This window comes from Sminthopsis crassicaudata, chromosome 1 (assembly GCF_048593235.1).
Source record: "Sminthopsis crassicaudata isolate SCR6 chromosome 1, ASM4859323v1, whole genome shotgun sequence".
Classification (NCBI taxonomy): domain Eukaryota; kingdom Metazoa; phylum Chordata; class Mammalia; order Dasyuromorphia; family Dasyuridae; genus Sminthopsis; species Sminthopsis crassicaudata.
The window spans coordinates 129278819-129525471 of NC_133617.1; the positions used below are offsets into that span (position 1 = coordinate 129278819).

At 34.0% G+C, this 246653-nt stretch overlaps 1 protein-coding gene across 15 annotated transcripts; it reads left to right on the top strand.

Moving 5' to 3' along the window:
• The first annotated feature begins 106045 nt into the window (after positions 1 to 106045).
• On the top strand, positions 106046 to 240978 carry SYBU (syntabulin). 15 transcript variants are annotated; one of them, XM_074266826.1, is made up of 8 exons: positions 106046 to 106160; positions 152761 to 152843; positions 154552 to 154756; positions 183767 to 183964; positions 222220 to 222328; positions 234313 to 234513; positions 236337 to 236486; positions 239134 to 240978. In XM_074266826.1, the coding sequence occupies exons 2-8, from the start codon at positions 152820 to 152822 to the stop codon at positions 240245 to 240247; spliced, it is 2001 nt and encodes a 666-aa protein (XP_074122927.1). In that variant the 5' UTR covers positions 106046 to 106160; positions 152761 to 152819; the 3' UTR covers positions 240248 to 240978. The 15 variants fall into 15 exon arrangements, with proteins under 15 accessions (XP_074122927.1, XP_074122944.1, XP_074122914.1 ...); XM_074266843.1 differs by lacking the exon at positions 106046 to 106160 and adding an exon at positions 148548 to 148610 and having other exon boundaries at positions 154555 to 154756; XM_074266813.1 differs by lacking the exon at positions 106046 to 106160 and adding an exon at positions 148550 to 148610.
• The last annotated feature ends 5675 nt before the right edge of the window (positions 240979 to 246653 follow it).

The following is a 246653-nucleotide window of genomic DNA, read 5'->3' on the forward strand; positions in this document are numbered from 1 at the left end:
ATGAAAGAAAAACCAATTGCTCAGCTTAATAAGTAGATGAAACCTTTTTTCTACCCTTCTGACTGAATCTAGGATGAATACTTACACAATACTGGGCCAATGTGACTCTCTCTTAAATACTGTGCCCATGAGCAGACAAAATAGAGAAGTCACCAGAGGATCCTTTTAACTCTCTGAGATACTGTGGATGTCAAAGCAACTATCCATTTCAAGGATAGAAAGTGCAGATGTTATAATCATCCACAACTTTCCAACTGTTAAATCATGTTATGGGAAAAGCCCTCAGAGTGCTGCTGACAAAGCCCAAAGTCTAGGAAGTAATAAAGAAGCATTTTGTCTTGTTCTTAGTAGCTTGTGACCCAATCATCAGTTGATTCATGTTCAAATAAAGCTAAATGATCATTTTGGGAGAAGAAGGAGCTTTATTTTACTCTTCTCCTGTCCCTTTTCTTGGAAAGTGGATCTATCATTCATAATGAAAACCATTCTGTCCCAGAAAACAAGACTTTAATTTTTCATCAAATCCCAAGAAGCGAGCCCTACTAATGATCGCATTTGGTGACTGAATAAACTTTTAAGTCCTAGTCCACAGTTTGAATTGTTTTTACTAACTTTGTTTTGAAGGAAAGATAAAATATAACAATTCTGTAAAGGTATGATAAGATTTATGGCTTCATCCACTATTATAAAAATTGTTTATTGTTCTTGGATAAGAAACATGCAACTTTGTCTAAATAGTCAATTTAACTCTACTTTCTTAAATTAAACAGACTTCTTTAACAGTTGTAAAACTAGTCAACTTCTCTAGTTTTTCTGAACTACTCCCTCATCATATCTTACAAAGCAATTTTCAATTCATATTCCACAATTTGTTTAGCCATTGGTGAGCAAACCCTTGATTTCCAATTCTTTGCCACTACAAAAAGAACTGCTTTAAATATTTTGGGCAAATAGTGTTTTTTTCTTCCTTTTCCTTTGATCTCATTAGGATGCAGAGCTGGTAGTGGTATTGATGGGTCAAAGGGTATGCTTAATTTAATAATTCTTGGAGAATGGTTCCAAATTCTTGTACAGAATGGTTGGACTGATTCACAGCTCCACCAACAGTGCATTAGTATACCAATTTTTTCGTATCCCCTCCAGCATTTATAATTTTCCTTTTTCTCTCCCATTAAACAATCTGATAAATGAAAGGAGGTGCTTCAGAGATTTTTATTTTGCATTTCTCTACTCAATAATGATTTAGAGCATTTTTTCATATTGTGTGGAATGGAAACATAAGATGAAGAACTTACAGGAATGTTTAAATTCTTTTTCTGTATTTTTTATAATTTCTATGTCTCTGTGACCTACATAAGTATGGTGTGTGCAAGCCAATATTTATTTAAAACTTTAGGAATATTTACTTAACCAGAAATGATAACATTTATCCTTGTTCAATGTTATCAATATTTAGACTATTTAAATATATCAGCTCAGTAATCTGAAGTTTTAAGGTCTGATTGATGATTCCTCTCAGAATCAAGGAGACAAAGCATTCCATTCTAATCTGTCTTTGGCACCAATGTTTAATATTCAACTGGGGGGAGAGCACCTATTTCTCAATGCTCCCCAACTTATGATATAATCCTTTATAACAGAACCTATAAAGCTGTATATCTTTACTAATTCGTTAGTCCTCCTACCAGGAGCTTTCTCTTTCTTATCTCGTGGTAGATGACCTCCTCCTGAGGTTTTTAATAAACAACTTTTCTGCTTTCTACTGAATGATCTCTGAGTAGTCATTTTGGGTAAGGGTCTTCTACCTCCCTCACAATATTACTGTTGATAACCTTTGATTATTTTTTATGGAAATGGCCTTTTTATATCTTTTGATCATTTATCAATTGGGGAATGGCTTGTATTTTTATAAATTTGGTTCAGTTACCTATATATTTGAGAGATGAGGTATTTATCAAAGAAATTTGCTATAAATTTTCCTTCCAATTTCTTGTTGTCCTACTGCAAACTTCATTTTTATTGTTTTGTGGTTTCTTTTTTTAATTAATATTGCTGCAATCATTGGCTCTGCTTACTTTACTTTTTGTCAGTTCATGTTTGTCTTTCCAGGACTCCTTCTTAGCCTTTCCTTCTTAGCCTTATTGTGACACTACATTACCCTGGTACTTCTCTTACTTCTCTGCTTCTTTTCTGCCCTTTTTATAGTTAATCCTCATTAGTTGGGTGGTACAGTGAATAGAGCTGAGTCTGAATCAAGAAATTCACATTTAGCTTTGAATACTTCCTAGTTGGGTGTCTCTGAGCACATTACTTAATTCTCTGTTAGCCTCAATTTCCTTTTCTGTAAAATGGGTATATATGGCACCTACTCTAAAGGTTGTTTTGAGGATCAAATAAGATATTTGTATAATGTTTTGGAATCCTTTAAATGCTGTAAAAATATTAGCTATTCTTATTCATCTAAATTCTGAAATGCAAATGTTGCTCATAGTTATTTTTCTCAGCCTTTTTCTGTACCCTAGCTATATTATCCTTCTCAGTGAATTTATCTTGCATGGGTCAGAACTAACTCAAAAATCCTAGTTATGCAATTTCAATACTTTTTTTGTAAATGTCCACCTATTTCATTGATACCTAAAAGTTGGTGTGTCTAAAATCAAATTATTATCTTCCCCTTCTCACAAATTAGTTCTTTTTCCTTATATTTTTATTTGTTCATTAAAAATGACCATTACACAAAAAGCAATGGAATGGTCCTTTGGGTATATTGGCTATGAGCAGGCTGCAATGAAGTTGCAACTCTGAAGAAGAATGCTAATAAAAAGACAATTGGGGTGCTTCACTGGAACAATTATAAGAATAGACGGCCTGTAGCATGTTGGATGGAATTTTTATGACAAACTTATCAGAGGATACAGATGAGATTTGAATATGATGGGCAAGTACAGATAAGTTGAGATTTTTACTGTTGAAAACAACTTCTAAATCAATGAAATCCCAAATCTATTTAAACATATGAGTATTGTCATTGTAAAGTCCAAATTCCTTAGCCCATCTTATTTTGACTCAAATTGCCTTTCCATTATTATTTTTATTACTCCTCAATGTATACTCAATACTGGCAGCTAAGAGACATAGCAGACTGCTCAGTGTGAAATTAGGAAGACCAAAATTCAAAGAGAGCATCAGATACTAGCTCTATGACCCTGGGCAATCTAATTTCTGTTTACATCACTATTTTCAACTGCAAAATAGAGAAAACAATTATATTAATATTCAAAGGTTTCTATGAGAATCAACTATGATAATGTTAACAAGGTCCTTATGAAAGGACTTGGCATATACTAGACATTTAATAAATCCTTATTTCCTTAAAAAAAACTAAACAAACTATTCATGTTTTACTACTTATGTGCCTTTAATTATGCTATTCCCTCTGCCTGGAATGCCATCCTCTTGAATCTCAAAGTTGGAAGGAACTTTAGAAGCTGACACATACATATTAATTCCCTCTGCATTACACCTGATAAGTACTCATAAGGCCTCTGCCTAAAGACCTCAAATGAAGAACACACAGTCCCTTAAGGAAGCCTACTCCACTTTCAGATAGATGTAATTGTTAATAAGTTTTTCCATATCTTAAGCCTAAATGTTTCTCTCTGAAACTTTTTTTTTTGCTTCTTGTTCTGCCTTCTGTGAATAAGTAAAAGAAGTTTCATCCAGGTTCTTACCCATCTTTCAAGAGCTAGACAAAATGTTAAGTGGTCCAGGAATCTATCTTTGAACATTTCAACCAGAAGTAAACTGCCTTTCCTATAAATTCCCATTACAACAAGTTTTTATCCCTTTTGTAGTAACCAGTATAAACAAATGTACAAGCATGTAAAGGTCTAGAATTGAGCAATGCACTTGGATAATGAAGCACATGAGACTAATTGCCAATTGGACAGTTCCCTATTAACTTTTTTGAAGGTTGACCCTCCCCAGCTGTTCTGTGCTGACTTGGTTGGTGGGACAAAGAGGGGGAAGTGATGTGTGTGGGAGGATTAGGAGGAGGAAGAAGAAATTGAGACGGGGATGCTGAGTCAGTCTCTCCTGGCGTTTGAGGGAGGAAGGTATGTGGGGAGATTGCTAGATTTAATCCCCCAACCTTGACTGTAAAAGATCAAGAATAAAGATGTTTAGTGATCCTGACTCCAGCTGATTTCTGGGAAGACAGAGAAGACAGAGTTCCAGTACTCCTTTATTTCAAGAAGCACAAGAATCTCATTCTAAATATCATCAGGCTATTCGAGCTTTATGTTTACAATTTGGAATAACAAGAGAAGAAGCTAGGAGAATAGTAAAAGCCTGTACAGCTTGCCTTCCTTTCCATGATCTTACACTCCCTCCAGGGAAGAACCCTCGTGGTTTGAGACCTAATGAAATTTGGCAAATGGATGTGATCCATTATAAATCTTTTGGTCGTCTATCTTTTATCCATGTTGTGGTAGACACCTTTTCAGTATTCACATTTGCAATGCCAGCAGCAAAAGAGATAGCCCGAGTGATCACTGAATTCCTTATACAAGTATTTGCAATTATGGGTGTGCCATAAGCAATAAAAACAGACAATGGACCTGCATATACGTCTAAACATTTTGCACACTTTTGTGCACAGTATAAGATTTTACATATCATGGGCATACCCTTTAATCCTCAAGGGCAGGCAATAGTAGAGAGAAGAAACAGAGATATTAAGACACTCCTCCAAAAACTAAAGAAAGGGGGAGCCATGGGTAACCCTAGAGAACTTCTAAATTTAGTTCTCTATACCATTAATTTTTTAAATTTTTGACAAAGATGCACTGGCTCTGGCAGACAGGTTTTATAACCCAACAGAAGGGCAGTGTCCAGTGCAAGCAGCTCCACTCTCTTTAGATAATTGCCAGGAGAGACCCAGAAAGTGGTGAATGGAAGGGACCAGATAGGTTAACTGCTTGGGGGAGAGGGTTTGCTTGTATCTCCACAGAAGGAGAAGGAATCAGATGGTTGCCAATGAGCCATATTTGTCTTGTCCATCGGAGAGAGATGGAGCAGACCCTTGAAACAAAGGAGAAGACTCAAGAAACATTGAGTGGTTCTGTTGCTGACTGTGACCACTACTGAAAGAACTGGCAGTTATGGTGTTTGACTCATGGACATCAAAAACTGTAGGATTTGAAAGTCCTCAGGAATCATTGGATTCTCTGAGGTATCATAACACTATTATAGGACTGAAAGTCCTCAGGAATCATTGGATTCTCTGAGGCATCATAAGACTGTTGTGGGACTTCAAAAACTTGTGGGGAATCATTGCATTCCCTAACACGTGAAGTAATGGACAATAGATTGGTTTTGGACTGTCTCTTGGTTGCTGAAGAAGGCGTATGTGTGACTGATGTTTGCATACCCTCCTTCTCTAGGACTTCTGGAAGTCTTTTACAAAACTGGGTTCATTTATATTGTTTGTTATATCACTACTTGCATGTACAATTCCTGTTTGTTACACCACATCGAGTCTGCACTGACTGTGGGGAGAGTCAACCTTCAAACAAGTTAATAGGGAACTGTCCAATTGGCAATTAGTCTCACGTGCTTCATTATCCAAGTGCATTGCTCAGTTCTAGCCCTTTACACAAACATTATTTATTATTTGCATAAAGGGAATCCATTATTTACTCTGACCAGGATTTGGCTCTAATGCCATATATTTTATTTATTTTATCTCTCCTAAAAGTAGAGATGTGGTGGAGTCAGTTCGTACTGACTTCTTAGAGATGGGTGTTAAATTTACAGTGTGAGCACTACATCTCAGAAATTGCCAAGCACCTCAAATTAGAGCTCAGTTTTATTGGGGTTTTTATTGTGTAGACTTCAGAAAGTGATGGAGAAAATGTCACTAGTGAAAATTGAATTTAAAAGTATATTATGCATTTTCAGAAAGCTAGTTCTTGAAGATTTATTAGCATATCCCTATCTAGGAGACTCTAAACAAATTGAAGATAAGTTATGTGACTTCTCTTTTTATTTAATCCAATATATATTATAATACCTTATACATAGAGGCAACATATATAGTGGAAAGAACCCTATAATGGGAATTAAAAGTCTGTGCCAGATTACACTGCCATCATATCCTAGTTGTATGAATATGGACCAATCATTTGATTTCCCTCAACCTCATTTTCCTTCTAAATAAAGTTGAACTAGGTTCAGAGGACTAGAGTTAAAAAGGAACTCATAAATCATCGATTCCAACCCCATCATTTTATATATATTGAAACCAAGTTCCAAAAAACTAAGTCACTTACCAATTGTTATATGGTTTATTAGGTGGCAGTCACTCCTCCTAGGTCATCAGCCTTCTGTATTGTCGTATCTCCAGTACTTGGAACCATGCCTAGTACATAGTAAGTAGTTAATAAATTATTAAACCCTAGTCTCTTGATTTCAAATCTAGTATTCTTTCCATTATTTCAAGCAGTCTAATATGAAGGCCTGCCTACTTTGAAGGGTTGTGGAGTGAGAGGCACATCAGAGGCAGAGCCAAGATGGCAGAATAAAGGCAGGAATTAATCCAAGCTTTCTTCCTACCCTTCAAAATACCTTTAAATAATGACTCTAAATAAATTGTAGAGCATAAAAACCACAAAAAGTCAGAGTGGAAAAATTTCCAAGCTGATGACCTCGTAGAAGTCAGTAGGAAAAGTCACTCTGGCTGGCCTGGAGCACAGTTGCAGCATAGCCCTCTACAGCCAGCAAAACAGGATCAGACCTTATGGCCTCTGAATCAGTGGCAGCAGTGGTGATTTCCAGATCTTTCAGCCCACAGATGCCAAGTGCAACTTGGAAGGTTTTCAGGAAAGGCTTGTCACACTAAGGTGTGAGAGGAGTCCCACTGGTTCAGTGTGCCAGACTTGGGAGCCATTGAATTAACAACAGCAGCAGCAGCCCCCTCAGGTCCAGGGGCCAAACAGCTTGTCATAAGGACATAACAGGGGGTCTCTTGGCCTTCACTGAGAAAGGACTCTGTTGCTTTGTCCATACTCAGATCTGGGTAGCAATGCTGGTGATGAGAGAGAAAGAGACAGAAAGAGATCCATGCATGGAGGATAGCCAGTAAAATTCACACGGAGTAGGGAATGTTCCAAGTCTGAAGATGGAATGTTTTATGTGAGGCAAAACAAGAAAGCCATGGATCAGAGTACATGGAAAGTAGTAAGATATAAAAATACTAGAAAAACTGGAAGGGACCAGAATATAAGTTGCTTGAAAAGCCAAACAGAGCATTTTCTATTTGTTTCTGGAGGTAACAGAGAACCTCTAGAATTGACTGAACAGAGCCTAACCCTAACCTACACTCTAGGAAGATCAGTTTGACAGCTGAGTAAAGGTTGATTTGTAGTCAGAAGAAACTTGAGGCGAGGCTATTGCAGTAGACCAGGCATAAGATGATGAAGGGCTGAATCAGGGATGTGGCAGTGTCTGAGTAGAGAAGATAGCATATTGTTTAAAGGTAACAATTATAATCATTTTTTCCCTAAAAAAAGAAATCATTGACAAAATGATCTCATGAAGAAGTAATATATTGGTGAAAAATTCTGTGAAGAAAGGTTGGGGTGGCCTTGCTTCAGCTTAAGAAGTTTGTAGTACAGTTTGGGATGTGAAACTACTGAAGGAGTTTTAGGTTAGAAGGAAGAATAATGGAATGATAAGTGTTAGGTAGATTAAGCTAGTAAAAATGTGAAAATGAATTAGAATGGGACATATCACAAGATTTAGAATAGAAAGGGACCCTAATAACCATCTAGCCCAAATCCCTTATTTGACCAATAAGAAAAAGTGAGACCCATAGAGAATCTATTAGTTGTCTAGGATTCCACATACTATACAGTAGAACTAGGACGTAAAACTAGGTCTTCTAATTACAAGTACAAGGCTTTTTCTGTGATACCATGCTGCCTCCTGGAGGCCAGTTGATGGCTTGAAAAGCTGTTAGATTAGTGTGAGAATGCCAAGGAAAATCTAGGAAAAGACAGTAATTAGATTTGAGAACTGATTAAGTATAAGTATCAGTAACAAGTAAGAAGTCAAAGAAAACACTACATTTTTTAGCCTGGCTGATTGAAAGATTATTGAGACAATTCAACAGAAATAGGGAAGTCAGAAGCCTGAAAAAGTTATCCCTTCCATATAGGGACTTTCTCCATTGTGGTTTTGATATATCAAGGGTCAGCATAAGAAGTTAAAAAATGTGTGGATCATAACACAGCATTCCCACTCTTTCTGTTATTGTTTGCTTGCATTTCTGTTTTTCTTCTTAGGTTATTTTTACCTTCTTTCTAAATCCAATTTTTCTTGTGCATCAAGATAACTGTATAAATACGTGTACATATATTGTATTTAACATATACTTTAATATATTTAACATGTATGGGACTAACTGCCATCTAGGGGAGGAGGTAGAAGGAAGGAGGGGAAAAATTGGAACAGACGTTTTTGCAAGGATCAATGTTGAAAAATTGCAGCTGCATATGTTTTGTCAATAAAAAGATATTATTTTAAAAAGATATTAAAAAATAATTTTGGAGGGGGGTTTCACAAAGGCCTGCTGATGATCTATGACCAAACATTTAACTCAAATTTTACAACAAAGAACTGTAAATGACTCATAAGAGAAAAAAAAAAAATAGACTTCTTCTCAGGCATGGAGGAAGGGCCAAAAAATGTTATGCAGATTTTCCAGATAGTGACAGCATTGAACCTTTAACCACCACCACAGCATGGAAGGGATAACAGAGATGATGTTTGGTCTTAGGTTTGTACTGATTTATCTTAAGAAGGCCAATTAAAGGAATTTAATAAACCTTAGACTACTTTCAAAGGGAAAATAATTTATCTTATCTGAGGATAAACTGAGAATAAATTAGTCACTGGAGAGGAAACCCTAGCACAGCAACACACCATATTTGATTTTTAAATCCCAGTCATAGTAAAGAAAGAAATGGTTTTATTTACATGGGACATGAGTAGCTTAATGGTAATAGACATAATCTTCTAAAAATCCGTTTTCAAAATTTGAACCCTAGGTCCAAATATTTAGCTAAAGCTACAGATAATCATTTAAAATTTTTCATCTATAAAGAGGAAGTAGAGCTAGAGCTAGAGAGTATGATATACAGAGTGATGATAGAGTGAGTATGCAGTTATCATAGGAATTAAAAGTGGAAAATATTGATTCTAACAAGGAGTTTTCTCATCTGAGATTTTCATCTACCAATAAAATTGGTAGGAGTTTCTGTCTATCCCTATTATAAGCATTCAAAAAGGCAGAGCAAATGATCTTTACTGAAGCACTTCAGGGCCATATACAAAGATTTTTATCACTATGGGTCTTCCCTTGTGTGGGTAGAGATAATACTTATATTATAGAATATAAAATGACAAGGACCCATAGAAAACTGAAAAGTAACTACTGAAATAGTCAACAATAAAAATGATAGCTCATGATCATATGGTACTTGTGGTTTATATATATCACTTTTCTTATAATACTCCTAGAGATAAATATATTGAGGCTTACAGAGGTTAAGAGATTTATGCAACATAATGCCATCTGTAAGTGTCAAAGGCAAAGGTCTTGACTTCATATTTACCTATAATAATAACTACATTAAAAATGGCTGAAGGATGAATGTATTTAGAGAAGAAAGTTGCCACAGTTTCAAGGCTGGATATGCATATTATCTCTTTTTTTTCAGTTAGATGGGATTTCAGAAACTCTTAAATACAGAAAGAGAGAAATTTGGGCAGACGAGCGTGTAAAATGATGTGTGTCATTTATTATATGAAGAGACACATGACTCTTCAGTTTGGGGGTGTAGGGAGCAGATTATTTTGTCACCAGTCAAAAGTAGAGTCAGATTACTTCTCTGAATTTGTCATGACTACAAATTTGGGGTTACTTTACTTCCTAGGATAAGCAGAAAGATGCATCTTGTAACAAAAATGTTATAAAGATACATAGAAATTAATCTTTGATAAATAGAATCTCATCAAAAAGTACATAGTGGAGCTTATGTGATAAAAGAACCCCATTAAGAGTCCTTTTATAAAATGAATATCCATATTATTGCCCCCTATAGTAAGTAAGAATACTGAACTGGATTAAAAAACAGTCTGGTTCTACAAGGAACTCTGGTATTTTATTAGCTTATTAGACCATTGGCAATTCCACTCAAAAAGCAATGATAAAGTATCTACTCTAGGTAAGACACCTGTGATAGTCACTGGAGATACCAAAACAAAAACTAAACAACAGATGCCCTCAATAAGTTTATTTTTTCTTGAGTAGAATAATGGATATACATAGATATACAAATACAATAGATATGCATAAATACAAACTACAGGCAAAGTCATTTTTGAAGGGAGTGTTGTTCATTGAATGGAGAACAGAAAAAGGAATCAGGAAACACTTCATGTAAACAGCGGCTCTTAAGCTGAACCTTGAATATAACTGAAGATTCCATGGGGGCACAGAGACTTCTAGGCAAAGGTGGGGAGAGCCTGTGCAACTGCATTATAATAACTAACATTTATAGGTGTCTTATTACGTGCCAGGCACTTTACAGATGTTATTTTTAGATCCTCACAATGACTCTAGGGGACAGATGTTATTATTATCCCCATTTTACAGTTGAGGAAATTGTATTTCCCAGAGCAACACAGCTAATAAGCATTTGAAGCCAGGTTTGAACTCAGGTCTTCCTAAATCCAGCCTAGTACTCTATCTACTATGGCGCCTAGCCATCTCTAGTTGCATGAAGGTAAAGACAATGCTGACATCAGGGGAAAACAAGTAAATCCAAATAAATCAGAACAAAGAGTGTCTAGTAAGAAATGTGAAATAAGTCTAAAAGAGAGGTTAGAGAAAGATTATGAAGGATTTTAAATTCTACACAAAGGAGTTTGTATTTTGTACTAGAAGCATCAAACTGCCACTGAAATTTCTTGAGGAAGGGAGTGATTGAGTAAGAACTGTAATTTACGAATATCATCTTGGTAGTTTTGTGAATAAGAGACTAGAGAAAGGAGAAACTCTGAATAATAAGAGCAATTAGGAAGCTATTTTAAGCAATCCAAGAAAGACATACAAGGGGATTTACTGCTTTTGTAACCCTCACATCTAATGTAGTACCTGATACATAGTACTTACTTAATAAATGCTTTTTGAAAGATATAAGACTGGAACTTAGAGGTTGGGTGATGACTTGTGTAGGGTCATACCAGTATGTGTTAGAGACAGGATTTGAATGTACATTTTCATGTCTCACATCAGCTCTCTATCTACTATGCTACACTTTTTCTCATTATTTTTGTCAATAATTATAATTTTTATTATCATAGCCTCATTTACCTTTTAATATACATTTATGCATGTGTGTTTATATATGTCATACATCTATAATATGCATGTGTGCATTTTCACACAAATATATATATACTCATGAGCATGTAGCAGATTTGCTCCAGGCAAGACACATATATCCACTGTGGATATTGGTCACATTAGTAAGAAAAGAAAAAAGGTATAAGAAATGTCATAAAAACAAAAACAACACAACATAGCAACTTTTATTGGGTTTTGAGTATGGGGATGTTAGAGAAAGGAAAGAATCAAAGATGACCCTTACAGCAAACAGATTGTTACTGCCAGTTACTATTGAAAATTAAGGTCAAGCTGGAATGTTGGGTATGATATATACATTAACCCTGGAACATACACAGTGACACCTGGAGAAATCTGATATTATTGCAACATTAGCCTAAAGGCTATAAAACTCTGGCTCTCAGATCAATAAATAGACTGCTATGATGCTTTTCTGTCATGTAGTTTCATTTCCACACTCATCCTATTCAGTGGAGCAGGTCTTCACAACTAGCACCTGAACAGACATTTGAATACCATGGCAGTGGAGACTGACCTCTTGATGAACTCAAGGATTAAGGGAAGAGGTGAATCTAGTTTATCACCAGCCTAACATAAAGATTAATCAGATATAAAATTGAGTTTTGTCCCATTGATATCAATATAGTGCACATATAGAATCAGAATGGGACAAAATCAATCAGATGGCAGGAACAGAGAATATTATCTAACCGTGTTGAAATTAGTTAAGGAAAGAGGATTGGTAATTATTACAAGACAGTTATAGGAATTTTTAGAACTTGTAGAAGCATGCTGTCCTTGGTTTCCACAAGAAGGAATGATAGATTTAGAAAAGTGGAAGCAGTGGGAAAACAGACGAGTGAATATTTTAGGGAAATAGTACCAGAAGCTTTTCTGGTTACAGTATTTTCTATGTCTTCAACCTCCAGAGAAAGTTTCATTAGCTACTAAAGTCCTTTAAGCAGATTCAAATGGCCCAAGTTATGGAATGTTGAAATGTTAATGAGAAAAAAGAATTTGTACAACCTACTGCTCCCTGTCTAGATCCCCCTCCTAAAGACAGATCTTAAGGGAAACTAAATTCTTACAGAAATAAACCAAATGGGCTAGTTCAGGAGACAATTAAGAAAGCCAAGGAAAAGAGAGGACATCCCTCTAGAAATGCATTTAGCTTTGCCATTTATTGAACTCCTTTATCCTAATAATCCAGGACAAAACAGAAGAGAATATCAAGCTATAGAATTTAAGTTATTGAAAGAATTATGTCGGGGTGCTTCCTATTATGGCCCCAATAATGCATACGTCCATACGCTGTTGGAGTCAGTCTCACAAATGACTTTGACTCCTTTAGATTGGTGCTTAATGGCAAAAACCACCTTAGAAAGAAGAGACTAGGGGAATTTTTAAGATTTTTAAGAAATGCCAAGAGCAATCCCAGATAAATAATCATACCAGAGTCAGAATCACCTTTGAGATGCTTACTGGAATGAGAGTATTTAGTCAATTTAGGCATGTCATTGACACAAAGACATCTTATACAAAGATCATGCAGAGACCTAATGAGACCTTTGCTGACTTTGTTAGTCACTTAACAATAGCAGTTCAATGTTCTATCAGTGATGGGGAGACAGCCCATATTTAGTTAAAACAACTTGCCCTTGAAAATGCTAATGCAGATTGTAAAAAAGCATTAGCTGGAGGAAAACCAGAAATGACTTTAGTTGAAATGATCCAAAGGTATCAGAATGTTGGGACTTCTATTTTTCAAGCTAGTGGCTGCTACATTAAATCAAGAAAATTTGCAATCTCCGAATTCTTCAAATTCTTGTAGATGCTATAATTATGAACAATTGGGTCATATGAAAAAAAAAATGTACTACCCAAAAGATTGAGCCACATTGCAATTTAGCAGCAAACCTTTGACTTTATGTCCAAAATATAGGAAGGCCTGGGCTCAAGTATTCCTGGGGCCAAAGCTGTCCCATCAAACAATGGGAGCTGCACTGTCATTTATTCTTCCTCAAACAGCGCCTTCAACAATACCTTATGTCCTCTTTATTGACTATGCAAGCTCTGATACATGTTATCCTGGAAGTGCTGGCCTTCATTTGTCCTCCTTAGTGTCACACTGAATTACCAACAACAGAGTATATTCTCTTTCCACTGAAGTTTCAGGTCCTCTTCCTTTGGGTACACTAGGTCTCATTTTAAGATCTAGTTCACAGTCATTTCTGTGTCTGGAGTAGTAGATTCTGATCTTTTAGGGGAAAATATATTCTTTGCTATGCCACTCCTCACCAAGACATTTTAAAGGGGAAAAAAAGGAGAGAGGATAGCACACCTTACCAAAGAGTAGGAAAAATGTAAAAAAAAAAAAAATTGGGGTGATGAAGGTTTCTGGAGTATAGGAAAAAAAAGTATTCTAGATACAACCTATAACTGATTCTGGACCAATTTTAAAGTTGGAAATAGAAGGAAAACTATTTGAAGGGCTGGTGGATACAGGAGCTGATAAGTCATTGATATCAAAATACTTTTGGCCACAGGAATGGCCTAAGAAATAGGGGCACATCCCTTTACAAGTTATAGGTGCTGTACAAATGTCAGAACAAATTGCTAAATGGTTATTGTGGATTAATGAAAATAAAGAAAGGTGATTCAAACCTTATGTTCTTCAGACACTCCCTATTAATTTATGGGAGAAAGATTTGCTAAAAGGAATAAAGTAGTCATACAAAATTTTTCTCTTGGAGTCACTGATCATAAAGAATACGTACCAAAAATACAAGTGCCTAACATCAAGTGGAAATAATGGCCACCCATATGGGTTGATCAATGGCTCCTCACAAATGAAAAAATAGAGGCCCTTCAGGAAATTATTCAAGAACAATTACGAGTTGGTCATTTGAAACAATCCACTAGCTCATGGAATTCATCCATATTCCCTAAGGAAAAAAAAAATAAATTAGGAAAGTGGAGAATGTTAACAGATTTAAGGCATATTGATACTAGAATGAAATCCATGGGCAATTTATAGCCAGGACTTTCCACACCTAGTATGATCAATCTCATATGAATGGCACATATAGATCATTGACACTAAAGATTCTTTCTACTCTATTCCTTTAAGATATGAAGATTGTCTTTATTTTGCATTTTAATCCACAAATTTGAAGCATATATTGTACATTACATGCATAACATCCTATGTGCCCATGATGATCGATATATTGTACAACAGATAATGAGAGACACACAAGAGGCTTCATTTAGAAAAATGTGTACTGAAGAGAAATTGCAACTAGCCCTATCATATTCATATTTAGTATAAATAACTGAAAACACATTAATCAAACCTCAGAAAATAGAAATTAGAGGGTATAATTTAGTAACTTTAAGTAATTATCAAAAATTATTGAGGGATATAAAGTGGATAAGACCATATTTGAAATTGAGAAAACATTAATTGACTAACTTATTTGAAATTTTATGAGGAAATTCTAATCCAAATTTTAAAAGCCTAAGGAAGCAAAGATTCAGTTGCAGGCAGTAGAAAGAGCAATAAATTCCTGTTATTTAGATACAATAAATTTACAAGAAAAAACACAGATATCAGTAATGGGTACTCCTAACATTCCTTTTGCAGCTATACATCAAACACAAGCCATTTTGGAATGAATGTATTTAGCAAATAAGTCTCATAAAAGCTGTCCACTTATCTCCAGGTGATGGCAATATTGATTCAAAAAGCCTTAAAAAGAGTATAGAAGTTAATTGAGAATCTTCCACAAGTTATTCATAAACTATATTCTAAAAATCAGGTTGATTCCTTACTAACTTAAGCTAATTAGTGGCAAGTTTTATTGACCATGTACCAATGTCCAATTGATAACATCTTTCAGCTACTGCTTTTACAATTTATGGTGAGGTAAGGGGTATTTCCGTGTCTGACAAGAACCAATCCAATTATTGATGCAACCCATGATATTTATAGATGCTACTAATAACAATTGGCTTCTTTATACATTTTGTCTACTACTAAATATGTTTTCCACACCACATTTGAATCAACACAGCAGAATGAGTTATATGCAATTAATACTGCACTGAATGCGGTTCAAGAATCTCTTAACATTTTTTTCAGATAGCAAATATGCTATTTATGTGGTTAATAATATAGAAATATCCTAAATAAGGTTTTCTAGTAATTTAGTGATGTATTTATTGTATGAGCAATTGAAACACATCAAAAGGCATGGGAAAGTCCCTTTTTTTCCTGTATGCATATCTTTTCACATACTGGAGTTCTAGGAGACATAGTTTTGGGGAATACTGCTGCTAATTTTTTAATGCAACCTTCCTTATTATGTCTCTTTTCTGTCAGTCTCATTCATGATTTCATCAGTCTACACTAATGCTACATCATCAATTTAATAGGGAACAGGCCAGACAAATAGTTCAGTCTTGCTCCTATTGTATTCCTTAATTACTTTTTCTGAAATCTGTAGGAAAAAATCCTCATGGTTTAGCTCCTCTTGATCTATGGCAAATGGATATAATACATTATGCCTCTTTTGGGAGTCTTAAATATATTCATGTCATTGTAGATACATTTTCTTCTTTTTACTCTTGCTATCTGCCATACTGAGGATTCCACATTAATAGTCACTGATCATTTATTATTCTGTTTTTCTGTTATGGGAGCTCCATGGATGAAAAAAAATTGATAATGGCCCTGCTTATCATATCAATGTATTTAAGAAATATTGGCTTTTTTCCATATCCAGCATGTTACTGGAATCTCCTATAATCCGATGGGCTAAGCTTTTATGGAACGAAAACATAGATATCTAAAGACCTTTTTACAATTATGGTATATGAAGGCTATGGAATATTATTGCTCTGTAAGAAATGACCAGCAGGATGAATTCAGAAAGGCTTGGAGAGACTTGCATGAACTGATGCTGAGTGAAATGAACAGAACCAGAAGATCACTATACACTTCAACAACAATACTGTATGAAGATGTATTCTGATGGAAGTGGATATCTTCAACATAAAGAAGATCCAACTCACTTCTAGCTGATCAATGATGGACAGAAACAACTACACCCAGAGAAGGAACACTGGGAATTGAATGTAAAATATTAGCACTACTGTTTATCTACCCAGGTTACTTATATCTTCGGAATCCAATACTTAATGTGCAACAAGAAAATTGGATTTACACACATATATTATATCTAGGTTATACTGTAATACATGTAAAATACATGGGATTGCCTGTCATCTAGGGGAGGGAGTAGAGGGAAGGAGGGGAAAATCTGAAAAAATGAATACAAGGAATAATGTTATTAAAAAATTACTCATGCATATATACTGTCAAAAATGTATAATTATAAAATTAATAAAAAAGGAAAAAAAACTTTTTACAAAAACAAAAAGGGGAATCATCTAAAATCATCTAAAATGTTATTAGCAATAGCATTATATTCTCTAAATTTAACATGAGACACAAGATTCAAATGGTATAACATCAACAGAAAAACAATTTAAAATTCAAAAACAAAAATATGATCTAACAAAAAGGATGCTAGTAATATGGAAAGATCCAAACACTGGAAAATGGTATGGATCAGATAAATTACTAACATGAGGGTGAGGATATGCTTGTATCTTTCAATATTATGTAGAAAAAACCTATTTGGATACTAGAAAGATTTATGTAAACCTGTGAACATATTGACACAAAGGATGTGACAATTGGAAATATGACTTGGGAGAAAGAGAAAAAATTAGCACTGGACTGGTAAAAAACCACGGAGATTAGAAACACAACAATTTACCAGCTAAAGAGAATCTGGAATTTCGTCAGAAAAGGATGGTTTTGAGGGGTGGTGGAAAAAGACCAGCTGCAGATAGTGATAGAAATAGGTTAGCCTATTGTGCAGATCTGACTGGGAAGGCCTCTGGGATTAGAAAAGCTATAGAGACAAAGGAATCTGGCATAAGCTGATTGCTCTACTCTGCTTGCAAAACAGCAGATCAGCAGCGTAATCAAGCCACTTAGGAAAAAAAAAAAAAAACAAACATGCCAGAAACTGCCTATAGCTACCCCAAATGTGAACTGACTCAGCACAGATCACAGCAAGCCTTCTGCTGTCTGGGGCTTTTCCCTGGGGCAGTTAAGAATCTGCAAGGCAGTGGGACACAGCTGGGGGAAGCCTCTAATCTGTACAGTGGAGGGCTCAGCCAGAGGCAGTGGAATTTCCACAGCAGCAAAACTTCCACAGCAGCAAAACTTCCACAGCAGGAGATGTGCTTCCCAAAGGCAGAGACACTTCCTGTTTGTGTGTCGAGGCTATTCGCTGATCAGCTGCTAATATCCACAGCCCCATGAGGGGGCTTTGGCCTGGAGTTGTGACACTTTCACTGTTCAGCCTCTAGCCTAAGGGCAGTCTCTAGGCCACATAGCAGGCATTCTTCACTGGGCACTCCCTCAACCCAGCTGTGCTAACCAGCTCTGAAGCACTTCCAGTGGGGGGGAGGAAACTCTCTCCCAGAGTACCCTCATACATTTGCAGCCTGTTCAGAAGACAGCTGCCATCCATACTATCTCTGTTCGGCAGAGGAATCTGGTAATCTCCTTACCCTGAAGGCAGACACCATAGGTTTTTTAAAAATGAGTAAAAAAATAAAGAGAATGATTGACAGCATCTGTACACAAAAAGAGTGGGTTTCCAACTCCGAGGAGGCTAACAGCAGACAGTCTCCAGATAATACCCTAAAGGGGAATGTTAGCTGGCCCCCATCACATAACTCTCTCCTAGAAGAGACTATTAAAGACCTGAAAAGAGAGTTAGAGGAAAAATGGGCAAAGGAAAGAGAAGCTATGTTAGAGAGTAACAACATCCTGAAATTTGATTTGGAAAAGATAAAGAATTCACAGGAAGTACAGGGAAACAAAATTTGTGAATTGGAAAAGGTCAAAAAAATCACAGGAAAGTAGAATCTGTGAACTGGAAAAGATAAAGATTCCCAAGAAAGGAGGATGTGAAAAAAAAAAGCAGGATTTGTGAATTGGAAAAATTAAATAACTCACTAAAGAAAAAAAAAATCAGTGAAATGGAAAAAAAATCCATAGAGCAAAATAACTCATTTAAAAACTCAATTGGACATATACAAAAAGAAATAAAAAAGGTAAATGAAGAAAATAACTCATAAAAAATCAGGACTGAACAAATAGAATGAATGATTCATTGCAACACCAGGAATCAGGCAAGCAAAACCAAAAAAAATGAAAAGCTGGAGAATAACATCAAATACTTACTGGGAAAATCTATAGATCTGGAAAATAGATGTAGGAGAGATAATCTGAGGATGATTGGACTTCCCGAAAACTATGATCAAAAAAGAGCCTAGATTCTATTTTACAGGAAATCATCAAAGAGAATTGTTCAGAGATAATAGAAACAGAAGGGAAAATAGGTGTTGAAAGAATTCATTGAACACCTTCTGAAAAAGACTCTAAAAAAAAGAACTCCATGGAACATTGTGGCTAAGCTGCAGAACTACCAAACAAAGGAAAAAAAATTACCAGCAGCTAGAAAAAAACAATTCAAATATCAAGGTACCACAATAAGGATCACTTAAGATCTGGCTGCTTCCACATTAAAAGATCAAAGGACCTGGAACCTGATATTCCAAAAGGCAAAAAATCAAAGATTGCAACCAAGAATAAACTACCCAGCTAAGTTTAGCATTTTCTTCCATGGAAGAAGATAGTCATTAAATGAAACAGAGGAATCCCATTTGTTTCTAAGAAAAAAACCAGACTTAAACAAAAAATATGATCTACATCCACAAGACTAAAGAGAAACAGAAAAAAGTAAAAAGAATTCTTGAGAATTGTATCTCTGTTGTGGTTATACAGAAAGTCTACATGGATAATTTGATTTTACTGATATTTAAAAAAGGGAGTAATAGAGGGAAGGGGTTAGTATTAGAAAAAGGGGAAGGAGTGATAAAAAGAGGGAAATTACATCCCAAGAAGAGTCATAGAAAATCTACCACATCTGAGGGAATTTAGAGAGGGGGAGAAACATTGTGTGAATCTTACTCTCATCAGAGTAGGCTCAAAGAGTAGTTGACATATTTGTTTTTCAGAGAATTCTAACTCTCACCTCATTAAAAGGGGGGAAGGAAAAGGGAAAAGGAAAAGGGGAATAAGGGAAGGGTAAAAGAAAAGGGAAGGGTCGTAAAAGGAGGGGGGATACTAAAAAGGGAGGGCTGCACATCACAAGTGGGGTCAATAAATTAAATATTGGGGAAGGGGTTCAGGGGGGTCAAGGGAAAAAGGCATAATCTGGGGATAATATGATGGCAGGAAATACAGAATTAGTAATTTTAACTGTAAATGTGAATGGGATGAACTCTCCCATTTAGCGGAGGCAGATAGCAGACTGGATCAAAAATCAGAACCCTACAATATGTTGTTTACAGGAAACACATTTAAATCAAGGAGATACATACAGAGTAAAGGTAAAAAGTTGGAGCAGAATCTATTATGCTTCAAGTGAAGTAAAAAAAGCAGGGGTAGCCATCCTTATCTCAGATTAAGCAAATGCAAACATTGATCTAATTAAAAGAGATAAGGAAGGAAACTATATCCTGCTAAAAGGTAGCATAAACAATGAAGCCATAACACTACTAAACATATATGCACCAAGTGGTATAGCATCTAACTTTCAAAAGGAAAAGTTAAGAGAGTTGCAAGAAGAAATAGAGAGTAAAACTATAATAGTGGGAGATCTCAACCTTGCACTCTCAGATTTAGACAAATCAAACCACAAAACAAATAAGAAAGAAATTAAAAAGGTAAATAGAACATTAGAAAAACTAGGTATGATAGACCTTTGGAGAAAACTGAATGGCAATAGAAAAAATATACTTTTGTCTCAGCAGTTTATGGAACCTATACAAAAATTGACCATATATTAGGACATAAAGATCTCAAAATTAAATGCAGGAAGGCAGAAATAATAAATGCCTTCTTCTCAGATCACAATGCAATAAAAATTACATCCAAAAAGAAGTTAGGGGTAAATAGACCAAAAAGTAATTGGAAACTGAATAATATCATCTTAAAGAATGGCTGGTTGAAAAAGCAAATTATAGAAACAATTAATAATTTCCCCCAAGATAATGACAATGATGAGACATCATACCAAAATCTGTGGGATGCAGCTAAAGTGGTAATAAGGGGAAATTTTATATCTTTAGAGGCTTATTTGAACAAAATAGAGAAAGAGAAGATTAATGAATAGGGCCTGCAACTTAAAAAGCTAGAAAAAGACTAAATTAAAAACCCCCAAACCAAGAATCAAACTTGAAATACTAAAATTAAAAGGAGAAATCAATAATATTGAAAGTAAGAAAACTATTGAATTAATAAAACTAAGAGTTGGTTTTATGAAAAAAAACCAATAAAATATATAAACCGTTGGTAAATCTGATCAGAAAAACGAAAGAGGAAAATCAAATTGTTAATCTTACAAATGTAAAGGGGGATCTTTCCACCAATGAAGAGGAAATTAGAGAAATTATAAGGAGTTACTTTGCCCAACTTTATGCCAATAAATTTGATAACTTAAGTGAAATGGATGACTACCTCCAAAAACATAGGCTTCCTAGATTAACAGAGAAGGAAGGAAATTGCTTAAATAGTCCCATTTCAGAAAAAGAAATAGAACAAGCTATTAATCAACTCCCCAGGAAAAAAATCCCCAGGACCAGATGGATTTACATGTGAATTCTACCAAACATATAAAGAATAATTAGCACCAATGTAATATAAACTATTTGAAAAAATAGGAGGTGAAGTAGTCCTACCAAACTCCTTTTATGACACAGATATGGTATTGATACCTAAACCAGGTAGATCGAAAATTGAGAAAGAAAACTATAGACCAATATCCTTAATGAATATTGATGCTAAAATCTGAAATAAAATATTAGCAAAAAGACTTCAGAAAATCATCCCCAGGATAATACACTATGATCAAGTAGGATTTATATCAGGAATGCAGGGCTGGTTTAATATTAGGAAAACTATTAGTATAATAGTTTGCCCATTTTTCTACTTTGATATACATGTACCATATGATTAATATACCTTCCTCTGTGTCTGAGAAGTATATTTTTTTTCTCTTATGGGTTGTTGACAGTTCCTTGTTGTAAATTTTTTTTCATCTTTGAAAAAATGCTGAATTTATTATATATTTTAAAAGCAAGGTCTTACATAAATATGAAGCTTCATGTAAAATCCTTTTTCTGTTCTATTTTGGTTTTTAAATTTATCTTTCTGTTCTATTTCATATTTCAAAATGTTTGTCTTATTTTGTGATTAGGTGCAGAACACATTCCCCCACTCTTCCAAAAATGAGCTCTCCAGACCTGATCTCTTGGCTCTTGGTGACTAAGTGAATTAATTGGGCACTTAATGTAGATTGTCTCTCATTTTTAACTTTCTTGTGATTTTTTATTTAAATTTTTTTAATTTTATAATTATAAAATTTTTTATGACAGTATATATGCATGAGTTATTTTTTATAACATTATCCCTTGTATTCATTTTTCCAAATTTTCCCCTCCCTCCCTCTACTCCCTTCCCTAGATGACAGGCAATCCCATGCATTTTACATGTGTTACAGTATAATCTAGATATAATATATGTGTGTAAATCCAATTTTCTTGTTACACATTAAGAATTGGATTCCGAAGGTATAAGTAACCTGGGTAGAAAGACAGTAGTGCTAAAAATTTACATTCATTTCCCAGTGTTCCTTCTCTGGGTGTAGTTGTTTCTGTCCATCATTGATCAGCTGGAAGTGAGTTGGATCTTCTTTATGTTGAAGATATCCACTTCCATCAGAATACATCTTCATACACCATTGTTGTTGAAGTCTACAGTGATCTTCTGGTTCTGTTCATTTCACTCAGCATCAGTTCATGTAAGTCTCTCTAAACCTTTCTGAATTCATCCTGCTGGTCATTTCTTACAGAGCAATAATAGTCCATAGCCTTCATATACCATAATTTACCCAACCATTCTCCAATTGATGGACATCCATTCATCTTCCAGTTTCTAGCCACTACAAAAAGGGCTGCCACAAACATTTTGGTACATACAGGTCCCTTTCCTTTAGTATTTCTTTGGGATATAAGCCCAATAGCAGCACTGCTGGATCAAAGGGTATGCACAGTTTAATAACTTTTTGGGCATAGTTCCAAATTGCTCTCCAGAATGGCCAGATTCTTTCACAACTCCACCAACAATGTATTAGTGTCCCAGTTTTCCCACATCCCCTCCAACATTCATCATTATTTATTCCTGTCATCTTAGCCACTCTGACAGGTGTTATAGTGGTATATCAGAGTTGTCTTAATTTGCATTTCTCTGATCAGTAGTGATTTGGAACACTCTTTCATATGAGTGGAAATAGTTTCAATTTCATCATCTGAGAATTGTCTGTTCATATCCTTTGACTATCTATCAATTGGAGAATGGTTTGATTTCTTATAAATTAGGGTCAGTTCTCTATATATTTTGGAAATGAGATCTTTATCAGAACCTTTAACTGTAAAAATATTTTCCCAATTTGTTACTTCCCTTCTAATCTTGTTTGCATTGATATTGTTTGTACAGAAACTTTTTAGTTTGATGTTCCCAAAATTTTCTATTTTGTGATTGATAATGATCTCTAGTTCTCTTCTGGTCATAAATTCCTTCCTCTTCCACAGGTCCGAGAAGTAGATTATTCTCTGTTCCTCTAATATATTTATGATCTCATTCTTTATGCCTAAATCATGGACCCATTTTGATCTTATTTTGGTATATGGTGTTAAGTGTGGATCCATATCTAATTTCTGCCATACTAATTTTTAGTTTTCCCAACAGTTTTTTTTCAAATAATGAATATTTATCCCAAATGTTGGTATCTTTGGGTTTGTCAAACACTAGATTGCTATAGATATACCCTTTTTTGTCCTTTGTAACTAATCTGTTCCACTGATTGACTGGTCTATTTCTTAGCCAATACCAAATGGTTTTGGTGACTGCTGCTATATAATATAGCTTTAGATCAGGTACACCTAGACCACCTTCATCTGACTTTTTTTTCATTAGTTCCCTTGAAATTCTCGACCTTTTATTCTTCCATATGAATTTAGTTGTTATTTTTTCAGGTCATTAAAATAGTTTCTTGGGATTCTGATTGTCATAGCACTAAATAAATAGATTAGTTTGGGGAGTATTGTCATCTTTATTATATTCGCTTGGCCTATCCAAGAGTACTGAATGTCTTTCCAATTATTTATATCTGACTTTATTTTTGTGGCAAGTGTCTCGTAATTTTACTCATATAGTTCCTGACTTTTCTTTGGTAGATGGATTCCCAAATATTTTATACTCTCAACATTTGTTTGGAATGGAATTTCTCTTTGTATCTCTTGCTATTGGATTTTGTTGGTGATGTATAAAAATGATGAGGATTTATGTGGATTTATTTTGTATCCAGCAACTTTGCTAAAGTTGTGAATTATTTCTAATAACTTTTTATTAGAATCTCTGGGGTTCTTCAAATATACCATCATATCATCTGCAAAGAGTGACAGTTTGATTTCCTCATTACCTACTCTTATTCCTTTAATCTCTTTCTTAACTCTTATTGCCAAGACTAACATTTCTAATACAATATTGAATAGTAATGGTGATAGTGGGCAACCTTGTTTCACTCCTGATCTTACAGGGAAAGGTACTAGTTTAGCTCCATTACATATTATGATTACTGACGGTCATAAATATATGCTCCTGACTATTCTAAGGAATAGTCCATTTATTCCTATTTGTTTTTTGTTAATTTGATTATTAATATGGTCAATCACACTAATAGTTTTCCTAATATTAAATCAGCCCTACATTCCTGGTATAAATCCTACTTGATCACAGTGTATTATCCTGGGGATGATTTTCTGTAGTCTTTTTGCTAATATTTTATTTAAGATTTTAGCATCAATATTCATTAAGGATATTGGTCTATAGTTTTCTTTCTCAGTTTTCACCCTACCTGGTTTAGGTATAAGTACCATGTCTGTGTCATAGAAGGAATTTGGTAGGACTCCTTCAATCCCTATTTTTTCAAATACTTTATATAACATTGGTGCTAATTGTTCTTTAATGTTTGGTACAATTCACATGTAAATCCATCTGGTCCTAGGGATTTTTTCTTAGGGAGTTGATTAATAGCTTGTTCTATTTCTTTTTCTGAAATGGGACTATTTAAGCAATTTCCTTCCTCCTCTGTTAATCTGGGAAGCCTATATTTTTGGAGGTAGTCATCCATTTCACTTAAGTTATCAAATTTATTGGCATAAAGTTGGGCAAAGTAACTCCTTATAATTTCTCTAATTTCCTCTTCATTGGTAGAAAGATCCCCCTTTTCATTTGTAAGACTAACAATTTGATTTTCCTCTTTCGTTTTTCTGATCAGATTTACCAAAGGTTTATCTATTTTATTGGTTTTTTTCATAAAACCAACTCTTAATTTTATTAATTCAATAGTTTTTTTTTTTTTACTTTCAATATTATTAATTTCTCCTTTTAATTTTAGTATTTCAAGTTTGATTCTTGGTTGGGGGGTTTTAATTTAGTCTTTTTCTAGCTTTTTAAGTTGCAGGCCCTATTCATTAATCTTCTCTTTCTCTATTTTGTTCAAATAAGCCTCTAAAGATATAAAATTTCCCCTTATTACCACTTTAGCTGCATCCCACAGATTTTGGTATGATGTCTCATCATTGTCATTATCTTGGGTGAAATTATTAATTGTTTCTATAATTTGCTGTTTCACCCAGTCATTCTTTAAGATGAGATTATTTAGTTTCCAATTATTTTTTGGTCTATTTACCCCTAACTTCTTTTTGGATGTAGTTTTTATTGCATCGTGATCTGAGAAGAAAGCATTTACTATTTCTGTCTTCCTGCATTTAATTTTGAGATTTTTATGTCCTGATATATGGTCAATTTTTGTATAGCTTCCATGAACTGCTAAGTAGAAAGTATACTCCTTTCTATCACCATTCAGTTTTCTCCAAAGATCTATCATACTTAATTTTTCTAATATTCTATTTGCCTGTTTAATTTCTTTCTTATTTATTTTGTGGTTTATTTATCTAATTCTGAGAGTACAAGGTTGAGATCTCCCACTATTATAGTTTTGCTGTCTATTTCTTCTTGCAACTCTCTTAACTTTTCCTTTCGAAAGTTAGATGCCTATGCTACATTTTAGCAGGATATAGTTTCCTTCCTTATCTCTTTTAATTAGATCAATGTTTGCATTTGCTTGATCTGAGATAAGGATGGCTACCCCTGCTTTTTTTTACTTTACTTGAAGCATAATAGATTCTGCTCTAAAATTTTGCCTTTACTGTATAAGTATCTCCCTGCTTTAAATGTGTTTCCTGTAAGCAACATATTGTAGGGTTCTGACTTTTGATCAAGTTTGCTATCTGCCTCCACTCAATGGGAGAGTTCATCCCATTCACACTTACAGTTAAAATTACTAATTCTGCATTTCCTGCCATCATATTATCCCTATATTAATGCTTTTTTTCCCCTGTCCCCCCTGAACCCCTTCATCAGTATTAAACTTATAGGCTCCACTTGTGTCCCACAGCCCTACTTTTTTAGTATCCCTCCCCCCTCCTTTTAAATCCCTTCCCCTTTCTTGTACCCTTCCCTTATTACTCTTTTCCTTTTCCCTTTTCCTCTCCTCCCTTTTAATGAGGTGAGAGAGAATTCTCTGGAAAACAAATATGTCAATTATTTACTCTTTGAGCCAACTTTGATGAGAGTAAAATTCACAATGTTCCTCCCCCTCTCTAAATTCCCTTAGATATGATAAATTTTCTTTGCCTCTTCCTGGGATGTAGTTTTCTTCTTTTTATCTCCCCCTTTCCCCGTTTTCTGACACTATCACCTTTCCATTTCTACTTCCATTTTTTATGTTATATCAGTAAAATTAAATTATACATGTGGAATTTCTATATATCCACAAGTTCTCAAGAGTTCCTCTTACCTTTTTCTGCTTCCCTTGAGTCTTGTGGTTGGAGATCAAAATTTTTGTTTAGATGTGGTTTTTTCCTTAGAAACAAATGGAATTCATCTGTTTCATTAAATGTCCATCTTCTTCCATGGAAGAAAATGCTAAACTTAGCTGGGTAGTTTAATCTTGGCTGTATTCCAAGTTCTTTTGCCTTTCAGAATATCAGATTCCAGGCCCTTCCATCCTTTAATGTAGAGGCAGCCATATCTTGAGTAACCCTTGTGGCACCTCGATATTTGAATTGTTTTTTCCTGGCTGCTTGCAATATTTTTTCCTTAGTCTGATACTTCTGCAGCTTAGCCACAATGTTCCGTGGAGTTCTTTTTTTAGTGTCTTTTTCAGAAGGTGTTTGATGAATTCTTTCAACACCTATTTTCCCTTCTATTTCTATTATCTCTGGACAGTTCTCTTTGATGATTTCCTGTAAAATAGAATCTAGGCTCTTTTTTCATCATAATTTTTGGGAAGTGCAATGATCCTCAGATTATCTCTCCTACATCTATTTTTCCAGGTCTGTCAATTTCCCCAGTAAACCTTTGACGTTATTCTCCAGCTTTTCATTTTTTTGGTTTTGCTTGCCTGATTCCTGGTATCTCAATGAATCATTCATTTCTATTTGTTCAGTCCTGATTTTTAATGAGTTATTTTCTTCATTCACTTTTTTTATTCCTTTTTGTATATGTCCAATTGAGTTTTTAAATGAGTTATTTTGCTCTATGGAATTTCTTTCCATTTCACTGATTTTTTTTTAGTGAGTTATTTTATTTTTCCACTTCACAAATCCTGCTTTCTTGGGAATTCTTTATCTTTTCCAATTCACAGATCCTACTTTCCTGTGATTTTTTAACCTTTTCCAGTTCGCAAATTTTGTTTCCTTGTACTTCCTGTGAATTCTTTATCTTTTCTAAATCAAATTTCAGAATGTTGTTACTCTCTTTGCTTTGCCCATTTTTCTTCTAACTCTATTTTCAGGTCTTTGATAGTCTCTTCTAGGATAGATTTATGTGATGGGAGCCAGCTAACATTGCCCTTCAGGGTATTATCTGGAAACTGTCTGCTGTTAGCCTCCTATTCCTTAAAATAATCAGGAGTATATATTTAAAACAGTCAGTAAGCATCATATGTACTGGAAATAAACTGGAACCTTTGCCAGTAAGATCAAGAGTGAAACAAGTTTGCCACCTATCACTATTACTATTCAATATTGTATTAGAAATGCTAGCCTCAGCAATAAGAGTTGAAAAAGAGATTAAAGGAATTAGAATAGGTAAGAAGTAAATCAAACTACCACTCTTTGCAGATGATATGATGGTATACTTAGAGAACCACAGAGATTCTAATAAAAAGTTATTAGAAATAATTCACAATTTTAGCAAAGTTGCTGGATACAAAATAAATCCACATAAATCTTCAGCATTTTTATACATCACCAACAAAATCCAACAGCAAGAGATACAAAGAGAAATTCCATTCCAAACAAATGTTGAGAGTATAAAATATTTGGGAATCCATCTACCAAAGAAAAGTCAGGAATTATATGATCAAAATTACAAAACACTTGCCACAAAAATAAAGTCAGATTTAAATAATTGGAAAGATATTAAATGCTCTTGGATAGGCTGAGTAAATATAATAAAGATGACAATACTCCCTAAACTAATCTATTTGTTTAGTGCTATACCAATCAGACTCCCAAGAAACTACTTTAATGACCTAGAAAAATAACAACAAAATTCATATGGAAGAACAAAAGGTTGAGAATTACAAGGGAATTAATGAAAAAAAATCAAATGAAGGTGGCCTAGCTGTACTTGATCTAAAACTATATTATAAAGCAACAGTCACCAAAACCATTTGGTATTGGCTAAGAAATAGACCAGTCAATCAGTGGAATAGGTTAAGTTCACAGGACAAAATAGTGTACAACTATAGCAATTTAGTGTTTGACAAACCCAAAGATCCCAACTTTTGGGATAAGAATTCATTATTTGACAAAAACTGTTGTGAAAACTTGAAATTAGTATGGCAGAAATTAGATATGAACCCACACTTAACACCATATGCCAAGATAAAATCAAAATGGGTCCATGATTTAGGTATAAAGAATGAGATTATAAATAGATTAGAGGAACATAGGACAGTTTACCTCTCAGACTTGTGTAGGAGGAAGGACTTTGTGATCAAAGGTGAACTAGACTAGATCATTATTGATCACAAAATAGAAAATTTTGATACATCAAAATAAAAAGGCTTTCTACAAACAAAACTAATGCAAACAAGATTAGAAAGGAAGTAACAAATTGGGAAAATATTTTTACAATTAAAGGTTCTGATAAAGGCCTCATTTCCAAAATATATAGAGAAGTGACTCTATAATTTATAATTTATAATTTATAAATTTATAATTATAATTTTATATTTATATAATTATATTATATTTATATTTTTATTATATTATTTATATTATATATATTATATTATTATTTATATATTATATATATATTATTTATTTATATTTATATATTATATATTATAAATATTTAATTTATATTTATAAATATATATTATATATTATAAATATTTATATATTTATTATTTATATATATTATATATATTTATTATATTATATTATATATTTATATAATTATATTATAAATTATATATTTATATAATTTATAATAATAAATTTATAATTTATAAGAAATCAAACCATACTCCAATTGATAAGTGGTCAAAGGATATGAACAGACAATTTTCAGATGATGAAATTGAAAGTATTTCCACTCATATGAAAGAGTGTTCCAAATCACTATTGATCAGAGAAATGCAAATTAAGACAACTCTGAGATACCACTACACACCTGTCAGATTGGCTAAGATGACAGGAAAAAATAATGAAGAATGTTGGAGGGGATGTGGAAAAACTGGGACACTGATGCATTGTTGGTGGAGTTGTGAAAGAATCTGGCCATTCTGGAGAGCAATTTGGAACTATGCCCAAAAAGTTATTAAACTGTGCATACCCTTTGATCCAGCAGTGCTGCTATTGGGCTTATATCCCAAAGAAATACTAAAGAGGGGAAAGGGACCTGTATGTGCCAAAATGTTTGTGACAGCCCTTTTTGTAGTGGCTTGAAACTGGAAAATGAATGGATGCACATCAATTGGAGAATGGTTGGGTAAATTATGGTATATGGATGTTACGAAATATTATTGCTCTGTCAGAAATGACCAGCAGGATGAATACAGAGAGGCTTGGAGTGACTTACATGAACTGATGGTGAGTGAAATAAGCAGAACCAGGAGATCATTATATACTTCAACAATGACAGTGTATGAGGATGCATTCTGATGGAAGTGGACATCTTCAACACAGAGAAGATCTAATTCAGTTCCAGTTGATCAATGATGGACAGAATCAGCTACATCCAGAGAAGGAACACTAGGAATTGAGTGTAAACTGTTTGCACTATTGTCTTTCTACCCAGGTTACTTTTACCTTCTGAATCCAATTTTTACTGTGCAACAAGAAATTCAGTTTTCATCTAGGATATACTGTAACATTTAACATGTATGGGATTGCCTGTCATCTAGGGGAGGGGGTAGAGGGAGGGAAGGGAAAATTTGGAAAAGAAGTGAGTACAAGGGATAATGTTGTAAAAAAAATATCCATACATATGTACTGTCAAAAATTATAAATATAAAATTAATTTTAAAAATAAAAATTTAAAATAATTTAAAAAGAAAGAGAAGGAGGCAAAGGAGGAGGAGAAGGAGGAGGCATATTAAATTAGAAGGTAAAACAGGTTTGAAACAAAATATTATGAATTCAGTTTAGAACATATTGAATTGAAAATATCAAGGAGCCAGCAAACTTTTGGAGTTTTCTATTGAATTTTATTCTTATGTCACCAACTATTATGCAGTGAGTTTCCAATAAAGATCTCAGACTAAACATAAGCCAAAATAGAACTCATATCTTTTCCCTCAAAACCCACAACTCTTTTGAACTTACCTACTGTAGTCAAATGTCACCATTCTTACAGTCACCCAGTCTTATAACTTAATAGTTGTCTTCAACTACCATTCTTCTCCCTACATAGGCAATTAGATTCTTGCTGTTTGTAACATCTAAAACATCTCTTACCTAGACTTTTATATTAATCTACTAATTGGTGGTCCTGTCTCAAGTTTCTTCTCTTTCCATTAAATCCACAGAGGTGCTAAATTGACTTTATTAAAAGTGTTAGTTTGAGCATATTACTACCCTAGCTGATTACTTCCCTGGCTTTCTATCATTTCCAGTAGTAAATATAAATTCCTCTGGCATTTAAAGTTCTTTACAACTGAGTCCCACATTTAACTTCCCAGCTTTATTATATATTACTTTGTTTCAAGCTCTGTAAAATATAACCAAACTTGTCTTCTTTAATGTTCCTCCCACACAGTACTCCATCTCCTATCTCCATATCTTTGCACTTATTCTCTTTCTCTTGAATATTCTCTCTCCTCACCTCTAGCCCTTCAAATCTTTAGGTTTTTTTTTTTTTCACAACTGAATTGAAATGCTACCTTGAAATGAGATATATTTGTAAAGTGCTTAGCAAATGTGTAGCATATAGTAGACACCATATAAGTGCTTATTCTTCTCCCCTCCTGCATGGAATCCTTCCTGTTTTTTTTCCCAGGCATTAGTGCTATCTCCTTTAAAAGTTCCTTTGTTTCTACTTTTATATACATGTACCATATGCTTAATATACCTATGTCTATATTAGTCCCCTCATTAGAAAATAATTTCCTTGAAGACAGGTATTGCTTTTGTTCCTCGTATCTAACCTAATACCTGGCACATACTAGTTAGTTAATAAATGCTTGTTGAATAATATAGGACCATAATTTAGAGGATAGGTGTCCAGAATTATACATCTGGTATGTGTTAGAGACAGGGAATGAATGTAGGTCTTCATGTCTCCTAGGTCAGCTCTCTGTCCACTGTGCTACACTGTTTCTCAATATCTGTCAGTAATTAACATTTATCATTATCATATTCTCTTTTATCTTTTTATATGAATTTATACATATATATGTTATACATATATGCATATATGTGTGTATATATATGGATTCCATGTGTGTGTATGTGTGTATATTGTATTATGTGGATGTGTATATATATATATATATATATATATATATATATATATATATATATATATATATATATATTTGTGTGTGTGTGTGTGTGTGTGTGTAAATATACACATATATTTACATATTAAATTTGGTCCAGGCAAGACATAGGTGTTCATTGTGGATTTCACCAGGAAATAACTTCTGCTATAGGGATGCAGAATGAAAAAGTCAGAAATATTTAGAGTTTGGGGAAGGCTTAGAATACTATGAAAATGAAAGTGATGAGGCATACAGGGGAAGAACCAGAAAGAGCAATTAGGACATAAATTTATGAAGAGCTAGCATCAGCATTCATTGAATCTAGTTTCATGACCTACTACTATGAAAAGTTATAGACATATTTTGCATCAGAGACTTCAAAGAATACTTAGTGTGAAACTGCAATGCCTATAAAACACAAAGCCTTTTCCCCTATCTCAACAGGCTAGAGAACTCAACAATAACAAATCACAAAAGAATTCTGAAGCATAAATATGTATGAGTCAGGAAGGTAGCTTATCAAACACAACAGAATAGATTTGGTTTTGAAGCAAAATTCTATATCTTGCCTTTACTTTTCTTATAACAATTACTAGTTGGTTAAAGCTTTCTCCAGGTGAAATGAAATGGACTTATATCTTAAGACAGCATACTACCCTGCAGTTCTAATTCATGAACAAGTTACCATTAGGAAGTTTTTTTGTGGCATCAATGAATTCCATGGCAATCAACTTCATTGTCAAAAATCAGTTGTGGTGTCTGTTGAAAGCAGATACAAGAGAAGTTTGAGGAAGAAGCTCAGAGGCATTTTCAAACTACAAATACAGCTAACAATTAATAACACATATGAGCAAATGAAGAGCTTCTAAAAAGCTTTTCCTATTTTCCATAGCTTCAAACACCCCTTTTATCTCTAGTATTTCAAAAAGGAAAAGTCCTGCATATAGAAATTGTCAATATCTTCCTCTATGAAAATTATGCATGATCAATCCAATGGTAGAAGCATTGAAGCATATAAATGTTACTGGAGGGGAAAAAAAACTCTGCTTTTTCATTTGTATTCTTAATTTGCATTTTTCTCTTCTATTTTTATTAATTTGCTAAAACATAGAACAGACTCTTTGAAATAATAAAAATTTGGTTATGATGCATTAAAGGATGAATTCCTTTTCTAATGTAAAAAAATGTGAAGTAAGTATTGATAACTGTATTGATGTTCAACAATGTTAATAATAAATATTTTAAAATAACATGTCCACCATGGTCAAACAAAATGTAACTTCTATGCACTTGATATCTTGAATCAATTTAAGTAGGATACATACCCCAAATACATACATGTGTGTGTATCCCTTCCATGTACCCCATAATTTATACAAAGTAAGGCATTAGAGGAAAAGTGTGTCCTTCCTACCATTTCATTTTTTAAAACTGGTATAGTTTATGAGAATTAAAACACAAGATCAAATCTCAGACAGTAAGAAACAATGTCTCAAGTAGAGAACCCAGGTTCAAATTCCTACTCTGGTATCACTTAATTTTCCAAACCTGGACATATCACAAAACTTCTTTTGGTCTAAGTTTCCTAATGACGGGAATTAGACTAGATGAACTCTAATACCCTTCTTGGTGATTGATAGAGACAGACAGACAAATAGACAGACAAGACAGATTATGGACTGGACAATCTTAACTCAGGGTTTCTTAAACTTTTTCCACTTGCCGAGAAATTTTTACTTGATCCAAGTTATATAGGTATATAAAATAGGTATACAAATCAAAGATTTACTGATAATAAATCATAGAAATTTATTTTAAAATAATTATTTGGTATGTGTATAATTTAACCACTTATTAAAGATGAAAGTAAAGTCACATCCTAATGAGAGGGATATGCTTATTTATTTTTACATAAAGAATTAAATATTGGCAGAATGTTAGATATTTTTTTATTGTAGCCAAATTTTTCATGATTCCCACATTCAGTTATACAACCCCATATGGAATTGTGACCCACAATTTAAGAAGTTTTGATCTCTAGTTCATCACTATACTCCATTCCCCTGAATGTCTAATAGAACCATGTACTCAAAAAATATCTGTTTGGGAAGGGATTTCAGGTCAGACATTTTATTTCTCACCTGGCGTAGAATTTGGGAGTTTCTGACTTATTCACCATGCTTTCCCTCCTGCCCAACTTTTCAACTTCCTATTGTGTGTTGCCTTCCCCATTATTGTAAATTCTTTGAGGACATAAATTGTATTTCTTTTGTGTTTATATTTCTATTCTTTAGCAAAAGCCTGATGCATGCCAGGTGTTTAATGAACATTTATTGATTATTTATTGACTAAAGGCATCATATCTATTCTAAGAAAATTCACAGAAAATAGAGAAATGTAATATATTATTGTCTATGTGGCGAGACCTGTCTCTACTCAATATATGCATTGTATCTAGGAACAGTCAAAAGAACCATACTCAAATATATAGAAATACTTCTAGTTAGTAAAAATTATTTTTACTGGAAGGAACAAAAAGAAAGGGAGGGAGGGAAGAAGGGAGGAAGGGAGGAAGGAAGGAAGGAAGGAAGGAAGGAAGGAAGGAAGGAAGGAAGGAAGGAAGGAAGGAAGGAAGGAAGGAAGGAAGGAAGGAAGGAAGGAAGGAAGGAAGGAAGGAAAGAAGGAAGGAAGGAAGGAAGGAAGGAAGGAAGGAAGGAAGGAAGGAAGGAAGGAAGGAAGGAAGGAAGGAAGGAAGGAAGGAAGGAAGGAAGGAAGGAAGGAAGGAAGGAAGGAAGGAAGGAGGGAGGGAGGGAGGGAAAAGGGAAGAAAGTAAAGAAAAAGGAGGGAAGGAAAGGGAGGAAAGGAGGGAGGAAGGGAAGGAGGGGAAAGGGAAGGGAAGGAGGGAGGGAAGGAAAAAGGGAAAGATGGAAGAAAGAAGAAGGATCAGAAAGGGAAAGAAAGAAAGGAAAAAAGGAAGGAAAGAGAAGAAAGAGAGACAGAGAAAGAAAGAAAGAGAGAGAGAGAGAGAGAGAGAGAGAGAGAGAGAGAGAGAGAGAGAGAGAGAGAGAGAGAAAGAGAGAAAGAATTTTCATTATATTCTTCTATTGGTTTTCTACTGCCTAAATGATAAAGACAAATACTTGGTATTTAGGATAACAAACCTAGACTGGAGTAGACATTGGAGGTTATCTAATCCAACTCCTTTTTTTACAAATGAGGAAATTGAGGCAGAGCAAAATTGTATGGGTAACCTAGGATCACTGGACTAGCAAACATCTGATGAATGGTTTGAAATCATATCTTTTTTACTTTCTAAAAGTACAGTATTCTACCCAATATATCACCTTAAGGCCCTCCATAATCTTACCCTACAGTGTGTTCTCTTTTATCTTTATTTATAACCATCATCATTTTTTTCCCTCTAGCCAAATTGGCCTCTTCACTGGGTCCCAAAGAAGTCATATTAACTTAGCCATCTTACAAACCTTTTGCCCACCACTCTATCACCTCAAATGCCTGTTTCACTCCTCTCCTTCAAATTAAATTCTATCCATCCCTGATTACTACAGGCCTTTTTCCACTCTCCTTTGTCATGTCTTCTGATAGTATGTATTTTCTGTCTACACAGTTAGATTCCTATACCTACATACTGGTTTTAATGGTTATTTAGCATATATATATATATATATATATATATATATATATATATATATATATATATATATATATATATATATATATATATGTATAATAAAATATTATATATAATATATTAGAAATAATGGAAATATATAATAGGAAGATCCCTTAGCTTGGAAGACCAGAGTTCAAATTCTCCTTCACTTCTTAATCATGTAGCTTTGGCAAGCTGTTTATTTACTTCAGCAACTCATCTACTAACTCATCTACTGTTGGTGGAGAGAATCCCCCATATTAATAAAAATCACACGTTTTTCAAATTTTCTTCAACAAAATGAAAAATTTGTGTTTTTTTTTTGTTTTATTTTAGAGGAGAAACAGAAATGATTCTTATTCTTCTCTGTCCAACAGAATGGTTGCTCAATAAATGAATAAGTAATCAATTCAACCAATACATTTGAGGAACAAATTTATTCAAGGAATAAATTGTTAACCAACTTGAGATATATGAGAACATAAGATATATATCATGTATATAACTATAAGAAATCTTTGAAGCATGTTGATTAGAGTGGGAGACTTGAAATTGGGAAAATCTAAATTTAAATGGTACCTCAGACACCAACTGTGTGATTCTGGGCAAATCACAACTTCTCTGAGACTCATTTTTCTCATCTCTAAAGTGAGCACCTATTTCATAGTAATGCTATGAGGATAAAACACTAGCCATTGTTATTACATTGCTTCATAATTCAAACATAATTAAAATATATGGCTTCTTTCACATCAGTGCTATGTTCAAATTAATTTTCACATTTTATAAATAAGCTGAAATATGTCTGCATGCCATTTTCTATATTACATCAGAGGCTGATTAATTTCAAATCAGGGACTAATATTTATTTTGTACTAAGAGAAAATGGAGTAAAAATGTCTAAATCCCTATGATCACCATATTAAAAATTTTGAGAAATTGCCTCACTTCAATCAGACTAATAGATTTAATTAGGCAGTTAGGTGACATAGTGGATAGAGTGCTTTGCCAGGAGTCAAGATGATCTATGTTTATACCTGTCCTAAGATGCTTACGAGCTGTGTGACCCTGGAAAAGTCACCCTCTGTTTGCCTCCATTTCCTCATTTGTAAAATAGGGATAATAATAACCTGTCTGGAGGATCAAATAATAATCAAGCACTTAGAGTGCCTGGAACATGGTAAGTGCTATCTAAATGTAAACTATCAATAACTAACATTTTTCCTAATCTGTTTTGTGTGCATTATATTTCACTATTCTGCATCTATCCCTTTAGATATTTCCACCATCCCCCATTTTCTGAGAGTTGAGGAACTCTGGCCAAATCACTGAACTATTCCCATGCTAATCATGAGCAAGGAGCTCCACCCAGTGGTTTCCCTATCTTCAATAAAACTAATTCAAAAATTCTTAGTCTCTGCACTGGCATAAAATGGAGTGTGTGGAGGAGAATCCAGACAAAAAAGCTCTGCACTTTATAAATCACTGCTATGATGAAGAACTCTGAGGAAAGGAGAAAAAAGAAAGGATAGATATAAGAAAGTAGTTATTCAGAAGAGGAATGGGTAAAAATTCAGAGAACATAAAAGATAAGTCAAAGTCTCAAATTTAGGGCTCAGCTGTACAATCATTATTCATACATGTCTTAGTCTAACACTTTATAGACAGATAAACTTGGCTTTGTTTTTTTTTTTTTTAGGTACTATGAAATTTGTCAAACCATTTTTTTGAAAGTGTCATAGAGAAGGATGAAAGTATTATGAACAACACTTCATATTTATCACTTAATGGCTAAAATCTCTGTGAAAGTTGCCACAGATGAGAGAAAACAAGATTTAAAGAAATAATGCTTTTTGGATTCTGAAGCTAGCTCAACATTCGGTTACAAGGAATATTCACTATTGTATAGTACTGAGAATGATGCTTGTTTTGCTTTTGTTGTTCTTTATCACATAGAATGGTAGCTCAATAAATAAATGTCATTTCAGTCATTCCCAATGTTTTCTGCCTCCATTTGGGGTTTTTGTGACAAAGGTATTAGAATGATTTTCCATTTCCTTCTCCAACTCATTTTACAGATGAGGAACTGAGGTAGGGTTAAGTGACTTGCCAAGTTTCCTAGTTAATGAGTGTCTGAAGCTGAATTTTAACCAAAAAAGTTGAGTTTTTTTCCTACTCCAGGCCCAGAACTCTATTCATTGTGTCCAAAAGGTCCCAAAATTATAGGCATTGCACTGTATCACTCCTGTCCTATCTTTTCCATTCACAAGTATGAGTATGCTCTTTTCAATAGTAATTATTTTATTGTTGTTTTTAATCATGTACAACTCTTTATGACCCTTTTTGGGGGATTTGTTGAGAGATGCTGTGATGGTTTGCCATTTCCTTCTCCAAATCATTTTATAGATGAGGAAACTGAGGCATCTATGGTTAAATGACTTTCCACAGGAGAAAAATATTAAGTCTGTTTAGTTATAATCATTTAGGATTCTGTAAAATTTCATTACATATTATATGATATATATCATATCTTAAACATTTTAAAATTGAAAACTGTGAGACACAAAAAGAAGACATGAAGAGAAACAGAAAGAACATGAAAGAGAGACTGAGAGAAAGGTAGAGATCATGAGAGACAAAGGGAGATAGAGAAAACAGAGAGAGAGAGAAAGAAGAGGAGACAAAGACAAAAAATTGGAGCAGAAAGAGGCAGAAAAACACACAGAGAGAAACAGAGAGGGCATGAAAGAAAGAAAAATAGAAAAATGAAAAAAGGAACATGGAGATTAAGAAAGACAATAGAGTTTGATGGTTTGGAATTTTAGTTTATTTTTTATTTTGTTCATTCCTTTCATCTCTTGTTTTTTGTAGTAACTCTTAGCAGAACTTTCTGACACTATAGAATTATATATTTTAATAATAATAACAGTAATAGGTCAATCTTTTTGTCACTGGAAAATCTATTTCATCTCTTTGAACAGATAATATTCTCTTCTGTTCATAACTTTGTATGCAAGGTAGGAAAGTTTTTTTTTTGTTTTGTTTTGTTTTTATTTTTTTTGCTGGGTGATTTTTTTCAAGACATCTATACCATATATCTATACAAATGCTAATTCAAGACTTAGGATCATAGAAATTTCAAAGAACTAGCTGACATGAGCAAAACTAAAATGTCTCATAAGTACTAAATAAATACATGTTGATTACTAGATTAGACGGCACTCTAACTTTCCCTCTTCTATTCTATATTGAAACAATTTTTTTTCTGAATAGCTCTTTTCCATCCCTCAGAACACTCTTATCTACTTACTTTCTAGAATTTCCTACAGATTTCTTTAGTCATGATGAATTTTTATTAATCCAATATTCCCTCTTCCCATAAATCTGAGTACTAAATACAAGCTAGAGAAATAACTTGTCTCTGCATACTGATATTATTATCATATAAATCCTTTAAGTTGTAAAAGGTGGATGCATAAGCATCAGTCATTATGAGAGAAAAAGGAGTTAACTATGATGTGAAAGTGATGTTTTCTTTCTTTCATTCAGAATAAAGAAAGAAATCACTTTGCAAGCAACTTTCATTCAATATCTCTTCCTGAACAAAAGTTATGTTAAAGACCTACTATCCCGTGTGCCTCATATAGGCAAAAAAATTCAAAAGAAGCCATGAGGTAGTAAAACCTGCTACCTCAGTGTCTTCCAATAGCACTAAAGAGAAGGTAATGCACAAAGAAAACCCCCAACAAAAAAAGCCATCAGTTAAGTCCCAGTGTCAAAGAACCAGACTATCAAATTTTAGAAAAGGCAGATTCTTGTAGGAAAGTATAGCTCCTTGGAAACTCTATGTCATTGGGATGAGTCTGTATTTTTCAGGGAAACAGGTACAAGAGAGCTCTTATCTGGAAGTGTTAAGCTATAAACATTATCCTTCTCTCCACAGGCAAGTTTTGAAACTGACATGATAAATTCTAGTTTTTAGACAGGTGAGTAATAAGCACAGATATGGGGACTGACTGACAGGAAAAAGAAAACCCAAAACAGTTTTCTGAAAAGAAAAAAATCAGGGAGAATGTGATATTAACCCTAGGCAAAATGCAGCATGATTATAGAAAAAAAAGCATAACTTTAAAAGAGATTAACCTCTGTGAATTTCCAGTGAAGAACAATTGGTACTTAACCCAGTGCTTTTCCTAAAACATCTGTTGCAAATCTGATTCAACTGGACATGTAAAGTCTTCTTGTAAAAATTGGAAAATAATTCTAGATTCCAGCTTTATAAGGAAAGTAAGCATCTCTGACAGCTATATTTTATTGAGGCTGAACACTGGTCAATATGTTCCACTTTGTCTTTTCTTTCTATGTACAGGAAATTAAAAAGGGTTGAATGATACATAAGCTCAAGTAAGTTATGATACTTTGCTATCTGTTCTAGCATGTCATAATTTTTTATTCGGTCTCAGCACTTCCTTCTGCCAACAGGCTTTTTCAGTGATTGTCATTCCCAGAGGGCAAGAGCTGGACTATCAGGTGCCAGGCTCAATGATCTACTAGAAGTGGATTTACAGTTTTATTCTAATGAAAAAGCTAATGGAAAAATTCACAAGGTAGTCAAACACCATGAGTCTTCAAGTTGGATGATGAAGATACACTAAAGTAGCTGCATAACTATGAAAGCACTCATTGGACTACACATATTTATACCCAGTTCAGCCAATAGCTATTTAGATAATCTTGGCAAGGAATTAAATTTCTCAGTGTCTAAGTTGCTCTAATAAGTGAGACAAAGATGTTTGGTCATGGAAGACAGTTATAGCATGGATAATTGAAATCCATTTGAAATCCAAAAAGTTCATTTAAGTCAATTAAATCTGTTATTTAATTATTTCATTGGCTTCGGCTGATTTCACATCCAATCTTCTCCTGGTAGTGAAATGGACTAACAATAATCGCATGACTCCAAGGTACATTAATAAATATACTTGCTGTAGGCTAATTCAAATCAATATGCATTTAGCCTTTACTATAGGAAAGACAGTCTGTTAGGCACAGAAAATACAAAGAAAATAATATTGGTTCTCCATTCAAGAAAAAAGAGAGGCATTGTAAATTAGAGCTAGTCTGGAAGCCAGGAAATTTGGTTTTAAGTCTTGCCTCTCACATATACTGACATGAAACCCTAGAAAAGTCAGTTAATAATCAGGGCTCAAGACTATCTCTAATATCATAAACCACAGTTTAATTGCCAATCTACATTTGTCAATGGCTCTTCATGGGACCAATCACTTTCTCAAAAGACTATGGATGACTAAATAGGATCTTTCCCTGAATTCTTCAGCTATTAATGCTCATTTTCCCTTTTTTAAAATTAAAGCTTTTTATTTACAAAGTATATGCATGGGTAATTTTTTCAACATTGATCATTACAAAATCTTTTGTTCCAATTTTTCCTCTCCTTCCCCCCATCCCCTTCCCTAGTTTTCTGGTAGTCCAATACATGTCAAATATGTTGAAATACATGTTAAATACAGTATATGTATACATATTTATGCAGTTATTTTGCTGTACAAGAAAAATCATATCAAGAAGGAAGAAAAAGAAAAACCAAGAAAGAAAACAAAATACAAGCAAGTAACATCAGAGAGAGTGAGAATGCTGTTGTAATCCATACTCTGTTCCCATGGTTCTCTCTCTGGGTATATAGATGGCTCTCTTCATTACTGTACAAGTAGAACTGGTTTGAATCATCTTAATGTTGAAGAGAGCCATGTCCATCAAAATTGATCATCATATAATATTGTTGTTGAAGTGTATAATGATTTCCTGGTTCTGCAGCATCAGTTCATATAGGTCTCACCAAGACTTTGAAATCATCTTGCAGGTTGTGTCTTACAGAAAAATAATATTCCATAACATTCATATATCATAATTTATTTAGCCATTCTCCAATTGATGGGCATCCATTCACTTTCCAGTTTCTTGCCATTACAAAAATGGCTGCCACAAACATTCTTGCAATATGGCTTGCCACTGTCAGGTGGCTCCCATGTATTCCAACAGCTCCCCTGACACAACTTTCCCCTTTTTTCTGTTACAATCCCCTTTTCACATATAGTTTCTTTTTTATATTATAACGTAAAATCAGATTATATATGTACTCTCAATGTATACTCATAGCAGAAATACAGTTCTCAAGAGTTTTTTTTTTCTTTTCACCTTTTTATGCTTCTCTTGAGTTCTATATTTGGAGATCAGATTTTTGTTTGGATCTGGTCTTTTAATAAAAAATATATGGAATTCACCACTTTCATTGAATGTCCCATCTTCTTCCCTGAAAGAAAATGCTCAGTTTAGCAGGGTAATTTATTTTTGGCTGCATTCCACGTTCCTTTTATCTTTTGGAATATCAGATTCCAGGCCCTTTGATCCTTTAAAATGAAAGCTGCTAGGTCTTGACAAGAGTCATCCTTAATAGGCTGTTGGACCCGGAAAATGATCATCTACCCAAGAGCCAGTATGACTTCAGAAGGGGCAGAAGAATAGTTGACATGGTGTTTGTTGCATGATAATTCCAGAAGAAATGCCAGAAGCAGAAGAGAGGTCTGTACAAAATTTATAGATCAGACCAAGGCTTTTATGACTGTCATTCACGAGGGCTAATGGAAAAGTAATGTGAAAATTCAGCTGCCCAGAAAAGATTATCAATATTGTATATCAATTTCATAGTAGCCCACTTGTCCAGGTGCTGGTTGATGGGTAATGTTCTCTTGCTTTTCCAGTCACCAGTGGAATAAGACAAGGTGGTATGCTTTCTACCATGCTTTTTAACATGATGTTTTCATCCATGTTGCCAAATACCTTCAGTGAAGATGAATATAGAATCAAGGTCAGTTTCCAGTCTGAGTGGAAAAGGCTCCAAGCCAAAAGTAAAGTGGAAGGAGTGTTGGTGTGGATTTTTTTGTGTGCAGATGATTGGGAATTCAATGCAGCCTCTGGAGCTGAAATGCAACAACTATAGATCAATTATCTGCTTGTTTGTGCTAATTCTTGACTAACAATTACCACTAAGAAAACCCAAGTACTCCATCAGCCAGTACCACATCATTCCTACATGGAAACATCAGTTACAGTAGAAAGTTTTTAATGCTGTGGATAAAGTCATTTACCTTGGCAGTATACTTTCCAAGGATATTTCACATTGAAATTAAAACAATGCTGTGCCCATCCTTCCTTCCAGCATCCTCAGTGCTGAGTTCACACTAGCTTTGGGCCTGTTGAAGTAGAAAGTAGCTAACTGCATCCTCCTCACACTGCTCCCCTTTAGGGTATACTGAGTCTGCTGGTGCTGCTCAGTGTCAAGGCTGTCTCTCCAGAAGCCTTGAAGATATGAAGGGTCATTATGCACATCCAGCAGTTGAGAGGACTCTGGGGAGATTCCCCCCCACACCCTAGGGAAGCCTTACCCTGGTTCTAGCTATTCCAGTCCCCAAAGCAGCATTGTCGCTTTTCACACATGCTCCATCTTGTTTAGGGCAATGTAAAATGACTCACTCATTGCTTCATCTAGGGCCAAGGACCATATGTCTCCCTTCCACTGAGCCAGTAGTTTCACAGATATCCTCCATAATCTGAATCTCAAAGTCCAGAACCACAAATGATTCTAGCCAGGTGAGTGAGTCTACAGCAACTTGATCTAAAATAAACAAAGCCTAGTATCAGTCATTGAGCTGCTGTGTGTGGAGGTCCACATGCTCCAGCTTGTCTACATCAACATCTCTCTGGAGTCATTGATAAGTGATGTGAAATAGTAATAAAATTTTATCCTTTTACAATAATAAATCACCTTTTATAAATAACTTAAAATCTTTTGTACTTAATGAGCAATAAAAGCATAACACAAAAAGTCAAATGAGAGAAAATAGCTAAGATTATGTATCATAAATAAATAAATCATCTAAATCACACAAATAGATGGATGAATTACATATGATATATAGCAATCTCACTGCTGATTGGGCTCCCTGTTTTAAATATCTCCCTGGAACAGTCCATTAAAACACAGTAGATAAAATAATCCCCCTAAAGTCAGGGGGTCCATGGTTATATCTGAGCAGTGATACCTTTACTCAATAAAGTCTCCCTACTTTTCAGCAATATTGACCTGGCCACTACTTTAAAATGACACATGATCACCCAACTAGATGCCTTTTCACTGGTTTCCTCACCCTTTCCTCCATGCCTGGAATGTTCTCCTTTTTCACCTTTATCTTTTCATTTGTTTGACTTTCTTTAAAGTTTAAATCAAATCCTATTTTTCACAAAACAAGGTCCCTTCCCTGGAATCCTTTATTTATATTGTATGTATTTTGTACATATCAGTTTTTTGAAAATTGTCTTCCTCATTAGAATATGAGCTCCTTGAAAACAGGAACCATTTTCATATTACTTTGTATCCTCAGTACTTTCTGCATTGCCAGACATATAGTAATTGGTTAATAAATGCTTGTTGATTGACTGCCTATTGTTGGTAATCCCATCAATGATCCTGATGTATCCATGATTTCTTATCATTGAGCTATTTTTATTCATGTCCTATAAATCCTTTGTAAAAGATAACCCCAATGTACCATAGACCTTTTTTTGTGGGACTTTTAATGTATTATGCATGTTCACACTTAATCTCTCCCATTTTTTTTATTCTTACTGCTGATAACATGAAATATCTAGGAAGAATAATAGGCAAAGTGCTAGATTTGGCATCAGAACTTGAGTTCAAAATCAGCCTCAGACTTACTTTATGCCCCTGAATAAGTCATTTATACTCTTTTTATTTTCTTTTCTTTAAAATGGGAAGTTGGTAATCTAGTATCTCATGCTTTATACCAAGAAAAGGTAGAAGCGGGTCCATGATTTAGATAGAAATGGTAATAACATAAGCAAGTTAGGAGAGCAAGGGATACTTTGGAGCAAGGAGCAAATTAAGCAAGCAAGACCTTTGGAAAAGGGAGGAATTTCATTATGGAATGCAAACTAGATAATTTTGATTATATTACATCAAAAAATTTTGCATAAACAAAACCAATGCAGCCAAGATTAAAAGGGAAGCAGACAATGGGGGGTATGGATTTTTACAGCAAGTGTTTCTGACAAAGGATTCATTTCTAAAATATATAGAGAATTGAATCAAATTTATAAGAATACAAGTAATTCCCCAATTGATAGTCAAAAGATATAAAGAGACAATTTTCAGAAGAAGAAATTAAAATCATCTAGAATAATATGAAAAAATATTCTAATTCACTATTGATCAGAAAAAAAACAAATTAAAACAACTCTGAGGTACCATCTCATAACTATCAAATTGGCTAAGATGACAGAAAAAGACAATAATTAATGTCAGAGGGGATGTTGAAAAACAGGAACACTAATGCATTGTTGGTGGAGTTTTGAACTGATTCTTCTGTTTTGGTGAGCATTTTGGAACTATGTCCAAAAGACTATAAAATTGTGCATATCCTTTGATCTAACCATCTCACTACTGGGTCTGTTTCCCAAAGATATCATAAAAGAAAGAAAAAAGACCCACATATGCAAAAATGATTATAGCAGCTCTTTTTGTAGAGGCAAAGAATTGAAAATTGAATAGTTATCCTTTAATTAGGGAATATTATATGTGAATGTAATAAAATATTATTATTCTATATAAAATGATGATCAGGCTGACTTCAGAAAAGCTTGGAAAAACTTACATCAACTAATTCTGGGTGAAATAAGCAGAACCAAGAGAGCATCACGTGATGATCAACTATGATAGACTTAGATCTTCTCAGGAATACATTGATCCAAGACAATTTGAATAGATTTGGGATGGAAAAGCCAAATGCATCCAGAGAAAGAATTGTGGAGACCAAATGCAGATCAAAGCATTCTATTTTGGCCTTTTCTTTCTTGGAATTTTTCCCTTTTGTTCTTTCACAGCATGATTATGAAAATATGTTTAAAATGATCATACATATAAAATCTATATCAAATTGCTTGCTGTCATGGGGGGGAGAAAAGAAATTTGGAACTCAAAATCTTACAAAATGAATATTGAAATCTATCTTTACATGTAACTGGAAAGATAAAATGCTATTTAATTTAAAAATGAGAAATTTGGATCCTATGGCTATAATGTTCTTGGTGGGTTTTCTGGAGGTCTTGGGAACAACCTTCTTTTCAGTTCAGTAATCACCATAAGAATAGCCAGGGGTTAAAGTCCAAAAGTCTTTATTGTCTCCTTCGCCTAGTGCTCAATTAGCTTTCTCCTGGACTTCTGAGGGGACTTGGCTTCAGTGGAGAAAATGGCCAGCCAGCACAAGACTGATGAAGAAGGAAATGAATCTCTCTCTCCTTGGCTCCAAGAGCTTAAGCTCCCACCTCCAGTTAGCTTGTCTTCCCTGGTTCTGAGTCTGAGGTCTGAGGGCTTTTGCTTCAGCTTCCAGACACCACAAAGGCGGACGATGGAATTAATCTGTCTCTGCCTCTGTTAGCTGAGTTTGTCTCAACTTATATGTTCTACACTGAGTATAAACCAATCATTATATCACTAGGAAACCATCATTTGTTGTAAGATTAAATCAATAATACTGAATTTAGAGAACTATTAAGCACCATGCTAAACTAGATAACCATTGTATTTGTCAATTCCACTGACTTAGCATCTTGTAAGAATCCTTGTTTCAGAGTAACATAACATATGGCCTTCAAGGTGCCTTACAACTCTAAATCTATTTATTTTTTCAGTTCAGCATGCTGTTAATGATATTTTTTATATCCCAGTTGCTTAAACTGTGGGTCATAATCCCATATGGGATCTTATAACTATTTGAATATAAGGTTAGCAAAATTATGATTGATTATTATTACGATTTGTATAGCTGTCTTATATACCTATATATCCTGTGTCACATAAAATTTTCTAGGGTGAAAAGGGGAAATTAAGATAAGCATATATAGAATATGGGCAGGTAGATGGCACAATGGGTAAAGTGCCAGGCCTAGAGTCAGGAAGATGAGTCTTCCTGAGTTCAATCTGACCTCAGACATTTACTAGCTATGATCCTGGGCAAGTCAGATAACTTCATTTGCCTCAGTTTCCTCATCTATAAAATGAACCAGAAAAGGGAATGGCAAACCACTCTAGTATCTCTGCCAAGAATAACTCAAATGGAGACATGAAAAGTCATACATGACTGAAAAATAACTGAACAATAAAAATGTAGAACAAGGCACTTAATCTTGGTCAACAAGCAATTATTAAGCACCTGTTATTTATTAGAAATTACTTAAACACTAGAAATACAAGGGAAGGCAAAAAGTCTGTCTTTATGGAGCTTACAGTTTAATGAGGGAAAAAGACATCATGCAAATAACTGCACAAACAAGATATATGCAGAATAAATTAGAAATATTTTCAAAGGGAAGTTACTAACATTATAGGGACTAGGAAAGGCTTCTTGCACAGGTTAGATTTTAGCTAAAAGAAGCCAAAGAAGCTTAACTTTGAGGCGAAGCAAAGATATGAGATAGGAGAAAAGAAAAAAGATTTTTCAGGGATACAGAATAGCATGCTCAAAGAAATGGCCATAGGAGATAGAATATTATGCACAAGGAAGGATAAACATACAAGTTTGGACCATGACTCTCTAAAGAAGACAAATGTGAAGGTTTCAAAGCCAGATTACATCTAGATTGTGAAGGGATTTAAATGCCAACAAGAGGAGTCTGTGCAATGAGTAATGCATGCCTTGTGGCATGAAATGCTGAACAATATTAAATAAATTGTTCTCTCCAAGGAACTACTTTAGTTTGACTTTATCTTCCAGTGTGCCCTGGCTCTATCTCATTCAATCAGGTAAATTTCTTTAGTTTTCCCCACATATTGCCACCCTCTATCTACCTCTCATCATTCACCCTAATTTTTCTCTTCACTCAAGAGTTCCTCATCTAATCAACTCAGACAAAAGCTTTGTAATGACTATATACTGTTAATAATATATAACAACACAAAAGAAATGCAATGAGAACTTATAAAGCTACAAGTTTTTAAATGTGTTGTGGGCATTGAACAGGATGGAATGAATTAGTATCTTTTAAAATAATGATTTTTCTTTCTTGAACAAAAGTTTATAAAAATAAGAAGGAACTTAACATATTTAACTCTTGCTACATCTTAACATGTATCTATTTAAAATGGATTTAGTTTTCTCCTCTCTGCTGGAAATCAGAATGACTTCTACACATAGAATATATTAACACAAGATAATAATCATCTAAATTCATATAACATTTGCATATATGATTTAAATTGATCTTCAGTTATAAATTAGGTGTCATTATTATTACAAACATTTTACAGATAAAATTCAGAATGTAAGGCACTTGATCAACATCAACAATAAGAAATAAAGACAAAATTCAAATGGAACTTTTATCTCCAAGTCCAATTAGTACACACTTCACTATCATTTTTTAAAATGGAATATTACTTAAGCAGTCCCCAAAATTCTTCAAACAATTGGTGTTCTGATGATTTTTAAAAATATAATATTTAGCAAAAAGCAGTACAGTCAAATAGAAAGATAGCTCTCTTTAGAGTCAAATTTCCATTCTTGAGTTCAATTCCTGCCTCTGACATGAACAAAGCCAAAAAACCTTAGTCAAGTCATCTAATCTTGCAAGACCCTTAATGATTTTCTACAAGTTTTAGTTTCTATATTGTATCAGAAAACTTATTATGGCCTTGGAAAATGAAATGGAATATTTTTAAAAATTCATCATACAAAATGATAATGAATTAAATGCATATAAAATTTTATGCTTATGGAAAAGTTGTCAGTCTTCATAGGAGAAGGGAATTTACATATCAAAAATCTCCCAGACTAAGAAATAGAAACTGTATTTCTGTATTCTACTCATCTGCCCCTCCCAAAAAAAAATCCTATTTGGCATTTACAATATTGATAGTACAAATAATATAATACTAAAATGATATACTTTTCTCTAGAAAAATAAATATTTACTTTTAAATAAAATATATAGTAAAATTAAATATTTATTTAACTTTAAATATAATTCAAAACCATAATACTTTTTCAGGAAATAAAACTCTAATATGGAATTAAGCACAAGATTCTAAAGAAATACAGACTGAGCTCGGAGTTTCAGAGTTTCAATATAAATAACAGCAACCTCACGATCCCTATGAAACTAAGTATATTTTTCCAACCTCTTTGCAAATCATTAACAAAATAAGATGTTCTATTCTAAAGAAAGCTATTTCTGAATATGAAATATTATAAGATATTACTATTTTTATTTAGAAATGTTGTGATCATAATCATAATAATGATGATGGCCAGTATTAATATAATAGTTTGAGGTTTGTAAAACACTTTATATATTTACTTTAACTTTATATATTTCACAATACTATGAAATAAGTATATTATTAGAAGGAAACTGTGAAACTGAGAAAGGGCTAGAGAATGAGGGTATCATAAAGTCAATGTCAAATTGGGAATATACTAATTCTAGGATAATTGAAACAAATTATTATGAAGTTTGATGTTGGGAGGTAAGAGAACGTGTAGAGGATGGACTGAGAGAATAAGGATAAGAGATTGTGGGATTTACAGACACTAAAACAAGTCAGTAGGAGAGGTGTTTTTGATGGGTTATCTTTAGACAGATCTCTATGAGTCCAATAATGAAGCAAGTTATCCACATCCTGATAGAAACAGATTCAGGGTGCAGAATGAGACATGTTTTAGACATTCCTGGTAGTGAAGGAATTTGTTTTGCATCTTTGTCACAAGTGTTTTGTTTTTTCTACCGTGAGGAAGGTAAGGAAGAAAAAAAAATTTATTTATTGAAAAAAATATTAAGTTAAAAGTAAATTTCTATTGTTTAGCAAAATTTTCCCCACAACTTGCTAACATCATAGTTATTTATTATTAACATCTTAAATATCAAGAAACTGAGGGTCAGAGATATTAAGTGATTTGCTCAAAACCAAGTAACATTATTAGGACTCTAATCTTTTTACTATAACATTTAATCTCTAGCCCTCTGTAGACTATTAGCCCTTATTACTTCTAATTCACTTCCTGCCCAACTTCCCTTCCTCCCCCCCCCCACACACATATATACACAGCCCTCTCCATTTCTCTTTGGAAATCTCTAGAGGGTTTTGGCAAGAAATGATGGTCACAGCTACCTCTTTAGAATCCATTATTATTGTCACCAACTTTCTTTGTATATGATGAGCTGGAATTCAATCTGATATAATTTTTTTAAAAAATAAACTTCTTTCTTGATATCTTGTCCAGAATATACTCAATACTTCATAGACATCTCAGACTCAACATCTTTTTTAATATAAACCAGATGTCATTATTAATACTTCACTGAGAGTTCCCTGCCTCAATAAAATTGCAGATTCAGAATCATCCTCCCACAAACTATTTTGTATCTTCTTTGACTTATCATCCTGAATATTTCTAGACGCTATGTTACCCAATATATTACTTATCTTCTCTGTTTTCATGCTATCTATAAATTTGGCAAATGTGCTACCTAGGCCTCCATCTAAATAACTGTTTTAAAAAATTAGGGCAAATTTGTGGGTCACTCGACTAGCTATTTTTTTCCTTGTTGACATAGATTCATGACTACTCTTGATTACTACTTTGACCAGTAAACGGGATTTTTCTGTTGTTTTGATGAAATCTAGGTATCTTCTAGTGAAAGAATTCCTCTAGTCAGTTTAGTTATCCTATCAAAAAATGAAATGAGATTAGTATGACATGATCTGTTTTTGAGGAAGCCATGCTAATTTAAATGTCACTCCTCTTTCCATATGTTAACAAACTCTTCTCAAAAAGTCTTCCAGAATTGTCATGTATATACGTAAAACTTACTGATATATAATGAGATTTCACTTTCTTTGTTTTAGAAATCATAACATTTATTTTCTTCTAATCCAATAATAACTATCCAAGTCTCCAAAATCTTTTAAATATCAACATCAGCAAATCAGTAATTATTTTTGTTGTATAATATATGCTAATATGTAGTTTGTCCCGGCCTGGTGACTTAATCTCATTAAGAACATTGAGATGCTGTCTGAAATTCTTTTCAATTAACTTGGTTTTCCTCTCCCTATTGACATGTTTTTCCTCTTCTTCCCAGTACAAAAATTATTCTCATGAAAAAGAGAACTCATGCAAAATAAGAATTGAATAATTCTTCAGTCCACTATTTTTTCATTTTCATTCTGTCTAATGTAAATGGAAGATCTACCCTTTCTTTCTTTGATCCTCCTTTTCCCACCACATAATTATAAAACAGTCATTACCATCCTCCCCTTATTCCAGCTTTTAAAATTTTTGAAGTTGGATAGAGCACCAGCCCTGATGTTGGAGGACCTGAGTTCAAATCTGGCCTTAGACACTTAACATTTTCTAGTTGTGTGACCCTGGACAAGTCACTTAACCCCAATTGCCTCAGCAAGAATTAACTAATTAATTAATTAAAATTAAATTGCTGATGCCATTCCCATATTTCATTTCTTTTCATATTGATTCTTAACCTTTGCTTCTATCTTTTGTATGTATTTCTAACCATGTAGCTACATCAGTTTCTTTGCACACTATTGCTACCCGCCACCTTCTCAAGGAAATTATTTCTTTATGTATCTTCAGCAGTTTATTCTTGAGATCAGTCCCCTTTGTTATTCAGAGAATATCCCCTGTCAAAGTCTGTAGAACAGAGCAGTACTATCCCATTCTATCTTTTTTTTTTTTTTTTTTTTTTTTTTTTGGCTGAGGCAATTGGGGGAAAGTGACTTGCACAGGGTCACACACCTAGGAAGTGTTAAGTGTCTGAGGTCACATTTGAACTCAGGTCCTCCTGACTGGCTGGTGCTCTATCCATTGTACCAATTAGTTACTTCCCATTCTATCTTTACTACACTTACTCTCGAGATTGGGAGTCAGTTTATATTAGGTAGAACATAATTCTGCTCCTCTTATCATTTTCTCCACTTTTTGAAAGATGAAATTATCATCACGAAAAGTCATAAAACTATTAACATTTCTACTGTGGAGAGGGAGGAAACTCCAGAAAGTATCTAGATAGCTGAAATTCCCCATATCAGAAGCATCATATTTTCACAACCAGAGGAGTGATCTAATTCCTAACTTTTCATTGAATTATTTTTTCCTCTCTATCCATAGTATCCCTCTCAACAAAAGCAATGCTCATTTTTCCTTCAATTGATCCATGTTGAATGTGCTCTATTTCTTATGTGTCTCTCTTGTTGGTTTCCAAATTTCCTCACAAGGAGTCATAAAATCATAGATCAGAAAATGGAAGATTCTTAATGGTCTAACTCTTTCAATCTCTTAATGATAATATCTTATCATAAACATTATATTCTACCCTCTATTGATATTTTTCCTATTAAATATGATATCTCATTTCCAGAATTATATGCAGTGATGATACCTATTAGATATTAATGATACTATGTTAAAATAATCCAGTTTAAATTAATATTGCTAATTAACCTTATTTATCAACTGTATATTTTATTTTTCAGTATGGGCCAAGGATTTTATTGCCAGATTTTTTCTTGGTTGTCTTATGTTGTGAATTATTTGTCCTATTGTCTTCTTCTATATTCTGCCTCTACACTGTATGGTACCAAATGTGAAGTTTTATCTTTTCCTGTCCCTTTTAAGTTGAAAGTCCTATTAATCAGATTCAGAAGATTCCAACCAAATAATTTTGCTATTTTTTGCCAGTCTTTATTGAAGGTACTCCTTTCCTGGTGATGAGCTCATCATTCTCACTCTCATTTTCTGCTCCATTCATCATTCTCCATACTTCTACACCTTTCAAACAGCAGAATTTTCATTCTGGATATGCTGCCACCCTATTGCCTTCTCTTCTGATTGACTAGTCCCTGACATCGACTATCATTTCATGAGATGCTCAGGTCATACCAACTTCAATTCTATCTCCACCTCTCATTTTTCCCATTTCTCCATCTTCCCATTAGTAATCTTAATTTGTGTGTATAGCTTCCTTTTCCAGCTACCCTTTAGAATGTAAGCTCTTTGATAATGACTTTCTTTTTTGCTTATACAGTTAACCTTTCCATATCATGACTTTTCCCATCACAGTTTCAGTATATTGCAGGTTGTCATAATAAATTAAATTGGAATTTGGGAGGAGTTTTGCAGAGGCTGCAGACAGCCTATAAAGACCAGCAGATGACACAGAGCCTATGATTAAATACTTAATGCAAATTTTACAATAAGTTACTGAAAACATACCATTAGAAAAAAAGAAAAAAAATCAGACTTTCTCTCTGGTATGAAGGGAGAGCCAAAAATTTTATGCAGATTTTCCAGATCATGGGGGCACTGTGTCCTTGTAAAAGAGATGAATGCATTTATTTCCCAAGTACCTACCAGAATGCTTGGCACATGATATGTGCTCAATAAATGCTCTATCATTCTTAAATAACATCTGGGTTAGCTGGGTTAGTTCATTTTCCAATCCACTTTTTTTTTATTCTAAAAGCTCCACTATCAGTCAACAATAGAGATGAAAATACAACCAGGGTCCTCCTAAGATCTTCAGTTTTTGTCTAGTACTTCATGATTCTTAGCAGTGTTTAATAGTTTTCTTGTGGCAGCATTATTCCCCACATAAATCACTGAGAGTACGTAGTTTCATCAGATTTGACAATTCTTCATGGACTTTTTTTATCGGTCTTGATATATACCCTGTCAGGCAACAGATGTCTCTGTTGCTTATATCTCTAATTTTCATGTTCTCTCATCAGCCAGCACATCACTGACCTATCTCTTCCTCTTCTAAAGCAATATAATTTTATAGTTATCTGTCTTTCCTATAAAATTGTAAACTTCTCTAGGGAATGGATCATTTATTTTCTTTGAATGTGTGGTAATGATCAGTTAAAACAATGCTATTAACTTTTCAGAAGCTTAATAAATACTTATGGATTGGTTATTTTAAATAAAAATCACAGATGATAATGAAAACAATTGCATATTACATCTGAAGAACTTTCCAAAAATCAACCAATCTATATTAAGGGGTATGGGGAAAAATCCTGTAATTTTCAATTCTGTCACAAGAGGGTAGAATCGCTTCAACACTGAAATTCACCTTTCTCTTTATTCATAACTATTTAAAAAAAAATCTTTGTCCATAATTCTATTAGCTGTGGATATTTGGCTTATCCTAATAATTAGTTATATTTTCTAATGATTCATCAACACTAGAGCAACGTTTAATGATATATAAAGTAATTCAAGGCAATACCAAGATAGAAGACATGGGGAGATAGTGATCCAATTGACAAATCGGAAAGAATTGATAAGGGTAAATCTTGAAATTAAAAACTGTCTTTATGAAATAGAAAGTTATCAAAATTAATTCCTTTTTAATTCAAGTATATTGTTCTTCCTGAAGTTGTGTATAACATGTCATGCTTTGCCCAAATTTAATTATTGATTTTATTGTTATTGGCTCTCTTGAAACCTAGTCTCCTTTCTTTCATGTGCAATGAACATATTGGTGTTCAATATATGTCTGTCCTTAAGCAAAATAAGTAGTCTTTGTTTTAATCCCAAGTTCTTCTTTATTCACATCTTTCTTTTAACCAATGTTATTTCAAGTCATGATTTCTGAAGTTGAAGATCTTTGGAAATTATATAGTTCTGGAATTTCCTAATTTGAACATCAAAAAAATTGTCTTGTTCAGTGTTACCAAATTAGACAGATATAGACCTAGAAGCTTTGTCACCAGACTCTCAGGCTAGTGTCTTTCCCATTAAATCAGGAATTCTTAGCCTAAAACTTACAAATAAGTAGAGGTCAATAGATACCTTTCAAGGGTTCTGTAAACTTAAAACAGATTAAAAAGAATTTATTTTCACTATTATCCAACCAAAGTTTAGCAATTCCTTTTGATTATTTAAAATATTATGCTGAGAAGGGATTCATAGGTTTCACCAGACTGCAAAAGGAGTTTGTCACACACATACACACACACACACACACACACACACACACACACACACACACACACACAGATAAGAATCAAAAACCCTTGCCTAACTCTGATCAGCAATTTGTGTAATTACAGTAGCTTGCAAATTCAGCACTGAATTGGTGGAAAGCAGCAAAGCTGTCAATTCAAGGCAGTTTGAGGAGGAGGGAAGACAAAGTTGTTCTCCCAGTATTGGTAGATTTGATAAGACAAATCCATTTTTGAGCCTTTTTTATGGTATAGATTGTTCTCAAAGATTAGAGTGGGTATTTCCAAATATTACCAACTCTTTTTGTATCTCAGCTCCTTTTGTTAATCTCCTGAAGCATTAGAAATCATCAGAATGATGTTTTAACATATGCAAAATAAAAATACATACTATTAAAGTAGAAATTAATTGTATCAAAATAAAATTATTAATTAAAAATTTCATGAAATTCAAGTGAAGAACTCCCACCCTAAGGCATGGAAAATACACTGCTGTATTGATTATGTTTCATAAAGTCTAACTTTTCAAGCATGAATGAGTGTTATGTTTCTTCCTAGGTTCTTCCAGGCAGTTTACATTACTTTTTGATTCATTTTTGATATTTGCCACAAGAGTTGGATTCAACATCCAAGAATTTCTTTGAATGCAAACCATATGTAAAATGTTAGCACCAAACTGACAACTTGAAAAGGCAAAGGACAAAAGGATATAAGAAATTCCTCCTGTCTAAATTCAACTTATATTAACTAGCAATATTTGCTACTTCTTCTACAGCTAATTGTGAATCTCAAAAAGTGCTATATCTTCCCTCTTTTTGTTTTCAGGGATAATGGGGTAAATTTAGGAGAAATAACAATCTTGTCTTATGAAGATGATTACTTTAGTCTAAGTTGCTAAGAAAAACCTATTTTAAAATTCTCCTTCCTTTGACACAGTCATCAGGTTTAATATGATTTGCCCAAGATGAAAACACTGATGGATCTATGCCAGAGATCAGTAAATAATAGCATATTACATTTATCTAAAGTTTTTTTTATTTTTTTGATTTATTAAAGTTTAATTACTAAGAGTAGTCAATCAGTGGAATAAGTTAGGTTTACAAGACACAATAGTCAATGACTATAGTAATCTACTGTTTGATAAACCCAAAGACTCCATTTGACAAGTACTCACCATTTGACAAAAAAAGCTAGGGAAATTGGAAAATACTGTGGTAGAAACTAGGTATTAATCAATATCTCACACCTTATACCCATATGAAGTTGAATGGGTTCATAATTTAGGCATAAATGCTGATACTATTAGCAAATTAGGAGAACAATGAGTAGTTTACCTCTCGGACCTTTGAACAAGAGAAAAATTTATGATCAAATAAGAAATAGAGAATTATGGAATGCAAAATAAATAATTTGATTATATTAAATTAAAAAGGTCTTGCACAAGCAAAACCAACACAAACAAGATTAAAAAGGAAGTACAAATCTGGGGAGGGGGGGGATTTTACAGCCAGTATTTTTGCTAAAGACCTAATTTCTAAGATATACAAATAACTGCCCACTTTATAATAATACAAGTAATTTCCCAGTTGATAAATGGTCAGAGGATATGAACAGACAATTTTCAGAAGAAGAAATTAAAGTCATTTATAGTCATGAAAAAATACTCTAAATTACTATTGATTAGAGGAATGCAAATAAAAACAATTCTGAGGTACCAGCTCATACCTATCAAAATGTCTAAGATGACAGAAAAAGAAAATGATAAATGTTGGAGGAGATGTGGGGAAAATTGGGACACTAATTAATACATTGTTGGTAGAGTTATGAATTGATCCAACTATTCAGGAGAGCAACTTGGAACTATGCCCAAAAGACATATATTCCAGAGAGATCATAGGATTGAGGAAAGGACCTACATATGTAAAAAAAAAAATGTTTAACAAAGGTCTCATTTCCAAAATATATAGAGAACTGACCCTAATTTATAAGAAATCGAACCATTCTCCAATTGATAAATGGTCAAAGGATATGAACAGACAATTCTCAGAGGAAGAAATTGAAACTATATCCACTCACATGAAAGAGTGTTCCAAATCACTACTGATCAGAGAAATGCAAATTAAGACCACTCTGAGATACCACTACACACCTGTCAGATTGGCTAAGATGACAGGAACAAATAATGATGAATGTTGGAGGGGATGTGGGGAAACTGGGACACTAATACATTGCTGGTGGAGTTGCGAAAGAATCCAGCCATTCTGGAGAGCAATCTGGAATTATGCCCAAAAAGTTATCAAACTGTGCATACCCTTTGACCCAGCAGCGCTACTACTGGGATTATATCCCAAAGAAATACTAAAGAGCGGAAAGAGACATATATGTGCCAAAATGTTTGTGGCAGCTCTTTTTGTTGTAACTAGAAACTGGAAGATGAATGGATGTCCATCAGTTGGAGAATGGTTGGGTAAATTGTGGTATATGAAGGTTATGGAATATTATTGCTCTGTAAGAAATGACCAGCAGGAGGAATACAGAGAGGCTTGGAGAGACTTAAATCAACTGATGCTGAGTGAAATGAGCAGAACCAGAAGATCACTGTACACTTCAACAACAATACTGTATGAGGATGTATTCTGATGGAGGTGGAAATCTTCAACATAAAGAAGATCGAACTCACTTCCAGTTGATTAATGATGGACAGAGGTAGCTACACCCAGAGAAGAAACACTGGGAAGTGAATGTAAATTGTTAGCACTAATATCTGTCTGCCCAGGTTGCTTGTACCTTCGGATTCTAATGTTTATTGTGCAACAAGAAAATGATATTCACACACATGTATTGTACCTAGACTATATTGTAACACATGTAAAATGTATGGGATTGCCTGTCATCGGGGGGAGGGAATAGAGGGAGGGGGGATAATTTGGAAAAATGAATACAAGGGATAATATTATAAAAAAATATATATAATAAAAATTTTTTAAAAAAATGTTTAGAGCAGCTCTTTTTGTAGTGGCAAGTAGCTGCCCATCAATTTGGGAATGGCTGAATAAGTTATGTATGTGAATGTAATGGAATATTATCGTTCTATAAAAAATGATGAACAAGCTGATTTCAAAAAAGCCTAGAAAAGCTTATATGAACTGAGACTGAGTGAAATGATTAGAACATGTAAACAATGTACACACTAAGAACAAGTTTGTGTAATGATCAATTGTGAGAGACTTAACTCTTGTCAGCAATGCAGTGAATCAAGACAATTCCAATAGACTTGGGATGGGAAATGCTATGAGCATTCAGAGAGAGAAGTTTTGGAAAATGAATGTGGATCAAAACATAGTATCTTCATCTTTTTGTGTTTTGTTTAGTTTTGTTTTGTTTACTTCATCTTTCTTGTGGCTTTTTTCTTTTTGGTCTTATTTTTCTTTTAGATCAAGACAAATATGGATTTATGTTTAAAAGTGTTGTACACATATTATCTATATCATATTGTTTACTGTCTTGGGGAAGGAAGAGATAAGGAAGAAAGGGAGAAAAATTTGAAACACAAAATATTACAAAAATGAGTGTTTAAAACTATCTTCATGTGTATTTGGAAAAATAAAAAAAACTGTTGAGAAAAAAGAAAAAAAAATTAGCACTGTATCTCAAAAAATAACATTAGCTAGCATTTAAAGTTTGCAAGACACTTCATGAATGTCATTTTATGCAGACAACAATCTTGGAAAGCAGGTGCTATTATAATCCCATTTTATAGATGAGGAAACTGAGGTAGACAAAGGTCAAGTAATTTGCCTAGGATTGTACAGCTGGTAAAGGTCTGAGGCCAAAATTGAGCTCAAGTCTGCCTGCACTTCATGTCCTGTGCTCTATCTATTGTACTACCTAATTAATCAATTAATAAGTATTTAAGTACCTTATATGTCAGACAATATGCTAAGGGCCAAGGATAAAAATAGAGGTAAAAGAGTTCCTGCCCTTAAGGAGCTAAAAGTAAATGGAGAGAAAAAACATGCAAACAAATAATAAGACACTAGAATTAAGAATGCTTGGGAAAGACTTCCAACAAAAGATAGGATTTAGTTGGGATTTAAAAGATTGGAGTAACACTGGAGAGAGGGAGGATAGAGAGAGAGAGAAAGAGAGAGAAAGAGAGAGAGAGAGAGAGAGAGAGAGAGAGAGAGAGAGAGAGAGAGAGAGAGAGAGAGAGAGAGAGAGAGAGAGGTAGTGAGGGGAGAAGAAAGAGGATAGGAGGGGAGTTAATTTTAGAATAGCTTATTTTTGTTTTCCATCAATACTTATTTCTGAGATGGTATTGGGCTAGCATTTTAAGAGAAATGTTGATGATTTCATAAAGGTAGTATAATGACTTTCTCTTGAGGAAGCATTTATCCAATGTACATACCACAAATAATGTTAGTATGAAGAAAAAATAAATATAGACATAAACCAAAATTCCAATTATAAAAAAAATTGTATTGCTTTGTGTTTGTTACATGATAAAAAAAATTCTCTTATGTGAAGGTTCCAAAGACAAGAAGAGTCATGTAAGTTATTTATCAAAAAGAGAAGGAAAAAGCTATTGTTTTATCCTCATAAGATACTGTATTATGTATTTCAATCTTTAGACTGAGAAATGCACAGGAACTTTGAGTCTATCCATCTAATAGAAACCTCATTTTACATTGAGAAAACTGAGGCCCAGAGATCATGAGTGATTTACCTTGTTACACAAGTAATGAATGTCAGAAATAAAATTTGTATAAAAATGTCTTTTGATTCCAAATTCACTAAGTCCCATTACTTGTCCATACTGAATTTTTATTTTCAAATAATTTAAACATTAAAATTAATCAATTTATTCTTGATGCAAGAAAAAATTTCATAACAATTCGTGCTTCCAAAATTAGATTAAATTGTCTTCAGAAATAGCTTGAGTTCTTTTCAATAGAGGTTTTTGAGAAAGTGATTACTTTTGGAAAATGTTATAGATGAGATTGTTTTTTAGGTATGGGATTTTTCTAGGTAGCTGGTAAGATCTCTTTCAACTCTGTAATTCTGTGATTTAATAATTTGCTTCATGTTATCATCATCTCTTAAGGTATCTAAGAAAACAAAAATAACTATGATAAAGTATTCTTCCATAAATACACTTCAGTTCATTGAAATGTATTGCCAAGTCATCAAGATTGCCTATTTTATACTATTTTTAGACCTTAACACAGCTGCTTTTAAAAATGTAAACCTAATAACATCCTTTCTGAATGAGAAGAGGTTTTCTGTATTTGGTTGTAATTTGAAAAGAAACAACTGAAATTACACATTTCAGAATAATGCAGGAAATAAGCAACCATTCATTATTTGTTGCAAAATTCTATTTTTACACTATATACTAATGCTTTCTTTTCTCTCCAAAATTTCTAGGATTGACAATTCCTTTATGTTTTTAGGAAAATGGTGCCTTTGTGATCTTGGGATGATAGGTATTATACAATTTTAAAATGTTATATAATTATGTTTGTATGTAGAGCTCAACCCATTGACAAGTTGAAGCATGAACTATTTTTAAATTGCCTTATAACAATAAATAACACCAAAAAACATTTGAATGCACCCTAAATTCTCTTAGAATTCAGGAAGACTAGGATTTAAAAGAGGAAGGGGCATATTTAAAACTAAGGCTTTCTTTATAGAAACTAGTTTGTTGGTTGACCATTGGACAGAAATAGATCTGGTAGTTAGATCATAGGAATGAGGATCAGGAAGACCTGAGTTTAACTTCTGACAGGTAACTCTGTTACTCTGGATAAATGACAATCTCCATCAATTTAATGCCTCAATTTCCTCATCTGCAAAATGAGGACAATAATATACCTTCCTTACAATAAGTTTTGAGGTTCAGATAAGTCAGCATATGTAAAAAATTTTACAAATCTTATAGTGCTGTGTGTTAGCTATTATTCTTTTATGAAGTCAATATTTTGCAAAGGCAAATTACAAGAAGCAATTGTATTTATTTGTGCATAAGTACTTGATCTTTCTTCTAGCTAAATATAATTTTCTGTCCTCTGTTCATGGTCATCCTACCATGGAATCTAACAAACTCAACTTGATGAATAGTATTTTATTAGAATAATCTGTTCTCTGAGCCATGAAATCCAATTTTTGATTGCAATGACTTGCTAATTTTCTTTTATTTGTATTTAATTTTTTCACCTTGGGTTAAGATGTAAGTGTTAGGAAACCTATCATTACTTAAGTATCTCCATCATATTCTATTTCAAAATTCAGTAGCCATGTAATTAGCCAAGACATACTCTTATTAATGAAAGGTCAAATTTCCCACCTTTTACCTGAATACATCAAGGATGTCTGATTGACTTTTTCAATGTGAGAATTCCCTCTACTTATCTTTGAGTACAATTTATATATAATGCAATAGAAAGTCTCAGAAAATTTGTAAAGCTAAGAAAGTAGCTTGCCTATAACTGAATAAGCCAGTGTCAGAGCCAAAATCTGAACTGTTATTTCTGACTCCAACTTCAGCATTCTATTCATACCATTCAATCTCTATTCTTGATAATAATGGAGGGAAATAGCATAGAAAGAAAGGGGCTGGAGAGTAGTAGAATTGGGAACTGTCTAGATTGAGAGAAGAATTTGGAAAGAGGTAGGAAAGAAGCTTTTTGGTAGCTTCTGCTACAAAAGAAAGTATTTATTACTGGCCCAAGAGGAGTATGGAATTATAGTTGCTAACCAGTAGTACTAGTTGGTTAGAGTTTTCAGTTCTACCAATATCATACCCCACAAACCCCACCATCCACCCCTTAGATGATGATAATAGAGAACATCAGAATCACAAAGGTTAGTTTCACAGCACAGCTCTCCTTCATCCTTGCAGTAAAATAGAGGAGGCTTCATAAAAGTGGCAAAGAGAGAAAAAAACTGTCTTTGACTTGTACTCATGCTGCTTCTTCCCTGTATGTCCTAAATAGAGTCTACCTACAGCTGGGTCAAAATCAATGTATCAAGATAAATTCAAATTGAGTCAGGTTTGATCTTTCTCATGACAGTCCCAGCTAGAGTTGTGGTAGAATAGGAATTAATTCAAATTTCGCTATTTCTATTGGCATACAAAATCAAGGATGCATGAGTAGTGAGTTCCTAAAGCCATATTTAAAATCTCTTTTTCCTGACTTCAACTCCAGTCTTCTTATCCTTCATATTATGCAGGGGACCATAGGGTGAAAGATATAAGGCAGATTTTAATTCCATAAGCAAGAACTTCTTGAAATTCAGAGCTGTCCCAAAAATGAAATTAAGTTGCTTTGTGAGGATCTGAGTTCCTCTTTACACAGAGTCCAGAAATAGGCACTTGTCAGAAAATATGGGATGGGGTGGGGGTGGTCCATACTTACCTCAGGCAAAAAAAAATGGGTGCCTAAAATTAAATTCTAAAAGCCTTGGCAGTGTGTGGTATAGTGAAGTGTTGAATTTAGAAGCAGGAAGATAAGGATACAAATGTTGCCTTAGACTCTTGATAGCAACATGACTCTTGGCTTCTATTTTCTTCTCTGCAAAATTGAAATAATAATAAAATGTCTACTCTCAGTGTTGGGAGCATCAAATAAGATGATTTATGTAATGTGCTATATAAATGTCAGTTGATATTATTATGATTCTATAACTAGACCAAATAAATATAATCTTTGTAAATGTATTGCTAGAGGAAAACTATCAAGATTTTTTTTCTTTTTTGTGTTTATAGGGCATTATTAACACAAAGCAAGTGTTTATTTGCAAAGATTAAATTATTTTTAATGTAGTCAAGTAAAACTAAAAAGAATATTAGTCACAAATATTATTCACTGAAAATAGCTATCTGAAATGCAGATAAAAATTTCTTCACAGACAACCAGATATCATCATAATAAATCCAACTATATTATCTTAATTTATTAAAGTTTTGAAGTAAATTCATTCATATAACTTAACCTTGAACTCATTCCAATAAAACAAAATACCAATTTAAAAAACCTTTTTAAATTGCGAATTCCTTGAGGGCAGAGGCTTTTTTTGCCTTTCTTTGTGTCCCCTAAGACTTAACATCATTCTTGGACCATAGTAGATATTTGATAAATGCCTATTGACTTGCTTTGACCATTAATTGGGAAATCTTTCTTTGTATCAAACCTAAATCTACCTCACCACCACACAAATACTGTTCCTACTTCTTCCCTCTGGTAAGTACAGAACAACTCAATCCCTCTCATTGTTCCCACTAAACCTTTTCATTTCCAGGCTAAACAGGCTCAATGTCTTCAATTAATTCTCCTAAGGTGATTTTCTAGGCTTTTTGCCAGACTACTTGCCCTCTTCTGGATGTGATTCAGATTGTCTAAATTTGTCCTACAGTGTGGTGCTCTGACCTAAATATGGTACTACAGTTATAAAATTGACATCCACAGCATATTTATCACCTCTCACATCCTGGGCACGATGCCCAATTTAATGCAATCTAACACTATTAAAGCATTAGCTTCTATTGGTTGCTATGACAGAAGTAACAACAGAACACCTGAAAAAAATGCAATAAATGAAAATATATTTTAAACCATTCTGAGTAGCCAATTTTTAATTTTTATTTTTTTATTGAAGATAAGGAGAAATAAGGGGAAATCTATATGAATGCCCAAAGTGGCCATCTACAGGTTACTATATATTGAGACTCTAGAAATTAGGTGATGGGGGAAATGGCAGAGGGCAAGACCCCTACCACCACATTTTCCAATAAGTTTTATTGGCAAAAAGAAATCTCACAAATTCCTTCTACCAATTGAGATCAGCAATTCCTCTGTAATTTATATTATTAAAGGGTAATCTAGGGGCAACAAGGGATTGTAATCAGCCAAAAATCAGATAACTAGTATCTAAAAGAAGCATGGCTTCAACACAAGTCTTCCTGATTCTATGATTATCTCTATATCTACTACTACTTCAAAATAGAATCTTAAATGATAATGTAGGTGTTGATGAGTTGATGAGCTGGAAAGCTGTGAATATATATACAGATCTTATCCTTTGTCAAAAAAATTTAAGCAATTATGTAGATTGTTCTGTGAGACTAGGATTTACTTATTTTATTGTCTTAAGTGCATGAGTGAACAAAATTTAGATGTCTTTAATTATATGTAGGCATTTAAATCAATGTCATTTTATTGAACAGGATTTAAGTTGTATTTAATCTTTCTTAAACAATGAAATTGTTTTTTATCTGAGACCATATCAGAAATCCTATGATCAATTTTATACATTTTGAGAAACCAATTTGAAACGCATGGACTACTCTTGAAAATAATTGCTGTCTTTGCTTTCAGAAATACTGATAGGAAATAAGTTTAGCTAAATGGAGCCAAGAAAGTACAATATTGCTTTTTTAAAAATTTAGGAGAAGAAAAAATAGTTTTTCATCTACTAAAATCTGCTGAACATGCTGGACAACATTTAAAATATATTTGTCTCCAAAAGAATATGGTACTCAATATGTGAAAAAGAATAAAAAGAAGAAATAGAATAAGAAATAAGGAAATAAATTGAAGAATGACAAGCTCATTAAAATGTACAGAAGGACTCCTCATCTCCCTGGAGGAAGCTGTTATCATGAAATAATCACAATGATGAACATGGAAAACAGCAGACTGTGGAAGGCGCCTCATGTGGCCCCCAAGTAGTGGGCGATTATATCCTGGAAACCTGACCCTGTTAATGCATTGCTGCTTTGTTGCTTAATGGAGTTCACAGAAAATTCACATCTCTCAAATGAGTTTCCTCCCCTATTAAATGTTCAGACTGGCAATCTTTGACAGGGTATGCACAAGGCCATTTCTCCTAATCAAGGAGGGCTGCTGAACCCCTGGGGGGAGAAGCTGTAAGCAATCAAGCAAATCCACAACCAAGTAGATCTATTTATTCTCTTCCTCATTTTTGTCATTTAGTCAGGAAGGCAGGATGGTGGAAATCAGGAGAATTTGGTAGCAATAAGAGATAAGAAGCAGGGCAGGCTCATTTTTCTCAATAATTATTCCATTTGGATCACTGAGGCCAAGAAGAAAACTCGATTATTGCCTAGGGAGTCCTCCAATTAAAAATCTAGGTAATATGGGAGCTTTTAAATAACATATCTTCTCGGGGGCTCAATTCTGACATTTTGGTTCAACTGATTTTAATATGTATTACTCATTCTGAGGAAGTATATACATAAGACAAGATTCTGGGATGATCAGAAAAGTGATTTAAAGTTAATAAGGATCTCAGAGGCCCTCTAGTTTGACTACCTCATTTTAGAAATGAGGAAACTGAAATCTAGAGGATTTAAATGATTGACCCAAAGTAATACAGGTAGCAAGTGGCAGAACTGTATTTCAAATCCTCCTCATTCTGACTCCAAAGGAAATCTTTCCACAAGACATAGCTATTTCAGTCTGCTCAAACTGGGACCCCACAAGCTCATTTTACAGATAAGAAAACTACAAGTAAGGTAAGTGTTTTGTCAAAATTTGAACCTATAAACCCTAACTGTAAATACAGTGCTTTCTCCACTATGCTACACCATGTGTTAATATTCCCAAAACATGTCTTTCTTGTATATTTCTACCTTAAACAACACGTAAGAAAATAATGAGCAGGGGATAGAAAATGGTTTGGAGCAAAGTAAGACAAATAGACATAGCATCATCTCTGAGAGTGACTTCTGGAAATCACTCAGAGCAGAATTTTATAGAGAATGTCACAAGCTCAGCACTTTAAGAGCTAGAGATTGCTGGAGTCAAATTGATTCAAAACAATTTATTAAACACCTAGTGTAGACAAAGCATGCTTAATTAGATACTAAGATAGGTAAAAATGTTTAAATAACATGTAGTCTGCCCTTAATTTAATTAATTAATTAATTGACATATAGGGCAATGCGACTTAGATACTATGATCATTTTAAATTTTCAAATAAAGAAACTAAGGAAAACAGAGATTAAATGATTTGCCCAGGATCAAATAGTTGGTAAGTGTCTGAGTCCAGTATTGAACCCAGACTTTCCTGGCTAATTTCTATTCACTGATCCTCTTATCTGCACTTGTAAGGTATTGTTTTATGTATTATTTATCACTAGACCATGAACCATTGCAAAGTACAATCTCCATAAAAAGGGCAAAATCCAAATGGAAAAATATGCTGGATTTAAAAATCCAAAAACCCGACTTCCAATCCTAACTTTCACTCTTATCAGCCTTGTGATGTAATCACTATCTCAGACTTTAGTTCCTTTGATCTTTAAAATTTAGTATTTGTCCTACCTGGTAGAATTTTTGGGAAGGAAAATATTTATTTGATTGTAAGATCATAGATTTAAAATTGAAAGGAACTTCATAGATATTCAATAGCCTTGTTTAAAAATTGAAGCTATTGAGACTTGTTGGGACCCTGGATCTCTTAAAATCAGCTGGAGTCAGGATAATTAAATGTCTTTATTCTTGGTCTTTTTCGGTAGTGGTCAGGGGATTAGATCTAGCAATCTCCACATCTCCTTCCTCTCTCTCCACTGCCAGGAAAATGCCTCAATTTCCTCCTCCTACTCCACCCACTCATGTCACTTCCCCTTCTTTGTCCACACCCACAGATCCAGCCAGCTCAGAATAGTTGGGGAGAGTCATCCTTCAAACATGTTAATAGAGAATTGTCCAGTTGGCAATTAGTCTCACGTGCTCCATTATCCAAGTGCATTTGCTCAGTTCTAGCCCTTTACAGAGACTGGATAAGATTAAATAACTTGTACATGGTCACACAAGTAATGACTGTCAACATCAGGGTTTGACTCCAATTCTTCTGGTAAAAGCATAGGTTGACTTGGGTTCTTAACTTAATGTCCATGCCTTTAAAAAAAAAAAAAAAAGTTGATAACCATACTTCAACATAATTTGTTTCTTCTGTGATCCTTTGTAATTTATTCAATTAAAAAAATATTCTGACATGTCCATAAGCTTCATTTAGCTGACAAAGGAGTCCATGAATCTCTACTCTAGTAAAGGGCTACATAAAGGCAAATTATTAATCCTACTGTGAAATGAAGGAGATAATTTGGATCTTAAAATGTCATACCAACACTATATTTCCAAGCAAAATGTGGTACCCTTTTGTGTAAATCTGTCTTGGGAATTAAATGCTTGACAAATAAATTGAGAAAAAGTGATTTAAATTTTATATAAAAGTATATTAGATCTTTATAAATAGAACCACAATTTATTTCCAGCCATTTCCTGGAAATTTAAGGACAGCTCACCTTTTATTCTTTGGGTTAGTCATCCAACCAAATCTCTCAGGACACTTTCAAACCTGTATGTTCCAACATACTTAAGAGTCAGGAAATATTTTTGACTGTACTTTTCCCAAGCAGTCTGAAAAAAAGAATCCTCATCTTCAGCAAGCACAAAAATATGTGATTTATCACACATTTCTATTTGTTAAAAATAGGCGTGCTTCCTTCTTCCTTTGCTGCAGAGAGAGTGTATGTGCATAGATGGGTTTGGCAGAATAAGGTCAGTAATTCTAGAGAGAGTAGCAAACGTCAGAAGATGTTTATATCAAAGCCCTATGCCTCTAGATCATTCCTTTTGGTTTTTTGACCAGTTTAGGCCAGACAGGTTCATTCCAAGCTACCTGAAGAATCCTGGCATGAGCTACAAATGGGCCACAGTGTCTAAAATCCTGTCATCTCCTACCATTATACTAATCCAATATCTGACAATTATAAACTATCATCCCATTTTGCATGCTTGGTTGTTCACAACTTAAAGACAGTAATTACTCAAAAGAACACATTGTAGAAACCTGTTTCTCAGCCCATTTGGATGACAGGACACCCTGCTGACTCTAAGGCAGCCATCAGACAAAGCTTTTTATACTTCATGTTGAACAAATTATCTTTCTTAAGTGGCATATTGAGAACTCTCCCTGTCAATCGTTTCCACTCCAAAGCTCTATTTCCATTTCATTTCATAGAACATCTGAATGCCACAAGAGAGGTTATATGTCCTACAAATCAGAAAAAAAGGATAAATCTAAAAGGAAATAAGTGACTACTAAGTGAATTTCATCCAGTTGAGTATTATTATTTTTTTCCCCAAATTTCCTAAACTAATGTGTTCCCTGAAGCAATGAACAGTATTTTGGTTTTCATACCTGGGAAGCATTGATGAAAGAGGAGTTTCTTTTTTTGTGTATGAGATAATCAGGATCAACATTTCAAGGGATACTCACTCATATCCACCTCAAAGTAACCATTGAGTTTATTGAATAACATGCAAACTACTCATTAGACTATCTTACAAAATGGATAAGATGTTCATGCCCTGTCCTCTCATTCTGTCACTACCACTATTCCCACCTCATTGCCATTCCAAGTCTCCACTTTAAGAAAATCCACTCTGGGTTTGGGAAAGTGAAATTGCACAACATGTAGCAGGTAACCACCCAGCCCAAGGCAATTAAATAGTTCTTAGTTGCATTCAGTTAGAGAAGAATCATACTAAAGTAAAGAGAATTAGATAATCTGATCCAAAGTGAGCAAATTCTTAGTTATCTCAGAATGTTCTAACCCTACATAAGTAAGATAAATTATCTTAAATGATGAAATTATTTGAAGTCAGAGGCATTCATGGGTCATTTTAACTATCTCTGTGTACAAGTTCCATCCCCTCTGGGTGAACCCACTTAGTCAGACTGGCTTAAATTGATGTAGGATGGAGAAATTACACTGTTTTGCTAATACAGGTCCAGATAATAAGGGTTCCTAGGAATTCAAAGGGATATTAGTTTGTCTAATCTTCATTTTACAAATCAAAAAACTGAATTGCAGAGAGAGTTACTTGCCTAAGGTCATATGTATTTTGCCCCTCACATTTCCTATATTCAAGAAGAATCTATGTGTTATATAGAAGAGTTTATAGGGACAATTCAGCATGATCTTACTCACATCACAAGAATCTCTTCTATAACATTTATTACCAAATTCTCCTCTCAGCTTGAATATTTTTAGTGACTAAGAATTAATACTCATTTGAAAGTTCTCCCTAATATCGACTCAAAAATCTTTTTGTAATTTCTATGCATTAAGCTTTGTTTTATCTTGTGAAATAACACAGAACTGGGTACTTCCACATGATCGTCTTCAAAATACTTAAAGACAGTTATCATGTTCCCTTAAACTTTTCTTTTGTGAAAAACTTGAAAATATCTTTGTTTATTCAACCTAAGAAAGTTGCTAATTCCTGAAATAATACATTTTATTAACTCTCATCCTGGAGAATAGTCACAGATTCCAGTGGTCAAGTCTAAGTATCTTTGACTGTGCCTCAAATTCTTGTGTTTTTGAGCTATATCTAAATTGGGTAAAGACTATAAAAGACTAGAACTCAAAAAGTATATGCATAGCCCACAAAATAATTATTTAATGTGTTTCTGATTTGATTTTTTACTGATCCTCTGACAGATTTTTTCTTTAATTGGATATTGTGTGTGTGTGTATATACTTATTTAGTTGCTTCGATAGCACATACCATTTTAATATGTTCTGATGATTATAGTTTTCATTTATGTTAAAACTAGAGAATAAAAGCATGGTTTATTTTAAATAAGTTTTTTTTGATGTCTTCTATTTTATCATCCTCATAGTTTTCCATAGTATCACTCCTAGAGAGTCATCTCAGACAACAAATACACTTTTCAAACACAAGAAAAGAAAAATCAGTACAATCAATCAATCCATAGAAAGGATATGACATGATTCAATGAAAAGAGCACTGGCCTAGTCAGAATACTCAGTTAGAATGCCATCATCAATAATACTAACAGATGATTATGGGAAAGTCACTCAACCCAACCTGAGAATTTATAGTTGGATTTAACAGTTTCCCTAACTTCCAACTCAGCTAGTAATGAAGATAATATACAAATGTTTAACTTGGGAATAAGACAATGTGGGTTATAATATCTGCCTTCAAATACCTGCAGGATTCTTGAGAGGGGAAGATTTGAGGCTTTTTCTTCTTGGCACTTGTGGGCAGAGCTAGTATCAAAGAGTAGAAGTTGAAAAGGGGTTTCCTATAAAAGCAAAATTTCCTTAAAATTGTACAGTTGAAAAGTGTAGTATAATGTTTTGGTAGATAGTTTTTTTTCTCCTTATTGGAAGTTTTCAAGAAAATCTGGTTGATCAGTTGTATGGAATGTCTGAAGGAAGGATACAAGTATTTATTTAGTGACCACTATATAACAAATGTTTTACAAATATAATCTCATTTGAGTCTCACAATGACCTTCAGAGATAGGTATTATTATTGTACCCATTTTACAGTTGATGAAACTTAGGCAAAAAGGTAAAATGACTTATTTAGAGTCACACAACTAATAGTTCCAGAACTCATTCCACTATACCACCTGTTTGTTATGGAGGTCATTTCTATTAAGAGAAATAAAATTAAATAATCTCTGGGATCTCTTTTAACTCTTAAATTCTGTGAAATATGGCAGATTTCTGATGGTATAGGAGTTCTATTCTAATAGGGCATATTTACACTAACTATCCACATCCGCTGAGATTAACAATATAAATACTGCCATCCAAAGATGTGGAGATCAAAAGCAAAAGTTCTCATCACTCAAGTCTATCTGCCATTTGCTACAGTAGAATTTTTCAAATGTTCAGGTCCAATTCATTCTCTCTCTCTCATCCTCTCTCCCCGCCCCCCCCCCCCCCTCTCTCTCTCTCTCTCTCTCTCTCTCTCTCTCTCTCTCTCTCTCTCTCTCTTTCTCTCCCTCCCCCCTCTCTCTCTCCCTCTCTCTCCTGCCCCCCCTCTCTCCTGCTCCCCCTCTCTCCCCCTCCCCCTCCCCCCTCTCTCTTCCTCTCTCTCTCTCCTTCTCTCTTCCTCTCTCTCTCTCTCTCTTCCTCTCTCTCTCTCTCTCTCTCTCTCTCTCTCTCTCTCTCTCTCTCAACTCCTTTGGCTCCCCATCCTCTCCAAATTCAAATATAAAATCTTCTATTTGGTATCCAAAACCCTTCATGATTCATCCATTTCTGCCTTTCCAGTCTTCTTATATCTTGCATTCCCTGTATGACACTGTCCTGTGATCTGGCCTCCTTGCTATTCCTTGAACCAGATACTCAATTTCCCAATTCTGGATATTTTCACTAACTCTCCCTGATATTTTAATGCTCTCCCTTCTCATCTCTGCCTTTTGGATTCCCTGGCTTCTTTCAAGTCTCTTGCTAGTCTCATCTTCTATAGAAAGCCTTTCCTGAATTTTCTTCATTCAAGGATCTTCTCTTTTTTGTTTATTCCCCACTTAATCTATAATGGCTTGTTTGTGCATAGTTGTTTGCACATTGATTCTCCCCATTAAACTGTGTGGTCCTTAAAGCTAGGTGCTATCTTTTTTTGGTACCCTCAGCACTTAGCACAGAAATTAGTGCATAGCAGGGATATAATAAATGACTAAACAAATATGGGTGACCTTATCTAAACTCCTTTATCCTTTCACTCACTACTGAAAAATTCAAAATCACACTGAAAATCTAGGAATGAGTTATATTTGGCTTTCTTAATTTTCACTTACAAATGAACTGCATTTCTTTGTTGTTCTCCATCATGCCTTGAGCACTCCCACACACACCACTCACACTTTTCACTTTCATTTTGTATGTTATCTTCTCCTATTAGTTTGTAAATTGTTTCCTGGACTACTGAGGCTATCCATTTTTTTTTTGTTTGTTTTTTGTTTTTTTGCATTGGTATACCCTGTGTTAGCACAGTGTCTAGCACATAAATGATGCTTAAGATATGTTTGTTGACTGATGGTTATTTGCAAATCTATTGATTTTTCAAAGTTCCATGAGTAAGCATAGTAATATTACATTTCTCTTTGGAGATAATGGGAAAGAATAGAAAATGAGGGAATAGATGCTTTGGGAATGATGAGCTTCTCAAAGAAATACAGAGTATAAGATTGTAAAGAAATTTATCTAGTTTGTTTTCCTTTTCATAGCTAGCTATTTCCCTTATAGAAGTATGGGAGTTGTTTAGGAGAAGGGAAAGTTGCTGAAAGGAGGACATCTAAAGGAGGAAAGGTAATTTTGAACAATGGAACAGGCTAGGAGAATAAGGCAAGTATTAATAGGTACATCATATGGTGAGAGACCAAAAGCTATGGGGGGGGAAAGAGGCTTGATAGAGAAATTTTATGATTTTATGTAGTAGGGTAAAAATAAAACAATTTAAAATCATTCTTCTGAGAATTTACTAGCTGTAGTGTGCTTTCTAGAACCCCCAAATTGGGGTGCCAAAATATACAGTCCAGATTAACTCTCTGAAGGATCTCGAGACCAGGCCAAGTCCTTGATTATAGTGAAGGAGTGAAGAAGGCAGGAAACTCACAAGGTGGTCAAAGATGGAGTCTGTATTTCAAGTCCTCTCAGTCCTTGGGTGAAGGGTTTTATACCTTATCCAGAGTTCCTCCACTATCTGTGGTCCTCTACAACTAGCCACTTAATATGGGACTAAATTGGCCTTCCAATTCTACTTTAAACAGTCAAGGTGGCAGAGTAACAATAGCAAGTGAAAAACCTATACTGAAAGAAATAACTTTCAGCAAATGAAAGGAATGAGAGCTATATTTATTTGCATTTTCCATGACAAATTGGCGTAATGGTTTCATTACCTGTAAGTGGGAATAGGTATAAAATGAAAACCAGATATAGTGAAATCTACTTAAATTGAACAGTAGAGTCTTACATGAAAGAACAGAATTTCAGAAAAGTTAACTGGCTATCTCAGGGCTGCATAGGTAATAAGTGGTGGAACTATGATTTAAAGGTAAAACCTTTGACTCCCAATCCAACACACTATAATCTGTATGAAGCAACCTCTCCTAGAAACTTGTTGCAATGGGGGAAAAAATGATTGCTGGGCAATAGTCAGAACTCAATTGAAGTCATGGACTCTGGAAAGTTCAGAAGGAGATGGGATAAAGATTGGAAAGTCAGGAATGGCAGAAGGTCAGGAGAACTAGGGATCCCATTGTTATAGAGAGTAAATTATCAGAAAAACAACAGATAAGTGCAAAATGAAAAACATTATATGAGATCTGGCACTGAAAGTCATCACCGATAAGAAAAGCTTGTCAGGAAAGGCTTCTTGGAGTGAATGGCATCTGAATTGGTTTCTAAAAAAGAGATCTTTAACTAGTTGCATCAGTCTCAGTCTGATTTTTTTAATGAATAAAATAAAATGCATAGCACTACATCAGTAACAAATTATTTTGTAATGGAATTCTGGCAAATCCCTGAGATGAGTCATTCCATGTGAAAAAGAAGGAAGGTCCTTCCAGGAAAATGATAATGGCTGGAGCATATATGGTCACTCTGTTTTGACCTATCACATGGTTGGGAGGAGTCTTTTTCCATTGATGACAAAGTAGAAATCTAGTTGTCTTCAGAATGATATAACAATACTGACCCATAGCTTTGCTTCGTTCATGTCTAAGGGATGAAGATGATTCCTTCTGCTTAGGTCACAGAGGCCCTGAGAAATAGACTTTGATCTTTGACTTTTTCATTTGATCTTTTTGGTCTTAGGTTAAAAAAAATGAAGTATCTGATATAAAATGGAATCTAAGTAACCTGTGTAAAAATCTAGTCCAGATTCTCAGCAAGACTCCGGGTTCTAGCCTATAAGCAAAGTGTAGTTAAGGGTAATAATGTATCTTGCTGCATCAAAGATTTCTTATGCTAACAAATTGGGACTTCCTTAATCATCCCTTTTCAAAGGTTTTAGTTTGCTGAGGAATCTGGGATGTAGGTTGTAGGGAAGATAGAGTATAAGCACTTAAATCAGGAAAACTCATCTTCCTGAGTTCAAACCCAGCCTTCATTCTTTACTACCTGCCTGAGCCTGGGCAAATCACTTAATGCTATCTTGCCTCAGTTTGATATCTTTGAAATAAGCTGGCAATGGCAAATGATTATAGCATCTTTACCCCAAAAAAATTGCAAAATGGGTCATAAAGAATTGGATAAGAATGAAGTGACTCAACATCAAAATTTTACAGCAAGATGGGACCTCCATGTTTTTCTATATGTTCTCACAGGATTTCAGCAAAATATTGTTTGAACATCTAATTCAATTAATTCTAGAATCATAGGTTTAGAGTTGTAAAGGACTTCAAAGACCATCTGTCCAAATCCTTTGTTTTATTAATAAGGAAACTGAGACCCAGGAGGTTAGATGACATGCCAGTATTACAGAGATAATGAATTTCAGAGGCAGAATTTGAGACCAAGTTGTCTGACTCTAGAGCCTCTGTACTATATCGAGTAACCTAAATCACTTTGGCTCTCATTGATTGCCTATCAACACGTCCTAGGCCCACTTGATCTTTGTTTTGGTCCTGATCCCCTGGGAGTAAATGTAAATAGAATTTATTTTTATTTTTCCAGAAAGTCATTTAATCCTCTGGCATTCAGTTTCTTCATCTGCAAAATGAATAGGTTAGACTAAATAATCTCCAACATCCCATTAACTTCAGATGTGTGCTCCTGTGATCCAAGTGCTTTGCCGAACCTAAATAGGTCTTGCTAAATCTGAAAAAAAAGAGAGAGAGAGAGAGAGAGAGATTTGTACATGCACATATACATGTGGTCCAATTTGGTGGGGGGATTTCCTCCAAATAGGTCAGAGGCTGATGTTTCTGAGGACAAACATAAATAGCTAAAAGAACTTTTATATCCTGTAATTCAGAGAAAAAAAGGAAAGTTAAATGACATGATTAAGATCTATCTCATGGCCCAAAGGTAGAGGTGCATTGAAGCTGGCTCATGAGATCTGGTTCATGAGATCTGATTATTAATTTTTCATTATGAACATTAAAATCTCAGAAATTAGTAACTCATACAAATTAGGATTCAGTTACTATTTTGTTAGTTTATAGAGTTAAGAAAGTGATGGAGAATAAATTAAAATAACAATAACCTAAAAGTGTATCTTCCTTTTTAGGAAAAATGTAGTTAAATATTTACTAAAAAAAGGAAAGCATGTGAGATGACTTTAAGAGCTAGAGCTGGGAACACTAGAAAATAATGGGATTAAATTGACTTTTCCTTAAAACAGTCAGTAGCATCTTATTTAAAACCATCAGCAAACATGATATCTAATAGGGATAAACTAGAACCATTCCTAGTAACTTTAGGGGTGAAACAAGGTTGCCCACTATCACAATTACTATTCAATATTGTATTAGAAATGCTACCTCTGTCAATAAGAGAACAAAAAAAAGAAATTAAAGGAATTAGAGTAGATAATGAGTAAACTATATTATCACTCTTTGCAGATGATATGATGGTATACTTAGAGAAACCTAGAGAATCAACTAAAAAACTAGAAGTAATCCACAACTTTAGCAAAATTGCAGGATACAAAATAAATCCACATAAATTATCAGCATTTTTATACATCACTAACAAAATCCAACAGCAAGAGATACAAAGAAAAATTCCATTTAAAATAACTGTCAATAGGATAAATTATTTGGGAAACTATCTGCCAAGAGAAAGTCAGGAACTATATGAGCAAAACTACAAAACACTTTCCACACAAATAAAGTCAGATCTAGCAATTAGAAAAAATATTAAGTACTCTTGGATAGGTTGAGCAAATATAATAAAAATGACAATCATACTTAAATTAATCTATTTAGTGCTATACCAATCAAACTACCAAGAAACTATTTTACTGACCTAGAAAAAATAACAAAATTCATCTGGAAGAACAAAAGTTCAAGAATTTCAAGGGAATTAATGAAAAGAAAAGCAAATGAAGGTAACCTAGCTGTACCAGATCTAAAACTATATTATAAAACAGAGTTCATCAAAACAATTTGGTACTGGCTAAGAAATAAAGCTTTTGACCAGTGGAATAGTTCACAGGATAAAATACTCAATGACTATAGCAATCTAGTGTTTGAAAACCCAAAGACCCCAGATTTTGGAATAAGAATTCATTATTTGGCAAAACTTCTGGGAAAACTGGAAATTAGTATGGTAGAAACTAGGCACTGACCCATACCCAACACCATATACCAAGAAAAGATCAAAATGGGTTTATAATCTAGACATAAAGAATGATATTATAAACAAATTAGAAGAATATACGATAGTTTACATCTCTGATCTGTGGAGGAGAAATGAATTTGTGCCCCAAGAAGATCATTATTGATTACAAAATAGATAACTTTAATTATATTAAATTAAAAAGGTTTTGTACAAACAAAACTAATGCAGACAAGATTAGAAGGGAAGCAATAAACTGGGAAAACATTTTTACATCCAAAGGATCTGATAAATACCTCATTTCTAAAATATATAGAGAATTAACTCAAATTTATAATTGTCCAATTAATAAATGATCAAAGGAAATGAACAGATGTCTAATTTTCAGATGAAGAATTGAAACTATTTCTAGTCATATGAAAAAGTGCCCCAAATCACTATTGATCAGAGAAATACAAATTAAGACAACTCTGTGATACTACTACACACCTGTTAGATTGGCTAAGATGACAGGAAAAGATAATGACAAATGTTGGAGGGGATGTGGGAAAACTGGAATACTGATACATTGTTGGTGGAACTGTGAACAGATTCAAGTATTCTGGAGAGCAGTTTGGAACTATGCTCAAAAGTTATCAAACTGTGCATACCTTTTGACCCAGCAGTGCTACTCATTGGACTTATATCTCAAAGAGATCTTAAAGGAGGGAAATGGACCTACATGTGTAATAATGTTTGTTGCAGCCCTTTTTGTAGTGTTTAGAAACTGGAAACTGAGGGGATGCCCATCAGTTGGAGAATGGCGAATAAATTAAGGTATATGAATGTTATAGAATGTTATTGTTCTATATAAAAGATCAACAGGATGATTTCAGAGAGGCCTGGAGAGACTTACATGAACTGGTGTTAAGTGAAATAAGCAGAACCAGGAGATCATTATACATGACAACAAGACTATACAATGATCAATTCTGATGAATGAACGTGACTCTCTTCAACAATAAAATTATTCAAACCAGTTCTACTTGTGCTGTGATGAAGATAACCATCTACATCCAGAAAGAGGATCATGGAAACTGAGTGTTAAACACAACATAGTATTCCCGCACTCTGTTAATGCTTGAATTTCATTTTCTTTCTCAGTTTTTTCTTTCTTCTTGATATGATTTTTCTTGTGCAGCAAGATAATTGTATAAATATGTATACATATATTGGATTTAACATATATATTTAACATATTTAACATGTATTGGATTAACTCCCAGCTAGGAGAGGGGGTGGGAGGAATGAGGGGAAAATTTGGACAAAAGGTTTTGCAAGTGTCAATGTTGAAAAAATTACCCATGCATATGTTTTATAAATAAAAAGCTTTAATTTAAAAAAAAGAGCTAGCGCTGAGGAAAGTATATCAAACACTAGGCTCAAACCTCAGGAAGGCACAAAGGAGAGGCCTGCACAAAGTTAACTGTGAAAACAACACTGAAAAAAAAAAAAAACTAATGTTCCAAAATGAGAAAATCTTCTACTAAGATAAAAAAATAAAAATTAAAAATTAAAAAAGCCTAAAGAGGAGAGTTTAGCCTTGGATTGTAAGAGAATATCAGAGAGAATTATTCAATTCAACATTTAAGTATCCACTATAGGAAAAATAAGTACTCTCCTACATGCTGACATTATAAATATGAAAAATGACACTGTAAATGCCTTTGAGTAACTTAGATGTATACAGATAAACATACCATAAGATAGAATAAAGAAATCACTTTTAGCAAGAAAGATTAGATTATGAGTTATGGGGAAAGGGATATGTAAACTGAAAGCTTGGAAGGAAGATTGGTCCAGGTACCTGTGGGTAGGAGAGTGGGCAGGGTTGTAAACTTGCACAAATGAATAAAGTCAGGAGAGAGTATGGAAGAAGTGGCAGGAGATAAAATTGTAGGTGAGTTAAGAGTCCAATGTAGGTAGAGGTGAGGAAGAGAAGAGGATGGAAGGAAACTAGTATAAAAGGAGGCAGGACATCTAGGGGAAGGGGTGGAGGGAAGGAGGGGGAAAATTCAGAACAGAAGGGAGTACAAGGGATAATGTTGTAAAAAAAAAAATTACCTATGCATATGTACTGGCAAAAAAAAATGTTATAATTATAAAAATTAATTAAAAAAAAATAAAAGGAGGCAGGAGAATTAGGCTAGAACCAGATCGTGGAGGACCTTAAATACTAAACAAAGGAGTCTAATCTGTAAAAGCAATGGGGAGCAGAAACAGTAATAGGTAGAAAGCTACACATAATTTGTATGACCTTAGGCAAGTTACGTTATTCATATTGGTTCCTAGGTAGGTCTCTAAGCCTATAAATTTCAGAAGTGCCAACATGTATCAGTAGAAAGAATTTTCTACACCACCATGCATGGGTTTTCTATTCACAAAATTACGGGTCCACAAGATGAAAAAAAAAAAAAAAAAAAAAAAAGCAGTAGGAGGCTATTGAAGCTTTAGAAGCAAATGGACTGAAACTGGCTTCTAACCTGTGAATGGCCAAAGGGAACAGACCAAGTTAGAGATAAAAGTCAGGTATCAAACAGAAATATGTTTGCAAAAAGAGTCAAACAGTATACTGTAGCAACAGTGAGCCACAGCAGCAAAAATGAGGCAAAGTTGTCTACTGATAAAAAGCCTATTCATTGTAGGGATGTTGATTCTTACCTGAGCTGAGGGGCCATCAGTTCTCTGATTTAATTGCATCATTGTAAATTCATAGGGTAAGTGCCAAGTTCAAAAGACAGCTTGCTTGCTAGATCTTGCCGTTGGAAAAGAAGGTATCTCCTAAAAGCATCTTGACAAAGGTTTTTGAGTAGAGGAGTGACAATTAGACCTATGCACTAAAATAATTGTTTTGGCAGCTTTGAAAAGAAGACATAAGGAAAATGGTAGAAAAAAATTGTCTCTAGAATAAGAGGGCCTAGATTCAAATCAATGCTTACTATGTGTATAACCTCAGGCAAATCATCTCTAATCTCACTGGGCCTTGATCACTTCTTATATAAAATGAGAAAATTAGACTACATAGCTTGATCCAATAAGTATTGACTAAAAAGGAGAGTTGGGAGGCAAAAAGACATATCAAGAAGTTATTAAAATAGTCTAGGAGGGAAATGATATCAACATAAAATTAGTGTCAATACAAGCAGAATGGAGGAAAATGTAAGATATGTCTTGGAGGCAAAATCAACAGGAAATACTTTTATGATTTTCACTTAATAGTGTGGATTGGATGGTTTGAGTTCCAAAAATCATTAAGAAATTTGATTCTGACTTCCGGCCAAGATGGCGGCGTGGAGGCAGACAGCTGCTTGAGCTCCATGTTTTCTCTCAGAACTTACTTCATGACAAGCCTCTGACTTAATGCTTGACCCAGAAAGAAATCCACAAATTATCACCAAGAGAAGACATCCTTGAAAGTCGCCAGAAAAGGTCTGTGTTTGTTCGGGGGAGGGTCAATCAGACTGGGCGCAGACTGAGGGCAGACAGCCAGAGCAAGACAGGCAGCTCACACAGCCCAGACCAGAGGGGGAGGGGTGTGATCTCTGCCGTTTCTGTGAAAGGGCTTTTGCCCCAGTGTGGATGCTCCGTCTTGGCAGCAAGCCAGGAGCAGCAGAGAGGGTGTAAACACCAGAGGTGAAGATTAAAACCCCAGAAAGCCAGCATCTCTCAGAGCCCGGCCACCCCCAACCCCCACCTGGACTGACTCGGTGCATTCTCAGAGCCTCAGAGCACAGACTCAGTACAGTCATTGCTGTTCTGTTAGTGGCTCTCTGCTGCCCTACCCCCAGTCTGTAGAGGAAGCCCATTAATAACATCCAGCCCTATCCCCCGCAAAACAGACCAATTGTTTCTCTTGTCAGTTTGTTTTCTTTGATTCCTACTCTGACAAAATGAACAAAAAATTCAAAAGGGCTCTAACCATTGACAGCTTCTGTGTGGAGAGGGAGCAGACTTCAAATGCTGAGGAGACTAGGAACAGAATGTCCCCAGATGTATCCCCTGGGAGGGATATAAGCTGCTCCTCAATACAAAAGAACCTCATAGAGGAAATCAAAAAGGCTCTCACAAGAGAGCTGGAAGAGAAATGGGAAAAGGAAAGGGAAGCTTGGCAAGAGAGCCTGGAGAAGTCATCCCATGCATTCAAAGACAGAGTGGATAAAGAAATCAAATCATTGAGAAACAAGATTAGTGAGCTGGAAAAGGTAAACAACTCCAAGGAAAACAGGATTAGTGAGCTGGAAAAGGTAAACAACTCCAAGGAAAACAGGATTAGAAAGCTGGAAAAAGAAATCAGCTCTCTAAAAAATAAAATGGACAAAATGGAAAAAAATTCCATAGAAGATAAAAACTCAATTGGACAATTACAAAGAGATATAAAAAAAGTGAGTGAAGAAAATACATCATTGAAAATTAGACTGGAACAAGTAGAAATGAATGACTCAAGGAGAAACCAAGAGGGAGTCAAGCAAAACCAGAGAAATGAAACAATTGAAAAGACTGTCAAGTACCTTACCAGAAAGACAACAGACCTGGAAAACAGATCCAGGAGAGACAATTTGAGAATAATCGGACTCCCTGAAAAATGGGAGGAAAAAAAGAGCTTGGACACCATTTTCGAGGAAATTATCAAAGAGAACTGCCCAGACGTTTTGGAAACAGAGGGTAAAATAGACATTGAGAAAATTCATCGATCACCTACTGAAAGGAACCCTAAAATCAAAACGCCAAGAAATATAGTGGCCAAGTTCAAGAACCATCAGACAAAGGAAAAGATATTGGAAGCTGCTAGAAAAAAACAATTCAGATATGGAGGATCCACAATAAGGATAACACAGGATCTAGCAGCATCCACATTAAAAGAATGCAGGGCCTGGAACATGATATTCCGAAAGGCTAAGGAACTTGGTATGCAGCCAAGAATAACTTACCCAGCAAGAATGAGCATCGTTTTCCAGGGAAGAAGATGGACATTTAACGAAATAAATGAATTCCATCTATTTTTGATGAAAAAACCAGACCTACATAAGAGGTTTGATCTTCAAATACAGAACTCAAGAGACTTCTAAAAAAGGTAAAAAGAAATCTTGAGAACTATACTTCTGTCAAAAAAATATGTAAAGAACATATGTACAATTTGTCTTAGAAACTAGAGGTGGAAAGGAGATTATATCATAAAAAAGTATAAAGTGGTGGTACTACATCTCATGAAGAGGCAAAGGTAACCTATTATATCTGAGAGAAAGAAAGGAGGGAGATGAACATAGCGTGTATCAATAGACATATTCGATTTATGGTGAAACTTCTTCCACTTCATTGAAAAGTGAAAGGGAAAGAGTAAGCTAAGGGGAAGGGAATACAGTAATTTCGAGGAAAAGGGGTAAAATAAGGGGAGGATCTTTAAGGTGGGGGAGGGATCCTAAAAAGGGAGGGCTGTGAAAAGCAAGTGGTGTTTACCAGTTTAATACTGGATAGGAGGGTAAAAGGGAAGGAAAGGGGAAAAGCATAAGCAGGGGTTAATAGGATGGCAAGCAATATAGAATTAGTCCTTCTAACCATAAATGTGAATGGGGCAAACTGCCTCATAAAGAGGAAGCAGTTAGCAGACTGGATTAAAAGTCAGAATCCTACTATATGTTGTTTACAGGAAACACACCTGAAACAGGATGAGACATTCAAACTAAAAGTAAAAGGGTGGAGCAGAATCTATTATGCTTCAGGCAAAACCAAAAAAGCAGGAGTAGCCATCCTCATCTCAGATCAAGCAAAAATAAAAATTGATCTAATTAAAAGAGATAAGGAAGGGCATTATATCCTGCTAAAGGGAAGCATCAATAGTGAAGCAGTATCAATATTAAACATGTATGCACCAAGTGGTGCAGCATCTAAATTCTTAAAAGAGAAATTAAGAGAGCTGCAAGAGGAAATAGATAGCAAAACTATAATAGCGGGAGATCTCAACCTTGCACTCTCAGAATTAGATAAATCAAACCACAAAATAAATAAGAAAGAAGTCAAAGAGGTAAATAGAATACTAGAAAAGTTTGATATGATAGATCTTTGGCGAAAGCTAAATGGAGACAGAAAGGAATATACTTTCTTCTCAGCAGTTCATGGAACCTATACAAAAATTGATCATATACTAGGGCATAAAAACCTCAAAATCAAATGCAGTAAGGCAGAAATAGTAAATGCATCCTTTTCAGACCATAATGCAATCAAAATAACATTTAATAAAAAGCCAGGGGAAAATAGACCAAAAAATAATTGGAAACTAAATAATCTTATACTAAAGAATGATTGGGTAAAACAGCAAATCATAGACATAATTAATAACTTCACCCAAGAAAATGACAATAATGAGACATCATACCAAAATGTGTGGGATACAGCCAAAGCAGTAATTAGGGGAAGTTTTATATCTCTACAGGCCTACTTGCATAAAATAGAGAAAGAGAGGGCCAACGAATTGGGTTTACAACTAAAATTGCTAGAAAAGGAACAAATTAAAAACCCCCAGACAAACACAAAACTTGAAATTCAAAAAATAAAAGGTGAGATTAATAAAATTGAAAGTAAAAAAACTATTGAATTAATTAATAAAACTAAGAGTTGGTTTTATGAAAAAACCAACAAAATAGACAAACCCTTAGTAAACCTGATTAAAAAAAGGAAAGAGAAAAAGCAAATTGATAGTCTTGAAAATGAAAAGGGTGAACTCACCACTAATGAAGAGGAAATTAGAACAATAGTTAGGAGCTACTTTGCTCAACTTTATGCCGATAAATTCGATAACTTAAATGAAATGGAAGAATACCTTCAAAAATATAGCTTGCCCAGATTAACAGAGGAAGAAGTAAGTAGTCTAAATAGTCCCATCTCAGAAAAAGAAATAGACCAAGCTATTAACCAACTTCCTAAGAAAAAGTCCCCAGGACCAGATGGATTTACAGGTGAATTCTACCAAACATTTAAAGAACAACTAACTCCAATGCTATGTAAACTATTTGAAAAAATAGGGATTGAAGGAGTCCTACCAAATTCCTTCTATGACACAGACATGGTACTGATACCTAAACCAGGTAGATCGAAAACTGAGAAAGAAAACTATAGACCAATTTCCTTAATGAATATTGATGCTAAAATCTTAAATAAGATATTAGCAAATAGACTTCAGAAAATCATCCCCAGGATAATACACTATGACCAAGTGGGATTTATACCAGGAATGCAGGGCTGGTTTAATATTAGGAAAACTATTAGTATAATTGACCATATTAATAATCAAATTAATAAAAACCATATGATCATCTCAATAGATGCAGAAAAGGCATTTGATAAAATCCAACATCCATTCCTACTAAAAACGCTTGAGAGTATAGGAATAAATGGACTATTCCTTAAAATAATAAGGAGCATATATTTAAAACCATCAGTAAACATCATATGTAATGGTGATAAACTAGAACCTTTCCCTGTAAGATCAGGAGTGAAGCAAGGTTGCCCACTATCACCATTACTATTCAATATAGTACTAGAAACTCTAGCCTTGGCAATAAGAGCCGAGAAAGAGATCCAAGGAATTAGAGTAGGAAATGAAGAAATCAAATTGTCACTTTTCGCAGATGACATGATGGTATACTTAGAGAACCCCAAAGACTCTGCTAAAAAGCTATTAGAAATAATTCAGAATTTTAGCAAAGTCGCAGGATACAAAATAAATCCACATAAATCCTCAGGATTTTTATACATTACCAACACAATCCAACAGCAAGAGATACAAAGAGAAATTCCATTCAAAATAACAGTTGATAGTATCAAATATTTGGGAATATATCTACCAAAGGAGAGTCAGGAATTATATGAGCAAAATTACAAAACACTTGCCACAAAAATAAAGTCAGATTTAAATAATTGGAAAGACATTCAATGTTCTTGGATAGGCCGAGCGAATATAATAAAGATGACAATACTCCCCAAACTAATCTATTTATTTAGTGCTATACCAATCAGACTCCCAAGAAACTATTTTAATGACCTAGAAAAAATAACAACAAAATTCATATGGAAGAATAAAAGGTCGAGAATTGCAAGGGAACTAATGAAAAAAAAGTCAGAGGAAGGTGGTCTAAGTGTACCTGATTTAAAGCTATATTATAAAGCAACAGTCACCAAAACCATTTGGTATTGGCTAAGAAATAGACTAGTTGATCAGTGGCATAGGTTAGGTTCACAGGACAAGATAGTGAATAAAAATAGCAATCTAATCTTTGACAAACCCAAAGATCCCAAATTTTGGGATAAGAATTCATTATTTGACAAAAACTGCTGGGAAAACTGGAAATTAGTATGGCAGAAACTAGGCATGGACCCACATTTAACACCACATACTAAGATTAGATCAAAATGGGTCCAAGATTTAGGCATAAAGAACGAAATCATAAATAAATTGGAGGAACATGGGATGGTTTACCTCTCAGACTTGTGGAGGAGGAAGGAGTTTGTGTCCAAGGGAGAACTAGAGACCATTATTGATCACAAAATAGAACATTTTGATTACACCAAATTAAAAAGTTTCTGCACAAACAAAACTAATGCAAACAAGATTAGAAGGGAAGTAACAAATTGGGAAAAAATTTTTACAGTTAAAGGTTGTGATAAAGGCCTCATCTCCAAAATATACAGAGAATTGACTTTAATTTATAAGAAATCAAGCCATTCTCCAATTGATAAATGGTCAAAGGATATGAACAGACAATTTTCAGATGATGAAATTAAAACTATTTCCACTCATATGAAAGAGTGTTCCAAATCACTATTGATCAGAGAAAAGCAAATTAAGACAACTCTGAGGTATCATTACACACCTGTCAGATTGGCTAAGATGACAGGAACAAATAACGATGAATGTTGGAGGGGCTGTGGGAAAACTGGGACACTGATGCATTGTTGGTGGAGTTGTGAAAGAATCCAACCATTCTGGAGAGCAATCTGGAATTATGCCCAAAAAGTTATCAAAATGTGCATACCCTTTGACCCAGCCATACTACTACTGGGCTTATACCCCAAGGAACTACTAGAGAAGGGAAAGGGTCCTGTATGTGCCAAAATGTTTGTGGCAGCCCTTTTCATAGTGGCTAGAAGCTGGAAGATGAATGGATGTCCATCAATTGGAGAATGGTTGGGTAAACTATGGTATATGAATGTTATGGAATATTATTGTTCTATAAGAAATGACCAACAGGAGAAATACAGAGAGGCTTGGAGAGACTTACATCAACTGATGCTGAGTGAAACGAGCAGAACCAGAAGATCATTATACACTTCAACAATGATAATGTACGAGGATGTATGCTGATGGAAGTGGATTTCTTCAACATAGAGAAGAACTAATCCAATTCCAATTGATTAATGATGGACAGAACCAGCTACATCCAGAAAAGGAACACTGGGAAATGAATGTAAACTGTTATTTTTACCTTCTGAATCCAATTCTTCCTGTGCAACAAAAAATTCGGTTCTACACACATATATTGTATCTAAATTATACTGTAATATATTTAACATATATAAGACTGCTTGCCAGCTGGGGGAGGGGGTTGGGGGAGGAAGGGAAAAAATCTGAATAGAAGTAAGTGCAAGGGATAATGTTGTAAAAAATTACCCATGCATATGTACTGTCAAAAAATGTTATAATTATAAAATAAAATTAAAAATTAAAATAAATAAATAAATAAATAAATTAAAAAAAAAAAAAAAGAAAGAAATTTGATTCTAATGGTAGCCTGTGGATCCAGACTTATCAATAGCTCATGATCCCCAGTGGTGTGTCTCATAAACAGTCAGGAGATCAGATAGACTCAAAGCAAAAAGCATTTATTAAGATAACATAGTAAGAAGTTACAAAATATTCTTCCATAAACTTGGGATATACTCTCCCACAAATATTTGCTGAGTACTTAAGAATAATAGAGTAACAATAGTGAGGAACAGATGTATGGAATACATATGGAGAAGAAGATATTCTATGTTTTTGCTACCAGAGGTCTTATTTCTTGAAGGTCCCTTAATATTGTTTCTGTTTCTATATCTATTTACATGAAAAGTGTTCAGGTCCCTTCTACTAATAGAATGTCTTCTACTGATCAAGTAGCTCTGTTTCAGAATCATAGCCAATAAAAATGGGCAAAGGAGGAAAGAGGAGAAAATCTCCTTGCCCTTACAGAATCGAGAAAGAGCTATCAATCTGTCAATCCTTTCCGTGTCCAGGCCAGGTGAGGTTTCCCGTGTTGTAAAGAAGGAGGGAGCTTTGGAGAACTTGCCTACAAAACAAAGGAGAAAATCTAAGAAACATCTGTCACTGAAAGAGCATGGCTAATAAGAAGACTGTTAAAGAACTTTAAAAACCAGCAGGAATCATTGCACTTCCTAACACAAGATGAGACTAATGGACAATGGACTTATGGACATTTATAAATTTTCAATTTATGATTATTTGATCATGTTATTTGTTATATACTTCTAGCATGTATTATGTTACTATGTGCTTATGTAATCTATGTAATTATGTGTAATGCCTCCCACATTGATGGATTTATGTTTCAAGGTCATGACTATCCTATGTTCTAAAGCAAAAGAAAGGGGAAGATGTTAGGTTCTTACTAAGTGCTAATGAGATAATGAGATATTAGGTTCTTACTAAGTGCTAAGTTGGTACTTAACAATTCTTAACACTGACTCGAACTCTGTAATAGCCTTTTAAGGACTCTCAGGAATGTGGCAGCTTTCACAGGATAAAGACCTTTCAAGTTTAATCAGGGAAAGTCATTCATACTTTCTTCTTTTTTTCAACAATTAGCAGGTTTTTAACTCATTCACATTTTATTATTTATGATTATACACTGGTTAGAAAAAATATAAATTAATTAATTGAAGACCAATTACTCCCTATATTTGCCAAATGACAATGGTGGAGCCAGGAGAGAAAGGATATATTAACAATTACTAATAGAGGGAAAGAGATCTTCAAATGAAAAGGTATAATGGTAGCAACTAATAATCAGAAGGGAATTTCCAATACTGCAAGGCTATGGCAAATTCACTAATATTTAGGTGTTTATATAATCTACCTGATGATAATTTTTTTTGCATTCCTGTAAAATACTTCCTTTGTTCTGAAGATGTTGCTACATTGCAGCAGATTTTTAAAAAGTGAACTAGCAGAAAAGAGGGTGAAAAAATGGAAAAGCTGTTGTTCAAGGAACAGAACAATATTTGACAGAAGTTTCTCATCATTTTTAGCCTTAAAGAGTAACAAAAAAGTTAACCCAAAAGGAAGTAAATCAAAAATAGGAACATTTCTGAAATCTTTCCATCGGTCCTAAGCTAAGCTAAATAATCCTAAGCCTATCTGTTCCCTAGAATGGCCCGACCCTTAGCCAATTTGATAGCATTGAGAAGAGTAAGGAATTTTAGTCACAAACTTGAGAGAAGAGTGAGTTAATCAATAACTATTTATGAGGCATTCACTATATGTCAGGCAAGTTCTTCCAGCAACTTCTGAAAAAATTGTCTTCCAAAAAAAATAATTAATAAATCATTCATTGTACTTTTTCTTTTATTAGATAAAACTACAACAGTTTTTCAAGTTTTGATTTTCCCCTTAGTCTTATCTGAATTTTTAAAATAATAATTTCTTCATTGTATCTACTACTAAAAAAATTCAAATCTTCCAGAAAGTTCTTGAGTTTTTTTTTTTTTTTTAACTTACTATCAATTATTGAGGCAAAAAGAAAACATGTACTTCAATCTCAAAATTTCATATTAGGAAACTGAAGTTGAAAAATCATATGAGTTGGCCCAACTTCACCTTGATAGTCACTTGTGGAGTTATAAAGGGTTGCTGACACCTGATTGGACACTTTTCCCACCACATTATTCTGTTTTCTTAAATATTGTCCATATAAATTATATTTGTAAAACTGAAATTTCATGAGAAGAGCATTTTCAATATGGCACATGAGCTGTTTAAGTAATTTCCAAAGTGAGGAAAACCTCTTTGTCCTGACTCTCCTGTCTCCCCTTTTTGACATCTGAAGGTGTCTTCTCCCTATTGGCTGCTGAAGCAGCAGTTGTGGCTGCATCAATAGATGAACCTGACAGGAGCACTATGAGGCTTTTCCTGAAAGGAAATGCCTGTACAGGCTCAAGACTTCTCTTGGTACTTCCCACAAGAAAGGGAATGACCACCATGAGAAAGTCCATGGCTAAAGGGAGCAAAAAGAAGAAAGGATATGAGGACAATCTGGAATATAATGTGCCCCTTTCTGGGTTGGAGTTCATATCAGAGCAAAGCAGCTGAGGAATATGAAGAACTGAAGGTTCACAGATTAACTATTTATAAGGTATATTTATAAGGATCAGGAAGGAAAAGGAGTATGATTTAGGGTGCTGGTTACTCAAGGTATACTAACTGATCCTGGCAACCTGAAGAGACAAAATATTCTTTCTTGATTTCTTTGCTTTCTTTGGCCCTGGACCATGAGCATTTGATGAGCAGCTATTGATAAAAGAAAGACATTGGCCCTCAAACTTGAACAAACCCCACTATGATTTGGGATTTGAGTGGGCAAAATTTAACGGGGCAATTAGGAAACTTTAATAGCCTCAATATCCTTATAATATAGAGGTTTACAGGAGTGAGGAGTGGGAATAAACAGAAGTCTGTTTTTTTATGAAAATGTATTCACCAAAATAAACCTAGGAATTGGTTTTATGAAAAAAACCAACAAAATAGATAAACCTTTAGTTAATGTGATTAGAAAAAGGAAAGAGGAAAATCAAATTGTTAGTCTCAAAAATGAAAACGGAGCAATAATTAGGAGTTACTTTGCTCAACTTTATGCCAATAATTTTGATAAATGAAATGGATGAATATCTTCAAAAATATAGGTTGCCCAGATTAGTAAAGGAAGAAGTAAATTGGTTAAATAGTCCCATGTTAGAAAAAGAAATAGAATAAGCTATTAATGAACTCCCTAAGAAAAAATCCCCAGGAGCAAATGGATTTGCATGTGAAGTCTACCAAACATTTAAAGAAAAATTAACTCCAATGCTCCATAAACTATTTCAAAAAATATTGAAGGAGTCCTACCAAATTCCTCTTATGACACAGATATGGTACTGATACCTAAACCAGGTAGTATGAAAACAGAAAAAGAAAATTATAGATCAATCTTCCTAATGAACATTGATGCAAAAATCTTAAATAAAATATTAGTAAAAAGATTACAGAAAATCATCCCCAAGATAATATACCATGACCAAGTAGGATTTATACCAGGCATGCAGGGCTGGTTCAATGTTAAAAAATACTATTAGCATAATTGACTATATCAATAAGAAAATTAACAAAAACCATATGATCATCTTGATAGATGCAGAAAAAGCATTTGATAAAATCCAACACCAATTCCTATTCAAAATATTAGAGAGTATAGGAATAAATGGACTTTTCCTTAAAACAATCAGTAAGTAGCATCTATTTAAAACCATCAGCAAGCATCATATGTAATGGGGATAAACTAGAACCATTCCCAATAAGATCAGGGGTGAAACAAGGTTGCCCACTATCACCATTACTATTCAATATTATATTAGAAATGCTAGCTTTCTCAATAAGAGAACAAAAAGAAATTAAAGGTATCAGAATAGGTAATGAAGAAACCAAATTATCAGTCTTTGCATATAATATGATGGTATACTTAGAGAATCCCAGAGATTCTACTAAAAAGCTATTAGAAATAATCCACAACTTTGGCAAAGTTACAGGATACAAAATAAATCCACATAAATCATCAGCATTTTTATATATCACTAACAAAATCCAACAGCAAGAGATACAAAGGGAAATTCTATTTAAAATAACTGTTGATAATATAAACTATTTGGGAATTTATCTGCCAAGGGAAAATCAGGAACTATATGAGCAAAATTACAAAACACTTTCCACACAAATAAAGTCAGATCTAAGCAAATGGAAAAATATTAAGTGCTTGTGGATAGGCCAAGCGAATATAATAAAGATGACAATATTCCATAAACTAATCTACTTATTTGGTGCTATACCAATCAAATTACCAAGAAACTATTTTACTTACAAGAAAAAATAACTACAAAATTCATTTGGAAGAACGTAAAAGGGCAAGAATTTCAAGGGAATTAATGAAGAGAAAAGCAAATGAGGATGGCCTAGTTGTACCAGATCTAAAACTGTATTATAAAGCAGTGGTCATCGAAACCATTTGGTACTGATTAAGAAAGAGAGAAGCTGATCAGTGTAATAGATTTGTTTCACAGAACAAAATAGCCAATGACTATAACAAGACCCCAGCTTTTGGGGTAAGAATTCATTATTTGACAAAAACTGTTGGGAAAATTGGAAACTAGTATGGCAGAAAGTAGGCATACACCCATACCTAAGACAGTATACCAATGGGTTCATGATCTAGACATAAAGAATGATATTATAAACAAATTAGAAGAATATAAGATAGTTTACTTCTCAGATTTGTGCAGGAGGAAGGAATTTGTGACTAAAGAAGAAATAGAGATCATTATTGATCATAAAATAGATACTTTTGATTATATTAAGTTAAAATTTTTGTACAAACAAAATTAATGCAGACAAGATTAGAATGGAAGCAATAAACTGGGAAAACATTTTCATATCCAAAGGATCTGATAAATACCTCATTTCTAAAATATATAGAGAATTGACTCAAATTTATAATAGTTCAAGCCATTCTCCAATTGATAAATGGTCAAAGGAGATGAACAATTTTCAGATGAAGAAATTGAAACTATTTATAGCCACATAAAAAAGTGCTCTAAATCACTATTGATCAGAGAAATGCAAATTAAGACAACTCTGAGATACCAATATACACCTGTCAGATTGCCTAAGATGACAAGAAAAGATAATGATGAATGTTGGAGGGGTTGTGGGAAAACTGGGACACTGATACATTGTTGGTGGAACTGTAAAAGGATCCAACCATTATGGAGAGCAATTAGGAACTATACTCAAAAAAGTTTTCAAACTGTGCATACCCTTTAATCCAGCAGTGTTTCTATCTTATATCCCAAAAAGATCTTAAAGGAGGAAAAGAGCCCTACATGTGCAAAAATGTTTGTGGCAGCCCTTTTCATAGTGTCCAGGAAATGGAAACTGAGGGGCTACCCATTAATTGAAGAATGGCTGAATAAATTATGGTATATGAATGCTATGGAATACTATTATTCTGTAAGAAATTACCAGCAGAATGATTTCAGAGAGTCTTGGAGAGACCTACATCAACTAAGTTGCTGGAACTCTGTCTTCCCAGAAATCAGCTGGAGTCAGGATCACTAAACATCTTTATTCTTGATCTTTTACAGTCAAGGTCAGGGAGTTAGGCCTAGCTACCTCACACACACACCTTCCTCCCTCAAATGCCGGGAGAGACTGAGTCAGTTTCTGTGTTTCACTTCCTCTTCCTCCTCCTACTCCTCCCACACACATCACTTCCCCCTCTTTGTCCTCCCACCAATCAAGAACAGCTGGGGAGGGTCAACCTTTAAACAAGTTAATAGGGAACTGTCCAATTGGCAATTAGTCTCACGTGCTTCATTATCCAAGTGCATTGCTCAGTAATAGCCCTTTGCACTAAGTGAAATGAGCAGAACCAGAAGATCATTATACACAGCAACAACAAGACTTATACAATGGTCAGTTCTGATGGATGTGGCTCTCTTTAACAATGAGATGATTCAAACCAGTTCCACTTGTCCAGCGATTAAGAGAGCCATCTACACCCAGAGAGATGACTGTGGAAACTGAGTGTGGAACACAACATAGTATTCTTACTCTTTCTGTTGTTATTTGCTTGCATTATATTTTCTTTCTCAGTTTTTCTTTTTCTTCCTTCTTGATCTGATTTTTCTTGTGTAACAAGATAACTGTATAAATATGTATACATTCATTGGATCTAACATGTTTTTCAACATATTTAACATGTATTAGACTACTTTCCAGCTAGGGGAGGGGGTGGAGGGAAGGAGGGGAAAATTTGGAACAAAAGGTTTTGCAAGGGTTAATATTGGAAAAATCACCTGAGCATATGCTTTGTAAATAAAAAAACTTTAATTAAAAAAAATAAAGAAAATGTATTCATCAAATATATTTTCAAAGAAAACAGTCATCCTTTAAATGTGGAAATTTTATATTGATGAGAGGGAGTGATCTGTAACTTTAAAGCAATAATTGGGAAAAGATTCTTAAAGCATCTCAAGCTATATAAAGAATTACTTTGAGGAAATAGTTTGCCTGTTATTTTCATTTTTTTGTGTGTGTCAAAAAGCCTAGCAGCAAAAGAATGAGATACTCTGCAGCCTGGCCTCTTTTCCTGCCAGCTATCAAATCTACCTTCTGGGAAGAAAACAGATTGCTGAGAGTTGTTCCACCAGTACTGAATATTTAGCTTGTCGTGCCAACAATAGTATTCTTTGCTTAAGTACTTTACCTAAAACAGGAGTTCTGACTCTAACTTAATAAACAGGCAAAACCTAGGGTTTCTGAACTTTTAAAATATTTTGATGGGTAACTATAGCAATTTAATTGGCTTCCTTTGTAATTCTATATGTTCAATTTTATGTATTTAAAAACATTCTGAAAAGGTGTCCATAGGTTTTACCAGCCAAAAGTGTCTATGACACACACACACACACACACACACACACACACACACACACATACACACACACACAAAGATTGAAAATTCCTGCCCCTGAACTTTTATGCATATTCACATTTTTTCCTGTAGAAAGTACCAAAAGAAACAGAAATAGCCAACTACTTTTTTTGCCACACTTTCTGCATCTCTGCACATTAATAGTATATTGTCTCTGGGTAGCTAGGTGGCACAGTGGATAGAGCACCTGCCCTGAAGTCAGGAGGATCTGAGTTCAAATCTGGACTCAGACATTCAACATTTCAAAACTGAATGACCTTTGGCAAGTCACTTAACCCCAATTTCTATAGTAAAAAGAAAAAAATAATATGTTTTCTCTTAAAAGTTTTCACAGATAGGAGAGAAGCTACATTACAAATTCTTTAAATTTCATGGTAGAAAGATGCTTTTTTATGTAGCACTTAATATATCTCAGGAAAGGATATTAAAATAGTATATTTTCAAGCATTATCATTAGAAGATTGGTCATAAGGCAACAAATATTTTGGTCACAGCCACTCAAGAAGACTGCTAAAGCCAGGAAGGATCCTAGGATCACAGAATTAGAAGTGATCTAGTCAAAGCCCTCCATTTTAAAGATAAAGCTGCTGAGGACCTGAGAGATTTGAAATTAATTTGTTATTGTTTATCTTCCATTTCAAAGTAGACCAATGACATCAAGTGATGATGTCTGACTCAGTCATGATTTAGATGTCTGTGAAGTAGAGTTGCACAAAGTCAGCAGCCTCACTCTCTCAGAGCCATTGAAGTCCAGTGAAAGACTAAAGTCAAGATGACTTTGGATGACTCAAGATACAATAGAAGACTTTGGAGTCTTCATTATCTGACCAAACTCTAAGCACTTCAGGTACCTTCATGATTATTGGAACAAATTTTTTTCCAGACACTCATTCTGAAGGCAAGTTTCATATTGTATCTTGCCAGAGGTGATACAGATAAAATGTCACAGAGCCTAGAATTGAATCTGGTCTTCATACTTGAAATATAGAACTCTTTCTGAAGTCTGTATCAGTGAAAGAAATACCCAGATTAATGAAAACATATTTATATGGAGATTTAAGGTTTGTAGTATACTTCACATATATATACTACTTCACAATAGTTCTGGAGAGTAGGTGTTATTATTATCCATATTTTCAGATGAAGAAACTTGGGCTGAAAGAGGATAAGTTATATGACTCTTCTGGGGTCACAGCTATTGTCACTAACTATTAATCCAGTGATGTTAAATTCCAATAGAATCGTATCCCTGAAGTTTGTATTACGATTTTATATGTTTTGTTAAACATTCTCCAATAACATTTCAATATGGTTTGGGAAATTTTGTTAGCTACAAGTTTGACACTGATGCAATATACCATTCTACCTCTCAAGAAATATATTTTGAAGAAATAAATTTTAATCAATATTGGTAGAGATGATCCATAATTATTTCATAATAATTTCATAGTCATTTTCTGTGAACTTATTTTAATTTTTCCTGGTCTATGATAATATCTTTGTTAACTTCTATATGATCACTGATTTAATGTAATGGAAAGAACACCAGATTTTGAGGCAAAGGATCTGGGTCTGAAGATTGGATATACAACTTTACTACTTGTTAGACCTTTGGTGATAGGTGAGTCACTCAACTCTTTGGATCTCAGTTTCCTCAAAGGTCCTTTCCAATTCTATGTCCATAATCTTAAAAAAGTATCTTAAAATCAAAGAATGATGGAGATGGAAAGAACCCTAAATAGTATAAATTATTTTAAGAAAACAAAAAAGTTAACTAACTTGCCCATAGTCACACAGATGGTTAGTGACAGGACTGATCATAAAAAACATTCTTTACTGAACCTTAATCTAGCAGTCTTTCTACTGATATGACTTGGATACAGAAGTTTGTCTACCTTCTATAGAATGTTATAATTATGGAATACTAATAGTGGGTATTCAAGAATTATTAACCCATAGTATGGAACAATTTCAAAATATTTTCTTCAAGTAATCCTGTGAAGTTGATTGTATATGGTCATCTCCCAGATCAGAAAACTCAGTCTCAGAGATGAAAAGTAACAGTCAAATTATACAACTACTTGGTGCCAAAATTTTTATTTGAGCCTAGGTTTCCTGATTCTCATATAATGTATGATGATGGTTTTCCAAATTACTTCCTAACTTTAATAATAAACTTGTGATTATAAATCATTTAAATTAATATTTTCCTTTCTAGACCATCTGGTCTAGTAAGGGTTACAGAACTTTAATGTAAACTAGAATATGAAATTGCACTAATAAGGGTACAGAATTATAAGGGAGTTCAAAGATGGGAAAGCTTACTTGTGGCTTTATGGGCACAAGAAAAGATCAAGAAAGTTGGTAGCCTTAAGCTGAATTTTGAAAGATTAACTAAGAATTAACAAGGTGGAAGCTCCAGAAGAAAATATCTTTCAAGACCAGAAGTAATGATGTATGGCAGAAAACCTAGATTTGGTTCAGGATTAAGTCATTCAGTGTAGAGGCAGTATAGGGAGCATGAAAGGGAGAAAAGTTTCAAGCAGGATTGTTAGATTTTTAAGTATGGTTTAAAAGATAGAAATTTATTCTGTAGACAAGAAGAAACTTCAACTTTTTTAAACAGGGAGAATATATTACCAAAATTATGCATTAGGAAGATTAATCTATGAAGAGTTTTTAGTATAGTTTGGAAGACTGGAGCCAGAGAAAACTTTTTCAGTAGCCAAAGAAAAAATGAGAATTCTAACTTATCGTCATGAATAATAATAATAATAATAATAATAATAATAATCTTATGAATATATAAATAAGCTGTCTGGCTTTCAAAATACTTTTATACACATTATTAATTCAACACTCACAATATCCATATTTAAAAAGAACAGGATATTTATTAATGCCATTTCACAGTTGAAGAAAAGGAAGCTAATGTGAGCAAATATAAGCTAATGTGAGCAAATATTTTTTTCTGAGGATACATAGACAAATAACCTGGATTTTTTATCTTATTCTTGCTATTTCTAAACTTGAACAAAGCACTTAATCTCTGTCTCCTAATCAATTAAATAAGGGAGCTAAAACCTAAGAATCCCTTAAGGTTCTTTCCAACTCTAAGTCTTGTGATCTTATGATACAAAGTCTGGTGCTGTACCCATTACACCTTAATGGATGATATTGGAAATGCTAAGAATGGCATGGATTCAAGAAATATTGTAGAAGTAGAATAAACAAGATCAAAAAACTGTGTATGTGAAATATGAGAAAGATGGAGTAATTAAACAAAGGATGGAAATTTTGAGCTTGAATAATGGAAATCAGTTCTGGAAATAAAGAACCTCTGGAAACAGAGGAAATGATTATTAACTACGGCTTGGGTTATATTAAGGAGTTGTAGTAATAGTGGAATAACTAGTTCTCTAGTTCACAAAATAATTGTAAATTATGACCTGTATTTTGGAAAAAAAGGTTTTGGACCTGGTGACCAGAATAATGGTAAAATTGAAATCACAGGAGTGACTGCGATACAAAAAGAGAAAGGAGTCAAGGAAAAAAATCTGGATATTTCAACACTTAAAAAACAAGCAGAAAAAAGAAAGCTTGCAAAGGACACAGGGTAGAGTACAGAAAAGCATGAACCAAGGCAATATTCATATTTTGAAAATCAGTACATGAGAAAATTTCAAGGAAGAGTTAATCTCCAGTAGAAAAGCCAAGGAGAATTCAAATCTGTTATGTCTATCCTCTAAAATTTCAAAAACTTCATTAAACATTTAGTTAAGTGCTTTCTATGTGGAAGGCACTGTGCTGGCTCTTTTGGAAATAACCAAAACAAAACTGGCATAGATAGCTTCAGGTCTTGATTATGAAGCAATACAAACTACTAATTTGACATTCACAAATTTTCAAGGTTTTTAAAGCTCTACCCACAATATTGATTACTATTGTTTTATAGTTTATATCATATGAACAATGCCTTTATAAATTTGGAGATAATAGTCCATCTACCCTGTTCAGACAACATCTGGGTTATGGTGTTCAGTACTGGCTCTCAAATTTTAGTACAAATATCAATCAGTAAGCTAGAGGATATTCCAAGGAGAGCAACCAGGATGGTGAAGGGCCTCAAACTCATGCCATGACATGTGAAGATCTGGTGATAGATCTAGAGAGATGTAATGTGGAGAGGAGAAGATGGAAGATGAGGGGAATGATCTTGGCCTTCAATTATTTGAAGTGTTATTGCCATGGAGAAATAGAATTTTCTGTTCTGCTTCTCCTGAAAGGGCAAAACTAGTAATAGATGGAAACTACAATGAGATAAATTTAGACATGATGAAAGGAAAAAAAAACTTCCTAATAATCTGAACTATCCAAAAGTGGAATAAGCTTTCTTCTGTGGAAGTGAATTCCTGCTCTCTGGACATCTTCAGATAAAGAATTGTTCATCATTTGTCATATATGTTAAAGAAGGGATTCTTAGGGTTGGGTTAAATGGTCCCTGAGATATCATAATGTCCTGAGATTCTGTGGATTGTTTGTCTATCAAGATGTATAAATCAAAATGAAATTTAAATTTTTGTACAAGATAATTCTTATTGATTTGTGTTTAGCTTTATTAAGTATTTCTGGAAAGCAGTGAATAAATGGCTGGGACTTTGACCTGTAGAGTTTGTTTTTTAATGCAAAATTAAGTCAATAAATGAAATTAATTTTTATATTTTCATTAACATTGTTTACTTATAATGTATATAACCCATTCTATCCCAATGTGGCCCAATAATGATGATTCCTCTGCCATTGATATAGGAATAGATTATTATCTTAATACATCTGTTCCATTTCTTAAATTTTTTGCTTTCTTCTCTACTACCTTTTGTTCTTTTGTGAAATATTGCTCATAGTCAAAAATCATTTTTATCATTATTCTATTGTGTTTTTCAAATTAAACTGTAGTCTAAATCAGTAATTAAAATATCCCCTTATGTCTGAATATGCAGCATGAAGTCAATGATATTTTACTCATATTTCTAAAATAACATATGATAAAGAAATACTTTAATTCAACCCTTTCAAGAGAAATATGAGGTGTAATGATTGAACCTGGACACCTGGGTTCAAGACTTTCCTCTTGCAACAGATTAGCTGTGCAACTATGGGTAGATCATTTAACTTTTCAGTGCCTCCAGACAGCTAAGATTGTATTCTATAAATGTGTATCCTTTCTACATGAGTGCTTGCCCTTCACCTTTGTCGCAGGTCCAGAAAAAAAAAAAAAAAAAAAAAAAGTCTTACTTCACTTTAGAAATTAATTTGTCTAGGCAATAAGTTTGTTGAAAGGAAAAGGGAAATAGTTGTCATGTGACAATCACAGGGAGGTTTCTTTGTCTCTCTATCTTTCTCCTCTCTGTCACACTGTCTCTCTCTGTCCTTCCCTCTCTACTTGTTTCTCTCTTTCTGTCTCTCTTTGTCTCTTCTCTCTGTCTGTCTGTCTCTGTATGTGTCTCTCTCTGTGTGTCTTTTCTCAATGTCTCTGTCTCTGTCTGTTTGTCTCTCTGTGTCTTTCTCAATGTCTCTGTTCTCTGTGTATTTTTTCAATGTCTCTGTCTCTCTCTGTGTCTCTGTCTCTTTCTCAAGGTCTCTCTGTTTTCTCTCTGTGTGCCTCTCTCTCTCCGTCTCTTTCTCTCTGTTTCTGTCTGTCTCTCTGTTATTGCTTGCAAGATTTTTTGCCTGAGTCCTCCTTAATAGGCTGATCTCTCATCTGGAAAATAGTCATCTACACAAAAGCCATTGTGGCTTCAGAAAAGACCAAGTTATGGTCAATAAGGCCTTTGTCACCCTACAACTTCAGGAAAAAAATGCCAGGAGCAGAACACAGGTCTATACACAATATTTATAAATCTGACCAAACCCTTTAATACTGTTAGTCATAAGAGCTTGTGGAAGATAATGGCAAAATTGAGTTCCCAAGGGAAATTCATGAGCATTATATGTCAGTTTCATGACAACATGCTTGCACAGATTCTGGATACTGGATGATGCTCTAGTGTTATACTGGTCAACAATGGAGGGAAGCATTCCCCCATTTTTTTTACAATGATATTATCAGATGCCTTCAATGAGGATAAAAATGGCATCAAGGTCAGTTACTGCACTGATGGTAAATGGTACCAGACACTGAGATCTTTCTGAACTATCAAGCATTCATACTTACAGCAGAGCATAATTCAGTCATGATGGCCACATTGTTCAAATGTCAAACAGATTTGTCCAAATTTAAAAAGCAAGCAGAAAAAAGAAAACTTGCAAAGGATACAGGGTAGAATACAGAAAAGCATGAACCTCCTTTGGAGGTCAGAAGTGATACAAGGATATCCTCATGATCTCTCTAAAGAACTTTGGAAACTGAATTGAGACATGGTAGATACTGGCACAGGACTGCCCAGCATGGTGTGCCTGAATCAGAAAAGATATTTTGTTCTATGAAGAAAGCAGAATTGTAGTAGTTCAAAAGAAATTAGAGATGCACAAATTTAGAAACATCTATACTCCAGATGTTCACTTGGATTAATTGTACCCCACTTTGTATTAACCTAATCAGCCACAGTTGGACACATTGTATCTTGTCCTCAACATAGTAATTTCATTTTGTCCTCTTTGAGTACAAAGAGCAACAATCAACAATTATTTTATCAAGATAGCAAATAAAAATGTATTTTATTTACTATATATGTTTTTTATCTCAGTCATTTCATGAAGTACTCACTCACCTTTAATATTTGTCTAAAGAAAATATTTAGATAGATACCTGAGTGTGCAAAAAAGAATGGGAAAAGAAAGGGAAGATAACAATTACACACACACATACACATACATACACACATATTATAAAAACCCCATAAAATCTTGGGTAATATTAGACAATATACAGTTAGTAGACAAATGCATATTTCTAAATCCTCAGGAGAAAGGTTACTAGACCTGAAGCAGATACTAGAACACTGACATCACTCTACTATCAATCTATTACCAATGAATATTTTCCCTTAAGGCATGGCTGAAGCTCTTTGTTGCATAAATGAAGAATGAGATAGAAAGAAAAATTAACCACGTTTCTTCTTCCTCAATTTATTCTGTGTATAAGGAATCTCAACTTATAATTTCATCAATTTCACACCATTAAGAGCACCAATTTAACTTTAAAAGGTATAAAGTGATAGTCTAAGTATGAATCTTTAAACTAAATGGCAGTTAAATGCCTTTACCACAGTGACAAATGTCTTTAAAGGGCCATTATATTGTTTTTTTCTATAAGAGAGTGTGTTTTATAATATAAACTTTTATATCATCTGGTTGAACATTCCTTGGTGCTTATTTGTCTTTATGGAGTATAAAATTTTAAAGTAAGGTTTCAAATCACAGGGAAAATTATTAAGTTTTTAATAATTTCATAATATTTATATTACTAATTAGAAGCAGTATATTATAGTAAGAAGAGTATTGGATATGAAATTCAAAAACCTAAGTTTGATTCCTGGACTTGACATTTATTACACATGACACCTTATACAAGTCCTCTCACCTCTGTGAGCCTCAATTTCCTCATTTGTAAAATTGGGCAATTAAATTAGCTCATTCTAAGGTCTCTTCTATATTGAAGCTATAATGCTAAAATGTGTGTGCTGCTTTTCACATTCATATTTATAAGCAAATATTTATTGAAAGTCATGTGCATAAGCTTTGCAAAATAGGGGGGGAAAAGAAAGAACTCAGAATTGGAAAGGAAGCCATTTAAACTAATTCATATTCAAACAAGAGTTCTCTTTACAATACCAGTTTTTGCTTGATGACCTCCAGTGTGTGGGATATGGGTGGGAGAGTAAAGAAAGGCACTTCCTTAACAAAAAAATAACAAAACCTCATTCTATTCCCAGATAGTGATGTGTTAGGCATTTTCCTCTAACAAACCAAATTTGATTTCTACCAAATGTGATGCATTGCTCATAGTTCTATCTTCCAGATCTAAGCAGAAATACTCTAATTGCTCCCCCAAATTATACCTATCTTCAAATATTTGAAGACAGTTATGCTCCTATGGTCAATTTCTTTTCTAGGCTGAATATTCTCAGTTTGTTCTACTAATCCTTCTACTAAGTAACCTCAAATGTTATACCATCCTCCTTACCCAAAACAAATATGGATATTTTCCAGCTTTGTCAATATCCTTTCCAAAATGTAATGTCCAGAATTTAGCATATCATTCCAGATGTTGTTTAATCAGGGCATTGATGGCAACATGGAACCATTACCTCCCAAATACTGAACCCAATGCCTCTCTTCCTATAGCCTAATTGATAGGCTGCTCTTTCACACAGTTGAATTGATATAGTCTTCTAAAATCCCAAGATCCTACTTAGACTGAGATCTAGCCATACTTCCTCTATCATATACTCATGGAATGGATATTTCTACCTGATTGTAAGCCTTTTCAACTTATCTTATTCAGTTCTATAGGAGGTATAAAGAAATGCAGGGATTATCCATGACAACAAGAATCTTAAAACCTAATAGAAAAAAATGAGAAATATGAAGATGAAATTTTAATAGCTTTATAATAACCAGCATTTATTATAATACCTTACATTTTTCAAAGTGTTTTAAAAGTATTACCTCATTTGATCTTCACAACAACTCTGCGAGGCACATATAAATATCGTCCCCATTTTACAGATGAGGTAACTGAGGCAAATATAGATTATGTGGCTTGCTAAGGGATCACATAGCAAATAAGTGTCTGAAGCTGAATTTGAACTTAAGTATTCCTGATTCTAAATTTAGGGCTTTATTCACCTGTCTTAACAAAGTAAAATATAAATATTGTAGGCATTATGAGAAGTCGCAAAGATGGAAAAAACAGATAAAGCTTCATGGAAGAGATTATATTAGAGTTGGTCCTATATAGGTAAATAGAATTGAGATAAATGGAGAGGAAGAGGGAGGATTTATGTGGGGAAGAATTGTACTTTATTTGTATTTTTACTTTTCCCTGGAAGTAATACAGTATGTTGTGCTTATAGTATGTGTTATCTTTTTTGTTGAATTATGAACGATTTCCCATAAAACATTCAAAGGACAGTGAACAGACTTCCCTTCCTTCAAATCATAGGATTACAGATTTAGAGTATAGAGAAGTCTTCTTTCTATCCATACTTATAACTTCCTGAAAATATTTAGATTTAAAAGTTTAAGCCAAAAGCAATTGTCATTTCATATTTCCATATTAATACTTTTAATTGATAAAGGTTAAAAACAACAAAATTACGAATTGTGGGAATTGAAGCATAATTTTTAAAACAAAGTGGAGCAAAAAAAAATTTTTAAAGTCTATAAGTTCAAAGACAGCTTAATTTTAGCAGGAAGATGAACTAGTTTCTTGACTATGTTATATGTAATTTATTTTTATGTTAATTATTAATATCATTTGTAGAGGTTAGAATTGATAAATATGGTTATTTATAACCAATTCTTGAACCTTAAATTCATCAAAAAGAAATGGCATAGAACATTAGATGCTGTTAGAAATTTGGTTAGAAATAGGAGAATCTAACCCTATAATTTGGAAAATAATTGACAAAATTTTGAAACCCTTGAACCAATTTTTTTTCATGTGTTTATATGCTATTATATAGGAATAAGCTGAACATGTACATGATGAATACTATTACTGACTTTGTTCACTATTGAATAAGCAGAAATATAATTAATCTTCAGAAGTCTGTTCATGAAATAAGTATGCTCTTCCTTGAGATTTAAAAAAATAAGAATACTTGGAGGTTAGGTAGATGGAACACTTAGTAAGACCTAACACTAGCCCTAGAGTCAAAAGGACCTGAGTTCAAATCCAGTTTGAGACACTTAATACTTCCTAGCTGTGTGATCCTGGGCAAGTCATTTAACCCCACTAGCCTTGTCAAAAACAAAACAAAACAAAACAAAACAAAACTTGAAGGACATGAAAACAAGCACATATGGGGATAAATAGATTGTATTTGATAATGTATTTGATGATTCTTTACTACATTTTGTCCTATGTCTTATTCAATTCCATATCACTTTCCTTCTGAAGTAGATTCTGAGACAGCTCCATCATAAAGTCAATCTTTGACCTCACAGAACTTACATTTTAGGAGAGGGAATATCTCTGCATACATTTGTATTAGAGAATCAAAGTTCACATTTATGAAAAGAATTATAAGAAGAAAGCATGTGAAAAATAAGGATGTTGCAATACTTTTTGAAAATTATCATTTAAATCAGATCTAGAATAATAACTACTTTAGCATTGGAATTCAACATTAAACACAACATCTTTATGTACTTTCCTTTACATACTGATTTTAATATTTTCTTTTTTTTAATAAAATGTTTCATTTATTATGCATTAATAAAATAAACCATATATAACAAACATTAATATTTTCATTTGTAATTATCTTTCAATGTTCCACTTTTTATTGAAGTTTTTCTTTTTTACATTTATAAAAGAAAGATTTTTAAAAAGTAAATGAATAAAAGTCATGAGCCATGGAAAATAACATGATTTTTTAATCCACTATTTTTTGATTTGGGGTACATTTTAACCTGGCAAATTTGCTTTTTTAGGTTAAACATGTGCAATTCTTTTTTAATAATAACTTTTTATATTCAAAATACATGCAAAGATATGTTCAACATTCCCTATTGCAAAACCTTGTTTCCAAATTTTTCTCCCTCCATCCCCCCATCCCTCTCCCCTAGACAGCAAGTAATCCAAAATAGATTAAAACATGCAATTCTAAACTATTTCCGCATTTATCATGCTGCACAAGAATAATCAGATCAAAAAGGAAAAAAATAAGGAAAAAAAGCAAGCAAACAACAACAAAAAAGGTGAAAATACTATGTTGTGATCCACATTTAGTCCCCATAATTCTCTTTTCTGGATACAGACGGCTCTCTTCATCACAAGTCTATTGAATTGGCCTGAATCACCTCATGTTTTAAAAGAGCCAGGTCCATCAGACTATATTACATAATCTTCTCGTTACTGTGTGCAATATTTTCTTGGTTCTACTTACTTCACTTAGCATCAGTTCATGTAAGTCTCTCCAGACCTTTCTGAAATCATCCTACTGTTTCTTATAGAACAATAATATTCCCTTATATAAATGTAATTCATACATTCATATGCCATAACTTATTCAGCTATTCCCCAACTGATGGGCATCCACTCAGTTTCCAAATTCTTGCCACTATAAAAAAAGGGCTGCTACAAACATTTTTGAACATGTGGGTTCTTTTCCCCATTTTTATGATCTCTTTGCCATAGAGATCTAGTAGAAACACTTCTGGGTTAAAAGGTATGTGTTATTTGATAACCCGTTGGGCATCGTTCCAAATTACCCCAGAATAATTGGCTCAGTTCACAACGTCACCAACAATTCCTTAGTGTCCCAATTTTCCCACATTCCCTCCAACATTTATCATTATCTTTTCCTGTATCTTAGCCGATCTGAGAGATGTCAGAGTTTCTTAATTTGCTTTTCTCTAATCAATAGTGATTTAGAGAATTTCTGATTTTAACATTTTTTTCTTTAAAACATAAGATTTCTTAGTTGCTTTCCTTTCCATCTTGGTTTTGATATTAGTTTTCTTAAGTACTATTCCTAGAGGGCATAATCTTTATTTCTGTTTTCCTTTTCCAAAAAGAAAAGGAAAAATATATTAATCTTCTATTGTGTACAAAATACTGTGAATTAATTTAGATGAGTGTATGCAAAGGAGGATTTTCTTGAAAACAAAAATTTTTATTTATGTTTATATTCCTCCTAAGAGAAATTAACTAATTTGACCAGGAAATTTTGCAAAACACAGAAATAGACACAAATTAATAAGATATTAAAATTAGAAAAATTCTTGGCGATCATTTAGTTCAATATTTTCCACAAATGTAATTTTCTTTATAACATTCCCCACAAGCCTGAACTTCTCCAGTGACAGAGAAATAATTGCCATCATAAGGCCTTTCAATTTGATTTTTAGACAATGTTAGATGTTATAAAGTTTCTACAAGTAGCAAAATAATATAAGCATGATACTACAAAAACAAGCACTTTTGATACAATGAACTTAAACACCTATTGTGTGCAAGGATCTATTCCCAAAACCTAACTCTCTCTCTCTCTCTCTCTCTCTCTCTCTCTCTCTCTCTCTCTCTCTCTCTCTCTCTCTCTCTCTCTCTCTCTCTCTCTCTCTTTCTCTCTCTCTCTCCCCCTAAGTGGATTTCCAAAGTTAATGCTATAATAACTGGAAAAGCCAGATCTTCTCTAGTAAAGATCTTTGACTTTGTTCAGTGCTTTTTTCTCACAACACCATGGTTTATTCAAGTGTAGCAGTCCCTGAAGAAATAAACAGAAGAATTCATAAATGATTTTTTCACAAATGTATGAGGCAGGTAATGTTAATATAACATTTTAAAGATAAAGAAGTTGAGGCTTATAAAGGTAAAAAATTTAAAAAAATCTTGTCTCAAATCATATAATTGAAGTACCTGGAAGTCCAAATTTAAACTCCAGTTTCTTCTGACTCCAAGTCAGGTATAATGAAAAATACCTTTTTTTTTTAATTTCATAATTTTTCATTATGCTGAATTGACTGTTACCCCAGTTTCTTCTATTAGAAGAACAAAATGAAAAAAAAAATAAAAGAAATAAAGAAATGTCATGTATAAAAATTATGATAAGCAGTAGAGGTATTTATAATTCCTAATTCTGTAATCCTGTCCAGAAACTTGGAAAACACTATTAAAAAGAATCTGTATGCTGTTATACTTAGATGGATTCTTCTACAGCTTCAAAAGTTAATCTATTGAGCTTTTTCCTGCTCTTGGACCTAGTTTTTTAATATAATTTCAGTCAATTATACTTTGATCTCCCTATCTTACACTGACCTATAGAGCTTCTTTTTCATCTGAATCATTAAAGGTTTTATATAGAAGCAAAATGTTCTTGCCATCAAGAAATAACAATTGAAATGGACAAACAAACACTCCTGATCTAGGGAAAGGGAGGAGGGAGAATCACTTTATGTTTTTCCCTGTTACTCTAATGCATTTTTTCAAATGAGGTCAGATAACATTAACATGACCACAGCTTTCCATCCCTCAGATTCACACATCTGGTCTGGCTCATTTTTGTGGTAGATTTAAATGAGGGGCACAGATGCAATCTTGTGATTTCTCCTCCTTTTGATAGTCAGATAGTCAGGCTACAAGCTGTGTGTCAGACTGCATCAGTGTTCACTGAGCAAGCAAGAGCAAACTACAATTTTAGCATTAGCTTTGTGCTTAGAACAAAGGGGCAGCTCCAGCAGCAGAAGAGGTCACTGCAGATTTTGATATTCTCACATCAGAGGACAGCTGCATCACTTTTACCTTGAGATCCATTTAAACTTGCTGCTCAGTTCCTAGGCTCTAGGACTCAAGGAGTTTTCCTTGGACTGTCTTTTGCCTGGACCAGTATTTTCTTGTTATTTCTCCTTTATAATAGGTAAGTTTCTTTTTTGATGGTAAGAGGAATTTGTTTTTCTGACGTGAAAATGTGTGGGAATGGGGTTATTGAGAACAGGAAATTGACTATAGGAAGGGTGAGAAAGATGTAAGATTTCTTTTTGTACATATTGAACTAATTTGCTGGATAATTCAAGGGTAGGAACTGCAACTCTTAAGTTCCCAGATCAATTGCTTGGTTTATGGCAAATGCAGAAAAAATAAGAACTCATCTGTTACCAAAAAAAAAACTTATAAGTTATAATTTTAGGGTAAGAAAAAGGAAATAAATGAAAGGGAAAAGAAAGGAAAGTAAGAAGAAGGGGAACAGAAAGGAAATGGAAAGAAAGGGGAGGGGAAGGGAAGGGAAAGGAAAGGAAAAGAAAATAAAGGGAAGGGAAGAGAAGAGAAAAGGAAAAGAGAGGGAAAGGAAGGGAAAAGAAAAGGGAAATGAAGAAGGGAAGGAAAAAGGAAGGGAAAAGGAAAGGAAAAGAAAGGGGAAAAGAAAAGGAATATAAAGAGGAAAGTGCATATTGCATATAGATGCATATTACAATAGATTATTCCATTTTAAGTTATAGAAGTAGAAAGACTTGTAACTTAAGAGATTTTAAGTGCTATTCTAATTGGGTAAACCACATTGACAGATTTAAATCTCTAATTGGAAGGAAAGAAAAATTCAAAAACATGTTGTTGAATCATCTAATATGTTCATTTTTCAAAACTAATGCTATAAATTTAACAGTATATATTAAAGTGTGATGGAGAATTTTTCCAAAAAAATTACATTAAAATACATTGAAAATAAAATAGACTTTGTCGCTTGACTTCTTTCTTGGGAGACATCCTGAGGCAGTCTTCTTTTTAGTCGTGCTACTCCAGTGCTCACAAAAGTACAGGCCCCTAAGAACTTTGTTGATTGTTGTCTCAGATGTATGGCATATAGAACTGCAATAACTGTGATGTAAATGATTCTTCCATGTTCCACTTTTACCATACTTCAAATTATATTGTAGTCAAGATCATGTACATCTTCGTTGTTAGCACAGAGAAGCTCTCTGCCTGTTTAAGAGAGAAAGTGAGGCTAAAATGACAATCATCATCATTAGGTCACTAAATGTGCTGCTGAAAAACTCATTCCCTGTAATATGCTTAGTGTGCAGTGTTCTGTCTACTTTAAAAATTAAATTTATTTAGAATTAAACTATCATTTATTTTTTTCTCTCACCATATATTTTGGAAGCAAGATGGAGGCTCTGTATAAGAATCCATATAATCCTGATATGTTCATATACATATATACTATATGTTCACATGCATTTATATGTATATAGTTCTGAAAGGACAGAGTCTATGGGGAAAAAGTTAGAGATTTAGCATTAGAGAAATGGAGTTCAAATTCTGGGTTTGCCATTTTTAATATGTGACCTTGGATAAGTCATATAACCTTAGTCTAATTTTTAACTATCCATCCCTTCTTTGAAAGTCCAAAGATTATTCTATTCAAAGCTCTCTGGGAAAAGCCTATGTTTGTAGGGGTCAAACCAGACTGTGGTGTTGGGATTGGTAGACTGCTGTAGTTTGGAGGTTTTAGTTCCTGTCTCACTTAAGGATGATGGCAAATGCTATGCTAATACACTTTCTTGATTCTGTTTCTCTTTCTGTGTTCCTTTTGATATCTCCATTTAAGTTATGTGACTATCTTTAAATGTGCCAAAAAATGGGATGCTGCTTTAACTAGCTTGTTTGGTTCTTCTGAAAAGCTCTCTTCAATCCTACCATCAATGGCATATCTCTCCAATACTATATAAAGATCAGAGATTGTTTTGTATCTCAAATGTCTAGTACACTACCTTAATGTAGAATCCACTTAAATGCCAGTAGAATTGAACTAAATTGAAGGAGTTAGACTAGATTGTCTCTAAGGATCCATTCATCTCTGAGTTTATGATCCATTTGTCACGATCCTTAACTGAACCAGCAACTAAAACCTCCAAATTAGAGCAGTCTACCTATCCCAACACCCCAGTCTGGATTGTTCCCTCCAAACATAGGCTTTTCCTAGCGAGCTTTGGATAGAATAATCTTTGAACTTTCCAAAAAGGAAAAAAAACAGTTGAAAAATTAGACTGAGAGAAGTCATATGACTTATCCAAGGTCACACAAGTTAAAAATTTATAATAACTTATATAGGATAAGTTCTAAATAGAGAGAAGGGGAAAAAGCAAAAGAAGTAATTTACTGTGCTGGTGTTAGGATCAGAGAATCCTCTTCTATCTGTGAAATGTACTATAATCACTCATCCCTAAATCAAAGTGGAATCAAATAGGTTTCAAAGAGATTCTTTGCATCTTTAAAGAGTTGCTATTTGAACATTATTAAGGTTACAAGGCTGCTCCATAGATAAGAGTGCTGGTTCTGAAATCAGAAAGATCTGAGTTCAAAAACAATGTCACATACTGCTTGTATGATCTTGTACAAGTCATTTGACAAGTCTGCCTCAGTTTCCTCATCAGTAAAATTATCATAATGATAACATATATTTCCTATAGCTGTTGTGAGGACAAAATGATATATTTTAAAATTGTTTTGCAAAACTTTCAGTGCTATATAAATACAAATACTAGCTATTGTGATGATTGCTACTACAAGTAATATTTATATCAGTTAAATCTATAGTCAACTTTAAAGCAGTAGTAAAGGAAGAATTAGCATTCCCTGGATTATTTTGATTCCTTTTCGGTTTTGTTTTGAGTGAATTCAATCAAGGTTTGCCTATGCCTCTGAAACATTTTTCTTTATATAAAGTCTGTAAAACAATAAAGTTATGGAAATACAAAGTAACTATAGAACTCTGCCTACAGCATAATTCACAGTTTAAGGAATTTCATCCAAAATAGTTAAAATAAGGAAAAAGTGTCCTTTTGATCAACATTGGTCAAATATGCCTTTATAGAAAGCATCACAAAATAAATGATCCCATGTTTTCTTATTTTTAAGATTCAAAGTAAAGAAAGCTTTGCAATTCATTTAAGGGAGTTATAAGAAAAATTGTTTTAGCAGACCATATTTTGGTATTTTAATCATTTAATTTTGGTGATTTTTATAGTGATTGCTGTCAATAGTTAAGTGATAATTGCAGATTGCCCCTTCTAGAACCATTTAGGATTTTCTTGAGATGTACATTTGCTTGATCACTTTAGCCCAATAAATGTATATTTATCAGATCTTTCTTTCCCAGATATTTTAAATTTGATATCCCAATGGCTAAACCAATGACTAGCCAAGGCTATTCAAAATTATTTTCATAATAATGCTAAGCTATGTTTATTTCTATACACCTATATATTGATGGATATAACACATATAAACTAAATAAATTTTAAAGAAGTCCTGAGACCAAAATGTTTGAGAACCCATAGCCTAAGATATTTAAGCACTAGTAATAATCCACAATCTATTGAACTGACATATTTTGCTATCTTTTGAACATAAGGATAAATTTCATTGCCTAATAGGTCATGTCTCTACGGTATCATTTATTAAGTGTAGAATAAGGACTGGATCAGTAATTTCATTGTTGTAGGGAATCCCCAATTAGGAAACTCTTTTACCAATTGATGGAAGGTCAGGACCTTCTCTACAACTTAGATCTTAAAAAGTTGTTTAGACTGAATATTGAGAGATCTATTGACCTGTGTAAGGAGCACACATAGGATATATCAGAGGTAGGAACTGAATCCTAGCTTCCTTGACTCCAAGGCCAACTCTATACCACTGTGCCCTGCTGTTTATTAATAAGAATATATATTATAAGATAGTCATTTCATCATGATACCCAGACATTATGACATCATCTAATGTGGTACAGAGGAAAGACCATTGGATTGGAATTCAGAGCACCTGGCTTCAAGTCTGAGCTCTGCAACTTTCTACCTAGACAACTGGAGATAAATCACATAATCTCTATGGGCCTCAGTTTCATCCTCTGTAACATGAACAGGTTGTTTTACATGACATCAGAAATGTCTTTTAACCCTTAATATAGAATTCTCAATTTGTGATTTTGTTTTTATTTCAATGACTTGAATTTTAATAACTTTTGATTATTGTGTTGTGAAAATAACTTAAATCCAGTTTTAAAATATGACTGACATTCTACCATTTATTTGTAAATAATAGATCCCAGATCCATCAATCAGTGACTTCTGAATAAAATCATTGCAAACTTCAAAATTAACTTATATTAGTATATTCGTAGTGCAGATGAATATATTTCCCTTGGATATTGTGAAACTCCAATTTTAAATGTTCCCCAGGAACATTAAAAAAAATAGAGAGGTGATAACTTCTTAGACAACTTTAATCTGCAACAGTTTCTTTTCTTTAAAAAAAATTTAAGAACAAAGTGATTGAACAGATTGGATTGTTCAGAGGAATTACTGTTGGAGGTGGGTAGAGACAGGCTTTTCATTCAAAATTCTTTGTGTTCTCCACATAGGCCAGATTTTCCAGTTAATTGGTTAGTTTTCCAATTCACTTTGCCTGAATATTTATTTCTGAAGTTGAAAAAATAGTTAAGCAGGTTATTAACTGAAATAAAGTAAGGCACATCCATGTTGCTGTCCTATTTATTATTTCATTTTAATCAAGTCCTCACAATGAGAAAATTCTTTCTTGCATCTACAATGGATGAATAAAGATGATGTAGATTGAATTTCAGAAAACAAACCTGATTGAAAAATAATTTTCATTTTCTATTTTAGAGAAAAATATGGTTCAACTACAAAGATGAAGATTTTTTTTCAATGAGTATATTTTTGTTCCAAATGCTAGGGATGAACTGATAAAACCCAGAACTGAATTTCAGTAGAACGAGGGGCCCATGGGAATATTATTGATTGTAGAAAAAAATCTGGTGGACCGCATTTGCCAACTTCATCAGCTTCCCTCTTTGCCCCTGCTGCAAGAGACCCTCTGAGGCTTAGACTGAGTGCACTTCTCAAAGGATACATCTAAGAGAATGCTATATATTCCCTCAAACTCTAATGATATGAATAATTAATGGAAAGCTTATGAAATATGCACTTAGGAATCTCTTTTTTATCTATTTTCCTTCCTTTCTTTGCTTTAGCACTATTCTGATAGAACCACACCTAAGATGAAGAAAAAGGCATAAGAAAAATGGAATCTAGATGAAGGCAAATTTAATGTAACTTATGGTTTTCTGAAAGCTGTTTGCATAGTAACTTTCATTTAAGTATGAAGAGAATCCAAAATTGCATAACTTTTCATTTTAATTAATTTGTCATATTCCCCTCACCCCCCAAAAAAACACTATGGTGCTAAAATTGTATAAATAAAATAGCTAAATCTTGACTGATAGGCATTCAGATAACTCAGGATAAATGAGTTGATGAAAGAAGTGATCACTTTAGAGGAACTGACAGACAGTCCCTTCAGAAGAACCTATACTTTTTTTTTTTTTTTTTCTCAGAGGCCCTTGGCATAGCAGGCTTTCTTTTTTCTTTTTAAATCTGTAAGCAGCAAAATTAACTTTGGTTTTAATTATTATTTTCATTTCATGTTGTTGCAGTGGTTTAGGACTTTGTTTTTTGTTGTTTTATTTTTTAATGTGTATATGTGTACATATAAACATATACATATATACATGTACATATACAAAGGAATTACTGTTGGAAGTGAGGGGTGATAGGCTTTTCATTCAAAATTCTCTGTGTTCTCTAAGTAGTTCAAATTTTCTAGTTAATTAGTTGGTTTTCCAAATCACTTTGAATATTTATTTTTGAAATTGAAAAATAGTCAATATATATACCTATAATATATGCATATACATAAACATACATGTATACATAATTTCAGGGAAATAGATACAAGGAACTCTAAAGCTGAAATTTTCAATCTTTCATTGTGTTATGGGCCCTTTGGTAGTCTGGTGAGTACAGAGTCAGATCTCTTCTCAGAATAATATTTTATTTTGTTTTGTTTTAGATTATGATTGAAAAAATATGCTAGATTACAATTAACTTAGTGAAACTAAAGTTGTTGCTGTTGTTTATTGTTGTTATTTTTCTATCAAGTTCATGGATACCTTGAAATCTATTCATGGAGCCCTTGGGGATCTATCTCCAGTTAAGAAGCCCTGCTCAGTTGTAAGGAAAAAGAAAAGATAAAATATGGGCAGTGTACAAAAATGCTAAAATTTGTATTGATAATAGACATAGAAAAAGTGACTTTCGTAAATGGTGTTTTTATTAAATTCTTTATTATACTCAATTAAAAGGGAAGCCACATCAGGATTTCTTATCCTAATGAAACTCCAAATCAAGACATTAAACTAATTATTGTTATAGGATAAGGAATATTCACATTCAAAGGTGAATGAGTTTCAATTTCTCTGCATTTTCTTTTATTACTAAAACTCTATGGAAATGTTAGGAAGCCATTGGCAATTTGAAATAATTTTTATTATAAAATCAAAATCTTATACAGTGTTGATTTTGGGGGGGGTTTTGTGTTTTTTTAAGGTTATCTCATATATGGGAATGGGTGAGGTACTCGCAGTTTGTCCTATTTAAAATCAAATCCTATTTATATTAATAGACTGAACAAAATGTGTTTGATAATGATTCAGGACAGCATTGGTCTAAAAGAAAAATAATGGAATGTTAGAGTTAAAAGAAACATGAGAAACCCTTTAGTACAACTTCCTCAAGAGAGGCTACAAGTTACAGTTTTGTATTTTGTCAAGATGTGTAGCTTGTTAAAATTCGCTTTTAGGGAAAAAATTGTCTTTTCAATGCACTTATGCACACATGTGTTTGGAAATATAAACCAAAATTACTCTTATTGGAAATCTTTTTTAAAGTACATTGAAGATCATTCTTTAAGGAATGTGTGTTTATCTTCAACTGACCACCAGAGGGTGATGGAAAACAAATCTATAGTATAATAATTACATGAACCAAATCAAGCTTTGTTAATAATTGTTACATTCCATTTACTCTCATTGTTCCCAGTTATGGGCTGACCTAATCTATTATTTTCAATGAAGCTTGAGAAAATAGGTATGCTATCATTTTTAACTAGTCATTCCATTTTCAAGTGTATTTAAGAAAGAAGATGCTGATTTTAGATGTGAATTTTAGTATTTTTTTTCTCCAATTCTGTTAAAAGGTGGTCTGATGACAGTGGAACTTGTGATGGACAATTTCTAATACATCTCAGAACTTGTTCTAATATTCTTTGGGAAGTGTTACCCCCAATGGACTGAAGACTACTGCTGTTCTGCTATGAGAGTTAAAGCCTCTCATTACTTTCTCAGTTTAGTTTATGTAGGAATAAACTATTTTTTTTCATTTTGTTTTATACAAGATACAAGGAGCCTAACAGTATCTATAATGTAGGTACTTTATAAAAGCTTGTTGGATTGAATATGGTATGTAATACATATTGATGATCTCAAAATATTTGTTTGTTGTTCAATCATTCAGTTGTGTTCAACTTTTCATGATCTCATGCATCATACTTTCCATGGGAGATTTTTTAAAGCAAAGATACTGTAATAGTTTGTCAATACCTTCTCCAGTAAATTAAAGCAAAGGTTAAGTTACAAGGCCAGATTGAAATTCAGATCTTCCTGATTCTAGGCTCAACACACTATCCATTGAGTCACCTAGCTGCCTAGCTTGAAAATACTATTGCAAGTATAATTGTGTGATGTGACTCCTTTGATCAGATTGTATGCTGAAATGTGACAGCTGAATCTGATAGGTTGAGAAAATTTTCAGTCAGTAATAGTTGACATATATTTTGCTCTAAGTTTTACAAAGCATTTTACATTCATCATCTCCTATGATTACTTCAAAGACTTAAGATAGGTATCAAAGAGTTTGATATGGATTTACATATTTGTAATGGACTATGTAATGGCATCCTTTATTATTAAGATGAATAACTGAAAAATGTATACTCTTAAATGCTGGGTGAAGGGGTTAAGTGACCTAGTCTTATAAACATAGCTAGTATGCATCAGAAGCAGCTTTTCTGATTTCAAAGCCATTCCTCGATCATCTATACCTCTGCCTCTCACTAATATAACGCTACAGATATCACTATACTCATTTCGCTAATGAGTCTCTGAGAGGATAAGTGACCATCATGGGGACATGATCACTTATTTTTTTTTATTCATTTTTCCAAATTATTCCCTCCCTCCCTCCACTCCCTCCCCCCGATGGCACGTAATCCCATACATTTTACATGTGTTACAATATAACCTAGATACAATATATGTGTGTAAATACCTTTTTTTGTTGCACATTAATTATTAGCTTCCGAAGGTATAAGTAACCTGGGTAGATAGACAGTAGTGCTAACAATTTACATTCGCTTCCCAGTGTTCCTTCTCTGGGTATAGTTATTTCTGTCCATCATTGATCAACTGGAAGTGAGTTGGATCTTCTTTATGTTGAAAATTTCCACTTCCATCAGAATACATCCTCATACAGTATTGTTGTTGAAGTGTATAGTGATCTTCTGGTTCTGCTCATTTCACTCAGCAACAGTTGATATGTCTCTCCAAACCTTTCTGTACTCCTCCTGCTGGTCATTTCTTACAGAGCAATAATATTCCATAACCTTCATATACCATAATTTACCCAACCATTCTCCAATTAATGGACATCCATTCAACTTCCAGTTTTAGCCACTACGAAAAGAGTTGCCACAAACATTTTGGCACATACAGGTCCCTTTCCCCTCCTCAGTATTTCTTTGGGATATAATCCCAATAACAGCAATGCTGGGTCAAAGGGTATGCACAGTTTGACAACTTTTGGGGCATAGTTCCAAATTGCTCTCCAGAATGGCTGGATTCTTTCACAACTCCACCAACAATGTAGGGACATGATCACTTATTACCAAATATCAGAGACTGAATCTGAGGTCTCGTGTTCTATCCAGTCCATCCTGTTACTTTTCATTCAGGGAGTAAAAAAAGTTTTTCTTTCTTATTACAAATGTCAAAAATCATCAGTAAATATAAACATATCAGTATGTGAATAATACAAATGATTGTACAAGTAAATGAAATTCTGTTTAAATATTTTTTCAAGTATATATTACATGTGACAAGGTAGAAACTAAAATGCTAGAAACTTTTCTCCTCTTCAGAAATTATTTTTATTTTCTGTATATTTTTAAAATATTTTCTTTAATGCTCTCTTGTTTTGTCATTATTCATTAAATACGACACATACCCATCCACTGAAACCCTCCTTTGTAACAAAAATCAATAAATTGACCAGTTCTGAAATGGCATATCTAGTCCATTATTTGTCAGCTCATAAGTAGGTGATGTGCTTTATCTTTAGTATTCTGGACACAGTTTGTCACTATTTTGATCAAAGATCTGAAGTCTTTCAGAGATGCTTTGCATTACTGCTGTTATCATTTTATGCTCATGCTACTCATTTCACTCTAGATCAGTTCATAAATTATTTTTAACTACGAATCTTTCATAACCACCATTTTTCATGATGCAAATAATTTTCCATTGCCTTTGTTTAACCATTTTCCTAATTGATGGGCACCCCATTTTCCCTCCTAGTCTTTGGTCTTTGCTACAACAAAAGAACTGTTATAATTACTCTTGGGATAAGTTATAACCACTTGGGAAGTGAGAGTGAGGAATTTAAGGGAAAGAATAAATATCTCTCAGTGATGGTATGCTCCAATAAGTTAAGACATTGCACTCCAAATTTGTTATACAACTTCAAAGAAATCTGAAGACATTCATCAAATATATTTTATTACTTTGGGTTCATGTCCATATTGGTCAAACAAATGCCTGTTTCAAAGCACAGCAGTTTCCTTGGCTCATTATCATCAGTATATCAGCCTGAAGACTTGCTTCAGTTGACATTTAATGTACCTTATTCAGTATTGAAAGTCTCAAAGAAGTACATTGAAATTTTAGTAAAATGTGCTTGTTTACAGGCTCTCAAAGTTTATAGATATAAAAATGAGGAACAGCAGGCTTTTTGTTTTTAAAGAATCTGTCAGTAAATTCTAAAAATAGGAAACAAAAAACTTGCATTTTATATTAGTGATTTAAGAATGTGTGATTTATATAAAGCTTTCAGGATATGAAAGTGTCGTTGTTATATGACTGCTATGATAGAAAACTTGATGAAATGTGATGATAGAAGAATAGCAGATGCAGGGATAACTTAGAATTTTTTAATCAGATTTTTGTTTCTGTGGAGACAAATATACGATTATAAATAAACTAGTATACCCACTATGCCTTTATTAAATTATTAGAAACTCATTGAACTTCCTGAAGTTATAAATCTAGAGAAAGATGTAATGTTCACTAATTAACTGACTTATAGTAAAAAATACAACTTTTTGATATTAATCTTTAATTACATCTAATCTTTCTAGTTTAAATTCAATAAAATACCTTTGACAAAACACATGGGTTTTACCTTTTTAATACTGAAGAATTTTAATGCTTTTCATATCTAGTTATTTATGAATACCTAATCAAACTATCCTTAGTATTATCTTATTCTAATAATATTCATATTTGTAAACTCTAAATTTTATTTATCATTTTAATGATTAAAGTAATAGTTTGTAATCATAAAAATAAATAATTTTTAAAAATACATAGTTGGTAAATATTAGCATATAATATGTCTTAACCACGTAATATTCTTGTTTCCAAAATCTCCAGTGGTTGCTCATTTTAATGAACAAAATCCAAACTTCTTAGTGAGATCTTCAAGGCTTTCTGTATTCTGGACTTTTTCATCTTTTCTTTTACTATTCCCTCACATTTGTGCATTAAAAACAGGTCTACTTATTATTTCCAAAATATGCCTTCTCTTTTTCTGCTTCTGTGTTTTTACTTTTACCATATCCATGTGTGAATTTTCAATTTAAAAAATCCTTCCATGATGTCTGTAATGGAGATAAACAATTTTTCTGTAACTTTCAGTCTTAGAGAGTTGTATAGATGTGAAGAGTTAAATGACTTCCCTCTATTCACAAAGCTAATATATGTCTGAGACAGAATTTGACCTCACTCCAAGTTGTATCCTCTATAATTCCTAGTAGAGGTATCAAACTCAAATAGAAATGGGATCTCTATTGTCTGTTTATTTACTTAGAAAACCACAAATTCATATTGCTGATGTTGCAATATATTTTATTTATTTTGTTAAGCATTTCTCAATTGTTTTTTAAACTGGTTTGGAATGTAGTGTGGAATTTACAAGCCATATATACTCTATGGTGTGGGTATTTGATACCTCTACAAATCCTATCCATTCTTGAAGACTCAGCTCAAAATTCATCACTTCACCGCCTCCACCTATCAGATTGGCTAAGATGACAAGAAAAGGTAATAATGAATGTTGAAGGAGATGTGGGAAAACTGGAATACTAAAACATCATTGGTAGAGTTGTGGACTGATCCAACCATTCTGGGGAGCAATTTGAGACTATGCTAAAAGGGTTAAAAACTATGCATACCCTTTGATCCAGTAATGTCTCTACTGGATCTATATCCCAAAGAAATCATTAAAAAGGGAAAAGAATTCACATGAATTCACAAGAATTCACAAAAATGTTTTTAGCATCCCATTTTATAGTACTGAGAAGGTATTGCAAACTGAGTGGATGATCATCAGTTGGGGAAATGACTGAACAGGTTATGATATATGAATGTAATGGAATATCATTGTTCTATAAGAAATGATGAGCAAGCTTATTTCAGAAAAGCCTGGAAAGATTTACATGAACTGATGCTAAGTAAAGTAAGTAGAACTAAGATAAAATTGCATACAACAATAATAAGATTATGTGATGATCAACTGAGATAGACTTGGGTCTCTTCAACAATGAGGTGATTCAAAGCAACTCCAATAGACTTGTGATGGAAAAAAGCCATCTGCATCCAAAGGGAAAACTATGGGGATCAAATGTAGATCACAACATAGTATTTTCACCATTGTTGTGGTGGTGATGGTGGTTTTCTTGCTTGTTTTTTTTTCCCTCATGTTTTTCCCCTTTTGATCTGATATTTTCTTGCACAGTATAACAAATGTGGAAATATATTTAGAATTGCACACATTGAATTATTTCCTGTCTAAAGGAATGGGGAAAGGAGGGAGAAAGAAAAATTTAGATTACAGAGTTTTGTAAATATGAATGGTGAAAAATTACCTTTGCATGTATTTTGAAAAATAAAAAGCTTTTATTAAAAAATTCATTCCCAGTAAAAGAACTCTGGGAGATGACTATGAACCCCCACTACATAGAATTCCCAATCTCTCTAATTTTGTCCGCCTGCATTTTGGATTTCCTTCACAGGCTAATTGTACATTATTTCAAAGTCCGATTCTTTTTGGACAGCAAAACAACTGTTTGCTCATGTATACATATATTATATTTAATTTATACTTTAACATATTGAACATGTATTGGTCAATCTGCCATCTGGTGGGGGGGGAGAAGGAGGGGAAAAATTAGAACAAAAAGGTTTGGCAATTGTCTATATTGTAAAATAACCCATGCTATTAAAAAACTATTAAATAAATAAAAACTATTAAAAAACATAAAATTACTTTTATTTTTCTCCTGAAAAAAATTCATTCCCTCTAAAACTGTTCCTTGTTGCCTCAGCCTGAAATGATTTTCTCCAGTTTCCTACAGAACTCAATTCTTGACTATACTACTATACTATGCCATACTATATGCCATACTATCACCATATACCACATATACTATATACAATAAACCATATATATCACCATATACCATACTATATACCATACTATTCATTTGGCAATGAATTGCTCTTACATTATGATTTTTTGGTAATGAAAAGAATGCTAGATTTTGAGCCTGAATTTCTATATTTTAATCCTATTCTGCCACACATTTGCTACTTATATACTCCTATTAAGTCATGTCTCTAGGCTTTCAGTGTCTTCATCCACAAAATAAGAAGGATAAATTACTTTCCCTTATCCAGATCCCTTCCCAGGTCTAAATCAATGATCCCATGTCTTCTCTTTTAATAGCTAATATTTATATAAGCTATTTAGATTTGTAAAGTATATTACATATGTTATCATTGCATCCAAATAGATTTTAAGGTCCTAGAAAAAGGGACCATGTTTTATGCCTCTTTGGATTTTTCATATTATTTAGTATAATGCTTTGCTCAAGATAGGCTTTTAAAAAATGTTTGCTGATTTGATATATGAAATGAAAACACCTGTGTTCCTCCTGTTAATGATAGTAGCAATAATCATTAGTATGCATAGCAGAACTCTTGGCCCTTCCTACACATAATACCTCCCCTTCAAACTAATTAACTGCATTGGGAGAGGGGTCAACAACCTCCTCTACACTGAGAAACAACAACCAAGTAATGTCAGTTAAAATCACTGGCTGTCAATCCTGGAAGGCAAAGAAGTAACTTAGGATAAGAAAATAGAGACTGTGGAAAAGTACAGAGGAAAGAGAAATAGCTTTCAAATTGCAGGACCTAGATCAAAATTCATTTCTTGGAAGTCACTATCTGTGTGACAGGGAGCAAATCACTTTCTCTCACTTCATTTAAAATAAAATGAAGTCATTTCCAGTTCTAAATACATGATCTTATGAAGCAAAAATTAAGCACAAGAAATGAGACAAAAAGATAAGTGTGTATAGCACAAGAGAATTGAAGCTGCCATTGCTTCAGATAGCACAAATAAATGAATAGGTACTTATTAAGCTTTTAGAATGTGGAAAGCTCTGTGTAATGTCAGGGATATAAATACAAAAGCAAAGATAGTCTTTTTTTCCAAAGGGCTTACTTTAATGGGAAAGACAACACACATAGGGGATTGGTGGTCAGGAAGGGATACTTTGGTCTTGAACATTACAGATATTATAAGATCAGAGAGAAGTATTGATAAAATCCACACCAGAAAAATGGCAGAATTTGGTTATAATATATGATTTGGTTATAATATATAATATAAGAAGAAAATGAGAATAAAAGTGAATACTCATGGTGAGAAAGTTGTAGACATGTGGCCTAAAAATCTTAGTGTGCAATAAGATGCAGCTAAGGCTTTTTTGAAAGGGAAGTCTAGGAGAGACTTCAATATATTAAAAGTAATACAAACTGAAACCAAGGGAAATATTTAAATACAAAAAACCAATTAGGTATATGAGAGAGTTGGGTCACCAAAATACTTCATTGGGAAATCTGGGAGACTCCAATATACCAGAGATGATGTAAACAGAAACCAAAGGAAATATTTAAATATGAAAAATAAATAGGTATGTAAGAGTACATTGGGCTACCAATCAAGAGAGAAAAACCTCAGGGCAAAAATTCCCCTAAAGTGGAGGTGTCAGATTCATAATCTGTGATACTCCCAAGTGCAGCTTGAACTACATTAAAATATAATTGGGAAATATTTAACAAAATATAACAAAATATAGATAATGTTATTATATGTTTTCCTAAATCAATATGTGACTCTTAGGGATCCTTAAAAAATGGTTTTCTGGCCTTTTTTTTATATAAGCTTGATAACATCGCTATAAAGCATGGTCTCTAATGTGGGTAGCAAAGTAAGAAAAAGGCTATGGAGGACATACAATTGGAGAATCATGCTGTGACAAGAAAGAATAACATTGGACAAAAATAGATTTTGACTAGTAATAGTCACTCCTTTTACAACATCATTAAATAATATAATAACTCTGAGTAAGTCACTTTGTCCTGTTTGCCTCAGTTTCCTCATCTATAAAATGAGTTGGAGAAGGATATGGCAAACCATCCCAGTATCTTTAACAAATGGGGTCCCAAAGAGACAGACAAAATTGAGAAACAACTGCATAACAAGTTCTAAGAGCATAATATAAAACTATCAGACATGCTATGCAGCATGACATAATAGAGAGCAAACTTTGAACCAGGAATACCTAGTTCTAAATCCCACCTTGACTTTTAGGCAAATCACTTAACTTCTTAGAGCTCTAAACCAAAGCTTCTTAAACTGTGGGTCAAAACTCCATGTAGTGTTATATAGGTGAATGTGGAGCACAAAAAAATGGGCAACAGTAAAAAAAAATATCATTTACTCTACTTTAATTCTTTTTGTAAAAATAAACAAGCATATCCATCTCACTAGTATGCAATTTTGCTTTCATCTTTAAAAATGATAAAACTATATGTATACAAGTTTTAAAATAAATCACTTTTAATGCTTTATTATCAGTAAAAATTTGATTTGTATACTTCTTTTATATATCTACATACATGAGATCAAGTAAGCTGTGCTCTAAGCAACTCTCCTAGACTGCTGTAATTTGCAAACTATGATTTACATTGGTAGAGAAAGCTTTCCCAACCAAGAGTTCCAAAAATCAATGAAATACAAAGTCCTTATCCCTCTACTATGTCCTTCTAGGCTGATCTTCTAATTAACATTAATATAAGGAGATGTTTTTAAACTTATTTCCTCTAATTTCTCTCCTCTCTCTTTTAAATCTTCTGCATTCTGGTTTCTGACATTGCTGGATGTTAAATGAAAGAAAGTAGAGTTTGAATCCCATTTCAGGCACTTATTAGCTATGTGACAATGGAAACATTTACCTTCTTTATGTCTCAGTTTCTTTATCTATAAAATAAAGAAAGTAAACTTAATGGCCTGTAAGCTCTAAATTTAAGATTCTACAGAAGAATGATCTTCAAAATTAGCAATTATTTCTAATTATCAGATCTGACCCTTTCATAATATTTTTTGATCCTTCTACAGTAATTGACAGTGTTGATCCCCATCTTCACCTGTACATTTTTTCTCTCTGAACTTTCATGACAGGGCTCTTTCTTGTTTCTTCTGCTACCTGTATAATCATTCTCAGTCTCTTTTTCTAGTTCTTCATTTTATGTCTCCATTTTGGAGCTCATTGGTCTAGACCAGGGGTCAGCAAATTATTGCTCAGTTGGACAGTTGCCAGTTTTCATATGACCCTTGATCTAGGAATGTGTTTTCTTTTACATTTTTAAAATAAAGTTTTATTATATTTTAAAATATTAAATCATTTTTATCACATACAAAAACAAGCTGTGGGTAGATTTGGCCTTCCCTTGCTTATTCAATTGCAAGAGCCCCCTAATTAGTTTTCATGCTTCAAGTCTCTTCCCACTGCATTACATCATTCACAGAGCTGCTAAAGTGATTTTTTTTTGCTGAAGCAATTGGGGTTAAGTGATTTGCCCAGGGTCATACAGCTAGGATGTGTTAAGTGTCTGAGATCAGATTTGAACTCTATCCACTGTGCCAACTAGCTGCCCCTCAAGTTATTTTTTAAAAGTTCAAGCCTAACCAAGGCACTCTTCTTCTACATAAATACAATAGATTCCTTGTTATTTATAGAATAAAATACAAATTAGTCAACTAGCATTATTAAGTTCCTGCTGTGTACCAGATACTGTGCTAAATGATAGGGATATGACAGAAGGCAAAAAAATAAATAAATAACAACCCCCAAAAAACTAATCTCTTCTCTCAAGAGATTCATAGTCACAAGATTATTCTGTTTTTCTCTTAAAGCACTTCCTCTAATCTATATTTTCAGCTTTATTATGCATTAATCCCTTAATACACCCTATATTCCAGTCTAACCAGTTTTCTTATAATTCTCCACCCACAACAATCCATCTCCCATTTCTATGACTTTGCACTGGGTATCCACCATTCTTATCTTGCTTTATCTCCTTATTTCCAACTCTAAAACATCCCCTTATTCCTTCAAAGTTCAAGAAGCAGCCTCATCTTATACATGAAGGCTTTCATAATACTTCCAATAATTGCTGCCTACCTCCTCAAAATTAATTTGTATTTCTTTTGTCTGTATTTTATATGTTCTTATTCCTGTATAGGTTGTCTCCTTTGAACTCCTTGAGGGTATGGACTCTAATTTTTTCTTTGAATCTCCAGTATCTAGCACAGCACCTGGCACACAGTAAATGTTTAATCAGTGATTATTGATTATTTGGTTGATGTGGAACAGTAGAATTCAAGTCTATCTTAGAGAAGTTGAATTTGAAGTGCAAATATCCTGTTCAAGAGACCATATCTAATAGGGACTTAGAAATGGTAGGTTGGAGTAAAGATAAAAAGTATGACTCAAGGTGTATAGAGATATTGGTTGTAATATTATAAGAAGATGAGGTCTCTAAGAGGGAGCATGTAGGCAGAGAATAAAAGAGTATTGAGAAACAATCATGGGGAATATCTATCATTAGGGAACAGAAAAAGGGAAATGGAACAAGCAAAAGAACAAAGACAAAATTAGAGAGGTTCTGAACTTTATTTAATGTACTAAGAGACAAGGGGAAAGGGAGTATTAAAAAATTTGTAGTCCTCAGGAAAAATGAAAATTTGAACCATGTGATTCAGACAGTAAGGAGATGATTTTCAACTCACAAGAAAGCAGTTCCAGTGGAATGATATGAGTAGAAATGAAACATCAGTGTTAAGTATGAAAGAATGAATGGATAAGGAGGATGTGGAGGCAGCAAATGTGAATAGAGAAATTTGTCAGTTCAAGAAAGGTAAAAGGTTGAATTGAAACTTGATGAAATAACAAGATAAAGGAAAGGTTGTTTTGTTTTGTTCTGTTTTTCTTGGAATAGTAGACTTGATATGGTAGATCACATTTCCAGGCAAAGAGAAAAAATCAGTGAACAAATCATGACAGAAAAGGCAAGATAGGGGGGATAATCTATATTGTACAATGTGGAATGAAGTGGAAAGGGACAGAATCAAGAGGCACATATATACAATGTTGGACCTGGAGTCAGGAGAATCTGTGTTTAAATCCTTTCTCTGGCATTTATTAGCTGTGTAAGCATGGGCAAATCAAAATATATATGATCATATGAGAATACTTAGTCTGCAGGGGGGAAATGTAGTACAATTCTTTCATGCTTGATCTATTTGTAAGTCAAGTGAAGCATACAAGGAAGAATTGAGCTATGTAATATATATTCTGATATGATAAAATTTTCTCATTAGATTGATCAGATGAATCATTTGATATGCACTTTTTACTAAGGCCATATCTAAAGCATTCATTCTTTCAATAACCATTTATTAAATATCTTCTAGATACAATTTGAAGTATAAGGTATTCTTTTCCAACTTTGTTTTAACATATTATTTTCATGGTCCTGGTTAAGATTAGGATATAATGCATTTTTCTGCCATTATTAGTACATTATTTTATCAAGAAGAAACTATTCTCCAGACTATCCTCTTGTGGATCAATCTGACTATAGACGTGCAGGATATGCAAAAATGAGAACTTGAAAAGAATTATGCTTTTCAAAAAACATTAAAATACAATGAGATTAAAAATAGCATCATATAAAGAATTATTTGTTATTCTTATTCACTTTTATTGATTTCATTGATTAATAATTGTTTGATAATGCAATAAAAGTATTGTTTTAAAGAACTGTATTGTTTTATTAAGTTTTGAATTAAGAGCATCTCTAATTGGGCAGGTACCATATGCAAAACTGTACACAGGCTCACCCTATTACAACTGGTGAAGTAAGCATACCTGAAGCATAAGATACAAAATTACCATAAGTGACTGAATATCTAAAACTCAATCTGAAAATCAACCATGGCCTCCCAAGAAGATTAGTAAAATCAAGAATAAAAACTCACAAGTGTGAGGTACTAAAAAGTTATTTGGCAATGTTTCCTTATTATACATAAATAATGAAAAGCATTTTCAAGGAATCCACAAATTTTCAATATGGTGCAAAGCAATCTTATGTTTACTTGTAAAATAAAAACCAAAGAACCTACAAAAAACTATTAGTTTCTTTCCCACATTCATACCTGAAATTTACTTTTTAATTTAAAAACATAAATTGCTTTCTAATTATGAAAATAAATTTAAAATTAGAATAAAAATTTTCCTATATACTTATGCTGCAGAAGTCAACTTGGATGAATAAAGCCAAAAGATAACTCAAAATTAATCATATTTTAAATTCATTTAATCAATGGCTTGAGGACAGATTTCCTTATTGCAGAATAAATGTTTAGGCTGACATAGTAAGAAAAAATAATGTCTATTTGTTATTGTTTGCTTTGAATTTTGTTTTACATGGTAACAGGACTATAAAAGAAGTCTGAGAACTAACTGGAAAGGCAATCCTACAAGGATTCCTACAAATATTTCCAATATTCTTTATTTCTTTTCTGGCCTTGGCATCAGATTGGATCATAACTATTCACAAGTTTGGAGGAAGGACTAAATTTTGGAGGAAAAGACAATTGAGTAAAGTACAGGGAAAAGCCATGCAAAAGGGAAAGCCAACAAAAGAGTTCTTAGTGTATGGAAGATTTTTAAAATGACATAAGTAAATAGTGTTTATGCCTGGTTGCAGTATAAATCTGATACTGTGGTAGTGATAGATATCATTTATTATTCAATGTGCATAAAACATCAGGTTTTATACAAATTAGGTTGATGTGAAATGTTAGTGCTACCTTTATTAATAGCATTGTGGCCTTTTCCCTGAAAAAAGACAATGTGAATAAGCACTTTCTTTTTTTTTAATTATTATTATAGCTTTTTATTGGCAAAACATATACATGGGTAATCTTTCGACATTGACCCTTGTAAAAACTTCTGTTCCAACTTTTCCCCTCCTTCCCTCCACCCCCCTCCTAGATGGCAGGTAGTCCCATACATGTTAAACATGTTAAAGTATTTGTTAAATGCAATATAGGTAAACATATAGGTAAACATATTTATACAATTATCTTGTTGCACAAGAAAAATTGGATTTAAAAGAAAGTAAAAATAGGAAAAAAAAAACAAAATGTAAGCAAACAACAATAGAAAGAGTGCAAATGCTATGTTGTGGTCCACACTTATTTCCAGTGTTCTTTCACTGGGTGTAGCTGGTTCTGTTCACCACTGATCGATTGGAACTGATTTGGATCCTCTCATTGTTGAAGAGAGCCATATCCATCAGAAGTGATCCTCATATACTATTGTTGTTGAAGTGTATAATGATCTCCTGGTTCTGCTCATTTCACTCAGCATCAGTTCATGTAAGTCTCTCCAAGCCTCTCTGTATTTATCCTGATGGTCATTTCTTATAGAACAATAATAGTGAATAAGCACTTTCAAAATGAAATGCATCTAAGAGCTATCAGTTTGTAAAACCCTGCATGTGCTTTCTTTGAACACTTAGATTTGAGGTCTATGAAATGGAGTTTTGCAAGTACTGAGGCAAATAAAAGGTAAAAAGTTGCCAAGTAATTTGACATTGAATACACCAAGACTAAGTTGGGAATTCCCTTTTCACTTCCTTCATATTGCTCAGCAAGAAGCCTGCCATGGTTTTGATTTTGGTCAAACTTATATGACTTAAGTTAAATATAAGGAGTTCATAGATAGCTCTGAAAAAATGTAGAGCAGATCCTCATTACTACTGTTTAGCAGCACCATATTTTCCTCTACTTATTGATAGGTCTACACATATAAGCATTAGTAATCTGGAAATAACATATATTCTGTAGATAAAATTGAGTCGTCACATGTTAGATGGCACAGTGGATGGAGAGTTTGTCCTGGAGTTAAAAAAACTCATTTTCATGAATTAAAATCTTCAGACTCTTATAAACAGTGTGACCTTAGGTAAGTCACTTAACCCTATTTACCTCAATTTCCTTATCTGTAAAATAAGCTGGAGAAGGAAATAGAAAACAACTCCAGTATATCTCCTAGAAAATATCAACTGAAGTTAAAGAGAGTCAGATATGAATGAAATGACTAAACAATAACAATTTATTGGATTTAAAAGATGCCTAAGAGAGGAATGCTAAAAACATACTATCGTCATTCCTTATTAGAGTTTGTTTTGGACATCAGAAACAAATTTGTGGGTTTTATGGGTGATGGCACTAGTTCTAACCTCCAAATGAATTTCCTTATGCAGAAAATGCCTTTTTCAATTTCAGTTACACTATCTTAGTCATTATTTGGAACAAACAGCAAAGGACATATTCAAAAATATTATTTCCAGAACTTTTGTACATATGTACTTCTCTTTATAACTTGTGTCAAAATATTCCCATTCTTTGTCACTTGAAAACTTTTATAGAGATTATGAAGAAATGTTTGTACCATACTTGAGAAAATAAGTGGAATTCATTGGGTTCAGCACAGAAACTGAGCAAGTAAGGCCTTTTTCCAGCTGTTTCCTGTGGTAGTGTTGCAAATCAAAGGGGATAATCAGTGAGAGAATAGCAAGGCCTAGGGACAAAACAAGATTCCAGGACTACTTGAGGATTCTAATTAACTTAAAATTTGTCCTACATCTTACTTCTTATTGAGATATTTGATCCCCTCTTCAAGCTGACAGTGTCACTTCAAAATGATGTAGATTTGTTCTGTGCTATATTTCTTATAGAGAATTTCTATAGTAACCCTAAAGAGGATAAAGAATGGAGTATTTTATGGTCCTCTAAATGATTTATTCATGAATTCAAATTCAAGAAATTCAAAAAGGGTATCCTTCAATGGAATCAGACTAAATGGTGGTGCTTAAAAGCTTCAAAGAAAGTGTTCTCATTTATACAAAGTGACACAGAAAACTGTGCACCTCCCATTTGGGGAATTATGTAAAGATGATGTATTCCAGTGTTTGAAACTCTTATAATCAACATATAGCCTCCAAATAAGCAAACTCTGGAGGAATATGAAGTCAAAGAACTTGAAATACTTATCAGTTGTTTTGAAAACCTGCTAAAATTAAATAATGTAGTCATGTCCCAATTGGCTTAGGAATGATATCTGTTCAAAAGTCTCACTCATCTTTCAATATAAGAGCTCTAGAAGTGTGTGCCAACAAAGGCAAATTCAACAATATTTATCATGTAATTTCTATTCTCTAGTCCTTTCCAGTTTCATCAGCAGTATTGAATAAGGATTTCCTTTTGATGTGATGTGATGAACAGAACCAGCTACACCCAGTGCTAACATCTCATAGGAATAAAATTATCAAAAAAAAAAAAAAGGCCTTGAACATCTAATGCATATTTGTATTGTAGGTCCAGTCAGAGGTACACGATCTTAGGCTTGCTTTCAAATTTTTCTTTTCTCAATTAACTAAAACAAACATACTACCTCTGACAAGAGAACATCAGATAATCATATTTATGAGACAGAAGTATGTATTCTTCCTGATAAAAAAAGAGAATATTATAATTTGGGATCTCTATCAGATTCCAAGTTTCATTAGAATAGGCACTAAAGATACCTGATGCTAGTTTTTAAAAATCCTTTAGTGATTACTAAACTATTTTTTTTATTAAAGGTTTTTTTCAAAACATACGCATGGATAATTTTTCAAAATTAAACCTTGCAAAACCTTGTGTTCCAAGTTTTCCTCCCTTTCTCCCCATTCCCCCCAAATAGCAAGTAATTTAATGTATGTTAAATATGGTAAAAATATGTTAAATCCAATATATGCATATATATTTATGCAATTATCTTCTTGCTACACAAGAAAAATCAAATCAAAAAGAAAAAATGAGGAAAATAAAATGCAAGAAAACAACAGAAAAAAGAGTGAAAATGATATGTTGTGAACCACACTCAGTTCCCACAGTCCCCTTTCTGAGTGTTGATGACTTTCTTCATCACAAGATCATTGGAACTGGCCTACATCATCACATTGTTGAAAAGAGTCATGTCCATCAGAATTGATCATCATATTATCTTCTTGTTGCCATGTACAATGATCTCCTGGTTCTGCTCATTTCACTTAGCATCAATTCATGTGAGTCTCTCCAGGCCTCTCTGAAATCATCCTGTTGATGATAAAAAATTTTTTCTGTGTTTTCGTCCATAATCTAAAATTTTATTTTAAAGCAGTAAAGTATTTTTTCTAGATAGCAGGGCAATTACTTTTATTAATGCTGTATGGGCCAACCAATAAAATAATTTTGTTTTAGTTTAAATAAGCTAAAATTTAAAAATTAAAATAAATTTAAAAAAACTAAAACTGGCCAAAGTGAAATGGAATGATGGTATTGTCTGTCAGCTATTTCTTGCCTTAATTTACTTATTATGCAATTTAATAAACCTTTATTGGGTACATGCTGTAAGGCATTGTATTATGTACTTAGGATAGAAAAACACATATGATACAGTGTTGTCCCTGGAAGAAATTACACTCAAGTGATAAAACATAAAAAAAAAAACTTTTAAATAAATATAAGAAAATTTGAAAAATGAGAGTTCTAAGAATCTGGGAGACTTAGAATGCTAGTAGAACCCATGTTCCAAAAGTCAGGAAGGAGTAAGAAGCATACTCCAAGAATGGGAATCAACCTGTATAAAGGTACAGATGTGGGAGACAGAATTTCAAATATAAGACAATGGGGCATGAGTGGAACAATATGGAATAAGTTAGGAGAGAGAGAGGCTGAAGCTAGATTTTAAAGAACTTGAAATGCCAAAGTAAATTGTTTACATTTTTCTTCTAGAGACTTAATAGGTAAGGAAGGTACTAGAGGGAAGAGGAGAATTTGAAACTCAAAAAGATTTTTAAATAAATGTTAAATATAAACAGGTGATTTTTATTTAAAGAAAGTAAAAAGAAGAATAGAATGATAATGAAATGTCAGGATCAAAGGAAAGTTGTTTGAGAACTAGTTTAATGATATCAATGATTTTGGAGGTTGGGAAAAGGTTACTAGATGGAGAAAAAATGAAGATTAAAGAGTGAAGGAATAATCAAAGAAGAAAACTTTCAGAGGAAATATGAAAGACTCAAGGTCATAAGTAGAAAGACAGGGAGAAGTGCTTACTTCTTTCTCAGAGACTGAAGTTAAGGAGGAGAGCATGGGGGATGGCATTGGAGTACTCCGATAGAGAAAATGGAGTTTATTATGGATTGCCTTTCTTTTTATTATTTTTAATAAGTCTCCTTCCCTCCCTTTCAACTATGAATTAGAGAAGGCCAACATTTGTTATAAATATATGTGTGAAATTCTGCACTTCATATTTCCATATATTAATTCTTTTTCTGAAAGTGAGTAGCACTTTTCTTCATAAGTCATTTGTAGTTGATTTGAATGTTCATAGTTCTCAGACTACTTTACTCATTCACAGTTACTGTTTGAATGATATTTTTGTTAGTATATACTTTTCTTGGTTCTCTTTTCACTCTGCATTATTTCATGTAATTACTTCCATGTTTTTCTAAAATCAATCCTACTCTTCATTTCTCATAGCACAACAGTATTCCATCATCTTTATTTTCTCAGTAAAGAATAAGGTCTTTTGTTGAGAGGGAAGGAAGAGGCAGTGGAAAACGTTTGAGAAAAGGCCTTTTCCTCCTAACTTACCTATTATCAGAGATCACACATAAATTTTGACCTAGAAAGGATATTAGAAGTATTCTACTCTAAGAAGAACTGAAGCCAAGACTGGTTAATGACTTGCCCATAATTGAATAGTTAGTAAGAGAGATTAGACTAAAACTCAAATCATCAATAGATCTAGATCTAGCTCCATGTTTTTTTTTTTTTTTTTCCATCACACAACACTGGATCTTACAATCATCCCATTCACCCTGATTTGTAATGTTGAAATCATCTCTGATGTCCCTCTCATCTCTCACCTCATATCAGGTATCAGGTCCTTTAAACTCTATTTGAATAAATATTCTTTCTCATCTCTAGTTCATCCTTTCCACTTCATCTCCAATCCATCCTTGCCACTCCCACTACAATAACCTTTGCTCATGCCCCATCTCTTCTTGCTTAGATTAATATAATAGTTTTCTGCCCTTCTTATTTTTACTTTTTCCTCTTCTATCATAGTCAGGCAATATGGTACAAACAAAAATATTTCATCCAAAGTGGACTACTTCTTCATCCTCCATTTTTATCCTCCCCACTCTTCTCTTTGAATTCTTGATCATACTATCAACCATTTTCAGAAGGAGTCAGGATTCTTCCCATCTCTGACTATGGAAATCTGTCCTTTCCTTTAAGACCTAACTAAGGTGCCACTTCCATAAAAGTTTTTCAGATAATTTCCTTAACTTGACATAATCTTTCCTCAAATTTTTCATAAGGTTTTACCTGAATCTTGCCTTTACAGTTATTACCATGCTAGAATACAGAAGCTGTCTTGTTTGTTTTTTTCTATATATCTCTTCAGTACTTAAAATAGGTGGCTATGTAGTTAGCCATTCATAAATGATTTTTCATTCATTCATCCTTTTGTTCATCCCTATTGTATCAGAGTTACTTGCATACATGTTCTTCTGAGGACAGAATATGTATTGCTGCTATTTTTGTGTCTCCCCAAATCCAAAATGCTTCCTCAACCTAATAATTTATAAATATGGACTGGGGACAAATTTATTGGCTTCAGGGACTAGACTTGCAGTCTGTATTAAGGAAGAAAGGAAAGAAAAATAGACAATAGCAGAAGTAAAAGAGTGAACATTAGAAAACTAATCAAAGTAATTATTGTTTGTTCCACCTCAGCTCTAATAGGTAATGGGTAGTATCAAAACATGGGAATAGTTTCGAAATTTTAACAGTTGCAACAATTAAAAGCCCTAAATAAAAGTCCTCAGACTCATGAGTGCATTCTCAAATTCTCCTCTGCTCTCCACACTTCACATGCTTCTTTCCCATGGAGACATGTCTTTGAAGTTAACAGAGCTCTGTGGGAAGAACTACTTGCATGAAGATGTGCTGAGAAAACAAATTAAGTAATTTATGTGCAGGGACTCTCAGTTATTTCCTTTGAGACAAGCATAGCGGGTTTGTAGAATGAGGTCTACTTTGGAATATAGTGGTTTGTTCAAACTGTTCTTACTTAAAATATTACTTAATTTATTATTTAACTGTTTGTTAAGTAGGTATTTGAGATTTGAGATACATAGAAACAGGAATCAAGAGACTCAAGTCTCAGTCCTAGCTGTCATGCAGTAACATAAAGTCAGCATTCTGCTGCAATTACTGAGTGTTTTTAAATATTTATTGTTTTCCTTAAAGAGTAATGCAAATGTGAATAAAATAAAACATATATAATGTTTTTTGTTAAATCATATTCTTGAGGTTTCCAAGAACCCTGACAATTCTGAAATTCTATAATTTGTGAGATTTCCTCCTGAAAAAACAATGACCTATTCCATCCCCAGAAAAAAAACAATATCTGCATGGGCCAGTAGGTGGAAGCACAAAAATGATGTCCTTTTTGAAGAGAGTTCTCTTCAAAAATAGCTCAAGTCTCAAAGAATGGACATGCTAGAGATGTCCTGGAAGAAGCAAGGTTCAACTGTATTGAGTCAAAGATCAAAAAATGGTTAACAAATGTGATGCAGTCAGAAATGTGATCCTGGCTAATAAGTCACCACCACCATTTGCCACATAAGCACTTGACATCTGCAGGGTGCTTTAGGATTTACCAAAGCACTTTTCATGTAGTTTTTCCTTTGATCTTCCCAACAATCCAGTGAGACTACAGAAATTATTATCCCTGTTTTTCAGATAAGGATACTAAGGCTCAGAAAATAATGCCCATTGTAATTCAGCTACTATCAAACTAGACACTCAAACTCACATATTTCCGAACTACTACCCTTCTTTCTAGTAGTACATTATGCTGCATCTCAAGAGTTCTGGAATTGGAACGATTATCTAGTCCAAAGCCCTCATAGTGCAGATGAGAAAACTGAGGCTCAAAAAATGTTAAATGGCTTACTAAAAGTTATTCAACTAGTTAATGACATTGCCAAGACTTCAACCCACTTTTCACATAGTTTTGGTGATCTTCCCAAAAAAGGGGGGGGGGCTCCAAGATTGCCTAAACTTATTTTTTTTTTAATCTTGGATAGGTATTGTGAGGAAAAAATCACTATTTAACTTCCTTTTCAATAGCTTTTGAAAAGTCATTAAAGCAAGGAACATTATGACATGGGAAGAGAAGAAACAATCACTGTAATGGGAATAGATTAGAACCATTTTGTGTTCCTGGAAAAATGCAGGAAATTCAATTTTCTTCCATCTAAATCTTAAATTAGAGTCCCTGCAAAAGGAGGAAAGTCAGTATGATCTAGAAGAAAAAAAAATATTATAGTGAGTCCCAGAGGACCCAGCTCTGAAGACCAGTCCCCAATATTATTACCTTTGAGACTTTAGGTAAATTATTTCACATTTCGTAGGATTAAACTAGATGATCTTCTGGTTTTAAATTCTATGTTACTAAAATTGTTGTTAGAGACAGTGGTGCCCTAAATATTGAAAGGTTACATAGATATATCCATAATTGTGAATTAGGACAATTTATTCAGCTGTCTCTTATTTAAGCCAAAGCCTCAATTCAGAATTTTGAAACTCAATATAAACAGCACAATATTTTCCCTAAGTCAACCTAATAATTCCTGATGAAAAATAATAGAAGTAATTAAGACAAATTCAGTTTGATGGATGAGTACAGAGATCCTACAGTACTAATCTCTATGGATAGAAAATGAAGGAGACTCCAAATCTACTCTTGTCCTCTGGGTTAGTGTGGAAAGGGCAGAATAGGACAAGACTTAGAAGGAGCTCTCCTGGAGTATGGTAAGTCACCAAAAGGATAAGTCAAGCCATCTGTTAGCTTCTGATTTTAATAAGTTACTTCAGCTATATATTCAAACATAGTTGTTTTTAGATACTGAGAGAATGTAACTACTGTCAGTGTCCCTTCTGCTCCAGTACTTTGGGGGAGAATACCAGTTGACCTGTCCTAGTTACAGCTTTAGCTGTAGTTCCCTTTAGGGCCTGTGACCCAGAAAGCAACCCCTAATGCTACTGGCTATATTTTACTGACAGCTTGTTTTCTAAATATGGTAACAGTCATAGTAATGCCAAATAATACTGATTAGGGACTGTCATTGGACATCTTCTGAACAATCACAGGATATAAAAATATGAACAATTCCCTTAAATTCCCTTAAAATATATGCCAACCACAGACATCTAGAAACAGGGATAAGAATGCTAAAAAGCATTCTATTCTATGTAGAATCCAGTTTCCCTCATATCAGTAATAGTTTTTTCTAAACAATTATATAATAGAAATATTATCATTTATCCTAAAGATGCCTTTTGCTTAGTAGTCTCACAAAAATGCCTGCTAAGCAGTGGGCATGTTCCCACATAATAGCAGGATGTCATGAAAGAGAAAATACTTATCTATCAAGTCAAATGTGCATCACTTGTCATCACTATTCACATCCTCTTTTAGATTTACATGAAATCCTAGATCCCAACCATGGAACATGCAGGATGCTGAGAAAACACAAACTATTTCCTTCCCCAGAACTACAGATGCCAGAGCACAATTCACAACACCTAGAAAGAGGAAAATAAAAGCCTAACTCCAAGACATCCTGGATGAACTACTGTAAGCTTCTCTCTTGATTCTATCATTATTATTGCTCTATATATCCTATATGTCCTCTTTATAGTTAGAAAAATTGAGATCACATATATTAGGTGAATTGATACAACAGTGGACAGATCATTAGGCCTGATGTAAAGTAGACCTGAATTTAGATCCAGCCTTAGATACTTACTAACCAAGTGACCAATTCATTTAACTTTTATCTGCCTCAGTTTTCTCATCCATAAAATGGGAATAGCACCAATCTCCCCCATTGTTATGATAATGAAATGAATTAGCACCTATCTCCCTAGACTGCTGTGATAATGAAATGAAATAATACTTGAAGTATTTTGCAAACCTTAAAGCTCTATCTAAAAGCTATCTATATAAAAAGCCTTATATACAAAGCATAATAATAAACTCTTTCTTTTCATAGCCAAAATTCCCTGAAAAGACTATACTAATTGCCTCTATTTCTTTCTTACTCACGTCTCAATCCTTTGCAATTGCTTCCTTTGTCATTTAACTGAAATTATTCTCTCCAAGGTTATTAATGATCAATTAATTTCCAATCTGATGGCTTCTTCTCAGTCCTCTTCTTTCTTGATATTTACGCAGCAGTTCATTCTTCTGGCCAGTACTCTCTCCCCCTCAGGTCTGTATGATATTGTTCTCCTTTTTCTCTTCTTCCTAGAATGGCCACTTCTCACTTTCCTGAAATGGCACAAGATCCAGCATACCCTCACAGTAGACCTATAATACTCTTTCCTGGTCTCTCTTCTTTTTCGTCTATGCTGATTCACTGAGTGACTTCAAATGGCTTAATTTTATTTCTATGCAGATGTCTCCCAAATTTTTGTATATCCAGCCCTAGTCACTCCCCTACTCCAGTCTTGCATTTCCACCTACCTCTAAGAAACTTACAATTATATATCCTTAAAATCAATATGTTCAAGAACTTGTTTTCTTTTTCCTTCTAAGCTCTTCCCTTTTCCTAACTTCTGAGATGCAATAAGATACAGTTTAAAAAAATTGTTGACTTTGGAGTCAGGTGGCATTAATTCAAATCCTAGCTTTATCACATTATCTCTGTGTCCATGGACAAAGGCCCTATTCTAAATTTCTTCACTTACAAAATAAGCACTAGATGACACATAGAATTCCTTCCAGCTTTAGATCTATGGTCCTGTAATAATGTTTTCTTTCCTCCTGCCACTCCAATTCATTACTTAAAAAAAAAAAAAAAAAAAAAAAAGCTTGATTCTTCACTCTCATCCCACATATTTAATCAGTTTTCATTTCTAATTGGCTTCTCCAGCTCTCCATTCCTATGACAACTACCTTAGCTCAGGCTTCACTGTACCTGCCCTAGAATATTGCAGTAATCTTCTTGCTTATTTTCCTCCTTCCAGTTTCTTGTTTTCCCAGTCCAACCTCCATTGTTGCCAAATTGACATTCCTAAAGCACAGGTTTGACCATGTATGTCACTTTTCTACTCAGGCAATTTCAATATCTCTATATTGCTTTTAGAATAAAATGCAAACTCCTTTTTTTACACTTCATAATCTGGCTCTAGGATTACTCTTTCAAACATTAAGCAGCTAAGTAATGGCACAGTAGATAAAGAGTTGGGTCCAGAGTTGGAAAAATTTGAATTCAAATTCAGTCTCAGCTATGTCTTGGTTGTATGCAAGACATTTAACTCTCTCTGCCTCAGTTTCTTCAGCTATAGAAAGAAATTTGTGGCACACAGTAGACACTTAATAAATGCTTGTTCCTAACCTTCAATTCAACTCTAGCCTCCTTGTTGCTTTCTGTATATATGACAGTCCACAGATTTCACTTCTTAATTCCTACCTCAAATCCCTAGTTTTCAATCCAGGTGTTCAAGTGCCATGTCCTATTGGAAGAAGGCCTCTTCTGCTGTCCTTAGTTGTTAGTGCCTTTCCCCCAGACCTCACTTTGCATAAACTTTGTATTTACCTTTCTGTATTCATGTTGCACCCTCTTATTCCACTAGAATATAAGCTGTTTAAACCAATGACATCTTTGTAGCTCTAGCACCTAGTTTAATTCCCGACATATACTGAGCATTTAATAAAAGTTTATTGAATAATGAGTGAATTAGTGAGATACTGTCTAATTCACTATTATGCTACACACTGCAGTGCCATTTCTACAAAAGATAGTTTAGGTAGAGTAGGAAATACTAGCCCTTAAAGGCTGACTAAAATATCTGCTTCTTCCTTATTAGACACTATAGCAGTCCTGCTGACATCCCCAATACTTAATGGGTAGCCTTCTCCTCATCCTAACCTAATTCCATTGTTAACCAAGTATGAATAGCATCCCTAAAATTCAACTGAGAGTAACCCAAATTGATCTTCTCAGCTCTCAAGCCCAGTGATAACATGATTAATTTCCTCCTGACATTTTCCCACTATAACCCTGGGGAACAGCAATGGTCTATTTGAATATTCTTGGTGAAAGCAGCTTATTAATTCTGGGCATGTACATTCTAAAGAATACCTTGAGGCTCACTGTGGTTACAAAATCTTATCTGCTATTCCTTTAATCTTTGAGATTTATATTTCTTTTATTTATTAGATGAACATCCCTTTACCTGGCTACCACTTCCTAATCTCTTCTCTATTCTGCCCATTCCTAGGCCTTCCCAGTCCCTATCTTATTTTATTTTCCTTTTCTACTGAGCACTCTGAAACCCTTTTCTTATTAACTTACATCTTCATTCTAAATCTCAGCCATCTTCAGTGTTCAATCATTGAAGCTTAGCATTATCCTGGCAACACCATATCTCTGGGTATTCTTCCCAACACTTTTTTTTTTCATTCCCTGATACACAAGACCAGAGGCAAAATTCTTGTTCTGTAAAGGCCTCTCACTCTCTCTCACTTAGAAATCACCTCCCTCCTTTAAAGTCTCCTCTGTCCTATCCAGATCCTTATTGCTAGCATCTTTCAGACCTCCAAGTCATTGTCCCTACTCCCCAATAAGTAAAGCATTTAGATAACGTTCTTCTCCATCCTACCTGCAAACTTCTTGGAAAAGACATTGTATAGAATTTTATCTTACCTTTCATATGATAATAATCTAAATTGAAAGTGCATGTGGTTCAATTACATTCTTTAGAAAGTACAAAATTGATTTAAGTAATTTTGGACTCAGGATCAGGGGCAAATTCTTGAAACTCTCAATTTCTATGAAAATTCAGCTCAGTTTTCTCATTGATAACTTCCTCTCTGCCTTGCAATTTTTACATATTTTGTATTTATTTACCCATCTGTAGATATGTTAAATTCTTCTAGAAGAATATGAGCTTCTTGAAGGTTTTCATATTTGCATCTTTAGGGACTAGCATGATACCAAGCACAGAAAGATGAGTGATGCTTGCTTGATTATTTTAATTATCATCTATCTGCCTTTATATAGACAGTTGCAAACGAAAGGATGGAATTATATCAATTACAAAATCTACTCCTCCTCAAAATCAAAGTGCTGTAATCAACAAAGATTTTAGCAACAATCAGATGAAAACTCTACCTTCTGCCAGAGGTCTTTCCCAATCTTACCAGTGCCTTCTTTCTGAAGTTAACTTCCATATATATTGCAATTATCCTGCATGTTCTTACATATTTGTACATCGTTTCTCCTATTAAAATCTGAGTTCCTTGAGGGGAGGAGCCTTGTTTTTTGTCTTTCTTTGCATACTGAGCGTTGTGCTTGGCACAGAGAAAACACTTAATTGATCATTGACTAATAGCAGACTCCATAGCTTTTAGTAGAGTTTCTTGGTATGCTAGTGTTTATAATGGATTAATTCCTCTTCTAATTATTTACCATCTATCTCATTATTACATTGTGGTGTTAAACCCACAGTTACTAAGGAGTACTGGCACACATTCACAGAAATATGATATCTTCAATTTGTCCTGTCCTTTTAATATAATCTCACAGCTCCTCAATATAAAAATATTCTCTGGCTTTTCTTTCTTCTCTGTATTTTTACTATGAGATAGTATTTAACAAGGGAAGAAAACAAACATTTATTAGGTAAGCTCTATGTGCCAATGACTGTCCTAAGTGATTTGCAAATATCTCATTTGATTTTCATAACCACCCTGGGAAATAAATGCTATTATTATTTCCATTTTACAATAGAAGAGACTGAGGCAAACACAGGTTAAGTGATATGCTCAGGATTACAGAGCCAGGATGTATCTGAGGATAGATTGAACTCATCTTCCAATCTTCAGAGCTAACACTCTTTTATTCTTGATAAAATAATATGTGACTAGGTATAATTATCATGCTGCCTTTAAAAGTTTTTTTTTTTAATTAAAGAGAATTTTTTTTTTACAATCTGTGAGGTCCTTCACTAGATTTAATCTCTTCTAAATGAGGCAATCATATTCCCAGGGAATCTTAATTGTCAATGTAGGGAGACCAGTGGTGTTTAGGAGTACTAAAAGCAGAGCAGAATTCAGGGGAGTTGTTAAATGTTCACAAGAAAAGTAGGAATATTTTTCCTGCCAGCTTCACTTAACTTTGTTTGGAATCAGACAATCTTGGGAGTGAGGCTCACAGACCTTACACAACTACAATAGGTTTTAATTGGAGAGAGGGATTGGAGATCCTAAAATGGGTTTTAGAGAAACAGATTCCATAATCAGGAATTAAATTGGTATAAACTGGAATTTTAAAACTCAAGATGAGATAGTTGTCTAGGCACATGGGCTTCAAATCAGTATTAGATAATGAGCAATTAAAAGATTAGATAATCTTAGCCCGAGAAAGTATGCAAGATTTTTGTTAGCTTTCTCCATATGTGATGGCTCCTGAATATGATAGACTGACCTTGTGAGGGAGAAGTTTTCAAAACAATAATTCTCAATAGATAAGAAGATGATAGCAGACAGTGATTCATCAGTAACTAATCAGCAGAAATACCCAACAGAAACAACATGAGAGAGCAAAGATGGTGTGCTGTCCAATTGTTAATGGAAATCCCACTCAAATGAAAGTGAAAAGTAGAAAACTGGCAAGATGACATCACCTGAGAATTCTGAAGTGTCTTAGATGAGAATTGTTTGGGCCATGTGTTCCATGGCCTCATAGGCTATACATGTTCTATGGTTACCCAAAATCTTTGATCATGGACTTTTCCCCATTAGTAATATAATAATGGTTAACCAATTTATTCATGGAGGAACCTTTTCTTGATGCAGTTTGATTAAAAATATTTTGATAAATATATTTGAACCAATGTGGTCTCTGATAGACTGACAAAATTAATCATAGCAGTGGTTTTGAGCTGTTTCTGATCCATTCCCTCTTTGCTAAACACAATCAATTAAATAACAAGAATTTTTATAATAACAACTTGCATTTACATAACTCTTCAAGGTTTGCAAAGCACTTTACATACATGATCTCATTTGTTCCTCACAATATCCCATTTTATAAATAAACTTAAGGCTCAGAGAGCCTAATATACTTGCCCAACATCATATAGCTATTAAATGTTTAAGGTAGAATATGAATCAGATTTTCTTCACACCAAGTCCCTAACTCTATCCACTGAGCCACAGAAGAGGAAGTAGGTGACTAGAAACCAGAACTTATTTAGTTTAGTTCATCTTGGCCTTACCTAACTCTTTATCCAGATATATTATTCTATAGACTGGAGAGGAAAAAATTGACCTTAGAATTCTACTAAAGTGATATAATATGTATATAGTCATGAAAAAAAACTCTGGTTTAAGGAGTCACAGGTGCTGTAAGTAGAATTTGAGGTGGAACTGACAATAACAAAAATGCCTGAGAAGTTACATAGATGATACATAGAAAAATAATTGGATTTTATCAATTAAATGATTATTGTTACATTATATAAAAGAATTATAACATTGTATAAAAGTTTCAGTCTGTGGGTAGAATAAGAAACCTTATCAATATAGGTTAAGGAGTGAGGAAAAAAAATGAAAGTAGTAAATGTGGATAGACATGCCTTTCTCAGATTGTGACTGTGAAAGAGATGCATGATAATAGTCTAAGGAGAAGGAGTATCTTCCTTACAGTCTAAAGGAAAGAAGAATGTAATAATGTATAAATGGTTTAGGGGATGTAGATTAGGGAATGAGAGAATCTATAATGAATAACTTTTTTCTTAATAAAAAATGACCAAGTCCTTTATTAAGAGGGAGGAGGTGAGGGTTAACATACAGGACTTGAGGAATGAAATGTGTCTGGAATAGCAGCCATGATAGCCAAGCACTGAATATTTTTTAAAATGCTATTCAAGAGTGAGAGCCCAAATGAAATTAAATAATATATATTTGCACTAGACCTGGTCTCCACAGTTATACAACTTTTTTCTACCAACACATATAGGAGAAAGCAAATGGTAATTTTGTAGGTTGTAGAAATATAAGAATGAGAGAGCAAGGTACTCAAAGATAGAAAGGGAATGTATAGTTAAGGCCCTACCTGAGACAGAAGAAATGTAAAACCAGTTAACTGAATGTAAAAACAGGTAGAAATAGAGACACTGTAAGTCACAGTGAAGATGTAAAATGATGTAAAACTCCTTCCAAGGCTACTTCTACAATTGCCACTCAAATTAGTGAGTCAGGTTCCTCAAAATATCCAACTATATCCCTTATTAGGGTTCTAAAGGTACCCCTGAGTGTATAACTTTTCTATGAGCCCTATAATTATGTCTATCTCATAGATTAGATATAATTAGCTTTTAGAAAGCACATTTGTTAAGCATGTATAGTAAAAAATAGTTGTTGCAATTCCCACCAACTGGAGGTACACTTCCTTTTCACAGACAAGTTCTCTGGGCTCAAATTTGTAGAAAAACAGGAAGAAACACCTCTAGAGAACCATCATTTTCACCCTTCTTAAAGTTCTCGTAGAAGTTCTCTTAATAGTCACTCTCTATTCTTTTTCAAGAATTGTACTTTGTAGAATTCATAGCCTTTCATAGCTTTCTATGTCCCAAAGCGTCATACTACATGAAGCTGCCATCTCAAATTTTTCTCTCAATTTCCAACACAGATGTTACCAGGAGTCAGAATCCATGCTGGGGACACTGCTACCTACCTACCAATAGTTCTTATAAGTTTTTATATGAAATTATGTTATAATATAAATAATAATTATACATAATTATAATAATTATTATGTTACAAATTCTTATAATACCTTGAAGATTATCACCTTCAGAAGAGTAAGGGGGAAGGAGAGAAAAAAATTGTTTCTTTTCCCTCGGCATTTCCACAAAAGATATCTTTCACTTTTGAGTCTTTCTTTGCTATATTTGACCATGATCGTGTCTCCAAACTATTTTTCTGTGTTTTGTGGTTGATAATGCAAATCACTGGCTGATTCTTTCATACTCTATCCCTAGTTGGGGGATGGGAGAAGGAAGGGAGTGAGGAGCACTCTATTCTTTTCAAATTGATTAAGGACTTGGTCATATCTAGTTTATAGTTTTGATTGGTTTGATCTAGCTGCCAGGTGTTCCCTGATTAATGGTGTTAGTGTGGAAACTCAAATCTTATAAAAAGTTAGAAGTGAGGTAAAGAAACAAATGGAAGGGTAGAGATTATTATTATCAGGCAAAAGAATTTCAGAAATCTGGACCCAAGAGTACTGAATTTAAAGCTAAAGGTATTGGATTCAAATTCTAGTTCTATTTGCTACCTGTGTGATCTTAAAATAAAAGTTCCTATGCTCAAAAAGTTATCAAACTGTGCATAACATTTGACCCAGCAGTGTTACTACTGGGCTTATATCCCAAAGAGAGCTTGAAGGAAAGGGACCGACATGTGCAAAAAATGTTTGTGGCAGCCCTTTTTGTAGCGGCTAGAAAATGGAAACTGAATGGAAGCCCATCAATTGAAGAATGGTTAAATAAATTATGGTATATGAATGTTATGGAATATTATTGTTCTATAAGAAATGACTAACAGGATGATTTCAGAGAGGCCTGGAGAGACTTACATGAACTGATGCTAAGTGAAACAAGCAGAACTAGGAGATTAATATACATGGCAACAAGACTATAAGATGATCAATTCTGATGGATGTGACTCTCTTCAATGAATGGATTCAGACCAGTTCCAATTGTTCAATAAAGAAGAGAGCCATCTATACCCATACATACATATCTATATGTGTGTAAGTACATAGTAAAGTGAAAAAAATCCAGAATGCTATCTTCAGGGAGAGGGGACATTAATAACAAGAGAGTAATTGGTTCTAGAGATACAATGGAATGAGAAGAGAAGATATGGACTATAAAACTGAAGGACCATAGCTGAAAGGGATGAGAGTAAGGAAGAGATAGTAAGGAAAAGAAGAATTTTTGTAGGGTTAAGGAGAGCAGTATCTAAGTATTTGGCCATCACAGTGTGAGGGAATAACCAAATGATCAGGGTCTCTACCTCTTAGAATACTGTGGTAACTAAGCATGAAGTCTCTGATTAAGTAGTGACTTTCTTACAAGGCTACCAACATTTCTTTCCCAATAATTAATAACTCACGATTGATGAGAATCATATCTGAAAGAAAATAAATTTCATCATTTAGAAAATTATTTATTATATTCTGAACTTAAAAAATAAAATAAGTATAATTAAACAATAGAATGGGGGAAAGATAATTGTATATGAAATTGCACATCTATTATGTACAACTTGCTATTCCTTTCAAATACATAATAAAGTTATTATGTAATTCTCTTTTCTTTTTCCCCCCTCCTCCAGAAAAGGCTACAATTAGACACAAATATATATGTATGTATTAAATAGAAGTACATATAAAATGATTTTTATCTGTTCTCTGGATACAGATATAATCTTTCTTCATAGGTCCTTTGTAGTTTGTTTGGGTCTTTATAATAATCAAAATAATTTAATTTATCAAAGTTGTTTTTAAAACAATATTGTTACTGTGCACAATATTCTTTGCCCCCATCTTCTAAAAGATAAAAAAAAGATCAATAATCACTTGTCTTTTATCAATACAAGAAGAGCTGCCCCTCTTCATTGGCCAGTTTGAACTACCAAATTCTCACAATGAGAAATGCCATTCAAAATTGATCATCTACAAAAATGGAGGGCTACTTAAAGATCAATTCATGATGTTAAAAAAAAAAAAATCCTGAATAATAGATGAAGATACTTATAGAATAAGTAAAAGCAGCACTGCTGAGTTGCTGCTGGAAAGACCATTATAGTCATCTGTAAAGGTCATTCTTTTTAAATTAACTAATTAATTTAAAATTAACTTTTATTTTTTCTGCTTATACATGTATATTAACTTTTTAAATACATAATTCTTTATGAATCATGTTGGGAGAGAAAAATCAGAACGAAAGGAAAAAAAACCACCAGAGAAAAATAAAACAGAAAAAAAAAGTGAACCTAGGATGTGTTGATTTATATTAAATCTCTATAATTCTCTTTTTGGATACAGGTGGCATTTTCTATCATAGTTTATTGGGATTGCCTTGGATCACTGAACTGCTGAGAAGAATAAAGTTTTTCATAGTTGATTATTGCACAATCTTGCTGTTATTATGTACAATATATTCCTGGTTCTGCTTGTTTTGCTCAGCATGAGTTCGTGAAAATCTTTCCAGGCCTTTCTAAAATCAGCTTGTTCATCATTTTTTAATAGAACAATAATATTCCATTACTTTCATATATCATATTATCATATGTCATAATTTATTTGGCCATTCCCTAATTGATGGGCATCTATTTTCTTTCTAATTCTTTGTCACCACAAAAAGAGCTGCTACAAACATTTTTGCACACGTGGGTCCTTTTTCCCTCCTTTATAATTTCCTTGGGGTACAAATCCAATAGTGACACTGTTGGGTCAAAGGGTAGGAACAGTTTTATAGCCCCTTGGACATGGTTCCAAATTGCTCTCCAGAATGGTTGGATCATTTCCCAACTTCACCAACAATGCATCAGTGTACCAGTTTTCCCACATCCCCTCCAACATTTATCATTATCTTTTCCTTTCATCTTAGCCAATCTGAGAGGTATGAAGTGGCACCTCAGAGCTGTTTTAATTTACATTTTTCTAATCTATAGTGATTTAGAGAATTTTACTATGATTATAGAAGGCTTTAATTTCATCATCTGAAAATTGTTCATATCATTTATCAATTAAGGAATTGTAAAGGACTTTCTTGAAGTGACATTACAAGGACAATTCTTGTAACTTACCCCAATCTGTAATACTTTTTCAGAAAGTAAGTAGAAAAGGGGGAGAAAGCATTATTAACACTTATGTACCTACTATAAATTATGAGAAAGATTCTCATTGTTTGACTGTTTGAAATGTGAACAATCAGATGTGTGACTCCACAAGATTTATCATTCTCCTTTTAACTATATATTGATTTCTCACTTCTAAATAGTAAAAGGACTTGGGTTTAAAAAAATAGACAAGGAAATATGAAAGTACCTCATAAGATGATTTCCTGACTACCTTTCTTAATGATTTAACAGTAAGGTCCACACATTAAAACATTGAGGGATAAACATGGGAAAGCAAACTCCAATTCTACATCAACAAACCACTGAAGAATCATTTGACCCTCACCTACTGTATATTTTTCTATTCTCTAATATATTCTGTTATGATTCCTGATAAATGATCCTTTATTCACTCAAATCTTTTGCAATCTGGCTTCTCTACCATTCTATTGAAATTCTTTTGAAAGTCACCAATGTTCTTTACTAAATCTGAAGGCATTTTTCCCAGCCCTCATTCTTTTTTACCTCTTTATAACAGATGACACTTCTAACTACCCCTTTCTTTTGATTATTCTCTCTTCTTTTGGCTTCTGCTTCCATATTTCTCCTCTTTAAGTGCATTATCACATCTCTATTTCCTTTGTTGAATCCCTGTCTTCTCCCCTTACTCCTTAAGATAGGTGTTTTTAAAATTCTGTTTTTGGTTTTCTTTTCTCTTCTATGTCTTCTTTCATGGCAATTCTCATATGTATGTATCTATATTTCAGTCAATAACTTTTTTTTATCAAGCTCTAGATCCTCATCTCCAAATTTCTGTTGACAGCCTCTACTTAGAAATACTACATGACCTCACACTCAACAATACATCCTAAAACAAACATATCTTTCCTCCGAACTCACTCTTCCATCTGTGATACTTTCTGTGCTCTTATCACCATTCATTTGGGTTCCCGTGTTTAAAAATAAAATAAAACTTGATATTTATCTTTAATTTAATATTACAACATATTGGAATAAAATTTCTATTCATCACAATATAGCCATAGCAAGCGCATCTGAGCTTAGTCAGCTTATCTACTTTATTATTTTCTTCCACATCATACCATGTTTCCTTGTGAAGACCAAGTTAGCATCCTGGATACCTTAGAATGAGCCAGAGTCAGGATAAGCAAAAGTCCTTGGTATTTATTCTTGATCTTTAGGGGTAGAAGGGAAGGGAATGGACACAGGATCTCTGCGACCTTCTTCCTCTTCTACTGCCAAAGTGAATCTGGTTTGTCTTATTCCACCCCCCTAATCCTTCCCATAATTCTCTGTATACATCAAAAGATTGAACCAGCACAGAATAATGGGAAGGGCCATTTTCCAAGCATATGCTAATAGAGTATTGTCCAATCAGTAATTAGCCTAAAGTGCTTGGTTGTTCGACCTCAGTGAATCAACTCAGAGTTTGAGCCCTTTACATTTCCTAAAGAAGATGAACATGTTAACAAGTCCTGTGGATTCCACCTGTGCAATATTTCTTGCATTCATCTATTCATCTCTGTTTGCACTACTACCACCCTACTAAAGTCCTTATGTTTAGTCACCCAGACTATTACATTAGATTCAAGTCTTTTTGACAGAATTTCCTTTCTGCTCCAAACTATCCTTCATATTGCTGCCAGATCTAACATTCTTATACATAAATCTAGTTATTTTGTATATTTTCTGGAGTTGCATGCATGTAGCAAGAGAAGGTTTTCCCCCTAGAACATTAGATAAAAAGACAAGTGTTTCTGATGAGGATTGTAATCCCTTTAAGAAACTAATCCTTTCAGATTGATTTATTCCTTTCTGATTCCCAACCTCTCCTAGCTGATGCATTATCAATTCAAGAAGCTAGGACCTTTGATTCACAAATCCTGGTCAAAAGCACCCCTTTGAATTCCAATAGGAGATCTGAGCTCTCCTAGCCCCCATTAGATCTGAGCCAACTTGAGACTTCACCCACGGGCCCCTTTAACTAAATCTCTCATAATAAAAGAGACAAGCTGGAGTCCTCTCTTTGCAGAGGGTCCAAACATGCCAGCCTTATGCCTGGCATGCCAAGGATCTCTGCCCACTGGAAAACTGTTTCTGGTGCCCTCTTATCTCTCCCTTCACCTTTTACTAACTAGACTTTTTTTTTTTAATTTTTTATTATATATATATATATATATATTTTTATAATATTATCCCTTGTATTCATTTTTCCAAATTATCCCCCCCTCCCTCTATTCCCTCCCCCCGATGACAGGCAATCCCATACATTTTACATGTGTTACAATATAGTCTAGGTACAATACATGTGTGTGAATATCATTTTCTTGTTGCACAATAAACATTTTACTAACTAGACTTTAACCTTACTTCCAAACCCCATAATAAATCTCTTTTATCAAACTAGGTTTTTGGGTCTGTAAATTCCTTTATATGGGACTCTTGTGCTGCTACTAGACCTCATTTAACTCCCTATCCTTGCGCTGAATCCAAAGGGTTTGCAGGGGAGCTCTATTTGATTCCCTGTATCCCGAACCTGCCACTAGACTTCATTTTCATTTGGGTACCCCAAATCTCTACCTCATTATTTCTATAAAACAGGGAACTTTGACAGATCAGAATCTTAGGCAAAGAAGGAAATTTTTGGAAGATAGTGACCTCCCCAATATGGACCTGGAAAATGGCCTGCACATTTTTATCAACCTAGCCCTCTGATTCCCAATCTGATGCTATTACCACTGTATCCTGCTGGACCTCTTTTAATAGATGAGGAAACTGAGACTCAGGGAGATTAAGTGATTTCCCCCAAACAATAAAGAGCAGAGCAGGATTTTGAACTTCAGTTCTCTGATTTGGTAATCCACACTGCTATTTCATACCATATTTCTCCCTTCCATGTACTCTCTCCCTCACCTACATAGAACTGTGTGCTCACACTCTCTTGTGCTTTTTCTTCTTAATTCAAAAATAATCTATATATATTTCCTGAAATGCTCTCTACTATTCCCTCTCCACTTATTGAATACTGCTGTATCCTTTAATGTACAATTCAAGTACAGTGCCATCTCTTCCAGGGATCCTTCCTTATTCTTTCAGTCTTGACAGCTTCAGTCCCCTCTTGTATCTTTGCCTATTTGCATCTCTCATACATTTATGTATTTTCTTTATAATAACTACTATATCTATTTCAAACAATAGGAATGGGGACTGTATCTTATCTGAATCTTATCGCAATCACTATTGCCCCTAAGATTCTGCATACAGTTGGTGATTAATAAATATTTGTTGCATTTACTGACAAAAGATGGATACTTATGAAAAACCTGGTAAGAAAAAAGAAAGGTTAAAAAAAAAAATAAAAAAAAAAAAAAAACCTCAATCTACTACAAAGAAAAAAAAAAAAAACTTAGCATGGCTTAGATTGCAATACTTTTCATGTCGATGATGTAAACCCTGTCAGCTGATCGGTGCTGCTGTGCCAACAGCAGGTTAAATACAGAGACAGTATACACACATACACACACACAAAGCCTGTGTTTCATCAAGGTTGAAAGAGTTCAGGAAGAGACTTCAGCACAAGCAGGTAAGATTTAATGGGGAAATATTTGTGCTTGGGTGGGGCAGGAAGGAAGAAAGGAGAGTAAGGATATATTTAAGTTTTATGATATGAAGATTTTATAGAAATATATATATATATGTTTATATAATTTGTTTTTCTATATATTTTGTATTGTTTCTTCTAGAAAGTAAGGTTCTAGGGATATTTGATCAATAACAGCCTTTCCTTACTTAATTGATTTCAAGATGCCTTCAAACTATATCTTCTTGGAGTTATTGCAGGGTTCAAATAAAATAATGTATATGAAAAAAATGTTATGAAATGCTATGAAAAAAAGTATATACATATGAGGAATATTCTGTTAAGATTGATTAACTGACAGACCAATTACTATCTATAAATGCAAATGGATAGATGATCCTGGGATCCCTGAGCTTGCATTGTATTTGTCACACCCAAGTCTCAAGATTCTACATCCCCTAAATCTACTCAAGATTTGACTAATTTTTTCCTCTTTGGCAAAATTTAAAGTAGCTATTCTTCTGCAGCAACTGATCTTTTGTACTTGAGAAATTAATCTGGCTTAAATTCGGTCCTTAAAATCATAACCTGTATGGTAAAACAGCCATTTCAGATAGAAAGATTCTAGACAAGACTCTTCTTAAAGACTTCTGGAAAAAATAAATCTGATGATCAATATTGGATTATACTTTTTAATGATTATATTTCTAATAACTGTTGGGCATTTGATTTAGTGGCATAAGGAATATTGAATGAATATGAAAACCGAAAAGCTATTATTATCACTTGTTCAATTTGCACTTTAGGAAAAGAAGCAGGTACAGATACCCAAACTACAGCACTAAGATGCCTCTGACTACTGAATCATGTCCCTTTTCCTTGGCAGAGTTGCTATGGTGACAAGCCCGCTGCTGCAAAGCCTCTCATGCCTGCACTTCTGCAGTAAAAGCTTCTATTGAACACATGTTACTTGCTAGGCACACACGCCCCATCGTCAAATAGAAAGACATATTTAATTCTTTTTTTCAAAATGGAAATTAAGCCTGTGTACTTTACCATAGTAATAGTCTCCTCAATTTTTCCTTCTTGGATCTTTTACATTTTGGGGATTTATTATAATTAACCTCTGGGGAAATTTCAGATTTCCTTTTGCTTTTTATTTTAAAACTCTCCAAAAAAAATCAAAATATCTTGTCTCTCTCATAGATTATTAAAATCCGAAGGAACCTTAGAGATTATCTAGTCTGTTCTATTCTGTATTCTGACACCATTCTTCCCATTTCACAGATATATATAATCTGAGAATATTTTGATAAAGTGGAAAGAACATTGTATTTAGGGTCTCATGACTTGGATTTGAATTCTGGGTCTTCCTCTTACTTTCTGTGTAACCCTGTGCAAGTTACTGTAAATAGAAGACCTCTAAGGTCCTTCCCAAACTTAAATCTAATATCTCATTATTGTTGTTATCTTTTTAAACTCCTGTTCCCTAGCACCTCTCAACTTCAGGTGCTGATTTTGCTGTTCCTCAAGCATGTTTACGTCACTGTGCTCACTCTTGGAATCATCTCAATTTTATAATAATTAGCTCCAGACTTGGGAGGGGCATTACTGTATACTAGATAGAGCCAGTCTTGGAAGGAAATAAGAATTTATTAAGGATCTGCTATGTAACAGTAACTATGCTTAAGCACTTTACAAAAAACTACTGTACATCATTTTATCCTCACAATAACCTTGGAAGATAGGTGCTATTATTATCTCCATTTTGCAGTGGAGGAAATTGACAGAAATTACATGATTTGTCTGAAGTCTGAAGACTGATTTGAACTCAGATCTTAACTCCAGAATGAGCATGCTATTCACTGTGCCATTTAGCTGCTTCTTTAGAGTCAGGAAAATATGACTTCTAGTCATGACTTTAAAGCAGTCTAGGAACTGTATAGAACTAAAAGATAAAGATTAGTTATTAACTGCATTGGTAATAAAATCCTAGTTTAAAAAAATATATTTGGAAATACTGAATTATATGATTCATGATGGGCCATCATTTTTCTTAGATAATTTTCGAGATACCATTGTTATATCAACTGTGTATTATACCAATGACAAAAATCCTAGATCATCACTTAAATCATAGACTTAGATTTCAAAATATTTTAGATATTGTCTAATCCAATACTTTCTTATTATAGGGGAGCATTGAGGCCCCAAAGGTAACTTGCCCAAGGTCACAGAGGTATATATGTGTGTAACAGAACCAACATTTAAATATGGAGTGAAAAAGGGAAAAATCTAGTTTTGTATCCTAGCTTTCCAAGTATCTGTGTGATCTTGTACATGTCTCTATTTCTCAGGGCCTTTTCCTACTCCATAAAATAATGGAATTGGATTAGAAAATCTCTAAATCCTTTCCAGCTCTAAATCCATGATCCTATGGTCAAAATCCATTCTACTTCTCCTTAACTAAGCTTGTAGCAGGAAACTATAGATACACATTGCTGAGAGTTAATGGGAAAGAGATTGGACAGGACAATTCTTTTAAATGTTCTTTTTTTTTTTTTTTTTTTTTTTTCCTCCTCTCCCTTTTCCCTATCTGTTTCTCCCCTGCTAAATCTAATGTCCTAGTTGGGTCCTTAATTGAAACTGAGGAAAAAACATAATTACTCTTGGGAAACAAAGGCCACCATGCTTTCATGGACACTAGGAAATTGATGATTAGATAACATGTCTATCCACCATCTATCACTCACAAAAGTCACCTGAAACTCCCACAAGGTACACCAAACAACTATAACCAAGTTCATCCATAATAATAATAATAATAATATTTCAGGAGTCTGGTAAGAGTGAACATTTGACACCTTTCTACTGAATATCTTCATTCACAATTCTCCCCTCCCCCATCCCACTATCATTTCTAGAAAAGAATTCATTATCAACAAAATTCTACTACAACCAAACTATTCAATATTCAGCAGGATTTCATTCAGCATTTTATACCTCCCTTGTTCTTTACATCTCAAAACACTGGTTTGGAAAAGGAAATGTCTGACTTTTTTAACCTCGCCTCTACTTTACCTACCTTTTAAAAAAATAATGTTTAAACCAAAATACCTGGAGTACAGTTTGACAGTTTATACTAATGGAGAAGACAAGCCTGGGCCTTGCCCCTGGTAAGGAGTACTAGCACTTTTCCAGGAGACAATATTAAGGTATTAAGAACCTCTTGGGTCAATAAGGATTTGTGATGATAAGAGTATTGAGCTGCTGTCAAGCCTGCAGCACAAATTTGGGTGGGAACAGTCTTTGTACTGAGAGAAATATTCCTTATCCTCTTCTTGGATAAAGAGATCGTGCAAAGTGAATAAACAGTAAAAGCAGGGGGTAAGGGAGTAAGAAAAAAGGCAGAGGAGAGATGGAAAAGGGGAAGAAGGAGAAAGGGGAAGGAGCAGATGAGAGAACAGTGGTGAGGAAAAGAGAATCCGAGCGTTTTAGTCTCTCGCTTTCTACATATAAACTAGGAATGTTACCGCAGCATTTTATCTGCCCCTCCTACTCTCACCCATCTTTCTACTGCTCCCCCCAAAACAGAAGTACTGAGCTACGGGAGTTAGTGAGAATAACACCTCTTCTTAAACGCTATCCCTCTCCATCACAACTCTCATTTTAATTTCCGCATCGACCCCCAGAGGGAGAGAGACAATCCTCGTAGCCTGGTGGTGCCAAATTCCCCAATCGGGCAGCGGCTCTGGGAAGAGGAGCCGAGAAAGTTCCTTGCCCTCTAAGAAGCTTTCCGGGGCAGTGCCGAGCTCCCAGCCAGGTGGGGAAGAGGTTCCATGCTGCCCTGGGAGCTGCTGGGTGCTGGGTCCCCAGACAGCCTGCTGTGACTGTAGCTGCAGCTGCGGGAAGAGCCGCGGTACCTCGGGTGGGTGATGGTGGCGGCCTCGGCAGTGGCAGTGGCAGTGGCGGCACCACGTGTCCGAGCCGGGGCGGGCTGGCGGGGGTGGGAGCGGGCTGGGCTCTCAATCACTAGCTGGGTGAGCCAGAAGAGCGGCGGGCATCCGCCACCGAGTCCTGTCTGCCGCAGCTGCTGTAACCCGCGCCCCTTGCCCGGTTCAGCGAGGCGTTTTCTCTTTTCTGATGTCCTCAGGTGTCTCCTTCTTGGCGGCAGAGGTATAAGGAGCCAAGCCGGGCAGCGGCAGTGACGCGATGGGGCCCCTCCGGGAGACTAAGGTAGGAGACATCCGAAAGAGGCAGGCTCTTGGCTGCGGGGAGTGGGCGCAGAGCCAGGGGCCACCTGGCAGGGCAGATGGGCGGGGGCCCAGGTGAAGCTCTGCAGAGTAAGGGGCGGGGTTTGGGGAAGGGGCGGATAGGGAAGATTAGAGACTTTGATGAGCTCTCAGAGATGAGAGGCAGTAGAATTAAAGTGAAATGAAGAGAATGATTTTTCAGGTGATGAAATTTAAGAAAGTGAGGCCAGGTGGGATGGATAAAGATTTAGAGTTTGACAACTGAAAAGTCTCATGGCATTGAGGAAGATGTACTGATGGCCCCAAAACAGGGATTTTAGGAAACGGTAGATGCTCATTGTAATGGTTTGTATGAATATCATAAGTGAATAAAAGAAATTGAGTAGATAAATTACTGGGGAATAAGGATTTAGAATATTACTGACATTTTACATTTGTTGACTGAACTAGGTATTCAACAGAATGCAAAAATACGATTTGCCTGGCTTATTTGCAGCACTGATCCAGAAACTACAGAATCTCAGGAGTGGGTTCTTTGGCACAGTATGGGATGGCATGCTTAGAAGGGATCAGGAGCTTATTGAAGCCTGGGACTTTCCTTTGAATTCCGACTTTATATAAAGCTCCCAAGGCTGCTCCTTGTTTGTCTTGGCATTGATCTTACTAAGTCCATGTTGAAAATAAGCAGGAGGTCATATTGTGAAATGCTGTTGATTTCCTAATCAGATTTCTTTTCCCTTTCAGTGGAATGATTGAAAGAAATCAGTGAGTTTTCCTTTTAAAAAGTCATTATAGGACCCTAGGCCAGAGATGGTAGCAGGAATTTTGTACAAATGAGCCTTCTGAAAATGGAACACATGAAAATGGGTTGCCTCTTAAGTAATTGTGGGAAAATCCAGCTGGTGCCTAGGCAGCCCCAAATGGGGACAGTGCTCCCAAATGTCCCAGACTAGTTATGGTCCTGTTTAGGGTATTTGTGAAGAAACTCAGATTTTATAATTAATGTTTTTGAGTTTTGTGGTTATCTATTTGATTCTGTAAAGAAAGCAGAAAAGAAATTCACTTCTCATAAGCATAATATGAAGAAAATAATCCTAAAACCCCGATATGAAAAGCTAGAGTAATCTCTCAGGGTATTGAATTTTTGTTTTGTTTTTGTCTTGGCCCAAAGCCTTGAATACTAGGATATTAATGAATAATTGAAAGGCTAGTCAGAAGAAGGGGGATTTGAAAGATAATGTTGCATTATAGATCAGGTAAGGGAGGCAAGTGTGGGGGGGGAGTGCAGTTCAGGGAAAATATGTGAAGAGAAAATTGAGAAGGAAGAAAAAAGATGACATAATTAAAGCAAGGCAAGCAAAATAAGAGGAAACTGAAATGATAAACCAGTGTAAAGACTCTAGGAAGTGGGAAAAGCATGAATTTCATATAATATGCCAGAATGGGAAGAGTAGGAGGGCATAAAGTAGAATGGCCTTCACAGGATGTAACAATGGAATTACTGTATAAGAATTATTGATAGTAATGTTATTAGTAAATAGAAGTTGAGGCTTTTCTTGAATAACTAATATAAGGAATAATCACATTCAGATGATTCCTTATTCAGAAGTACCCCTTCTCAAAAGGAACAAGAGCTCTGTGGCAGGGAGAACTGTTTTCTTTTTGTTTTCATTTTCATGTCCAATTTTGAGAAGGTGCACAGAGTTCAGCATCATGAGAAGGAGATTTCTCGAAGCCGAATTCCCCGTTTGATCCTTCGGCCTCACCTGCCTCAGCAACAGCAGAAAATATCTCCAGCATCTGAATCTCCCTTCTCTGAGGAGGAGAGCAGAGAATTCAATCCTAGCAGCTCTGGGCGTTCAGCAAGGACCATTAGCAGCAACAGCTTCTGCTCAGGTACCCAGTTAACTTTTGTTCACATCCTACTAAAGCAAATATGTGTACAATAAACATAGACTAAATGGGCTTTGAATTGGTTTGAGATGTCAACTTTATTTAAAAAAAAAAAAAAACCCAACTTATTTTCCACTGAAATTCTGCTTTTGCTTTAATCTGAATTTCTGTCCATGACAATACACTTTGGAATTTTAGTATTCTATAAATACTTAAATAATGCTTTGGAAGAGTTTCTCTTGACTATGCCTAGAAATGATGTTAATTAGAAATCCTTAGAGCATTATAAATATATAGGAAAGAGACAAACCAAGTGGTAGGAGAGATTCAAAGGAGGGAAAATACACAATTGTATTCCATTTACAATAATATCTAGCATTCATTTATATTTGCAAATTGCTTTATAGAAATTATTAGTTAATGCCATCTTACTTCTCATAAAATAATAGTATCATAGATTTAGAGCTTGCATTAATTTTAGCAGTCATCTAATCTAACCCTCTCAATTTACAAATAAAGCAACTGAACCTCTGAGAGCTTTAGACTTGCCCAGTGTTACAAAGTTAGTATAGGGCTGAGGCATGATGGAAACCCAGTTCTTTCTAACTCCAAATTCAACATTCTGTACTATGTAACATATTAAGTTTGTCTCTCCTGACCTTTTAGTATTCCTCTTAAAACTCTACTCTTATATTCATATGATAAAAATAAAAGAAGTTTGGATGGAAGGGTTTGCTGATACAACATTCAGTTGATAACAGAATTATCTGAAATTTTTCTTTGCTCTTCATAGAAACAACAAAAAAGTATGTGTTTTCCTACTTATTTAAAATATGTTCATTGAATATCTTCAGATTCTCTGCTGCATTCTAAAAATATTTACTTTCTGAAGATTGTTTTTCTTACTTGAATATGTCTGAATTGAGATTAAAAGGAAAACTTGTTGCTCAATTGACATGGTATTTCTACAGTGTGAAGGGGAAAACAAGTTTCCTGGGGTCTGAGTAATATTTGCAGAATGTTAGTGTTTCCTTTAACTGAGTTTTGCTCCTCAGAATTCTAACTGTATGTTAAAGAACTCTATAATCATCTCTCCAAATTGGCAGAACAAGCCCTCTTACGACTGTTTATCATTGGAGTGAAACTATAAGTTTATTCATGATGTGCACTCCAGATAAGTCAATTCTACTTAAACTGGCCTACCTTCAGCTTGAAAAGTCAGCTATGTTTTCAAAATTGTTTTAAAAAGGGCAAACTCATAATATGATGAATATTGTTCATGAATCATTCTACCCATGATCCATTTCCAGAATTGCCACACCCTCCTTAGGGATTTTGTCTTCCACTAACATTGTAATGTTATGCAGGAAAACCAAAAGGAGAACTTGATCCTTCTGCTATTAAGTAACTGAGAATGGAGTGATAGAAGCTTATAATTACTAACCTAGAAAAATCCACTTGTCCATCTTTAGCCTTGCCTCTCTTTTTGTCAGATTTTGCCTAATGTCTCCAAATAGAGTTACTGCCCTTATCCAGAGTTCATTTTGTCTGATCTCTCACATTGATTCCTCAGGATTTAGGCATTTTTTTTTGTTTTCTTTGCCTGTCTCTACTTCTAGTATAATCCAAGAAGGCTTCCAGTGCTTTTCTTGCTAAAGAACATAGCATACAAGGGCATTCCTAATGCTTAAAGAGGTCAGATGGTGCATAGAATGTAAATGGATTGAGTGCAGTAGGGAGCTACAGGCCGTGAAGTAAAGACATAAAATATATCTACAGCAAATGAAAAAAAAAAATAGCTTTTAAAAAAGAAATCATTTTATCTTAATATAGAAAAGGTACAAAATGTCTCCATCACCCAATGATAGTTCACTCAGAAAACATGGTACAAAAAAATTAAGATAGCAGTCAGGACTTAGGAAATTAAAATATTACAATTTACAAGTCACATTGACCCATAATTTAGTCTACATTTTATAATGCAGCATAAATGTTCTGCACTAACTTTTTTGAAAGTAATTTGCAAATTATTGTATTAACTAATAAAAAAAAGTAACATGGCTATGGTAGGGGTAAACTAGAGGGATTATAGAGCTGTTTTTCTACCTAGTTTCTTCTCTGTTCTACATGCTCCAGAAACATATTGTATAACATCTAGCTACATAGTTGGCTACTTAAATATCCTTTGATTATACAGTATTTTTTAAAAAGTTCTAATGCCCACTTTGGTAGTGAGCCTAAGTATATGCAAGCATGTGCTTATGGATGGGTACTGAGCTCACAGGGAATTTCCACACTGGAAGTACATTCTTAAATGTTTACTTACAGAAATATGTTGTTAAATAATAAAGTTCCTAGAAGATAAGCTTACAGAATACTTTTTTATATTTGTATCAAAGATAGTCACTTCAAGGATAGTATACGGCCCAAAGAGTTGGTCTGTTTTTAAACTTTATCAATTTATCCTATACTATACTGATTTCTTTGTTTTCCCTGTACTCCCCATTTCCTGATTCATTTCCCTTCTTTCTCCATTGCCTTCTTCAGACTTGAAAAATATTTATTTTTTATTATTATTATTATTTTCTTTCCTGTGTCCTATATCATTCTCAGCTCTATTTTTTGGTGTATGTTTTTTTTAAACCATTTTCTAAGCTATTTTTGTGTACATACCTGAAATTTCCATTTAAAAGGTTTTCGAGGTACCAATTTTTCATTTCTTTTTTACTTGTTTTATTTAAACATAAGAAGTAAAAAAAAATATATATTTCCATAAAACACAATGGGTTAGAAAACCACAGGATTGCTCCTGAAATTACAGATCCATTATGTATAATTTGTTGTTACATTCAAACATACAACAAAGTTATCTGCTAACTTTCTTTTTTTCTTTTCCCCCACCCTGAAATTTGAGATGGCTACCATTAGACACAAATTTTTGTGTGTGTGTATATATATACATACACACACATACACATGCATAATACATATGTGTATATATAGTGTATATTGTGTATATATATATACACATGTATATACAGCTTGTAATATACATAAGCATATATAAATACATACATGTCAGTTCTTTTTATGGATTCAAACAGCATTTTCCTTCATAAGATCTTTGCACTTAATCTGGTTTTTATGGTCAGAACATGTCATACAGTCATGTATTCATTTTGACTTTATCTTGGTAAATGATCTAAGATATTAGTCTATGCCTTATTCTGCCAGACTATTTTCTAGCTTTCCCAACAATTTTCACCACATAATGAGTTCTTATTCCCAAAACTTAAATCTTTACAAATTTGTCAAATATTGTCAAATATCTATTACTGCTATAGATTCTATCTCTGTCCACTGATCTACTTTTCTGTTTCTTGGTCTGTACCTGATAGTTACTTATGTATATATAGTTTGAAATGTGATACTATTGAACTTCCTTTCTTTACATTTTTTCATTAGGTTCTTTGATATTCTTGTACTTTTGTTCTTCCAGTGAATGTTGTTATTATTTTTTGCTCCCATAAAATAAATTTTTGGTGAATTAATTGGGATGGTATTAAATACATATATAGATATATGTAGGCATATACTAATTTTGCTAAAATTGTCATGTTTATTATATTGGCTCTGCCTACTCATGAATAATTAAATTTCTCCATTTACTTAAATCTAATTTTTGTGTACAAAGTTTCTTATGGTTTTGTTCATATATAGATCCTAGACTTGTTTTGGTAAACATATTTCCAAGTACTTGTACTGTCTGGAGTTATTTTAATGGGCTATCTTTATATCCTGTATATATATATATGTAGGTGATATACAGGAATGCTGATGATTTATATAGGTTTACTTTAGATCCTGCTACTTTGCCCTGCGTTTGCCCCCTAAAATATTCCACTCCCTGCTGATTCCTTTGCTTTGCTTCTTTCTACCTATTTCCTTGACTTGCTATTATTCAACATACCTCCTCCAACACAGGATTCTTTCTTTATCCCCTGCTGCCCCCCACTAGTCCCTTCCCTACCTCTTTATCCCACTACCTTTAATCTTTTCTTATTTTCTTATTCCTTTCTTTTCATATTTCTTCTTTAATTTAGAAGACATATATATGTATATACATATGTACATATATATATGTATGTGTGTATATATGTATATATATGTGTGTGTGTGTATATATACATATATACACATATATATGTATGTATTTTTTCCTCTTTAACTTATTCTGGATGTGAGTAGGATTCCAGAACTATCAGCCCTTTAACTCCATCTAATTCCTTTGCGACAATTCTTCTTACACTTTGTTTGTAAAACATGCATACTGTTTTTTTAACCTTTTCCTATAAAGTTTTGCTTTTAGAATCATATCATACTCAGCTCTATGCTAGCCTTTCTTTCAAACTACTCAATTGCTAATACAATCTTAGACTTATGATTTATTAATATTAAACACAGTTTGTCATTAAGTCCCTTAAAATTAGTCTTTGATTCATTGTTATTTTATTTGGAATTTTTACATCAAGGTTCATTGATGAAATTGGTCTATAAATTTTTCTGTTTTTACTTTTACTGATATATATATACATATCATATTTGTTTCATAAAAGGAGTTTGGCAGGACCCCTTTTTTACTTATTATTCTAAATAATTTATTTGATATTGGAATTAATTGGTCTTCAAATGTTTGATAGAATTCACTTGTAAATCTGTCTGGTCCTGGTGCTTTTTATTTTTTAAAAAAAAAAAAGCTCATTTATGATCCATTCAATTTCTTTTTATTACAAAAAAATGGTCTATTTAAATATGCTATTCCTCTTCTGCTAATCTGGACAGTCTTTAATTGTGTTAACATTCTTCCATTTCACTTAAATTGGTAAATGCATTGTCACATGATTGGGCAAAGTAACTCCTTAAAATTGCTTTTATTTCATTTTTTTAGTGTTATGTTTGCCCTTTTCATTTTTGATACTAGTAATTCTATTTTATCTCTTTTAAAAAATTACATTAAACAATTATATTGTTTATATTTTTATTGATTTTCTTCATAATGCCAATCCTACTTTTATTTATAATTTCAATAGTTTTTACACTAAATTTTATTAATGTCACCTTTAATTTTTCAGTGTTTAATTAGGGATTTTTATTTATTTTTTATCTAGTTTTTTGCCATTAATTATATACTCAATTCATTTTTAATAGATATAAGCACTTAGGGACATAATTTTTCCTCTGATTAATAATTTTGCCATACCCCATAGCTTTTGAATGTTGTTTCATTATTGTTACTTTCTTTAATGAAATCAATGTTTCTATTTTTTTCTTTAACACAGACATTCTTTAAAATTAGCTTGTTTAGTCTTCAATTAGGTTATTTCCTATCTTTCCATTGTGTCCATTAAATATAATTTTTATTGCATTGTGGTCTATAAAGGAAGCATTTAGTTATAATACTTTTGTGCCCAAAGATGGCCAATCTTTGTAAAGTTACCATATACTACCAGTATAAACTGTATTTCTTTCTATTTACATTCAGTTCTCTTCAGATAACTATTATATCTGGATTATCAAAAATTCTATTTACTGATTTAACTTCTTTCTTATTTATTTTTTTATTAGATTTGTCTAGTTCTGATTAAGGAAAATTAAATTTCCTCATTATTAATTTATTTCTACCTGTAATTCATTTAACTTCTCTTTAAAAAATTTACTATACTATGTTATGGTTTTCCATACTAAGTTTAGTATTGAATTTAGCTTTGACTTTGTAAATATCATAATTATTACCCCTGACTTTTTTTGGTATCAAGTGAGGTATAATACCTTCTATTTCTTTTAATTCTGTGTGTATCTTTTATTTTTAAGTGTGCTTCTTGCAAGCAGCATATTGTTGGATTCTAATTTTTAGTTCATTCTGTTACACATTTCCATTTTATGGGTGAATGTATCCCATTCACATTTAAAGTAATAAATGCTATTTATGTATTTACTTCCATCCTTTTCTCATTATTGTCCTTCTCAGACTTTCTTTTTACCTTATCCCTCCTTTAGTTTACTTCTAGTTACTACCTCCTTATTCCATACCTTTTAAAGAATCTATCCCTCATCCTCTACCCTAACCCTCTTTTTCTTTGTTCTACCCAGTCCTCTAAGGATTTATCCCTTTTCTTCTCTCCCCAGCTTCCTAAATTTTAATTTATCCATCTTTCTAAACTGTCTACCATACTTTTGTTCCCTCCCCCTCTTATAAATTTAGAAGATTTTTATCTCCTTTTAGATGCATATGTTGTTTCTTCTTTAATCCAGCTCTGATGAAAGTAGGGATCTTGCACTATCAACTATCGACCCCTACCTGATTTTATCTATATCAATTCTTCTCGAGTCTCATTTGTATGAGATAATTGTTCTTTACCTTTTTTCTACAATTTTTCTTTTAGAATCAGCATATCATACTCAGCTCTTTCTCAGTATTTCTTTCAAATCACTCAGTTACTAATGGCAGTCTTAAGAATATGATTTACAAGAAACAGCTAAATGGTGCAATGGATGAAGTGCTGGGCCTGAAGTTAGGAGGACATGAGTTCTAATCTGGCCTCAGACACCTAATACTTCTTAGCTATGTGATCCTGGGCAAATCACTTAATCCCAATTGCCTCAGAACAAAAAAAGACTATGATTTACATTCCCATGTATAAAAACTAAATAGTTTGATCTTTATTAAATTCTTTGTAATTGTTCTTTGATATTTACCTTATAGTTTCCTGGATCTTATGTGTCAAATTTTCCATTATGTTCTGGTGTTTTTGTGATAAAAATCAGAAACTTGCCAATTCATTGATATCCTTTTTTATTATTATTATTCAGAATCATACTAACTTTGTTGGGTAATTTATTTTTGGCTGCAACACTAGCTCTTTTGCTCTTAAATATATGTGATGTTCTAAAATCTTTAGCCTTTTAGTGTAGCAGATTGTTATTTGATTCTAATTGTGGCTCTGCAGTATTTGAATTGCTTTTTCTTATTACTTGTAATATTTTCTCCTTAACCTAGGAGTATCACAATTTGGCTGTGATATACCTGTAGGTTTTCAACCTGAAAGTTTTTACAGGTGGTGACTGGTAGATTTTTTTTTTCTATTTCTACTTTCCCCTCCTGTTCTAAAACTTCAGGGTAATTTTATTTAACTATTTCTTATGATATTGTATCAGGATTCTTTTTTTTTTAATTGTAGCTTTCAAGTAATCTAATAATTCTTACATTTAATTCTTTTTGATCTGTTCTTCAGATCAATTGTCGTTCTTATGTTTCATATTTTTCATTCTTTTAATTTTATTTAATTTTTCTTGATATCTAATAATATTATTCACTTTCCCTTGCCCAATTCTGGTTTTCAAGGAATTGTTTAATTTCTTAAAATTCTGGCTCTCTTTTTCCAGATGACTAATTTTCTTTTCATAATTTTCTTTGAAGTTTTTTTTTTTTTTTTTTGCATTGTTCATGTTTTGTTTTTTTTTTTTTTTTCCCCTATTTTTCCTCAGTCTTTCTTATTTGATTTTTAAAGTCCTTTTTAAATTCTTCCAAGAACTCTTTTTGGGTATATGACCATTTGACATTACTCTTTGGGGGAGGAGAAACCTTTTGTGCTTCAGTTTCTTTCTCTGCAAATGATTCCCAGGTCTTCTCAATCCCCATAGTAGCTCTCTATGGTTAGGTTTTTTCTCTTTTACTTTCTCATTTTTGTTTATTTATCTTAATTTTTAGCAATTTGTTACCATAATCACTGTTATCCAAGCATATAGGGGATAATACCTCTTTCCTTCTTACTGTATTTTTCTGAGCTTTGTCCAGGACCCAACCCTCAGTACTCCTTTACTTCTCTTAAGCCACAGCTAGGCCTCCAGCCATACTATGCTAGAAATACTTTAGCTCCCTGAGGACTCTTCAATGACTATTACCTTCAGTTGTCCCCTCAGGCCTAGAACTGAAATCAGAAACTCAGCTCTCTGTAAGTGCTCACAGCCAGCAGTGCTCCCATCCCACTGCTTTTGTAGTATGTTCTTTCAGTTGCAGTTCAGGACCAGTATCTAGACAACATGGCTGTCCTGGTATCTCTCAGCAGCAGAGGGTCCTTCAAACACACACACACACACACACACACACACACACACACACACACACACACACACACACACAGTCTGTAACATAAAAATTCCTTTGGCTGAGACTGAGGCTACCTCCTAACACTGCTGCTCCCAGGACTTGTTTATGGTATAGCTAGGAGGCCATTGCACTTCATGTGGGATGAACCTCTATCCCAGGGGTCTTTTGGTCTTCTCCAGTGTCCCAAGAGGACTTCTTCTCTGCCTCACTCTTACGGTTACTGTTGTTTTGTTGTTCTTATGTTCTGTTTTCTGCTCTACATTCACCCTGTGGTGATAGTTTGTGAAGAAAATATAGAGAGCTTAGAATTTTCTGACCTATTCTACTATCTTCCCAGAATTGCTGTCATCCTTGTGAATTCCATTAATTTATTTGGCACTTTGGCCTCATTCCATCTTGAAATGACTTTGTTCTTTACAATATATATCCTGTATGCAATTACTAAGATACTAACAGCTGTACAAAAATAATGATTATCTGCTCAGTAGGAGACATTTTAAATTTGTGTTGGTTTGAAGGTCTTTGTTGTGGACTAAGTATTACACAGCACCTAATGCATTGTCAGCACTTAGCACATGATAAATAAATGCTTTGGGGACCAAAGAGTGTCAATGATTAATAAAAAGAGGACCAGCTGCCTTAATAGTAAATGGTTTTACAGGGTTGTTGTTGTTGTTTTTAATATATTCATGCTTTTTAAATTCTTATTCTTTCTGTATAAAGTCTGTTCACTAATTTTTTTTCTGTCTTTCCCTGCATTTAATATAGCTATAAGAAATAATGACAGTATTTTTTGGTTGATTTTATGGTCTATAGCATATGGGACTCTGACTCTCATTTCTTAAGGGACATTTTCTTTTTTTTTTTTTTTTTTTAATTTATTTGTTATCCTATATTTGGAACAGCTACAAATTATGGAGGCTGATAACCTGTTTGCATTTGGAGGATACATATCATCATTAATCTGATGCAATTTACTGCATGCTATGCATTCCTCTTTTCTTACTATGGTGAATAATTACTCCTTAGAACAATGAGGCATTTGGATTGTTGGGTATTCACTAGTTCTCCTTGGAGGTGCTTTGTAAACACGGCAGGTGAAAAAAATCTTTTATAATGAAATTTGGTTTTCTTGTGATAAATTGAAAGGAATATTTAGGCTATATTGGTAAATCCTTCTCATTCACAAATTAATTTGTTTTACTCTCAGGATTTTAATGGCAAAAGAGACAAAGATGGCAAGCATCCTTCCAATTCTGATAGTTCTGTATAGGGATGTAAGATCACTGTTGTTTTGTCAGGTAATTCTTGATCCCATCTGGGCTTTGGCAAGGATAGTAGACTCATTTGTCATTTCTTTCTCCAATTCATTTTATATATGAGGAAACTGAGGTGATCTCAAGTTAAGTAATTTCTTCAGGATTACACATGTAGTAAGTCTCTGAAACCAAATTTGAATTCAGGAAAACAGGTTTTCCTGACTCTAGGTTTGGCACTCTATTTACTGTACTACCTACCTCTAAGATTACTAGATGAGAAGTTTGAGACACATAATTTTATTATTGGCTTTGCCATGAGATAGTGTATAACTTTGATCCAGTTATTTAAACTCTCTGACCCTCAGTTTCCTCTTCTGTAAAAGGGAGATAATAATTTCTGCCTCACTAATCTCATAGTATTTACATAAGAAACAAATGACACAATCTAAGCAAAAGTACTCTGTAAGCACATTAGAGTGATGCAAATGAAAGATCTTAGTATTCTAGCAATGGAGGATGCTTTTAAAAATGGTGCCAAATCAATAAAGAGAATATAGAGGAAGTGGGATTCTGTGAGATCTGTCTAATCAAAGACTTTATATGGCATGATCTCAGGGAGTATTTCGATTTTTATATTGTATGCTAAGTTGCAGAAAATATTTTTTTTTTTCCCTTTCTGCTTATACCAGCACCTAAGCAGGAAGGCCAATTAAAGCAAATTAATGCCTGAGTGGTGTCCTGCCGTGATATAATGATGCCTACAAAAGTTTGCCAGGCACATATTCACCAAAAGTATTCCTGGTATGTTTTTCCTTTTGTCTAATTGAGGAGGTTGGAAATTGGATTGTAGTAAACAACTAGACATATTGTTAGAATTGAGTTAAACTGCTAAAAGTGAGCTATATCGCAGTATTCTACTGTAATTAAAAGAATGACAACTGGAGTGGCTAGGTGGTATAGTGGTTAGAGTGCCAGACCTAAAGTCAGGAGGGCCTGAGTTCAAATGTGATCTCAAACACTTAACACTTGATCCTGGGCAAGTAACATAATCCCAATCACTCAGCAAAAATAAATAAATAGAAGAATGACTATTTGGAAGGGAGGGGTGGGCAAATAATTGACTTTGCTATGGATTTTGTACTCTTTTTATGGTAATATCTCTACACTGTTCCCAAACAACTCAGTGTGTGTGTGAATGTGTGTGTGATCAAATACCATAATCACAGAAATACCTATCTAGCCAAAAAGGTTAAAAATTAATGTTAGGTTAAAGGCTAAAAGGTTAAAAAATGTGAAATGACTATTATCTGTTTGCAGAATATTTGTGGGAATGTGATAATAACAGACAAGACTGATTTTAATTAAGGACATTTTTTTTTATCTGATCTATGATTTTATCCCCATAAGGAATGTTCTCATAATCTTTTCTGCACCTTAATTGTCTTACATAGTTGTCCAAAGTTAATGATCTTAGATGCATATCACAGAGAGATAGTGAAGGTGTTTAAAGTAAGAAGCAGCCATAGCAAAAGGAATATTATCATAGCTGATGTTTTCTATGATCTGTAAATACTGAGACTAAGTCATATTTGTGTGCACTATGTAAAGATATCAGATGCAGATGTAAATTTGAGATAACTGATTCACTCAAGAAGCTTACATTTTGGGGGCAGCTAGATTGCACAGTGGTTAGAGCACCAGCTCTGTAGTCAGGAGGACCTGAGTTCAAATGTGACTTCAGATATTTAACACTTCCTACCAGTGTGACCCTGGGCAAATCACTTAACCCCAATTGCCTGAACAAAAAAAAGAAACTTACATTTTACTGTGGAGGAACCACATTCCACAGATAAATACAAATTATTATTTGAGGGACTTATAATTTGGAGAATAAGGAAAAACCTCATGAAGGAGATGGTACTTAAATCTAGGCCTTGAGGAAAAAAGGAATTAGGAGTTCTAAGAGATGGAAGAAAAGAAGGAAAGCATTTTAGACATGGAGGGCAGCTTATGCAAAGAAACAGGATAACAAGTAGGCCAGTTTAGTCATGAACAGTTAGCCTAGAGATGTAGACAGAACCAAATTGTGAAGATTTCTAAATGCCAAAAAAAAAAAAATATATATATATATATATATATATATATATAATCTTAAACGTAAAAGGGAGCTACTGAAGCTTTTTGAGTAAGAGTAGCATAGTCAGATCTGTCTTTAAGAATATTAATTTGGCAGCTATTTAAAGGATAAATGAAAGAGGAAAGATGTTGATTTCAAGACCAATTAGGAGTCTTTCTAATTTCAATTTGTCACTCCAGTTAAGAAGTTGCTACAGCCTAAAATAATGTAATTATAGTGTGGGTAGAAAAGAGACAGATCCAAGACATGTTAAGAAACACGAATCAACAATATTTAGCAAATGGTTGATTTGAGGAGAAGAGTTATCTAAAGTGAAGAATGAATTCTAGACTGAACCTTAATGGCTATAAGAACAGTGATGCCTTTAATAGAAACAAGGAAGTTAGGAGAAGATGCAAAAGGTGATTTTTCTCTTTAGGCATTTTGAATTTTATATGTCTCTGGAATATCCAGGTGGAGAAGTCCACAGAAAGTTGGAGATTCAGGACTAGATCTCAGGAGAGATTTGAAAGTTTCCTATATAGATTATGGAGTCATCTGCACAACAGTGATAATTGATTCCATATGAGAGGATGTAGTTAGTGTAGAGAAAAGAGAGGAAACGGTAAAGTATGGAACCCTTGGGTATGCTCACAAATGGGAGGCCTGTAGGTGGGACATAGATGGTGATCAGGCAGAAGAGACTGAAAAGAATCAGACAGGTAGGAGAACCATGATGTATCAGTGTGATGGGGTACAAGAAGTCAAGAAGACAGTCATCCAGAAAGAATTTAGAGGCTCAGGCCATCTTCTACCCAAGGAGCAAAAAGCTTTATTGTGACACAATGAAGAGGGCAAATTTCTATAGCAGAACAAGAGGAATTATGGCATGAGGCAGGCAAAGTTCCTAATGAACTCCCAATTAATAGGGAAAAAGGGGTTATCTCTTCTAGGAAAGGACTCAAAGCAAGATGTACTGACTATGCTATTTGCTTGCTTCAGAAAGTTATACAAAATAACCTCTAGAGTTCAAGTCTCAAGTTTGATTGTATATAGTAACTAGTAATCCTTTAATACACGGAATTTAATTAGGGCCCACTTAAGAACAAAAAAAGAACAAAAAAAAGTCCTTCTTAAAGACAAGATAATCCTATCAATGTCCCTCCATATTGCCCACCTGGCTGCCACAGACCTGGTCTTTTGCTGGAGTCTTTTTCATCCCATCTAATGTTAATGAAAACCCATGAAGGAGAGTATGCAAAAGGAGAGAATTATCAACAGTATCAAATATTTCAGAGAAGTCAAAAAGAAAGATAACTGAGAAAAATACATTAGATTTTTTTAATAAGGAGATTAACTGAGTACTGAGAACAAACCATATTTCAAGGGGCTGAGAAGTGGATGACTGATGTGGAAGTGAAGGCAACAATAAAGACAGCTTATTTTCTAGAAGTTGTGTTAGAAAAGGATAAAAGATAAATGCTTTTGTTTAGTACTTATAATGTACCAAGTACTAAGATAAGTACTGAGTATATTAAAACAACAAAAAGAAAGAAAGTCTCTGCCCTCCAAGAACTTACTTTTTCATTTTTAGTTTTAATAGTATTTTATTTTTCCAAAAAGGTTCAAAGATAGTTTTCTTTTTTTTCCACATTTTTTTTATTAATTTTATAACTATAACATTTTTTACAACATTATCCCTTGTACTCCCTTCTGTTCTGAATTTTCCCCTACTTCCCTCCACCCCCTCCCCTAGATGGCAGGCATTCCCATACATATTAAATATGTTAGCCTCTTTAGATCCTTAGCTCTCTTCAAAGGTCAGCTCAGCTATCAGCTCCTACATGAGGTCTTTTCTGGGCTTCCCATTTGTTAATGCTTTTCAAAATTACTCTACCCTTTATTTTTCTATATCTTGTGTATAATATATCCTAGGTACAATATATATGTGGAGAACTGAATTTTGTTGTTGTTGTTGTTGTTGTTGTTGTTGTTGTTGTTGTTGTTGTTGCAAAGGAAGAATTGGATTCAGAAAGTAAAAATTAACCTGGGGAGAAAAACAAACAAACAAAAAAATGCTAGCAGTTTACACTCATTTCCCAGTGTTCCTTTTCTGGGTATAGCTTATTCTGTCCATCATTGATCAATTGGAATTGGATTAGCTCTTCTCTATGTTGAAGATGTCCACTTCCATCAGAATACATTCTCATACATTATCATTGTTGAAGTGTATTCATCCTGCTGGTCATTTCTTACAGAACAATAATATTCCATAACATTCATATATCATAATTTACTCAGCCATTCTCCAATTGATGGACATCCGTTCATTTTCCAGTTTCTAGTCACTACAAAAAGGGCTGCCACAAACATTTTGGCACATACAGGTCCCTTTCCCTTCTTTAGTATTTCCTTGGGATATAAGCCCAGTAGTAGCACTGCTGGATCAAAGGGTATGCACAGTTTGATAACTTTTGGGGCATAATTCCAGATTGCTCTCCAGAATGGTTGGATTCTTTCACAACTCCACCAACAATGCATCAGTGTCCCAGTTTTCCCACATCCCCTCCAACATTCATCATTATTTTTTCCTGTCATCTTAGCCAATCTGACAGGTGTGTAATGGTATCTCAGAATTGTCTTAATTTGCATTTCTCTGATCAGTAGTGATTTGGAACACTCTTTCATATGAGTGGAAATAGTTTCAATTTCATCATCTGAAAATTGTTTATATCCTTTGACCATTTATCAATTGGAGAATGGCTTGATTTCTTATAAATTAAAGTCAATTCTCTGTATATTTTGGAGATGAGGCCAAAGATAGTTTTCAACATTTACCTTTGCAAAACCTTGTGTTCCAAATTTTTCTCCCTTTCCTCTTCCCTTCCTCCTCCCCAAGACAAGCAATTTGATGTAAATTAAACATGTGAAATTCTTCTAAACATATTTCCATATCATCATACTACACAAGAACAGATTAAAATGGAAAAAAAATACAAGAAAGAAAAAAAAAAAAAAAAACAAGCAAACAACAACCACATCACTCCCCAGAAACCTATAAAAGATTGCCTATAGGACAAAAATGCAAATTTCTGCAGTATTTCTGGCTCTCTTCAATCTGGTCCCAATCACCTTTTAGACTTAAATTTGTATTTCTCCATCTTGTGCATATTTTGTACTTTTTAATTCCATCCAAATTGTACTACTAGCTTTTACCTGAATTTGGTATTCTAACTTCTACAATTACACAAACTTTTCCTCACATCTGGAATTTACTTCCTCTTCTTTGTTGTATCTCTGAATCCTCATCTGTAAGGGTCAGGGGAGGAGCAGCTCTTGGCAGTGGGAGGAGCTACACTAGTTTACCTTCAATTATATTGATTATATCCAGTTATATCCCAGGGTTAATACAATGCCTTATACTAAGTAGGTCTCTCCCTTTTGTAAATTGTAGAATGGAAAACAAGGAAATAATGAATCAGTATAAAACTAAGACAACTAATCAGTATAATATAAGTGAGTCTATTAAGTGTTTGCTTTAGTTTAATGTTTTACTTGTGGCCTTTGGCAACTGTTTTTAATGCAGGGTTCTCTGTAATCTAACTTTCTCTTTTATGGTATACTTCCTGATCTTTCAGTGGCTAATACTATAAGCTAGGATAGAATTGAATTTTTTGGAAGAAGGATATTTTTGAACCTCAGTTTCCTCAGTTGTAAAGTGAGAGTAAGAACATTTATACTACTTCCCCATCATGGAATTGTTATGAGAACCAATGGCATTGGTTTGATTCATGTTTGTTAAAGGAAGGATATTTCCTCATTTGTTTCTTGGTTCTTAAAGGTAGTTACCAGTTTTCATATTAATTTAGAAAGATGGAGTTTTATGCTAAAAGGAAATCATTGTACTTTGCTAATTTTTTCTACATGTTTTTTTTTTTCCAAAAGAACAAAAATATTTAGTTGTGTTTCATATTGATACTATTTCCTAAAAAAAAAAAAAAACAAAAAAAAAAACAAAGATTTATCATAATGTTAACAACAACAATAAATAATATATTATTTACATATACATATACATATTTACAATTACAGGGTATTTTATATCTATTGTAATACGATTTTTGGAAGTGATCATTGTGGGAATTTGCTATGCGAACATTATACATATTTGTTATGTGTTTGTTTTACTTTTATTCTCTCAATGAAAAAGGGAGTTGAGAGGGAGAGAAAATACATTTTTGCCAATTAAAAAAATAAAATTGCATTTTCCAAAGTCATAAATTATGCCATTGGTTCTCATAACAATTCCATGATGGGGAAGTAGTATAAATGTTCTTACTCTCACTTTACAACTGAGGAAACTGAGGTTCAAAAATATGACTGACTTGCATAAATTAATAAAGGTTATAAATGGTGGAGCTAGGATTTGAACCCAAGTCACTTCAGGCTACTGATCGTATGATTCACATGCTCAGTTGTTTTCTTAACCTTCTTCACCTCTTATCTTGACTTTATCCTCACCTTTTCCAGATTTGGAATCTTAGAAAAAAGGAAGCAGTATACCCTTGTGGATGTCATCCTCAGATAGGTATCAAGGACAATGGAAATAATGCTGTCCTTGGGTCAGAAAACCCTCAGTTCAACACCCAGCTCTTTTTCTTACTTTTTGCATGACCTGAAGAAAGTCATTTCTACTTTCTGGACCATAAGTTAATTTTTGTAAAATGAGGTGTTTGGACTGTGTTCCCTAAGGTTCCTTCCTGTCCTAGTTCCTGTAGTTCTATGTACATTTTTCCACAGGAAGAACTAAGGCAAATGAGTACTTGGAAGCTTCTCTAACCTCACTCATCATTTTTTAAAAAACTGAATCATAGTTCATGACTTTAAACCAAGCATAAAAATCCCTGAATAAAATTCATAAAGTACAAAAATATAGGCAAATGATTATCTCTTCTTCTTCAAGCAATAAGATAGTCATTCACCAAATAATTATTCAATTATATATGACTGGTGTAGGTACAACTTCAGAGAGAAAAATGTATCTAGCATTATGAGAATCAAGTCCCTATAGTTTACTTTTGTCCATTGATTTCATAATTCTATTATGATGATTTTTATAGAGCCTTGTCAGAGGACCAAAGATTTAGAGCAGGAAATGACCTTAGAGGCCATCAAGAGAAACACTGTTCTTTTGCATTTCATGGCAGTGAGATCTTAGAAGTTAAGTGTCTGAGGACACATACAGATAATATATAGTAAAGCTAGGATTCAAAGCCAGCAACCACCTAAAACCACCACACTTTTCACAAGGATTATCACTTTGTGACTTTTCATTGTTGAAAAAACAGATGGTGCATTTCAATGGGAAGACATTAGCTGAGAATTTTTCCAGTAATGTGCTAGAATCCAAAGGTATCACAATGGTGGGCATTTCATTACTACAGATGTTAAATTAGGATATGAATATGAAGTTGGGAAAGAGGGACCCCCTAAAAGTTGTAGAGAGGTCCCAGCCCAGTGGCAAGGTGTCTCAAAAGAATTTGCAGGCTTGAACCCATCTCTTTAGCCAAAAGGTAGAGCTTTATTGCAATAATAATGCCATTACAAAAGCAGGCTGAATTGTAAGGGAATTCAGCAGAGAAGCAATGAGAGACATTTATCTAGCTTTCAATCATTGATATGCTAATTCTGTGGCTCATAGGAAAGAAAGGTCTCCAGAATTTGGCTCTCATTAACTAGATTATTATTGACCAGATTATCATCAGCAATGAATTGAGGAGTAGTCTTATTCACTGTTGTCTCAGGAGTTTGAACTGTGAGAGTTTTTGAGGCCAGAAACTATCCGACTAAGGAGTAGTCAGACAGATTGGGTATGGGGGTTCCTGAGGCAGATTTCAAAGCTAGAAGATTTAGAACTACTGATTTATTGTTAGAACAAGAGTCCCCCAAAGTCAGGGGACTCCAAAACCACCACTATATTTCCCTAAAAGCTATACCATATCAAATGAATAAAGAAAGGACTGGAAATTAAATTGGTGAAAATTTTCTTTTTCCTCTTCCAAAATGTTCACAATTTCCTCAAGAACTTCTTTTGGTGGTTTTAAATTTTCAAGTTTCAAAGTGGCTGCAGCTTCCTGTTTTGTTGAGCACCTAGCCAAGACCTTTTAGGACATTTTTAGTGGTATGCTCCATGAATTAGAAAAGAACCCCATAGATCATATTAACCTTTTCATTTGGCTGCTGTTTTTTCTTTTTCCAGTGAATGGAAGCCATCATTACCCTCCAGGGTGCATATATCTGGAGTAGTATGAATACAGTCTTCATGCAACAACTGCCTGCACTAAATGTTCCAACAACAGCTCAGCTGACATAAAAAAGCCAGTGAACTTCAAATAAAACATGGTTTTTGCACATGTAGACATATGCCAAGTTATGCTAAAAAGGGTTTTGAATGTTTGGCCACATTTTTTTAAACCAAGTATTCAACATCTTGCCATAACTGAATGGTTCAAGATTTTCTGGCCAAAAAAAAAAAGCTTTTTCCCCCAGTTCTGTGTGCTATGGAGATCTGCAAGTGAATTGTTGTTTTCTTGTTCTCAACCTTAACATGATCTTATAGAAAATCATTTGAACTCAAGTCTGACATGTGAGTTTTATTATCTAGAGAACTATGAAGAATTTTTTTTAAAGTCTAATATATTATTAAATGACTACATAGAATAGAGCTCACATCATAAAATTGACTTCAGGAAACAGGGTCCACTATTAATATAGGATGGTTTGGTACCCCAGAAATTCCATAGAATTAATAATTATATTAAACTTTCATATATGAAAATGACAATTTCTTTGATAGCCAGAATTTCTATAACAATTTAAGATTCACAATGGATTTTATATATTACTATTTCATTTGATGAAGGAGCAGATACGTGAAGGTTTAATGATTTCATCCAGATTTAGAAACCATCTGCACACTATGTATACCATATATGTATACAATAGTTATACTACCAAGCAGAAAATAATTCAAGTAGTAATAGATAATCAATGCAAAGGGAACTTTGAAGAGGAAACAATCTGAAGATTCTTGTCTGGAATCAAGGAAATGCCATTTGAATTGGGACCTAAAAATGCATAAGACTTGGAAAAGAATGGGGAAACAGTAGGAAGAAGGATTTTCTTTATGACAGAAACAGCTGAAGACACTGAAGTAGAAAAGTCTAGGGTTGTGTCCTGGAAACAGCAAATAATCTGTTTTGGCTAAAACTTAATGTTTATAAAGGGGAATAGTAGAAGATAGTGCTACAAATGTGAGTTGGAATCTAAATCAAATGACAAGAGGGAGAGTTTAGACTTAATTCCAAATATAAAAATGTCTTTTTTTGAAAATGAATGATATAATAATTCTTTTAAAATATTAACTTTTGTAGAGTAGATTGAAGACTGGTCAAAGTAGGAAACAAAGAGACCAATCAGGAAACTATTTCAATAGTCCAAGTAAGAGTGGAAACAATGAGCATAGGGGACAATTCTTTTGGAGGAAGAAGCAAAACTAACTCAGCGACTTGTTAAATGTAGCGTGGAATTGGGGAGGGGGAGAGTAGGCAAAGTTGATTATGAAACTTCAAGAGAGACTGGGAGAGCAGATGGTGCCATGGCCAGAAACAAAGGAGATTTTTGAGGGAAAATGAGGAGTTCAGTTTTGAAGATAGTAATTTTGAAATGCTGGTGGGAAATTCCATGTAGACATAAAAAGGAATAGTTAAAATGTGTTGGTCTAGCTTTCAGAAGAATGGTTAGAGCAAAAGACTTTGATTTGATACAGAAATCCAAATTCAGGCTATAAAAATGGATGAGATCCGCAAGGGAAAAGATAGAGGAAAGAAGGAAGAAAAAAACATTTACAAGGAAAGAAGAGTAAGAAGTTAGTGGAGATCTAATAGGATAGTTATTAGAGGATCAGGAAACTTTTCTAAGAGAATATGGAAATAACTATATGATTAAAATTAGTTCTAAATAAATTAAATTTATATAAGTACAGTAAAAAAAATCAATTTATTAAAAGGATGATTATTTACCTTTTAAAGTTGTTTGTTATGAAGCAGAGTAGAAATACTTCTGGAGAAACTGTCTCTGAACCACTATTGGCAAAATTGTTTTGTGATCTCCAGTATTTAGGGTACCCAGAGAAGCAGGAGTAGAATAAGCACAGCTTAGTATTCTGGAAGCCAAGGGAAAAGAAAGTCTAGAGAAAGGAGGGGTAGAGATAGGTTACTCAGCATTTTATATGTTGAAGAAAGGTTAAATAAGGTTAGAGGTAAGAAAAGACTATTAAATTTAAAGGTCACTAATAACCACTTGAGAGACCCATTAAAAGACCTGAAATCAGATTAAAAAGGATAAAGGAATGGCTGAATAGAAGGAAAATAGACAATGAATTCAAACAATTCTTTTGAGAAATTTAGCAATAAGTAAGATAGAGAAAAAGAATTGTAGGTAAGGGAAAAACTAGTTTTACTATAGGTGAGTCCTAAGTATATTTGTAAGAAAAATGAGTAAAAGGTCAGTCAGAAGTCAGTCAGAAGTCAGAAAACCCAACCATGTGTTATAATTATATACATTCATTTGTATGCACACACACACACACACACACACACGTGTGTGTGTGTGTGTGTGCACATAAAAATATATTTATGGATAAAGACAGAGACAGAAACAGAAAAACAACAAAGTGAAATCAGTAAAGATCTGGTTTTGACATCAGAAAGCATTAATTTCAAGTTCATCCTCTTTTACATAGTGGCCTTGTGACATGGGGAAAATCATTTAACCTCTCAATGCTTCAGGAAACTAAGAAATAAATTGCAAAAAAGTATAATCTTCTTTGATCAAGAAAGTTTTCTCATTGGAATACTAGACAAGTCAACCTCTTAGGCAACTGCTCTGAATTGTCACAGTAAATTTTCAATAAATCTCTATACCAATGAGATCACAGGTTTCGGTCCAGCTTATGTCTAAAGTAAGCTAGGCCTTTGCAGATACTTCTCCCCAAACCATCCTCCCACTCAATATATTTTAAAGTCTGCTTTTTTTTTTTTTTTTTTTTTTTTTTACTTTTCTGCAATCTCATGTAATTTACAACTGATTTTTATAAACCTATAAAAATTAGGGACTATTAGAAGTGAAAGGTTGCTTTGAGCTATCACCTAATTTAGTTCCTCCATTTTACAGATGAGGAAACTGAGGCTGAGAGAGATGCTATGATTTGTCCAAGATCACATACCCAGTTAGTGGCCAAAATGGCCCTTGAACTCAAGTCCCCTGATTCAGGTTCTTTTTGCAACTCTTCAGCGATATCAGTCAGACTCTATTCATAATTATAAAGCAAGAAAAAATATCTATGATGATTTATAGAAGACACTGAATACCAGTCTTCTCACCTACAAGAACTGACCTTTGAGGAAAAGTTACTTTTTAAATGAATATGACTATAACCTAGATCTTGTTGGGTGCTAGCCTCATTATTCCAGGGCTAGAAGGAAGAAAGGATTCTAATATGGGCAAAGCATCAAATTCTTGGCCCAAGAAGGAGCACATGCTTACTTTCAAGTGGATTGCACCAAATAACATGCTTCAAAACATTTAGAAGTTGGGAACATAACTTACCACAGAATCAGTCCATTTGTTTGTTAGGGAGGAGAGAAGAAGAAGGAGGAGAGAAAGAAGAACACAAATGTTTTTGCTTCATTTTCTTTTAATGCTACACTATTTCTCCTAAGAATAAAATGAAAACAGTGTCTGTAGCAAGCCGCTTAGTGCCCCTGGCAGAAGAAAAGGAACTATAAATGGAACTTGATGGCAGGAAAATCCTTAGCTTTGTGAGTCTTTTTTTTTTTTTTAAAGAATTGTACCCTCCCTTTCCTTTAGACTGACAAGTCCTACACACCCTTTTCCTAAGGTCTTGGAATCCATCCTTATGTGAAATTCAGCCTGAAATGTACATTACTAGACATTCCTCTAGAAATTGGAAGCATCACTCCCAATTTTTTGTTTTTTTTTTGTTTTTCAAGCTAGACCTTTTTACAAGTCCATTTTGGAATCTCTGCCATTTTCTGACTAGGAACAATTTCCTCATCATGTCATTAAAATTTCTCTTTGGCATTTATTTGTAATATGATCTGTTAAAAAATAGAACTTCATGAAGTGGATAATAAATCTTCCAATTTTTTTTAATGCTATGAAGTTTTTCCTCAATCCACTTGAAACTATTCTTGTAGAGGAAAATAAACCCACAAAACATCACTCCTGAAGTGAGCCGAATGTTTTCCTTTCTACAAACTATGAATGGTGTATATTGCATGGGTTTTTAGGACCTTAAGATTTGAAGTTTCCCTTTAGATGTCAAGTTATGCAGAATGATGTAGCTTCACAAATAATTGTTGGCATTAACATTGTTTGAATTTGAATCTCATACCCATATATTTGAAATTCTGTGAGTAGAGCATAGATAGATAGATATAGACAGATATTCTCTCCACGCTATATCTGTTTATCAATTTCTCTCTCTCTCTCTCTCTCTCTCTCTCTCTCTCTCTCTCTCTCTCTCTCTCTCTCTCCATATATACATATATATATATATATATATACATACATAATGTGTGTGTGTTTTAATCCAAATTTTCTATGGCCATAATTTAAATGTGAGAGGAATCTTACTAGAGTGTTTTTCCTCCTAAATTTAAAAAGGAGGACATCAAAGAGCCATTTTGAAGCCTAGCCTCTCTTTTTGGTGCAAGAGGAAGGTTGGCACTTGTTTTTAGCTAAAGCTATAATTAAGAATTTGGATGACTAGGGCAAATTCTATGAGCATGTGGGTAGGGAAGATGGGTGAAGGGAAAAGAATAATAAGAAGGAGGGGAGGAAATAGAGTACAATCTGCTTTAAACTAGCCTCAGACACTGTATGTAGCACCATTGATGATCCCCCATCCCAAGGATGAGAGAAAGGTGGACGAGACTGCAAGTAAGGGAGTTGGAGGTGAGGGAAGGTGCCCCATGAGAAGGTACATACTTAGCAGAAGAGTGCACTAGAAACAAACACCCTTTAAATGCTAGTGTCCCCGAGCCCCAAACCTTTTTCTCCACCCTATTTATGGCTCTGTTTTTAGTCATTATTTTCAGTTAATACATAATGAGTGGTTGTTTTGTTCATAGCAAAACAGAATTATAGTAAAGTTTGTTTGTCTCAAAGAAAACATCACAACATAAATTCTATGTTCCCTATAGTATGCTGGTTAAAAATTCTCCATGGTCAGTTTCCAGGGTAATTAGACTATTTGTTTTTATATAATTTGTGAAGACATTATAATCTGTTCATAGGCTACTTGACATGATATCATATTACATGTGGTTAACCTAACTGTCTCAGGACTCCACAGAGAGCCATGTCAGCATTGCCATAGCCCAAGGACATTTCATGTAAGGTTTCAAGCCCCCTGAGACTATACTATACTGAATCAGAACACTCCCTGGTCCATCTGGTCTGACATTCTGCTTCCAGCAATGGTACCGGATGCTGAAGAAAAGCCAACTGACAGGCAAAGAAAGCCCAACTGAGCCAATTGTTCAAAAGTGCACAGAAGGAAGCACACGACTGGGTGACACCCTGATGAAATTGGCCTCTTTTCCTTTGCTGTGGCTTTAGTTTGTATAGACTCAAATACTCTCCTAGTAAAAGGAAAACTAGCATCTTTGCCATTTCTGGAACTGGATTGCTTTTTGCAATTTGAGCTGTGGCCAAAACAGGCAAATGTCAGAAGGCTCTATGAGTAATGGTCTTGACAGATCCTCTTTGGCAAGAAACATGCTGCTATGCCATCATTGCTGGCTTGGTGGTGAGGGTTGACTTAAGGGCTTAATCACAAAACTAGTGATTCACCAAACCCCTTTTTTGTGGTCCATTTCCATCTTTACCCCCTCCCCAGCATCTGGATACAGTACAGTACTAGATACCTCTTATCTTAGATGCTCAATAAGTGATTAATTCAAAATTGAATTGATTCAAAATAAAGAAACTCTAATGTGGAAATTAATTTAACATGATGTCCCTAAAGTCCATATGCACTCCGATGATAAATAATATGAAATATAGGTAAAAAAAACCCAAAAACAAAACTTGTGGAAAAAATTGCTACTGAATCTCTATAGACAAGAAAGTTTTGGGGGGTTTTGGGGGGTTGAGGCAATTGGAGTCTCTTGTTTGGGGCAATCATTCAAGGATGATAGTTTTCCTAAGTAGTATAGTTAAATAACAAAATTAGGTCCAAAGAGGTGATGGCATTTTATTTTGAGATAAAAAAAAGTAAGTTTCATTATACTGAAGAACAATAAGTTCTAGACAGGTGTGTATTTGTTTTTCATCAATTATAGGAGATTGAGGTCAAGTCTTATTTCTGCTTTTGACCTTTGATCCTGAGACAATGGGTAGAATACTTGGACCTGGAGTTAGAAAGGCCTGTGTTTACATGCTGCTGCTTATTAGCTGTGTACCCTGTGCAAGTCACTTAACCTTTCTGCCTCAGTTTTCTCAATTGTAAAATTAGATTAATAATAGTACCTATTTTCCAGGACTCTTGTGAGGATAAAAGTTAATGAGATATATGTAAAGCGCTGAACATAGGGCCTAGCACATATTTGTTTCATTTTTCCTTTAAAGTAGTTTATAAGAATAATCAGAGTAAAAACAATTTATTTTCCATAGTAGTTTGCAGATTTGTTATTTACTAATGGGTCTCAAGGTATAAAAAAAGAATTAATAAAAAAGTTCTATTTACATTAGGTGACAAGGTCACCATAATAAGACCAATATAATAAATGTTTTATAACAAAAATATAGTTATGGTTGTTTGCTTAATGTAAATTAAACCAATGAACCAACAATAAACCTTTATTTAAATAAATTATTATTCCTGTAATTTTGTCAATGCATGATTTTTTCAATTAAATGGGAATTCACATTTATTCTTTGAAATCTTTATCTGTTATGGTTGCCACTTTTTTAACCACAACTCTTTTATAGAACAACTAATATATACTAGAGGTTTTCCTCTTTTTCAAAAAAGAACAATGGGATACCTCTGTATCACTAGGGGTGTCCATCTATTTAACAAGAATGTCAATGATGATAAGTAATTAATCTATTTCCTTTTCCAGCCATCTACATTCTCAATAATGTCTTTTATGCTACTTCTCACATTGATGTCAATATGTTACACATAGTAGTCTAAAATGTGACAATATTTTGAGTTATTTAAATTTTAATTCTTCTGAGATCATGATATTCTATGATTCATAGCCATATAGCATTGCTAGAATAGTACTGTTAAATAAATGAGTTTTTTTTCATTAGAGAACTATTTGGAATCTTTTAAAACTGCACAATTTGCTATCAAGCAAAGTGCCAAACAGAATGATAATATTTTCACTTGTGTTCACTAGCTATGGAAGATATTTTACAGAAAAATCTCAAAAGAAAGAAAGAGTAAAATAAAGGTTTCTCTTTGAATGATTTGGATATTCTAATGTTTCTCTTCCCAGATTATGTCATACAAATTAATGGAACATTTCAACATCTCTTTAGTGAAATTCACTGTAATTTGAAATAGATTGAACTAACTCTATTATGTGGGAAAAACAAAAAGGATGAAAGCATAAATGCTCCCAACTAGGCAGATACCTCATTAACTCTGTGTGTGTGTGTGTGTGTGTGTGTGTGTGTGTGTGTGTGTGTGTGTGAGAGAGAGAGAGAGAGAGAGAGAGAGAGAGAGAGAGAGAGAGAGAGAGTGAGAGTTAGTTTTGAATGACAGGTTGACTGATGATTAGCTCCTAAGTATTTTGATTATAACTGTGCCTTTGCAAGCCATTTCTGTATTTTTAAAGGAATTTCTTAGATACTTAAACTAGTTTTTACTGTGTATATTAATATTGGAATACATCATTTCTACAAATTGGTACATGGAAAAATTGACATAAATTATATACAATGTGAAACATATTTGGCCTATTTGTATATTTACTATATCAAGTATACTTATTTACTTGATAAGCTTTGTAGATTTATTGTATTATCCCATGAGCAAAGAAAATATTCGTAAAAAGATAAAATGACAGTTGAAGAGCCAAAAAGGCCCTTGGAGAAAATTTAATTCAAGTTCTTCTTTAGTGAGACAAAATAATTTGCTTTAGAACAATAGGCATTTTGAAGGCTCTTCTATAAATTATATTTTAAAATAATAAGGCTTTTACAACAACAAGGTTAAAAGTATAAAAATTCAGATACCATCACATAAAAAAGATAGTATAGAACATGAGACTTCTATTGTAATACAGCTCATACAAAGGGAAATCAATTATATTGAACTATAGTAAATATTTGGCAGAGGACCAATCAAAAAGAATAATAGATAATTTTAGCTTTTATGGTAGTTTGTTAAAGATTATATACATACTTATACTAAGCTTTAAATGCTTGGTGATTGATTGGTTTGCTGATTGATGAAACAATTTTCCATGTCTTCACATGGTGGTAGTTTAACTATTAATATACTCTGAATGGAAAAAAAAATAAAGATTTCTGGAATCCATGCAAAATAATTTCAGTAGCTCAGGCATACATAACCTTCAGGTCACAAATTACTGTTTTATACCAGAGAGATATGTTCAAGTTGAAGATATTTAGGTTAAATATTGTATAAAATCTAATATAAATACTTGAAAGAATCCAGTGGAATAAATAGCCTTTTGTAGAGTAAATAATCTTTTTTTTTTTAATATAAATAACCATTCTCAAGTTGTCTGTTTTGTTATTTTTGTCTGTTGTTATTTTTTAAATGTTTTGCTTTATCAAAATATAAATACAAGATTCTACCATCACAAATACACAACTGAGTAACCTATGCACAAGACATTTTATAGAACGCAGATGTAATCCTCCTTTTGACTTTGCTTGTGTTTGAAGAAGCCTTTACTCATTAAATGAATTAATTTCGAATCATGAATGTGTAATAACATGCCACTGAGAAAATAAGAAAAGCTTTTTATTGAATATAAGCTTTATCATGCTTATTTACTCCAGATAGCACTATGCCTGATGGTATGTGTGTGTGTGTACATATGCATGAGGCAAACACAGGGCTACTTTTTTTTTTATAAGCAAAAAAAGCAGCTGCCCTGTGTTCTACAGAGGATCCAGTATAATTAGTCTAAAAAAGAGCAGAGAATCTAAAACTATGCCTTTCAAGTACTAATAATGAACAAATGTCCAAATTTACTGCTTGTTCACCTGGCTTGACAGAGGTGACTAGGTAGTATGTTGGATAAGAGTCCAGTATTTGGTATCGGGAAAACTGGCATTCAGATTCTTCCCCCAGATATTTATGCAATATCAATCAAGTTTCTCTTTCTCAGTTTCCTTATCTATTTATTTACTATTTTTTTAAAAGGTGGGTGGAAATAACTGCAGAATCTCTTTGGAGGTAAATGTAAGTTGGTAAACATTTATTAAGTACCTACTATGTGCTAGGTATGTGCCATTAGGGATACAAAAAAAGGCAAAAAGCAGTCCCTTCCCTCCAGGAGCTCCTAGTCTAAAGAGCAAAAGGATCAAGAGAAAGAATATACCTAAAGTACTTTGTAAACCCTAAAGCATTATATAAATATGATCAATTATAATGAATGTTTAACTTGGACTAACATAACATAGAAATTACTCTCAAGACCCCCTTGCAAATTGCCATGGACTACTGAAAAAAATAATAAATAATTTCAATAAATTTGTTAAGCACTTACTATATGCCAGGAACTGGTTTAGGTGACAAAAAAAAAAAAATTCCTACCCTCAATAAGCTTTCATTTACATAAATCATAATTTAAAAAAATAAGGGAATCTATAGAGGGATGGTGGAGAAAAGGTACCAGAAGTCAGCTTAATATTTAAGAATCTACTATATGCTAATAGCTGGGAATGAGACAGGAAGGAATGGCAGAGCTACTATTTTTCATATAGGCAGGACTTCATTTCACACCTGACTGCACCTCTTTGGATGTCATCATATCCCCAAGAAACTCATCTTTCTGCAAGAGCTAACAAAACTTTTGATACTCACATCTCCTCAGTACCCTTTGTTTACAGGGGAGAACTTCCATTTAAGGAGGGTCTTCAGCCCAGCCATTTCCTACCCAACTGTACTTCATGTTCTTTACTGACTAAGTTAGTTACCCTCCCCCATTCCCTTCACACAATCCCTTTTTTTCATACCTTCCTTTCATATGTATCTTCAGCCTTTAATATTGAATGAATGAATATAGAAAGTAGCACCTGAACAGAGCTTTCAGGAAAATAAAGAATGAGGAAATGATATATATATTCAAGGCATAGTGGACAACTTGTGGCAAGAAAGATCATCATAAAGTTGCAAAAGGAAAATTAGCTCAAGTGGTCTTACAGTTAATATGATAGGTGAAATCAGGGGTATGTTTTTAGTAGTTTCCAGTCATGTCCACTATCTGTCAATGTTTTGGGGTTTTCTTGTTAAAGATCTTGGAGTGGTTTGCCATTACTTTCTCCAGCTTATTTTACAAATAAGGAAACTGATACAAAAGGATTAACTGATTTGCCCAACACCACACAGCTAGTTAAGGTCTGAGGTCAAATATTTGATCCCAGGTCTTCTGGATTCCAGATCCTGCACCTATCCATAGTGATACTTCACTGCCTTAAGGTTATGTTGGTAAAACTTTAACAACTGGTTCTTCAAAAAAAGTACCAAATTTTAAGTTTAATCCAAATTATTAACATTTTCTCCATCACTTCCTTATGTATAGATAATCAACAAAGCAATTATTAATTTTCAAGGTATAAATGCTCACATTGAAAATTTAACAATTGATCCCAGACAGCACATCTCTGACTGATGAAGACATATGAAAAACTTTATTGTACAGAATAATTAATTATTTCTAAGCCAAGAAGCCCAGAAAGAATTTTCAAGTACTTTTTTAAATAATGTATTGATTTTCTTTCTGACTTAAGTAAACTATCATTGCTTTATTATAAACTTTAAAAAAACTATTTTAGTTTTTTTAAACTTTTAACTGTTGACATCATTTTCTATATAACCACTAAATCTTTTCCTGTCTCCTCCCCTTCCCTTCTACCTACCATGTACCTTGCCCCCTACTCTATTGAAAATAATAAATACTCACATTTATATAATAGTCTAAAATTTTCATGAAAGCTGGGAAGAAAATATTTTAAAAAGAAAACAAAAAATCTTGAACATTCTACAAAATGTGCCCAGGACTACAATAAAATGAGGTGCATTTACCTATGAGTCTATAGCTCAACAGATTGTTTGCTATTTCCATTGTATTCCTTGATTAACTATCAGCACTTTTTTTTGTTTCTTGTAGATGACACTGGATGTCCAAGTAGCCAGTCAGTATCTCCTGTAAAGACTCCCTCAGATACTGGAAACAGTCCAGTTAGCTTTTGTCCTGGAAGTGATGAAGATTTTACCAGAAAGAAATTTAATATTGGAATGGTTGTTGAAGGAAATACCCAGTCATCCCGCTATAAGAAGGAACCAAAAACATGTCTCACCAAGCCAGGTATGTATATACCATACCATAATATGTATATGTATATATGTATGTATGCATATATATATATGCATACATACATAGATAGCACAAAACACACATATATATTTTGTGTGTATAGACATGTATATGTATGTACATATGTGTATGCATGTATATATTTCATTGTCCATATATGGCAATTAATTCTAATTAAGCAGTGAACATACATTCTTCTCCTAAGTCAATAGAGAGCATGGGCTCTCCATTGGGCGCATAAATGATTTCTTTCTACAAGGAAAAGGAAAATTCAATGTTAAATTTCCATATTTGACTCTCTGCAGCAAAGAAAGCAAACTCTCATTTATGGCAGTAGGCAGCAGCTGAAAGTCAACAATACAAGAAAATGACTTAATGCTACTGGAGCCAGACTTAATTCCATTAAGATATCTGATTGTTTTCTGTGATCTCTAAAGTTACAAGATTATGATAGAAAGAGGGGAAAATGCAAAAGATGAGGTACAGTGACTACCCCCCAAAATTGTCAGCAATAGTTATTTTGATTTCATTAATTAATAATTTTTGGAATGTCAAAATATATAATAATTCTAATTTAAAGGTAGAAGATATTGTCTTTATTAAAATTTAAAGATCACAGGTCTTGATGTTAGAATTCAGATAAACATATTTAGACATCATTGTCTTTGGTATCCAGAATGGTCTCTGCTTCTCAATCAGAAAAAGTTGATCTATGACTTTCATGTATCTTCATCAGTTATGGACCATGTCTTGATTTCTTGTTAATGATGATTATACTTATTTGTGGCTTAAACTCTAAGCAACTCCATTTTATCAGAGCCAAAGCAAAATATTGTGTGTGGCTGTATATTCTCTGCTATTTGCTTTAATCATTCCTGAGTAATTGATGTCTATGCTACTCAGACTTTCCATTCTCCTTCAAAACCTTTTTGCTTACTCATAAAAGGTAATTTACTATCATATATGAAATTGTACTTGATCTTTCAATATTTGGATGAAGGCAATTTTTGAAAAAATGTACAGTTTCTAGCAGAGATATGAGTGCTTAAAGAGAGGGTCCAGTAAAAGTTAATTGAGATGAATTGTTAAAATCTGATCTTTGTAGAAAAATAAAAGGGAAAGGAATGTTTTACTTAACTGATGGTTTGAAAAGAACAGAATGTAAATGTAAGTGTATTTGGTCAAAATACTTTAGAAAGCTTATAATTTTCAGGTAAAACAGTGGAAATAAGTCAGGGAGTCTGAAATACCATCAGAAAAGGAAAAAAGTTTCATTGTACATGGGTGGGAGAATGGAGGGAAAGGGATGGGGAGGATATGTGTTCAAATGAAGAAATCAAGGTAGATTATCTAAAAGGAATTGAATGTTATTCTTCACATCATTCCTCTGCTCAGAAATCTTCAGTGGCTCTCTATCACATATTTAAAAAGGCTCAAACTCCACAATATCCTAGTAGCCCATAATTCCATCTTTTATCTCAAATTAATCCCTGATGGCATTCTATATTCCACCTACATTGGAATATTCTGTGCACTGGAATATTCATTGTACTCTCACAGCTCTATGCCTTTGCTCAAATAGTTTCCTATTCCTATAATCCCCTCCACTTTGGGGGAAAAAAAAATGTTGTAATAGAAAAAACAGTGGATTACAAGTTAACAGAAATATTATGATTATGAATTCTTAAATTCTTTACTTATTATCTTTGTGAATGTGGGGATTTTTTGCATATACAGTTAAAACTAGTAGATCTATAAAGTCCTTTCCCTATTTGTTTCTGAGACAACAAAATATATTAAAATAAAATTAAAAAGTTGAAAAATAGAAGAGAATGCAAGGTATCTAACATTAAAAACAGAAATAAATTAAGAATAATTGGATTCCCTGTAAAGTATGAACAGGCCAAATCCTGAATACCAACTTTCAAGAATTCATAAATGAAAACTTAACAGATCTATTAACAACAAACATCTAAAGTAAAAATAGAAAGAGTCGACTAGTCCTATCCTAAAAGGAACCCCAAAATGGGGAAGAGAAAGAAGGGAATAAGCAATCATATAGTGTGCAGTATATTTCAGGTGGAGTGCTAAGTGATTTACAAATATTATCTCACTTAATCTTCATAACAACCCTGGGAGGTAGGTACTATTATTATCCCCATTTTATAATTGAGGAGACTGAAGCAGACAGAGGTTAAATGAGTTGCTAGTAAGTGTTTAAGAACAAATTTGAAATTAAGTTTTTTTGACTCCAAAATCACTGTTCTCTATACACTGTTTCATCTGTATCACCTCACTGAATAATGAAGGAAATTCAATAAATTTATACTCTTAGGAATGTACAGACAGAATTTGGAGCCTCAAAGAAAATTATTAAAAGCAGTGAGATAGAGTTCAGATACCAAGGAAACACAGTGAGGATTGCATAAAATTTGGCAATCACTATAATAAAAAATAGAAAATAAACTATAATTATAAAAAGCAAAAATTAGTGGATTATAGCCAAGAATATCTTACTCTGCCAAATACAGTACAATCCTACAAATGGAGCTTTCATTGAATAGAGAAGTCTTTTGAACTTTGAAAAAAATACCAAAGTTGAATAGAAATTGTGAAATGCAACCATAGGAATCAAGACAAAATGGAAAGTTAAGTAAATTTGAGAAATTGGAAGGGGCTAAAAGATATTGGAAAACTTTCTAATTGGAGGAGAAAAGACAAATGTCCCTTCAGAATTCTTAAAGTTTTGACATCATAGAGAAAATTAACTAAGACAAATGAACAATCCGGGTGTATTTTCTTTCTTTTTTAATGACCTGAGAAAAGAGAAAGAAAAGAAAAAAAAATGGGTAGGTTAGGGAAGAGATGAGGAAAGAAGGAGTGGAACTATTTCTCATAATTGGGGCAGGAGCAGAAGGGCATAGAAACATGTAGGAAGGGTGGAGGAGTGGGCACTAAATAAATATCAAATCTCTGAACTGGAAAAAGGAGTTTTGATTAAACAAATAGAGTAGGATTGAAATACTTTAAATTGATCAGAGAAAAAATAACCAGAGGGAGATGAGAGTTTAATAGGAAGAACTGAATCAAGGAAAAACAGTCAAAAGCAAATCTAATAAGTTGCCCATATTAAAAAGAAAAAAAAAAAAAGCATAGCAAATGAAGAATAAAGCAAGTTCTTAGAAACTGTCAATTTATATGGTAACAAAGTTAATAATTAAATGAAATTAAACAACATATACAAAAATAATGTAACCAGATTGATGGAATTAGATCCAGATCCAGAAATAGAGAATGGGAATAATACAATCTCATTAAAAAAAAAAAAAAAAAAAAAAAAAAAAAGTTGAACAAGCAATTAATGAATTCTCAAAGGAAAACTACACCAGTAGATTTACAAATGAATATTTACAAATGAATCCTTTCAAAATTTCAAGAAAAGTTCATTTCAATATTAAAAAACTGTTCGCAAAAATAGAAAAAGAAAAAATCCTTAAAAAATGTCTTCTGTAATACAAATATAATCTTGATCCTTAAGGCAGGGAGAAACAAAGCAGGCACTTTTTGAAGGATTACAAAATTTATGTGGTAACAATAGGGGCTAGATTTCATTAACCTAGTAATTAGAAGATTTCATTAATGTTGGGAATTCACAAGTAAGAAGATTCTTTCTATTAATGTAGGTTGGTATCTTTTCTGCAATTTATAGTCTTGGAGAAGTTCCTGGAGCATTGAAATATTACATGACTCATCTTGGGTCACACAGCCTTTATCCAATCATATTTTCCTGACATTATTTTTTTTTGTAATTAGCAAAAAACACAGGAATACTTAGTGATTTTTTGTTTTAGGAAGCTCAAGCATCAAGTTTTACTTTTTAAAAATGTGTTATTTTGAAAGGAAGCTACTGATATGTGAGGAAAATGTGCTGATTGACCTAGAGTTCTCTAAAAGTTCAATAGAATGAATCTGTCAAGTTTATCCCTAGGTGGAGGAAATCACTGAAGTGGGACATGAAAATGATGCTTGTGGCTGAGGCAACTGAGAGGTCAATCATTCAACTCCAGGAATGGGCAGAAATTGATATCTGTAGCTTTCTGCTTCCCTTGACTAAAAACCAAAATGGCCCAATACAATGGGATTTTAAGTGATAAAGATGTTTATATATTTTCTGTCTGTTATCCTGTTTTCCTAAAGCCCCTGTTTGGTTTATGGCTAGGTCATAGATCCATTTTCATGATGATTTTTTTAAAAATATAGAAATAAATATTCTTACTGCATTACTAGTTTGACATATGAAATAATATTCCAGTGGCCTAACTGCATTAAACTTCTCTAAACAACTACTTACCCAGAGTCCCTAGAACTCGATACACTTTAATCTACTGGTTCAGTTATACAGAGAGGTGGAAGCAGGCACAAATGTTAAGAAACAAATATTTAGAAAATGTGGAAAGAAAATGGGTGAAAGTTTTGCTTAAGCCCACTGTAATTTAAAACACTATTCTTTTTTTAAAAAAGAACATTCAGAAACAAAAGTTGAAATCTCCATTTAAATGGCAATATTCTAACTCTTTACCATTTAAACTAAGTCTGTATTTCCTTTTCATCAGATAACATTGCTCTTAGTGAAATTGGAGCCACTGCCTGGCCCAACAACACCTAGTTTACAACAATAGCTCAAGATATAATCCTTTCACATTATTTTCCATGTTTCACAGGGCATTTGCAAGAAACCTCAGAAAGTCCTAACTAGTGCTGTGATTCATCAACCCCATTTCCTTAAATAGATATAAGCAATTTCACACACTGGAAAAAAAAAATGAACAGTAATCCTAATGCCCATATGCCAGGCTTCTATCACTAACATCTTTGCTACTTCAGTCATGGTTGATTTATGTGAAATCAAAGTAATGATGCCTCATTTAATGCAGATGTCACTTATCCAGCAGCTTCAGCTATCCAGAACAGAGCAGCCTGGGAAATAACTAAAAAGACTTCTAACAACAAACATAGAAGTCACAAAGACTGTGCTCTAATGTTTATACATTTTATTCATGAGATACATCCTCAAACCCACATACAGAACCTAGTTAGACTTTTATTAAATTCATTTCAACCAAAATTGGTTATCTGGTTCCTTTAGGCCACAGTGTCTCAGAAGCAAAATCTAAAGAAGACTGTGGGAGGCTGAGATGTAGCCAAGAAGGGAGGGCTAGTTTTCCTTCTGAAAGGAATATATACAAAACAAAATTCTCCCACTCCCCTCAAAAAAAAAAAAAAAGTTATTAAAAGTTATTGTGCCAAAGGGCGAGTTTCATTTGTATCCTTAACACCTAGTATAGTCCTTTCCACATGAAGTACATATAACAAATATTTGTTGAATTGAATTGAAAAGCAAACATCACAATTCAAAGTTGGGTACCCAACTGTCATTTGGTATCTTATTAACTCTGATAGCCCGATAAACCTCAGTAGACACTGAAGGTATCATGGACTTGAAAGTACTTATCTGATCATGATTATTATAAGCCTGAGCTATCCAAGAAAAGTTCTATACTATAGTCATCAATTAGTCAACAAGCATTTATTAAGTTTTTTAACTATGTGCCAGAAAGCTAAGCACTCCAGTCTATATCTACTGCTTTCACTAATTTCAACTCCATGAAACAAGATGTCTCCAGACAATCTCCTATTGTCTCCCCTTCACTCTTCTGTCTCTTTTTGTGTGTTATTTTCCTCATTAGATTGTATCTCCAGCACTTAGCACAATGCCTGGCACAAAGTAGGAGTTTAATAAAAGTATATTAGATTAGATAGAAAGAAAGAGGGAAGGAGGAAGGGAAGGAGATAGAGGAGATGAGGGGGAAAGAGAGAGAGACAGAGAAAGAAAGAGAGAGAGAGATGGATATAGATGGATAGATAGATGTCAAGGCAGAAGAACCAGATAATTAAATTTAGTTTAATTGCATTTAATAGAGATACCAACTAGGTTCTATGAGAGGACTTGAAGGATTTATATATGAAATATACTATATATACACATACAGACATACAGAATCTTAAAAGAAGAAGGAGGGATTAGAGGGGGGACCCCCCAAAAAAAAACTTCTAGTAGAAAGTAGAATTTAAGATATGTCTTAATGCAAGCCAGGGAAACTAGGTTTACAAGGTGAAGAGAGAGAATTCTAAATATGTGGGATATTCAGTAAAAATGAACAGTCAGGAGATGGAGTGTCCTTTGTGAAGAACAAGTCAGCTAGTGTCACTTGATCATAGAGTACATGGAAGAAAAAGTAGGATATTGTGTAATGCATCTTGGAAATATTTGCTCCAAAGTAGTTAAAATAAAGTATCAAAGGGGTAAACTTCAGTTATTTGCAAATTTCACTTATGCAGAATAACATTCCCATAAGTATGCTGTGCAAAGGGGGTTGCTATATTGAAGGGGGATATCTAGTGTGGTATAAAATGTAGGCAATCATGTCTACATTATCATAGTGCCTGGAATGTAGTAATAATTATGTTTAATTTTAATTGATCATATAGTATTTACTTTAGACATAAAAAACTGATGAAAATATTTGTTAAGCAGTATTCCAGAATGTATTTATGGGAAGCTAATGGTAGACTTAGATAAAATACTGAAATCTAATATTAATAATAATTTCCTCATTGTAATTAGTAAAGTTATGGTCCATATCCAAAGGAGAAATTTATAATCCCCAAGGGAAACTATGACAGTTGAGAAAGAATAATTGATGTAACAGACCTTCTCATTTGGAGAGCACAGAGTGTTTCAAGATTTATGTATGAAACTGATGTCCTTTATATTTGGGTGGCTTACCTGCTTCTGACTATGCTATGCTGTTAGATCCCGCATATCATAGAAAATTAGGATTATATGAAAAGAAGCAAGATAACTTGAGCCTAATTGTTTTGAGGGTGGAGAGGAAAAATTGGCAAGAGTTCTTGTGTTTGTAATTAGTCAACAAACATTTATTCTTACCATGTGCCAGGTCCTGTGTTGTGTTAGAAAGACAAGAGCAAAAACTGGATCCTGACCTCAAGGAATTAATAATCTAATGGGGAGATATGAAAAAAAAAACTTTGCTTAAAGACATATACATTACAAATAGATAATACTGGAGTTAGGGAACTGGAAAAGGCTTCCATAAGAAGGTAGAGAGCTTGGGCTGAATTTTGAAGGGCAAGTTATGAAGAAGAACTTTATAGGTATGGCAGCTGGGCAGTTAAAAGGCATGTGGTGTTCAAGGGACAGCCAGTGTTATTGGATCTTAGAGTATATGGAAGGAAGCAAAGTGTAAGAATAAGAAAACTGGAAAGGGCCAGTTTGTAAAGGGCTTTAAAAGCTAAACAGAGAATTTTGTATTTGATTCTGGAAGTAATAGGGAGACATTGAACATATTGAGCGAAGAGTGAAGTAGCATGGGCAGAGCTGCGCTTTAGGAAAGTCACTGTAGTAGCTGAGTCAATAGTGGCTAAGAGTATGGAAAAGGTTGAAGCAGAGAGAAAATTATCACAGTAATATTTTTGTTCATTTTCTCATTAGGTCCAGAGGTATTGTGTGTATGCTTATGATACATATTGGTACTACTCTTTGACATAAACTCATTATGTATTTTCACTAAAAATATTAAAGAGTAGTTTTACAACACCCCTTGTAATGATCTTTAAAATTCAAAGTTTTCCTTCTGAGACATAAAAAGAGAGCAGTTATTCATTTAATAATTTACCTCAGTGGTTTGTTTTTTTAATTTATTACTTGTCCATAAATCTAGAAAATTAGAAACAATTATGATCTAGAGACTAGATCTATACAATGAAGTACCATTCTGATTTGGGGAATATAGTATCACAACTGATCAGCGTACAGAATTTTCAGTATCTCATATCAAGACATTTTCCTTGCTCCTGTAAAGCCTCCAATAAATTTAATGGGTACAAAATGTACCATAATGGCTTTTACATAGGAACAAGCATTTCTTAATTCTCATATTCCTAGAAGTAGACATCTTTAAAATTCCAGAATTTTGGAACTGTATTACATATATTCTAAGTTACCAACTGGAGACCTGTCAAATGCTTGTTTAAAGAATTGTTTTAAGGACTGGGGAGTATAAACTGCCTCTAGATAAATCAAATCAAGCAGGGGTACACTATATTAAAAAGTAATCCAAAGGATTTAGCTAGTCAGCATCATAGATTATCCTGAAAGGGCCCAAGTCTGCACTTTGACATACCACTCATTTGTAAATACCTATTATTAGCAATGTTATGAAGTTGCATTTTTCTTTAGGGAAAAGGTTCTTTTAGGAATTTTTTTGGCAAGGATTTTATTTTTGTAATGTCAAAATTTTATCTACCCTGTTCAAATTTGTCTAATTAAAGAAGTTGACTAGCTAATTAGATAAAACAAAAAGGTCACATTAAGGAGTAATAAGAAATGAGGAATTAGGTGATGAGGGACTACATTATTACTGGTGATGGTGAGAATGGAGAGAATAGGATGATGCAGAGAGATAATGTGGTAGAAGAACTTGTAGCAAATAAGATAAATTTAGTATTAAAATAAAAGGAAAGGGGGCAGCTAGGTGGTTCAATGGATAGAGCACCAGCCTTAAATTCAGGAGGACCTGAGTTCAAATCCAATCTCAGACACTTAACAGTTCCCAGCTGTGTGACCCTGGGCAAATCACTTAACCCCAGCCTCAGGAAAAAGAAAAAATAAATTAAAAATAAATAAATAAAAGGAAAGATGAAATTAAAAGTTAACTTAAATATTTAGAAATTTTCCTGGTATCTCCAATGACAGTAATGAGAAAGTTGTTGGAATAGGATTGTATACATATATAGATCACTTTTTATTTTTGACCTTGATACAGTTATTGTTTCTGTGTCTTCATTTTTCTTTTTTATTTGTAACACTACATACATATGTCCCTTACAAAGAATAATTACTATATGTGGATATCTGGAGTGGTGGAATTTTTGTTGATAACCTAATTGGGAAAGACTTTCTACCTGAAATGATATTTGGAGAGTTAAAGAATAAGCTCTTTGAGGGCAGGGAATGTTTTTCATATTGCCTTTGTATTCCCAGTGCCAGCACATAATAGGTGCCTAATAAAGGTTTGTTGATCAATTTATTGCATCTTTTCTGTTCTGTTTGGATTTTAGCATGTATGCCACTAAAGCAAAAATTTGTGCAAACCACAAGTGGTAGTGACCATGCTAGGAAGTTATTTATGTACCATAACTAATTAAGCAACAAATATGCCTTGTACATGCTGGTTACTCTACTAGATCTTGCAAGACAAAGTGAAAAGAATAAGATCATTCCTACTCTCAAAAAGCTACTGAGATATTAAGTGACCTTAATGACAATTCCTGTATGATCAAATGGCCAATTAGGAAAGACTTCTTATTTGATTTTACCTTTTCTTTCCCATGATACATGGCCAATCTGTACATGAAAAAGAGTCTTCTTTAAATGCCAGCTTCTTATATATAGGGTCTTATAACTGAATTTGAGGATTCCATTATTAAGATTTATTAGCAGTAAATGTTTGATTTGTATACATATTTTATATACCGGTATACCAACTGTCACCTAAAAATTTCTGGGGCAAAAAGGGGTTGCAAGTAGAAGAAATTTAAGCCCTGCTTTAAAATATGTTTCACATGTGGTCATCTACCTTCTTTGAGGATACTTCTAAAAAGACTAGGGGAAGGGAGGAAGAATCTATTGCCTTCCTTCGCTACCCATCCTACTTTGGCTTAGCTGCTATTGTTAGCAATTTCCCCCCTAACATTGAACCTAAATTTACTTCCTTTTTTATTATTACTAAAGCTTTTTTATTTTCAAAACATATGTATGGATAATTTTTCAACATTGACCCTTGCATAGCCTTATGTTCTAAATTTTCCCTTTCTTCCCCCACCCCCTCCCCTAGAGGGCAAGCAGTCCAATATATGTTATATGTGTTAAAATATATGTTAAATCCAATATATGGAAACATATTATACAATTATCTTGCTGCACAAGAAAAGTCAGATCAAAAAGAAAAGAAAATTAATAAGAAAATAAAACTCAAGTAAACAACAACAAAAAGAGTGAGAATGTTATGTTGTGATCCATACTCAGTTCCCACAGTCCTCTCTCTGGGTGTAGATGGCTCTCTTCATCACAAGATCATTGAAATTGGACTCATTCATCTCACTACTGGAATCACATCCATCAGAATTGATCATTGTATAATACTGTGTTGCCATGTACAATGATCTCCTGGTTTTGCTTGTTTCACTTAGCATCACTTCATGTAAGTCTCTCCAGGCCTCTCTAAAATCATCCTGCAGATCATTTCTTACAGAACAATAATATTCCTTGACATTCATATATCATAACTTACTCAGCCATTCTCCAACTGATGGGCATCCATTCAGTTTCCAGCTAAATTCAATTCTTTGAAATATACAGTTAACTATCAACAAGGATTTATTAAGTATTTATTATATCAGATGTTGTTCCTGCAAATGGAGAACACAAATATAAGAAAATCAGTTACTGCATTTAAGGAACTTATATTCTAATTGGGGAAGACAGTGAATAAAAGGAAGTCTTCCTTTTTAGCAGAATAAGATTGGGAGAGGGAGAGATGAACACTACCTGTCATAGGAACATCACAGAGAAAGTCCAGAAAGTCAGAAATGCAACCTGGAGAGGAATTAAGACAAGGCTGATCTGGCCATCCTCTTTAAAATGGAGATTTGGGGAGTAATCAGTCCATCAATTGTAAAGGCTGCTCAGTTAAGAGTACATTCAATGTGTTAATGGGATGGAGTGGACTTATAAGATAAAGAGATTTTTATAGCATAGTAAAGAAAGTTCAGAGAGTCAGAAATGCTTCCTAGAGAAGAATGAATGAACATGAATAAATTTTGGCATTTTTTTGCAATTGCTTTGTGCAGTAATAGAAAGAAAATATTCATTTCATCTAAGAGATTACCATGATATTTGTTACCTTACTTTAAAATTACCTATCTCCCTTTCTTGGATCAAAAATGTTATGTTCAGGGTAGCAATTCCTAGTTTCAAATGATGTATTTGAAGTTTAGCACCAAATGCTGGGGTTTGCTCATATGAAGAATCCACAATGGCCATTTTCTTTGGCAAAAAGTAAGTTTATTTATGTAAAAAGGTTACAGACAAAATGAAGAGATATAATATCAAGAATGGTAAATATGAAATAGAGTTGGAAAAACATATAGGTAGGAAGGAAAGTAGTTTTAACAATTAACAACAAAAAAGGCAAATTCCTTAGCAGAACTCACAATTAACGAGGAGAAAGGAAATATTCCATGAGGTGAGAGTATGCCCTTAACTGACAGGCTAACTCCATAGAGCAGTTTAGCACCCTAAAAGAGTTAGTTAGCTATAAAAAGGAGAAAGACACCATAAGGCATGGTGGGGGGATGAAAGAAAAGACACCATGAGGCATGGGGGAGGGAGGAGGAGAAAGACACCACAGTGCTATGGTGGGTTTAACCCAAAGGGATCCAGCAAAGATGGCATAGGCCATGGACAGATTTACAGGGAATATTTAACCTCAGGGGTTTGTCATAATTTGGATTTCTGGATGAACACAGCAAGGTGGGGCTACCCAAGACCTCCACAGAGGATGGAATTGGACTGATCCCTATCTGTGCCCTTCCCTGTTTGCCTCTATCAGTACTTCAGCCTCTCTCTGCCAACTCCACCTAGTAACCCAGGACTTTATCATAATTAGACCATTCTAATTCAAGTACTTATTACCTTTCCTCAAGATGTCGATAGTAATCATCTTCTGATTTCTTTGCCTCTAATCTCACAGTCCTTCTATCCATTCTACATTTTTGGTAGAATAAAACAGTGGTTTCATCAGTGTGAAAGAGCACTTAGTGTGGAAACTTCCTTAATGAAAGCAGATTGTCAAGGCCTTGGTAATTTAGGGTATTAGGAAGGTGCTAAAGAACAAGAGGACCCTTCCAGTTCTATGATTTTAGCAAAATATTTTTAGATTAGTTTCCCTGTGCATAGCTCTAAAAGCATAACTCCTCTCCTCTAAAACCCTAAATGGCTCACTAATCTCTACTGAATTAAGTCCAACCTGCTAAAATTGGTATTCGAGATTAGCCACTGCCTCACTTTAATGAACCCTAAATAGCCATATTTCATAATATTTTCTCCTTTAATATGCCGCAGTCGAAACATGCTCTTCTTCCTCAGCAGTTTTGATTTAATGCTTAGAATTTTCTCTCCTTTATCACCCTTAGAAATCCTACCCATGCTTTGAAATTCGACTCTAACCCTGAAGCTTTCTCTGATTATCTCAGCCAGAAGTTACTGTTCTTCTTGCTGATATCAGTTATACAAATAATAAAAACAGGATACAATTTTGTACTATGTTTATTTGTACACATACATTGTCTCTCTTTAGCATGACTCCCCTCCCCCTCTGCCCCACCCAGATTATAGGTTCCATGAGGTGATGTAAAACATCTCTTTTAGCTTTTTATTTCTCTTTGTACCAAGCACAATGCTTTACAGCTAGCAGACACTTGATAAATTCTTATCCATGATGAATTTGTCTATCCTGGTTCTTGAATGAGATTTTTTTTAAGGACATGAATGATGAAAATCATTATGTGAACCAAGAAGTGGCATTAAAAATATCAAGATTTCAAAGAGTTTTGTTTTTTGGTGTTGTGCTCCTACCCTTGTTTATCTGCTCTGGCTATCAGGGTGGGAAAAGATCTCAACCAAATCCTGAAAAATGTTTGTCTCTCCCTTTGCTAATGCAGCACTTGCTTTCTAACACTTTGTTAGAAAATGGTTGGTCTCCATTCATGAAAGCAAGCATTTCATACAGAATACTGCATTCTCCTAGGTGGGAGGGAGAGAATACACTTTTTACTGATAGGTCCAATCTTACTCTGCCTCCTGTTGCTATGGTGCTAGGCAGATTTGCTAACTTGACCTGCAAATGCAGGGAAGCTCTGTCTCCATGGAGACACCACTATGAAACTCCACTCCACTGAGAGATGAAAATGCACATGGTCTATCCCTGCTAAAGACAAAGCACCAGAAGTGGCCACAAGGACTTGTTTGCAGTGACCATGTTTGCATTGACAGTCTCGGAAGCTCACCTTTTAAGTAAGTAATGATGCTTGTCACAGAGTATTCATTTCTGTAGGCAACACCGTGTGGGTTAAAATCCATACCTGGTAGGGGAAGAATGGAGCTTACAAAACCAGTTTCTTACCTGTCTTTCAGTGAGCAAGATTCCATTTTCAACTTTAAAATAAATGGGGCTTTTTAAAAAAAATTCTTGGGAATATCTTTTGTGCAATCCTAATTTATTTTTTTAAGGAGAGTATGAATGCTTAGATTTTTTCAATCTATTCCACCCAGTGGTATGAATGCCTCTGAGACTATGTGAGCACAACCTTAAGGAATCCTATTTGGCATCATGTATGCAAATATTTCGCCTAGGGGAAATAGGCCCCAGAGTTGTTTGAAAAGCTACACACCCATTATTAGAGGATAGCCAAGTCATGTGATGAGGAGAGGGAATAAACATGGTTTTCAATTCCGTAGAAAAATTATTCAAAGCAAAATTATCCAGACATCTTTTTGGCTGGTTTCAATTCTAATGTCCTGCCAATCTTCTGGTACAGCCAGTAGAAACCCTGAAAGCCTTTTATGGCCCATGGGATTCACTTACTGATTTGATATATTGCATTCAACAGCATACTTCCTCTTGGGCTATTCACTTCTCTGGCCTGGTTCTTCCTAGTGTGTGAGGTTGCATTGCAAATGTTGTCTAAAACAAATGAGTCATCTCATGAAGTGTTTTTCATCTGCTAGGCAAATGCTGAATCCCAGAGGCATTCAAATTCATTAATAGAAACAAAAGAAAAGGCTGATGTATTAGCCTGCTAGTCTATTTTAGGATTTTATGATTAAATATTTGGATTTAGCCTCTCTGTGGCAGATACTTAGTATAGTATATAGCAGATATATTAGTAGTATTTTTCCTACTAGACTATAGGCTACATGAAGGCAAGAAACCATGCATTATCCAAACTTTATTTTCCTTAGTGCCCAGCTCAGCACAGTTCTGTTCACAAAGCAGGAGCCCATGTTTTGTTGAATTTTATGTGAGCGAACATTATTTCAGTAGCACTAGCAGAAACTGGGAATAGAACTGTTTTTCACATTGAATTTTTAATAACTGTGTATAGTCACAGCCATGCAAAAAGGGATGATTATAGTATGATGTCATCTTTCACCCCTGCCATTAATTTCTTTACAGTAGAGACAAGGAACAAAACTTTGATTTCAGCAATAGAATTATACTCATAATCAACATGATTCAGACTTGGTAAGGAGTAACATGGCTTTCTTGTTTAGTTGTTTTTTTAGTCATGTACCACTCTTCATGATCCCATTAGGGGTTTTCTTGTCAAAAATGCTGGAATGATTTGCCATTTCCTTTTCCAGCTCATTTTACAGATGAAGAAACTGAGGCAAACAGGATTGAGTGACTTTTTCAGGGTCACACAGCTAGTAAGTGACTGAGGCCCAATTTGGACTTATAGAGATGGATCTTTCTGACTCTAGGCCCCATGGTATATCCACTGTGCAGGCCCAATACTCTATCCACACTGTTCTAACCAGATGCCCCCAAAGTGTTTTATTAATTGCCAACAATTATTATTTCTAATCAGAACTTGCAATGATAGATCAGAAAGACAAGGAAGGGAGATGGCATCGTTTGCTTCCTCATAAGTCTTAAACCTAGAGGGCCTGGAACCTTGTTAATTGCTTTTAGAAGTGTTTCTTATCTGTTTCCCTAATGTGTTCTACTTTAGTGTTTAGCTTCTCCTATATCATATATCCTAAGATTAAGTTTCATCTAGGTGCTGACAAGTAAACTTAGCTAAAAGAGATTTTCTTGAAAAGAAAAACAGCATTTAACATTGTCTTTGTATCCTGAGAATTTGTTGCAATGGAAAAAATACTAGATTTAGACATACATTCCAGATTCAAATCCTGGCTCCACAACTTTGTTGCTAGATTTACTTCAAAGGGGCCATTTCACTTTACCAGTGCTCAATTTCTTCATCTGCAAAATGAACATAAGACTCAAAAAAGGCTACATCTAGTTATTGTGAAGAATGAATGGAGTGATGCAGCAAAAATGCTTTATGATCACCTATATAATACTATATAAATAGGAATTATTCTGATTAATTTACTAGTAAAAGACTAGCTGCATTCCCTAATATAGATTCAGCAGTTCAGTTTAAGAAAAAAATTTTTCTTGCTGTTCAATAGTTTTCAATCATTTTTGACTCGTGATCCCATTTGGGATTTCTTGGCAGATACTGAAGTGGTTTGACATTTCCTTCTCCAGTTCATTTTACAGATGAAGAAACTGAGAGATAAATAGTATTAAGTAGTAATTAAGTATTAAGTATTTTGCTAAGAGCCACATTACTGGCAAGTAAGCTAGTAAGTGTCAAACTGAGAAAGATGAGTCTTCCAGTCTCCAGGCCCAGCTATACTAACTTTAAAACATGAATACATAGGAAAAGTAAACAGACGCAGCTTGTGATATGTCTTCCTCTCTCCTTATGTGTGTGACTTCATGCCTTGATAAGCATCCCCTTAATACATTGATCCTGCAAGCATAATAATCCACATTTAATAAAATATTTGTCCTTATATGATCTTCCTAGAATGATCTTTCAGTGGATTAAAAAAAAAAAAAAGATGAAAGGGGGTTTAGGTAATAACATAACATGTGGTTAATGTTATTAACTTGCTTTGCAATGTGACAGCTGGATTCTCAGTTAAACTTTTAAGCTTATTTCTTCTGCAGAAAGGATTCCTGGTATCAGAGATACTAAAAGACATATTGTAAAGGGGCGTCTCTTTGATTAAGCAAAAATTCTGTGAGAGAATAGAAGATGAAAAATGGAAAGGTTGGTGAAAACATCATTTGCCTCACATAGCCACTCCTTCTCTTATGAGTCCCTTGCCTTTGCATTAATCCAATATGACATCTAATCCTAGAAAAATATGAAATCCACACCATATGCACAGAGCCTGCTGGTGTTGGTTTAAAAATGCATGAAGAGTTGACCTAGATTATCTTTTGCAATTTTTTTTCCAAACTTAATTTTCATTTCCCATTTCTCCCTCCTGGTATCATCTGTGCCTTCCATCTGCCTGCCTTGAGATGAGGAACACAGTGCTTGAAGTATCCAGGACTGCATTGGCCCTGAGACACTAAAGGCATTTTAGCAGTATGGTTTAATTAAAGCCCTATAGCTTGGAAACTTGGCTTATGTTTGTTCTATACACTATCATCTATCTGCCATTTGTCTACAAATACATAGATATAGGTAACTATAGATATAAACATGTATAGATAGATATATATATGTATACATATACATATGTGTATATTTTCTGCTAAGCATAATTACATATGAAAATGACTGTCAAATCAATTAGTTTGAATAAGGCTGTTGTAATTATTTTAGGAAAAGTATAAACATACATCACATTCCTTCTGGTACCTTAACCTTTGGAGCTCATATAATAAATTTGTGACTAAGCACAACTTAGTCTTGTTGGCATTCTAATTATCTTATTATCTAATTATATCTAATTTTATCACCAATGATGTTGGTGATGTAATTGGTTATATATCATTTGCTACATGCTTGTCATAGTTTCAATGTTATTAAGTGGTGTTTGTTCTGTCCTTTGTGGTGTTGTATGGGCACAATTTTGAGGAATCAATAAATGGCTGTACTGGTAATCAGCCCTTATCACGTGGAGGAATTGCAACTGCTATAGTAAGGAGGTTTACGCTCCTTGCATTGTTAACAGAGGCATTGTGCTGGAAAACTGGGCCATCTCTTTTGGCCCTTTCTGCACAGTTGTGACTGACCAGCCTAGACAGTAAAAGACAAATCAAGTAGAATAGTTACCTGTCCATTTCCTTGGAAAACCAGGTTACTGAAAAGGCTACAGATAGATATGTTAACCTCCATGACATAGATTGAAAACCTGAACATCAGGTGATTTGGATCCAACTTCTGATCCTGTACCTAATTTATGGCCTGAAACTGGAAACTACTATATTGTAAGAGATACTCTTTCATGTATTATAGGGGATTTTTGTGTATGATGTATGGAGATTGTGTTTGCAAACTCAGTAGAGATCCTGCCCTATGCTGGAAAAAAAAAAAGTTTTTTTTTTTTTGTTTTGTTTTTTTTTGGTTTTGTTTTGTTTTGTGATTCTCGCTGGAAATTGGGGGAGGAAGAGACAAAAGACTTGGATTCAGATACTAGCTCTTGGTATTCAAATAAGCATGTAGGTAACTTTAAAAGGTTGTTATGATTCATTTCCTTTTCTGTAAAATAGAATAATTATATCTTACACTATTGTCACACTGTAAGTTTTTAAGTGATGCCTAAATGTGAGCTATTATCTCATTCTCATCTTTCATCATCATTATTATTTTTGTTAATGAGGATGATGAGGATGACTTGTAGGAATCTGTATGGTAATTTTGAAATTGCTAAAAGATCATATTACTTAGCTTCCCTACTCCTCCAATACTTCTAACCTCAGCCATTAATAGGTATTAACAGAGTTTAAAGCAACAACCTAGAGGATTTAATATCTTCATTACTATTAGCCCTGCCCAAGAGAAGGCCCAAATAAATGAAAAGTCTACTAAAATGGGGAAAAACATGACAGATGCCAATATATTTATAACTTTAAGCTAACCTGTTTCACCTTTCTTTTGTCTTTTGGATTTCATGAAGGGTCTTGGGCCAAAAGATACTTGAGATTGCTTTCATTTCTTAAGATTATATGATTCTGTGGAATATTTATTTGGCTGGGGTTGGATTGGAAAATGAAATTAAAATATGTATTTGTATTTGAGAGAGAAGGAGGGGTAGATTGGATCATTTTCTTCATTTGGTGATATGAGAAACATGAAAATAGGGTAGCTTCAAAGAATATAGGGTAACAGAGAAAATAGATATGTGGAAGCAAAAAAAACCAAAAAATGTTTTATGTGCCTACTAGTACCAGACACTATGCTAAACATTTTACACATATCTCTCAGGGGTTTTGTGAGTATCAAATGAAATGCTTATTGACAATATCATATCTAGAAAGTTAGTTTTTGAACCCTTGTAAAGAACTTAACATTTTTCTCACTTTAGCTTAATAAATTGCTTCATTGTTCCAACCCGTCAAGATCTTTTTGAGAAGCATTGTAGGATCATGGCATAAAGAAGGTTTGATTTGTGACTTGGAATTAAAATGTCCCTTTGGATTCTAAATATATTATCCTATGATTTGAATTCAATTAGGTGGCTTCTGGGGACCTTTCCAGTTTTCAAATTTTATGACCCCTTATACTTTTTTTGGCAAACTTCCCTGGATAAGATACTTAACCCCAGATGAAAAAATTCCATGGAAGGATAAAGTATTACTCATTTGATCAGGTACTTAGATAGACACAAATGGCATGTTTATCAAGTTTGGTGATAGAACCACCATACTTTTTATTCAGCACATAGTAAGGGCTATATAAAGGTGTTAGCTATTATTATTACTTTTACTTTTGTATTCTTATATCTAACAGTCATTACTTTGCCTGACACATAGTAAGTGCTTTTTAAATGCTTAATTTTTTAATATTATTTTGGGTTTTTATGGTGACAAAATTCTGGACATACTTTATCCTATTTTAGTCTCAGGCAATCCTTTGAGCTAATACAGGCTGATAGATGTTGTAGATATAGTACTTGCCCTGGGAACAGGAAGACCTGTATTCAAATCTGGCCTCAGGTACTTACTATTTGGACTCACATTTGAATACAGTATGTAAAAGTATAAAACTTATACTATGTCATGCTACCTCTCAAATACTGGAAATTGGCCTGGCAAATAGATTGTATCAGTGTGTCAGATTTAACATTATGAAATGGAATCAGGGAAAATGTAATGGTGTAACTAGATAAGTACTGTTTAAGAGAGATCCTTGGGGCAAGAAAATGATTTATGTGGCAAAAGAGATATATTTAGTTAAACATTAAGCTCGTTGTATCATCAATATGTCTTGATCACCAAAAAAAAAAAAAACAAAAAAAACTAAAGAAAACGTGATATTTGTATAGATTAAATGAGTAGAAGTTTACCTCCCAAACAAAAAAGGCGTTAGCTCTACGTTGCTCAGAACTGATCAGTCAATGTCAAGGATATTAGGTTCAGTTTTGTAGTGTATGTTTTAAGAAGCATATTCATAGTCTGTAATCATCCAGAGCACAGAGACTGGATGATAAGGACCTTATCAGAACAAAAGGCATTGACTTCAAGAAGTATTTGTGGAATTTGCTAGGGCACCTCAGTTCAAATCCTGGTTTACCTATGCCTCCATGACTTAATTATCACTTAACTTCTCAGATTATCATTTTCTTATGTCCAAAATGAATGAATTGAACTAGAAAGTTACTAAGATCTGTCTTCTAGCTCTAAACTATTTTCCCATAAGGGACTGAATGCTCAGTCTGGAGAACTGGTCTGGAAAAACACATGTGGAAATAACCTGGGGAAAGAAAAAATTAAAAACATATAGAATAGAGATTAAATTTATTCTCTATAGTTTTAAAAGAACAGATTATATGGGTAGAAATTATGTGCAGGCAATTTAGGGAATAATTCCTAAATAAAGCAGCTAAGAAAGGGAATGAGCCATCTTGTCAGTTAATGACTTTTCTATTAAAATTATTTTCTATTAATTTTCTTTTATTTTTTTATTATTTTATTATATATATATGTGTGTATATATTAATTTTTTTATTAAAAGAATTGTCTATTAGGACATAGATAATCACTTGTTAGGGATTCCTGTCTCAGAGTTGGACTATATGGTCTTTCAGGTCTTTTTCATTGCATTTTGATTCTTTTATATTTAATAATCAGACTTTCAATACAAAGACAAACTCTCCCACCCACCCCCACCCACAATCTTTTGATTTTTCAATTTAGAATTTGAAGAGGGTCAATTTTTCTTCAAATGATAAAACTGAGATCTAGGATGAAGAAATAAAAAAAAAAAAAATTTACACTCAAAGTTGTAGGGCAGAAAATCTTGTTGTATTCCAGACAACCTTATCTCTCTCTAAGCATTCTATTCACTCTGGTCCTGCTTGTTCATACAGTGTTCCAGGTGAACAATCTGCTAACTTCTGTCTATACTTTCCCATTATCGTACATAATGTTCCAAGTTGGGTATTATACTACAGTACAATATATATTGTTTTACAACTACTTTCCTGGGAGTTGAACACTTGATCAAACATTCAGTTTTGCCCAGCTACCTGGTATTTTTGTTGTTGAGCATTTTACTTGATATTGTTTCCCTATCCATTTGGATAAGGAATATATTATATACCTGAATGAAAACATTTCAATTTAATTCAATTTAACAAGTCTTTATAAAGTTCCTTTTATGAGCAAGGCACTATACTTGGCACTATACTTGGCACTGGAAATACAAAGACAGATACAAAAACAATCCCTGTGTCAGTCTCCCCTATTGGATATTACCTCTCCCCTACACCGCTAAAATACTTTAATTTTATTTTGGATAAATTTATACTTGTTGTACCCTAAGAATAATATAATCTCTTTAAGCCTAGAGAATGTTTGTTCCATTTTTCTTCTATTCTCAAGCGCCTACTATAGTGTCTGGCAATTAGTAGGTACATAATAAATGCTTGTTGATCCATTTGATTTTTCCATAAAGTTGATCCTATGCTTTGGGGGATTTCTGTACATCACAGGATGAAGAAATGGATAGCATACTTATGACATTTGTAGACGGGGAAAAAACTCAAACACACCTAAAAAGACACTATTACTTAGATATAAGATCATAGATTTAGAGCTAGAAGGAATTTTGAAGCTCGTTTAGTTTTCTTAACACAAGTGAGGAAAAAATAAACAATGGTAGTAAAGCCAGAAAATGGAAGTGGAATGGGCTGCTTTGGGGGACCTATCTCACGAGAGGAAAATCTTTCAATAAAGGACCATTCATCAGGAATCATAGGATATAATTTATTGATTTAGAGCTAGAAAAAAAATCTTAGAAATAATCTAGGCCAGATTCTTCCTTTTAGGAATGAGGAATTGAAGTTATGATTTGTCTAACTTCATACAAATGATAAGTATCTGTCATAAGATTTGAACCTAGTCTTCTACCTCAAATCTTGAATTCTTTCTACAATGCTAGTGTTGCAGAAGTGATTCTTATTTGGCCCCAGGCTGGAGTTGGTGGCCACTGACACCCTTCTAACTTTAAGACTCTATATTATTATGTTTTCTATTTTTCTGATTTGTCAAAACTGGTTTAATATTTGCCATATAAATTCTCAAAGTGGACAAGATTATGAAATTTATTCGAAATATGTTACTTTTGTGAAAGGCAATAAATATAATGAGCACAAGTAGCCTCTAACATATCACAAATGAGGAAGTTACACAGAAAATATATTGCTGGAGAAATGTATGACAAAAATTTTAAAAATTAAAGCAACTATGTAGCCAAAATAAAGGTTTGTGCAGAGCCTCTGTGTATGCTGCATTGGTATCCTCACAATGTCAGGATCATCATTATTATTAACAGTAAGGATAAGAATGATGATGGCTAACATTTATGTAGGAACTATAATATGACACATACACTGTGCTAAGCACTTTCAAATATTATTTCATTATCTCATATCTCATGGAATGAAATTTTGGATAGACCATCCCCTTCATTCCATGACAAATTTAATGAAAGCATGGATAGATCTTGAGTAGTGGAGGAAATTCCCACAGCTCCTTCAGTGACAGTCCATTGGGAATTACATGCTCTTTCCAGTTTAGTGTAAATGAGACAATATTTGTAAAGTACATAGTAGGTACTTAATAAATACTTCCTCCTTTCCCTTTCTTTGCATGGCAACAACTCTGAGAAAATTTTGAAATTTTCTCAGAAGAAAGTGATACTAATAACAATAAGATGCTAGTCTTATTACAGACTAATTTTACCTTGAATAAGAGAAGACATAACTTTAGACACTAGATCAGGGAGAGAAAAGTAGAGAATGAGGATACATCCAAGATGCCCTTCACCCAAAAGTTAAGGACATATATTTGGGGGGCATCCAGGCCTGGGATGAAATGATCATCAGGTCATAAATGAAAAAAATCACCTATTTAGTATGTGATATATGCAGAAGCCTGAGTCTATAGATAGAAAAACAAGACAATCCCTATTCACCAGGACCATACATTCTAATAATCGAAACAGAATACAAAGCAGAGTTCAGCTAGAGTCCATAGGATACAGAAACAAAGCAATTATATGTATGTGTGTATGTGTACTGGGATTATTTATACTATATGTAAACATATGTGTATATCCACATATATATTGTTTTACATATATGTTTTTTGCATACGTATCCATTTTTGATATTGAACCATTTGGTAGTAGCAAGGAGTTTGACACTGAGAATTTTTATCTCTTGACCCTTGGGGCCTGCAGAAAAAGCCTTTGTACATCCCTATATTCACTGAGGTTATTTTCCCAGATGATGGTAGTTGAATCTGTCTAGTCTGGGTGACATTGCTATTCATTAATAATTTATGCTTGGTATCTTAGACAGTGGCCTCTGCTTAGCAAGCTTGCCTACTAGATGGTGACATTTAGTGAGCAGCTGATGTTAGCAGTGATAGTTCCAGTGAGACTACCTGTATCCACAGTGGGACAAGAATTGGGGGAAAGTTGGACCTAGAGATAAGACTTGTGCTACTTACAGGGCCCTTGGAGTGAAAGTCCTGAAGAATTACTTCTGATAAGAAGAGGTGTGATGGGGGATAATTGATTGTGGAGGTGATGGTGGTAATGGTCTTCTTGACTTTGCTCAGTATATGACAGAGAGAAGGGATAGGATCAAAGATGTAGAGGTAGAAAAGACTTCAGAAATTATCTAGTCCAATTTCTTAATTTTTCATAGGAGGAAACAGATCCATTGAGATTAGTGACATGATCAAAATCATTAAAATATTCAATGGCAGAGCTGTCATTTGAATCCTGTAAGATATAACCACTGGACCTCATATTCAGATTATGGCAGGCTTTCATAAATTCACATATGAGTAGATGTCAACTTGGGTTATGATCACAAAAAAAGAGTCACTGAGGGATGAAAATGGCCAATTTTCCATCTCTAATATGACAGACACAAATTAGTCAACAAGATGAAGTTTCTAACAAGGCAAATTTTAGATAAGAAGGATTCCACCAAAATAAGAGAACATTTGTTTACAGCAGAGATAGCCTGTCACCAGAAAAGCTAGTCCCTTAAACTGTCTGGAATTTAATTCATTCCAAAGTGTATTTTCTGAGAGGGGGGGAGAAAAAGAGGATTAGAGGGAGAGAGAGAAAAAAAGGAGAGGAAGAGGTTGAGAAGAGAGAGAGAGAGAAAAAGAGAGAGAGCTACTACACTATAATTGCTCCAGAATTTGCTGTTTAAATTTATGTGTGTATAGAGAGAGCCATCTCTCAACTTGAAATATTCATCATAATGTGGATAGATACCTCTAATTTGTAGTTATAACTAAAACTCAAGGCATATCTAATGTTTAGTAGCATGTAAAAAAATCTTTATTTTGAAAAGTAGGCAGTAATATATTAAATTTTCATTTATGATTTTAGATTTTAATCAATAAATTAATAAGTATTTAATAAATTCCAGACTCTGTGCTGATATATAGAGACAAAGAATGAAACAATCCCTTAATTTTCAAAAAGCCATTCTTTTATCTGATACTAATGATATAACTCAGATCTTTGAGCCTCTACTGTACTACAGTAATTTTGGTTTTAGCCTCATTTTTGTATTATTTGAGTAATATTTTGAACAACAAAATAAGAGAAAGTAATCTACTTGTAATTATTTCTGAAACTTGATTAAAAGTGGTTTTTTGATAGTTTCAGAATGTCTTTTGCAAGAGTATGATAGTAAGTTATCTCTGGGGAAAATGAAAATGTTTTTCTATATCCTTGGAATTCTAGATTGGCTTAGTTTATTTGCTTCTAAAATATATTAGTCATTGTAAAGTTGTTTTTTTTTTTTCCGCATCTTATTTACTGAAATAAATCATGGACACTGCAATCATAACTTGATGAAATTTTGTTTTTTAACACATTTAATAACATTTAAAAAAAAATAAGGTATGCCCAATTCCTTAAGTTTTCATGGGTGCCAATGCTGAAAAAGTAAACCGCATAGTATATTTGGTTTGCTTTCCATAGGATTATAGATTTAGATCTGAAAAAGAGCCTAGAGGCCAAGCATTTCAAACCCCTCCTTTTATAAATGAGGCAGTTGAAGCTCAGAGAGATTGAGTTGGTAGAATTTATGTTGCTTTTAATCAATCAACAATTATTTATTCACCCCTGTTTTGGGCCACAGGCATAAAAAGAAAGAATAAAGTAATTCCTCTCTTTAGGGAGCTTACATATTATCCTGAGAGAAAAGTATATATACAAGTATACAGAAGAAACATAAGATAGATAAATACAAAGTTGTTAGAGAGGATAGGTAGGGCATTTTTTTGAAAGTAGAGATGTATTATTTTTATTTTGCATCTAGTAGTGTTTAGCAGTGGCAAATGTAAATAGTTAAATTATATTTGATTATTTACCTCATTAAGAAAGGAGCTAAACCCAGGTCCTTTAGTTCTAAATCCAGTTTTTCTTTCCATTGCCCTGTGCTACTTTGTTATCACCATCTGAAATATCTTGATTTATAAATTTGCCACCAAAGAAATACTCTACTATTTTATTGTGGAGTCAAGCTAATCTTAATGAAAGACCTAGAAGGTCCTTCCAAGCTGGAAAGTCTTCCAATATGGATGCTTATTTTTCAAGAACTGATCCTGTTAATTATGGAAGGGTTCTTCTCAAAGGGCTGACTACCCCCTGGTAATTTTTTTCAGCTACAGTTGCCCATGACCTGAAGAGGTTTCACTTAAAATCAGAAAGGGAGACTCTGTGCCATTGTAATCTTGGAACCTTGAAATACTGAAGAATCAGTTCTTAAAAGTACATAGCGTTTATGTTCATCATACATAGACTGATTTTCTTACTAAGTCAAGATTTGCTTGGAATGTCAGCTCCTTAAAGGCAGATTGTTAGAGCTTTGCCTTTTTAAAAAAATCCCCAGTTTAGTATTATGCCTTGCACACAAGGAGTGTTAAATAAATATTAATTGAATGAGATTTGGCCATCCCTTCTTGGTTAGCTAATGAAAAGATTAGTAACATGTCTTGATATGAAAAATTCCTTATAAGTTCATAACTTCCACTTTATGAAACCCATATAACAAAACTAAAAATCTGTTTAAATCAGAATCTGGTGTCTCTCTATGAGATGGCAGATGGGGCATAGGAACACAACCTAAAAGTTATCATATTCAATCATTCCATTTTACAAATGAGAAAAGTGACAAATAAAAACTAACATTTGTGTAGCACTTGGCATTTGTCAGGCATTGTGCTCAGAGATATACAATTATTATCCTCAATAACTCTGGGAAGTGGATGCTATTATTATATTATCACACTTCAAGTAATTATCTGAAGCCAGATTTGAATTCAAGTGTTCTCACCTCAGACCTAGAACTTTCTGAATGACTTCTCCTAGGGTTATCATCTCCTCCCAAATGTAACACAAAGATCTATGTGTAAAATATGCTTAATGCTTTTTTAAAATTTAAGTGAAATGAAGGCAATTCTTGAGTATGATGGAAAGCAAGGAACTACTGGTTCAAAATTTAAAACTTTTCACTGAAAATATTTTCTTACTGTTCCCCTTGCATTGTAAATCTTCAATTGAATCCTTTCATTGATGTTGCATGAAGAGGGCAAATTAGTCTAAAGACACTGAAGTACACTTAAAAAAAAAAAAAAAAAAAAAAAAAAAAAAAAAAAAAAAAAAAAGACAACCAGGAAAGAAAATCATATATGTCAGCAATTTCTTTTGTATAAAAGTGGGGGTGGGAGGGGAGGCACATAGTGTAGATGAAGAGTTGGGCGATACATTTTCAAGAAAATCAGTGTAAAATGTGAGAAAATATCTCTTTGAATTATAGAAGGGCTCTGTTCCTCTTGAGTAAAAATATAAGTTTATGGAGCACTACTATATTGTAATATGCCTTTCAAACCATCTTTCAAAACTGATTCCTGGTTACAAATAGTAAGGCTCTAAAGATCTTGTTCTAAATCAAGGGATCTTAACCTTTTTGTGTGTCCTAGATCCCTTTTGTAATCTGATAAACTCTTTGGACTCTTTCTCGGAAAAATGTTTTAATTTATATAAGGAAACCAATTAGATTGAAATGTAGTTATCATTTTTTTTTAAATTCATAGACTAAAATCCCATAGTGTAGGTTGAGCATGAAACAAAATCATGAATTTCCTATAGCACAAGATTATAAACTTACACAGTTTTTGCCCTAAAATAGTTTTTTTCCCCTATTTTCTCTTCTATGGATTTTTCTAACAACTATTGAGTACTGAGCACAATAAGCACAATTAAGTGTGCAGTTAGGTTAGAAGAATCTTTTACATTGATAATCATGAGATTTTGAAGCATGAACTCTGTAACCAGCACTTAACCTACAGCTCTTACCCATGTGGAAATCATATTTACCAAAGCAAGAGCTCTTCTTTGTATGAGACTCACAGTCTCCAAAGTAAATTTTAGAAATCCAATGCTCATTATTTAGTATACCTCAAAGCTTTCCCACTTAGTTGGGAACCTTACATGATATCAATTAACAAGCATGCTAAAAATGTATTTGCTGATATATATTCCAAAAAGATTGGTGGGGGAGGGGGAATTATCACCTCTACTCCAAGCTATTCTCTACTCAAAGTTTAAATATGATAACATATTAGGAATATTTGCCATTATTGGCCATTGGTAGATGTTAGTCCTGATTCCTTTTCCAGTCTTAAACATGTTTGAGCTTTGTTGGGTGCATGGATTCACTGGAGATTTTGTCTTACTGCCTTAGAATGGTCTCAGAGCCCTTGTTTAATTAGCATGCTATTTCATTAATATTTTATGAAATCATTCATTTGACAAATATTTATTGAGCATTTGTTCTATACTGGGCATTGTGTTAAAGATAGCAGCCAGTACAAAGGTTTATAACAAAGTCTATCCTTGAGATTTAATGTAATACAGGAGAAAATAATTTACTTCTAATAACAACAAATTCAAAGCAGAATGTGATAAATGTCCCATGCATTTATACAACTGAAGTACTATAGGGGTTTAGGGGGGAAAGAAAGCACTTGTAGACAAGCTGATCAAGGACAACTTTATGGGAAGAGTGACATTTAAATTGACTTTTGAGTTATAGGCAAATTTCAATATGTAGGGATACCACTATGTAGGAGAAAAAAGAAATTCTTGGAGGAGGTAACAGTATAACCAATGGCAAGAAAATGGAGGAAAGTAGTGTTTCTGAAAATTTCTTAGGTAACTGAGAGGTAAAGCTAAGGTAGCCTGAGCACAGGGGCCTTAAATGCTCCTTGAGGAATCTGTGCTTTTGTATGATAGACAATAGGAAGCTATTAAAGTTTTCAGAACACAGGAATGATAATGATCAAAGGAATGCTTTAAGAAGAATGAATTGTCTTGTGTGTACAATGGATGTGGTGTGTGTGTTGGGGTAGGGAGGAGTCTGGTGGCAGGGGGACATTTAGGAGGCTGCTGTAATCATTCAGGAATGAGGCCTGAACTTTTAGAGTTGAAAGTTAAATCCTCAGTGTTCATCCAGTTCATGCAGCAATCCTTTCTTCATTATTCCCAACAGGTGATCATCTAGTCTCTTTTAATAGTAGTCAAACAGAACTCACTACCTTACAAAATAGTTTTGTTTCCATATAGTATCTACCTATTGATTCTAGTTCTGAGTTATGCAGAGTAGATCTAGTTTTTCCCTTCAATCCACCACATTTTAAGATTTCTATCATTCTTTCCCTTGCTCTTCCAGTTTTTCCCTTGGTTTATTTCTCTCTGGCTTCCTCCCCTCCCCAAACACACAAAAGTCTTATCTTCTTCAATCCCAATATTCCAGTTCCTTCAAGTGCCTCATATGACCTGGTCTCAGTCACTTCACCCTGGCTATATTCCAGTTTGTTATTGTTCTTTTTAAAGGGTGGAGCCTGAAATAAAGCTTGGAAGTCCATAATTTGACCAGTGAAAGCTATTTTGAGAAGTACTATAGTTCTCAGAGGAGGCTGGGATATGTTTGTAGACAAGAATGAAAGAGGCCAATGGAGAGGCAATGGAATATGCCAAAGAAGGGAAATATAAATGATGGGAAAGGGTCAGGGGGTATGTAACAGGGAAGGGATAAAAGGCAGAGGTGGAAAAGTTAGCCTTGTAAAGAGAATGAATACTTCTTCCTTGCTCTTTTTTATTCCAAAAAATCTTTCTTCAACCTTGCAGTTTCTTCAAGCTATTGTCTCAGAGCAGCTGTAGAAAGGTAGGAAGTGCTAAATGAGAATTGACATTTCTAAATTAAGCTGAATGCTCTAACAGCTTTTTTTTTTTCTTGCCCCCATTTCTGTATCCTGAAACTTGATAAAGATTGGAGAGAGAATTAGGGTTGTTTTTTTGTAGCTTCAACTTCTTATTATAGAATTTATTATTACATAAATATTGTCAGTCTTTGCATGATGGTTTTGTCTAGTTTGTCAACAACTAAGCCTTCTGTTGTTGTTTTTTTTCTCTTCTGTCACTTTTGTGTGTGTGTGTGTGTGAATGTGTATGTGTGTGTATATTGGTGTGTAGAGGTAGATGGGTGTTTTTAACTCCACTTTGGAAGAAGAGTCAAATCATTTTTTTAAGACAATAAGAGAGATTTGATTTTAGGAAAATCAGACTTAACAAAAGTTTCTAATGTTTCCTCAGGTCAGCATATACTGAGCTTCAATCCTCTATCTCTTACTTTTTATTTATGTGAAATTATATGATGAGATTTAATATTCAAAATCATGATTCTGAATCAGCCTAGAAAGATAAGATTAAATTATGTTCATCATAAAGTATATATATTTGGGAAATTGAGGGATAGCATGAAGAAAAATAAAGTCGGTATAATGTCTGTCTAACAGCATCTCAGAGACTTCAGAGGATTTAGTGGTTCCTTTGAGATTATTCAATGGAAAGGGAACTGTCCTGGGAGGTAGGAAACCTGGCCTCAGCTTTGCTGTTACTTGCCTGTATGATCATATGCAAAACCTTTCACATGTGCCAGCCTCATATCCTCCATATGTAAAATGAGGAGTCAAATTCTCTTTAAGGCCCCTTCCTACTCCCAAATTCTGCTAGTCTATCCTAGTGGTCAGGGATATCCACCTTCTAGAAACAATAATTAAAAGATTTTTATTTTATTGTTAAATGTAACCATCAACAACAACAAATAAGTATACCAACTAAGGAGTAATAAAGTAAAATTAAATGATTTAATAGACAACAAACAAGATACATTTACTGTGTCCTATTCCAAGTCTATTTTAAGTGCTACTATTATCTGTGGTCTGTTTTCTTTTTTATATATCGTTGTAGCAACTTGAAAACAAAAACAATTACATTAGTTGTTGGTTTGTGCATAGTTGTTTCTTTTGATCCCACTTTGTATTTAGCAAAATATTATCTCCTTGAGAACAGGAACTGTTTTACTTTTTTATTTATATCTGCAGTGCCTTGCATAAATAGTACCTTTTATTAAACACCTACTGTGTTCAGGGCTTTGGTGCTAAGTTTTCAGGGAGATTTGGAAATGAATAAAAGTATTCTTCAAGAAATTTATAGTTTAGTAAAGGCAAGAGGAAGAAGTGAGCTGGCATAGGGGATGAAGAACACATCTTCAAATCTTGTCCTTGACTTAATGTTCTTTTTTTTCCACACATGCTGGTCGTATAACAACTTCTCGAGCCTCAGGAAATGTTCCAACACCATAAATTTTGGCAGAGCAAGTGTTGATATGAACCAGTAGGACTGTTCCACTGGCACTACTTACTTTAATGATATCACGGGTCCAGTATTTGTATGTGTGTAACAGACAGAAACAAAGAGAAAGATGTGTGTGCACGTGCGCACACACACACACACACACACACACACATATGCACACACACCTTTGACAGTCGGTGGATAAGCACAAATAATTTTAATACATCTTAAAGGTCATGAATGAAATGTAAAGTTCTGTATGTCCAAAAAGGCAGTTAGATGGTGCAATGGATAGAGTATCAAGCTAGAATCATCTTACAGAGTTCAGATCTGGCCTTGGACTTTTGACCATATGACCCTGGACAAGTCACTTAATCTTGTTTGCCCCAATGTCCTCATCTGTAAAATGAGCTGGAGAAGGAAATGGCAAGCCACTCCAATATCTTTGCCAAAAAACAAACAAACAAACAAAAAAAAAAAACATTTGAGGTTTTGGGGGGCCAGTTGAGCACAAGTGAAGGAAGAAAAAATAATTTCTGATCGGTAGAAACAAGGAAAGCTTCTATTAGAGCATATCTACGCTGAAGCTTGTCATAGGTAGGATTTTCTCAAATGGAGATAGAGAGAGGCAGGAAGGCAGGAAAGCTCAGGATTTCAAGAGAGATTGGGGAGGAACAATGTGAGGTAAAATATCTAATATGCTTATGTAATGGAAGAAAAGTATTCAGCTATGCATATAGTTTTTCAGGAAGGTATATCTGTTCCACACAGCTTTATTTAATGATCTCTCTCTAGTCCTTTATTTAATAACCTCTTCTCCTACTTTTCACTGATCTTTTTTTCAAATATTCCCTTTCATGTTTGAATCCATAAAGAGGAATTCAGTGAGAGACTTTGCAAATAACAGCTCTTTATGCTGTGAAACATTAATCAGAATATCAGAATACTACCCAGAACCCTTTGTAGCTAAGAGTGACTATTGAATCTACATTAAAGCCAAATCATTTTAGCAGCAGCCACTGATAATTACGAGTCTGACCACCACTCCAGCTGCTACTTAATGGTTATTCTTGGCTCCTTCAATGCAAATGGGTCCTCTCTCCTCTCTAAGGACTTTTAAATAAGGGATCAGCAGAAAATTGGGTTGTTTTATGTTCTTTTCTCCTGGAGTTGTATGGCTAGCCTAGTTTAGGATTTATTTTAAAGGCTTATAAAGCACCTTAATTACTTAGGAGATTAATGAGCAAAATTCAGATTCTTCTGTTCTAAAGACAGAATATAAAGTGGCAGTTGAGTACAAAGACTAAATAATATCTAGATACAAGCAGATGTGATAATATTCTCATGGGGAAGCCTCTCCAATCTGCAAATTGAATTTTTAGCCAACAGATTACTTTTCTTGTTTAATAGAGCACACAGGTAAGTAAGCAACAAGCATTTAGTAAGTACCTACTATGTGTCAAACATTATATACTACACAGCACATAGTATGTTTTCATTTTTAGTATCATTTTATTTACTTGTTTTATTTACTTTCTTTATTTTGGCACTGAGATCCAAAACCAAGCTCCTAAAGAGGGGAATACCTGCCTTGACTCCCTAGGGTAAATATTATTCTCTGTGTTTTACAAAACACCTTATATTAGGAGTATGCACAATACAAAAGGAACCATAGATTTGTAAGTATCTCAATACAAATTATACTGTACTTTAGATAAGTTCTTCTGTGAACTCTTGAATATATTAACTCTCTTCCAGTCAGAGTATAAAATGGGGAGTTCAAGAGAAAAAAAGGCCAGGAAAAGTAAAATGCTTTTTGATGGACAACCCACTAAACTGATCCATGTATCTTGAGCAGATAGTGTACAGTTTTTGTTTTTTTATTGTTCACTCCTTTGAGTCATGTCTGACTCTTTTTGACCCTATATTGGAGTTTTCTTGGCAAAGTTTGCCGTTTCCTTCTCTGGCTCATTTTATAGATGTGGAACTGAGGCAAACAAGGGTAAGATTGCACAGCTGCTAAATGGTCAGATTTGAACTAAGGAAGATGAATCTTTCTGATTTCAGATCTGATGCTCTATACCAGGGCTTCTTAAACTTTGTCCATTCACAACTCTTTTTTTGCTCAAGAAATTTTTATGTGACCCCAGGTATAAAATAGGCAAACAAATCAAACATTTACTGATAATAACTCATAATTTCACAATCCTTATATTCAGTTATGAGATCCCATAGGGAGTCATGAATTGCAGTTTAATTGCATTATATCAGCTGCCCAAGATAGCATACACAAACAATGAATCACAGAATTGAGCAGGAGAAAGAGGACTGGAATACCTTTGGGAAATGTTATGCTGTTTTGAATGACCCCAATTTTATCCCAGGAGTCCCATTTTTTAACCATTAATATTAGCAAGATATGTATGATCATGAACAATGGGTATGCCCCATGGATTATCTAAATATGTAAAAATAGTTCATGAATAGCACAAATAGATATCTCTGGAATCTGGCCCATTCCTGTCCAAGAGACTGTAATTTCCATCTTGAGAGGGCCATGCTAATGGCCATAGTTGGGCACTTGCTCTTTCCATCACCTATCTCCCAAAAAAGTATAAGGCCAACATTTTATCTGTTTTTCCTTCTCAAATATTATTGGTTTAGTCTAGGAATATGAGTCTGATTCAGAAGGTAAACTACTTCCCTGATTAGTCTTAAGGTAGATTATATCCTTCAACTTAGTTCTTTTTCACCAAATTCTGGTTATGTAAGAGACTTACAGATGATAGTGAGTACAACTATTTAATCAAGAAAACAGCAAATAGAAATCAGAGAAGTTATATAATTAAAATATGCCATGAAATATACAAAATCAAATGAGAATTTTAAGTAGGAATGAGATAAGATCTTAGTGAGAGAGAGAATGAACCAGTTCTCACCCAAAGAGGTCCTTATTGCAATCTTGTTGTGGGTGGAAGAGAAGCTGATAAGCAGGTAAATATTTGAGAAGCCTGTTACTCCTATCTGTCTACCACTCCAGTTATTTCTTAATGACTGTGTTTTGACTCTTTCAATGAAAATGGGTCCTTTCTCTTCTTTAGAGACCTTTAAATAAAAAATTAGCAGAAAACTGGATTGTTTATATACTTTCTTCCTGAAGTTGTGTGAGCTAATATAGATTAATTTGATAACTATCTTCTTTCTCAATGTTTGTCTCTGCTTTAGAACTTTAGTCTTTAGAACTACACTCTTTGCCTAGGATGCTCTGGGACTAACTGCATATATATATATGAAAATTCAAGAGATCAGAAGTTTTCAGTACAAAATATTTGCAAGGGAACATAGACAACATTGGACAGGAATGGAGGGATTTCCAAACTGTGCTGTTGGAGGGAAAACTCACATCAGTGTGCTCACAAGTCCATCAAAGTAAGATTATGAAAAGTAAAGATTTTTTTTTTGTTTTTGTCTAGGGGAAGTGAGAGGATGGAAGGAAGAGAGGGAGATTAATTTGGAATACAAGGTTTTGCAAAGGTGAATGCTGAACACTGTCTTTGCATATATTTTGAAAATAAAAAGATATTATTAAAAAACAAACAAAAAAAGCCCAAAACTTTTCCTTGTTAAAAAAAAATGTATGGAATAGTTAAATCAGTTATACGCTGATACTGATCCACAGACTAGTGATTGGGGAAGAAAAAAAACAAATAAACAAGTAAAATAGTCTACCTTCCCAGACAATGCAGGAATCTCCTACCTAAGGGCCTAATAATTTGTGGAGGCTCATCACAAGCAGCTGGGGAAATGGGCAAAGGTCTAATATGTAATAAATGAATATGGGTTGACTGAGATATCATGTATATTGTATTTTACTCATTCATAGACAAATAAGGAAATGTTCATTTATTTCATTGTTTTGGTCAGTAAATCAAGATAGTGAATTAGTTGCCATATTAAAACATCCTCTCCAGTGTTCTATTTAAATGAGTATATGAAATACAGAGCAGGAAGGCTATATAGGGGAGGCAATATATAAGATGCACTATAGTCTGCAACTATTTTGTCTCTAAAGGGTCTGAGTGACTTCAGGCAAATCAGTGACTCTTTCTGCACTTAATTTCCTTCATTTTTACAGTGGAGAATAACCCAACCTATTCATGTTATGGAATTGTTTTGAGAATCAAATGAGATGGCACTTGTGATGTTAAGGGTGCTTAGTAAACGATCAGGTTCTGTGCAAATGTAAAAAATTTTTATCAGCTGAAACAGAAATGTTTCACACATTTTAATAGAAGAGGCTAAAGTAGCTTAAAATTAGTATCATTTCCCCCCACTCTTTACCAAACCAGAACAAAATTAGTTGCTGGTCTATTATTGATTGATTTTTGTTACAAATCTCTTTCAGATGTACTGAGGATAAACTAGAAAAGTACTAGTACAAAATGATCTTGGACCCAGAAAATACATGAGGCTATGTTGAGCTCCAATAATAATATAGATGTTGAGCCAATTTTTACCTCAGGGCTTACAATTGATGGCAGATCAGGGGGCATGATGAGGTAATAATGGATTTTCAGGACTTGTCTATTCCTGTGCTGGGTTTCTCATTTTCTTGCAGACAGTTAAATTATGGTATTTGGGCTTCTGTTTACTTATGTTAAGGATGTAAGCAATGTTCAGGCCCTGATTACCTCTCAGCCTAAACCATTCCTTCCTCACCAGACTCTCCCTACTTCTAGTGGATCACTCCAATTTATCTCTAAGCCCCACAATTGAATCTTCCTGAGACATAGCTTTGGTCAGATTACTGCTTAAAAACTTATCATGGCCCTGGTAGCCTCCCAAAAAAGACTTTATTTTGGTATTCCAGGTCTTTCAGGATCCTCCCTTTCTAGCTTCATCTCACAGTAGCCATCCTTCCCACATACTATACCTAGCAGTATCAAATTCATTGCCATGGGCTTATGCACCTGTAAAACTTTCAAGTACAAGTGCTACCCCCAGAACCAAGTTAAAATGTAATTGAGAAATTGTTAACAAATAAAAATACAGTAAAATAGAAATAATGTTAATTTGTGATTTTCTAGAAGATGCTTATATACTTTTGAGTGACCCCTCTTCTATTTGAGTTTGACACTATTGATCTAGCCAAACCAGAAGGCCCATGTTTTCTCACTCTGTGCTGAGTTTTTTCCCCTTCCCTATCCACTTCTGAAGTTTTACTTATTATTCTACATTAAGCCTTCCAGATCCTACCCCACTGTCACCTCTTCCTTTCCCCACCAGTAGTGGTCCCCCTTTCTCTTTTAAACACAGCACTCTATTTCTCTAATGCACTTAACATATTACAGTTTTTCCCCCTTACTTGTGTCCCTGGTTTTTTCTTACCTATTAGATTTTGAGTTTTTGAGGACAAGAGCCAGTGAATTTGTCTTTATATTTTCCCAAGTCTAACATAACACACTATACATAATTGAGTGTTAACAAATGTTTGTTGAATACCAAATACTGTTTATTTCTTAATCACTGTGCTTAAAAACAATAACAACAACCCTGCTCTTTAGCCATGCCTATAGAATTTGCTTTAGACAAATGGGACAATACTCATTTAATTTAATAATTTATTATTTAATAAGTTTTAATTTTAATTTAATAAATCCATCTAGTAACAGAATCTGATATATGGAAGGTTTAATGAGGTTATTCAGAGTACACTGCTGGATTTCTGTCAATGCCATAAATTTGTAATCATTGGAATTGTAAAATTTTCCTCTTTTGCCAAGATATTACTCATAGGTAAATAATAAATTAAGTCTCCATTTTATCTGGTTATGTCAACTTCAAGCACATTCTAAAGAGAAAGACCCTTGTAGAATATTTTGCAAAACTAGAGCAGATGTGGGCTTTGGAAAATGAGTCTTTGTAAATTCATACTTTTTATTTTTCCTTTTCTGAGGTATGGGAGAAGAGTTTATGAGTGTCATCTTGATGTGGTAGAGGGAAATACTTTGGAGTTAGGATTCCAGTAGTATAGATATAGAGCTAAAAGGCGCCATTTGGTCCAACTGCCTCATTTTACAGAAGAGGAAAATGACACCCAAGGATTAACCTGTGATCATACAGATATTAAGTAGGCCTATAAATTACACACAAAAAACCTGAGTTCAGGACCTAGTCTGACCCTTTTTAACAAGTCACTTAACTATGTAAGCCATATATCCCTTACCTGTAGATAAAGCTAAAGATAATTCCAAGGACTGATGAAACAAAAAGTGCTTTGTCAACCTGAAAGCTGTGATTATTATTTTTATTTCTGCTTAGGTCTACTCTTGATCTTTTTTCCCCACAATGTGTTTGGACCTCCCAAAAGGTGATGAAAGGAGAAAGAATCTTTCTCTACTGCTCTAGTATAGCCCCCTTCACTTTGATTTTCAGAGTTGATGAAAGACAACTCTGTATCTTTTGTCTAGCTATAACTTGTCTCCACCTACCTCTTGGTTATTCAGGAGCTGGTTAGTTATTTTGTGGATTATCAGTGCCTTTTATTTTTCTTTCTCCTATTTCCTAACTTCCCATTGAATCACCCCATGATCCAGGCCCACCACTAGCACTCCTCCCGTTAACATGTATAGCTGAATATAATAGTTTAAAGTTTGCAAAAACAATTTACATCCATTATGCTATTGGCTACCCTATAAGGTAGGTGGTACTATCATCATTCCCATTTTTTCAGAAAATGAAGTTGAGGCCAAAATACAAAAAAAAAAAAAAAAAAAAAAAAAAAAAGTTAAATTAATTCAGTATTATGAATACGTCAGTTTATCTACTTTTGAAAGAAATACACACTGTATAGGGATTTCATTATTTTTATATGTCTTGGCAATTGCATTTGCTGCTCAGCATACTTCTATATCTCTTCCCTACCTCTTAACCAGAGAGATTTTATATAAATTTTTTTCTTATTATTATAATGATTTCAAAATATTACTTTGTTCTACGTGGCCTCTAAATTTTCATTATTGGATCACGCAGCTTATTTGGATCACATGAAGATATCCCTAACTCCCAGCTAGGGATTCCATTATACTTTTCTGACTACTGAGCTAACTCCAGATAGTTCAGTACTCAGAGAAAGGTATGATGATAATTTTAAGCTAAAGCAAAAGCCCCAGCACTTAACCTCTTCCTCATCCCCCTCAACATTTCTCTATCCCCAACCCCATCACTACCACTACCACCAGCAACAACTTACCAACTTCACTTTTATTTTATGGGCTCATACAATTCTAAACCTTACATTCATTCTACTAGGTTAGGCTGAAAAGCAGCAGTTTTCCTTTAAAGAATTGAACCCAGGAGAAGAAGAAAAAAAAAAAAAAAAAAAAAAAGACACTACCAGCCAGGGAAAGTCATAATCAGATAGTGCCGTTTCAGTACTAACAACAGAGGAGCTATCTGGAGTCCAGACATTGTTACTAACTTGCTTTTTAACTATTTGCTTTGTGTCTAAATCCTAATGTTCCAGATTAAAGTATGCCCCAGTATTAACACAGCCTGAAGAGAAACTATCTCGGGGGGAGAACTCTTACTCTTTGACTGATAAGTAAGTTTTTCATTTTAGTTAAAGGGAGGGGAGGCAATTGATCGCTGGCAAGGAAAGGGACTCTAACACTTGGTTGGGGAGGGAGCATGATTTAAAAAAAGGAAATTCTCAATTCAGTAGTGAGAGTGTTGGATGATTGAATTGAGTCTTCTTTTAAACTATGCCTTATGCAGTGAAAGTTTGCGCCTGCTTCTTGACTTGTCTGCTTTCTGCAGAATGCTGAAAGACTGGAAGGAAGAGTTTGGATTCTTGCCACTTGCCTGTGTTTGCACTTTGAAAACACAGGCAAACAGAAACAGGGAAAGAAAGGAAGGACTGACTACCGGACTGCCCATGGACAGGCCTCGGGAGACGCAGCCCCAGGGAGTTGTTGCTTTGGCCAAGCCCAGTCTGCATATGCTCATATTGCAATTTCCTTCATATTCCCCTGTTTGCTTTTGTTTTTCAGGTAGCGAGGCTGACTTTAGCTCTTCAGGCAGCACTGGCAGCATCTCAGCTCCCGAGGTCCATATGTCCTCCTCCACTGCTGGAAACAAACGAGCCTCTTTCCCACGCAAGTAGGAACCATCCCTTGCTTTTCTCTTACTAAAACGGTTTTACTCAGTTTGCTTACCTGTGGCAGCTACTATCTCTCTGAAGCTAACGTGATAATTTTCTTCTTGCAATTTTGGCTTTTTTCCCCCTTCTGATCACTGAGGTTTCTGAGAGCTTTTCAAAAATAATAAATGGATTTCATTACACCCTGTGATTCTTAATTCAGTCCTTCGTGTCTAGGGACTGGAACTGTCTTCCTTTCAGTCACTCAATGGCTGTCTGCCATATAGTACTGTGTTCTTTTTCTCATCTGTGTATCCCTCTACTTAACTCTAGCTAATCACTCATCCATTGTCTCCCACCTACCTTGTTTTAGTCATGGATCCCATTTTTCACTCTCTTCATAAGCTTAATTTTCTTTAGTCCCTAAAGCTTGCACCTATATAGTTTTGTAAAGGGCGGGGCAGTGAGTAGGGGAAAGAGTAAGAGTGTGTGAATAAAGATATCAGTATTGACCACTTGTAGCGGGGTCAGCTAAGTAGTCTGCTTATTTCTCTTATTTATCTGGGAGAGGGGCTGAGGGAAAGGCTCTTGAGGTGGCACAGTGAATAGAGCATTGGGCCTGCTGTCAGGAAAGTCTGAGTTCAAACATAGCCTCAATACTTAATACTGTGCAACAACACTGTGCAAATCAGTCTGCATGTCCTCTTCTGTAAAATGGAGATGATAGTAATAATAGCCCCTACCTCCCTGGGTTGTTCTGAGGATCAAATGAGATCATATTTGTAAAGTGCCTCTTTCAGAGCTTGATACATAGATGGTGCTTAAAATTGTTTCCCCTCCTTTGTTAGGGACATTTTAAAGCACGGATTTTTAAATTTTTTTGTGTGTGTCATGTAATCCTCCCTCCAGCAGTCTATTGAAATCTAGGCACCACTTTTCAGAATAATACATTGGGAATTCACAAACAAAATTTAAAAATTAAGTCTAAAGTCAAGTCAGCAAGGTTTTTTTTTTTTTTTTTTTGTTTTGTTTTTTTAATTAAGCTCCATCTTTATTGGGCATTGTGCTAAATGCTGGGGATCCAAAGAAAAGCAAAACTAGTACCTGCTTTTAAGGAGCTCACAGTCTAATGGGGTGGATAACATGTAGACAACTATGCATAAACAAGATATATTAAATTAGAAATAAATTGGAGGTAATTTCAGAGGAAGGACACTAGCATTGAAGTCTTATTGCAGAAGATTGAAGATGTTAATTGAGACTTGAAGGAAGCCAGGGAAGTCAAAAGGTAGAATCAAGTTCCAGGAATGAGGAATAACCAGTGAAAAGATAGGGAATCTGGAAAGGGAATATTGTGTCTAAGATCAGTCAATAAGCATTTGTTAAGCACCTACTATGTTCCATATACTATACTAAGTACTGGGGATACAAAGAAAGGAAAAGACAGCTCCTGTCCTGGAAGAGCTTATAATTTCATGGGGGAGCAACATGTGAACAACAATATACAAACAAGCTAGTTAAAGATAAGTGAGAAATAATCAACCAAAGCACTAGAATTAAGAAGGATTAGGACAGGCTTCCAGTAGAAGGTGAAATTTTATCTAGAATCTGAAGGAAAGTGGGGAAGCAGAGATAAGAAGGAAGAATATTCTAGGCCTAGGAACAGACAGAAAAATTGCCCACAGTGGAAAATGGAGCATCTTGATTAAGGAACACCAAGGATCCCGGTATTGTTAGAACTACAGGTTCATGGAGCAGAGCAGTATAAGACACCTAGAAAGCTAGGAAGGGGCCAAGAATTTTGATCCTAGTGCTAATAAGGAACTTCTGAAGTTTACTGAGTAGGAATAATGTGGTATGATTAGACCTGTGATTTAGGAAGATCATTTTCATAACTTAATGGAGGATAATTAGAGAAGGGATGAGATAGGATGATATCTGGGTTTTCATCTTATGTTACAGGAAATATGATGGTATTTCCCATAGTATAAGAAAGATAAAAGGAATTTAATTTGGACATGTTGAATTTAAGATGTCTAATAGGCAATTAGAGAGGTGAAACTAGAGGTCAGGAGAGAGGTTTGGACTTGATGAATAGATCTGAGAATCATTTGCATTGAGTTAATAATTAAAGTGATCACTATGTGAGGTCATATATTGGAGAAGATAGTCTAGTCTGGAGACTTGAGGAACATCCAAAGTCAGTGGTCATGATCTGGATGAAGAAGATCTCAGAGAGACAAAAGTATCCAAAAGAAGATGATGATTAGTTGTTTTTAATATTTCAAAAAAGTCAAGAAAGATGTAGATCCAGAAAAGACCACATGAGATCTGGCAAATCAGAGATCATGGCAGGCAGCTAAGTGATGCAGTAGTTCTCATATACCATCCACTAGTAATTTGTGAAATGTATGAAGAGGCATCATAGTGCTGTGGGGGAAAAAAATGCAACTTAAATTTAATTTTTTTTGAGATTTAGTGTCCTCTTTGTAATAATGATGATAGAAATGATAGTTAATTAATAATAATAATAACAAGAATATTAATAGAAAACAAAGTAGACTTGCTATTTTATTGGTAACAGAAATCTTCAAAATAAAGAAATTATCACTATAGATTGGCATTTTCTGTATAACTCACAATCTTGAGGAGTTGCACAGGATAGTGAGAGAGTAGATGATTTGTCTAAGATCAAACAATCAATGAGGCAAGAATTATTTCTAATATTCTGGATTCTGAATATGAGGCCTTAAAAACATCAAGACATCATCTTTAGCTAACTCAAGGGTCCAAAAAAGGTAGACTACCTCTTCTGTAGAGACTAAAGCACTATGCTAAAGAGATAAATGTCAAGGGTGAGAGTTAGAGAGATAGAGGGGTGGGGGAAACCAAAGCAACAGACTGATTGTAATGACTTTACTCATGGCTGTCATTTTTCAAGGGGTATTGTTATATAGAAGAACTTGAAGGTTTTTCTTACATACTTGAGTTTCTGTGACTATCATCCGAATATTTCCACTTGAGGTAGAGAAATTATTGAACTTCTCATTTTCCAGTCACCAGCAAGAAAATTATATCTATTATTTTCTGATAGTGATTATGAAATTTGGTTAATTTTTTTCTTTTTATTTCTTTTTATTTTTTTATAATATTATCCCTTGTATTCATTTTTCCAAATTATCCCCTCCCTCCCTCCACTCCCTCCCCCCAATGACAGGTAATCCCATACATTTTACATGTGTTACAATATAACCTAGATACAATATATGTGTGTAAATACCATTTTCTTGTTGCATATTAAGTATTAGCTTCCGAAGGTATAAGTAACCTGGGTAGATAGACAGTAGTGCTAAAAATTTACATTCACTTCCCAGTGTTCCATCTCTGGGTATAGTTATTTCTGTCCATCATTGATCAACTGGAAGTGAGTAGGATCTTCTTTATGTTGAAGATATCCACTTCCATCAGAATACCTCTTCATACAGCATTGAAGTGTACAGCGATCTTCTGGTTATGTTCATTTCACTCAGCATCAGTTGATGTAAGTCTCTCCAAGCCTCTCTGTATTCATCCTGCTGGTCATTTCTTACAGAACAATAATATTCCATAACTTTCATATACCATAATTTACCCAACCATTCTCCAACTGATGGACATCCATTCAACTTCCAGTTTCTAGCCACTACAAAAAGGGCTGCCACAAACATTTTGGCATATACAGGTCCCTTTCCGCTCTTTAGTGAAATTTGGTTAATTTTTTTAAAGGGAGTTGAGATCTCAAATACAAAGTATTGTTGCTCAAAACTAAGCCGGAAACAGACAAAACCTGTAACAGAAGATTGTAGCCTTCAGGAGAAGAGAACATTATCTCACTACTCCAAACCCTTTGCTTTTGAAATAGAGTGGCTTTGAGGTCACAGGAGAGGAATATAAACTTTTCTGTGTGTCACTTTTTTAGGCTTATTCTTAGACCATAATACTTAGTTTTAACCTGTTCTAAAAACTAACACATATCCATCAGTTAGTAAATATCATTTACTTCTCTTACTTCTTTTGTTGCATGTGTTTTGTTGATGTTGTTGTTGTTGTTGTTCTTTTTGTAAAAGGAACAACATTCTTTTTTTAATTGCAAATAAACTTCTTTTGGGTTCAATGGCAAGGTTAAATTAGTCAAATGAAGTAGCCATAGTATTGTCTTAACTGCTAAATTTTGTTCTGATTGTCTTCTCCCAACTCTAAGCATCTAGACTAGTTGCTCCCTAATGGCCTAGAATGCCCTCTGGCTTCATCTCCACCTAATTTTCCTGGCTTCCTTAAAGTCTCAGCTACTCCCATCTTATGTAAGAAGCCTTTCCCAGACTTCTTTAATCTTAGCATGTCCTGAGACTAACCTCAATTTATCCCGTATGTATCTTTTTTAAACATAGTTATTTGCATGCTGTCTCTGTCATTAGACAGTGAACCCCTTGAGAGCATGGACTGGTTTTCACTTTTATATACCCAGAACTTAGTACAAAGCCTGAAGCATAGTAGGCACTTAGTAAATACTGACTGACTAACTAACTTACTGATTGACTGATTTCTATACTAACAGTATGGATAATTCATCTCTCCTTTAAAGAGCTGCTGCCTTCATTAGCCTGCAGAAGAATTTTTTTTTTACACTAAAGTTAGGGGAAATAGTTACAGTGGATAAATGTATTGTAAGCATGTATTGTAAGATCATAGCTTTAGGTCCAGATGGATCCTTAGAGACCATGCCCAACTCTTACATTTTGCAGATGTAGAAATGGAGGCACAGAGAAATTAAATGACTTTCCTAGGGTCACACAATTAAGGTTAGACGTTTGAAATCTTGGATCTTTCCTACTTCCAAGTGCAATTTTCTATCCCTCATGCCATGCAGCTACCTCTAAGGAGCTATTTTCCGCAGTCATACAACCCATGTTCTCTCAAACTGTAAAGATATATGTGTGTGTAGGTATCTTTAATGTATATTAATATATTTGTACATTGAATATATACATCAATTTTACATATTCATTTGTATGCATATATGTGTGTATATATATATGCATATATATGTGTGTATATACATGTATGTGTGTTAGGGATTCCAGCAAGCATAATGAAAAAGTACAAAATACTGCAATAGGATCACTCAGGAAGCATGCAGATGACACAGATGGATATGAGGGAGTAGAGAATGGTATCCAGGGAAGTATCATCCTGTACAGCCTCTCAGTCAAGAGTCCAAATAATGAAATAAGGGCACAAATAACTATAACAATTTAGAATGTGATAAAAATGGAATAACAGATCAAACAAAAAGGACTTCAGGGAGGAAAGGCCTGTGAGTTAGGAGGGGAAGGGTACATTCCAGGTATGAGGGAATGTATAAGCAAATGTACAAGAGTGGACCCTTCTTAGACCTCATTTTTTTTTTCTTTCCTGTAAGATTTGACCCTGTTAACTACCCCTTCTTTCTGTGCATTCATTTTCTCCTCCTCCATTTCTCCTTCCAATTGTCTTCTGCTTTACCCCCTTTCTGTCCATTCTTTTTCGGCTTCCTTTGCTAGATAAAACTATGGGTCCCACCCCAGTCACAAGTCAGATCAGGCCTGACCTCTGCCTGGGGCCCTCTTGGGCCCTTGGTGACTTCAACAGTTCCTATAGATTCAATTGTCACCTCTATGTAATGAGTCCCAAATCTATATATCTTGCTCTAGTTTTTCTCCTGAAAATTAAAAGAATTGAATGAATTAGAGACATAAGGAGTTAGAAATGATAAGAGCAGGCAAATAATTGTACGTAGAGAGTAAAAATGAAAAATAAGCTTCCCTCCGCTCTCTCTGTCCTCATATATATGTATGTATGTGTATGTGTATACACATACATATATAAATCAATAAGGTACCATGAGCTATTATAATACATGTAAGAGGAATATAGAAGTTTTTAGTGTATTTAAATTTGAAGACAAGTAGTAAAAAAAAAAAAAAAGTGTTTTTAAACTGTCTAATTTCCTCCATCAGTCAGTACAAATAGCATGTTGTGATGATTCTTGACCTTTGTGTCAAAGCAGCTAGATGGTATATGGTGAATAACACATTAGACTTATAGTTAGAAAGCCTTATACCCTTGTTAACTATTTGACCATGGGTAAATTAGAGTCATAATTTTAATCTCTTTGCTTCAGTTTTTTCATCTGTAAAACAGAAATAATAATACATCTACCTTCAGGGTAATTATGAAGATTTTTTAAAATAAATAATAGAGGCAGCTAGATGGTGCAGTGGATAGAGCACCAGCCCTGAAGTCAGGAAGGCCTGAGTTCAAAGCTGGGAAGTTAATACTTCCTAGCTATGTGACCCTGGGCAAATATTTGTAAAGCATTTTGTCAGTCTTAAAAGGCTATATAAATGCCAGCTCTTGTTATTATTAAAATACAAGAGATATAGATCTTGTAACATGGAGAATTTTGTTTTGGTTTATACAAAATATATTACTAACAAGTTACTTGTTATGGTTCAGTTGTGTCACTTCTTTGTGATCCATACTATCCTTGGGGTTTTCTTGGCAAAGATATTGGAATGGTTTGTTATTTCCTTCTCTTGTGGATTAAGGTAAACAGAGTCTAAGTGACTTGCCCAGGATCACAAAGCTAGTAAATGTCTGAGAGTAAATTAGGTCCCAAGGCACCCCAGACCCAATACTCTATTTATTGAGCCATCTAGCTATTCTAGCAAGTTGTATGTCAGTCTAATTTTTGTAAGTAATAATGATAGAAAGTATATCTAGAAAGTAGCTTGTTTGAAAAAGATTTGGGAATTTTAATGAACTTGAAATTCAATATGAGCCTAGAAGGCAGAAATTATGTTTTGCTTCTTTTTGTGTCCTTAGCACTTAGCACAGTGTCTGGCTCAAAAAAAAATACTCTATAAATACTTATTGATTTGTAGATTGATGCTATGGCAGCCAAAAAAGCTAATGCAACTTCAGACCACATTGAGAGAGTCCTAGGGTCCAGAAATGAGATGTCCTGATCAGACCATGTCTGAAGTATTGAGTGGGAATTTATATTTTAGGAAGTTAACTGGAGAATCTCTAGTGAAGACTCAAGTTCATACTACATGAGCATAAGTTAAAGGAATTAGGAATGGTCAACATGTAGAAGAAAAATTTTGGTGGAAACATGATACTTGCTTCCCCGAGATTTGAAAAGCTGTAAAATCAGTCAATCCCTAGCATTTATTAAGTGTGTATTAGCACTATGCTAGATAGTGGGGATACTATTCTAAAGATGAAACAATTCTTATTCACAAGAAGTTTACATTCTAATTGGGAAGACAAGTACATTAAAAGTATATACAACATAAATATAAGTTTTGAAGTGGACAGACACTAGCAATTGAAGGAATAAGGAAAAAAAATCATGCAGGAGACAGCAAGTGCTTGAAAAAGGGATTTTATGGGTTAGAAGTAAGGAAGGTCTATAGTTTAGGAATATGGAATAGCGAATGGAAAGACACAAAAATGATAAGTCGATTTTATGAAATTAGTTTGCATGGATCACAAAAAGCAGATAAGGAGTAATATACAAGTAGTATATGGCTTTAAAAGCTAAAAGAATATTTTACGTTTTATTTTGGAAGCAATAGAAAGTCATTGGAGTTTAATGATAAACTGAGTGACATGGTTAGATTTATGCTTAAGAAACATCAGTTTAGCAGCAATATATTGGGTGGACTAGAGCAGTAAGAAAACTGTGAAGGGGGGCCAATTAGGAAGCTGTTGTAGTAATATACATAAGAGATGGTGAAAGCCTGAGCTAAAGTGGTAACTATATGAATGGAAAGAAGGGTCTTGAGAGATGCAAGAAATGTTATGGAGTTAGAAATGGCAAGACTTGGTAGCAAATCAGATATGTGGGGATGAGAGAAAGTGAGGTATCAAAAATAATGCTAAGGTTACAAACCTGAGAGATTAAACTTCAGCAGAAATAGGAAAATTTGAAAGGAGACAGTTTGTGGGAAAGAGAAGAGTTCAGCTTTGAACATTTTGAGTTTGAGATGTCTCTGGGATATCTAGTTTGAAATGCCTATTAGGCAATCAGTGATGCCTTTTTTTATATTCCCAGAATTTAGAACAATACCTGGCACAAAGTAGATACATAATGTTTGTTGACTGACTGACAGATGCCTGACTAAAGCATATAGAAGAGATTAGGCTGGAGAGATAGGAAGGATTACATTTGTTCTTGGCCTCAGAAAGCAGAAGTGAGAAGTTATAAAGAGTATAATTTTTGATTTGATGTAAAGAAAATCTTAGATTCAAGCTATCCAGAAATGGAAAAAGCTGAATCAGAAGATAGGTGGTATATTTCATTTCATTGAAGATTTTCCAATAAAGGCTATTTGACCATTTGTAAAGTGTAATGATAGTGGAAGGAACATTCAGTTTAGCCAAGAGTTTTACATTTATTATCTTGTTTGATCTTCTAACAACCTTCTGAGATAGGAGATATTATTATCTTTATTTCATGAAAATATGAGGAAACTGAAGCTTAGTATGATTTAGTGACTTGTCCTTGGTTTCAGAATCTAAGGTAGGATTTTAGAAAGTGCACATAACCCAAGTGTTCCTAAGTCTAATGTTCTATCTATAGTTTTGTGGGATTTTTTGCAACTATAAACTGAAATGATATTTGTTTATTCCCTTCCAACTCTGAAATCAAGTTGAACTTTACTAAAGGAGCTTGCACAGTGGTAAATCCTTTAGTGCTGGCATTCATCATTTTCATAATAATTTACCTGCTTAAATCAGGACCATGTCTACATCTTCCATTTGGCTTATAGTTGTGTTGCCCAAACCTCAGAATCATGGTCATCATTAGCTTTCTTTCTTAATTTAAAATGATTTTGCTTGGATATTTGTGTTAAGAAAGAGCTGAGTTCATTTCTGACAAATTATAACTGAAATAGAGGGATAATAACCTAAGCCAGAGTATGTTTTCCTTTTCCTCTCAGATACTTATAAAGATCGCTTCCCAATACTGTACTCTTAAAGTTGGTTTGTAAAAATGCCATCAGGCCATCTGTTACAGATAAAGTGTCCCTTTGCACGAGAGGGCGGGGCAAGCTCAGGCTGATTTCCAGACAGAGCTTTTTTTGTTTTCCTTTTGGGTGATGTTTACATTTATGTGTGTTATTGTGCATTTCTAGCTAACTGAATATATTATTGTTTGGGATTTTTTTTAACACATTTATTTCTGGATTTGCACTGAAACCACATTATGAATAGAGGGAAATTTGTGACCAAGATGGTAAAGGAGATTGTAAAGTAATAAGCAAGCTAGACTGAAGTTTCCATTCTACTTTTGTATTTATTCTAACTTCCTTGTTCATATGTTTACATCTTAGAGAGTCAGTGCTATAATAAATAGTGTATTATATAATGTAATAAAAATGATACTGTATATGCATTTAGAAAGGCTGAATTAAAATCTGCCAGTTTATAATCTAGATGGCTGTGGACAAATAGTTTGGACTCTTTGAATCTCAATTTTCTCCCCTATAAAATGAGAGAGTTGAACTACTTTAATGCTCCCCAAGTACTCTGAATTCTTGAAATCCTTTCTTACAAAAAAACAAACTCACATCCCCTTCTCCCCACCCCCACATACATTTTAATAGTTGCGTTATTACTATATACTAATTGAGAAAATTGGTAGTGGCACAAAAATAAAGCTTTATAAATTCAGTAATGTTTATACTTAATTTTAAGGTCATATTATTTCTATCCTCTAAGACTATAAGTTAGAGATATTTTTGAGATTCAAAAGGTAATCCCAAAAAGTTAGGGTCACAGACTGATTTTGCTAGGTGTCCATCTCCAAGTCAAATGGCAAAGTAATTTTAAGGCCAATTGTAGCAGGCTAAATTCCAAAAATATTTAGCAAAGAACTAGGAACAAGAAGACTATAGGAAAAGACAAAAAGATCTGGTTCTTCATGTCACTAATATGCTGATTTTATGGCCCAGAGGTGAGTGGTCTTTATGTTTGTCTCAGAAAGCTTGTTATCACTGACCAACAGATTGTTTTCTGTCAGTCATCAAATTTTTTAGAACTATATTCCTTAAACTAGGAGACTTTAGAAAGAGTGACAACAGCACTCCTAATATCTGGGGGCTTCATGATTACTGGTGTATTTCTCCTAGAAACTGCATTCCCTTTACTATAAGACTATAAGTTATAAAGATGCCATTAACCTACATTGTTAGAGTTTCTACACTGGAAATTACCCACATCAATGAAATCTTAAGTTTGGATTGAGAAAATCTACAAACACATAAGTGTATGACAAGTTTATCCAATTTACCCAAAGCATGTTTCATTATAGATTTGTGTATGGATTCATGGAATTCTTTTTAAAAATTCAGAGGTCTCTGTGACCCATAGATTAGGGATCACTGAATGAAGTGCTCTGTAAGGTGCCTTCCAAATCTGTGATCTGAAAGATGTTTTCCAGAAGAGATTCTTATTATTTCAAAATTATGTAAATGACACAGTGGTTAGCAAGAATTGCTCCTTATGAAATAGAAGGATAACAGAAGCTTTATCTTCTGAGATCAACACATTGGAAGGTTAGGAAAAAAAAAAAAAAAAACTTCTTTGAGTGTTGAGTACTAAAACCTATATCCATTGGATCAATGCAGATATGTTCTGGGACCATTAGAACTCAATTTAATCAAATGGTGGCAACAGAGGAATATATCAACATAAGCTTTGTCATACAAGTTAATAATGAACTATGAGATTTTAACCAAAGCTTTGCTGTCAACAAAGCCATAATGGCATCAACTGCCTCCTGGTACCAGCCCCCTCCTCAATGATCCTTGCTGTTTCTAGGGGAGATTTATAAAGGTGGGGCACAGTCGTATTAAAAAAAAAAAAAAAAAAAAAAAAAGATTAGCAGATTTAGCAGTCTTCCTTGGCCAGGGGAACAGTCTGAAACCACCAGGTGTTAAAGAGAGATTAGCAGTTAATAAAGACTCTCTCCCTGATTATCATAGGAATTGGAAGATTACTGCAAAAGGGATAGCTTTGGGGAGAAATGTAAGCAGCTGCCCTAAGTATTTTGTGTGGGAATAAATCCCACTTTATGTATAAATCTTTATCATCTGGACAGTTTTCAAATTTCCTTATTCAAGAAGAGCCCTGACTATAAACCACATAAATGTGGAGGATATCCTTGAGAGCATTGTATTTTAGTTTGGGAGGTACAAAAGATAAATATTTTAAAGAAAAACAAAAATACTACAATTATTTTAAATCTTTGTCTATAAATAAACAGGAAGGTGAAAAGATAGGTGATTCAGGATTTGTGCAGGGATTTGAATAAAATTGTGACTCCTAAACATAAATGAATCCTATCAATTTTCCAAATCCTAAACTGAGCCACCCCAAACATAAAATTAAACATTTAACTGAATTACTGAATAAAATTAAACATATTACTGAATTGGAACAAAATCCCAATATTAATATACTCTTCAGAAACTTTTTCATTTCCTATTGTTAGAGTCCTTGGATCAAAGGGAGGTATATTTCATAGTTTCTTGGAGGGAATAGAAGTTAAACCACTATATCATAGATCATCAAGCCACAGATTTATAGATAGGAAGGATCTTCAAGATTATCTAGTTTCACTCCCCTCATTTTACAATCAAGAAAATTGAAGTATAAAGGGGTAACTACATTTCCCAAGTATTTGAACCTTTAAAAGGCCTCTTTCTATTGCACTGATCACAAAAAGGCACAGTCCCTTAGAGTAATGCTCAGCAAGAAAGAAGAATGGACAAAGACATCCTGAAAAGACCAGTTTGGCTTGACAGATAAATATCCCCTATACATTTTCCTAGTGGTAATCACCTTAATGGAAGAATTAAACAACAGAATTTCATCCAAATAACTTGGCATTTTTCATTATTGTTCTTTGTAGCCGTGGTCCCCATGCACGGAACAATGGATCTTCATCTTACAAGTCTGGCAACAGCCCACCTTCACGTGAGAAAGATCTTCTGTCTATGTTGTGTAGGAATCAGCAGAGCCCTGTTAATGTCCATCCAAATTATGGGCCTTCGTCTCCCAGTAGCAGTAACTCCGGCTCATATAAAGGAAGTGATAGCAGTCCAATCATGAGGTGACTTCTATTATCTTTTTTTCTAATTCCTCCCAGATTTATTTATTTTTATTTATTTAGATTTTTTTTGACTAGGTGAAAGAGGAGATTCTTATCCTCAATTGCTACCTAGCCTTAATTACAATCAAACTGAGACTTTTTGAAAACCTTATCTTAAAAAGGCCAAAGTTTCCCCTTGCCTCTAGAGCCATCTCCAGTCATCCTGATCTATATCTGGTCACTGGCCCTTGATGGTTCTGGAAGGGAAAGTGAGGCAGGTAACTTTGCACAGCCCTCCTTCACTTAACTTTGCATGTCATAGCATCAGTTCTCTGATGTCATGGCCCTCTTCAAGAATGAAGGACAAACAACAATAGCAAGAATTCCTGGTTTATCCTATTTAGTGAACTTTTTCTTTTCTACCTTATTTTTTTAGATACCTTATATTACCCAATAGCTGCATAATTACAACTCATACCTTTTCCATGATTAAATATGTTGGGGGTCAACCAATGAAAACCAACACTTGAGTAGCAATGTTCAACAAGAACATAATGAAAAGGGAGGACAAGAAAGGTGGGAATTGGGAAAATCAATCAATAGTCAATTAGAGTAAGGGCAAAGGTTAGGAAAGGTATTCTAGCTATACACAGGCAGACAACCAGTGCAAAAGTTCAGAGAAGAGAAAAACATGGATGAAGAACAGAGAAAAAGTCAGATTGTCTTAGAGGAGCAGTAATATACAGAGACTCTAAAAAGTTAGGTTAGAGGAAGATAATGAAAAAGCTAAATAGAAAAGTTTATATGTTATTGCAGAAACAATAGAAAATCATTGGAATTAAATAAAAGATTGATAAAATCAGATCTATACTTAAGGAAAAAAATTTTGGCAATTATATATAGAAAAAAGATTGGCATGAGGAAGGATTTATGGCAGGGAAAATTTGCAGTAATCCTGATGAATGCCACTCCTTTCCATCAAAGTAAGGTAGCTACTTGCTTCCCAGAATAAGAATGGATAGGATCCAAGAGTCAACATGTTCCTTTCCCTCTGAGATTCCCCATTCTGATCAGTGGAAATTCTGCTCACAAAGAAAATATTCAGCTTTGTGCTGGCTCTGGGATGTAGGCCCTGAATTCACCCACGACTGTCCCACAACTCAGTGGTGAGGACAAGAACAGAGTTGAGGACTTTTGGCTTTCAGTCCAAAGATGCATCATAGGACACTCCATGCCTCCCTTTTAAAATCTAACAATTGTGAAAAGGAAATAGCATTTCTTTCCTTCAGAATAAAGGGACTTTTACATTGTGGAGGGGGGGGGGAATCATTTCTAGCAGAAACCACTTTTGACCATAGCATGTAGCCAGCCCAAGGAACAGTAATTTGAATTTATTTCATTACAATTAGTATCTTGAGACAGTGACACTTTGCACAACCACTTAGATCATCCTCCATTCTCCTCTGTAATATCCTTTTCTTCTATATCTCATTGTTCTCTTACTATAATGGCATGTCACTTAGCACAACTGATAAAGCTGGCATGGAAACAATTATACATTATTTTGGATGAGAATTTCTTTGTAATAGAAAAGTTTATTTTTGCCCCTTAAAGCTTAACTTAGTGGATACTGCCCAAGGAAGCAGAAAGATTTATTGCCTCAAGACTTAAAAGTGCATGAACTGTAGAACACCTTTCCAGATGAATTCATCCATCATTACAGTGCAAAAGGGAAACATAGTAAATTTGTTTTTTTCAAGTTCACATTTTTATGTAAAGGAATTTTTTTTCTACAGAGAAGTAAATAGAACAAAACTAACATTTTTTTCCTTGATTTATTTCAGGCGGCCTGGGAGGTATATGTCTTGTGGAGAAAATCATGGTGTTAAACCCCCAAACCCAGAACAATATTTGACTCCCTTGCAGCAGAAAGAAGTTACAGTGAGACACCTCAAAACCAAATTGAAAGAATCTGAGAACCGACTACAAGAGAGGTATAGTAGGATCATCAACTATTTTGCGAAGTGTTCAGTAAGTTATTAACTTTCCTTTAAAAAGAAGGCAAATGACAAAAATAAAAATAGAAGAAAGCCATTTTTTCTGTTATCAAAGTTAGCTTTAATTTTTTCATCATTTCTTTAAAAAATAAGTTACTACATAATTTGCATGACTCCACTTTTAAAAGCAAAGTTTATTAGGAAAAACCCTTAACTTTTTCTAGGTATGTGCAACTTAGTAATATTGCCAAACCTCAGATGATAGGTTAGCATAAAATAGTTTCTTTTAAGGTGAATGAACACTGCAGGAACAAAGGAACCAGCTGAGCACATTATGGTCTAATTCAATCCCTGTTCCCATCTCTATGGGATTCTTCATTAGGAATTTATATATAATTTGGAGAAGTAATTTCTTTCTCTGATTTCTCTTCTAATGGGTAGGAGCTCATTATTCTTGACCAAACTACTGATTAAGAAAAATACCAAGAGATGCTATCTAAGAGAGTTTTTTTTTTTTTTAAAGACATGTTGGACAGACCAGTTTTTCCACTTGAGTAATTATTTTTTTTCCTTGAAGCACATGGGAAAGGATTTAGTAGAACTATGTATCAAAGAAGTAGTTTAGAGTTGATTATTTAAACTAGATTCAAGGGTTCAAGTCAGTTTTTAACTTTGGGGACACTAGCTCTTTCCCCATTTTATATGTGTGTATATATATATATATATATATGTGTGTGTGTGTATATATATATATATGTATATATATATATATATATATACACACACATATACATATTTCCATTATATAGAAGGCCTAAACATCTTCATCGTGTTTGGAATGGCTTTAATGATCTGAGAGATATTCCATCTTGGGCTAAGCTCTCTACTAGATTGCTTTATTGTAGCCCCCAAACAACTGTATCTGGATTTGTTGAAATCTTACATTTGATGGAACCTATTCTAGTATGAGTTTGAGCATATCATTTGCTTTGGTTTTTAGTTTCCTCATCTGTAAAGTGTGAAGTGGTTGGACTAGATGATCTTTGAGATCCCTTTCAGTCCTATGATCCTATGATCCAAAGGAGTTGAGGAGTAGATACTGCTATCTAGAAATATACATCTCATGGCAAATTTAAATTAAAGACTTAAAATAAAACCTGTGAGAAAGAATTTGAGATATCTATCCTCAGGATTATTTAGCCTGGAAAAGAGAAGGCTCAGAACCATTTAAAAATCATTTTCTTATATAAGCAAGGCACTTAACAAAGATGATTGAGGGCAAGTGCTGTGCATTATCAGAGTAGCAATAAATTTACTTAAACTGAAGCATGAGGAGTTTGGGTTAGTTACAAGAAAATTTTCTTCATAATTGTGAGAAAAGCATTTCATTCTAAAATCAGAGGCTCTTGATTCAAGTCCATTTGACATGGCCTTCATCATTTTGGGCCTTACATCCCTGAGCCTCTGTTTCCTCACCTATAAAATGAGGGGGTAGGACTAAATGGCCTTTATGAACTCTTCCAGCTCTAGACCTATGATTCTAAGAAGGAGAACTATGCTTTCTGCTTCTCTGAAATTAATAATTTAATTTCTACAAGAATTTAATTTCAATTGTATGATACCCCATTTACCCAGCCTGGACTGATCACAGTTCTTTTGTATGGATCTCTGGAAACTACTGTATCTCAAAAACTCATGACAACCAATATTGTATTAAACCTCTCTGAATTTGGCCAGGTTGGTTCTCATCCAATGGACATATCTCATTGTTGGGACTATACTCAAAGCTTTCTAACTTATTAAACTGTCAGGAATCTCTCTGATGAATCAGTGCAACAGGACTATATTGGAGATTGCCATACTGGTATGAATATAGGTTATGATTTTCTAAACCTATTTCTAAATCAGCATAGAGGGATTTTCAATCTCTATCAGTGTGAAGGGGAAACACATTCAGATCAAATCATAGATTTTTGTAATCTAGAAGAAATTGCACCCTTCATGTCAGAGGGATTAGACTTGTTGTATTTAACCATGGAGGATAGATTTAGGAACAGTAGGTACTAATTTATATTCAATATAAGGGAAAAAACATATAGCTAGAGTTTTTTGAAACTGAAATGTGCAGCCCAGAGAGATCATCAGTTCTCTATCATTGGAGATTTTCAATTAGAGGTATCGGAAGACCATGAACAAGCATGTTGAAGAAAGGATGCATGCTTTGGGCAAGATTTTGATTCACTGGCTTTTTTAGTCCTGTTCAACTTTGCATTTCTATAATGTATTTTTTCCTTTCAAAAATACTTCATTTTAGAAGCATGGCCTACTTATTAAGACCAACTTGTTATAGAGAAATAGGATAGTTTTCCCATGCTTTAAACGGCCAAGAATTTAAAAGATGGGATAAATAATTTCTGATACTCTTGTTTCTCTTAAGGTTCTACAAATTTGGCCTTAACATCTTATAACCATTTTTAAAGTACATTAGTAATTTTTCATTGAGAATTGCAGTTTTTCTAAAGGAAGTCTAAAAGTATTAGTCATGTGAATAAAAGGATGGTAACAGACTAAGCGAATGTAATATCTAAAAAGTCAAACGTCAGATATTTGATTTTATCTTGTTGTTGTTTTAAATTTTGAACAGGGAAACAGAAATTGCAGAGCTCAAATCTCAGTTGGCCCGTATGCGAGAAGATTGGATTGAAGAGGAGTGTCATCGGGTGGAAGCTCAACTGGCCTTAAAGGAGGCAAGAAAAGAAATTAAGCAACTGAAGCAGGTCATTGAGACCATGAGGAGCAGTCTGGCTGATAAAGACAAGGGAATACAGAAGTACTTTGTAGACATAAACATCCAAAATAAGAAATTGGAATCCTTACTTCAGAGTATGGAAATGGCCCAGAATGGATCTCTGCGGGATGAACAATGTCTAGACTATCTCTGTGATTCCCCAGAGAAAAGTTTACCTCCCAGCACCACATATGGCAAAATGGCAGATGCACAAGCTTTGGAAGACCAAACCATAGAGGAAGGAGCTGAGAGTGAGTTACTGGCCATTGAAAGCATGGAGAATAGCACAGATTTGTTTGAAGAGGTTATGATGGCCACTACTACTGAGGCTGGTGATTTGTCTCTCTTACAATCCACAACCATTTCCTCTCCACTTAAAACAAAAGCATTTGAAATGGCTCCAGACAGTCAGGAGGAAGGCAGTGAGGTAACAGAACAAGCCATTCAGACTGATGTGGTGCTATATAGTCCTGATGTAGAACAGCTCATTCAGAATATGCTTAAGTTGCAAGACCCCCGTCCCTCAAGCCCATCATCTCTCGATGAGTCTGAGGCTGACCTGATAGAAAGTTTCCCGGAGGTCACTTCTGCTTTAATGGTTGATCTCACGCCAAGCGACCCAAACTCTGCCATTCTTTTGTCTCCTATGGAGACACCATACAGCAAGATGGAAATTGTAAATCACGAAAACCAAGTCATGAGAGAACTGGATTTCACGGCCTCCCCTGAAGAAAGGTTTGGCAATGTCATTCATCTCTCTCAGGCGGGAATCGTGAAGCAGTACTGGAGCAACAATTTCCTGGTAGATCTTTTGGCCGTAGCAGCCCCTATCATCCCCACGGTCATGTGGGCATTTAGTACTCAAAGAGGGGGTATTGATCCAGTGTATAATATTGGAGCATTACTCCGGGGCTGTTGTCTGGTTGCCCTGCATTCTCTCCGCCGAACCCCGTCCCATATTCAAACCTAAACAGAGGCTGCCATCATCTTGTACCAGTTTGTTTTGTGTGGTGTTGTGCCAGGTAGAAGAGTAGCATCTCTTGTGATGCACTGTCCAAGAATGTGTCTTATCTAATGACAGTCTCTGTCCTGTCGTTTGCTTCTTGGTATTTGATTTGCACTATATATAGTTGAATGCCTATTCACTGTTTAAAAACCGGAGGTATCTTCAAAAGGCATGGAGACCTGACGCGGTTTAAGTCTATGTCCCTTAACTGTGGTATGGAAAGCATGCTAATGATCCTGCGGTGTTGTCTGAAGTACCAGTTCTTATACTAGTGGTTCAGGAAGAGGAAAAATAAATAAAGGTTTGCACTTTTAAGGCAGCTTACATAAGGCTGGCATGTGTCTCCTCGCTTTGCTTTGTGCCGTTTTAAAGTGTGTGATTGTCCCAGCATTTCAATGGTCTTGTGCATAGCAGGGGATTGTAACCAAAAATAAAAATGCATTCTTGTAATTGGTTTGGAGAAGTCTTGATAGCTCTTTTGGTGTTTTACTTAGATCTGAAAAGGTATGAGTGTTGGACAAAGTTTATATTAAATGTAGTTCCAGAGTCTTAAATAAACTGTTTGTTCTTAATGGTTAATTAATGAAGTTGTATTCAAGTTTACCATGTATTAACTTATTTTTTGCTTATTATATATAGTGTTTTATTGGAAATTATGTTTGTAATCACAAATTAAAAGCATGTTGAAAATGCAAGTTAGCGTTTTAATTTAGTAAAATGTCTTTCTTCCTGATCCACTTAGGAGGGTAGAAAGAATGTCCTACACAGATACAACATAGCATATAAGATTTAACTGCTAAGGTTGACAGAAAACAGGCTGAATTCAGGGTATTTTCCTCCTGGGAGTTTCTCTTTGCTCACAGAATTCCCTAAAATAGCAACTTATAGGGAAAAAATTTAACCTGTTTAAAGCAAAATTTCAAGCAGCTTGAATGATAATGATGGCTGACATTTATATAGCACTTTAAGGTTTGTAAAGCAGTTTTGTTCTCTTCCTTCCACCTGTAATTCTGCCTCCTGGCTTCCCTGCTTTTCTCAAAAACCCAGATCTGCTCAAATCCCATCCTCCAAAGGAGGCCTCTTCCACCCTCATCCCCTGTGCCTTCCCTCTGAGATTACACTCTATTTTTTACTGTATATGTCTTCTGTGTACATAGGTGTTTGCATACTGTCTTCCCCATTAAAATGTGAGCTTCTTGAAGGCAGGGACCATGTTTTTGCCTTTCTTTGTATTCCAAGCACTTAATAGAGTGCCTAGCACATAGTAAATACCGAATAAATGCTTGTTGACTGAATGACTTGTACTCCGTTGTGTCTACCCCCTTCTCTGGAACCCCTGATCTAGACACTAACATATTTGCTTTTTCCCTTTTTGTGACCTCAGGGAAACGGAAAACTAATTAGAGGGAGTCATGCTCAGAAGATCCTCCCCTTCTGTAAAAAAAAAAAAAAAAAAAAAAAAATTATCTCTGATCTGGCATTAGACAAACTTTAATTAAGAGTTATCATGGCTCCTTAATGGTTAAGACCCATGAGCTACCCCAAAGAATAGTCCAAGGAGTCCCCTAACTGTGGAGGCCTCCCTCTTCCAGCCATCTCCTGAAGACCATGCTACCCAAGGCTACTTTCCATATTCCAATTTGAATCTCTTCCCTTTCCAGCCCTACTCTGAAGTTGCTGGTTCTGATCCCCATAAGAGGAAATTTGATGGTTTGCCCTATTTGGGAGGCATCAAATGTGGCTCTATTATAAAGTAGGGATCACTGAACTGCCCTACTTCCTTATTTCTTCTTCTTACTAAGCCACATAGACTTTCCTTTGACACATAAAAACATGAACATGAACAAAAATGAATTCTTCTGTGAAGCTTTTTTATCCCCAATAAAAGACTGACAGCTTTACCTACTTTTGATTGATTTAATTCTTTTGATTACATTTAATCCTCAAAATTTTTTGCAAAAGGCTTTATTATCATTTCCATGTTCAGATGAGTAAATAAGAGTCTCAGAAAAATATTCTCGCCCAAGGCTTCCTGATATTAGTTGAGCATTTTATCCACAACATCAGGTTCCCTTTCACATATTTCTCAATTTATACCTGCCTGTGCCCTTGTGAAAGAAGTTGTGTTTGTTTGTTTGTTTGTTTGTTTTTTATGTGGACTGGCTTATTTTCTAGAGTTATTTGCAAGGCATCAAAAGAAGCCATTCTCAGAGCAGGTAAGTAGCTCAGTGGATAGAGTACAAGCCCTGAAGTCAGGAGGACCTGAGTTAAAATCTGGTCTCAGACACTTCCTAGCTGTATGACCCTGGGCAAGTCACTTAACCCCAATTGCCTCAGCAACAACAAAAAAATAGATGAAAAAAAGCCATTCTATCTTTATCAAAACATCCACTTATTTTGGGCAAGTTGATCAGATTAATAATCAATGGAAGTAACAATCTTCTGGGACTAAAAATACCATAAATATGTAAACTGCCAAAAACGAGAAATCTGCAAAAGGGAAAGTGCTTTCAGTCCTGTGACAGAATAAGTATTAACAGTGAGCCCATTATTAAGCACCTACAGTATGAAAAGCATACTATTGAGTTTTTAAATTCAACTAAACAGTTCATTACCTTCAGATCAAATGGTTATAAATATTTTTGAATTTAGATGCATTCAGATGACAAACAGACCCCAGGCATTTCAATGGATCTGTACTTGCAGATACTTTAGCAGGACTTGCCACAGCTTGGGTTACTCTGACACTGCATATGAGAGCTCACCTTCATGACTCAATAAGGTATAAATAGGGTTAACTACACTTTGTAAAAGATACTAGCAATATAATACTGACCCTATATGACCAAATGCTATTGCATCTAAATTTTTAAAAGAAAAATTAAGTGAATTACAGGTGGAGATATATAGTAGTGCTATAATATGGGGCTTTTCCTCAATCTTCCCTTCTCATAATTAATTAAATCTAACCAAAAAATAAACAACATCTCAAAGAAGTAGATAGACTTGTAGATAAGCTACATATGATAGGTTTTTGTAAAAAAATTGAATGGAAATAGAAGAGAATACACCTTTTTTTCAGTGACTCATGGTACCTTTACAAAGATTGAGAATGTATTAAGACAAAAAAAGTGAAAAGCAGAAATCTTAAAATAATATTTTCAAATCGCAATGCATTAGAAATTATATTTAATAACTTTTCATAGAGATATAGATTAAAAATTAATTGGAGACTTAAAATCCTAATTTAAAGAAAGAATAGGTAAAAACAAATCATACAAACACTTTCATTAAGTTTCACAAGCAATTACAGTAAAGAGTTGGCATAGCAAAACCTATGGGATATAGCAAAAGCAATGATCAGAGAAAAATTTATATCTCTCAGTGCTTTCATTAAAGAAACAGAAAAAAAGCAGACCAATGAATTGGACATGCAATTTTGAAAAACTAGATAAAGAATAAACTAAAAGATTCTAAAAAAAACAAACTAAAAAAACTAAAAAAAAGAAAAAAAAACTAAAAAAGAAAAACTTTAAAAAATTAAGTGCTAAATTTAAGATACAAAAAAATTAAAGGTGATATTAATAAAATTTAGTGTAAAACATTGAATTAATAAATAAAATTAGAAATTGTTTTATGAAAAAACAATAAAATAGATAAACAATTGGTTAATGTGATTTTTAAAAGAGAAGAAAAGCAAATCACTATTAAAAATGAAAAAGGATGAAGATACTACTAAAAAAAAAGATGAAATTAAAGAAATTATGAGAAGCTACTTTGCCTAATTATAATATAATATAATATAATATGCTATAATAAATTAATCTAAGTGAAGTGAAAAAATACTTACAAAAATCCTAATTGCCTACATTAGCAGGAGTAGATAGGATATTTAAACAGATCTATTTTGGAAAAGAGAACTCAAATAGACCATAAAAGAGCCTAAAAAAAAAATGCATCAAAACAAAGCACGTTTACAAGTGAATTCTATCACAAAATTTAAAGATCAACTAATTCTAATAATAAATAAATCATTTGGAATAATAGGCAAAGAAGTGATTTTACCAAAGTACTTTCATGAAATAAATACGATACTGATATACTGATACCTAAACCAGAAAGAATAAAAATGGAGAAAGAAAATTTCTATTTCACTAATAAATATGGATGGAAAAACTTTAAAGTATTAGTTTAAAAATTACAATAATGTTTTACAAAGATTATACATTATGATCAAATGGAATTTACATCAATAATTCAGGTATGGTGGCTTAAAATATGGAAAATTATTAACATAATTGATTATCTCAATAATAAAAGTTTTTAATTATGTAATATATATAATTATATATGTAATTATAATGGATGCAGAAAAAGCTTTTGACAAAATACAACACTCATTTCTCTTAAAAACATTTGAAAATATTGGTATAAATGAACTTTTCCTTAAATTGATGAAAAGCATTTATCTAATGCTTTTTATTAGCAACAAGCATTGTTGCTAGTAACAATTAGCAAGTTCTTATTTGTAATAAAAAATTTACAACAATAGCAAGTATTATTTTTAATAGGGTTAAGCTAAAGCTTCAAAGATCAGACATGAAACAAGCATACCCACTGTCACCAATATTATTCAATGTTGTATTGGATATCCTAGCAAGAACAGTGAGAAGAAAAAGAAATAGAATCAGAAGAGGGAATGAGGGAATAAAGCTATCTCTTTTTACAGTGCTCATGGTGATATGATAATATACTTGGAAAATATTAAAGATTCAACTAAAAAGTCAGCTGACACAATGATTTTTGCAAAGTATCAGGTTATAAAGTAAATCCACATATATCATCAGTATTCCCATATATCACAAACAATTATCTTAAAGAAAAGATAAATAGAGATACCTTTAAAATTACTTTAAAGAGTATAAAATACCTGGGAGTATAGCTGCCAAAACAAACCCGGGAACTAAATTAAAACATTATTTAAAAAAACTTGTTATACAAATAAAATCAGATTTTAATAATTTAGAGAAATATTAAATGTTCATGGTTCAGAGCCAATATAATAAAAATGTCATTTTTACTTAACTAATTTATATAATCAATGCTATCCCAACAATTTAATAAATAATATTTTACTGAATTAGAAAAAAATAATAAAACCCATTTGGAAAAACAAAAAGCCAAGATTATGAGGAAGAAGGTTTAGCAGTACCAGATCTTGCATTATTTTATAAGACAGTAATTATCAAAACTATCTGGTACTAAGAAACAGAAGGATAAATCAGTGGAACAGAGTGTACATACACTTTACAGCAGCAAATAAATATGGTAATCTTGTATTTGACAAATATAAAGGATTGGAGTAAGAATTCATTATTTGGCAAAAATTGTTGAGAAAAATGCAAAGCAGTATTATGACAGAAATTGGGCATAAATCAGTATCTTACGTCATTTGCCAAGATAATAATCAAAATTGATATATAACCTACCTAGGTTTTGTACAAATAAAACATGCAGCCAAGATCAGAAGGAAAGCAGAAAATTGAGAGGATCATAATTTTATAGACAGTTTTTTAGATAAAAGTCTCATATCTATAAGAATGTGAGCCATTCCCAATTGATAAACAGTCAAAGGCTATAAACAGGAAGTTTTCAGACAAAGAAATCAAAATAATTTATAGTCACATGAAAAAAATTTCTAAATCATTATAGAAATGCAATTAAGATAACCTTGAGATATCATTTTACACTTAAAATAATTGAAGAGGACAACAACAAAATGTTGAAGAGGATATGGAAAAATTGGGACACGTTCATTGTTGGTGGAATTGTGAACTATTCCAACCATTTTGGAGAGCAATCTGGAATTATGCCCAAAGACTTATTAAATTGCCTGTACCCTTTGACCCAGAAATACCACTGCTAGGTCTATTTCCAAAGATTACTAGGGAAGAAGGAAAAGAGCCTATATGTTCTATAATATTTATAGCAATTCTCTTTGTGGTGGCAAAGAACTGAATATTACAAAGATGCCCATCAATTGGGGAATGTTTGAACAAGTTGTAATTGTGATAGAATTCTATTGTGATATAAGAAATGATAAGCTTAGATGAGCTTAGAAAAACATAGATTTGCACAAAATAAAAGTAAAATGAACAGAACCAAGAGAATGTTGTGTCCAGTAAAACAATATTGTTTTAAGAATGACTTTGAGTGAATAAATTATTTTAACAATCATAAATATCCAAATTAAACACAAAGGATATATGAAGGAAGATGACTAGTCCAATGTCATTGGATACTAGGATATGTTATTGTCCATTTACCAACATCCAAATTTAGAATGTCCCTTATATCTCCAACATAAAAA

Coding starts and splice junctions, on each gene's coding strand:
- SYBU (XM_074266826.1), top strand. CDS start 152,820: ATGGGGCCCCTCCGGGAGACTAAG. Junction 222,329..234,312: donor CGAGCCTCTTTCCCACGCAA/GTAGGAACCATC, acceptor TGTTCTTTGTAG/CCGTGGTCCCCATGCACGGA. Junction 236,487..239,133: donor GAGAACCGACTACAAGAGAG/GTATAGTAGGAT, acceptor AATTTTGAACAG/GGAAACAGAAATTGCAGAGC.